Raw genomic sequence first — 288,358 nt, 5'->3', positions numbered from 1 at the left:
AGTGCATCGAAGCACACTTCCCAGAGATGCTGGACCCATTTCAATTGGCCAATAGCAGACACCATTCCACAATGCTACAGCCTTCTTCCTTCACTCCACCCTGGCCCACCTGGAGAATGATACCTCATATGCCAGACCGCTGTTTATTGACTTCAGCTCTGCGTTTAATACGTTCATTTCCCCAGAGGCTGGTGAAGAAGCTGTCCTCGCTGGGACTCAACACCCCTCTCTGTAATTGGATCCCGAACTTCCTAACGGAAAGGACACAGTCTGTCCGGGTTGATAGCAGAATTCCAAACCATATCACCCTGAGCACGGGCGCACCTCAGGGCTGTGCGCTCAGCCCACTCCTGTTCATGCTACTGACCCACGACTGCATCACCAGATCCAGATCCAACAGTGTCATTAAATTTGCAGATGGCGCAATGGTAGTTGGCCTCATCAGCCACGATTTTGAGCTGTATTACAGAAAAGAGGTGGAAATTCTAGAGATATGGTGCAAGAGTAACAACCTGAGTCTCGGCACGGACAAGAAGAAGGAGATGATCATGGACTTCAGAACGAGGAACAACCACCCTCCACTACACATCAACAACTCCGTAGTGGAGAGCAAAAGGTTTATTGGAGTTCACTTAACTAGTGACCTATTGTGGACACGCATCTTCTTACTTGACAGGAAGGCACAACAGTGACTGCACTTCCGAAGAAGACTGAAGCGGGCAAGGCTACTGACCACCATTATGCCAACCTTCTATAGGAGCTCTAGGGAGAGGATCCTGGCCAGCTGCATCACAGTGTGATACAGTTGCTGCAGAGAAATAGATAGAGGTCAATCCACAGGACCATAAGGGTGGCAGAGAAGATCACTAGAGCCTGCCTCCCCCCTCACCAATGTGATCTACTGGGATCATTGTCTGAAGAAGGCACGAAAAATCATTGAGGACCCCTTCCACCCTGCACACAGAATCTTTCAGCTGCTCCCATTGGGGAAGAGATACAGGAGGATCAGAGCCAGGCTGAGGAACAGCTTCTTCCCACGGGCAGTGAGAATGGCGAACGACCAAAGAAACTGCTCGCGCTGACCATCCGAGTCTCTTATATGTACAAAACAATGTTTGTTTATTTGTTATTTGTATATAAAATAACTGTCCTGCATATGTATTGTTTGTATCTGTACATTTACATCAAGGACCAGAAAACGCTGTTTCGTTGAGTTGTACTTGTACAATCTGATGACAACAGACTTTACTTGATATTTCTCTTTATTTTTAATATCCAAAAATGCATCAACCTCTTCCTTGAACAATAAAACTCTCCATTGCCCTCTTGAGAAGTCTATTACAAAGATATGCTTCCCTCTGGGTAAGCCCAGCATGTTATTGTGCCCAGAATTTATACAAGTTCAAGCTTGTTATCATCGGATTATAATATACAACCCAAGAAATAGCATTTCTCTGGACCATGGCACACACGTACACAGAAAACACTCAATATAATTATAACATATATACGTCAAGATACAATTTCAAATCAATAAATGTATATAAATATTTTGGAATAGTCTACTCTGTTACAAGAAAGTGTTCATCAATCTTGCAGCCTTTAGGAAGAAACTATTTCCCAGCCTTGCTCTCCTGATTCTGATGCTCCAGTACACTGCTTGATACATATTCTAATTAGCCTCGAAGCAAAGAGGCAAATTAAGCAGGAGTAGTGGAAAAAACTGAGCCTTCCCGGCATCAATTTAATATGAGTAGAGTTTGCAGTGGTGCAGCCGAGATAGGTAAACTGGTTGACCGTTTTGAGTTTTGTGTGCCCGATGGAGATGTGGGGGGGCTGGTAGTCATGGTGGGGAGCTGGCTGATGGAGGACCTCAGTTTTCTTCAGGCTGACTTCCAGGCCAAACATTTTGGCAGTTTCCGCAAAGCAGGACGTCAAGCGCTGAAGAGCTGGCTCTGAATGGGCAACTAAAGCGGCATCATCTGCAAAGAGTAGTTCACGGACAAGTTTCTCTTGGCGCCTCACAGTTTGGCGGGCAGCAGCCTCCTTTGAAGAAGACCGCAGAGCCCACCTCACTGACAAAAGGCAAAGGAGGAAAAACCCAACACCCAACCCCAACCAACCAATTTTCCCTTGCAACCGCTGCAATCGTGTCTGCCTGTCCCGCATCGGACTGGTCAGCCACAAACGAGCCTGCAGCTGACGTGGACTTTTTACCCCCTCCATAAATCTTCGTCCGCGAAGCCAAGCCAAAGAAGAAAGAAGAAGTTTGCAGTGACCCATACTGTTCTAGCATCATTGTCCATGGGAGGGCACTTGCCAGCATAACCATTGAGGCAGCTGACAGCAATGCCCAGAAGAATGGTCTCATCCCTGTTGAAGTGGTAATCACATGAGAATATACTTTGCATTGAAAATCAACATGGATTCCACTAAAATGTGATTAAAATATAGATTATTTATTTGACTGGCCTGGTTCACTCTTCAGCAAACAAATTCTCAACCAGGCCATTTGGCTCTCAGGTAAAACACAAAATCAGGTAAAACACTGTGATTGATGTGAAAACACAATGTTGGAGAAACTCAGCAGGTCAAACAGTGTGCAGTAAAATCCTAAAATCTTGACTTCTCGGCGACTGGGTTGTCTGGATTTTTAGATTTTCCAGATTCTTGGGCAGTACTTTTAAATTTCAAATTTAAGGAAAATAATCAGGTAAATTTTTATGGTTTATTAACAAAACATTTTGTCATATAAAATACAAAAAAAGAAAGTAAATATGTTTTTTTTAAATTTCTTCAACATCTGGGTGGTTGCTTGTTACCGCTGTGCATCTATGGTGTTTACACGGTGTCTTGGGTAAACTTGTACCTCTTACTTTGTTCGTTTTAGATTGGTCACAGTGTTTGAGCTACCGAAAGAAAATAGACACACACACCAAGAGCAGTTCAGATTATACAAATGTTTATTACAAATTCAAAAGCTGATTTCACACTACAATATGCAAGCCCTTCCCAACTATACTTATCAACGCTTGGACTGGTCCCAACTGCCGAAGCGAGGCAACGGCCGCACACTTGTAGTAGGTTGTCAGGGTGCCGGTAGCAGCTTTTCCACCTCTCCCGACCGGGACGTTGGCTGGACTCTAGAAGTTCTTCTTCTTGCTGAGAGATGTTGCCACCCCTCGGAGAGTCTCAAACTTCAGCAGCGGGATCATGGCTTATATTACCCAAAAACTGCTTACCCAAGCACCTATTCCCAGCACAACAAGAAAGATAAGCGAGCAAGCTAGCATGCTAGGCTTCTATCGAATAACATAATTTTCATCTTATCACTTTGAATACAATGGTTTATTTTGCATCAAGGCTAGGCCTCCGACAGTCTGTGACCAAAACAAGCAGGAAGATTAAATGTTCTTGGTACACAGATGTCCTTTCGTCAGATAACAGCATCTCTCGCCCCCTCGGTGGAATTTAGGTTATGTCAGCTGATTCTAAAAACAAGCAGGTTCTCAGCCTTGCAGAAGCAAAGGACACAAAAGCCAGGAGTTTTCCAGAAGTCCAGATTCTCAGGTGGTCTGGATTTTTAGCATCAGGCTATATGGAATTTTACGGTACTTTAAGTAGCCAACATTTTGGGCTTGAGCCTTACATCAAGGCTCTTTATTAGGTTTGCAGTCATCATAGTTCAAGAACTATCATTCTGTTTTCTGACATCGTTTAAATTCCTTTGTTAGTTACAAACTATTTATTTTGTTGATCACATTGATAATACAAGTGTTATCAAACAAAAGTAGCAATGGCATCATGAATTCTTAATTGCAATGTGTCTGCAGTTTTGAAAACAAAATTGGCAGAAGATTTCTGAGTAGATATGGAGGTGTAAATGTATCAAAATTCATGCGACTTGGTACACTCACCTCAAAGATAAACCAACATTTATACACTTCAACAATGAAGTCATTGCTGAGGTGTATTATGGGCCCAGAAGTCCCCAAAACCCAACAGTTTTAGAAATTCACCAAGACAAATGGTTACATAAACAAAAGTTACCTTTAATTTTCTTTAAACTTAAAAACAGGATCAAACTTTAACTTATTACTATTAACTTAACCCACTTCTAATTCTAAGCACACGTATGTTTAAGTGTGTGTAATGTGTGTGTAAGTTCAAAAAAGTACTTTGATTCACAGTCCAATCTCACTTCGCACTCCTCCAAGTTCACTGGTTGTAGCAATTCATATACTGGGCACAGAATTTAAACACTTATGAATCTTGACCAGATTTTGGTGCTTGAAAGGTAAATGGCTCAGGAAGGTTCAGAGAGATTTGATGCTCATTGGATACAAACTGATTCCTTCTGATCAGCCACTTCAGTGTCTTGCCAAAGAAACTTGCCCCATCAGGGTTTTCCAAATGATAACCTCTTTCTTTCAGGTCACCACAGAGTTCCTTTTCTGTTTCCCTCATCTCAGGCAAAACATTATATAGCCAGCCATCTCCTCTTGCATGGACCACAAGGGCTTTGAACAGGCTGAAATAAGAACTCACAACCCATCTGCAAAATGCTTTTTTTTTCCCACAAGCTTGCTGCTGAACTATAGAACTGAACTCTCTCTCTCACACACAGAGAAAACCACATGACCGTCTTAGAACAGCAAACTGCATTCAGACATATTTACGTGCTCTTCTGGGTCCATTACCTGTTGCTTTCCGAAACAATAATCCATTACTCCACAGCATGTCCAATTAACAGCTACTTGTGAAGTCCTTCGGCAAAGCAGTTTCCATTTTCTTTGCAAAAGCACTGGGAGTCTGGCCTGTCTGGCTTGATCAGAGGTCTGGTATTTTAAATGAGATCTGTGTTGTGAAGTGTTACTGTTTGTGATTCTTCTTTAAAACATATCTCTATAGAATACAAAATATAACATAACCTGCCACAGGTGTCTGTATTGGTGAATTTTACAATCTGAGTGTACCGTGTGGAATAAATTTTGATGCATTATCATAGCTGCTCTTGCTGTTTGATGACAGTTTACTAATTTCATAACAGAGCATTTCTCTGGTTAGTTCTCCCTCTATTTAGAAAGCAGCAACTACAAAATGCCTACAAACTCTGCATTGCTCCTGAAGGGAATTGTTTCCATTTAATATCCGAATGGTTAGGTTTATCTGGTTAGAAACTTTGGCAGCTCTGGGAAGTCATTATTGGACGAGCTCACAATGATGCAAATCGAAGGTTAATTTGAGTCATCCAAACTCAACTCCGAAAAATATATTCCTCCCATTTGTTAATTGTTTGCCAGTAATCATGTCAAATTCAATTTTGGTGAAAAATTAGCGCCAAGATTTGTTGGCGAATCCAAGGTTAAACGCTTTTGTGAAATAACAAATGAAAAGTTTAGAAACTTAACTTTACACAGGCAAAGTTTCCAGACATCATCTCATTCCACTGTGATCAGATGTTGGTAATACATTGATGCATCCTGCATCATGGCTCTACTAATGGAAATTAGAAACTATTTTCCAGAGGAAGTGGCTATACAGTATTTAAATGTAAAGTACATTAGAGTGGATGCACATCCAGAATCTCTGCCGTGAGGATAAATATTTCAGGGTAGCCAAATGATGAAGCAAATGCCAACAAGAATTCAAAAAACATTTGTTTTTACCTGAAATAGGTTGGATATTAAAGAAAAGTGAATGCATCACTTTTAGTAGGTAGATTTGTGCAGTTTTTGGCCAAACCATGATTCATGGTGGTTATGGATTAGAGATCTGAAGTATTAGAATGTAGCAGACTTAGTTAAGTCAATTGACTGCACCTTGAAATGAACGGGGCTTTTCATTAGGCATTAAAACATCGCGTCCACGCTGCTGAAGATCCAGCTGCGCTGGATGGGTCACGTCTCCAGAATGGAGGACCATCGCCTTCCCAAGATCGTGTTATATGGCGAGCTCTCCACTGGCCACCGTGACAGAGGTGCACCAAAGAGGTACAAGGACTGCCTAAAGAAATCTCTTGGTGCCTGCCACATTGACCACCGCCAGTGGGCTGATAATGCCTCAAACCGTGCATCTTGGCGCCTCACAGTTTGGCGGGCAGCAACCTCCTTTGAAGAAGACCGCAGAGCCCACCTCACTGACAAAAGACAAAGGAGGAAAAACCCAACACCCAACCCCAACCAACCAATTTTCCCTTGCAACCGCTGCAACCGTGTCTGCCTGTCCCGCATCGGACTTGTCAGCCACAAACGAGCCTGCAGCTGACGTGGACTTTTTACCCCCTCCATAAATCTTCGTCCGCGAAGCCAAGCCAAAGAAAGAAGAAAACATTTCCTGCAGTGATGAGAAAGCATGTGAATATGCAATCTCACTGCAACAAATGACAATTTGCATTCTGCCTGGAGTGCACAAATGTACACTAGGGATATATTCCCTTCAGCTAATTAATTTATAACAAGTTTAGACCCTTAATGAAAGCAAACAAATTGTAATAAATGTCACCTGTGAATTGTATTACAAAAATGAAAAGAGGTTAGTGTTTTATTTTTGGGATTACAATCAAACACAATAACTTTGAATAATTGTGGAGCAATCTCAATAGAAATACCATCTGTTGTATTCATGGAGAGACAGCCCTTTCAAGGTCATAACAGAATTTCACTAACACCATGAAATATCAAACAAGACCCCATTCCCCCCGATGTATTGCTTGAATTAATTGGCTCATTACAATTTTACATTGTTATATTTTGCCCTCTATGTTTTACAAATAATCAGAGCTGCAAATGAAATATAAAATCCTGCCTCTTTTTCCCCACTATTATCCAAAAACACAAACAGAATGGGTCTTAATGAAATGCTCATAAAATTATTCAAATAGAGAAAGTAAGAGAGGAATCATGGTCTCTGAAGGGCAGGAGGAAACATAATTCACAAATCTCAAGTTTATGTTTTGTTCATTCATAAACAAATCTAGTCAGTGATATGGGAAAGTGCAACAAGAGAAATGAACAGATCAGTTTCTTTTCATTTAGCAAACAGCAGTATAACTCAGTTCCTTCCCAAAATGGGCAGTGCTGTGCAATGCCAAGGGTGCTTTAATGATATTTCATAAAAAAAATCAGCTGGTGCTGAAGATTTGAACTAGACAGAAAAGGTTAGGCAGCTTTGTGCATGTTTTTGAGTTCATTTCATTGTTCACAGCAATAAAATGATAGTTGTTTAATTTTAGAGTTATCTCTTGTCTGATTTTGGACACTGTAAAAACCTGCCATTTAATTCAATACAAATTTATTCTCAAGCTGTTTGATAAATTTACAAGGGTAGATGTTTCTGTTTGCTGTGCAGAAGGAAAGAGCATTAAAATTTCTGGCTAATAATTTTTCATCAGTCTGGAAAGACAAGAAAATTAGGATATTTCGTTGCAGAGAGGGGTAAAAGATAAAGAGAGGCCTTAGCATTACAGGGAGGATGTGATTGCACTGGAAAGGGTGCCAAGGTTTACCAGGTGGTGGTCCAGGATGGACAGTTTTAGCTCTGAGGTGGCTGGATAGGTTAGGTTTGTTTTCTTTGAAATCAAGATGGTGAGTGGATCTAAAGTCAGGTACCTTCACAACATTAGCGCCACATTACTCCATGATGCTTTTTAAAAAAAAACAGAAATCCCGCAATATTACTAAAAAGAAGTCCTGGCATTAAACTGGATTCGGTCATTTACACTGAATGCTGGATCATCCCTTTAACACAGGCGATATTCTGGCACCGTGACGAGAAAGAATGTGTTTGTGTACAGTTTTTTTTAAAGTGTATTTACCAGTAAGCATTTAAAACTTGGACAAAACATGCAAGTACAACAACAGGAAAAATCTTTTTACTAATAATACCGCTGTCCCGTTCTCTCCCAGTGGTCCTCTGCCTGCTCTCTGTTGCTGTGGGTTGCTCATGGAGAGGGGTGAGGGTTAATCACAAAGTGTGCCTCTGTGCCAATAAAAAGCCAGGACTGGAATGAACCCCCCACCCTCCCCCAATTCCGTGTTTGTGCTTTTTACACAGCAGGTGTAGTGTGCAAAATCCCCAAATATCCCAGAACAAAGCGACTGTGTAAAAAGCTCTTATGACAAGGGAAATGTCTGCGGAACAAAGTTGTCATTCAGAGCCATCTGATAGAGGGAATTAAATGTTCTTCCATCAAAACTGATCCGTCTGGAGGAGTGAAAATAGAGGAAGATAAACGGGAGCATTCATTAAAGAAGCAAGGCACGCGAACTGTGAGAGATAGAATACAGCAGTTGCTGGAAATCTGAAACAAAGGAGAAAACTGGAAATATTCATCAGATTCTCACCATCTGTAAAGAGAGAAAAGTGGAGTTAATATTATGTGGATGACATTACATCACCACTGATCAGTTCAAACACAAGCAGGAAAAGGTGGTAATATGAACTTGCCAGCTTTGATGTAACATCTGTCAGTTTTTCTGTGTAATTACTATGCACAATATTTAGTTGATTGAAATATATTTACCCTAGAAGTTGGACAGGTTTTTCTGTTGGACTCTCTCTGCAAATTGTTGGCTCCAGTTCCAGATTCCATAATGCATACAATTTTTTTTCCTGGTAGCTTAATGAATCTTCAGCAGTTGCTTCTTTTACTTTATTTTGAACATTAATTTTATTTTATAGTTTTAAAATTCTGAGTGACCCACACTAACCTAAAAAACATCCGATCAGCAGAGCCTCATCTCAAGATGCGATCGTCCCCATTATGATGTGGTTTTTGTTGTGCAAAGCCTACCCCAAATGAAATGACACAGGCAACTTCCACTGCACTACAGTAAGTTCAGGACCTAGAACCTTAATGGCCAACCCCAGCAGCAACAGACATGAGCACAGATCTGGAAATCAGATTCCTTGAGACCGACAGTTCAGATACAAATGAGCAGTTTAAAGAATGAAGTTGGGGATATGTCTTCTGGAGGGGCAAACCAGAAGAAGAATACCATCTTCATGGAGTTAGTTTCGCCATCAAGGGTGTGCTAGTCAAGCTTCTTACGACTACTCCTGCAGTATTAGTAAACAATGTGCGAACCTGAGGCACCAATCTAACATGGAACCAACATGCTGTGGCCATCAGCACATTTACCTTAACAATAGAGGTTTAACCTATGGCCCATATCGACTGAAAGCAGAGGTTGGTTGTTTGAGAGGAACCTCGAGTTCATGCAGCAGTGGCTCACAAAGGAAGGAGTAAGCAGTGGAAGGAGTGCATCACTTCACAAGCTACCTGATTGCCCACCTGAATGAGAGCAAATCATCTTCAATCCAGAGAGATTGCCCAAGGAGAAAAATTACAGTGACATAGAAAAAAAAATTATAGAGAGAAACAGCACAGAAATAGACCTTTCACATCATGCACTGACTAACTACCCACCATTGTTACAGTCATCCCACAAATTAGTCGCGCTGTATGAAGCACACCAGCTTATTGCCCAACTATCAGCTCAATGCCAAATTATTCTCCAAGCAAGTTGTCATTAATAAAAAAAAGTCCAAGTTAAATATACTTTTTAATTCACCTGCTTTAGTTATTTTCTGGCATGTAGCCCAATCTGCAATAATACATTTTCATTTGCATTCTTACAATTAAAAGAAATGAAAATGTGAAATAACTGAGCAGAGCTCAACCTGCACACATTATCGGTTTCAGTTTTTTTCCCCCTCAGATTTGTTCCCACTTGTTCTGGCTTGCTTGCCTCCTAAATGACATTGATCTCCTGCTGATCGTTTCATGTTTCAGAGCCTTTTACTTCAGCTCATGTCCTCTCCTTTCTAAGCCCAGGAATTATACGAAGCGAATGGCTCCCAAAAGATTCTGGAATAGGCTTACTTCCACTGGACAACTGCGAACGATTCACCTTTAGATATTTTTTGGTCTCTGACTTTTTAACCTCCCCCTGTTCAATTTTTTGGAGAAGTTATTGTCCACATATCTGGCAGTATATTCAGGGTCAGCTATATTAGGGGCTTCCAGTCATACCATCATCAGCCAATTCAATGGGAATGTGTGATGATGTCTTGTCAAATTACTGAAAACACAGTGATGCTATAAATAACCTGTTTAAATCAGAGTGAATACAGAGGAATGGACAGTGTCATTTAACACTGATTATATTTGCTGCCTCATTTGATTTTCTCACAAATACTGACCCAGTTCACTTGCCCTAGGTTATTCCCCAGCTGATAGGCTTGTTTTGTGTTCTTATTCTCTTAATGGTCTTATTCATGTCTTTTGAGTTCAGATTTGTTATGTTCCCCAATACATTTAGCTCTGTTAAATCAGAACGAATTCCCACTTTCTTTTGAGATTATTAGTTTCAAAACCACAGATTCAGTGCCAAACTCCTGTTCAGGACAAATATACTCTCCTGGCTTCCCTCTTGACATCTCAAACCATTAGCCTCTTGTGAAACAAGATCTCTTCTCTTGCTCCTGTATTTCATCTTGTTTAATCCAAAGGCTTTTCTCAAGGACAAGCCAAGAACATAACTAGTAACCAGTAGAAAGGCAGTTTTGGATAAAAAACACGCCCAATGCTAGTTTTTTTCCAGTGGCTTTCTTGTGTTTTTAATATTTCAGTCTGCTTTGAGAAATGCTTTTAGTCTGTGGTTGGAGAAAGTTAATAAGATATCCAGGGACACATTCTATTTGCTTCAATTTCATTCTTGGATGACGGACTGTACTGCTGTCGGGTTCAGGATACAAGGACGATGGCCTGTACTGCTGTCGGGTTCAGGATACAAGGACGATGGCCTGTACTGCTGTCGGGTTCAGGATACAAGGACGATGGCCTGTACTGTTGTCGGGTTCAGGATACAAGGACGATGGCCTGTACTGCTGTTGGGTTCAGGATACAAGGACGATGGCCTGTACTGCTGTTGGGTTCAGGATACAAGGACGATGGCCTGTATTGCTGTTGGGTTCAGGATACAAGGACGATGACTTGTGCTGGTCTCGGGTTCAAGATACTGTACAAGGTTCCCATTCGTTTTTCAAACTGGACTTGAGAGATTTCCCCATCTTGCAGCTTAATTTAACTCGACAGCAGCCAACATACACGACTGTGCCCAACACTCTCTTTTATCCAAATAATTAATCGGGGACATTGCACATAGTTCTTTAATTAATCTCTTTTGTTAATAATTGATATCTCACCACCTAATGAAGGATCTCATGCTGTGACTGGAGAGACACCAGAAGATAATCATGATGTATTGTCATTGTGACCAAAGATGTAATTTCTGTGATTAATTTAACAGCTAGAACCATGGAACATTACAGAACAGAAAACAGGCCCTTCAGCCCTTCTGGTCTGTGCCAAACTATTATTCTGCCTGGTCCCACTGACCTGCACCCATTTCATACTTCTCCATACCCCTCCCATCCATGGATCTGCCCAATTTTTTCTTACATGTTATAATTCAGCCTGCCTTCACCACTTCAGCTCGCTCCACACTCCCACCACTTTCCATGTGAAGAAATTGCCCCTAATATTCCCCCTAAATTTCTCCTCTTGCACCCTTAACGATGTCCTCTGGTTTGTATCTCATCTAATCTCAGTGGAAAATGTCTGCTACATTTACTCTATATATGCTCGTCATAATTTTGTATGTCTCTATCAAATCTCTCCTCATTCTTCAGTGCTCCAGGGAATGAAGCCCTAAACTGTTAAACTTTTCCCTGCCTCTCAGCTCATCAAGTCCCAGCAACATCCTAGTAAATCTTCTCTGCACTCTTCTCTGTAAGTTTCTGTGAGGGCCTCTGGACAAAGTGATGACTCTCTGTCTGCCTTATAGCAGACTAAAGTTAAAGAACTTCATGTATGTTACATTTTTTTTAAAAAGTAGATCGTCTAACCTTTTTAATTTTATTGATATCTTTCATGTTGTTAAGTGACCAAACAACATTGTTTCAGTTCTTCTGGTGATAAGTGAAGTCAGGGTTGCATCCTGGAACATGAACAAACCATGAAACAAAAAGATCAATTGCATGTACCTGTAGTAAGGAACTCAGGGATGCCAATCGTTTCATATGAATACAAAATACATGAAACAAGCAATACCTCATCCTCCAACTGGATGAGCCTAGTTTGAAAATGAAGCATTTAATAGGATAAATAACTAAAAAAATGCAAACAGAAACAAGATGAACTGGATTAATTTTTAGAAGCATTTTAATCCATTTTTAATTGGTACCATGCTAAATTTATCAGTAATCAATCATAGTTTAAAATTAATCCAAAAGAATATCTGGGTAATGAGCTCCAAAGTGCAATGGAACCGCGACAGATCCAGTGCAGATTGGATACCAGATAACCTGAATCTTAAAAGACAGACTTCAATTTTTGGGAGCACAGGCATTTGAATGAATTATGAACAATAACGGTTGGCGAACAAAAATGCTTTCAAGTTATATGCATAGAATATTTAACGTGCTACTTGTTAAAAGAAACTTTTCTCACTATTTAATAAAAATATTAAACGTCCTACCTGGGCAGCTTTACAACCTACCAAAGACTTCTCAAACACTTCTCAAGATCTTCAGAGTGTGCTCTGAAGAACAGATGGAACTAATGATATTTTATGAATCAATTAATGATGGTTCCATGGTGAAGCACGAGAGCTATAAAGTTACAGTACATTTCTATAGTATAAAATATTTCTATTTTTCTGTGAGATATTATCCCTTTCTATCGACACATCATTAGGATGGACATGTGGATCCCAGACGCCCACAGCAAACTGGTTTGGCTGGCAGATATCCTCCACACCAACCCAAAGGAATAAATTTTGACTTGCATATGATTTCAAAACAGCAGGTCTCCCTTTAAGTGCTTTCAGAGGCCGGCCAAAGTAGTCTGGGTGCCTTATAATACCAGCCAATAAATTTAATCACTTACTATTTATCCAAAACCAGTGAATTTTTCAGCAGTCTTATGACATGGATAATGATCAAAAATCACATTTAAAACATATATCTTTCTGTTCAGTTGTTTGGGATAATTCCTGCAACATGCCTCAGGAGCTGAGTCCATTGTGTGTGCCTAGTGATGTCTTGCTCCAATTACATAGAATACAGGTGAGGGTGCATCTGAAATATTGTGCATATCTAATCTCCCTACCCAAGGAAGGATAGGCCTGCAACATAGGGAATATAGTGAGGGTTTACCATACAAAATCTTGAAATGGCACATTTGTTGCACAAGGAAAGATGTTGCACACCAGACTTGCAGTCTTGAGTTTAGAAGAATAAGGATTCAGAGTCTTGCAGCACAGAAACAAGGCCCACGTGTCCAAATTGTCCATGCCATTTTCCTTTAGTCCCATTTGCTCGCATTAGGCCCATACCACCACCAACCCCCACCCCCACACCCCCCATCTCCTCCCATCCTTGCAGTTATCCTTGTAAATAGGACGCTAACGTAGCTGCCTCCACACTTTCTCTGGTAGAGAAATCATCTGAGTGAAGAACTGTCTCCTCATGTCCTTTCCAAATCTCAACCCCTCACTTATGAGTTATGCCCTGTTATTTTAGATTTTCTCACTCGAGGAAACAAACTGTCACTATTTACCTTTTCTATGCCCCTCATTATTTTATACACCTCAGCAAGATCCCCTCTCAACCTCCTAAGCTCTAAGAAAACAGACCTAGTTTTTCCAGGCTATCGCAATAATTCAAATTCCCCAAATTTTGTAGTTTCATAAACCTCTTCTCTACACTTTCCAACTTTATAATATCCTTCCCATAGTCAGGCAGCCAAAATCGCGCTCAGCATTCCAAGTTTGGGTTGGTTGACCAATGCCTTGTAAAATTTCAATATGACATCCCAGGACTTGCACTCAATGCCCCAACTGATGAAGGCAAGTGCCCCAAATGCTCTCTTCACTACTCTACTTGTGCTGCCATCTTTAAGCAGGTATGGACCTACACCCTCGGGTGTCTCTGTTCCATGGGTACTGTTCAGGGTACTGCCAATAACACAGTAAACCTTGCCCAGTTCAATTTACCCAAATGCAGCACCTCGCACTTCTCAGAGTTGAACTGCATCTGCCATTTCATCATCCTTTTACCCATCTGATCGTGATCTTTAGTAAACTTTCTTCACTGTTCACGTTAAACCATATTTTCATCTGATTGGCACACTTACCCTCCTTGCCACATACCTTAGTCCAAATAATTTATGTCTATTACTAAAAAGCAAGAGTCCTAGTACTGAACCCTAATGCACTTCATTAATCACAATCCTCAAATGTGAAAAAGCTACCCTCTGCAACCACTCTCCAACCCCAATCTCTGAGCCATGAAGTCAGTGAAGCTCAACAGCATAGAAACAGGATGCTGGTTTCCATTAACCAGGACATAAAATATAAGGGGTGGAGGGGAAATCAGGAATTTCTTTTCACCCACAGAGTGGCTGCAACCTGGATTGTACTGCAGGAGAAGATGATCAGAGACATTTAAAACATATCAGGATGAGCACTTGAATTGTCAAGGCAGAGGAGGTTACAGACCAAATATGTAAACAGTAGAAGTACCGATGGGTACTTGCAGGTTTGCGTGGATTTAATGAGCTGAAAGGCCTGCTTCTTTGCTGTACACGGGCATTTTGGATCTGGAATTCACTGCCGACAAGAGTAATGGAAACAGTCTTGATATAGTTCACAAAAACACAAAATGCTGGAGGAGCTCAGCCAGCCCAGCAGTGTCCACTGGAGATAGATACATTACTGCCATTTCGGGCCTGAGCCCTGCTTCAGCATCTGAATGAAAGAAGTGGCAGGGACACAAGTACAGACCAACAGGTAAGAGGTGATAATTGGATATAGAGAAGAGACCAAGAGAAAGGAAAGGTGGGAATTAATAGGGGGAAGTTGAGGTAAAGAAGAGTGGGAAAAGTGAAAAGTGAGGGTCAGTTACAGGAAAGGAGACATGGAGGGGGGGTGTGTGGTGGGGAGATGTTGGAGGTGGCTAATGGAAACCAGAGAAGTCAATGTTAATGCAATCTGGTTGGAGGGTGTCCAGATGGATGATGAGGTGTTGTTCTTCCAATTTGCAGGTGGTTTCTGTCTGGCAGTGCACAAAACCATGGATAAGCATTTCAGCAAAAGAATGTGGTGGGGAATTGAAATGGGTGTCAACTTTATCCACTTAGCTGCCAATTTTCACCCTGACCTCAAATTCATTTGGTCCATCTCCAAAAATTCTCCCATTACTCAATATCTCATCTCCATCTTGTGAGACATCTTCTACAAACCCAGCAACTCCCACAGCTACGTCCACTACACCTCTTTACATCTTGTCCATTGTAAGGATTCCATTCTTTTCTCCTGATTGTTCCAGCTGTTCCATCTGCTCTCAGGACAAGGTCTTCTATGCCAGATGATCAGAGATGTCCTCCTTCTTCAAACAACATGACTTCCCCTTTATCACCATCACCCACATATCCTGCATTACCTACGCATCTGCCCTAGCCCCCTTTGCCCCAACAAGCAACAAGAACAGGATTCTCCTCGTCTTTACCTACCACCCCACCAGCCTTTGTATTCAACACATCATCCTCTGCCATTTCCGCCACCTACTACATGATCCTAACACCAGGCACATATTCCCTGCACCTCCCCTCTCTGCCTTCTGCAGGGACCTCTGGCACCGTGACTCTCTTGCCCACTCCTCCCTTCCCATCCACCTCCTCTTGGCACATATCCCTGCAATCGCAGGAGATGTTCTGCTTGCGCGCACCTCCTCCCTTTTCACCATTTGGGGCCCCAAACCGTGGGTCCAAGTAAAGAATCTGCAGGGGTCATCTACTGCATCCAGTGCTCCCATTGTGTTTTCCTCCATATCAGAGAGACCGGACACAGACTGGGAGATCGCTCATTCAGCACCTTCGCTGTCTGCTGCAATAGCAGGGATTTACCAGTGGGTACCCATTTCAATTCCCCGCCCCAAACCCTTGCTGACATGTCTGTCCATGGTCTCATGAACTGCTAGATTGAGACCACCCATAAATTGGAGGAACACCACCTCATCGGGGCACCCTCCAACTGGATGGCATTAACATTCACTTCTCTGGTTTCCATTTGCCACCACCACCACCCCCCACCCCCATGTAACTGTCCCCTTCTCTTCCCTTTTCCTTTGGTCTCCTTTCCCTCAGCACTGCATTCACAGAGTCAATGACCACCACCCCCCCCACCCTGAAATCAATTCTTACCTTTCCTTTTCTCATGGCCCCTTTTCTATATCCAACGATCACCTCTTGTCCCTTGGCAGGGGGAGGAGAACAGACCATTTTTCATTCAAATGCTGCCTGCTTTTTCCACATCTCATGAAAGGGCTCAGGACTGAAATTTCAGTAATATATCTTCATCTCCTATGGACGCTGTGAGTCCTGCCAAGTTCCTCCAGCATTTCTGTGTTTTTATTACATTCACAGTGTCTGCAGATGTTCATGTTTCACAGGGAAATGGCTCTTACAGAGTTGTTCTTGGGATGAATGCCTCTTCCTACACTGTGACTATGGTGAGCACACAGTTAATGCAAAGTTAGCTTCTATGGTCAATCAGAGAAACATCTGGCTCTGCTACAGAGTAAATATACGAGTTAATTTGTCAACGTTCCAGTGTTAAACTTTACATTTGATTCTTCCACAGCTTTTCCCCACCTGACAACACAACACATGGACTTAAACTGACTTTATTTTGATTTGTAACAGAGGGAGAAGTATGTACTGTATTTTCAGGTTTTCTTAATTTAAAATCCATTGTAATCATCTATTAGTCAATTTCATATTTTTGAAAAAAATGATGAAAATTATACAATGTTTACAGTTTCTGAATATAAATATAGAATTTTCAAGTTGTAAATATCCCTAAAATTAAATATTCACTTGGTGACGGATCTTTGGGGAATTTGTCATTTAATCCAAATTAGAGTAGTCCTGACAATTTGGAAATCCCAACATTTGGGCATCTGCTTTATCAGATGCTGATCCTTCTGGTCACCTCCCTTCACTGGGACCGTTCCTGTACTCCCTTCATTTCCTGGATCTTTGCTCCCATATTCCTTTTAAACTCAGCTGGCACGGTCTCCTATGGATCAGCTAAAAAGCAAACTAATAGTTGAAGTGCCAGTTGATGAAGTAGACAAAGATGATGTTGTCAAACAATAATCATGGCTTTTATTAGCAGAAACTCATAATGAAAGACAATAGATGCATATACAGTTATACCCAAGGGGAGTGTCCTTAACAGTAGAAATAATGCTCAACCAATGTTAGTACAGCAAGGTTCGCCAGAGGGGAGACAGGCAGCTTGGCAGACATTCACCACAGACTCCCCCTGGCAGAAGAAGGGTTAAAATCAAAAGGACAGCTGCTAGGAAAGACTGAAGCAAGCGATACATGGATACCTTGTTTGGCATTGAGAATACTCTAACAGCCAAAATACGCCAGTATCTAGCCAGCAATCGAAATATAATGAGATGCTTTATGAATATGTCAGCCTATCAGGTTGTTTACGAATTCTGGAGCTTCTTCTCAAAACAGGTGGCTCCTTTGCAACCTTGGGAACTGGTACATTTCCTGGATCTGTAGTGTGGGAAGGAGTGACTTCTGGACCTGCTCCAGAATCACCAGCGTGAGGCAGTGGAGCCTCAGCATGCCATCTGAAAGCTTACTAGGGATCACAGGCTGGGGGGGTGAGCCCAATCTCTCAGGCTCACTCTGAGTAGGGGTGTGAGGAAGGAGCAAACCAGGCGAGGCCAGATCTCTTAGGGGTACAGTGTCAGTACTCCCGTCTGGGAATTTAACATGAGCGTAGCTGGGGTTGGTATGCAGTAACTGAACTGGTTGGAGTAGGGGGTCTGTTTTACGTTCCCGAGCATGGCTCTTCAACAGCATGGTTCCAGGATTAGATAAACAGGCTGGCCAGTCCATCACAGTTCCTGATTTCCTAGGAAAGGCAAACAAACGTTCATGGGGTGTTTGATTTGTTGCAGTACACAATTATGACCGAATAGAATGTAGTGCCTCAAGCAGCACCTCCTGCCACCGAGTAACAGGGTAACCATGTGTTTTTAAAGCAAAATTACCAGTCTTCCAGACTGTAGCATTAGACCTTTCGACCTGCCCATTGCTCTGCAGGTTGTAGGTCGTGGTACAGCTGGTGGCAATCCCCTTCCGTAGCAGGGCTCACCGCAGTTCAGTGCTCATGAATGCTGAGCCCCTATCGGTATGAATGTAATTGGGAAAACCAAAAATGCTGAAAATTCTGTCAAGTGACTAAATGACAAATGCTGACGAGATGTCAGAGCAGGGTATCACAAAGGGAAACCTGGAATATTCGTCAATTACAATATACATTTTTTGTTGTTGGAAGGTAACAGTCCTTTAAAATCTAAGTGAATCCTCTCAAAAGGTTGGGTTGCCTTGATGAGAGTGGCCTCCGGAGCTTTGAAGTATTGTGGTTTGCATTCTGCGCAGACAGGACAGCCTTTAGTCAGTTTCCTGACTTCTTCCAGAGAGTAAGGAAGGTTGTTAGCCCTTATGTAGTGGAAGAACCTCATGCCTCCTGGGTGGCACAATCTGCTATGGATCTTTTTAGCCCCTCTGGCTGAGCACCATCGTGACAATGCATCAGAGGGATCATTTAACCTGTACTGGATCTCATAATTATAAGTTGAGAGTTCTATTCGCCAGTGTGCCATCTTATCGTTCTTGATTTTACTTTTGTGTTTAGTACTTAACATGTAGGCTAGAGATTTCTGAACAGTGGCAAGAGTAAATTTTCTGCTGGCTAGAAAGTGTCTCCAGTAGTGAACAGCTTCAATAATAGCTTGGGCTTCTTTTTCAATGGCAGGATGTTTAAGTTCAGGTCCGCGTATCGTGCGGGAGAAGAATACACAGGTCCGCCCTTTTGATTAAGGGTTTCCACTTGGAATGGGACATCCTCGTCAATGGACGAGAGTTCAGCTCTGGCAATATTAGCTTTAATTCTCTCGAAAGCCTTATTCCCCTTTTCACAGTTGTCTTCCATTTCTGCAGCTGCAGAATGCATTTTCTTGGTGCTTCTCTTCTTCTTCTCATCATTGGGAGTACTTTTCGCCTTACATGCTTTAGTGAAGTGGCCAAGTTTCAGCTGCAGGTAGCAAATCGAGCCGGGCACTTTTGTCTGAGGTGCCAGCTCTTATCACAGAGGAAAAGATTTAGTGTCAAACAGAGGGCGTGCCTTCGTGGCATAGTCCCGAATCCATTTGCAGTAGTAGGAAAAGAATCCCATACAGCTTTTAAGGGCTTTTGCTGAGTCTGGGGGTGGTAACTTCTTAAGGGGGGGCCATTCTTTCTGGGTCGGGGCAGATTTCGCTCTTGCAGACAATGTAGCCAAGAATGGGTAGCTCTGTCGCGTTGAACACACATTTGCCCTCATTAAATGTAAGGTTGAGTTCTTTAGCTGTTGCTAAAAATTTCTTTAAGTTGTTGTCGTGCTCAGCCTGTGTTTTCCCACAGATAGTGACATTATCCAGACAGGGAAACATACCCTGTAAGTCATACGTCCTAACAATCTTATCCATTTCCCTCTGAAACATCGACACACCATGAGTGACCCCAAAAGGTACCCTTTTAAACTGGTATAGCCCCCCCCCCCCATCAGCCTCAAAAGCCATATAGGGCCGTTCCCTTTTCTTAATGGGGATTTGATGAAAAGATACTTTGAGGTTGATAGTGGAGTACACTTTGTATTAGACTATCTGATTAATCATTTCATTGATGTGTGGCAGGGGGTAGGCATCCAGGTTAGTGTAATGGTTGATTGTCTGGCTGTAGTCAATAGCCAGTCGTCTCTTAGTGTGATTTTTCACGACTACCACTTGGGCCCGCCATGGACTCTTACTAGGTTCAATTACTCCCTCTTTAAGCAGTCTCTGGGTCTCTGCCTTGATAAACTCACGATCCTCTTTGCTGTAAGAACAGCTCTTAGTGGCAATTGGCTGACACTCGGGATAAATCACTGAAAAGGGAAAGAGCTTTGATCTTTAATGCGGACAGACCGCAGTAACTAGCGTGGGGGATGTTATGTGTGGGTAGTGGCCCACTGAAATTTAACACTGCACTGTTCATCTGAGATTGAATATCTAACCCCAGTAACACAGGGGTGCAGAGCTCTGGCATAATAAAGAGCCACACATCAACAAGGCAATGTCCCTGCAAATTTAAAGTAACTTTACACTTGCCCGTACAGTTTTTGTAAGTTCACTACAAGCCATCGATATCTTTCGGTTTGCTGGATATCTCCGCAAATTTAAGGCTCTGGCAACTTTCTCGTGGATGTAGCTGTCAGTACTCCCCAGTCTATTAGACAATCAAGAGTCTCACCATTCACCCTCCCCCTTCATAGTCGACCGTTCCAGTCCATAATATCCCCCAAGCTTTACAGTCAATTGAGCTATCACAGGGGATCTCACCTCGCCGTCATTTGAAGTCGATTCAGCCTGCTCGTCTGAATACTCCCCCTTTTCACAGTTGTCTTCCATTTCTGCAGCTGCAGGATGCATTTTCTTGGTGCTTCACTTCTTCTTCTCATCATTGGGAGTACTTTTCACCTTACATGCTTTAGTGAAGTGGCCAAGTTTCAGCTGCAGGTAGCAAATCAAGCCGGGCACTTTTGTCTGAGATGCCAGCTCTTATCACAGAAGTAGCTTTTTACAGGTGTTCACCCTTATCTTTCCTTCAGGGTTCCAGCACTCCTGGATGTTTCCTTTTTGGTTTCTAGCATTTCACTGGACCGCATGGCACTTCTCAGTGTTTTGGCTAGAGTGACTGCTTGGTCTTAGGTTAAGGGCTCCGTCTCCAGCAGCCCCTGTCGGATGTAACTGGAGTCAATCCCGTTGACAAAAGCATCGAGCTTCAAGGCATTGTGGTGTTGTTGCACATTGACTGCCTTGACATCATATTCATTTGCCAGTGAGTCAAGGGTCAGTGCGTAGGCAGCATCACTTTTCCCGGGTTTCTGGCGTCTAGTCAGCAACTGGTGTCGAACAAGCACCACATTCCGTGGCGCCGCATAGTAAGCAATCAGACATTCCCGGGCTATAGCCAGAGTGGTAGCTCCTTGTGTTACGGCGAAAGGGACCTCACCCAGCAGAGAGTTCAGGTGGCCCCACTCTATCGCCTCATCGACCACGTTGTTTCGAGCCATGTAGTAATCGAAACAAGCAATCCAGAGGTTGAAAATTTCTCTGGCCCTCGGGGCAGACTGGTCGATTATCAGCCGCTCTGGCTTGAGTGTTGCATCCATTTCTGCTAATAAAACCGAAGTGCCAGTTGATGAAGTAGACAAAGACGATGTGGTCAAACAATAATCATGGCTTTTATTAGCAGAAACTCATGGTACAATAATGAAAGAAAGTAGGTGCATACACTGTTATACCCAATGGGACTGTCCTTAACAGTAGAGATAATGCACAGCCAATATTAGTACAGCAAGGCTCACCAGAGGGGAGACGGGCATCATTGCAAGTAGTGAACTTACAATGTCTGCCAAGCAGCAGCCATTCACCACAATAGTATATCAGAATATTAATAGAATAACATTTTGGCCACAAAAAGACAAGTCTCTGGGTTTACATTTCTGGAGTTTAGACAGGGACCAGTCCAATAGTTACTCTGAATGGACCATCACACTTGTTTATCAATTAAACCAGTTGATAGCTTGTCAAATATCAACAGTGAATGGCAAAACTTGAAAAGAACAATAATTCTTCTGTTGCATGAAGTGTGCATTTGCGAATTGACTGAACAAACTTTGGAATTCCACCAATGAGTTTCAGAATACATCTACCACACAATAGCATTATCAGTTGTTTCTACCTCTGTCACACCATGTCATTTCTATTTTAGTTCAGACCATCAGATGAAGCCTATGTGTTTGCTGGTCTGGGCTTGACTAGTGAATATAAATATACTGTATAAGCAAAATGCCTTGGATGGTACTTTGAAGGCTTTCAATCATGCACTTTCCAGATGGTTGCCAACTTGGGAAGTTTGTGATGGAGTTCCCCCAATATGTTCCCCCAATCCTAATGACCACTGATGGCAACATCTGGGAGTAGAAGACCAGAAAGATGTACATTCAACTATTTGTGCAACCACTTGTGAAGGCTCCACGACCAAGCAGATTGTTAACTATAACATTAAGTTGGATCACTTACTTATTCAACTGGGAGAGATTCCATTTGAACTGAATGCATACAAATACTTTTAATTTAAAAGTGAAGCCAAACTGGACAATGAGGAATCATTCCAGGTATATTAGTTAGTGATTCAATTTCTTTCAGACACCATATCAATGGAGGGAGGTGGGTGGGGGAGGGGGGATTATGCAATAGATTTTTAGTTATTTAAATAGAAGCATCATTGAGAGAGCATACTTCACTTAATGGAGTCATTTAGTGAAAATGTGTTTAGCCATTTGCAGATTACCTAGTCAATATTTGGTTAACAAACACTGAAAATGGTTTCCATTCAGAAAGTTTGAGTGTACCAGAAGAGAAAAGCTTTTAAATTTTATTATTGCCATATGAACATAAAAGTACATCTGTAATAATGTTTTTCCATATCAAATAATCTTTTCCCTGCACAAAAAAATGTTAATTGAAAAGAACTGAGTGACTGCTGTTAAAATCTTTCAGAGCCTTGGCTCTTTTTAAATACACTTGTGGACATTTGTGTCAAGTAATAAACTCTTACTTTATTAAAATCCTTTGTAACATTTATGTTTTTGAAAGTTTCCATCTCTCTTTTACCACCATTTCAGAACATTTTTTTCCATACAGCTCAAAAATACACAAGTTTATTTTATGTGTACTCAAAACTGAGCACCAACTAAATTGTTAATGTATTTCTAAGCTTTTATTTGCTCCATATAAATTCACAAAATAGTTTCCAGTAGTTTTAAGGAGTCCAAGAATGATTGTGAAAGAATGCTTTTTATTCACAATGGCAAGAGCTCTCAACATAACTTAATGTGTTTAACGTGGCATCTCTGGCATGGTCAAAGTTTGCAGTCAACCTATCTTTGAGGTGGTTCTAGCAAGCTAATTCTTGAACTACAGCCATCCTTCAGGTGAACACATTCTGGCAGGACTAGACAGAATGGATGCAGATGGGATGTTTCCAATGATGGGAAAATCCAGAACCCGGGGCCATGGTTTGAGGATAATAGGCAAACCATTTAGGACCGAGATGAGGAGGAATTTCTTTACCCAGAGGGTGGTGAATCTGTGGAATTCATTGCCACAGAGGGCAGTAAAGGCAGGTTCATTAAATATATTTAAGAGGGAATTAGATCTATTTCTTCAGTATAAGGGTATTAAAGGTTACGGAGAGAAGGCGGGGACGGGGTACTGAACTTTAAGATCAGCCATGATCTCGTTGAATGGCAGAGCAGGCTCGAAGGGTCGAATGACCTACTTCTGCTCCTATCTTCTATGTTTTTTTGTTTACTAGCCCTGTGCGATCATTCCCAGCATTGGTGAAAAAACACTAATGCATTTACACATCATGGTGGTGTGTAACTTAAGGCGGGAGTGGGGCAAATAACTTGTATATGGTACCACTTCTACATGGTTTCCAGGCATTATGAGGTTTGAGTACATTTACAATAAAATTTTGGCTAATTCCTCCAATGCTTGTTGATTAGAAGGTACAGATTGCAGCCACAGGTCTGGATAAAAAAAAAAATTCCACAGGGATGTTTTGTCACAGGTGATCATTTGAGCATTGTTGTAACTGCACTCATGCTGTCAACCTTTCCATCACTCTCCTGCCATACATATTGGAAAGGTTTCAGATAATGAGGAAATGCATTGTATACTGCAGCATATTCACCTTCTGATCAACTCTAGTGGTTATAGAATTTATGGTCAGCTTAGTTAGCCGTGTAAAGGTAAAAGGTTCCATTACTGTCACGCAATACTACATTTAGAATGTAACAGATGAAATTCTTTGTCTACCATAAGGAAGGGAGAGAGTGTTGCCACTTCGTTAAGCACGCCTGGAAATGCCAGTGAAAAATTTGGGGCAAATGGATAGATTCTCACTTGTTTGAAATCATCAGTATTTGATAGTTCGTTTCATATTAATAGATTTTGGTCACATAGCCACAAAACCCTAAAAGCATTTTGAAGAGTTACAATGTATTATTTCACATATGTGAAATATGAATGAATGAATATGAATGAATGAATTCAACGTACTTGGAAAATATAAATGCAAACTTAGCACAAAGTTTAAAAAAAACAGGAACTTTAGAGTACAAAATTAATTTTACAGCCCTGACAAAATTCACAACCACCAGACAATAAGTTTTCATTAATTCATTTGAACTAATCAACTGACTGATTAGACCATTGAAATTATAAAAGTTAAAATAAAATTATGGATAACTTTAAACAGTACAATTGTGGATTATTTTTTAAAATGTAGGAATTCAAGTTAAATTAAACAGAAGAATGAAATGTCACACATCTAACCCTGCTCTGAAAAATTCTTGACATGATAGCCCAAGGCATAATTGATTGATCTCCACAGTTGTCCTTTCCACAACATACAAATCCAACCTGCTTTCTCCTTCATTTCCATGAAATTTAATTCTCGTTGGCAGCAGCTGCCATTTTTAGGTAGCTCTTGACTAAAGTAATTAAAACATCAAAATGTTGGAGAAACTCAGCTGGTCTATGTAATCCATTTACATCTCCTATACAGGATATCTTAAGGCATTGGAAAAAAAAATAATGCTGTCTGCGCAAAACACTCCAAAGGATAAATGAAGGAATGTCAGTGTCCTCTCACAGGACAAAACATCCCCTCCACCCCCCACCAATTTTTAAGGTCTAGTTAAAATTAGTTGACTAAATTGCATAGTGGCCATATCATTTGGATTCCAACATGTCTGAGCTTTGTCAGAGGAAGAGATCACCAGGTGGATAAACAAAAAGATTCAAGGGCGTGTTCAAATCATCCCCAAAGAAATACAACATGCTCGCAGAGTCCTCGGAATTTGTGGCCCATGTTCAAAGTGGAGAAAGAGCATTCGGATGTAACTGAATCAAGCGCACACTCGTGCCAAGGAGGGAGTCACCTCACAAACTAACCACACGATCCACCACACACACACACACACACACACACACACACACACACAGTCAGCCATCATCTGCGGCACAATCCTCTGCTCCCACACTGGCCCCATCAGCCACTTAAGAAGCTACAAAGTTAAAGTTTGTCATCTTCAATTTCAAAGGATCGCCCATCTCTGCAAGTTTTTCTCATGCCCTATGTTTGCACCTAGACTAAAATGAACCCAAGAGTTTGATGGCCCAATCAAAACACAAATTGAGCAAAAGTGTAAACATCATTGGTGTTTGGACATTATCAACAAGTTTCCATCATTTTAAGATTTATCAGAATAGAGACAATAATTTAGATTGGATTATTGTCCTAAAGCCATGGATTACTTTTATTTAAACTCCATTTAAATATCTGAAGCAATCCTCAGAACACAAAATAAAAGTTCAGATTTTCTTCAAGATTTTTGATAGGACAAGTAGGTCAACTGAAAGCTCAATGCAGAGAAAAAAATGAATAGTCACCATCACATACCTAAACCTTGCTCTAGCATCTTAAAAAGTATTCCTCAGACATATTTGGATCTTAAATATCATCAGACATTTCTCATGTTACCCCAAACCTTGACGGGCTCAGGCCCAAAACATTGGTGATATATCTTCACCTTTGCTACATAAAGGCCCTGTTTGACCTGTTGAGTTTCTCCAGCATTTGTGTGTTTTTTCACTTGGCCACCATGTCCACAGAATCCTGTGTTTTATCTCATTCATCATGTCAATTTCTCCAAGAAACATTCTTTCTCGGGCTGAAATAGGATGAAAAGTTATTTTTGCACTTGGATAAACACTTCTTTAATTTCTTCACTGATCCTACTCATTTTGCAATGGAATAGGAAGTTTATCCTCTAATTCCCACCTGGGATGGAGAAAATTAAAGGAATGGAGACAGTCGTCTCTCCTTGTCAATCATTGGTCTCAAGACCTGGAGATCAAACGGTGACAATGGGTCCACATCCTGGCTATCCAGAAGTATTAAGTGACTGATACCTGAACAAGCAGGTTCCAAAAAAAAAAGGACCAAAGATGAGGCTGTAAACAGAGATTGTGGAATAGAAATAGATCGACTTGTGCAAAGGGGAGGATACGATTCAATATTAGGCCAGAATTTGCTGATAATGTTGGGTGTTCGGCAAAATCATTCTCAGCATTCATCTTACATGGAAACACATTAAGAACTCCTGCACAAATGTGGAAGTCACAAATTTACTGGCTGTTGACTTTCAGCACAAATCTACCAGTGAATGCCCACTGAACAAGTTAGGTCAGACCCATTGTAAGATCTGGGAGCCCATTTGACTCAATAACAATTTTATGCCTCTGGGAAAAGTAATAGAAGGCAAAGAACTAGGTGAATTGCACAATTTTAAAATAACCTTTATATGAAAAAGATCAAACACACAAGGTAATATGCACATATATACACATACACTTACACATCTAAATAACCTTGGTCAGCAGGCACACCATCCACTTAATTGTAAAGTCAAGGCTTCAAGTCCGGTATACTGGAGGGCAGGGTTGTGGATGCAAAGAATGGAAAAGGCAAAGAAATTGCATTAGTAGTAATACTTGTTATTGGACATAGGAACTCCAGAAATGCTTTTTTTTCATGAATTCCAATTTACCCTGTTAATTATGATTTGTGAGTAAATTACGGTGATTAAAGAGAACCTCTTCAACTGAGTCTGCATTTCACTGACTCTACACAAAGCCCTGGAACATCTGGACAGCAAAGATGTAGATATCAGGATGCTCTCTATCAACTACAGTTCAGATTTTCCTCAAGATTTTTGATAGGATATCTCATGGAACAAGTAGGTCAACCGAAAGCTCATAATGCAGAGCCCCCTCAAAACTGATCAGCAAACTCCAAGACCTGGAACTCAACACCTCACTGTATAATTGGATCATAGATTTCCTCACCTCCAGACCACAATTAGTAAAGATTGGCATGAACTTCTCCACAATCTCCATCAGTACCACAGGGCTGTGTTCTTAGCCCCCTGCTCTACTCACTTTAAACCTATGACTGCGTAGCTCAGTATGACAATAACTTCAACGACAAACTTGCCGATGATACCACAGTAGAGGGTTGTATAAGGGAAGGGGATGAGTCAGCTTACAGGATGGAGATAGACAACGTGGCTGAATGGTGCACCAACAACAACCTTGCACTCAATGTCACCAAAACTAAGGAGCTGATTGTTGACTTAAGGAAAGTCAGAGGTACATAATCAAGTGATCATTGGTGGGGGATCAGAGGTGGAGAGGGTGAGCACATTAGGTTTTTGGGAGTCACTATCTTAGAGGATTTTTTCTGGACCCAACACACTAATGGCACAGTGAAGAAAGCAAGTCAGCACCTCTACTTCCTCAGGAGTTTGCTGAGGTTTGGTATGACATCAAAACTCTGGCAAATTTCTACAGATGTGTGTGGTCTGGTACAGGAACACCAATACCTCTGAGCTAAAGCCCTCCTAAGGTAGTGGACACAGCTCAGGACATTACAGGCCAAACCTTCCTCACTATTGAGTACATCTGCAGGGGACGCTGGCATCAGAGGGAAGCAGCAATCATTAAAAACCCAGCACGCTCTGTTCTCACTGCTCCCATCAGGTGCAATAAGACTTGTACCACCAGGTCCAGGAACAGCTACTACCCCTCTACCATCAGACTCCTCAACAACAAACTCAATCAGAGACTCTTTTACGGACTCTTGCTCATGCACTTTATTGATTTTCTTTGCTCTCCCTGTAATGCACAGTTTGCTTACATTCATTGTCTGTTTACTTTTCTTTTGATTGCTTACATGTTTACACTGTGTGCAGTTAATTTTTTTGCATTACCAATTAGTGATAATTCTGTTGCACCTGCAGGAAAAAGGAATCTCAGGGTTGTATGGGATGTCATTTTCTCCGACAATAAATCTGAAATCAAGTGTAATTGCCAAACGTGTTGGAGACACTCACACAGCATCCAAAGGAAGTTAGGGGGTAACCAACATTTCTGTACATTTTTATCTGAGTTTAGTTTTTCAGCTGTCGTCTCAAAAACAGAAAACAGATATCTTTACAAGAATTTCAATTTCCTTTACAATTGTGATCAATATAAAAGAGGCATTGGCAAAAGAATGTCCCTGTAATGCGATGGATTATATCTAAGGATTGTAATACAAGAATGAGAGATTGGGGATGGGTTGCTTTAATAAAACGACAAAATAAGCGTAGAAAAATATCTTTGGAGCCTTGTCATTTTGCTGCAAATGTTGGTTTTTCAAGAAGAAATAGAGCATTAATTTGTATTCAGAATGAAGCTGAATTCAAACATTAAAAATAAAAATAAGAGCAAAATAGAAATGGTACCAATGGGAGAAAGAGAAATTGCCTTTAATTTGTGGAAAACCACATCTGTGAATTCATAGTAAAGAACAATGGAAAAACAAGAAACAAACTTCAAAGTTTTAACCTTAACAGGTGTGTATTTCACATATGAATGAATTCAATTTACTTGGAGAATATAATGCTGACTTATAGTACCAAGAAAAAAAAAACCAAAGAAGAGCTTTATAGTAGAAATCCATTTCTCTAATCCTGACAAAATTTACAAGAGCCAGACAGTATAAACAGCAGTTCCACCATATTGCAATAATGTAGTCCTTCCATGTCAGTTCTTGAACAAATTTTGTATTGAATTTTTAGTTCATCTTTTGTTGCCCAGACAATCAAGACATTGAAATGATCTGAGACTGAAGAAATGTGTATTATTGTCCAAGGAAAGAGGCCATAGGATCTTCAGGTCTCTGGCGTTTCATTCGATATGCCTCCATTTCTTCTTCTGTGGGCTCTTTTGTTTCATACATACTGTTGTAACCTCGTTTGCGTTCGTCAATTTGCAAAATGTGTTCAACCTGCTTCAAACGAGCTTCCTCAGCAACCAAAGCCTAAGCCAAGGAAAATAAAAATTATTTTCATCTATATGCTTCACCTATAAACCTGAAAGTTGAACATTTAATTTCTAAAATATGCAATCAAGGATAAGTGTATAAATACAAATGTGAACATGAACTAGATGTGTATTTTGATTGAAAATTAATTATGTTTTTTAAAACTCTCACATATATTCAGCAATAAATATATTTACTGAGGTTAAAGCAAAGTTTCCCAGCCATTAAGCTCTGAGAAATTGAAAAAATATGGATTTAGTAATTTGGATTCTTGTTTTAGATGTGGGTTAAGTACTGGAATCTTTTTGCACGCAGTTTGGTCTTGTGATAAGGTAGAACCATTTTGGGAAAAGGTTAGATTGGTTTTGGATAAATTATTTAAAATTAAATTACCATTAGATCCAGTGAATTTTTTGTTGGGTTACACGGTTTCTTTGACTGGATTGGGGTTGTTAAGTTTCAAATTGCATTTCTTCATTTGGTGTTATCTGTGGCATGAAAATGTGTAGCAATTACTTGGAAAGACAATGTAGAGATTAATATAGTACGTTGGCATAATGAAGTGAGATCTTGTATTTATATGGAAAAAAAATAACAATTTACATGCTAATTATTTTTTGTTAAAATGTGGTCGCCTTACTTGGAATATATGGGTTTGGAAATATATTAAAATATTGTATATGTTTTATGATTTTTTTGGCTCCCCTTATGGGGGCTGGCTGAGGGGAAGGGGGGTTTATTGTATTATATAAATATCTTTTTTTTTTCTATTGTTGTTATTGATTTTACGTTGTTTTAAAAGTTTTTAAATAAAGTTTTTTAAAAAATTATCTGAAATTTTTATTCATTGGAATGAAAATTGCCCAGATATCTGCAGATTGATCAGAAAATAGGAATTACAAAAATCAAATCAAATTACAGACAAGTAAAACAAGGAATTCAAAATAAACTTTATTTAAATGTCATCTTTTATACACTGGAAAAGTTTCCTACGAAAAGCATCAGTTCTGAGTGGTACAGCAGGCATTTCCTCTGCAATTAGTCATAAACTTTAAATACCAAGGGGAAAAAAATGGAAATCCCTTCAAATGCACTCCAACATTAGACCACGGAGTCCTGTGTCAGAGTAAGACCTTCAAAGTTTCCCAGCCATTAAGCAGAAAAATCTGCACTCAGAATCAGTTCTGCATTGCCTTTCATTTAATTAAAAGTAATTAAGTTAGTTTCAGGGAGTTTACAAATTTTTAATTTATTGAGTTGACATGCATTTCTCAAGAGTTCTCTAGAGTGCTTAATTTGTTTTTGAAATATTTTACATATATAAAATTCAAGTGCTGGTAGTTTTGACAGCTGGTTCGCCTGAGGACAGGACATGCCAAAGTCAAAAGATTTTTGTGGCCATTTCTTGAAATTTCCAACCAGAAAGCAATGCAGTACATGGAACCTTACTGATCATGTTGGAGATGACTTTGTACAGTTTGCCAGTGTCGTCCTAGTGCTGCCAAGAAATTCCACGGTCATGGTTCATTAATGACAAAATTTATCACTGCTATCATATCCACCTTCAAAAAACAGGCCTTTTCGCCCAACTGATTAATACTGGACAAGTTGCCAAACTGAGCTAGTCCCATTTGCTTGCATCTTAAGCATTCATCTCCAATTGTTTCCAATCCATGTACCAGTCTACACATCTTTTCAACATTGAACTCGCTTCTACCACGTTTTCTGGTACCTGGTTCTGTACATCAACACCTGTGTGAAAAAGATGCCCCTCTTGTGTCCCATAAATATTTTCCCTGTCACCTTAAATCTAGGCCCTTTAGTTTTAGGCTCTCCTACTCTGGGAAAAGAGACTATGACTGTCACATTTGTGGCCCAAAATGTGAAGTTAATAAAACATTAAACACAAGTTTATCAGGTAAACTTCTCAGTGGCTTTTTATTCTCCGGTTTCCTTTGTTCTCTTGCTTGTGTTCTTATCTCTCCCTCATACCACGTGACTTCCGGTACATCTCATACATATTCATTATCATGACATCCCTCCTTTAATCAGAAATAAACTTTACCTTCACTTACCAATATCCCTCGGAAACATACAAACATCGTAACTAATCGTAATACTATAACTCAACTACATAAAATTTACTTCCTACAGCACTCATACATGCACTTTATGATATAAGATTAAATACTGTCCCAAAGTTCTTATTAAAACTATAGCACAAAGTCTTCGTATCGTTTGGGCGCTTTCCGGTTTCGTTTCGGCCTGCCTGCGATATTGTCGTCGCTTCTCGGTTGTTCACTATCGGCGTCGGAAACACTGCTCGCCACGGCTTCGGGTGTTTCTGGCGCTCTAGTCACTTCATCAGGAGTGCTGGTAACTGCCTCTGGAACATCATCAGCTCTCTCAGTTTCTGCATCTCGTATTGGCCTTTCAACCTCTTCGCTCGATGTATCTCTGGACTGGTACCTTTTTACACCTGAGACATTTCTCTTATACAGGACTCCAGTCGGAGACTTGACTGTCACCATACGGCCACTTCTGGATACGACAGTATAGGGTTGATGGTAATAAGGTGTATCTAGCTTACCACCAGTTTCATGCCTCACTAGAACATTATCTCCTGGCATGATGTCTGAGTACTTGGCTCCACGTTTCGAATCTGTGTACAGCTTTGCTGCACCTTTCTTTTCAGCATCGTGGTCCCTCATCTCCTGGTCGTCTCGGATTTCCTTAATTTCTGGCATTTTTGTGCGGATTTTTCTCCCAAAAAATGCTTCTGCAGGACTTTTTCCAGTAGTTGCATGAGGCGCTGCTCGATAGACAGCCACATAAGATAGCAATGCTTCTCGCCAATTTTGTCCTTCTGCGTGTGCAATTCTCAATCGTTTTTCAATGGACTGATTTTGTCTCTCTACTTCTCCATTGGCTTGCGGCCATTTCGGAGTTACTTTATGATGGTGGATACCTGTGGTCCTCATGTATTCCGCAAATGTCTCTGAAATGAATTGTGGACCATTGTCAGAGTATAATGTAACAGGTAATCCATATCTTGCGAATATCTCTGCTAACGCTTGAATTGTTTTTTCAGTGGCTGTGGACTTCAACACCACGTACTCATAGTATCTGCTGTAGTAATCTATCACTACCATAATTGATTCACCCGTCGGTAAAGGTCCAAGAAAATCAACAGCTACGTCGATCCATGGTCCTGTCGGAAGTTGCGTATTCCGGATCGGTTCTGACGGATTACTCCTACTTGTGATTTGACATCCGTGACAAGTTTTAACAAATTTCTCCGTCTTTATCACAACTTGGCCACCATACCTTGGTCCTGAGGTTTTGCTTGGTACCAACAATACCTTGGTGTCCTTCATGCGCTAAGGATACGATCTTCGGTCTCAATCTTTGCGGAATCACCAATCTGCAACCTCTCAATACACACTGTCCGATGCAACAAAGTTCGTCTCTAATGGGAATGTAAGCCTTGTGAGTACACTTGTCCCATTGTCCACTCTGTATGCATTCTCTTACTTCCTTGAGTTCTGGATCACGTTCGGATTCTCTCTCGACTTCCTTCGTAGTCACAGCTTTCGGTGTCGACTGAATAGCTACGAAGCGTACAAAGCTCTCTGTTTCTGTTCCCAATTCTGACTTGGATTGTGGACCACCAACCTTCACCAATCTGGACAGCGGATCAGCAATGTTTGTTTTCCCTGCATAATGGATTACTTTATATTTGTAGGGTTGTAGTCTGAGTACCCATCTCTCTATTCTGGCACATGCTTTGGATCTAGGTGCATAGATCACCTCTAATGGCTTATGATCTGTGATGAGTTCAAATTCAATGCTGTATAAATATGCATGGAACCTCTCACAGGCCTATACAAGTCCGAGTGCTTCTTTCTCTGTCTGAGAGTATCTTCTTTCCACATCTGATAACGATCTGCTGGCATAGGCAATGATTCTTGGTCCTCCATCATGCATCTGGACCAACACGGCTCCTAAACCAACCTGGCTGGCATCCGCTATGACTTTGGTTGATGCCGCTGGATCGTAATATCCAAGAGTTTTTGCATCTGTCAGGCTTTGCTTCAGCGCTGTGAACGCTTTCTTCTGCTCAGATCCAAAATGAAATGGTACACCTTTCCTGGTTAGTTTCCTTAGTGGTTCTGCCACTGTAGCGAAATTAGGAATGAACTTTGCACAAAAATTGACCAATCCCAGGAAACTCCTCACCTCTGTTGCGTTCTGAGGTGCACGTGCCTCTGCAATAGCTTTCACCTTGGCCTCTGCAGGGTTTAGTCCTTCCCGTGTAAGTCTGTGTCCCATGAAGTCCATTTCTGACACACCGAACTGGCACTTGTTTCCATTCACGGTAAGGCCTGCCTCCTGTAGTCTAGATAGTACACGCCTCAACCGTTTGTCATGCTCTTCCTTCGTTGGTGCATGGACTATGATGTCATCAGAAATGTTGGCAACTCCAGGAATGCCTTGAATCACTTGATGGATTTCATACTGGTAGATCTCCGAAGCTGCATTAATTCCAAATGATAGTCTCTTGTAACGATACAATCCACAGTGAGTCACAAATGTTGTCACATCTCGGGAACCTGGATCCAGCTCTAATTGATGATAGCCCCATTTCAGATCAATTTTTGAGAATACCTTGCTGGTAGTTAGTTCTTGAAGTATTTCCTCCACCGTTGGTATAGGGTGTCGTTCTCTAATTATAGCTTCATTGGCCATTCTCATGCCAACACATAGTCTTATGTCACCCTTTGGTTTGGGCACAATCACTACGGGACTGATCCATTGTGTCGAATGTTCCACCGGTTCAATAATGTCTTGTTCGATCAATTCTTTAATTTTGGCTTCGACTTTCCCACGAAGTCCAAACGGAGTTCTGCGCATTGGTTGTGCCTTGGATTTGACCGTTTCCTCTACCGCTAGCTTCAATTGTCGACCTTTCAGCTTCCCTCTCCTTGGAAGACTGCGGGGAATTCTTGCTTCATATCCTCGTATGACTGAATTGAATTGACACAAGCTCCAATATGAAGTATTGCCAGGTCTTGCGCTGTGCTTCTACTCAACAATGGTTCTCCCCTCTCTTCTATGACCATAAACTCTGCTTCGGTGTACTTATCTCCAGCTTCAACAGTTGCAGTAAAACATCCAATGGTCTGCAATGGCTTGGTTGCTGTGTATGGATACAGTTTCTTGGAACACTTCTTTGAGCTACAGATGATCTTTTTCCTTTTCAACTTCTCCCATAAATGTCGATCAATCACATTACTGTCACTGCCTGAGTACAATGACCTGCACTGTCACTCCACCAATGATCACTGGGACCTTCTCATGATGTACTTCATTCAACGTAAATTGGTAACAACTCTGTTCCTCCTGGGTATCATCATCGTCACCGTCTATCTGGCGAATGGTTTCTTTCTTTCCAGGATACTGCCTTTGGAGAGCTTTGCCTTTGGAAGTTGTACTCTTCCTCTTCTGGTCTGCATTGGACTTGCTTTTGCACTTCTTTGCAAAGTGGTCCTTACCTCCACACTTTCTGCAAACTTTGCCTTTGGCCGGGCAATATGGGTCTTTTCCAAAGTGACCTCGGTTTCCACATCGATAACACTCCACGTCCTGTGTCGACGTATATCTTGGCTGGTTATGGCGATGTGAGAGCCTCTTAATTTGCTGGCTTGAGTGTCTTTCAGGGTCATGGTATGAAATTGCCCTTCAACAGCCTCTAATGCAGCAGCAATGGTTAAAGCATCGGTGAGTTCCAACTCACTCCCTCTTTCCAGTAGACGTCTTCTGAGTTTATCTGATCTGCAGTGCTCTACGACTTGATCCAATAATTGGTTGTCCAAATCAGCTGGCATGTAATTGCATCCAACAGCTAGCTGGCGTAGTCTCATCACGTACTGAGCAATTGTCTGGCCATCTTCTTGTCTCGTTCTCCGAAACAAATGGCATTGAAATGTAGCATTCGGTGTCACTACATAGTGTGCATTTAATGCATCTACCGCTTTCTGGTACTCATCCTTTCTTCCAGTATTCAAAAGTGTCTTAAATGTTTCCCGAACTGAGGGTCCTGCAGTAAAAAGAAGTAACGCCCTCCTCTGCGCTTTTTGTTCAACTGTACCGGTATGTAGAAATAGGCCACGACTGTCGGCGTAGGATTCAAATTCTTCCAGCCATGCCTTCCACTTCACACTTACAGTGCTTGCATCACCCGTTGGGTCAAAATGAGCAATTCCACTATGTGTTAGAAAGTCACCGTCTGCACCAGCCATGAGGAAATATTCCAGCCCCAAAAGTAGAGTCACAGAGAAAATACTTATCACCTTGAAGTTGACTGTAATCCTCTGTAATCTTGTTAGTCTTTAATTTTCTTCAAGCTTCTTTCATCCTCGTCGCCAATGTCACATTTGTGGCCCGAAATGTGAAGTTAATAAAACATTAAACACAAGTTTATCAGGTAAACTTCTCAGTGGCTTTTTATTCTCCGGTTTTCTTTGTTCTCTTGCTTGTGTTATCTCTCCCTCATACCACGTGACTTCCGGTACATCTCATACATATTCATTATCATGACAATGACCATTCACCTTTTCTATGCCTCATGCTTTTATATACCTCTATAAAGTCACTCCACAGTTTCCTACACTCCGGGAAAAAAAGTCCCCGACTTTTCAGCCTCTGCTTATAATTTTAGTCATCGAGTCCCAGTAACATCCTTGTGAATCTTTTTTGCACCTTTGTATTGCTATGAAAAGAATTACACAGAATTCCCCAAGTGTGGTCTCACCAACATTATCACATGACATTTCAGCTCTTTTACTCAATGCCCTAATTGATGAAGGCATGCATATCAAACATTTTTCACCACTTTCAGTACCAAAGGTCTCTTTATTCTCCAACACCCTTCAAGGTTCTGGCATTTATGCAAGTCCTACCCTTGTTCAATTTCCCAAAATGCAACACCTTGCAGTTGTCCAAGTTGAATTTCAGCTGCTTTTGCTTGACTCACTTTCCCAGTTGATTTAGATCCTGTTGAATTCTTAGAAAATGTTCTTCACTGTCCACTGGACCACCAATTTTGGCATCGTGCATGAAATTACTAACTGTGATGCCAACTATATTCTCATTCAAGTAATTAATAGATATGATAACAGTGAACCCAGCACTAATTCCTGTGGCACACCAGCCGTCAGAGGCCTCTAATCTACTATTACCCTCTGAATTCTACTACCAAGCTAATTTTGTATCCGATTGGCTGGCTCACCATGGATAGCACATGATCCTTTCAGACCAGCTTACTACACAGGACATTCACATTGTCAATATCTACCAATCTTCTTACTCACCTCTTCAAAAAACTCAAATACATTTGTCGTTTCTGGATCCCCACATGCACAGCCATGCTGATTAATTTTGATAATTCCTTGCCTTTCCAACAGCAGGTAGAACCTGTCTCTTGGAATACCCTCAACATATCCTTGAAGCCCTTCTTAAATAAAGACATAACATTATGCACCCTACCATTTTCCAGTACCTTATCAGTGGCTAATGAAGATACAAATATCTCTGACAGAGCCCCAGGAACTCCCCACAATGTCCTTGGATACACTTGATCTGGACTCGGTTGTTTATCCAGCTTCAAGTGCCTGAAGACCACTTTTTTGTAACGTGGACATATTTGAAGACATTCGTCTTACCTTCCAAGTTCCCTAGCTTCTATCACCTCATGTGACTCCTCATATAGATCTTCAAGAATATCTATTCTCTCCCTAATTATGAGTTTGCTTTTGACCTTGTATTCTCTTTTTCTTTATCTGCCAAACCCACTCATCCTTTTTTAAGCCCTTCCGACTTCACTGTCAAATGTCCCTTAATATGAAAGGGATTCATTTAATCCCAATTTCCTGATATTTGCCTTCCCCTTTTTCCTGACACACAGGCACATACAAAAGGTTAGCCAGCCAACAGGGATTAGAGAGTGGACATAAAAGAGACATCTTCTGGTTGGATCAGTGCTGGGGTTTCAATGTTTTACAATTTATGTAAATAACTTGAATGAAGGAGTGGTTGCTGAATTAGATGATTGTACAAAGGTAGGTAGGAAAGCAAATTATGAAGAACACAAGGAGGCAACAAAATGGATATAGATAGAAGTGTTGGTAAATGCATGTGACATGGGAAAATGTGAAATTCTCCATTTTGGGAGAGAACATTTTTAAAAAAGCATTTTATCTAAAGGAGAAAAAATTGCTGCTGAGATGCAGGAGGATCTGGGATGTCTCGTCACATTAAAAATATGTAGCATTTTCAAGATACAGCAAATTTACTGTTTATTTTTGGGGAAATATAGAGAGATTATGTTTCAGTTACATAGGGCATTGGCAAGATCACACCTGAGCATTATGGATAGAATACTTAAAGAATGTCAATGCTTATAAAGCAGTTCCGAAAAGATTCACAGGTGGTCTTATGAGGAAAAGTTACATGAACCTGCCAGTGTTCCCAAGGGTTCTTAGCAGGATGAATGGGGAGAAGATATTTCCAGAGATCCAAAATAAGCGGACAATGGTTCAAAATAAGTTGTGACCCATTCCAGACAGCAATGAGGTGGCATTTTTCTCTCAAAATAAGTTGTGATCCATTCCAGACAGCAATGAGGTGGCATTTTTCGCTCAAAAGAATGAGGGTTTCTGGATTCTAAAAGGGGGACGGAAGCCATCTTCAAATATTTTTATGACTGAATATATAAATTTGTGAAAAGCCATGGGGAGAATGGTTACTGCAAATAGACAATGACCATCAGATCAGCCATGGTTGCCTTAAATGACACAATAGCCCTGCTTCTGATTTTAATTTGTGTTTGTTAGTACCGTATTTTACAAACGAGGCACCACCCCCGCCCGTTATATGTGGTCACTATATGACAATATTTTTTATTGGAAGAAAGCGCACAATAGCAAGCGTGGGAAAGTCGAACTGGCAATTTATAGTGGGCGTGGGAATGAAAGAATGTGCATAATTTATAGCAGCCATTTATTAATTTATGGTGGAAAAGGCACACTGGCAATTTATCGTGAGTGTGGGAATACAATAGTGGCAATGAATGTACGCACACAATTTATAGAGGCCATGGGAAAGACGCAATTTATAACGAGCATGGGAATATTACAGTGAGCATGAGAATATAATAGTAGGCACAATTTATAAAAGGGGTGGGAAATTTTGATCTTTGTACTGAATGCCATGGTGTTCCTATAAATGGGACATTCTGGCAAGGGCACAGCACCTTGTCAATGTTAATTGCCCAGACCCATCCCTGAGGGAGGAGCTTAACATGTCAAGTGTCTCTGATTTGAGACCACATTAGAATTAAAAACATGCTTAACTCTGAAGCCCGTCTTCGATCTATTGAATTGATTCCTCTCCAAAGCTTGTTAATGTGTTGCAGCAGGATATCAATTATATAATGGGCGATTGGCCCCTCTGGGTGAACGTTAACTGTGGCAGATACTGGTATGTGCTTTGTCTCATGTCCCATTTAAATACAAGTTGCTTTCATCAGTCAGAATTTAGAATACTACACCCCCGTGCGTGTGTGCATTATACAACAATATTTTTACACCATTTATGATTTTCAGCATGTTATATGTGTGTGCATGTTATAGGAACAAAAAATACACTAATAGATTACACACCTTATTTAATTTTTCTTTCTTTTTTGCATCTTCATCTTCACTGTCTGAGCCATGACTTTTCTTATGCTTTTTCTTTTTCTTCTTCATGTCTGCTTTAAGCTTTTCTTTATGTATCTATAAACAACAATTAAATCTGCTGTTACAATAGTTTCTATTTATTATCTGGATGTGGGAATTTCAGGGAAGACCTGTATTTATCATCTTTCCCTAAAGGATTCAAAGTATTTATTCTAATGTATTGATCATTAAATTATTTCAACACACAACTTCCAGATCTTGCACACCCAACTCTTCAGGTGGAAATAAAAGAATAAAGTTAAGTATCACTGAACATCATGTGATTATGGTTGAAGAGAACTGTCCTAATAATGTGATCCAATAATGCAATTGATTATTACAAACCAGTTTATTAAATTGTCACAAGGGAAAATACTCTGTCAACAATTTGGAATTGCAGATCTCTCTCACAAAACAATAACAAACCCTGTGCATGGGCCTTGTAATTGTCCATCAGAGAGCATTCTAAAAAGATGGACCAAAGCAAATGCTGCAATTCTGCAAGCTTTCCCTAGAATCATATTGATATTTTTGCTGATGTATGATTCTTAGTTCCAAATATTTCAATAATGAACTTGAAGATTTACTAGTTAGTAATGGTTTGTCTTTTTGCTCTCAATTCATACTTCACTGCAGCAGAACTTTACTAATGTGATCCATGTTGACATCTTTCTCCTCTTTCTGTCATATGGCAATCACTTTTGATCTTTAACCATCTGCTAGGGTTTAGGATAATATCAATTGCTAAACTAATGCCACAGGAATGGTTAAACAAGTCAGACAATTTCATTTGAATAATCAGAATCACAAATGGCATAGGGCAAAATGTGGCAATAGATGATTTTTATTCACACGTGAAGATGGCCATAATCTTGCTACCTTTTTGCAATAACAATATTGCAATAAGGCACAAAGATTTCTCAATCTATTCTTGTATGATGTGGTAGCCATATAACCGACACGATCAGACACCTTTTGCATTGGTCAAGATGCAACTTTCATCAGCTTAATGACTAGGAATGTATTTCTCAAAATTAACTTACCTTTAACCAGAAATTGATTCACAATGACTTGATTAACATAATTATTTTAATGTATAAGGAAGTCCATCTACAGAACAATTTCATTGGATCTAAATATACCTGCCAACCCATCTCAATATTCAAGATGACATCCTCATTAGAAGTGGCAATCAAGATTTTGCAGGCTTTAAAATCGGCAATTCATAAACTGATATTTTCATATCATTGCTTAATTTAAAAAAGTTTAATGTTCCATTAGCAGTCCATTATAATCGTAAACAATAAAATTAAAAAAGATACTTGCCTCAACTAATGTTTTTGGAATGGACTCATTTGCCTCCTGGGTAGATTCTGGAATTTCAGGGAGACCGCTGGAATTATCCTCCTGCTACAATAAAAATAAAGAACAGAACATTTCAGACAATACTTCAGTTGTTTATTGGTTTCAAAAGTTGTCTACAGTTAAAACTACTTGTGTAAAGTCGATCTTGTGTAAAAGTTGCCCCTCATTTATGGCCAAAAAAAATCTGTAATTTTCCATAATATCTCATCTGCCCGCGGGGTGGAGCTTCCAAAGCCTTGAACGTGGAATCTCACCTCGGCCCCAGCCACCTGCTAATCAGAATTCCTGATGCATCCAACAATGCAGTTCTTACTGTGGTCCTGGCCTCCCACATGGCAGAACGTGTGTTTTGATGCACAGTCGCTGTATTATTACTTTAATTCATTATGATTTTGCTCTTTATTCATTTAGAGATCATTTGAACTTACGCTATTGATATGGTATTTTGGATTCTAGTGTGAATTTCAGCCCCTCAAAAGAAGTATCCACGTATTATTTGACCCCATAAATTTAACATTAAGAAATGGTAACCAAAATTTGACTTTTACATGACTACATATAGTACAACACCTAAAAATTTCAAAAATAGATTGATACATTGAGATTTTTTGATATAAGCAGAAACAAAATTCAGCTTTAAGATACTCTAGTATTAAAAAATGCTATTTCAGTATGTATTTTTGGTTTCAGTCCTTCAGACCATTCTTTAACATGAAGGGCAACACAAAAGGCTCGAATTTATTTCATCTACTGGATTTATCACGTTAGAGAGAGAACACACCAGGAATGATGGGGGGATGGGCTAACAGCAACCAGAGGTCGAGGTTAATGCCATCAGTTGGAGGGTGGCCAAATAGAATACAAGGCATTGTTCCTCCAATTTGCAGGTGGTCTCAATCTGGCAGAGCACAAGACCATGGATGGATGTCAGCAAGGGAATGGAGTTTCCATTAGACCCACCACTCCACCCCCCCCCCCGCCATCTTTCCCTAAGTCTCCTTTCCTCTTAGGTGTCTCTCTCTCTCTCCCCTTTGCCCTATGTCTCCTTTACCCCAGCTTTGCTTCCAGAGTCCACCCTCCTCTCCCTCATTCCTCAACTTTTCTCTCTCCTGGCCTCCTCTCTATATCCAATTAACACTTTTTGCCTGTACTACTCTCCTTGCCCTTCTTTTAATTCAAGCACCTGCCAGCTTTTTAACTCATACCTTGAAGAAGGGCTCAGACCCAAAATGTCAGTTATATATCATGACCTATTGGGTTTGTCCAGTATTACTGTGTTTTAACTTCATTCCCAACTCCTTTTTAAAACAGAAGCAAGCACCCTCTACTGGTTGATCCAGGGCCTCAGGTCCAAGCTTAAAAGTTTTTATATCACTTACTGGATGAGAGTATCAATGGTGTGTCAATTATTTATTCTTTCTTAATTACTCAATAAACTAGTAATGAACTACAGTACCTTTGTGATCCATGCAGAGTGACTGGGTTAAGGAACTGCATCTTCAAACATCAGGATGACGCAACAACTTAAAAAGTGACAGGTTAAGGGGTTCTCCACACCAATTACCCTTTAGGAAGTAGAAGTCACTGGTCTTGGAAGCACCATCAAGAAAACGTCACCAGTTACTGGAATATGTTTTAGTAGATACAGCAAAAGTTTTAGTAGATACTAAATGTTTTAGTAGATACAGTGTGAAGTGGAGCAGAGGGCTCCAATAGAGCACATACTCAGATTTGGATGATTTTCGCCTACTTGCTGCACTCATCAAAGCACATGGAAAGTATTCCATCAAATTCCTAACCAGTAAATGTCAATTGGAAATAGCTTCCCTTACACATATGTTTTGGTCCTGTCCCTCTTTACAGAATTATTGGAAGGAAATTTTTTCCATTATATCTACTGTTTTGAATATTGATTTACAACCACATCCCATTACTGCAATTTTTGGATTACCTATGATAGATTTGACTTATTTATCTCTTCCTGCGGATCGTATGATTGCTTTTCTTACACTAATGGCTAGATCTATACTATTGAATTGGAAGGAGGTTAATCCTCCCACTGTTTTCCAATGGTTTACCCAATCTATACTATGTTTAAATTTAGAGAAAATTAGAAACTCTGTCTATGAATCCCCTTCTAAGTTTGAGTTAACCTGGCGACCATTTATTCAATATTTTCATTTGTGGTGAGTTGATCTGGCTCTGTTTTCTTTCTATGATTATGTATGATAATTGGGCTGTAAGATGAGATCGGAGTGATCGGCGTGGTTTAGCTATATCTGTAGGTTTTTTTTTTAAGTTTTTTTAATTCAGATTTGTTTTTTCTTCTTTTTTGGGGTTTTTTTTTCTCTTTTTTCATATATTGTTATTAATTATTTTTTTTTAGAGATAGTTCACACCCTAAACTGATCTAAAATTTTTTTTAATGATATATTTTTATTCTGTAATATTATTGTTTAATATCTCTGTATTAATTCATTACTTACTATGTATTTTTTATATCTCTTTGAACTGTATGTGTTTATAAATTATAATAATAATAAAAAGATTGAAAAAGAAAATAAATAAATAAATAAATAGATAGATAGAAAGTTTTCCTAACCAGTGCCTTGCTGATGGTAGACAAGTCTAGGAGGGTCAAGAGCTACTCCAAAAATCATATTAAGCACTGGGTTGGTCCAAGAAAACTCCAGTGATGCCAACAATTTCAACAGTAATGCTTTTGAAAATTAATAGGAGATTATTAAACACTCTGATCTGGAACTGGCCATTGACTGACTGGCCAATGTATGACAAATGCTGATTGATAACCTGACACTACTTTTCATCCATTGAACAACTTTTATTCTCCAAGGAATCACATGCAGCTGAGCACCAGTAAAAATTCCCAATTCTGTGATAATGTTGGCAGCTGAGAATGGGCAAAAGTCACAGCCGCAGGAATCTCCTTCCCTTGGTTTGAAATGAGTGGAATCCAAAAAACACTCATTTTTTTTGTGTCAGGTACAATTCCACATAACTATAGGTATGCTTTCCTAGATTCAGATTTTCCTAGTGATCCCCTATGCCATGTTAGGTCAGATGACAATTTCAAGAACAGATTATTGCCAAGGGCATTGCCCGTGGTAATTGACGTTTTCGGGATAAATAAAGGTAGGCCAATAGTGTGAAGACAAGTGCCAGATTGGATGTCCTGCATATTGGACAATTTTTCACTTCAGTGGGTAGATTCCAACATTGTAGTCAGTTTAATAAGAAACACTGGAAGTTATAAAACTTCAGGGCAAAAGGCACAATGTTGTTTACACTGAAACCAATGTGCTTAACTATTGCCTCAAGGCAAGTTTCTGCACTACTTGGGGTCATCAACAATGACCACCTCAAAGTGGTCAAGCCCAATGGTCCCCCTGCCTAATGGTACTATTAACATCAAAATAGCTAACCCACAAAATCTTAACTAGATCAATCACCTCAGCTACATAGTTGCAAGAGTAGTTCATGTGCCTTGGGATGAACAATCCTATTAATCTGTTTACAATCTACAAGAGCCAACTGAGGGCATTACAATATTATTTTCCAAATTTCCTTGATGTCTCTCTAAGTGTTGGATAATGTTTTCTACCATTATTCTCTTCCAATCTGTTGAATTTAGAAAGGTTTTGGTAAAGGCTAATATGAAAGATTAAAACTTGATTCCTTTTAGTCAGTGTCAGGAAGATGAAATAAATAACATGAATGAAAAATAAACAAGTACTTACAGTAATCTGCTTCCCTGCTTCACCAGTACAATAGGAGGTTTTGATAAATGAGTGGCAACATTTGTACCCCCATTTCCCATCATTCCAGTAGGACCCCCATACAGACTGCAAGCAAAATGAGAAAAAAGTTAAATGAAAATCCAACAAACAGATTCAGATTTATTGTCAGCATACATGCATTTAATCACATCAACTGTGAGATTCTTTTTCCTGCAGGCAAGGTAGAACTACAACTTATTGGTAATGCAAAAACAGTGCACAAAATATACGTGTAAACAAACAGAAATGTAAACAGATAAAGAAATGTACATAAACTGACTCTGCAATACAGAGAAAATTTAAAAAAAAACATCAATAAGGTGCAAATGAGTCCCTGATTGAGTTTGTTGTTGAGGAGTCCTGATGGTGGAGGGGAGAGCAATAGATTTTGAAATATGCATAGACTAAAGAACAGGACATTTGGCCTATGTGTCTGAGCAGAACACGGCACCAAAATTACACTGAAACTCTGCTCTTTGTAAATGACACATATCCCTCTATTCACTGTATATTCATTCATATATCTAGAAGCCTCGATTATTGTATCTGCTTCCACCAGTACCACTTGCAGCCAGTTCCATGCACGTACTGGGACGTGTAAAACAAAAACTTGCCCCGCACATCTCCTTTGATTTCTCCCTGCCCAACTTTAAATTCATTCTCTAGTATGTGACAATTTTACCTTGAGAATAATGTGAAGGAACTACATTGGTCTCGTATTAAATTACTTTTTTCAAAACAAAAAGCTGGCTTGTTTTCTAAGCAATAATTATGGCTGAGTCCAACATTAAAAACTCCCTTCTATTCCATGAAACAGAGAACAACACTTTCATGATATAATAGGAATATTTGTGAAAACTAGAGGATAATATCAACTGATGCAATTTCTGATCGCTTTGGAAAAAGATACAAAGAAAAGTAAGTCAACTAAGGAGGGTTGGTTGTCATTGCTTCAATTTCAGGATTTCTGCATTAATTTATGGGGAAACTCTAAGTTTGACTGAATAAGGTAGACTTGCCCGATTTACTACTCAAAACCACTGTCCACCTACTATAATTAAATAAATGGATCACATTTCTACGTAGGTTTTTCATACTCATTGATGTATTATTTGTATTTCACCCTCTCCTCACACCAAATAACTAATAACACTGTGTGGATTAACATTCAGCATGGTCTAAGTCTAGATATTAGTTGGTATTCATGTCAGTGCCTCAAAGCAGTATCCAAGGAAAATGCACACCCATGTACTGCACCAACCTGCCTCAATGGATAATAGGGTGGTGAGTATATGGAACATGCTGACAAAGGATGTGCTTGAGGAAGGTACGACTGCAACATTTAAGAAAAAAAATTGGATGGAAATATGGATAGGTTTAGATGGATATGAGCAAAACACAGGCAGGTGGGACTAATGTGGGGTGACACTTTGGCTAGCGAGGCAAGTTGAGGTGAAGGGCCTGTTTCCATGCTGTATATCCATAACTGTCTTGTCAGCCATGACTGATTTTACTTGTACTATCTTTGTCAATGAGTTCTAAATCACTTCCAAATTAAATTTTTAAATTTAAATTAAATTTTAAAACTTAAATTTAATTTTAAAAAATAATTTACACATACTGCACGATAACAGGCCATTTTGGCCCACAAATCCGTAAAGCCCAATTTACACCCAATTAACCTACAACCAAGGTACATTTCGAACAGTGGGAAGAAACAGGAGCCCCCGGAAAAACCCATGCAGACAGGGGAGAATGTACAAACTCCTTACAGACAGCATGGAATTCAAACCCCAGTCCTGATCCCTGGCACTGTAAAGGTGTTGCGCTGACCACTATGCCATCCTATGCCAAACATAGCATTTTAATTTTTTGTTCATTGTTTTATTACATGATCGAAAGGACTCAGCACCTAGTCAACACAAACAAATTTTCTGGATAATTATTGCATTGCTGTTCACTGAACCTTGCAGTTCATACAAATTTTCTATTAAACACAGATGCTGAAAGATTTTCATTCACTAAATGCTTTTGAGTACTTCAAGATCATAAAATGGTCCTACTTCTATATACATTTTCTTCATGTCTATTGCAAAGTGGTCTTAATTATTACATCATCTACAAAATGCAAAATCCATTGCAATAGTTTTCAGGTTAACAGGAGACAAAGTACTGGGCAAGAGTTTTTGTGAGGTGAATGATCCAACATTGAGTGGAGAAATCAAATGGTGGATAGGAGAGAAGCAGAGGGCTGCTTGATTCCCAGTGAAAAACAAATTCAATCAAAATAATTATGCAAATCTTTGAAAAATCAAAGATGAAATTTTAACCACAACAAATTATCGCATACTTCGAAAGATCCAGGACGGAGTAGTTCTAATATCAAGATTCAATTACTTACACTGTGGTTACCAATCAGGACATCCTCCTCATACTTGGACTTTACAACTGCTTTCTCTTGACCCTTTAAGACAGCACCATGCCTTGAATATTCTAAATAATCCTCCGTCTGAGCGAGCAGCAATTCCCTTGGTGGGACATTCAGGTGTTCCTGGCCTCCATACTACAATGATAGGATGACATGGGATTTCAATTTAAAAACAATTTCCAGAGTACCGCAGACAGATGATCACTGCACCATGTCGTTTATAAAAATGATCAGATCTTCATACAGCTATTCCCATGGCTTCACATAAAGAAAGATGACTTGTACACCAAATTCATTATTTTCAGTGTTTAAAAGTGCTCAATTTTGAAAGTACAACTTTGTGCAACGTTATAATTTAAGTCCCACTGTACCTTCTCCAAAATGCTTCCTTTTTGTTGTTTCTCAAACTCTTCTTTCTTAACTTTGAAGGACTGATGAAGGACTTCAAGCTTTGTAGGATCAGCTTGGAGGTGAACCTCTGAACCTTTTTCATAAGCCTCCCAAGCAAACACTATTTAAAAATAAAGCGGTGATAGCACAATTATATGAAGAAAGCAAAAGCCTTGAAATCTTTGAAATTCAAGTATTAGATGGCTTACACTGTGTCTGTGCCATTCTGACTGTGTCGCCTGTGTAACGCACAAAGTTATCTCCGGCATAGCCAACTCTAGAATAAATAGACAGAAGAGAATAAATATCTTTTCAATGTTGCATCATATATAATGAAGTATGTGACTCCCTGAACACCTTTCACAAAGCTAAGGGCATACCAAAACTTTCCCCAGTCAATGTATTATTTGGAAATACAATCTCAGCTGCATTGCTATAAACCCTATTAAAAAAAAATCATAAATGCTGCTTATTTTATATTGCAAGGTTTCCTCTCACTCAGTTGTGATGTGCGGTTTTATTATAAAAGCTCGAGTCAATATGGCAATAGTTATAACACTTTGATGACAATGCAGATTTTAATCACTGTACTCATGAATGATGACCAGCACTTACAATGTACCTCACTGATGACAAAAGAAACTTCAATGTTTGTACTCCATACCCGGAAGCCCCCTTAGTATCAACAGATCTCCACAGTGTCATCAGTTCCACATGCAATTATTTAATTAACCCTTTGGACTTTGGTAACGTCTTCACCAATCACAGATGCGTTTGATGCAATTTTTCTGCTGCCTTAATGCTGCGTTCAGGACAATTCACAATTCACTCTTAAAAAAAAAGGACCAGGAAGATGGAAGTGTTCGTTTTTGTCACACCACCACAAAATCTGTAGTCTCACCACCAATTCCAGACTGAATTTTAGCGACATCAAACTGTGCTTCCAAAATTACACCTTCTTGAACTAAACTTTTTTCTCTCATTGCAACATCATATTTGCTCCTGCTATTCCTGCCTAGATCTTCAACTATCTCATCATCTCCAGTATCAGCTATTCTAATTGATGGCCAACTTCTATCTTTCATAAGCATCTGCACATGCTGCTGGTACCCTATCCTGCATTCACTGAGCTCAATGAAATAGATCCATCTATTTAATTTCTTTCACAAGTTTCTAGGTTCTAACAGCCTGATTATTGTCCAAAAACCTAGAGTATGGCCTACTTCCAATCCACTCAGAACCATGCCTTCAGCAATCGTGGCTGCCATTTCCTTGCCATCTCTTTCAACTTTCTTATGACTAATTCTCCCTTTATTAACTAAGATCAAGCCATCCTAACAAATTCTTTGACTTGCTAACATTTTTGATTTTGTAGCCTCCTGGAATTTACATCCTGACTAGAATAACATTCAAACCAGGATTTACTTGATTTTAATGTACCAAGCATTATGATCAGAGCTATCTCAAAGTCCAAATACACCTCATCCATTGGCTCTCCCTCATAGATTACCCAAGTTACACCCTCAAAATGTTCCAGTTGAATTATAAAGCACTATTTGCCTTTGTGTACACTTTGATCTTATTGCTCCTCTTCAAGTGCTTGCTATATTTTATAATAAACCTTCTCATTCACACTCTTGTCTGCATTTGAAATAAGCTACCAAAGGAATCTATACAGCATACAATCATGAATGCTGAAGACATTGGGACAGATGTATGGATAAGGATTGAGAAGGATATTAACCAAATGCAGGCAAATCGGACTAGATCAGAATGCCAAATTGGTCAGCATGCACAAGTTGCTAAACGACTAGCATTTTCCTGCAAGTGACACAAGGCTAATCAGTCTGGAATCCTCTGTATGCTCTGTACCTTTTTAAAATAGTGGGTTACATTAGCTATTGGAACTGTATCAGTCTGAAGAATGTTTGAAAATTATCTGATTCTAGGGTACTCATTAAATATTCTGGGATGAAGATGATCAGGCCTTGGGGTTTTGTTTCTTGTATAACACGGTTAATACGTTCCAAAAAAATAATAATTCAGTGTTATGGAAAACTGCACTGTTCAAAGTATTATTATCTGCACTTTAATGTAATTCCAATCCTATAATTATTTATTCTTTTACCTAGAACTCTAATGAAAACATGCATAAAATATTTAAAAGGGATATATAAAATTGAAAAATGACAAAGATCTTTATTAGCAATAAGTGAACATTGTTATTTTAAGACAATATATGTCTAATGTAGTTTGCACTTTTTTAGTTCCAGGTCCCCCTGCTTGTCTCCGGCAAACTCAGCTTACAACACTCATCGTGTGCAATCTGTCAGATGAGGTGGGGGTGAAGGCAGTCTCAGACTGCAGAGATGCAGAGCCAGGTGATCGTTGGATGCCTGCTTTCTACTTTGTTTGAAACGACACGCCTGATATTTCAAGACAACTTCACAGTGACAGCTTGGGGCGGTGACAGTGACTGGTTGGGGATGGGACCAACCGCTTATATCAAAACCTCCGCTATTCAAAACAGTGTTATACAAGGTGTCCCTGTGTGTATCTCTCTCGCTCTCTCACACACACACACTAATTTTCTTTTCCAACAAATTCTTATTTTGTTCCTTTTCCTCAGTTGACCCAATGTTTCCCAGTATTTCTGGAAGGTCATTTGTTTTCCATGACAAGTTCCCCAGTTACTATCTACAAGGGACCTACATTTGACTCCATTTAATGTTTTTTTCTTCATGTATCTATGGAAGCTTTCACTTTCAGGTTTTATGTTCTTTGCAAGCTTACTCTTTCCCTTTGATGACCAATCCCTTTGTTGTCATTTGATGAATTCTAACCGGCTCCATCAGTTGTTATTCTGGCAGAATACATTGCACTTGATATGCCGAATAAAAACTGATACAAATATCTCCTGGTGCAGTTGTGGTAACCTTCTAAATAACTATTCATTTCCAATAACTTACTCATCTGGATTTCTGCCAGTGTTAGAGTAGGGATTCTCTCTCATAGCTCTCGTTTTCGGATCATAGTATGCTGAATTGGGATCCAAGTTTCTGAGGTACTAAGAAACAGAAAAAGAAGTCATAACAAATGCATAAGCACTAAATTTAATAAAGCATTCTTGTTTTGTAATTTGATGTAATGTTATGTATCTTTATCTTTGCTACATAGAGTACACTGTTTGACCTACTGAGTTACTCCAGCATTTTCTTTCTTATACTTCTTTTGTAAATTAAGTATTACCTGCACAATTGAAATATATAGTGTGCAAAAACACAATATTGAACTCATTTAGGACCTAATTTGTAAAGGCTTGTTATTTTCTGAAAATGCTCACTTTGACTGACATATTAAAAAAAAGAATGGAACATTGCACATCTTTTGTCTGAGTTTATCTGAAAATTCACAATAACATTTAAGCAACCAAGTATTAAATACATTTTTTTATTGAGCTGTCTGAATTCTTCACTCAATTATTATGGCTTTTACAAGGTGCAGATCAATCAAGGTCTCATATTCAACTGGTCTGGAAAGAATCGCAAAGAATTGTAAACTCCCGATTGGACAGTGTCTCTTCAGTTTAAAGAACAGATGCAAAGTGAAAAATGGAAGGAAAACCACAGCCTTCTGATTCCATGGTGAAATTATGGCATGCGAGACCAAACTCTACTTGCTTAGCCAGTTTGCTTCAGGATCACTCCCAAACAGTCCTTCTTAAGAGAATAACAACTTGAGCAGTAGTATCAGAAGACTGAGGTGTGGTTCTACAAATGGCGATAAAGTGTTATTATAGTCTAATATTTCTAGTGCTTAAAGAAGAAAAAGTGCTATTTAACATGAAGATATTTTGACAAATATTTTAAAAGTTAAAAAATGCAGTTTTGCTATAACTCAGTGAACTACCTACATTTAAAATTAACAATGGCTTTTGGAGCTTTGGATCAAATGATTTGGAGGAGTTTTACTTTAAAAATCACAAAATGCTTTGACATCTTCCTGGATTACACGTAAATCCATGCTATTTGTGAATATCCACTGAAGGAAAGCTGAAAGATATTCACTGCTTAAGCATGGAGGTACATTGTAAACCAAGTCTGTTTGCTATGACATGTGATCTAAAGTGAGCCCAAAATAAGGTGCATTATCATATTAAAAATGTGACACTTGAACAATCTCATGAAAGTGTTTCAGTCTGTATCCTGGAAGCATAAATGATTTGTAACCATTTTATCTGAGGCCCTGGTACCAGCAAATGGTACGGTCAGCAAAGAGGACTACATGAAGATTAGAAAAGATGCGTACTTTTGCAATGTCTTCACGAATACGGAGATTTCGAACCGTAATTCTTCTCTTGGAGTCGAAGTTCTGTCCAGGCATGTCAATATCATCAGCATATTTATCTTCATCCTCATCTTCACTGTTGTCTTTATCCTGAAATTACAAGAACGACCAAGTCCAATATGAAAGACCTCGACAAAATATAACTCATTTCATTAGGAGTTCTTTACAACATCCGAAAAGCAAGTCCGGCCTTTTTGCTCGACCATGGTGTATGATGGATCATATAAAGGTTTTTAAAAAAAAAAAAAATCAGACTTTGAATAAGTGTACTAAATAATTTAGGAATGAATAGAACATTGTTCACCTTTGCATTTATCTAATGGGCATTATCTGTATTTTACTATCTGATGGTTGCAAAGTTAAATGAAAAATACTGAAATGCAGAACACTTTTTCAAATCCAAATCAGCTGAAGTTGGGAATGCTTTATTTTGGTTGGTTGGAAGAAGGGCACAGCTTATCCTCCTGATCAGTATGCAGTGACTCAAGGTGAGGGCTGCTTTAGGTCATAACTGATCAATTTCATTGTTGAAAGAACAGCAAGGCCTCTTTACGAAAAATGAAGATGCATCTTTACCCCCGTCGAAAAAACATTAATAGCACGCCAGGAATTAAGTGTTAGAATGGAAATTTTATTTAACATTAATTTCAAAAGCACTTCAAACTTCCTCCAGATGGAACGTGAATGATTGATTAGAATCTTTTCAATTTAATTAAAACACTTACTCCAGAATTATGGTCCTCTTCTCCCCACTGAGATCTTGAAGAATTCTGCAGTAATAAAAATATAGATCAACTACACAGCACAATTACTTTGAAAAGCACAACTACAGATTTATATCCATTCTGCGGTAGACTTACACTAATAGCAATAAATTTCCTAAAGGAGCAATCACCAAAGTACACACATTTATTGTTGAAATGCTACTTCTATTACCTGAAATTTTTAAAAACTAAAACATGCTTTCGAGTTATCACACAGGCACTTTGTTATTAGTGACATTTCACATGTTGCGCATACACTAGGGAAACAATAGAAGCTTAGTTTTGAATGAAAAGTCATTGACCGGAGATATTTTTCACTTAATGCTGTGTGCCCTACTGAATAGTTCTATTGCAAAAGATTTATCTCAAAGGCTTTATATTTGAAATAAAAGCCTTATTGTAAAAGCTAAAAGTGCTAAGTATTTTCAGCATCTGCAGTTCTACCTCAGACTTCCTTTGGGATTACAGATTCCAAACAAAGAACACTTTAAAAACAGTTAAAAAGTATACAAGATCAAATATGAGCAATTAAAAAGCAATTGATGGACACCTTCAATTTACTATCCCAAGTTGAACTTTATTTGTCATCCAAATGTACCAGTGCAACCTGCTGAAACAGTGTTCTCCGGTCCACAGTGCAGCATATAGTGCAAAAGGTGCTTCCAGACATAACACACATTCAGACAAACTAGACACACACTGTACACATGGACATATATTAAAGTAAATGTCACTAATAAATAGTAGAGTCACAGGGAGTTCTTTTTGCAGTCATTCAGCCATTTGACATCTCACAGCCCATGGGAAGAAGCTGTTCCTCAGCCTGGTGGCTCGGGCTCCAATACTTCTGTGTTTTTTTTCCTAATTGGATTAACTGGAAGATGCTGTGTCTGGGGAGAAGGGACACCCCACTGATCATCTCTGCCACTTTTATGGTCCTGTGGATTGACCTCCTATCCGATGCTCTACACCAACTGTACTACACACTACACTATGACACTGTGATGCAACCAGCCAGGAAGCTCTTGATGGAGCTCTTGTAGAAGATTGACTGAATGGTGGCTGGAAGCCTTGCCTGCCTCAGCAGTGGCTGTTGTGTCTTCTCGACAAGTGAGGAAATATGTCAAGGAGAGGTTTAAAAAAGGCACAGTATAACTTGAAAACATATTTACACTTAGCTTTCTGAACAAGCATGTTTACATAGAACTGAAAACCCTATAACCCTCCAAATCCCAAGCAAAAACAAGGAAGGAGGTATACAAATGACTTATTTTCAAATAAAAAGTTAACTAAATGAAGCCAATAAGCTTCTTCACTTGTTATGACCCTGGAATATCACCTTGAAGAATTCTGGAAGCAGGTGAATGTTGTTCTCATGTTACAAAAGTTATGCTTTTAGTTGCTCGAAGTTTTACAACAAAGCTAGAGCCCAAGTATTTACAAAGGAATTATACATGCAGTTAAGCAATCTTTGAATAAAGCCAAGGTGTAGAAAGTCTTCACAAAGAACCGAGACATTAGTCATAGCTTAATTTTGCTTCTGAACCAATAATTCTTGTCCTTGCAGTGAATAGATGACCCCTGAGCAAGTTAGAAAGCTGGAACATTTTAATACCTTGAAAAATAAATTCAAAGTTGAAACCAAGTACAGCACAGACCTTACCAAATCAAGCACTAGTGCAGTGGAAGTTCTCTTATAAGTTAGCTATCAAGATATACATTCTGCCCTTCAGATACATGCATGTTATTATGATAGCAGCAAGGAAATCTCTTTTTACCAAAGTGGAGGACTCCAAAATTTTCCACATAATTTTCCATTCCTGTTTTGTCCCATACTTTTAATTTGACTATCATGATTGGACCACATTTCCTGTTTATTATCAATCTGTATTGTTGCAATCTATGTGCTAATCCTTTACATGTTGCCCATTGCTTATTTACTCTATCTCTTCAGATATTTTCTTGATCTCCAGTTGTCAACATGACAACTATTATTCTTGTCACATGCACCTTTAATTTCTGATTTGAATTACACCAGTCACTACCAATACTGTTTGCAGACCCATGTACCCAAGCTATTTCTTACTTCCACCCAAACTAATTTCACTTGATTTCTGAACTAAAGTTTTGCCTCTTCTTTAATACAAGAGCAAACCAAGTTAGTTTTTCATTTATGTTTCTGCTACAAGTTCAATTTGTGGGAAATTTTCATTCCAACCTTGGACCCTTTTCCCACCTACGTCTCTCTTCAATAGATTTTAGATTGGGCCTCTATGCTGCTTTTTATGCTACTAATTTATTTATCTTGTTACAAATGCTGCACACAGTCAGATTTTTAAAAATTTCAATTTAGTCTTTCAGCATTTTTTCCCCCCAACACTTATGTTAATATATATTGTCACCTCCAGTCAGTCTCTGGATACAATTTGCTGGGAAGTTGGCCAGAGCAGTGGCAGATGGAATTTAATCTGGACAAATGTGAGGTAATGCATTTTGGAAGGTCAAATTCTGCAAGGACATACAGAACACATGGCCAAGTTCCAAGGACGGACGATGATCAGAGATACCACGGAGTGCATAATTCTGAAAGTTGTAACATAGGTGGATAGGGTGGCGATGCAGGCATTTGCTATCCTTGCCTTTAATGGGACAAGGCACTGAGTACAAGCACTGGAACATCATTTTCAATCGTACAAAATATTGGTTAGATTGCACTTTTGAGTATTGTGTACAGATCTGGACACTACTACAGGAACAATGAAGTAGCAATAAAAAGAATGTAGCAGAGGTTCACCAGAATGTTGCATGGAATAAAGGTCTGTAGTCATAAAGAAAATACATAAGCTATGTGAAACATGGGAAATTTTCACTGCAAGGGGTGACCTGATGAAGGTTTATAAAATTATGAGGGCAGAGATGAGGATACACAGTAATTTTTCAGGGCAGGTGAAACTCTGAACGAGAAAGCTGAAAGTGAGAGTGGAAAAACTTAAAAAAAGATCTGGAGAGCAAGTTTTCCCACACAGAGGGCAAATACTAGATATGAGCTGCTAGAGGTGGTACAGGCAGCTATTACAATGTTCAAAAAGTGTTTTGACAGGCACTTGGATAGGAAAGGTGTAGAATGAAATGGGCCAAAAGTAGGCTAATGGGATTCGCATAGATGGGAATCACAGTTGGCCTGGAAAAGGTGAACCAAAAGGGCCCAATTCCGTGTGGCAAGTTTCTATGATTCTTTACTTACCATTTTGGTATCCTGAACAATTGTTTTACTCTATGTGACTTATATCCATCCGCACATATGACCAAAGTTTTTTTTAAAAATAAAGAAGATATAAAACTAGAGCGATTACAGTGGGGAAAAAAACCAGGCCTATCTATGGTAGCCGCCACGTTGGTTGGTGTCCAACCTCTCTTACGAGAGATGGCCTTGGTTGCTGCCACATTGAGATATTTCACCACATTTGAACTCCTTGTGTCCTAGCTTAAGATTCTGATGGTCAGACAGATTTTAGAGGCCAGTAGAGTCTGCAGGATGCTCAAGGTCCACAGAAACAGAGAATGGGAAGAAGTCAGAGATAGGGAACAGAAGGAAATCAATCGTTTTACTCCAGTATCACAGGTAGGGCAATTCCCCGACATAGGTCCATTCCAGATACCACTGGTCATCGACAGACATTATGTCAGGGAGTACCTGTATGTGACATTATCATTTAGATGCAGTGCTTCTGGGTCTTCATACTCACCGCATAGTCCACCAACTTCCCCGATGCTAGCTCTTCCTGAAGTTTCTGAGCTTTCAAAGTTCGTTTGGCCTATAAAGATAAAACATCATTTAAACCATAACTAGTGAGGACTCCATGTTCACTTTCCTTTGTTGACTTGTAGATATTTGTTTTCTTATACAATTGCAAAGGACAATGATGCTTCTTTTCATTTTAAAAGGCAGTATATAAATATGAATTGTTATTAGTAATCAAATCATGACTCTTTATTTTAATGCATATATAAAAAGTCCTAAGATCAAACTCTGGAGCTATTTGTACATGGTCAACTCTTTTTGCACTGCTTGTTAGCAATGTCCTCCATTAAAATTTATACAGTACAAATTGGCACCAAAATTGGCCTAAAAATAGGAAGCAGAATGTGATGGAGATTTGATCTGGGATTAGCAGCCTGTGATGTTGGGACCATGACTTTTTAAAATTAATGAACCGGTATTAATAATTTGGGTGTGAATGTAGAGGGACAATTCCTAAGTTTGCAGAATACATGAATTTCTATGGTGTAATTGAAGTGAAGAAGACAACCATAGAGCACAGGATGTCATTGATCAGTTGGTAAGGTGGGGTGATCCACTTCTAGGGAGTGAATTAGTTATTACAAGTTTATTCCTTTTTTTTAAAATTTAACCTCTGACAACCTAAATAACCAACTTTGGGACCCTTGGCGTAACCCTTTATACCTCAACTGAACAGTTATCTTTTCTGTAAGGCAGTCTCACCTATTTGACTACATGACCAGCGTGATATCTTGGTCCAAAAAAAAAAGACTCGTGTCAATTATTTATCAATAAATTCAAATAGTGTGCAAATACAAAGATGTTAAAGCAACATGAATATAACTACAATGCACCATGGAAGCTCAATTGAAAACATCAACTGTTGATGGGTACAAGTGATAGGACATGCATTTGGCTCCATCTATAGGACACACAACATAATATTTCCATTCTTTTTTTTTCCTTTCTCCCTTTTGCCTCCAGCACATTTAAGGTGAATAGTTTATTTTAGGTTAAGATTTATTGTCACAGATGCTGCAGTCAGTGGAGAATGAACCAGCCCAAGAACTCTTTTGCAGTTTTGCACCAAGTTTAGTAGTTGAAGCAGAACACCAGTACACTATCCTATTCACTTGAGAACACCATCAGAGTATCTCTCAGATAGAGTCCAAGTCAGAATACCCAGTACAGTGTTACATAGTTTTTCTCTATTACACCTAGAATATATGGACTTGGAGGTGACAGACTAAAAAAGTGAATTTATATAAACATTCTAGTTTGCATCTTTAAATTTCCAATAAAATCTGAAAGAATGCGACTCCATATTTGAAAATATCAATATTTAGTTCCAGTGTTTACTTGGTAGGAATAGTCCTTTTAAAAAGTCAGTTAAGTTTGAATGAACATCCCCAAATTCTTTTCTGTAGTCCGTAGTGCAGGGGTAGCCAACCTTTTTATTTTAAATTTAGACATACAGCACAGTAACAGGCCATTTCGGCCCATGAGCCTGTGCCACTCAATTAACCATCACCCCCCCGGTATGGACTCATGAGCAGAAATGACCTGTTACCGCGCTGTATGTCTAAATTAAAAATTGAAAATAAAAATGCAAAGGTTGGCCACCCCTGCCGAAGTGGGTAAGCTCTGAAACTTCAGTCTTCTCATATTTCAATACACTGACTCTCTGAGAGGAACTGCCACTGTGTGCTCAATGAAGTGTTGGGTAACTCCAACAACTTCCTGATTTTCATGTTTAACTGCAAGAGTAAATGCTGGAAAGTTGTCCACCAGTTTATTGTTAACAGCACTGAGCAGTGACAAACTTATTTCTACAGCAGATCTGAGCCAGTGATATTCTGGTGCAATAACTGCCACAATTAGCAAAATAGGAAAGTGGGTACAGCTAGAGCATGATGAAAACATCAAATGCAAGTTAACTAAAGCTTCTTTTACACGAAGATAGTTTTTTTTTAAAGTTGCTTTGCCATTTCTTTCCCCATTTTTCAGAACTTGCATCAACAAGCCCTGTGGGGGGCATGTCCATGGTCACTCTGAGACCATAGAGACCCAGGATTTCTCCCCAAAGGAGCTGACTCATAACACATCACTGTTACTTTTTTCATTCTAAAAACCAGATCTGTAGATTAAATCTACAAGACTTCCATAATTTCCTTAAAATTGAAATGAACTTCCCCAAATAATAAAGATATTAAAATAAATGAAGTATTTTCAGATTTCTTAATCACTTCTTTCTAAAGCACAGCCTTTAGTCACTCACACCCTCTAAAATGAGAGAACTGAAAAGGCACCCTTCAAATTAATGGCAGAGGATACTTTTGAAAATATCTTCCTAGAATTAAAAAAAAAATTCGCACTTAACACATTTTAAAAATTTGTAAGTGATCTGGATGGATTACAAAAATAAATGCATACATCCAGACACAATCTGAATATAAATGCTGTGACTAAATAATCGCTAGCTCGACACAAATACATATAAAAATACATTTAAGCTGCTACCATCTGTGTTTACGGTTATTCTTCAAGGCTGAACAGAAATTCACTGAAATATCCATACCAAGTCAACTTTTGCATATTCCTCCACAATCCTCATGTGTTCTTCTGAATCATAACCATTCCAACGATCACGTTTTCCATCGTAGTCAAAAGAAAGTGTTGGCTGCATATGCTCATCTGCAGCAATGTTGATACCAGTATATTTCGCTCCTACTTTTCTAGGCCTCTATTTCAAAAAAAACAAGAAACAACATTGTAGAGAATAGTACAACACAGAAGAGAATTTTGTTCTTTTTAAAAGAATCCTTCAGTTTCAATCTTCATACATAGAAATCTTTAATGCAGGGACCTTCAGAACATTCTGTAGTTGCCATCCAAAACACAGATACAGGGAACCAAGATCTTAAGATGACCTTAATCCTGGACCAGATTAAGATCTTGGCCCAATTCTGCATGTGGTTAAAGATTCAAATTGAAGGGGTAAGGAAAGGAGGTTAAAAACAAAACAGTGCTTTAAAAAAAATTCTGTAGCAACTCCATTTACTTTAATAAATATCGCAGTTAAAGTTTTGACTGACAGCTAATCTTAAATCATCTTTTTCTTCATTTTTAAAAATACAGATGTTACCTATTCTTAATTGCCCTTGAGAAGACAGCACTGAGCCACCTTCTTGAACTGTGGCCTCCTGGTGAACAAAGCCACCATGCCATTGCGTGAAGAAATCCAGCAACTGAGAAGTAACATTGACAATAAGGTGGCTTGCAGCCTGGAAGAGAAACTGCAGATGCTGATGCTCCCTCCCATTCATCTGTTTGAATTTGTCAATGGCAAAAGAATGAAAGTTTGGACTATGCAGCTGTCAGGACACAAGTATGTAATTACAGAACATTTTTTTGTAAGATGGTGTATTGGGAAGGGCTGTGCCTGTCACGTGAGCACTGCCCCCTGCCTAGTCGGAGGACATACCAGCTACCAATCAAGGTTTGGATCCACCCCATCCATTTGTGCACACCTTGCCAATTTACCCATGTAAATTACCTGGACTGGTTTCTCCAGCCTGCCTGTACTTGACCTTGGGCTATTGGCTGTTGTAATTGGATTAACCCTCCTGGCACCAAGCCATTTTTCCCTGCAAACGACTGGGCTGGACTCTCCAGCACTATAAAGGTGGCATGTGCTCTTTGTCAGCTTGTGACTACCCTGCACCACTCTCTCCAGGCCTAGAAACATGGAAGGGTGCTAGAGAAACTGTTGGTAAGATGTGCACTGTTAAAAGTGTTGGGAACATTTAATTAGTGTCCCTTGTAACATAGAGCTGTGCTGCATGGAGTCAAGGGGTGGTGGGGCATCATAGTGATTTTTCCTTGATCATTGTATGTGCCCGTTCACACAGAGAGAGAGAGAGAGAGAGAGAGAGAGAGAGTGTTTTGTTCTCATGCTATTTTCCATACGTTTGATATTAATTGTCCACTGCTGTAAATTGCATGCGTGTTTTGCCTCTGTTATCAATTCCCACACTTGACTTCTGTATATAAAATCCTTCCCTACCAAATTGTGTGTCCAAAATCCTTGCCTTTGAGACCTACAAAACCTGTTTCCTCACTCTCAACAAATGGCACTGCGAGCAGGGTCTCAGGGGTCTTGGCTGGAGACGGAGGCAAATGTTCTGGAAAACGAGCAACAAACCCAGTGCAGGCACCAAGAATAGGATTCCTGGGTGGATGGACGAGAAGGAGGGATTCGAACTCTTGGCTAGCATGCTGGCAGACCATGGTAAACCAGTGGACTGGTCTGAGCAGTTGGTCCCACATAGTGAGAAACTGGGGCACCATTTGGTCTCCCTTCTCAAGAGGACAGGGTTCCCCAAAGCCAAAAGCGATGCCTTTTGGCTGTTTGCGTCCCTCCTGAGTCACCAGGTCAGGATTACTAACCAGATCCAGCATTTATGCAGCAAGAAGGACAGGGAGTTAGAAGAGCTCCAGCAGCACTGCTGCGCACTGGAGGAGGCAGTCCAGGTTGCCCAGACTCGAGCCTGCGATCTTGTGGACAGGGGGACTGAAGTCACCTGCAGGCAAATACTGCTCTAGAAGGCACGGGGAGCTCGCAGCTCTGGCTGGAAACTAGACCTGCAAAAAATCTGAGCCCAGGTCCAGCAAGGTAACAAGTTGGACATGTGGTTAAACAGTGATGAGGAGGGGGTGACCAAGGAGTCAAGGTCCCACAACCACCCTTCCCACTATGCACCTGAACCCCTGTATGCTTGATCCATCACCAGGTCCACCAGAGAGAGGAGGATGCCAATGACCAAGCCCTGTGGGGGCATGCCCATGGTCGCTCTGAGACCATAGAGACCCAGGATTTCTCCCCAAAGGAGCTGACTCAGCTGGCAGATCATTACCGCCATCTGGCCATGTGGTTGCTCTGGCTGTGGGATGAGGGGACCCCCCCCCCAACTCGAGCCTCTCACATCATAAGGCAAGCCTCTCTGACCAACAAAGCATCAACAATGCCATTCAGGTACCACAGCCAGGAATCCAGGAAGGCACTACCCTGTGGGATCAGGTAGTGACCGCAGTAAGGGTCCGGTACCCCACCCTCCTGGAGTTGGATCTATACAGGCGCCCACATGGGGGTACAGACAGAAAGGGCACTCGGGTTATTAGAGATTGGGTGCTGGTCAACGGGATCCACCAGGAAGCCTGTGACCGTAATCTTTTTAGAAAACATCCAAGTGACCAGTCACCACCATGCACCTTGATTTAAAGTCAGTGGTCCTGCTCCTCATGGCGAGGAGACAAGACACATTCCACAGTCCCACTTTTTGCCAGTTTAATCTGCTGCAATGTCCAACCTATTCAACCTCTCCCAGAGGTATCAGTTGTTCATTATACCATTGTTTCAGAGGCCCTTCACATGTTAATCTCTTCCCTCAGGGAACAAGGCTGGACCATTAATATCTGCATACAATGGTGCTCAGGCCAGAGATATTTCTGAGACCGTCAAGAACAAAACTTTGAATTTGCCATCCCCTCAAATAAAACAGACAACCAGAGCTTTCTGGGCCTCCTAGGTTATTGGGGGCAGCATATACCCCACCTTACCATGCTCTTTAAACCACCCTATAGGGCCTCCAGTAAGAAACCCACATTCCTACGGAGACCAGAACAACAGGCTGCTTTTGACACAGCAAAGGAAGCTATTGAACAAGCACTGCCCCTTGCCCACCCCCGCCAGACAGGTGTTCCTTTTAAATTACAGATCTCGACCAGTGAGGTGGTTGCTGAATAGAATATCTGGCAGAAGATCCAACGGTGCAGAGTCCCGCTAGGCTTCTAGACAAAATCCCTGCCTGGAGCCGTTGCTCGCTACAACCCATTCGATACCAGGACATCGGCCAACGTTTTCCTCAGGGTCGGCTAGCACCATTACGGAGACACTGAACTAATACTAACTGACCAACAAGATAGTTTGACATGTATTATGCAAAAAAAGTCTCAACAAGAGAACAGCTGTTGCTATGGAAACTTTATCACTGAACATTCTATCTTATCAAACATTTGTAATGGATTTTTTGAATAAAAGATTGCACCCTGAGCTGTGGTATTTATTATGCATAATGTATCTAAGCACAGTCAGAGGTCCCTTTCACACTTGCATCCCACTAAATTGGCCATTCAGTGTCCTGGGATAGGAATGGGGGTTTGGCTTTTCACACTTGACCACTCCTTACTGGGACACTGAACACTTTCATATGTGCAAGGAGCCATCCCCGTGGTTAGGACCGTTCTACCTTCTACTGATGCAATTACCTGTTTCACACTTGCCTGATTACAACACCGCCATCTACAGAGGCCAGGGATTGTACCAGTCAATCCCCGGCGTGAGATGACGTCATCTGACGCAGGCATTGAGCTGATTTTGCTTTCACACTTGGCACTTTAAAGGCTGATGGGCATTTGATTCCTGGGATTCTCTTGCAAATGTGAAAGGAGCTGAGAAACTGAAAATTGTGCATGCAAAGTTACAGTTTGTAAGGTGACTGGCATTGATCAGACCATGGTAGGAAACATTATATAATTTTGTTTCACAATGACAGCACCATCCCAGAACTCCCAATAACAGAAAAAAAACACCTCATAGGATGGGGGCTGTGGGAGCCTTTATTTAAAAATACTAAATTGGCCAACTTTCTGTCCTCCTGGCTATTTGTACAGGGATCCAACACAAGCACTTGGGGCACCCGTTGAAAGAGAACACAAGCGGGAATGGCATCCTGGAGTCAAACGTCAGCCCCCTGGCTAATCACGGGATAGCACGGTGACAGGCATCTGGGGTCTATGCGTAGGAAGGGCGCAAGGGTAAGGCCAAAGCACGGGATGAGCAAGCCAAGAGAGGGCTCTGGCACCTGATGGATGACCTTGCAATGCCTGCTCGCAGACGTTGGTGGTAAGAATGCTCACATTTGTCAGCCAAGCCAAAGAAACAAGAAATTGGAGTCAGTGACCAAACAAATTCCTTTTTCTACCCTTCCCTCTTACATTGGGGAGCAGCTCCCACTGCACCCTGCCCCATTGGTAACACAATGACCCTGTTTGGTCAGGGGTGGGGAGCTGGTGAGGGAGCATTGAATTTGACTATGTGCCTTTTCCAGCATTTGGAAATTATATATTGACCCACTTGATTAGTACTGTTTTTTTAAAAAAACATTTACTTTTTACTTATAACCTATATAGAGAGTTATGGATTCTATTGGGAAGGGTTGTGGCAGTCATGTGACAGAACTTCCCCTTACCTAGTCAGAGGACACACCAACTGCCAATCAATTACCTGGACTGTACTGTCCAGAGTACAGATTAACCCTCCTGGCACCAAGTTATTGTCTCCTTGCTAACAACCTGAGCTGGACCCTCTAGCACTCTAAAGGTGCCATGTGTTCTTTGTTCTCTCTATTTGCCAGCTTGGGATCACCCTGCTTCACTCCAGGCCTAGAAACATGGAAGGGTGCTGGAGAAACTGTTGGTAAGGTGTGCACTGTTAAAAGGGATGGGAGCATTTAATTAGTGTCCCTTGTAGCATCGAGCCGTACCTGCACTGAGTCAAGGGGTGGGGGGGGGGGGGGGCATCGTAGTGATTTTTCCTTGATTATTGTATGTGCCAGTTCAGAGTGTGTGTTGTTCCCATGTTTTTTCCCCCACGTTCGTTATTAATTGTCTACTGTTACTTTCCCATGGCTGCTGTAAATTGCGTGCATGTGTTGCATCGGTTATGATTTCCCCCACTTGCCTTCAGTAAATAAAATCCTTCCCTACCAAAACTGTGTCTACAGTCCTTGCCTTTGATACCTACGAAACCTGTTTCCTCACTCACAATAGATAGGCACTGCAGCCATGCTATGAATGCAGCAGAGGTATAAATGTTTTGATTTCTGCCAATCCTTTGGGCTGTTTAACTTGAAGGCATTGAGTTTCTTGAGTACTTGAGCTTACACTCATCCAGACAGGTTGTAACATCACCATCCTAATTTACCCAAAGCCAATCACTCAACTGCAAAGCAAACCAGATGTCAAGTTACTCAATGCAGGGCACTGATCTAAGAAAACATTCACATCAGCAAAACCCAAGCTTGTAGACTTTTTTTATTGGGATGGATTAGCCACAGGTTGGCATCCAGGCAACGTAAAATTAAAACTCCATTAAAATGAATAGACTGTTTCGGGATATTGTTGAAAACTCAAAGTGCAAGCTGATCCAAGACAATCTGGCCAATTATTTCTGAGACAGTACATCTCAAAAGATATAGGCTTTTGTAAATCATTTCTCAATCTGTGTCTCTAACGTAAAGAACTGTCAGCAAAAAAGCCCCAAGTAATTTAGACCACACATGTCAAACTCTGGCCCTTTGGCCCACAATATAATTATATTTGGCCCGCAAGATCATATTAAATATATATTAGAGTTGGCCCGCTGGCCGCCGCGCCAGTATAGCGCATGCACACTGAAGGTGAAAATGAAGACGCCGGAGGTGTGGAGGGATCTCAGAGTCCAGAATCACAGAAATCGGAGCGCCGCACTCAGCCCGCCCGGCTCCCGGACACACAGACGCGGCTGGAGTTGGGGACCATCCTCGCTGGGTCTGCGCTTCAGCGGTGACGCCAGACCGAACGTCTCGTTGGCGATGCCTTCTCCCTCGCTCTGTGTGCGGCGGACCCTGCCTCCCGCTCCTTTTGTTGGAGACGAGCCCAGCGCCGTGAGATCGCAGTTTAATCCCTCTCCAACCATGGGAGGGGGGTGGGAGCAACGCGCTCTTCTCAGCCAATTCCTCCACCGCCCCGGACGCCAGCGTTTCAACGGGGGGGTTCGGGTGCCTTCGTCAGGCGACCGACCTGTTGGTCAAAGACAAGGGGAGAGCGTACAAACTCCACACAGACAGCACCTGAAATCGGGTGAACGTGGAGCTGCGACCCCACATTCCACATCAGGACTGTGTGCAAGATTGGGAGCAGTGAGACGGAAGCTTATTGGGGTTGGGGGGGGTCATTCTCTGACCACTTGCCTAACAATTAACCTAATCAGATGTGGAGTTACCACAATACAACAGTTCTCAACCTTTTTCTTTCCACTCGCGTCCCTGTGGCATTGGTGCTCTGTGATTAGTAAGGGATTGCTTAAGGTGGTCTGTGGGTGGGAAGAAAAAGTTTGAAGACCACTGCTTTAATCATCCCTCATTGACTCGTCATGTGCACGGTTTCAGAACGCTAAAGGAAATGGGCCAATGACAATTTTTCTCAAGCAAAATATTTCAGTAACAATTGGGTCTAGAGCAGTGATTCTCACCCTTTCCTTCCCACTCACATCCCACCTTAAGCAATCCCTTACTAATTATAGAGTTCCGATGGCATAGGGCACACATGTCAAACTCTGGCCCGCGGGCCAAATTTGGCCTGCGATATAATTATATTTGGCCCGCAAGATCATTTCAAAAATGTATTAGAGGTGGCCCGCTGGCCACCGCGCCAGTATAGCACATGCACAGTAATACAACAAATCCCAGAATGCATTGGCGTCAGCCTGCTAATCGCCCCCACCTCCTCTGTTTACGTTGTAGGGTCTCACCGTGGACTCTGGTTTTGGGGCCTGGCCGGTGTCAGGGGAAGCCAAGGCCGCTTCCCAGTGCCCGGAACCAGAGGCCTCGGGCCTGACCTCGCCAGGACCGTTGCCCACTCCCCCTCCCTGCCGCAGGCCGATCCGCGACTCACGGTGACGGGGCCGCTGATCCGCCGAGATGCCGCCCTGCAGCAAGAGCGGATGCCCCCGCACTGTCATTGTCCAACCCGATCGCCCGCAAACCCCGCCCTCCCGCACACAGGCCTGAGTAAGGATTATGAACTTTAATCTCAGAATAAAACGATTTTCCAATAGTTTCATGTCACAGTGATAAATATATTCCTGGTTAAAAATGGTCCTGCACCTGGATACAAGCTCATTAGGCATAAAACTTAAAAAATGTGTAAATCAAAGGATATCTATATCCAATGGAAAAAGGGCATGGCAAATAACCCTGCTAGAGTTCATGCCCACAATCAGTCACCCATTTGATTGTTTCAGGAATCATGTTATTCTCCCACATTCTCAATAGCCCTCAGATTTTACTATTCAACAGCACACTAGCAACATTTGACAAATCCTCTATAGAGAAATATTATTTATTGAATATTTTATTTCTTATTTGTTAATGCTTCTGGAAAGAGTTTATCCAAAACTATTATTAAACATTTATTTTAATAAGAAAAAGTTTAACATTACATATGTTGAAAGAAGAGAAAACATGCAGATGTTGTTGAAAATTTTCAATAAATATTTAGTTCGGCCCTCGACTTAGTCCAAGTTTTTAATTTTGGCCCTCCGTGAATTTGAGTTTGACACCCCTGATTTAGACCAAATGCAACAAAAAAAAACAATTGTGATAGTCACTTACTTCCATGCAATCTTTTTTCACATGTGTTAATGCTCCACAATTTTCACATGCACCTCTCCGGTATTTCGTAACCAAAGGACTCTAGTAAAAAAAACACACATCATGAACGCAGTGCCATGGCCTTACACATGCTAATAGTTAAGCACCATCATGACTGAATTTTGTATAATACAAGATAATCCAAGTAAAACATGATTCTCCACTGCTAATGTACAGTTATCCATATTTATATAGCACATTTACAACAACTCACATGAACCAAAATGCTGTACAGATCATAAATTACATCTTAACTTAAGCAGCTCTTTAAAGTGCAGTATAAAACAGGTACTCAAGGATGAAAATTGAGCAGATAATATGGTAGCAATCAACAATCACCTCAAAATGCTTGCAAGTAAAAATACAGCTTCAACCTGGATTTAAAAGAGTTAAAGTAAGGGGCTGATTTGATGGAGGGAGGAATGTTGTTCCACAGTTCAGGGGCTGCAATAGCGAAGATGCGATCTCCCGGAGTTTGGAATTTGAGCACGGAACAACCAAGCGCCTTAAATTGGCCGATCTGAGGGGTCTTGAAGTGGAGTAGGGCGTTAGAGGTGATCAGTGATATAGGAGGGGCCCTGTCCATTGATGGCTTTGTAAACAAACTGGAGAACTTTAAAACCTATTCTGGCAGCCAGTGAAGGGAGGCCAGAATAGGAGTGATATGGGCCCTCTTCTTGGCTCCTGTCAGGTTGGGTTTTTTCAGGAAGAGCTGGACCACAGCACGCTTGAAACACATTGGAATTGCCCCAGTGGCTAAGGAACTGTTGATAATAAAGAGGATGTTAGGACCAGCTGTATCGAAAACATTCTTCAGGAGGGAGTAGGAACAGTGTCGAGGGGGCAGGTTGTTGACTTCATGGCGAACAAAATCTTTCTAAGGGTGGGCAGTGTGATTGGACTGAAACAGTCCAGATTGGATGAACAGAGCTGTGGTACAGTTAGATTGCAGGTGAAGGGGGGAAAATGTTGTTCCTGATGTTCTCAACTTTGTTTATGAAGAATTTTAAAAATTCTTTGTGTTTGGTAAGGGATGCATCAGAGTTGCATTGGACCAATGATTGAGTTGATGGTATTGAACAAGACCGTGGGATTTTGGGAGATGTTGGAAATTAGGTTAGCCAAGTATTTTGTTCTTTTGGCCTTTACTGTTTCTTGGTATGTGTGCAGGTTGTTTTTCAGAATTTCGATGGAAATTTGTAATTTGTTTCACTTCCACTTATGTTCGGCTATCCTCTCTCCCTCCTCAGGGCTTTGGTGGTATTATTGAGGCAAGGTGCAGTCTTGAACTTGGGTTTTTTATCTCCTTGAGTGGGGCTACAGCGTTCAGGATAGAAGAACAGGTGATATTAAATAGGGATGAAAGTTCCTCCGTGTTGAGGTGGGGAGGGGGTGCCTCTAGGGTGATAGTACTTGGGCCTCTGAGAACCTATTTGCAGTCTGAGAGTTAATGTAGAGGAATAGCATATAGGAAGATTAGATTTGTTTGGGGAGCGAGGCAGGGCTAGGTCTAAAGTAACTGCTGCATGGTCCGTCACACAGGCATCAATTAATACTGGGTTATTAAATGATAAATTGGATGACAGGACTAGGTCGGCTTCATGGTGAACACAATCTTTCTTTTTATGTGTTCATCTTGTTGAAGCAGTTCTAAGTTATAAGACACAACTAGGTAAATGAATTCGCTTACAAGTTGGACAACACACGTGGATATTGAAATCACCAAGAATCAGAAGTCGATCTAAGATGGGCATGGTGCTTGAAAGGTAGTCTGCAAACTGAGTGATAAAATCCTGATGTATTTTTGGTGGGCGATATATCAGAACAATTAAAAAGGGGTTAACTGTGCTTATTTTAATTAGATGACTTCGAAGGAGAAGTGAAGGAGGAAATAGCAGAGGCTCTGGCGGTAATTTTCCAAATGTCATTAGATATGGGGATAGTGCCGGAGGATTGGCGCATTGCGCATGTGGTTCCGTTATTTAAAAAGGGTTCAAGGAGGAAGCCTGGCAACTATCGGCCTGTAAGTTTGACGTCTGTGGTAGGTAAATTAATGGAGAAAATTCTTAGAGATAGTACTTATAAACATCTGGATAGACAGGGTCTGATCAGGAGCACTCAACATGGATTTGTGGGAGGAAGGTCATGTTTGACCAATCTGAATGAATTTTTTGAAGAGGTGACTAGGAATGTGGATGAGGGTAGCGCAGTGGATGTTGTCTATATGGACTTCAGTAAGGCCTTCGATAAGGTACCACATGGAAGGTTAGTTAGGAAGGTGCAGTCTTTAGGTATAAATTTTAAGATAGTCAAATGGATTGAACATTGGCTGAAAGGGAGAGGCCAGAGAGTGGTAGTGGATAATTGTCTGTCAGGTTGGAGGCCGGTGACCAGTGGTGTGCCTCAAGGATCTGTATTGGGCCCATTGTTGTTTGTTATATACATTAATGATCTAGATGATGGGGTGGTGAATTGGATTAGTAAATATGCAGACGATACTAAGATAGGTGGAATAGTGGATAATGAAGAAGGTTTTCAAGGATTGCAGAGGGATTTGGGCTGCTTAGAAAAGTGGGCTGAAAAATGGCAGATGGAATTTAATGCTGATAAGTGTGAGGTGCTTCATTTTGGTAAGAAGAATCAGAATAGGACATACGTGGTAAATGGGAGAACATTGAGGAATCAGAATAGGACATACGTGGTAAATGGGAGAACATTGAGGAATACAGAAGAGCAGAAAGATTTAGGAGTGACGGTACATCGTTCCCTGAAGGTAGAAACTCACGTGAATAGGGTGGTGAAGAAGGCTTTTAGTATGCTGGCCTTTATCAATCATTGCATGGAATATAGGAGTTGGGAGGTGATGTTGAGATTGTATAAGACGTTGGTGCGGCCTAATTTGGAGTTCTGTGTGCAGTTCTGGTCGCCTAATTACAGGAAGGATATAAACAGAGTGGAGAGAGTGCAGAGAAGGTTTACCAGAATGTTACCTGGGTTTAAGCATCTAGAGTATAGGGAGAGATTGGACAGATTAGGTCTTTATTCTTTGGAGCGTAGAAGGTTGAGAGGGGATTTGATAGAAGTATTTAAGATTATGAAAGGGATAGACAGAGTGGATGTGGATAGACTATTTCCGTTAAGAGGAGGAAAGATTAAAACAAGAGGACATGAGTTAAGAATTAAGGGGCAGAGGTTTAGAGGTAACATGAGGGGGAACTTCTTAACTCAGAGAGTGGTAGCCGTGTGGAATGATCTTCCGGGAGAAATAGTGGCGGCAGAGTCAATTGTATTATTTAAGAAAAGGTTGGACAGGTATATGGATGAGAAGAAGATGGAGGGTTATGGGCATTGTGCAGGGAGGTGGGACTAGAAAGGGGTGTTTGGTTCGGTGCGGACTAGAAGGGCCTAATGGCCTGTTTCCATGCTGTAATTGTTATGTTATGTTTATGTAATTCAATAAACAGCATTTGTATTGCTTTTTGAACACAACAGCTAAATCCGCACCTCATCCAGAGGTCTGGGCATACTAAGAAAGTCAAAGTTTTGCAGGTAAAGCTTATGCAATGGAGCAATCTTGCCAATGTTTAACCAAGTTTCTGTCGAGAGTAGGAAGTCCAAATCTTGAGTGATTAAAGGAAACACAAAATTATTTACTCTTATCTCTGCAGGGTAAATCTACATTAATTTTTTAAAAATCCAAATTTTTATGGCTTCACAAGTTACTAATATCCAAACGGTAATAATGTTTTTTTGGTGTGAGATGTTAATTTCTTGGACCATTAATCCTGAATTAGTTGAAGCAATTTGCAGATATGAAACTTTAAATATATTGTACCGTCGCAATTTAATCACACTGACACAACGTGGAACAAAATTTAATCTACTTGAATCGATCTTGAATGGATTTTGGGTCATATTTAATTACCAGTACTTGTAGTAAGAGATCAATCTTCCCTAGGTTTTTAAAAAGTTGAAATATTTTAAATGGCGCTAAGCAAGCAATTTGTGCTTTCAAGATTCAATGACTTTATCTACTTTAGTAGCTGCCAGCCACTCAAAGTTCTTCTCTTTCATGACAAATGTGCCCCATTAAAAAGACTAAATTCTTATTTATTTTAAAAAGTCTCATTATGGAAACAAGTGTAGATACACCTCACATACCTCTTGTACACCTTTCTTGTACCACTCTCCAATCAAACTGTATTGCTTTTCTTTCTCATGCTGTGGTCTTTGGTGTTTGAGAGTAGGCCTTTTAGAAGGATCAATGTACCACGGAACTGATGATATGTACTGAGGAATGTGTGGATTGATATCTCTGTGGAGAACAATTGAAGACAAAAAAAGTTAGTTTAAAATTTGAATGGTCTATATTTTGTTTTAGATACACAGATAAAGACTTCTCTTTGCAAGTCATGTCCAAAATATCCCCAAAACTGAAAATCAAAATTATACTACAATGGAAACTTAGAGGAAGTCGGGTGATCTAACAAAGAAATGAATGATTACAAGTCATCCAAGAGCACTTACTGGACTATAATTAATAGATTAGCCAATGCAATGACATTGTGTGACAATTTCCATGTCTGGCACAGATTAGAGAGACAGTTGGTGAAACTTACAAATTGCTATTTATAATAAATAAACTTTTAAATCATTGAATAAATTGTTCAAAATTTATTGCTCAGCAATTTATAATTTTTTTCCTCACATTAATTGAAAATAGATATTTTAAAATTAAGGTAGCAAGAAGAAGATAATTTAAAGTTAGCTTTAGCTATCAGAGTTCCTTCAAAGCAACTGATTTTGCTTGCATTTTTAGCTCAAACTAATTAGCAGGCTCCTTCATGGAATTAACTGCATTCTCCAGAGTGCATAATTTTATTTTACTTAAAACAAATGGTGACTGCCATCATTCGATGTATCAGCTCTATTAAACTAGTCAGTGTGTTTTGATCAGGCTATAACATCATGGCTCAGGAATACTCACTGAGAAAATGCTCATTCTAACTAATAAGTGGACAAAACTAATGAGGTAAAAATGTGAACAATATCAGATGTTTTGAGGGATTTCCATTGATGCCTCTGGTTAACCTTTAATTATCTACTTTTGGTTCCATATGTTCAATTAAAAATCTCAAACTACTTTAAATTCATTTTTTTAAAATTGTACATTGATAAACTTTGAACAATTTATTCGATAGTTTTTCATTTTATTTAAAAAATATGTTGGCATTTTCACCAATTTTGTCTCCCTGACATATACAAGATCTGGACATTGTTCAAAGCTTTTAACCAATTAAATTATTAGAAAAATTACACACAAATCATTTCAGCAAGATGACAAAAATAGACACTGAAGACGTACATAACCATGGTAGCTGCTATGCTGGAAGATCTAGATGGCTTGACAAAGCTGTTAAACCTAAATACCTTAATATTACCAACAATCCCAATAAGATCCTGATAATTTCAATGCTCAGATATTCTCTTACAAATCCTCTATCAGATCAAAACCTCCCTCAATTCTCATGAAGGCATAGTATATATTACAGTACTAACCCAGGCAGTTTACAGTAATGTCAGACTTTGAGGAATGGCAGACAACAGGATTGTTCAACTCTCCCTAGATCCTTTAATCCTATGATCTCTCTCTAAACTTTTTGACTCTATCACTCCATATCTCAAGAACAACTCCCCAGATTTGACGAGACTCAAAATTATTTTTACAAATAGGTAAGTATGCAAGGAACACCACTGAAGACATCCTAGTGGCAATAAAGAAGCACAACAGATCCAAGTCCAGTTTTTTTTAAAATGAATGTGAAGAAACTTTAATAATTTGTTACTCAAGTACTCCAAGGCCCCAGATTATCCTAAATATTAACTTGCGTGTAGGCAACAATTGAAGTAATGAGAAAATTGAAAAATAAGAATGCAGAGAATGAATGTGTTCCCTGTTTCTAGTTAAACTCGGCAAACTACAAAAACATAGTTTTGTTCTTTCAGAGCAAAACAGTGAAGCACATATTGACCTTCATTTTCTGCCCTACTTTGCCACTCAGATCATTCAGTAGGATTCTCCCTCAAGCAGCAAATCTGCTGACTAAAAGTAAATGCTTTAGGTGAATGACTTACTTTCCTTCTTCATCAACTTCTGCTGGAGCATTACCAAGCTTTCTTTGCTCTTCTAATTCTTTCTTTTTTCTCCAGTCCTCTCGAGTCATCTTTTTTGGTTCATCTCGGCCCAACACACCAGCTGATTTCTCAGAAGCAGGTGGATTTGCTATTTGCACAGTTCCAGATTCCATAGTGACTTGATTTTGGGAGTTCCTTACCTTAATCAGTGAACTGAAAAGGAACATCATATTTGTCATTGGAATGGTAACTGATGAGGTTTCAAAATTCAACTTTCAGCAAAAATAATCACTGCAGCTTGTTGATTCTTCTTCTGTAGATCTCTTTAAAAAACCACCGAAAGTTTACTTGCACACTACACCAGTGTAAATGGAAAAAAAAGCACAATCTAGATCTAAATTTACAGATTCGTACAGTACAGAAAAATGCCCTTTGATCATACTGACCAAGATGTATATTGACATTTAAAGCAAAGATTTGCTGGAGGAACTCGGCAGGTCAGACTGTATCCATGCATAGAAATGGTCAGTCAATGCACTGGATCTACACTCTTTACCAAGGCTAACACTCCTTTTACACTGAAAAGCCGCATTATTGTCTCTGGAATGATCCACCTCTGGAAGCCAGCTTGCTTGTTCACAGAACTGAAAAAAAAAACAGGCTCCATGAGTCCAATATGCTCCACCGCTGAGACCACCTACCTTGGTGGATCAAAGCCAGGTAAGTCTAGAACCCCACCCCCCCCACCAATGCTTTCACACAGCGCTCGAAAGGCAGATAAAACCCAGCTTTCAAGAGCTGTGTAAAAGGGGCTCAAGATAAAAAGAGTGCCATATATAAAGGGGAAAAGAAAATAAAGGAGGGGCCCAGAGATGATAGGGTACAGGACAGAGGTGTGAGAATGGGAGAAACAAGTTGAGGGACAAACCACATGGGGGCGGGGAGAGGAGGAAGGTTAGAGAAGAAGAAAAAATAAGTACAGGAGCAGCTAAAGAGATGGAACAGTGGCACCAAATTGTATAAACTCACAAAGGTGCATCAGTGCTTGGCTAAGCAACCATTAATTCCAGACTATGAGACTACTCAAAATGAGCTACTCCGCTGCTCTTTGTCAAGAGCAGTAAAAATTATTACTGCATCATGAGCAATGAAAATATTAAAGAAATAAACTCTAAGATTAAGTACTTGTTAAAGCGTAGATATTGAACACATTTTTATAATCATCTCCTGACCTTGAGTGACAGCCAGAAATAAATACATTTTACTAGTGAAATATAGAAAATCTTAAAAATAGTCAAACAGGTTTTATTGATGAAAATATAAAAAACTTGCAAGATGTAATTTATAATAATGTTCAATCACTAAAATTCCCTTATTCTAGTGACTATTCAGAAATTGCAATGGTTTAGCATTTGGCTCACTCATTGGTATGGAATGTGAGCTAGGGTCTAGTTTGTCGGCTACAGGTCCAATGTGGATTATGTTACAGAGTGACAGTTTACCTTTAAGAGCCAAAGTGAAGGTGGACTTCTGAGAGAGGGGGAGACTGACTGAGGATGTGCAGAAAATAATCTAAAAATTTCTGGACTTGGATGATAAACCACCACTGGGTGGTGCTGTGGAGTGGAAGGAGGCCCAGAGCATGAGTCATGGTCTAGAGGACAGTTTAGAATGTTGGGATTTCAAAAAGGATGAACATTCTGAAGGCACCGGAAGGATCCGGACCAAGCCATTGTTCCTCTCTCTGCAAGCAACACAAGTCAACTTCTCTCTCTCTCTCTCTCTCTCTCTCTCTCTCTCTCGTGTGTTTGTGTCTTAAGTTTTTCTGTGGGCTGGTTGGAAGTGTAGCTTAGACTTTGATTACACATGTTATATTTAGGCTGGGTAATTTATTAGTTTTACACTGTTATAGAAATTTGCATAGTAACCAGTGGGCATTGTTATAAAAGGGGGGGGGGGGATTTTGAATTAAAGTTTGAAGGTGAATTTTTTGTTCATAAAGTAATTTTTCATCTTTACCTCTGTGTGATATGCCTTCTTTGTGGTTGCTGGTTTGATCTTGTAACAATTAGGTATAAATTGAGCCGGGGTTGGGCTTAGAAACACCAGCAACCAGGAACTTGGGTAGATTCACAGCAAAAGCTTGACTTCAGTGTGCTTATGTATTTAAGCTTGTTTTGAAACAAGCGGAAAATCAATAGGTTGTATTTGTTGATCCCTTTGCACTCAGTGGATTCAATTCAACTTTTGTTATACTTTACAATTTTTATACTGCATGTGTAAACTGCAAAAAAAGGTTTTAGGACAAAAACGAACATCCAAAAACCTACAAAATGTGCCAGTCTAGCATTAAAGTTCCAGGATGTTGGATTTAGAGTTTTACTCTACTTCACTAACCCGTTACTTTGATAAGAAGGGGGTTTCTCTATTCACAAATTAACTGCACCAGCAACTTTTGATCCCAGTATCAGATGCTCTCATCTGCTTTCCACAACCCAACAGAATAAATTCTGCACTATGTCTGAATAATATAGTTTTTCCACACTTTCCCTTGGATCTTTTGTCTATTGCCTTGTGTGTTCTCAGTCCTTGAACAATTACAAACAGGACCAGCTTCCTCTGCCGAGCCCATTCAAATCTCTCACAATCTTGTACATCTCTATCAAATCTTCTCACACACTGCTTGGTCCAAGGGGAACTACCTCTGACTGATCTTGCAGCTGAAATGCATCGTTCCAGAAACTATTATTCTAGTACATTCTAATCCCAATAATATCAGCAGTTTCCCATCAACATCCTAAACAGGGATAAAGATCACAAATTAGTCTTGGTTAACCTTGGAAAGATATTAATTAAAAGATAAAACATATTGACAAGAAAGTTCATTCAATTCTGGGAATTGCAACTAACCATGTAAACATTAATCTGACATATTGTTGGGGCATGAATTATTTTATTCACCTTGTAGCATGTAGTATTTTCACCAATATATCACAAGTGTATTTTTTGGTTCACTTTCACAAAGGAAACTTGACATGCATGAACCCCACTCACTTAGCTGATAATTAATATTAACCATCAGATGCCATTTGACCCTGAGCCTTTTATCCATTTAATATTGTGGCTGACCTGATCGCTACATTAATTCTGAATTCCACCTCCCCACAATAAATTTGCCATCTTCTTACTTATGAAGAATTTATCTACTTCTGCCCTAAAATTTAAGGATTTTACTTGCAACCCTCAAAAATAGTTACCTCAACTTAAGGTTAAATGGACAACTTGTTATTTTTAAACTAGTGACCCTCATTCTAGATTTGCACATCCATCTTGCCGAGCCAGTGCAGGATCTCATATTTGAATTGAGCTCCCCCTCACTCTTCAGAATTCCAATAACTAAAAATGAGACTAACCAACTTTTTCACATATTTTATTAAGTGGTTCTTTATCTGGACAATAAAGCATCTCCTAACTGCTTCTATTAAATGAATAGCTATCCTTAAATAAGTAGACTACTAGAAAATGGTACTCCAGATGTGGTCTCAATGAGCCCAATATCACTAGAGCACAATCCCCTCTTCAATTCCTCTATCAAAAGAGCACAATCTCCTCTCCAGTTCCTCTATCAAGAGAGCACAATCTCCTCTCTAGTTCCTCTATCACAAGAGCACAACCTCCTCCCTACATCTAGTTTGCATCTCCAAAATGACCTTTTGAGAGTCAAGTGATGGAACACACAGATCTTTCCTTGTCTCAGAACTATATAGTCTCTCAACTTCCAAGTACTGCAATATATTTTATTTCCAATGAGTTTCACACTTTTTCCAGAGTATATTCTACCAACCAGATCTTTGCTCATTCACTTAATTAGGCAATCTTTTTCTCTCTTATTTTCCAAACTTTCTTTTGTCAATTTTCAAAAATCTTCTTCCAAGTCATAAATAAAGTTATTTTTCAATATTTTAATTAACATTGAAATTTCATATCCAAAAATAGGTTAAAGGTCAAGAAGATACATTACACTTAAATCATATCATCCAAGGTACCCCACATTTTAACCAAACAGATATAATTGCATTGATATAAACCCATTACCAAGAAAGAAGCTGTTTGACCAAAAAAAAGACCCAAAATACCCCATTAGTCAATAGTTCTACCTTCACAACAAATCAAAGATTAAAAAGTTTTAGCATGGCAATTGAAGACAGAGCAAGTATCAAGAACAATATTAGCTATAAAAGAAGAATTGGGTCTTCTTATGCATAAAACACAGGAAATTAATGATGATTTTTAGGAACTTTTATAAGAAATTATATCAATCAGAATCTTTAAAAGATTAAAAGTTATTGATCCTCTTATTTATGATTGTTAGAAAGATTCCTGTGATTTATCGGAGTTATTTAAAACAGCATTAATAATGGTTATTCCCCCAAAAAAGGGAAGGATCCTTTGCTTCCATCTTCATATAGACCAATATCATTATTGAATACAGATTATAAAATTTTGTCTAAATTACTAGGTTAATTGAATGTTTACCTTAATTGATAAATTTGGACCAAACAGGTTTCATCAAGAATAGAAGATCAGCAGATAATATTGTCAAGTTTTTAAGCTTATTAAATGTAGCTCAAAAAAGAAAAATACTATCAGTAGCCTAGGCTTGAGATGCAGAAAAAGCATTTGATATATTAGAATGGGACTATTCATTTAAAGTTTTGAAGGTATTTGGAATAACTACAAATAGACAAATATCAAAACCTTTGTCATTAGAAAGATCATCTAGGCAAGGTTGTTCATTATTAACTTTTTTATTTGCATTGGCTATAGAACCTTTAGCAGAGGTGATAAGAAGAAATAATGAGATTAAGGGCTTCATGGTAAAAGACAATGTTATATTACATCTTACAAATCCCGAAATTTCATTAAAAAAATGTACAATTGGCGAGTATGGGTTAATATCAGGTTACAAAGTAAATATTGACAAAAGTGAAATGATGCCAGTGATTGAGAATGATTATACCCAAATTAAGTGACAAAATTAAGGCAGTTAGATATCTAGGAATTAATATTGATAAGAATTTGAATAATTTATTTAAATTGAATTGTACACCTTTATTGAAGAAAATGAAAGAAGATTTAATAAGATAGAAAGATTGACCAATTTATTTAATAGGGAGGATAAATTATGTGAAGATGATTATTTTTCCTAGACTGTAATACCTATTTCAATCATTACCAATTTCTGTACCAACAGCATTTTTTCAAGACCTTAATAAAAATGTAAGAAAATTTATTGGAAAAATTATCATGGAAATATTATCAGGGGATTACAGATGCCCAATTAAAAAAAATTATTACAAAGCAGCTCAACTTAGATTTTTGTCCTTCTGTTACCAGATTGGTGAAGACAGCATGGGTACAAATTGAAATGAGTAAAATAGGAGAAAATAATTCCCAACATATTTTATATAAATGACATTAACAACTGTTGAAAGGGAGATTAGATACACCAATTTTGAAACATAGTAAAAGTATGAAATGGAATCCATGTAAAAAGAGGAGGAAGAATGATCAAAAAAGATGTTACTAAACCAAAACCCTCATTCTTTTTACAGTTAATTCATTTTTTGACATTTGGTATAATTGTGGAATAAAAAGGGTAAAGGACTGTTTTTTGGGGTTCTGTTTTTTTTTTGTCTTTTAACCAATTGAAAGATAAGTAAAATATACCAAATAATATTAATATTTTTATTATCAACTTAAAGCATACTTCAAAAGAAAGTTAGGATTGAATTTTAGATTACCTGAACAAAGTCAATTTGAATATTTAATAAATGACTCATTTATTAAAAGATTTATTACTAATATGTATATAAAAATTTCAAGAGACTATACAAAACAAAGATTTATTTAAATTTAAATTAAGGTGGGAAAGGGATCTGAATATATAAATTCAAGAATTATGGTCAAAATTATGGATTGAGAGAGTTACTAATACAAATAATGTCAGATATCAAATGGTATCATTTTTTACATCAATTATATTATACTTCACATAAATTACATGGACTTAATTCCAATTCCTCTGATCAATGTTTTCGATGTAATAAAGAGGTAGGAATCTTTTTACATACAGAATGGAAATGTGAAAAAGTAGAAAAATTCTGGTATATGAGTACTTTATTTGGACAAATTATGAGGAAACAAGTTCTGAAATATCCGAGAATATTTTTGCTAGGCGATGTTCATAATAGGAAGTTAGATATTTGTCAGAAGTTTTTAAATGTAGCAATAGCAGTAGCGAATGGCTGTAATGTGGAAATTAGACAATGATGTGGAGTTGAATAATTGGAAAATGGAATTACAAAATTGTATACCGTTAGAGAAAATAATGTATAATTTAAGAATCAACCAGAATTTAAAAATTTTTTTTTTTTTTACAAGATCTGGAAACCATATATGGATTTCATTGGCAAAAGTTCATCTAGAGCATCCACCTCTCCTGCTCCAACTCGCCCTGGTTAACTTAAGGGGTTATGATTATATTTGTAAATTTGAAATTTAATTAATTATTGAATGAAGTATGACAAATTCAGGTAGCCTTTTTTTCCCCTACTTTTCTGGGTAGGGATCCTTTTTGCATCATTTATTATTGTGTATGATTATGGAGAAACATATTTTTTATGGATGCAAATGAAAAATAAATTAAAAAAAAATTATAAAAGTAATCCAAAAAGGGTCCCCACAGTGTTTGAAAATTTGAATTCAAATCGGCAATTGACTATCTAATCTCTAAATTTCAACATGACATGACATAGCCATTGATCATGATTAGGTGGGATAACATCCCTCCATCTGAGCAACACTGCCCACCTAGCTATAAGAGAAATAAAAGCTAATAGATGCAGCTCAGATGCTGTTAGTTATGTCACTCTCTCCAACAATGCCAAATAGAGCAGTTAAGGGATTAGGTTTAAAATTAACTTTAAAAAGTGCAAAGAAAGTTTGAAATACTTCATACCAATATTTCTTAAGACTCTGACATGTCCAGAGCATATGAATTAATGAAGCATCTCCATTGTTGCATTTATCACAATGAGGAGATGCATCCGCTTACAAACGAGGTAGTTTGATTTTGAACATGATCCCATGGACTACTTTAAATTGTAGGAAAGAGTGGCGCATAAAGAAGAGGTATTAATCAATTTGAAAATTATATTCCAAGTTTCTTCAGAAATGAAAAGCTGTAGGTCCTATTCCCAGGCTTTAATTTTATCCAAGGGAGCCTAACATATCATGTTAGATATCATGTTAGATATTGAGCCATTATAGAAGGATTTTAAATTAAAAGTTTTATCAATCAGTCCACTTAGGAAATGTATGTAATTGAGATGGTAAAAATTAATCAGTCCACTTAGGAAATGTATGTAATTGAGATGGTAAAAATTAATCTGCAGATAATGAAAAAAATGAGTATTTGGTAGACTGTATTTAACCAAAAGTTGTTCAAAGGAAGTGAGACTCCTCTCAAAAAATCTTTAAAATATTTAATGCTCAAGCTATACGATTCTTTAAAAGTTCATAATCAATCATAGGTTTAAAGGAATAATTAGAAAAAAATAGGAGAGAGAAAATCTCATTAAACCAAAATGTTTTCTAAATCATATCCATATCCTCAAAGTATGTTTAACCACTGGATTATTAGTTAATTTATTTAGGAAGTGAGGATCCAAGGTGAGAGAACTTTTTGTAACAAAATTAGCTTCCAAATTGGACCATCTTCACAGTTAATACAGTATAACCTCTACCACCATCAATTCGACACTCACCCGCATATCCTTCATTACCCTCACTGGACCCCACGCGCAACAAGGATAGGATTCCTTGTCCTCACCTATCACCCCACCAGCCTCTGCATGCAACATATCCTCCTCCGCCATTTCTGCATGCAACATATCCTCCTCCACCATTTCTGCTACCTACCACGTGATCCCACCACGAGACTCCGCTTTCTGTAGGGGCCGCTTCCTCTATGACTCCCTTGTCCACCGTTCCCACCCCACCAATCGTCCCATTGGGACCAACACTTGCACCCATACCCCCTCCCTCAGCCAGTGGGGCCCCGAACAGTCATTGCAAGTGAAGCAACATTTCACTTGTGAATCTGCAGGAGTCGACTACTGCATCCAGTGCTCCTGCTGTGGTCTCCACTACATCAGAGGGACTGGACGCAAACTGGGAGATTGCTTTGTTGAGCACCTCGGCTCTGTCCATCGCAATAGCGTGGATCTCTCAGTTGTCACCCATTTCAATTCTCCATCCCATTCCCTTGCCAGCAAGTCTATGGTCTCACGTACAGCCAGACTGAGACCACCCATAAATTGGGTGGCCCCCCTCCAACCAGATGGCATTAATATCAACTTCTCTGGCTTTTATTAAATCTCCCCCCCACCTCCCTGCTTCCTTGACTTCTGAGACTTTCTGAATCATCCTTCTCCTGCCTTTTCTGAATTTTCCTTGAAGAGCTCAGACTTGAAGCATCAGCAATACTCTATACCTTTGTCTCCTATAGATGCCAAAACTAGAAAAATGGCAGCGTTGCCGGAGCCAACCTGTGGGAAGCGAGCATTGGTGATGCAGCCCTCCTGCGGGGTCCAACCGCCCAATGAACTGCCGTCAGCTCCACACATTTGGACAGCCCGTTTAAGGAGCCAACGGTAGTTTTGTTTAAAATCCTGCGACAAATTGGCGGCACCTCTGATCAGCAATTGAGGGGTTGCAGATTCCAGGGGAGCGGAGCAGAGCACCAGAAAATGAGGAGGCCATTCCCCTTCTGGGAAGGAGAAGCAGAGAGATGACCCACAGGGACGGTGACCACGACAGCGGGCTCTGCAGCTGAAAGGCCAATGCCTGCAGCGGACAGCTCGAGGCGAGGACGCTGTGGACTGCTGGAGGCTGGCTCAACTCTGGCTGAAGGGGTACCAGGGATCTGAACCGAGGAGGTGCCAAAGGCACTGACCATGTCAGAGGTTCAGATCTAGAGCTCTTCTTGCCAAGGGGTTGGACTGGAGTCTATGTAGCTGCAGGAGTGCTGGAGGCGAATCCTAGACACTCATTGACTCGGAGGGGACTCTCTTTTGCTTTTCTTTCTCTGTAAGAGGAGCTTCAGGCAATTTCTACCAATGGCGAATCTCACAGCAAGTTCATGTCACAGGACACTGTTTTATTCCAATCCTGATCCTCCAGTGTCGGTGTTTTTAGTACAATCACAGCGTCTGCAGCCCCCGGCCCTTCCCTCCTCCTGGAGGTCGGCTCCAATACAACCTCAGCAGGGCCCCCAACGCCCCGTTGGGAGTGAAAGGCCGCCAACGTTTGGGGCCTGGGCCCTCGGTCGGGTCGCCGCCACCCAGCGTCCGCCCGCAACTCCCCGTTGATCTTTCGCGAACTGTACTCACATCTCCGCCTTTGCGCTCCCGGTGCCCGAAAAATCACCCGAGCCTCGGCGACCAGGCAGCCATCAACAAATCCCTCTTCCGTCGCTGGGATGGCGTCATCGCATCGCTAGACTGTGCCCACGCACGCCATCTTGCATTCACAACGAGGCTGCTGGGCAACCGCTTGGGAACGCTAGGCCCTATGATTGACGCATCCTTGGAGTTGAAAGCAGTCCCCTGCAATTTGTAAATTATTCATAGACGTGCGAGTTTTGTGCTGGTGATTATGCAACGACTCATCTTTGATGGTTGGGAATTTTCAAGGCACTCAATAGACTTAACCTTTCTGAATAGCCAGAGGCTTCCCCAGTTCCAACCCATCATCATCTCTCCCAACTACTTGGGCAATCCCCATACTTCTCCCTCATTATCTGCTCGATTTCTCATTCCCTCACTCCTCTGTATGCTCCTTTATGATTATTTTCTCCCTGTCTTTACCTTTTTTTCTTCTTCAGGGTTTACAGCTTCATGGATAGATAGACCACATTTCTTTATTTATATATCACCTCATTTAATTAAATCTCCACAAAGAAATCAAACTTGAAAACAGTCCTCATGGTGTCTGAATTCCCTCTACTTGCTGGACCTGGTTAAACAATAAAGTAGTCGATTACCAAACAGGAGACGCCAGATGCTGGGATCTGAAGCCAGAGATAATCTGGAGGAACAAAAGAATGTGATTGGATAGTACCAAACATAAATTGTTCTTGAATGCTGAACTCTAAGAGCTCAAATCTGATTTTTCAAACTTTTTTTTCTGTTTAGAAAGGCCCTCGAGAGGCTAATTTTAAAAATTTTTCAGAAAAAAATAACTATCAGTTTAGAAATGGCATATAAATAACCTGGGTTGGAAAGCAGTTGGATTATGAAAGTCAAAAGAAAGTAACAAGAAATCCTACTTTATTTCCCTTTCAAGATTTATTTTCCAAAAATATAATATCCATTTTATATTTCCTATCAATGTAAATCAACACTCAACATCCATTGGAGCGCTTTCATCCCTAGCGTCGAGGTGCTCGAGATGGCAGAGGTCGACAGCATCGCGTCCACGCTGCTGAAGATCCAGCTGCGCTGGATGGGTCACGTCTCCAGAATGGAGGACCATCGCCTTCCCAAGATCGTGTTATATGGCGAGCTCTCCACTGGCCACCGTGACAGAGGTGCACCAAAGAAAAGGTACAAGGACTGCCTAAAGAAATCTCTTGGTGCCTGCCACATTGACCACCGCCAGTGGGCTGATAACGCCTCAAACCGTGCATCTTGGCGCCTCCCAGTTTGGCGGGCAGCAACCTCCTTTGAAGAAGACCGCAGAGCCCACCTCACTGACAAAAGGCAAAGGAGGAAAAACCCAACACCCAACCCCAACCAACCAATTTTCTCCTGCAACCGCTGCAACCGTGTCTGCCTGTCCCGCATCGGACTTGTCAGCCACAAACGAGCCTGCAGCTGACGTGGAATTTTTACCCCCTCCATAAATCTTCGTCCGCGAAGCCAAGCCAAAGAAAGAAGAAATCAACACTCCTGGGTTTGTATAATGGATCCCTGCTCCAGGTAAACATTGCCAATAGAACCAGAGTTTCCTGGGGTTCAACTCAGCCAGAGTCCTCCTGCCAGTTATTGGACAAAGGTGCATCATATAATTTCATCAGCACTTGGATAACAGGTCACCATTTTACACACCAGTCAGGAAATTGCATCTCTGAGTGGCACAGAAAACTCTTGTTTTGGTGGAGATCTGACAATTCCAGAGATCAGACGGTGATTCCAACAGGAAAATGAAACAAAATCCCTGTAATTAGTGCAGGTGGTTGTAGACCAATAGCATCCATCTATTTTCAATGGCCTCACCGACCCTGTTGACTTTAAAGGTAAGTATTTATTTTTTTTAAAAATATTTGTTAATTATTACTTATGTTTCAATTCCTTGCTTTCGTCTGACATGCACTTAGAACAGTTAAAATATTTTCATTAGCTTTGAATGCCAGGTTCTATAAGAACCAGGTTACCATTTTAAGATGCTCTCACTGCAGATTTTCCTCTTGTTATTGAGGATTGGTCAGAGGCTGGCAAGTACTTCCCACTAATTGTCCCTTTGGCACCTTCCCCTGTGACTGCAGGAAGTGCCACACGTGCCCACACCTCCTCCCTCACCACCATTCAGGGTCCCAAACAGACCTTCCAGCAAAGCAACACTTCACTTGTGAATCTGTGGGAGTGATCTACTGCACTCAGTGCTCCTGTTGCAGCCTTCTCTGTATCAGAGAGACTGGATGCAGACTGGGTGATCACTTTGCTGAGCACCTTCACTCTATCCTCATCAATGATCTCCCAGTGGCCAACCATTTCAATTCCGCATTCCACACGTGCGCTGTCACAGCCACCCGTAGATTATAGGAGCAACACCTAATATTCCATCTGGGGACTTTTCAACTGGATGGCATTACCATTGACTTCTCCAATTTCTGCTAGACAACTCCCCATTTCCCCTCTCTTCCCTATTCCTTTGTCTCCTTTCCTCTAGCTCTCCACCCTTTTCCCTCTCCATTCACAGAGCCATCTTCCACCCCTTGTTTTCTCGTACTTCCCTCCCTTATTCATCTATTACCTCTTTCCATGTAGGCCTGTGCACCTACCCCTGCCTCCTCTCTTCACCACCCCCTGTCATGATAATGAATATGTATGAGATGTACCGGAAGTCACGTGGTAGGAGAGAGAGAGATAAGAACACAAGCAAGAGAACAAAGGAAACCGGAGAATAAAAAGACACTAAGAAGTTTACCTGATAAACTTGTGTTCAATGTTTTATTAACTTCACATTTCGGGCCACAAATGTGACATTGGCGACGAGGATGAAAGAAGCTTGAAGAAAATTAAAGACTAAACAAGATTACAGACGTTTGCAGACAACTTCAAGGTGATAAGAATTTTCTCTTTACTCAGTACTTTTGGGGCTGGAATATTTCCTCATGGCTGGTGCAGACAGTGACTTTCTAACACATAGTGGAATTGCTCATTTTGACCCAACGGGTGATGCAAGCATTGTAAGTGTGAAGTGGAAGGCATGGCTGGAAGAATTTGAATCCTACGCCGACAGTCGTGGCCTATTTCTAGATACTGGTACAGTTGAACAAAAAGCGCAGAGAAGGGCGTTACTTCTTTTCACTGCAGGACCTTCAGTTCGGGAAACATTTAAGACTCTTTTGAATACTGGAAGAAAAGATGAGTACTGGAAAGCGGTAGATGCATTAAATGCACACTATGTAGTGACACCGAATGCTACATTTCAATGCCATTTGTTTCGGAGAACGAGACAAGAAGATGGCCAGACAATTGCTCAGTACGTGATGAGACTACGCCAGCTAGCTGTTGGATGCAATTACATGCCAGCTGATTTGGACAACCAATTATTGGATCAAGTCGTACAGCACTGCAGATCAGATAAACTCAGAAGACATCTATTGGAAAGAGGGAGTGAGTTGGAACTCACCGATGCTTTAACCATTGCTGCTGCATTAGAGGCTGTTGAAGGGCAATTTCATACCATGACCCTGAAAGACACTCAAGCCAGCAAATTAAGAGGCTCTCACATCGCCATAACCAGCCAAGATATACGTCGACACAGGACGTGGAGTGTTATCGATGTGGAAACCGAGGTCACTTTGGAAAAGACCCATATTGCCCGGCCAAAGGCAAAGTTTGCAGAAAGTGTGGAGGTAAGAACCACTTTGCAAAGAAGTGCAAAAGCAAGTCCAATGCAGACCAGAAGAGGAAGAGTACAACTTCCAAGGGCAAAGTCTGGGGGAAAGGAAAGTATCCTGGAAAGAAAGATAACATTCGCCAGATAGACGGTGACGTTGATGATATCCAGGAGGAACAGAGTTGTTACCAATTTACGTTGAATGAAGTACGTCATGAGAAGCTCCCAGTGATCATTAGTGGAGTGACAGTTCAGGTCATTGTAGACTCAGGCAGTGACAGTAATGTGATTGATCGACATTTAAGGGAGAAGTTGAAAAGGAAAAAGATCATCTGTACCTCAAAGAAGTGTTCCAAGAAACTGTATCCATACACAGCAACCAAGCCATTGCAGACCATTGGATGTTTTACTGCAACTGTTGAAGCTGGAGATAAGTACACCGAAGCAGAGTTTATGGTCATAGAAGAGAGGGGAGAACCATTGCTGAGTAGAAGCACAGCGCAAGACCTGGCAATAATTCATATTGGAGCTTGTGTCAATTCAATTCAGTCATACGAGGATATGAAGCAAGAATTCCCCGCAGTCTTCCAAGGAGCAGGAAAGCTGAAAGGTCGACAATTGAAGCTAGCGGTAGATGAAACGGTCAAACCTAAGGCACAACCAATGCGCCGAACTCCGTTTGAACTTCGTGGGAAAGTCGAAGCCAAAATTAAAGAATTGATCGAACAAGACATTATTGAACCAGTGGAACATTCGACACAATGGGTCAGCCCAGTAGTAATTGTGCCCAAACCAAAGGGTGACATAAGACTATGTGTTGACATGAGAATGACACCCTATACCAACGGTGGAGGAAATACTTCAAGAACTAACTACCAGTAAGGTATTCTCAAAAATTGATCTGAAATGGGGCTATTATCAATTAGAGCTGGATCCAGGTTCCCGAGATGTAACTACATTTGTGACTCACTGTGGATTGTATCGTTACAAGAGACTATCATTTGGAATTAATGCAGCTTCGGAGATCTACCAGTATGAAATCCATCGAGTGATTCAAGGCATTCCTGGAGTTGCCAACATTTCTGACGACATCATAGTCCATGCACCAACGAAGGAAGAGCATGATAAACGGTTGAGGCGTGTACTATCTAGACTACAGGAAGCAGGCCTTACCGTGAATGGAAACAAGTGCCAGTTCGGTGTGTCAGAAATAGACTTCATGGGACACAGACTTACCCGGAAAGGACTAAACCCTGCAGAGGCCAAGGTGAAAGCTATTGCAGAGGCACGTGCACCTCAGAACACAACAGAGGTGAGGAGTTTCCTAGGATTGGTTAATTTTTGTGCAAAGTTCATTCCTAATTTCGCTACAGTGGCAGAACCACTAAGGAAACTAACCAGGAAAGGTGTACCATTTCATTTTGGATCTGAGCAGAAGAAAGCGTTCACAGCGCTGAAGCAAAGCCTGACAGATGCAAAAACTCTTGGATATTACGATCCGGCGGCATCAACCAAAGTCATAGCGGATGCCAGCCCGGTTGGTTTAGGAGCCGTGTTGGTCCAGATGCATGATGGAGGACCAAGAATCATTGCCTATGCCAGCAGATCGTTATCAGATGTGGAAAGAAGATACTCTCAGACAGAGAAAGAAGCACTCGGACTTGTATGGCCCTGTGAGAGGTTCCATGCATATTTATACAGCATTGAATTTGAACTCATCACAGATCATAAGCCATTAGAGGTGATCTATGCACCTAGATCCAAACCATGTGCCAGAATAGAAAGATGGGTACTCAGACTACAACCCTACAGATATAAAGTAATCCACATTGCAGGGAAAACAAACATTGCTGATCCGCTGTCCAGATTGGTGAAGGATGGAGGTCCACATTCCAAGTCAGAATTGGGAACAGAAACAGAGAGCTTTGTACGCTTCGTAGCTATTCAGGCGACACCGAAAGCTGTGACTACAAAGGAAGTCGAGAGAGAATCCGAACGTGATCCAGAACTCATGGAAGTAAGAGAATGCATACAGAGTGGACAATGGGACAAGTGTACTCACAAGGCTTACATTCCCATTAGAGACGAACTTTGTTGCATTGGACAGTGTATATTAAGAGGTTGCAGATTGGTGATACCGCAAAGATTGAGACCGAAGATCGTATCCTTAGCACATGAAGGACACCTAGGTATTGTTGGTACCAAGCAAAACCTCAGAACCAAGGTATGGTGGCCAAGTTGTGATAAAGACACAGAGAAATTTGTTAAAACTTGTCACGGATGTCAAATCACAAGTAGGAGTAATCCGCCAGAACCGATCCGGAGTACGCAACTTCCGACAGGACCATGGATCGACGTAGCTGTTGATTTTCTTGGACCTTTACCGACGGGTGAATCAATTATGGTAGTGATAGATTACTACAGCAGATACTATGAGTACGTGGTGTTGAAGTCCACAACCACTGAAAAAACAATACAAGCATTAGCAGAGATATTCGCAAGATATGGATTACCTGTTACATTATACTCTGACAAGGGTCCACAATTCATTTCAGAGACATTTACGGAATACATGAGGACCACAGGTATCCACCATCACAAAGTAACTCCGAAATGGCCGCAAGCCAATGGAGAAGTAGAGAGTAGAGAGACAAAATCAGTCCATTGAAAAACGATTGAGGATTGCACGCGCAGAAGGACAAAATTGGCGAGAAGCATTGCTATCTTATGTGGCTGTCTATCGAGCAACGCCTCATACAACCACTGGAAAAAGTCCTGCAGAAGCAGTTTTTGGGAGAAAAATCCGCACAAAAATGCCAGAAATAAAGGAAATCCGAGACGACCAGGAGATGAGGGACCACGATGCTGAAAAGAAAGGTGCAGCAAAGCTGTACACAGATTCGAAACGTGGAGCCAAGTACTCAGACATCATGCCAGGAGATAATGTTCTAGTGAGGCATGAAACTGGTGGTAAGCTAGACACACCTTATTACCATCAACCCTATACTGTCGTATCCAGAAGTGGCAGTATGGTGACAGTCAAGTCTCCGACTGGAGTCCTGTATAAGAGAAATGTCTCAGGTGTAAAAAGGTACCAGTCCAGAGATACATCGAGCGAAGAGTTTGAAAGGCCAATACGAGATGCTGAAACTGAGAGAGCTGATGATGTTCCAGAGGCAGTTACCAGCACTCCTGATGAAGTGACTAGAGCGCCAGAAACACCCGAAGCCGTGACGAACAGTATTTCCGACGCTGAGAGTGAACAACCGAGAAGCGACGACAATATCGCAGGCAGGCCGAAATGAAACCGGAAAGCGCCCAAACGATACGAAGACTTTGTGCCATAGTTTTAATAAGAACTTTGGGACAGTATTTAATCTTATATCATAAAATGCATGTATGAATGCTGTAGGAAGTAAATTTTATGTAGTTGAGTTATAGTATTACGATTAGTTACGATGTTTGTATGTTTCCGAGGGATATTGGTAAGTGAAGGTTAAGTTTATTTCTGATTAAAGGAGGGATGTCATGATAATGAATATCTATGAGATGTACCGGAAGTCACGTGGTAGGAGAGGGAGAGATAAGAACACAAGTAAGAGTACAAAGGAAACCGGAGAATAAAAATACACTAAGAAGTTTACCTGATAAACTTGTGTTTAATGTTTTATTAACTTCACATTTCGGGCCACAAATGTGACACCCCCCACCATTTTATTCAGGTGCCTACCTATATTTTGCTCATTCCTTGATGAAGGGCTCAAGCCCGAAACATTAAATATGCGTCTTTATCTTTGCTATCTGAAGTATGCTGTTTGACCTGCTGAGTTTCTGCAGCATTGTGTGTTTTTTTTTATTGTCAAGTAGTTGGCTGATTGATTCAGCCAATCTGGTTGAAGAATTCTCAGATATCTAGAAATAAGGCAAGTCTAATTGGAGGTCATTCAAAAACTCTCAGCAGGGAGAGGTGGTGGAGCCTACCTACTTACCGTGAACCTCAGCCGAGTGCCACTTTCACACTCCCCCTCCCACCCCCCCGATATAACAAACTTGCCGCTTATATTGCATGGAGACTAGTGCTGCAGGTGGGGGAGGGTCACAATACCTCATTTGGGGGGACAATGCCTGCAAAGGCCCCTCCTCGCCACTGGTCCTGGCCCCATCTTCCTTTTTCCTGTTGCTAATGCCAACCATTTCCTCAAGTAGGACATGTGTGCAGGAAAGTAGAAGTTACTAAATTGTGGGACCCTGCCCTTCCTAATTGGAGGCGTAAAATCTGGGAGGTTTGCTGAACTTTTATTGACCAATAGTTGGATAAACATGGGTTTGTGTCCAAATCTGATCCCTTTAGGAAGGGATACAACAGTCAGGATGTGGCTGCAGAAACAATATATTGCAATGTTCCAGGAACAAACCTAATATTCACTATGGGGGTTTAGAGGAGAGTTGATAAAAGTTTGTGAGATCTTAACTATAGATAGCATTTCCACCATTCTTACAACAATTGAGGTTTCCTAAAGGAAATTGGACAGGCATTTCAGCAAAAATAATTTTGCAGGATTGTGGGGAAAGAACATGAAAGAGGATCAAAAGGAGTGAGTGGCAGCCAATTTAGGGCTCAAAGTTCCAGAACCAGAGGTGTTTCATTTGCCTGAGTTAGCACCTTTATCAATTGTCCCCCTTAAAGGTAAAAATGTCAGCAAAATGAGAAAGCACTCATTTGGTTATCATGGCTATAATGGCACTAATGTTTGCCTATTTTGTGTAAATGTGCAGAATGCTTTAGCATCATAGGACTCTGAATAGAGATATTCAAAGGATAAAATTTATAACCAGTGAGAGGCAGAAAATGACATATCCTCGAATGGGAGTCAAACTTGACACATACCAAACAAAGAAAGATTTTTTGTATCATTGCTCATGTTATGGGGCTCGGCTTGTTGTGAGTGAAAATTAGAAAGCCATAGGGAGACCTCCCAATGATTTTTCATTCTTTGCTTGAGATGGTATTGTTATGTTGGCCAGGGGGCTTACTGTGGCCAAGAACTAAAATTTTGCACTTGAAGCCTCTCTCAACAGAAGCATGTGTGTGGTGATATGGCTGTATGTACTGGCTGGCCTGCCCTCTGGAGGTCTCCCTACCTTAGCTCCTCCCTTGATCCTTCCCATGTGACCCCTGGCCATAAAGGTCGAGTCCCCTCTCCTTCCTGCTCATTTCCCTAGCCTAGACCCGGGCCAGCAGTCTCTTGCTTAATAAAGCCTATTGTTCCCCTCAGTCTTCTGTCTGCATCATTATTGGGCTACCGATAGTGCCCAACAATGTGTAATGCACAACGACATTTGGTAATGAGCCATACAGGTAAAAGTTGTATTATATGTTATTTTTGGCCAGCAGTTAAGTATTGGCCAATCTTGGAGGAAGGTAGTAGCAATAGGGATGTTTTGCTGCACTTAACGATATTGAAATGTGGGGAACAAAAACTTCCGCTTTTCAGTGAATGTAGTAAAAACAATATGCATGGGAGCATTGAGTATGTGGCTCAGATGTGTGGCTTGCTATTGAATAGCCTACCCACATACACTATTGTGATTTTTCAGATGAAGAATGACTTATTGAACAAAGTACCAAAAGAGTTTCCAGTAGAACCCTGTCTCATTATGTACATACTTCTTGAGGACAGGTGATGGAAAAGGACTGAGCAACTGATGTGAACTTTTGCCTTACGCAATTGCCTTACATGTGGTAATCTGGAGTGATTTGAAAATAAAACACACTGGTCATCTTGGAGTCTGGAAAAAATAGTCACTGGATCGCACTGGATTTGTTCAGTGACAGATCTGGAACACATTTAGCATATTTGCATTCTGAAGAGACTATTGTACTTCAAGATTTTTTATGGAATTTCATTCCTTTAGAAATTTTAAAACTTCAGAAAACTAAAATAGACTTTGTTATTCATAATCACATTTCCACTATGACCTCAAACAAGACATTTATCTCAAGATTTTAAAAAAAAATTGTTTATATTGTATTGAAGTGAAATTGACTTCAATGGAACTGCGCAGCCAGCATTCCAGAGAATGTATTTTTAAAATTTCTAAATGACCAAGGAAGAAAATGATAGTACAGTGGAATTTAGAAATTATCTGTGTAGACAAGAAATGCAGAGGTCTATGCTCTGTTTCAAATTTGCTTCCCAATCATCAATAATGCAAAATGAGTTTCAGCGTCGAACCGTAAATACAAATTTCATTCTTTGTGTAATAAGTGAACTAGCTCTCATGTGCCTTTTACAGTGGGTTATAAAGATCATATTGAACTGGAAGAATGTTTTTTTTTCCCTCTGGCATCATTTGTCCCTCAAACAATGGCAATGACAAAAAAAAACCTATCCATTGCTTCTTTGGCTGGTTGTTGCTGTGTGTAATACAATTAGTTTGTTCCTGTTAGAACAATAATGCATTGTATCCAATTATTTTCTGGCAAGTAGGATGTGATGTTCTCAGACTGTCTTTTCACTGATGGTGATAGTTTTTTTTCCCCCCTAATTAACTTTATTTTGAAGTTTATTTGTAATTTTGGTGTAATCAGAAATGTTAAGATTTTAATCTGCATTTTTCTTTAAATGTAATTTAGATATTTTTGCACTCCTCTGCATAGTACAGTGGTAACTATTTTCCAGATATAGACCACAACTATTTTGCTCATGATACTGATACTGATACTTCAAAAAGGCCAGCTTCAGCTATCAGGCTTGGGTTGCTATGGTTGCAACTACCGCTCACAGCTTTTCAGAACAAGCCCACAGTTGTTTGATTATTTTAATCTTTCTAAAGCTAGTGACTCTCCTTGGATTCATTCTGGTCCAACAGTTAACTTTGCATACAAAACATAAATAATGTATGATAAGTACAGTGCAAGACATATGCAGTGCACCTTTGCCAAACTTGTTCCCTCAATTAACTATCATGAATCCATTCCTGTTCAATTATTTTTTTTCCCTCTGCAGGTTTCCATGATGCCTCATGCTGATCTTTGGTTTCAGTTTGATCATTCGTGTGTATGGGCAGTGAAATCCTGCTTGTTTTCAGATCTTGTTAGTTCTTTCTAACAGTTAGAAAAGATGAAATTCACAGTGTCCTTCTTTGAAGTGTAGGTCATGTTGGGATGGGGGGGGGGGGAGGGGGGCTTGGGAAGCCAGAGGCCATAGTCTGGCAGGGGTAGGGGACTGTGGAAACCAGAGTGGGGAGGGGAGGAGGGGATTGGGAAAACCAAAGCGGGAAGGAGGAGGGGGACAGCAGGTTGGGATTTGGGAAAGCCACGAGGGGATTGGGGGAGAAGCCAGAACGGGAGGTATGGGGGTTCGGAGTTGGCGAAGCCAGAGTAGGGGAGGGGGGTGTTGGGGGCTGACATAACCAGAGGGGGAGAGGATGCCTTAGCCAGAAGCAGGAAAGGGCTGGTGTTGCCAGAGTGGGGAGCAGTTGGTGTAGCTAATGCAGAGGGAGAGAGAGAGAGAGAGAGAGAGAGAGAGAGAGAGAGAGATGGGGGTGAGAACTGGCATAGCTAGAGGGGGATAGGGTGTTCTGGTAGCCAAAGAGGGAAGGGAAGAAGTTGGAGACTGGCAAAGCTGGGGGAGGGGTGGTTGAGGGGGAGTTGAGGGCTAGCAAAGCCAGAGGGGCGGGTGGTTGTTTGGAGGCTGACAAAGTCAGATGGAGAGGTTTGGGGGGTAGGTGGGCTGGGGAAGCCAGTGGGAGGAAGGATGGGGATGGTTGCTGGTGAAGCTGGGGGGGGGGGTGGTGGAGTGGGGGTTGGGGTCTGGGAAAGCCAGGGGGGAGGGTGGGGGCTGGGGAATCCACAGGGGGTATTGGGGTTGGGGGCTGGAATAGCCAGAAGGAGGAGGGATTTGGGAAGAGGGAGAAGGAGTTGGGGACTGGCTTTGCCAGAGGAGGGGAGGGGGTTGGTTTAAAGGTTGGCACATCCAGAGGGGTGGGGTGGTGGGGTTTTGGGGCTGGCAAAGCCAGAGAGGGAGGGAGGGAAGGGGAAGTTTGGGGCTGGGGAAGCTAAGAGGCTGGCATAACCAGCAGGGGGAGGAGAATTGGGGGCTGGCAAAGCTAGAGGGGAATGGGATGGGGGTTGCGGGCTAGCTAAAGCAGAGAGGAGAGGGTGGGGCTAGGGAAGCTAGAGGGGGAAGCAGTTATGGGGTTTGAGGAAGCCAGTGAGGCAGGGGTTTGTTGGGGAATGGCAAAGCCATATGGGATTGGGGGGCTTGCTTCACTAAAAGTGGGGGGGTGTTGGGGAAGGTGGAGGATGAAGCCAGAGTGAAGATGTTGGCATCTTCAGAGGGGGAAGGGGCTGTTGGGGGCTGGTGAAACTAGAGGGGGAAGGGGCTGGTGAAACTAGAGGGGGAAGGGGCTGTTAGGGGCTGGTGAAACTAGAGGGGAGAATGAGGGTGATGGCGTTGGCGGCTGGCAAAGCCAGAGGGTGGGTAGAAGGTGGGGGTGGGGGTTGAGAGGATGCTGGGGACTTGCAAAGACAGAGGGGAGAGGGTTGGGATCTGGCAGCCAGAGAAGAGAGGGTGGAGGGTGGTGGTGATGTGGGGGGGGGGGGGTGGTCTGGTGAAGGTGAATATGGGAGGGAGGGAAGGTGGGTGGGTGGGTGAGTGATGCTGGGAACTATGATGTGGGGGAAGGGTGTAGTGTGGGACTGGCATACCCAGAGGGGGTTGGGAACAGACAAATGCATTTCAGGCCTTAAAGAGGACTTTCTGATCAGGTGGTATACTGTCACTGCAAAAATAACTCTGGCAAGGTCTTTAAATTACTTCAGACGTGGGTTTCCAATAGCAATGATCCCCTATCCCAGGCAATCCACATCCTTCAATCTCTCAATCCAACAACCACCAATCTCCCTATCTGACCGGAGCCGTCAGCTACTAATCTCCCTATCTGACCTGAGCCAACAACTCTAGCAGCTGTTCAACAAGTAATTGAATCCCACCCCCATGTGATGACCAGTTCATCAACTGGTCTAATTAGATTTTAATCAATGCAGCACCTGATTTGAATCATTGTAGCATTTGCACACCTCCTGTCGAGTCAGTCATCACCTCTAATACCTCCCTTGCCAATCCTGGCCCTTTTAAACTTGTAGGAATTCAATACAGGTTTGGAAAGTTTGCAGAATCTGAGATTGTTCTTCTTGCTCCAGAGAACATTGAATAATTTATCTGAGATGCCAAAATGATGAAGGGTTCTGTTCAAATATTGCTTCTGTTTCACTCGTGCTGGGCCAATAAGCAAAAGGAACTGGTTGAAGGTAAGTGGCAATAGAACCAGGAATCATTGGTTTTCAACCTTTTTCTTTCCACTCACATACCACTTTAAGTATTCCCTATGCCATGGGTGCTCTGTGATTAATTAGTAAGGGATTCCTTAAGGTGGTTATGTGGGTGGGAAGAAAAAGTTTGACAACCACTGTTTTAATTGTACTTCATTGACTTGTTATGTGGATGATTTCAGAACTCCAAAGGAAATGGGCCAATGACAATTTTTCTGAAGCAAAATATTTCAGTCACAATTGGATCTAGTCCATTCACATACTACCTTAAGCAATCCCTTACTAATCACAGAGCACTGATGGCATAGGGATTATTTAAAGTGGTATGTGAGTGGAATGAAAAAGGTTGAGAACCCTGATTAGATTAAATGGAGCATTTTTTTTAAGGGACTGGAAACTTATTCAATAATACTGACTCCAGAAATCCTGACCAACCTGGTGAATGTGTTAAGAAAATCCCAGAAAAGACAACATTCTTTTCCAGTATTGCCACCATTGGAAAAAAATCCAGTCTTTTGTGAAAAGATCATCACTTGCATTGCTGTGCAATGAAATTTGTTTTCTTCAAGTAACAACATTGCTTTTGAAAGCTGCAGCCAGATGTAATGCCCACCACTGGTCTGTCACAAATTGACTTTACTGGGGAACAGGCCTGCTCTAAATACTTGCAAAAAAAATCTGACCTCTGCCTGTACCACAGAATCATGCAACACCTCAATATCTGGGGTCCTTGAACCCTAATTACTTCAACCACTCTCCAAATGGGTCACTAGGTCATAAAATAGCAGTTAGCTGCTTGCAAGTAGGTGTGTGATGATTGACACATAATTTATATAACTTGGAATGTGTCTTTGTAATGTGATCTTGTTAAATAGAGAAATATTTAACTCCTCTTTAATATCTATCTTTTGCAGTCATTTAATTAGACTTTTAATGTATTATATACATGCCTGTGTGACTGCAGCAAGTTAGATGTTCAGCACATCTGTAAATGAGAATAAATTCTAATAGGATACAAAATCTACAGAAGGATTTTATTTTGCTAAGATATGAATATACCAATGCAAATCTAGAAACTGATGCCAACGGTTTTCTAATCCCAGAGTAATTAGAGTATGCAAATAAGTAAACAATCCTAATCAGGATATTTAAATAGATATTCATGAACCAACATTAATCCTTGTGTTTTGGGGAAAAGGCTACTGTTGTACATAGCAAGATTGTGAACAGAAATCATTAATATAAGTTGGTGCAAATGACTGAAGATGGATCGTATGTCGTATCAGATGTTGGCATTGGCAGTCCCTGCACCAGATGTGATGTCAACGATTCAGATGTTCAAGGATCCTGTGCAGCCAACCTATGAGTTTTTAAATCCCAGCAGCATGTGGCGGAGCCTCATGCTCGCCTGCCATTCTGCTCTCTGCCTCACAGCACAAGCACTAATTCTTGATCCTTTAAAAGTGGAACACATGGCATCCAACCTAGTAAGAAGGGAGGATGAAGCTTTTTTTAATAAAAGTTGAAAATTTAAAAACAAAAAAGAATGACTTGCATTGGTACAATGGTATGAAGCCTCATTTGATTGAATATTTGACTTTGATTTACTATTAATAATTGGTTTATTTACAATTGCCCAGAAGTTCCACAAAAGATGAGCAATTTTGGCTATTGAGAAAACAATGAGAAGCTGGAGGGCAGCATCCAAGGGGAGAAATGGATAGTCAGCATTTTTGGTCATGAGCCTCTCAAAATAGGGTCCTGGCCTGAAATGCTGACTGTCTATCTCTCTCTCTCTGTGGATGCTGTCTGGTTCGTAGAGCCCCTCCAGATTCTCTTTGTTTGCTCAAGATTCCAGCAGCTACAGTTTGTCTAATGTTGACTATTTATTGTCATGTTCATTCAACATAGAAGTTGGCTCTTCTGACCATACTGATCATCAAGCACCTTTTATTTCTTTCCACCCCCACCCCCAATTCTCATTAATTCTCCCCAGATTCAACCTCTTACAAACAAACTAGGAACTATTTACAATGGCCAATCTATTCAATTAATATACTCGATATGTGGGAAGAAACCAGAGCACCCGAAGAAATGGGCACATTCAGCATTGAAGTTGGATTGCTGGAATCAAATTACTTATTGCCAGGTGTACGGAGATTCAGAAAAACAGGTAATTTTGTGTGCTGTCCATTGCAAGTCAACTTGTACAACAGATCGAAGATTTGCTCTGATTGGGCTTTGAAGTAATTGTTAAACTCTAATATTTTAATACATTCTTGATGAATGATCAAGAAATAGAATTTGAAAGACTGAGGAAATGAAAAAGCAATATTCATCTTTTACTGATGCAAGAAATCAAGCTGGTCTTTAAAAATAGTCACTTTCAACTTTCACTGTTTGAAACTTCCTTCACTTGGCAATTGATTAATAAAACATTCTTAGATTGAAACATGACAACATTGGAATAGCTGGACGAGAGATTCAGCAGGTATAGGACATGCCTTTGGGACAGAAGCTGCAAACTTATCATTATCTGTACCATCACCCAGTTCTTGATATCACATGGAGTTGTGGTGCGTAATTAAAATTCCTGTTCTTTGCGATGGAGCAGGCGACCAGATGAGTGCTGAAAATGGCCAACGTTTGGCCAAAATCTTGACACAGGTATACCAAGGGGATGATGCATCTCTCTCTTCCTGAGGTTCCCACCCTTAAAGAAGCCAGCCTGACAAATTCAGTTCTTTCCAATTTTGGTTCCACCAGGACCACTTGGCTTCTAAACTCTTCAGAGTTAAAAATCCAGCAAGGTCTAGAAAAGATTTGGGTTGATAAATGACCAAAAAAAAACTTACACCATGTACAGGCTAAGGTAAGACAACTTTCACAAGAGAGTTTATCCAAGTCCCACACTGTTCAACATGTAACTCTCAATGACCTGAATATCACCACTGAGCAGAAATTAGACCAGCTAATTAAATACTTTGTTTGGAAACACAAACTTGTTGGTGGGCATTCTATTACAATAATTTCCAGATACTTACCATCATCCGTAATGTATGAATTAGGAATGAAATGGAAAGTTTTCCACTTTGAGTGCAGCCTATATGCAATTCATGAAGTTTAATAGAAAACGTAGCCTGCTTAATTGCACCCCATTCATGACCAGAAATGATCACTCTCACCACAATACACTGTGGCAGTAGTGAAGCAAAATAAAATATATTGATACAGCCGGCAAGGGCCACTTTGACAAAATCTTGCAAATCCACAGACTTGGCCTTGCACAAGGGCACAGTGAGTGCGTGTCATTTATCATTTCAAAGTAGTCTTCCAAACTTTGCATTGAACATAAAGTACTTGCATTCCTTCATTATACTGGGTTAATTTTGCAAAACAACCCATCAAAGAGCTCTGTGGGAGTAGCCAAAGCCTAGACTGGGAGCCAAATCTGGGTAATTTTGGAATGACAATAGTGCAGACCTCGTCAGCTACATTCGCATTCCGGGGGGGGGGGGGGGGGGGGGTAAGCACTTCCTTTAAAAAGTCTATGTATTTTTAATTTTTTCTTTGACAAGTATGTATTTGCATTGAACTTTACAGTTTACTTCTCAGTATCACTGATCACACGATAGAGGCTTCAGTAATCACTATCTGCAATGTGACTTCTGATATTTGGACATAAAACTTTATCTTCCTTGCCCTGTCCTAGTCCCAGTCTGGCACATGGTCAGGCTGCAAGTGCCATAACACATTGCGATGTATAAATTGCAAGCCCAACCTCAGATGGTGTTACCAAAATTTCCTCCTCCTTGTCTTCCAGGCCTTGTTTCCTATCAATTGTTCATGACCCCATTTCTGCCTTGTGCATGCCCCTTGTCTCATTACTGTTAGTTTGATACCACATTCAGTCCAAAGCAGCACAAATTTTTTTGTGGATTCAAGGGACAGAAGATGAATCGGCTAAAGTAATCGTACTTCAGTGAGATATGAATTGTCCATTCAGCAGCTGGTGTCCAAAATAGCTGGACCCTTTATTGTAATACAATTGTATTAATCACTTTCTGCCTTTAAGTTCACTGGAAATGCCTCAATTCCAGAAAAAGGTGTCCCTGGCCTGGTCTGTAATGCTTTGCATCATAAAACTAAACTTTTAACTTTTCATTCAGTGTTGAGGAACACTTTTTCTTTAGTCATTCTACTTTGGCTGTTTCTAAATTGCATTTAATGTGGGGGGAAAAAATGGAGGATGATCAGCTGAGAGAAGAGATGTCTTTGTTTATACTTCACCTGATGCTACAAGATTTCCTAAGACAAGTCAATATATTGGCGACTTAGCCCTTGCCCAAATGCAGCTACTGCCAACTCTGGTGGGTCTGTTTTGTCAGTGGGGCAGGGTATGACCAGGGTTGGTCATGGTGGAATCTGGCATGTTGTGTGACAACGTCATGCTGTTATTTGGCTATTTTGAGGCAGTTCACAATATCACCACCATTTCCTGAATGTTCAAGGATGTGACAGCCGATGGGTCTGGAAACAACTTCACTACGGCTGAATTGGTTGCCTCGGTTGATGCTGGGTGGCCTGCCAATTTTATTTCTTTCAGTTTTACAAATGAACAATTTGTTAGACCAGTGATTCCCACAGTGGGCCCTGCTGCCCCCTGACCCCTGTGGACGATGGAAAGATCCAAGGGGGCGGTGAGGTAAAAGGTGTTCCGAACCTCCAGGCTTGTTTTTATTCAGTCTGCTGCAAAGTTTAATGAAGAAACCAATGCAGTAATTTTCTGGCCAGACTTAGGGTGGCAGTAGTGAGCAAAACAAACGGCGACAAGGTGTTCTTGCAAGAGCTGGTCTCGGTGGCCGCCATGTTGTCTTGATGTCACTGCCCCCACGCTTAGTGCCACAAGTAACGCCCCTCCCCCCCCAGTGCTGATGTATGGGGTGGCGCTCGGCATGTGGTCTGGAGGCCAAGGGGGTTGCAGCCTGAAAAAAATTTGAGAGCCATTGTGTTAGACTGTTTCAGAGGGCCTATTAAAAATGAACCAGTTCATTTTTAAGTTCAAAACCATAATCAAATAGATTTGCCCTTGTATATTTTTTGCACTGTTTCCACCTGTGATTTACAATGTCATCGGAATCAAACTTGCAACTCCTCCCATTGTCCAGTTTGCTTGACATCAGATCATCATCCACACAGAACTCATAGTAACAAGACTGTTTTGTGAGTTTGGTTCATTTGGCTCATGTTAACACCTGATGCAATCACATTTCAAAGAATTTTGAAAAATGATACACTTCGTATTGTTACATCAGGGGTTCTTTCCCAGCCACAAAATTTGGCAAAAACAGGCATCTACATTAGAGTATACTGAGAAATAATGCTGTCGAAGGAGGGAAGTGATGATTGCTGCAGTCTGACAGAGAGTTGTGACTTTGGTCAGGCTGTGAAAGGGTTTGTGTTAACTGTCTGCAATTACAGTAAAAGTCCAAAAATCCAAATGCCAGAAATCTGGACCAACCAAGAATCCGGATCTCAAACTTTTAAAATTTAGCAGGCTTTTGTACGCATATATGCGTAAGTGCCACAGATTATATGTGAAAAAATGTTTCATTGATAAACTATCCAAACTTACCTGTTCATCTCTTTATTCTCCTTAAATCTAAATATTAAAAGTACTCCGGACCGACCCCATCCCCGAGCAGACTGGATTTTATGACTTTTACTGAATACTTCTAAGACCTCTTTCTGTATCCCAACAGCAGGACAATGAATAAACATGCTTTATACTAAGTGGCCATCAGATCCACCCTTATTTAGGCGGGAAAATGTTAAGGTGTTTAAAGTGTGTACTGCAATGAAGTGTGATTAGTTTTGCAGATTTGTAAGAAACAATCAGAAAAATTAGTTATCAACTAATTGTGTGCCTTTTACTTCCCTGAATGGGTCTTCTTTTGCAGGTGATTTTTTTTTCCCCATCTTTCAGTGCCTTGCATCTGTAATCAACTTTTGGATGCAGCGAGAAGCATACATTTAATTGTGTGACATTCTTCTGCCTAGAAGCTCCCAGAGCAGCTGCTGCCAGAAGATCTTGCTGTGAGGAGAGGAGTGGGTTTGGCAGAACCTTTGGGTGCAGTGGCAGGGCGTGTGTGGGATAAGGCTACCAGCTTCTATGTAGCCCCATTGTACATTGTTACAGTGAAGATGGGCATCAGGAACAAGGATCAAAGTGGTCCAGCATTCTCTTCCAGTTGAAGAAGTTTTAAGCTTTTTGTTGAAAACTTCCAAAATGTCCATTAATGCACTGGATAAGAACCATCTTTAGTGCAAAGTAAGCACTGGCCCTTTTGAGTAGCTTTCAACCAGACTTTTGTTTGTGATCTGCTTTCCTTGTAGAGCATACACTGTTTCATTGTGCATGCAGCTTTCACTGTTGCAGCAGTGATGCTGAATACCTGTTGCATATTTGGCTTAATTTGTGTCATGGACGGATGCATCACCTGTCCAGAAGTAGGTCATTTGATTCTTCTCACAAAGTGCACTGTATCTTTAGAAATGATGGTTGGATTTAGTAATCAACTTTATTCTTTCAATTGTATATGGCACTGAACATAAACACATGTATATGCCATTGAATTTCTTGGGTAATTATCAGTTCAGCAGTGTTGATAATTGTGGTAGTGTACAATGTGCTGGTTAGCTATCATCTTTCATACATTAACAGTCAGTGGACTTCAAAAGTAATTCATTGGCTCTAAAACTCTGGAACATCCAAGAGTGTGAAAGGTGCGATGTAAATACAAGCTCTGTCATTAAGAGTGTAAGAAATGGGGCCCTCAAGTCACCACATTGTTCAACAAGGACATGGCCTGATCCTCTTCCTAAAACACAATTTTCCTTCATTATCACCTCAACTCTTGAATCTCTAAAATCTAGAAATCTATCAATCTCTGTTTTAAGGCCAATCAGTGACTGAGGGCACAACAGCAGTTGGTAGATAATTCAATAAATCACACCCCGCCCCCAGCCCCAGCTGAGTGAAAAAAAATTCTCATTTGAGCCCACCCTTGATTACTATTTAGCTACTACTTGAACAATGGAAATATTCTCCTGCTTTCCCATTGAGCACAAAGAATTCTGACCATGGCTAAGTGCTGTTTTTTCCCTTATTCTCTCTCTCACACACACACCCAACCTCACCCACCTACACTCCCACTCACACCCACTCCCACCCACACACACTCACTCTTACAGAGTCAGTCTCATCAACACTATTAAATAAATGTGATCATGCTGTTTAATATTGAGATAATTCTCCCACCTAAGTTTCTTTCTCAATATCTATTAAAGCAGAGCTGGTGAAAATTGATAGTTAAAAAGCTAAAATGTCACTTCAAGTTTGCATTACTTGAAAATTTTATTCAGTGAAGATGGAGTGAATATTTTTGAACAAAATTAGATTTTGCTGTGAAATTTTAAAGCAAAAATTCTATAAATGGCAAGCCTGCAAATCTCAAGTTAATTAAAGTAGTAATGTAACAAAATATTGCTAAAATAAATTGACCTCAAGCTGTGCTCTGAGTATGTCATTTGTAAATCAGCTAATTAAAACCTTTTGGGAATTACCAATATTAACATCATTTAGCTGATTATTCAATTTAAAATACACATTGAGTGCAGAAAGCCTGCAGGCTGTCTGAAACTATTAATCGCTGACTTTCAGATGCTCTTCTATAATTCTGCCAATTCCCTCACAGACATGTTATTTTGTCTTTTTTTACCATTAGACTGACTAAGAGGGATGGATTATATGTGACTCTCATGCTGGGAGCAGGAGGGTCTGGTATTACATGATGCTTATTAGGTTTTTAGAACAATGGCCAGGTGATTGTTGACAAGTTCCCTACAAAAGTGATAAGCTTGATGAAACAAGTGTAACAATTTCAGTTGCAGAATTCAAAGGGGGACTTCAAACAGCAGGAGGCTGGGGGTCACACTTACGGATTCAATAGATTACTGACCTAATCAGAAAGCTAAGTGACGCTTTTACATTACGAATGTAATGCAAACTTCTTATTCTGCCTATTCTAGAAAATCACTCTCTGTACCTGCAGATGCATCTGCCTCTCTGTCCACTTTCTCATATAATAATCGTCACTGATGTTCACTCTAGTTTTTAAGCAACGTGAAGCTTCTTTCACAAAGTAAACTACAACAAATGTTTCTTATCCATTTGTTCGATAATGGCATTACTCCTGCCCATTTATTCCCTCCTTTCAACACTGGAGAGGACAGAGAACAAGAGAGATAAAGACCATGATCTCTGACCAAAATAGAGGAAAATAAGCAGCAAACAGACATGTTCAGAAGCTCTCAGAGCTGGATACCAAATGGTACAATGGTATACAACGCTCATTTTTGTCTTGATGACAACTAGTGAAATATAGTGTGCAGCCATCATTTGAAGCTTTTTTGTCTTGTCAATTACAATTCCTGTCTACCATTTCATGCTGCCTTCTGTAGTAGTTCAGCAGGAAACAGATAACACCCCAGAGAGTGCTTTTCCCCAAGATTGTTACAGAGCAGGCACAAGCTCTGGTGGAGAAAGCAGATTTGTAAGTCACCTGCAAGAGCAATTCAAAAATCCATATTGGAGTTGGTCCATCCACAGCAAGGCAGTTTATTCAGAGCTCAACTGATAAATCGAGAACAACTCAGAATTATAATTCTTCTTCCCCTACTGCTGCTTGACATACCAAGTTCCTTGGCAGATTGTCTTTTTGCTCCAGCTTCCTGTATCTGCAATCATTTATGTATCGGGTTTGCTCTGCAGAGGTATAGAATTATATGACCTTTATACTGGTCAAAGAGTTGCCTAATGCAATCATATCATAATGTACTTCCTCAAATACCTTCCATCAGAATGATTATCACATCCATGTAATCTCACTGATATTTAGTTATTGGGTCAAAATAATAATTAGTGCAAATAGTCGCAAGAGTTCAGAATGCTGTGATCTACTTGCAAAACTAAATGTATCCCCTGTTTAGTTTGTGGCTTGCTGCTTAAGAGATCCAAACACAGAAGTAAAAAAAAAAAATCTTTTTTCTTTCTGATAAGCTATCCAAAAAGTAACTCAAGCAAGGAAAGGGAAAATATATGAATTATAGTGACCTTGCACATCAGTGATGGAGTGGAAGCCATGGAGTTAACTTGTTCACGGCACCTGCACATCTATAGTGCACCCATGACAAAAGCAAGGATGAGCCACTGACCCCACGCACGTTTTGACTTGGCAGTTTGTAGAAAGAGCAATTAGCCCCGACGGCTTGGGCAACCAGTCCGGGGTCACCTGCCCAATGCCCTGTGCACCCCTGTGCTTTGAGATGTTCCAAATGTTTCTGGTGTCTGGGGCAAGGATGTGACTTTGATTTCATATTTGAGGTTAAAAAGGTGCCTCCCCAAGTTCTCGTGGTGCAGATCCTGAGGTGAGCAGATTGCAGACCCAACCCCACATCACATGCACTCCTGAAAAATCCCCTCAGTAAACCTGAGCTGCATCTCTGTTTGATCCCCTTGGAATATTTTAGATTTCAATAAAATCACATCTATACTCCAATGAGTATAGGCTCACCCTCTCTTCATGTATCAACCCCTTCACCTCAGGACTCAATGTGGTGAACATTGCTTCTATTTCAGATACATCTTGCCTTAATATTGAGACCTGAACTGTACTCAGCACCTGGTGTAGTCTCATCAGCACCCTACAAAGTTGCATCAAAGCACCCTTCCTCAAGAACCACTGGCATGGACATAGCGGGCAAGCTCTTTTTCAGGCCACCAATGGGTTATTTGTTTTGGAGGGGAAAATATTTTGAGAATTTTCTGTTTTGTTAAATGTATAACATTTTATTTGCACATTGCTTGTTTGTGATATCAGTGGTATGTCATCACTGTGGACTGCCAGCAGTTTGCAAACCGCAGGTTGAGAAATTCTGCTGAATAATTGCCAACATTCCATTAGTAAGTTAAAATTTAAAAAAATTCTGCCGATGCTGGACATCTGAAATAAACCCTGTGGCTCTAGGTGCTTGCCCATCTTTGTACAGTTTGTTCTAGAAATCTAAAGAATTTTTTGTCGTGCCATATTTTTACAGTTTAAATAATAATTTGCTTTTCTTTGTTTTCAGTGTGGATAACCTCATAATTTCTCACATTTTCCTCCATCTGCCAACTTCTTTCCACCTCATCACACCTATCTTTGTGGGCTTTCGTGTTCCTCAGAACTTGTAAATCTTTATCTTATCCATCAGCAAGTTTGGCTAGAATATGTAAAATCCATTCATCCAAGTCATTGCTATAGATTCTAAATAGATCAATTCCAGCACTAGTGCCTGTGGCACTCCACTAAATAACAATTGTCAATGCAAATGTGACCAATGTACTTTGGCTCTGTTTTTCACCAATACCAACATAATCACTCTCCTATCTTGTGCAGTAACCTTTATGTATCACCTTAACATAAATCTGGAAACCTAAGTATGCAACAGCCATTGATTTCCCCTTTATCCCACCTATGATATACTCTGTACTGCTGGTGACGGTTCCAGGCCTTGTGCCCAGCGATAATTGAGTGAGTAGTATAAATTCTCCTGTTGTATTCTCCTCCAATGCTAGAGCAGATATCAGCTCTGGTGTCTACAGTTCTACTATTGTTGATACCTGATCAGCCTTTGTATTTGTCCTGGGCATTTTGAAAATGACAATGACTCTCCTTTGCCTTTTGTTAGGTCTGCTTTGTTCATGAATGAGTGAGTCAAACACCAGACTGAGTCGAAATTAAGGTTCTTTGTTCTTTATTGCCGGATTGTAACACTTGCAACTAACAGTGTTAGTTGGAGAAGGCGCATTCTGCCGTTATCAGCAAGTGGTGTTTTTTTTATACCTCAGGATACGTACTTAGTAAATTATCATACCATGACATTGTCCAATGAATAAACTGTTGCTATCCTTCTCTGTTCGTCTGCTGCACATCATTCTTGTTAGTGCCAAGCTTATCTTGAGTGGACAAGGTCACATCTGCATTCTGTTACTCCTTAGTACTGGGTGACTCCTTCTCCGGTCCCATCTCATGATGTTTTTACCTTACACTTTGGACGCCACTACTCCTATAGTTTCACTTTTTGGAAAGTACTGTCTATCCTTTTGAATACTAAGATTAGAGTTTGGTTACAAACTTGATGGAATCTTGCAGTGATGAGGGACATGATCACGTCGCAGTCTCCTGGCTACAAACGTCCGACTTTCAGACAACTCGTACTTATGAACGGGCTACGTGCAACTTTCAGTGCATCGGCTTGAATAAGGAGAATGTCATCCGTTATTTTGTTGTATCATGTTGTCATTAACACTGTGAAGGGTGTCCCGACTTCAAGAAATTGACTCCAGTATTATATGCATAGAAAGGCAAACATTTGACTAACTGATGCTAAATAAGAACCATAAGCACCTGTTCTGACTTATCTACAAATTCAACTTAAAGATGGATGTAGAAACCAATCTTGTTCATAACCCGGGAACTACCTGTATACCACCCTGTTGAATTGGCAACTTTATATTTTGCTACTTTCTCCTCCTCATTGGAAGAAGAAGCTGTTTCCTCTTGAAGTGTCCACATAAGGTGACATGTAGTACAACACTCGGTCACTAGGCGCTATATTGTAAAGGGGACCAATAGATGCATCATGGCACCTGGAAAATTTCTCCACCTTGGCATCCTCAGTGAGACATCTAGTTTTCTGATGGGCTTTGTACTAGTCCTTGGCTTCCTGGATTGGTATCCCTATACAAGTCACAAGACTCATTCTAGTGAGTGGCACTTGCTTCAAGCAGTCAGCCAGCATATCTGTCATGAAATGCATCAGAAGTTACGGAGGTGGGACTGATGTAGGATGATGGGATAACGATCAGTGTCTGTGAAACATGGGCCACTCACTTAAAGATCTCCCAGTCGTGCAGATCTGGGACGGTGTCTCGAATTCCCCAATGGACATGATCAATGACTTGTGTGTTGGGAATTTAGTTGAAGATTCAAGCCTGAGAATCTGTGTACTCCGACAAGCTTTGAGCAGTGAAACTTTTAAAGAAGAAGCCATTGGCCATCTGTGTTATGCAATGGTGGGCCACTAATTCTGTGACCTTGTCTTTGAGCGCTGTGAAGATCCCATTTGCAGGTAGCAGTGACACTAGAGCGACATTAGAGTTGGGCTAACTAATGACCAGACTAGTTCCAGCCAGTAGCATCATCTGATCTGAGTCATTGAGAGTGAAGAGGGAGCTGGTTCCCTTTCTCTGTTGGACACATGAAGCAGATATGGCCCACTGATGAAAAGTCATTAGCCTGAAACTTACCTTTCTTCCATAAATGTTGCCTGACCTGCCAATTTTCTCTTGCATTTTTTTGCTTTAACTTCATATTTTCTGCATTTAAAAAAAATGTTGAGCATTTAAACTTTCTGCTCTGATCCTTGCACTCCATCCCTGAACAGCTGCAGTCACTCCAGGGTTCCAAAATAAGGCAACCTAAATGGCATCCATATGGATGTGACCATTCAGAGCTACAAGATGCAGTTCATCCAGCATTACCATCAAAGTGTGGAGACTAAACTACAGTGATTACAAGCTCACCCACTTGACCTTTCTGGTTGAATGTAACCATGTTACTGCTTCTTTGTCTTTGGTACTTACCTGCATGCTGTGCTCCACCACTGTTAAGAATGGGCATATTCTTGGAGCTGCTGTCTCATTACAAAAACCATTGGGAGGTTGATGTGGTGGCATTTGATGTGGTTGAACTCATTCATTGGTTGTGTATACTGCTTTGACTTCTCTCTGTTGCAGTTGCTTTTGCTGGACAACCCATACAGTGCCCTCCATAATGTTTGGGACAAAGACACTTTTTTCCCCCCTTTATTTGCCCCTGTGCTCCACAGTTTTAAAATTGTAATCAAGCGATTCACATGTAATTAAAGTGCACATTCCAGATTTTATTCAAGGTTATCTGTATACATTTTGGTTTGACCATGTAGAAATTACAACACTTTTTAATGTTTGTGATTACTCAGGCGTGTTTAAGTGCTTCTGCAGACCGTAGTCATCGACACATCCACACCTGCCTCCTGAAGAGTGTTTCTGATCTGTTGGACATAACGTTTGGGGATTTTTCTTCATTATGATGAAAATTCTTGTCATCAGCAATGGAGGCCTTCCTTGGCCTACCAGCCCCTTTGCGATTACTGAGCTCACCAGTACGCTCTTCCTTCTTCACAATGTTCCAAACCGCTGATTTTGGTAACCCTAAGGTTCGGGGAATGTCTCTTCTTGTTTAAAATTTGTTTTGCAGCTTCATAATTCATTGGCACAACTCTGGTCCTCATGATGAAAAATGGCATCTACAGACCCAAAAGGTGATCAAAATCTTAGAAGGGAGCCTAAATCTCTTATACCTGTATCAACGAAGCACTTAAACACACCTGAGTACTCGCAGACACCTGTGAAGTCAAATGTCCCAAACATTATTGTGCCCCGAAATGAGGGGACTATGCGTATAAAGTGCTGTAATTTCTACATGGTCAAACCAAAATGTATGCAAATAACCTTGAATAAAATCTGGGATGTGCACTTCAATCACATATGAGTTGCTTGATTACAAATTTAAAACTGTGGAGGACAGGGGCAAATCAAGGAAAAAAAAATAATGTCTTTGTCCCAAACATGGAGGGCACTGAATATTGCAGCTTCACAAGGTTTGTGGGGAAGAATAAAAGCTACGTTAGTGTTGACCATAAAAACTGGAAAATTTTAGTGGAAGTAGAATTTTTATGCACAAAAATAACGAGGGTGAATGGGAATGATGATAACGATGAGATTTTAATCAGATATGTTTAACTGTTATGGATTTAACGTCAATGAAAGCAAAATAATATGACATTCTAATGTGTAAAAGTGAAAACCCAGTAGTTTGAGCTCTTTAATTGCCTGCAGGCTGTTGATGCTCTCAAACATCTGGTTTTTATATAATGTCCAGCTGTGGCACTGGAGAGAGCTCTTGCGCATAACTTTTTTTAGAGAGACACGTGTTTATTTAATACAGTCACGACTCTTAAGAACACACCATTCCTAAAAAGGCCTCTCGTACAGTGAAGAGCAGTAGTTATTGCTATGTTTGTAAATATGGCATACTTTCTTTGATTCTGGTATATTCTCACGAATCACAATGTGATAACCTAGTCGCCCTGTTGTTGGTGAGATCAGACAAGAATGTTTGTTGATCATGATTTGAGATGGTCTCTGTGCTTTGGAATAGTGCCAAGAAAACATTATTGTTCACCTGAATCATTAACTCCATATCTTTGGCTTGGCTTCGCGGACGAAGATTTATGGAGGGGGTAAAAAGTCCACGTCAGCTGCAGGCTCGTTTGTGGCTGACAAGTCCGATGCGGGACAGGCAGACACGATTGCAGCGGTTGCAAGGGAAAATTGGTGGGTTGGGGTTGGGTGTTGGGTTTTTCCTCCTTTGCCTTTTGTCAGTGAGGTGGGCTCATATAGAACCATGGTATAAAGTCCTCCAGGTGCTGCAAGGCTGTATTGACTACTTAGATTATGAACACAAAATTTTGTCATGGCTTCAAAGCCTAGTCTTTTGATTAGTTGTTAAATGAGCCTTTTCATTGGGGCTATGTTCAGAAAAATCACATAAATAAATGACAAAATAAAACAAATGAGACTCTATCACACCACAGATTTTTTTTACTATTAATCTTGATTTCCAAGCAGATTTTAAAGTGACTTAAAAGTTTATCTTTTGTATTTAACCCGGTGACTAATGAACATTTGCACTATGTTAAATTAGTTTACTAATGTTTTTTTTTTTTTGAAACTTTATTTATTAAGTTTAACATATGAAGAAAGTAAGTAATTCACGTACAGAAAAAATACAAAATAAAGTAATACAAGTACAAAGTAACATAGTTAATACAATACCAATCTCGGCATCTCCCCCTAACAACTAAAAACTAAGACTAAAAAAAACTATTTTAACCCCTAAACCCCCCCTCCCCACCCCCACGATAAAGAGTGAAGAATTAATACTATTAGTATAATAAAAATATATATATATATCTTAAAAAAAGATCAATATATATTAAAAAAAACAAAAAATATTAATTAAGTATTAATTATTAATCCAAAAATTTTTTATTATATAAGAATATATATGAAAAAACAAAAACAAAAAGAACTTAAACAAAAAAAACCAGCTAATAATAAAAAAACTAAAAAAAAGAAAAAAAGAAAAAAGAAAAAAAAGAAAGAAAAAAAAGAAAACATATATATATATATATAAAATTAAAAAAAAGTTTTTTTTAAAGAAAAAATAATAATTAATTCAAACTTATTTAAATTGTATCTAATCAATAAATGGGGTCGACTTTAACTCATAAAAAGACATCTTATCTTGTATAGAAAAAGATATTCTTTCCATAATCAAACAAAACTTCCTCTCTGAATACCACCTATCTAAAGACAATACTTCGTTTACTAATGTTAAACATTTCTAATACAGGCAGTCCCTTGATAATGAACAAGATTCGTTCTTATATCTATAAGTCAAATTTGTAGTTAAGTCGGAACAGGTACCGTACATAAGGTTCTTATTTAGCGTCAGTCGAATTTCTTGAAGTAGGCATCAAGGGAGGTTTCCACAGAGCTTTTCTTGCATCGGATTTACGCTTTGGCAGCAAGGTTACAATGGTAAATAACCATGATCCGATTTAGAATGGCGGACAGCATTCTCCTTTCTCGAGCCGATGAAGCTGTGCAAAGTTCATTCGTAAGTACAGGTTATCTGTAAGTCGGATGTGCATAACCTGGGGACTGCCTGTAATCAATGCAATTTGCAATTTATAACCTAGGTTAAAGGTCAGATATGTGTTCCTTTGCCATATTTGGCAGCATGGTTAGCGCAATGCTATTAAAGAGCCAGCAAATGGGACCCGGGTTCGAATCCTGCACTGTCTTTAATAAGTTTGTACATTCTCCCTGTATCTGCATGAGTTTGCCCTGGGGGCTCCAGTTTCCTCTCACCTTTCGAAACGTCCCCTGGGCTGTAGGTTAATTTGGTGTAATTGGGATGCATGGGCTCAAGGGCTGAATGGCCTGTTACTGTGCTGCATGTCTACATTTAATTTAAAAGATTTTAAATTTATCATAGAGTGTGGATCATGGCTTTGATTTCTTATTCCCAAACAGTCCAACCATCTATCCATCCATACTTCCAAATAGTTGCAATCACTTGATGGTTCTGCATGAACTGGAATAATAAAGTGCTGCATTTCAGCTGTAAAACTCCTCAGAACTAGAAGGATTGCGAGATGAGATGGATCAAAGTTAGTTTGGTTCAATTTCTACCATCTAATTTGTCAATATAATAATAAGGCCTTTGTTAATGTCAATCTTTATCCACTGGCCCCAGTGAATGGTTGAAGGGTCAACTCTGCCTTGGCTGCCTGGCCGACTGAATGTTTTCAGCATTTTCAACTTTTAGTTCAAACTACTGTTACCATTATGAATTTTAACTTCATGGGAAAGCACAGTTGGTGTAGCAGTTTGTGCGATGCTTTTACAGTGCCAGTTATCGGGATCTGGGTTCGAATCCTGCGCTATCAGTGAGGAGTTTGTACGTTCTTCCTGTTTCTCTGTGGGTTTTCCCCAGGGATTCTGGCCACTATTCAAAACGTACTGGGGTTGTAGATTAATTGGATCTAAATTGGGCAGCATGAATTTGTGGAGCGAAATGGTCTGTTACTATGGTGAATGTCAACATTTAAAATTTAACTTTAAAAATTTTAAATTTCAATTCTTAACCTAGTTTAATGTTATTCATAAAATAAAGCCTTGTGGTGAATTTTAGAATCTTAGTCCTCCATTTCCATCTCTTGCCAATAAATAAAGGTTTTGATTAGCAAAGGGCTTTTGTTCTGGTTAAGATTAAGCAATGCCACAGGCCTGGGTGATGTTTTGCTCCTGTGCTAACATATGGTACTATTAACCTAGGTGGCACTCTGGGGAGGAGTCGGGCCACTGGCAGACACTCCAGCTCTCACCTTGTGTCAAGAATAAGTGACAATTTTCTTTTTTTTTTGAAAACAAAGATGAGTTTATAACATGCATTAAAATGTATTCCAACCTTTGCAGCTATCATTCTGCAGCCTCATTGTAGAGAATCCACATCAGCTTGTGCATAGGCTTATGAAATTGAACATGTATAAAACGGACAAAATTTCTATTTATGAAAATAGATTGAAAATCTTTTCTGGATTTAGGTGTTAGGGAACAGTGCTGTGTTTTTCAGAGATTTCTTTTAAGAGTTTTTCTTCAACACTCTCACCTATGTGAACAGAATGTCCTACTTGACATACATTAAAGTGGGTGTTTAACATCATCCACTGTCTCCCTTCTTTTCAGTTGTTGCTGGATTACACAATATGGTGGAGGTAATTTTATCTTTTGATGGTGCTTTTGATTCAATCATACTATGCTTTTTGCCTTTCTTTCCAGCACTTTTAATACAATGGGTGTTACGCTTGTTCTTTCAAGAAGAATTACTACGCAGATTTAACACTTAACCAACTTTATTTTCCTTGAGCTGCTTCGACCGACTTCCAATGACCACCCTGTCACACGTCACTTGCGCAACTGCTCGGAAAGCATTCTGACAAATTTAGTTCTTATTTACATGCATATTAACACAATGGGTAGCTAAACTGTTACTCTCAATTGCCTGCATTGAATGGACAATAACAGACTTCAGCTGTATATCGGTAATCAAGTAGCAGGATGTGGTGATACACCACCTTACCAGTGTACCTGGAGGAAGATCACTGGAGGACAGACCACACCTGGCTGGCTGTCAATCAGCCGACCAGGATGGATCAAGCCCCACCTCTTGAAGGTTTCAAGAGGTGCCAATCATCCGCTGGGATATAAGCCACATCTGGTCAGTCATATGGAGTTGCAGCTAACTACATCAGAAGACTTGAAGTAGAATAAAGCCTGTTGTTCAGTCTTTAAAATCTTGTGTCTGCTTACTGTCACCACAGTGCATCACACAGGAAGTGCAAGATCCATGAATCTCCATGCTTCATAAACATGCCTGTAAAAGGCACCAAGGGATTAGCTGGACTGCAGAGCTTACTGATGAGGGGTTGACCTATCTGGGCCAGGCAGCAACCAGATCAATAGTACTGTGGTTGGCTCTGAGCATCAGAAGGGAAGGGTAGGTAGAGCGATAGTCCTAGAGGATTCGGGGAACAGATGAGAGATGGTGCAGCTGCAAAAGAGACTCCAGGATAGTGTGTTGCTCGGGTACAGGATATCTCTGAGCAGGTGGAGAATATTCTCAAGGGGGAGGGTGATCAGCCAGTGGTTGTGGTACATACAAATACCAATGGCAAAGGCAGGACTGGGTTAGAGGCCCTGCAAAGTAAGTTTAGGGAGTTAGGAAAGAGGCTGAAGAGCAGGATTTCTAAGGTTACTCTTGGTGCCATGAGCTATGGATGGTCAGAACAGGGGGGTAGGTTTCAAGTTCTTGGATCATTGGAAACTTTTCTGGGGAAAGGGTGGCCTATACAAGTGAAATGGGTTGCACCTGAAGTCAAGGGGAACCAATATCCTGGCAGGGAGGTTTACTAATGCTGTTGGAGAGGGGTGGGGGGGGGGGGGTGGTGGTGGGTATTGAACTTGATTCATAGGGAGGTGGGAAACAAAGTGAAGAGGAGGAAGTGGCAGTTGATTCACAAGTAGGGACAGCTGGTAGGGTGTTTGTGTGGCAGAACACGCAGATGGAGTAAAATTGCTGCCGTGGGGATAAGTTGCAATGCAACAGCGACACAGAGTATAAAGTAATAAATAAAGGGCTAAAGGTTTTGTATTTAAATGCAATGTAAGAAAATAGCAAGTGACGTCTGCCTTCGAACTCTCAGCTGCTTCATTTTTCCTATATTGATGTGTGGCTGCAAGTCCTGGACCATCACAAATACAATGGGGAAAATGAAAGAATCAATGCAGCAGAGATGTGGTTTCTTGGAAGAATTCCTATGCATATCCTATCTGAATAGGATAACAAATGAAAAAGTTTTACAATGAATGAAAACAAAATATTATATTGCTGTTTTCTGATTCTTTTAAGTAATCAACATTCTTTGGACACATCATGCAAAGAGATACTTTAGGTAATTTAGTTACAACTGGAAAGTTGGAAGGAAAGAGAAGTAGAGGCAGACAGAGAATGAAAATGATAGCTGAATTAACATCCTGGTTAGAAACAGGGGAGGCCATAACTACAATTCGGAGGGTCAGAGACCATGATGGTTGGAGAGACATGATTGCCCATGCTGAATGGCAAGGCACCTGAACAACGACGACAAGAACTAAAGTGTATGACCTTATAGTACAGCTACAGATTGTCAGCTATAATGTTGTGGACATCACAGAGTCGTAGCTAAAGGATGGATGCCAAAGGATACACAGTGTTGCAGAATGATAGGCAGGTAAGCAGAGAGGGTGGTGTGGCTCTTTTGGTAAGGAACAACATGAAATCTCTAGAAAGAGGTGACATAAGGTCAGAAGATATAGAATCATTGTGGGTTGAGTTAAGAAATGGCAAGGGTAAAAAAAAAATATTGGGAGTTGTATACAGACCTCCAAACAGCAGCTAGAATGTGGACAACAAATTACGTAAATAGAAAAGGCATTTTAGAAGGACAATGTTAAGTTAGTCATGTGACATTTTCAAATGAAAGTAGATTTGGAAAACCAGTTTGGGACTGGATCTCAAGAAAGTGAATTTGTAGAAAGCCTATAAGATGGGTTTTTAGAGCAGCTTGTTGATGAGCCCACAAGGGGATTGGGTGTGGTGATTAGAGAGCTTAGGGTAAAGGCACCTGTTACGGACTCCAGAGGACCCCAAAAACCAGCAGCATTAGATATGCACCACAACACAGGGTTACTTAAACCAAAGTAGTTTTTAATTACAATTGAACAAGAAAACAGAATTAAACTTTAACTTATTACTTAACCTACTTTACTTAACCTACCTAACCTACTTAATCTCCCCCCTCCTAATACTAAGTGCAGGTGTGTGTAATGTATATTTAAAATTAGAAAAGTTCTTTGGATCTCAGTCCAATCTCACTGGTTGCAGGCCACAACTACTGTGCACAGAAGTTAGCATTAACAAAGTTCACCAGACTTTGGTGTTTCACAGGCAAATGGCTACCACTCAGGAGGATTCTTGCTGGTTTTCAGAGAAAGAGAGATTCCTTTTCCAGGACATCTGCAACGGATTCCTTCTCAATCAGTCTTGCTGACGGAACGTGCCCCCTTCAGGGTTCTCCAGATGATCATCTTTTTTTCAGGTCACCTTTCACACTGCCAGTCTTCTCCTTTGACCAGGCAGCCTTCCAAAGTTTGCCAGCTTGTCCTTCTGGAACTGATTTCTGTCTCCTCTCTCTCTGTTTCACACCCTCCCTCTATGAGAGCAAAACAGTTCTCCTCTGCCTGCAAAGATCACACGCTCTCCCAGGCAAGTTGCTGAATGTGGCTCCTCTGCAAGAAGCATTCTGCAAAAGTCCTGCCAATATTCTGTGTTTTAAGATGTGTTTATGTGCAAGCTGCTCTAGCAATTCATCCCAAGCCACCTCTAAATATTCTGTCACAAACCCATTAGGGGGCAGTGATCACAACATGATTGAGTTCGGTTTGAGATTTAACAAGGAGAAACTAAAGTCAGATGTCTCGGTATTTCATTGGAATAAAGGGAATTACTCTGGCGCGAGCGATAAACTAGCAAAAGTAGATGGGAAGAAGGCGTTAGTAGGGAAGATGGCAGAGCAGCAATGGAAGGAGTTTCTGCAAGAAATGGGGAAGGTGCTAGATAATTACAGACTTAAAAAACAGGAAATGTTCAAATGGAAAAATGATACAACTGTGGCCGACAATAGAAGTCAAAGCCAATGTAAAAGTAAAAGAGGGTAGGGCATACAAGGAAACAAAAATTAGTGGAAAAATAGAGGATTGGGAAGTCTTCAAAAACGCAAAGTAACTTAATATTTTCTCTCCTTATAGTTTTTTTTTATCAAAGAGGATACAAAAAAGCTTCAAGTATAAGAGTAAAAGATCATATAACAATTACAGCAAAGGAACAGGTGATTTCAGTCCTTCTAGTCCATGCTGAACCCTCTCCCTCCTAGTCCCATTGACCTGCAACCAGCCCATAACCTTCCATACCTCTCTCTTCCATATACCTATCCAACTTTTCCTTAAATATTAAAATCAAGCCTGCATCTATTACTTTGGCCAGAAGCTCATTCCATACTCCCACCAGCCTCTGAGTGAAGAAATTCCCTTAAACTTTCTCCCTTCAATCTCAATCCATGTCCTCTTGTTTGAATCTCCCCCACTCTCAATGGAAAAAGCCTACCTACATTTATTCTCTGTCCCATTCATAATTTTAAATATTTCTATCAATCACCTCTCAATCTTTTACACTCCAGGGAATAAAGTCCCAGCCTGTTTAACCTTTTCCCTGTAACTCAAAATCTGAAACCCAGGCAACATTCTTGTAAAGCTTCTCTGCACTCTCACTATTTTGTTGTTATCCTTCCTGTAATTTAGTGATCAAAACTGCACACAATATTCCAAAATTGGCTTTACCAATACCTTATACAACTTCAGCATGACATCCTGTATTCAATACTCTGATTTATGAAGGTCCACATACCAAAAGGTTTCTTCACCTCCCTACCTACATGTGACTCCACTTTCAGGGAATTATGTACCAGAATTCCTAAATCCCTTTGTTCTCCTGCACTCCTCAATTATCTACCATTTAACATGTATGACCTTTGCTGATCAGTCCTACCAAAATGTAGCACCTCACACTCATCAGCATTAAACTCCATCTGCCATCTTTCAGCCCACTCTTCTAACTGGCTTATATCCCAATGCAAGCTTTGAAAACCTTCTTCACTGACCACAACACCACCAATCTTAGTATCATCTGCATACTTACTAATCCAATTTACCACCCTATCGTCCAGGTCATTAATATATATGACAGACAGCAATGGACCCAGTACCAATCCCAGAGGCACTCTACTAGTCATTGGCCTCTGGAGAATCTGGATAAATAATAATGGGAGACAATGAGATGGCAGAGGAACTAAATAAGTATTGTGCAACAGTCTTCACTGTAGAAGACATTAACGGTGTGCCAGATGCTGAAGGGTATCGGGGAAGGAATGTGAGGGTAGTAATTATTTCAAGGGAGAAGATGCTCAGAAAGCTGAATGGTCTTCAGGTGGATAGGTCTCCTAGACCAGATGGATTGCATCCTTGGGCTCTGAAAGAATTAGTGAGAGAGTTTGTGGAGGCACTGATAATGATCTTTCAGGAATCAATAAATTCTGGTATGGTCCTGGAGGACTTGAAAATCGCATATGTCAAGAAGGGAGGGAAACAGCAGAAAGGAAACTCTAGACCGGTTAGCCCGATGTTAGCCATTGGGAAGATGTTGGAGTTGATTGCCAAGGATGAGGTTACAGAGTACTTGGAGAAACATGACCAAGATAGGCCAAAGCCAGCATGGATTCTCTAAGTGATAACCTTGCTTGACAAATCTATTGGAATGCTTTGAAGAAGTGACAAGCAGGCTAGATAAAGGAGACACAGTAAGTGTTTTGTATTTGGATTTTCAGAAGGCCTTTAACAAGGTGCAGCCTGAGGCTAATTAACAAGATAAGAGCCCATGGTATAAAGGGAAACATACCAGCATGGGTAGAGCATTGGCTGATGGGCAGAAAACAGCAAGCCAGAATACAGGGATCATATTCTGGTGTTCCACCATGGTTGGCATTGGGGTCGCTTATTTTTAGGTTGTATATTAATGATTTGAATTATGCAATGAATGACTTTCTGGCTAATTTTGCTGATGATGCAAAGGTAGGTGGAGGAGCAGATAGAGCTGAAGAAACAAGAAGCTGCAGAAGGACTTCGATTTGGAGAATAGGCAGAAAAGTGACAAATAAAATCCAATGTTGAGAAGAGTATAGTCGTGCACTTTGGTAGAGAAAATAAACAGGCAGTCTATTTTTTCTTAAATGGGGAGAAAATTTAAAATACCCATATGCAAAGAGACCTGGGAGTTCTCGTGCAGGATAACCTGAAAGTAAACTTACGAGTTAAATTGGTGATGAAGAAGGCAAAATGCAATAGAGTCATAGAATATAAGAACAGGGATGTGATGTTGAGGCTTTACAAGGCACTGGTGAGCAGCTTTGGGCTCATCCTTTAAGAAAAGATGTGCTGCCATTGGAATGGGTTCAGAGGAGGTTCATTCCAGGATGATTCCTGGATTGAAAGGGTTATCATATGACAAGTGTTTACAGCTCTTAGTCTGTACTCGTTAGAAGCTGGGAGAATGAGGGGGATCACATTGAAACATGTCAAATGTTGAAAAGCATGGACAAAGTAGACATAGAAAGGTTACTTCCCTTGGGGGGAGAGTCTAGGACAAGAGGACATCCTTCAGCATTAAAGGGTGTCCATTTAAAACAGAGATGCCAAGGAACTTTTTCAGCAAGAGGGCAGTAAATCTGTGGAATTTGTTGCCACAGGCAGTTGTAGAGGCCAAGACATTGGGGGTATTTAAGATAGAGGTTGATAGTTTCTTGATTAGCTAGAGTATCAAAGGTTATGGGGAGAAGGCAGGGCAGTGGGGCAGAGTGGAAAAATGGATCAGCTCATGATTAAATGGCAGGGCAGATCTGATGGGCGGAATAGCCATTTTCTGTTCCTATGTCTTTTGGTCTTATGGAATTTAAACTTGAGGCTTTCATTTCTTGTTTCCATCTCAAAATCAAACTCCTGTACATAGAAGTTCAGTGGAATTCTGATGTTTGACATGTTGAAGCTGCGTATTTAGATACTTCTAAAGCAGAAAGAAAATGCACTGTTTCTGAAAATTGTTTCATAAAAGGTCAATATATTCCTTGACTTTTAGAATAAAGCACTATCCACCATCATGATAAACATGTTGTGAAATGAAGATTTTCTTTCAGACGTTCATAAATGGCAGCATAAACAGAAGGAAAAAAGATCATCTATCCATTTATGTAGCATGGTATAAAATCAATAAGATGGTTAATATTTGAAGTTATTTCCATTTCAGATTTCATGTCAGAGTACATATGTGACATCACATACAACCCTGGGATTCATTTATCCTGTGGGCGCGGCAGAATTTATGTGGTAGTGCAAAAGATAAACTGTACACAAAGTAAAACATGAAAACAAAGAACTGTAAACAGATACTGTATGTAAACGTGCAATACAGAGAGAACAAAAAGGAAAATCAATAATGTGCACAAGTAACAATCCTTAAATGAGTCTCTGATTGAGTTTGTTGCTGAGGAGTCTGATGGTGGAGGGGTAGCAGCTGTTCCTGAACCTCGGGGGTGGGGGGGGTGCAAGGCTTGTGGCACCTATACCTCTTTCCTGATGGCAGCAGTGAGAACAGAGTGTGTGCTGGGTGGTGTGGGTGTTTGATGATTGGCGCTGCTCTCTGATGGCAGCGTTCCCTGAAGATGTACTCCATAGCGGGGGGAATTTTGCCTGTGATGTCCTGGACTGTGTCCATTGCATTCCAGAGGGCTTTAGCTCAGGGGTATTAGTGTCCCCATACCAGACTGTGATGTAGCTGGTCAGCAAACTTTCCACCACACCTCTGTAGAAATTTGCCAGGGTTTCTGATGTCATACCAAACCTCTGCAAACTCCTGAGGAAGTAGAGGCGCTGACGTACTTTCTTCATGATGTCATTGGTGTGTTGGGTCCAAGAAAGATCCTCCAAGATAGCGTCTCCCAAGAACTTACCTTCATCCCTGTCTTTCCTTTCCTTAAGTCAACAATTAGTTCCTTGGTTTTGGTGACATTGAGTGCAAGGTTGTTGTTGGTGCACCATTCAGGCAAGTTTTCAATCTCCATTCTGTACACTGACTCATCCCCTTCCTTTACACAACTCACTACTGTGGTATTGACAAATTTGTAGATGGTGTTACTGTCGTACTGAGCTACACAGTCGTGGATGTAAAATTGAGTAGAGCAGGGAGATGAAAACACAGTCCTGTGGTGCTCTGGTATTGATGGAGATTATGGAGGAGAAGTTTTTACCAGTCCTCACTGATTGTGATCTGGAGGTGAGGAAATCCATGAGTGGAGTTTGGTGATCAGTTTTGAGGGAATGGTAAATGCTGAACTGTGGTAGATAAAGAGCAACCTGATGTAGGCATCTTTGCTGTCCAGGTGTTCGAGGGCTTTGTGTAGAGCCAATGCAATGGCATTCGCCATAGAATTGTTACTACGATAGGTGAACTGGAATGTATCCATGTCATCACTGAGACAGGAGCTGAACTGCTTCATTACCAGCTTTTCAAAACACCATCATTGTTGATGTGCTACTTATCAATAGTCATTAAGATGGGTTAGTACAATTGATGCCTGTTTGAAACAGGTGGGTACTGGAGTGAGATACTGATGATACCTTGGTAAGTTTTTGAAACTGGTTTACACGTGGGCTAATACTCTGTCTGCAATATATTTCAGCTTTGAATATGCAGTATGAGTTCTGCATTTTTTTTTCTGTACTAGCATTAGTTGTATTTTCATTCATCCCACTGAAGTGCCATTCCCCAGAACCAAGTGTTCTCACTCGGACTAGGTATTTTTCCCAGATTTGGGTGTCGTTAGTCTGTTAAAGCATGTAGGACATCGCAGCCAGACTTGACTATGTGTTCAAGAAAGAAATGGCAACTGCAAAACCTCTACTGATGACATAGAACTTAAGAAATAGGTGCAGGAGTAGGCCATCTGGCCCATCAAGCCTGCAAAAATCCAGGCACAATGTTAGACCCCAATGCCAATAGCAAAAAGCACCATTGGCAACTTTTAAACTGAGATTTTACTGTTAAAACTTCACAGTAGAAGAATTCATTCCACATCCTGTACAAAATAATCTCATGGTGTGATTTTATTGTTGACCTGTCACAGAGCAACAATTACAAACCGCTATGGAAGGCGTGCTGATGTAAGATGAGTAGTTAGCTAGGAAGTGAACTGTGCTGTAATCTGTAATCAGCTCTCATAAGGATGATTGGGCCCATGCTCACTCACAGTGCATGGTAATGGATCAGTGCAGGGGACATCATCTCCCTTACTCTGGCTCCTGCAGGGAAAATGACTATCCATGGCACATGCCATTTAGAAAAGATTCAACAGCCTGAGAGATGACATGTTTGTTTAAAGTCTCTTGGCAAAAAAATGAAGCCAACAAACATGAGTATAGAGTTGTTGTTATGCACAAACAACACCAAAGAGGATAGAGCTGATTAAAAAAAGATTATGTATACTTAAACATTAATAGATTTTAAAATGCGAAACAAATACTTGTACAAAAAAGATCAGAATCCGAATTTGTTATCATGAACATGTCACAAAATTCATTGTTTTTGCAGCAGCGTCGTAGATTGATCAAAAATAAATAAATTAGTGCAAAAAGAAGAGAAAGTGAGGTCTGGGGTTCAAAAACCTGATGGCAGAGGGGAAGAAGCTGTTTTTGTACCGTTGGCTCCTGCACCTCCATCCTGTTGATAACAGAGTGAAGAGGGCATGGGTGGTGAGGGTCCTTGAGGATGGAGACTGCTTTCATGAGACACCGCCTCTTGCAGATATCTTCAATGCAGTGAAGACTGATGCCCATGATGGTGCTGGCTGAGTTCAAAACTCTCCTCAGTCTTTTCCTGGTCTGTGCTTTGGCAGCTTCATTCCAGCCAGTGATGTAACCAGCCAAAGTGCTCTCCATGATACACCTGTAGAAATTTCCAGGAGTCTTTGGTGACCTACTAAATCTCCTCAAACCCCAAATGAAAAGTATAGCTGCTGGCCTTGGTGATTGCATTGATATAGAGACTCCAGGACAGATCTTCAGAGATGCTGGTACCCAGGAATTTGAAGTGCTTCACCCTTTCCCCTCAATGAGGATTGGTTTGTGTTATTATAGAGTAAACATTCATATTATCTTCGTCTTACAGAATTACTATTTAAAAATAAAGTTAAAATAATAGGGCACGAAAAGTAAGGCAGTGTCTTGGGTTCATTGATTATTCAGGAATCTGATGGCAGTGGGGAAGAAGCTGTCCTTGTGCACTTGAGTGCTTGTCTTTAGGCTCCTGTAACTTTTTCCCAATGGTACCAGAGTGAAGAGGACTTGGCCTGGGTGGTGGGGGTCTTTGAGGATAGAGGCTGCTTTTTTAAGACACTGCCTCATGTAGATGTCCTCGATGGAGTGAAGTCTGGTGCCTGTGATGTCGCAGATCGAATGAACAACCCTCTGGAGTTTATTCTTGTCCTGAGAGTTGGCGCCTCCATATCAGGCAGTGATGCAGCTAGCCAGAATGCTCACCTGAAGATGTTTATGAGAGTCTTTGGCAACATACCGAATCTCCTCAGACACCTCACAAAATATAGCCACTGGCGAGCCTTCTTTGTGATTGCATTAGCATGGAGAGTCCAGGACGGATCCTCAGAGATATTGACAGCCAGGAATTTGAAGATCTTGACCCTCTCCAATAATGGGCCCTCATTGAGGTCTGGGTCGTGTTCCCTGACTTCCTTCTGAAGTCCACAATCATCTCCTTGGTTTTGCTGACATTGAGCACAATGATGTTGTCATTACACCATTCAATGAGCTGATCTCTCTCCCTCCTGTATGTTTCCTCATTGCCATTTGTGATTTGCCACTGCCAATACATTAAAGATTTACAAAACCATCATTGGGATGGCCTGAATATCCTGCGACAATAAAATTACTTAAGGTATCTGAACCATATTTGAACTATGACACCAGTTTTATTCCTTGGTACCCCCTGATGCCTACTTGTGCTTATAATGTATCTGAAAAGCAAAGCTTATCCATCTTCATGAGGAGTGCTAAGTGATCTAAACTAGAAAAATCTGAATGTATGCAGAACTTGTACTGTTGCTGAAAGGGAAAGATAGGCTGATGGTTCTAGTTTACAGTGGAGACAGAAGCATGCCCCACATAAAATGTTAACTTGTATAGTCATTATTTTGTTCTGTAACAGTATTTCCTGCTGCCTTATGTTTCTTTTCCCTTTTTAACTACAGTACAGAATTTAACAATTTGCATTTAAGAACATTTTTTAACAAAAGAAAAAATAGTCAACAAATTGTATAATAATAGGAAGATTTCATATCAACAAACTTAACATTGGAGATACCTAAGGAGATATTTAAGCAGAAGACTGAAACCTTTTCTGAAGTATAGATTTAGAAGCAGCATAAAACAGGTAAATTCTAAAGGTTAAGATTTGGCATTTGAAGGTGCATCTTTTTATGCTGTGAGATTAAATTCAAGGGTGTACAAGAATCCAGAAATGGAAGAATATGGATACTTTGGAATATTACAGGGCAGAAGGAGATTAAAGAGGAAAAAGAAATTGGAATTCAAAAACAAGGATGAGATTTTTAAAATTAATTGGGAGTCAGTGTACATCATCAAGTACAGGAATGAAGGATGTGGTATGAACTATGATTTGGCCAAATTTTGATTGATGAAATGTAAACCACCATTAAAGTGGTACACCATGTATCCCTACAGCAAAGAAAAAGTGTGCATTTGTTGCAGGATCTACCTCTTCATGAATCTCAGCATAAATCACCACCTCACAAACTACTTGCTTCCTTCCCACCTGCTTCCAAGACTGGTTCCAATCTGATTTTGTTAGCTACTTTGGAACTCAAAGAATTCAATTGGAAGCAGATCATTCTCAACATTGAGGGATTGTTGAAGAAGACTGACTTATGGCCAAAACACAGTTAATCTCACAGAAGCAAGTCATTAATATTTATACAGCACTTAACATTCTCAAGATGTCTTAAGAATAGCTCAAGTGTATTCTTTCACACTGCTGATTACATGTGGGTTGAACCAGATAATTTACTGGGCCTGTACTTGGTAATCATGTGGTGTGAAATGTCCCAAGGGTGAGTTAAATTCAACCGGACTCTGACAAGTGTTAGAGCCCAGCTGAGTTAACTCCCTAATTGGTCTTCTGGCAGTGTGAAAGCACAACCTGCTCTCACATCGTCACTGCTGGAGGCAGGGACCCCCTCCCCCTTAAAATGCTGGGTTGTAGGTTAACCAGGTAAATCATAGTGTAGTAAGAAAGGCTCCTGAGTGCAGCATGCTCAGTAAATTTACTTGCTTCCTAGCAGGGTTGGCAGTGTGAAGAGTGGCAGCCATTTTGTTCCCAATTGAGCAATGGAACAAGCATAGGACAATTGTATCCTTGGCACTTGTGAGAACATCCTATTTGTCTTCAAAAACTGTTGTGGTGTCTTTTGTGTCAGTCCTTTTGACAAATAGAATATTGATTGGATATCTCATCTGAAACAAGCATGACCTGCGATGCAACTCTCTTTTAATCTGTCATCTGAATTGCTGGAATGCAGAGCATGGGTGAGGTAGGATTAGGGGTGGAAGAATTCACTAATTATGACACAGCTCCAGGAGTCAGTTCAATTCTAACTTTTTATGCACACTTTGCATGTTCTCTGGGTTTTCACTGGGTACTTTGGTTTTTTCCCACATCTTAAATATGTGTTGGTGGATTAAGTGGCTGCAGGTTATGGTGAAAAGAATGAAAAGGGAAGTTGATAGGAATGTGTGAGGGGGAATAAATTAGAGCATTAGAGGGAGATGAGGAGAAGGAAAGGGAGATGGGACTAATTACATTGCCCTGAGAACTAACATAGAAGCCCCGATGGGCTTCTCCTGTGTCATTATGGTACTGAACCAAGATTACACTTAATGTAAGTTTTTTTTTCCTGGATGGCAGAACTGTAGGAACATTACAACTAGAGCATGTTATATACTCTGATCATTCTTTAGATTTGAAACACACAACTTACATAAATTGAAGTGGTCCTTTTATCTCCATTTTATATATTCATTTTCTACTTAATTTTACACTCCTTGAGCTACTACCATTCTTTCTAATTTGGTGTCTTTCTATAGATTTTACATTACTCCCATAATTTCTAACACCATTTCCAGGCACCCTGCTTTGTCAGGCATATTGTTATTTTTTTTCATTTATAATTCATCTTTTAGTTCAAGTTACTATTTCTGTATCATCTTGGCTTTGTGAATGAGATGGTACATTGGCCATTCTCCAACTCTCCAGTATATCCTATATCCTCTCTAAATTATACTGAACTATAATATGCGGATCCTTAGCAGGTTTGGACATATTTTATCAGATCCAAGCCCTTGGTCAGAAACAATGTTTTATTTTTAAATGCTATACATTTAAAATATCTATTTCAGCCCTTTCCCTTTCTCTGATATTCCTTTGTGTAGATGTTAATTACAATTACCATAATTATCCTTCCTGGAGGTTTCACTTCATGCTTTTTTTTAATATATTTGTGAAATACTACTATGTAATAATATTCCATTTGCCAAAAGCACCACTTAATCTCTGTAATCAGAAATGCAGATGGCAAAGATATGACAAGTATGTTCCCATTTATTCTTCTAGAGTCTGTTATTTGATTTTAATTTCCTGTTTTGGAGTAGGAGGCCTCCAGTCTTTCATTATCCAAGAGATACATTATAGGAACTTTCTGTAGGAAAGTTTCCTGTAGGAAACTTTCAGGGGTATTAACTACCTGAAAAAAAAATTGGCAAAGCTTGTAATTTTTAATTTGGGTGTCAGAGAGTAAATGATTACTGCAGAGACATTCGCAAACGCTAAGTTTCAAAGACTCGTCACGTCATCAATATTCACAAGAAAAGTATTTTTCTGAAACCTTTTGAATTGTGTCTCTCTATAAACTCGAGCATATCATCTACTATGACATATTGGATGTATGAGGCGAATCCTGCATAATTAGAGATGCCATTTCCAAGACCATTAAAATTGAGCCCCTAATCCTTTCTTAACTTACATGAAGGCTCTAAGTCCCAGTTTAAAGAAAAGCACAATTCTTCAGGTGTCCTTTTAAATATTCATCCTCCTAAGCTACATTACTAAGCAAAAAATATCAGCACTTCAAAGACAGACTGTTGACATTTTACCTCAATGTGCATTAGGCAGTTCAGGACACCTGCATTAAGAGACATCCTGAACTTGTCTGCTCCTTGCTGGAATTTTCCTGATTGAACTCTGCTTTTAACTGCAGAATGCAATCTTACTACAATACCTCTGTAGTTAAAATCTTAGTAGGATAGACTGTTTCCAATAGCAATTCCATTCATTTCCACAGAAAGGAAGAACAGCAGAGATAAGTATAAGCAAGTCAACTTACAATGTTTTGAAAGTTTCTTTTGAGTGGCTAAATATTTTCTTTAAAATAAAGACAAATTTTAAATTGATTGATACAATTTGAGTATTTCTGGAAGCAATTTGAAGCCTATGGGAAGCTTGGCTGTTTTGAAAGTTCTGGACTGGCCAGAGTTTGATTTATCTTTTGGGGGTGGGATAATTAGTGTTACAAGCAAGCCCAGCATTTATTGCCCATCTTGACCTCACCTTGAGAAATTGTCTATCATCTACCTTCTGAAACTACTGCAGTGTTTTTGATGAAGATACTCCCAGTGCTGGGGAGGGAGCTCCAGGAATTCAAACGTAATGTTGAACAGGTATGTTTGTTAGTAATCTGTTACTCCTAATGTAGCAGGGGTTTTCCATGCACCAACAACTTGTGTCCTTTGAGTAGTGAGGTCACAAATGTGGGAAGTATTGTTGAAGTAACTTAAGTGAGTGCATCCAGAATATTTTGTGTTTATTGCACACAGCAGGCACTAATGGTAGGAGGAAGGAAAATTCAGCATGGTCATGGATTATTAAGAAAGAGTGAATTGGCCTGAAAGTTGTTGATTGTTGCAGCTACATTTTTCAGGCAATTATAATTCATTTCTTCACACTTTTGATCTGTACATTAGAGCTGGTAGAAGATCTTTGGGGTGTCAGGACAGTTGATCACCACAGGATACCTAACATTCTGACTCACTTTTGCAATCATGGTATTTAAGCTGAAATTCCAATTAAGTTTCAGGTTAATCGTGACCCTCCCAAGATGTATATAGCTGGAGACCAGTTGATCGTACACTGAAGGATGAAGTTGAGCTTTCGCTAGTTCAAGATGCACATTGTCTGGTTCTTTTATCACACAAGTATTACTTGCCACTTGTTCATGTCCCTTTGTTGCCTAGGTCTTGCCTCACGTAGGTATTATCTGCTTAATTTACTGATTTACAAATAGATTGAACATTTTGTAAGTAACTCCCCCCCCCCCCCCCCCAATTTTGGCCCTTATCTTAGGAAGGTTATTAAATGGGCTTATACCCCTGCCCTGGGGAATTTCTGGGGTTGGGATGGTTGACCACTAATAACCATAATCATCATTTGTGCAAGATACATAATCCCACCTTTGACATGTGATTGAAGGCTGTTGATTTGATTTCTCTGAACGGGACATTGCTAAGCAATTTTGGCAGATCGATATCAATGTGGTAATTATAAGTTTGACTTGAGGTACCACTGGGTTCATAAACTCTACTCAGCCATTTTTTTTTGTTTGGAGCTAGTAAATGGCTGAAGAATGGCTTCTGTAGTGATAGGGTTCTCAGAAGGAAGCAGAGATGGAACCATATTTTTACCTGAACACAATGAATGCTTCAGCATACTTCTATCATTCACAAGATAGCATCCTTATTCTCAGAGAGAGTGGAACCTGTTAGAGGCATTTCCTACCCCAATTAGACATTTTGTTGTCCACTACCATTCTATCATTCAGTCACTGTAGTGGGTCAGCAGACCTTTGAAATATTGGCTGTTCCGAAAATTTATAGTTGTCAGCATCCATAGCGGGGGGTGGGGTCTCCTCTCTGGCAGCAAGTTCTTGGACCATTGCTTTTTGTGAAAGTTTGTGTTTACATATACATAAATTTTCATATACAGTGATTGCTCTGCAGTCTCATTGTTTCTAACTTTTGAAAAAGGTAATGATATACTGTGATTTGTAAACAATGATCCACCTTCAGGTAGAACCACATGCTTAAAGTAACTGGGTCCAAAAATTTAAAAATATTTTGACAATTTACTCCATTGCTTTGAACTCTTCAATTAAATAATTGGTTCATTTCTTTGTACCAGTCCCCCAGGCAGTAGTGTTTTTTTTTTAAATTCTGAAGCAGGCTGTTATCTGCAGTGAAGTAGCAGTCTTGGAACAAAGCTAGCTTCGGAAAGAACAACTATCTGTATCGGTATCACATTCTCATTTCAATGTTATAGACAGGTAGATTGAAAATCTATGTCTTGGTCACAGATTTTCTTTTCCTAATGGTATAGAGGAGAGTTTATCATGGAAAGGATGCCAAAGAATATACATTATACCTCATCTCAGCTTAGAGCTCAGAAGCTTTCTATTCTAACAGTCACTTGTACTAATTTTACTCATGGTTTATGGCAATTTATGACATTAGCTACATAAATTGGTAAAGAATCATTGGGAATATGAATAGAGTTTCACATTTTATACTTTTGAGTGAACTGAGCAGAACATTAACCAGCCCACTAAACATAAAACATCCCCACCTCCATCTTGCTGGTCACTATTGGATAAAGTGGGATGGGAGACCAATCCTATAAAGAGGATAGTAAATACTGTAATTAAGAGGTTTCCTTCCTACTGTTCCATTATAACCCTTAACACAAAAGGACTTCATTTGGTCACTCACTATCTTTGTGTGCAAATACCTAGAATTCAGTTAGTATTCCTGAAAAAAAATTGCAGTTTAAATGTGAGAAATATTGTCCATGAACCAAGTCTATTGATAAAAAACAATTTAATGTTAATGTCCATCAATGTTGGACATCAATTTAATGGAGAATGTGGCATAGAAACTGCTTTAAATAAATGATTTAAGGAGAACCCAAATTTGAGAACAAACTTGTACAGTATATACGTTACGTAGAATGTTCCTGGTTAGATCGCTTTCCATATTCTGGCTTTTCTCTGACCTCAAAGAAATAAGAAGGTCCTCTTATTGGGCATGTTAATGAATCTATTCTGTATTTAGATAAACAAAAAAGTCTGACTTTCAGCCTGCAACTGAATTCCCAGTAAAAACTAAATCATCTAGAAGTGAATTAAATTATAAATTGCAAACACAGCAAGATGTGGAAAAGAAACCAATGAGACTCTTTTTAAGGTTTATACTATTGTGAGTTAGGGTGTGTGGGTGGCTGACATGCATCTTGGATTTCCATGTTTCCATTAAATTGGAAAAAATGTCAATCAAAGTAAATTTTCAGAAGATAAAGAAAAGCAGGTAAAAATCAATTTTGCATATTCCTGGGTACATCTGATTGTTTGCCAATATTTACAAGTATTCTAGCACTATTAAATATAAGAATGCTTCTCTCTCTCCCCCCCTCCCCCATTAAAAGTTACGATAGTCAATCAAGACCTTTTCAACTTGAAGCCTGTAATTGCAATATACTAGAGAAGACAATCTCTGGAGGAATATAAATCTATAATTGATTTGGTAATAAATCCCTACTTGAAAAATCAGCTGGAGCATTGTAGTATCACGTCAAAAGTCTAGTATTATTTTCAAGCAAATAGTTCTTGAAAGATGTTCTTTAATGCCACATGCTCATTGTTTCAAAAGTTAAAAAAAATTCTATAAATGACTTATTTGCACAGAATATTCAGTTACTTTTTTTCAGTATTTGAACTGACAATTTAATTAACCCTTGTCACTATGATGCCTGATGTTTGTATTGTCCAGAAATGGATACAATAACTGGTTATCGTAAATATGCAAGAAGTAGGTCACATATTTAAAAATCAACTGAGTAAATAGATTGATGCTTTAATATCCATGTATTTAAATTATTGGCTCATTGTGTTATCTTATGCTGGAAATTCAACAATTTAATGTTGACAAGAAATGGAGTAACAAGGTCTCTTGGCTTGCATGATTATCCACCATTCTTCAGAAGTGTTACATTAACGTTAAAATCATTTAGAACTCAAATTACAATCACGATGAACTTGAAATTTCAGATCCATGAACTGGGAGGGAAGGAGTTAAAATAAGTTTAGGAATTGTAAGTAGATCTTGTTTATATATATATAAAAAAATCAATGTACACGTCTGCATGTTTTGCACTGAGGACCAGAGAACAGTTTTGTCGGGTTGTACTTGTGCAATTAGATGATGAATAAACTTGACTTGAAAAATGACAATGATCTTGCAAGTAGACAATTAATGTCCTTCATACTCCTTAACTATAATTTAAATGCAGCAATTTGATTAGTATAACAATATGCCACTTTTAAGTCATTAATTTGATGTGGTTAAATAGCCTCCAAAATTAAAAGGTGCTTAGTTAAAATTATGAACTCCACCACAATGTTTTTGTGGGGACAAGCATGTCTAAAAGGGAGTTATTTGTTCAATCAATGTACTAGCAGCAACTATACTTGAGCTCACCCTCCCTAGATGAATTGGTCTTGTCTATGTGCAGAAGACTTAGTTTGTTGGACTAGTATCTAAGTCTCCAATGATGCAAGAGTAGTAGGCCTCAGGCAACATAATGGAATAACCAATTCCCCAGAATTTTGTCTGCTGGTAAAGCCTTACCTCCAACTTTACTGATTATCAATTTTAAAAAAATTGGAAATGTAACTATTTTTCCAAGATTAAAAAATAAGATCATTAACATATTAAAAAATAAACATCTTACCTTTCGTTCATAACTGTATAATCCAAGATACTGCTCCACAATTGAGAAATTCAATTGTGTAATGAACAGGAAGTTTGTCTTTCATGTTTGTCCATGCATATATGGAAAACTTGAATAGCCACAAATTGAACAGACAAATTCTGGGTTATAAATTTCTTGCAGCCTAGTTCTGTTTCATGCTTTGCATGTAGATTAAAAAACCCAATTTTAAATGTGGATTAAAATGTACTATTTATCTCAGTTTATCTTTAATTTTTCTAAAATCATCCTTTTGGCCAAAAGAGAGACAGGAACACTAAAACGACCTCCAAGAAAAACAATACTGTATTGGATACATTTGAAGATGCAATACATAGCAGTCTGAATAATGGTTAGGTGGTTAACCAAAGCAAATAAATTATTTAAAATAAATTGCAGACCAGTGTTAGTATAAAGCTCAGACATTTACAGTACATTGAAACACTTTAATCATTCAACATTTCACATTACAAATATTTAAAAATTACTGAGCGTTATAAATAGTTGGCATAAAACTTAACAATATGTTTTACTACCACTTCAACAAACAAGCTGTAAAAATGGACAATCTGTACCAAATTATTTCAGGGGTACTTAAAATTAACTCAAAGGTGAACCGATATTAATAAAAATGAGTTTCCTTTATTTAAAATTGTTAATCACTACAACCTCCCCAAACACAGTGAAAAGCACAAGGAATTCAGCCACAGAGACACCACTGATGGCCGACTTCCACAAATAACTATTCTTTTTTTATGAATATTCGCCATACAGTGTTGAATACATAAGCTTTTAATAAAAACTAGACACTTTAAAATATTAAAAAAGCTGCACATTCAAAAATATTACAACATAAAAAATCTGAATGGTCAAAATGATAAAAAACTAATTATACATTTCAATTTAAAATACCAAAAATAAAATGCTGGACAGGATATCGACCCAATTATTATAATGTTGCTGAGCAAAGTAGGTCTTTGCTACTTTTTAAAGTAAGGTAACAAAAATAAGCAAACAAGCACATTTTTCCTTTAGTCCATATCTAAAAATAACTTCAATTATTTATATTAGTACAAAGATCATTTTCTGAATTTACAAATATCAGTAAGATAAAAGGGAATATAATAACAGTAGAAAATGACATTGTGGACAACATATTAATCTGAATGTTTGCAATTAAAAAAAATCGCATTAAAGGTTTACACTGTAAAGTTTTTTCAGAAGTTAGAAAAAAAGTATTGCACATAACAATATGACATTAACTTTTCACAATTTACCACATTCAAGTCTTCTGTAACTTTGTAAGAAATTCTTAAAATCCAGACAAAGAATAAATTATTACATCCTTCCAATGGCATTCATAAACGCCTTTCCTTCTTGAACCACAAGATCAGATTTAAAATCATGCATTCTGCAGAGGTCTCTTTATATTTGCCATGCTATGGGCAAGTGAGAAATGAAATTTAACTTTTGTAAACAACTTTACAACACACAACAAGTAAGTTTTGAAGTTTACATACTTTGTTTTTTGTTCACATGCATGCTTTTAATTTTAATCATTTCAACCTTGCACCCTATTGAGAAATGAGGTAACTGGATGGCCTGTCAAACCAGTTTTTGCCCTTCAAAAACAGGAACATTTATTTTTTAAACCACCAAACACCTAAGAATCCATATGTCCCTGTTTGCTGCTAATTCTTCTGTGTGCATTTTTTATTAGGAATTGTGCCAGGTCAGCTACTACACCACAAATGCAGGAGCTGAAAGAAAATCTACATGAATATTTTTATTGAATTTTAGCTGAAAAATCTGGAATTCCCATTTAGACATTGGGGATGGGGCTGAGATTGTAGCTTGGCCTTAATATCTACTGTATCATTATTTTAGACATTAACAATATTTTCACTGGAGTTAGAAGGGTTACAAGTTCAACATTTTTTAAAATTTTGAATCCGCAGTTTATTAATAGCAATGCTGATCCATAACATTCATGATATTTAAATTTTATTTGCCTTTAAATGTTAAAGGAAAAAAGAAAAAAGTGAAAATAAACTGATTGCTTCAACTCATTTTTGTTGCACAAATAATTGTGCAAATTTTTGAATAAACATAGAAAAACTATTCATCTCTTTAGATTATGAAAAATCGACATATTGCAAAAAGAGATGTCAGTGAAAATGTGATCTTAAAAATATTAACTGTTGGGGAAAAAAAAATCAAGATATATAAAAGTAGTGCATAACAAATGTTGGTATGTGTATATAAAAGGAAAAGAATAAAGAAACAAAAAGCCAGTTAGAGAAATAACGTACCAAAAAGTTCAAAGGCAGATCATGTAAAAAAAGGGATTTTAACTACCAGTAAAAAAGTTATTTTTCAGTGTTCAAATTTCAAAAATGTTAATTCACTACATCTAAAAACATTAGAATTGGGTATGAATGGCACAAAAACACACTAGTTCACCAAGAAAGGATGATCACCAACATTTTCTATAGCTTAAAAATTGCCACCAAGAATTACATTTTTTTTACTTTAACAGTAAATCCCTGATGTGCTATGGTAAGCACCCTCGCAACTCTCTGCTGCTGTTAGTTTGTCACCGCTGTGACAGAATGTAGATCAAATTTAGACGATCATTTAACAGCAAATGTCTCCATTTTGACTAGGTTTAATTCTTTAAAGCACATAACTTCAAAGCAATAGTTACACTGTCATTATCAATGTGTTACTTGTGGGTCACAAGTTAGCAGTTAGTGAACAATCCAGTCTTTGGTTTGCAGGAGTTTGAAGATGCTATGAACTGTATCAGAAAAAAGCAAGAATAAGAAGCAATAACTTTTCACATATAATTTTTTTTAAAAATTACCCATGGAAGCATAACCACCTTTGGCTGAATCACACAATAATTCCTTCAATTCAGTCCAGCACCTACATTGCCACTGCAAGGCAGTACCACTTAAAGCCAACCTGCATAGTTTACACTTAGTGTTGTGACACCACATTCTAACCTATAGTAACACAGATACATGCACATTGGCACTCCAAAGGAATTTCAGTGTTTTGTTTTACTATGCCATTTATATTTTCAATATGCAACTTTTTTCTAATCAAAACTTGTAGGCAGAATATACAAGTACTGTGGAGAGTGGGAAAATGTATGAATATATAGTGCATGCAAAATCGGTGTACAAGTAAACATTCAATCATTCATACTATTCCACAAAAAAATTAAAACAATTTTTTTAGGCAGATGAAGCCATAGCCTGTGCTACATGTTGTTGTACTGTAATGTAGCCTTTTTGCTATTTTCCAATTCCCATTTTTACTGGAAATGATATTTTGTATTAAACAGCAGCAAGGCTCTTATTGTCCTCTTGCAATTAAATAGCATCACTAAAAATAAAAAAATATAAATCAAGGCTACATTTGAGGTATTACTTTTGTGTGTCAAAATGGAGAGCAAAAGCTGACACATGACAATATATTAGTAGATCAAGTGGACTTTGTAAATAGCAACATCAAAAAAATAAAGGTATAAAATCTCTTCCAGCAACGAAAATGCCTCTCTACAATTAAATTTGCGTCAATCTCAACAACTTTGGTAAACTTTTAGGGGCAGCAGATCTTCGAATTGTGGTTTTCCTTTTCTGAAATAAGTGCACACTTCAACCATAGCAGCAATCTAAACCCCCTTTTCGAAAATAATTTTGGGGAGGTGAAGGGATGGGAAAAGCACTAAAAGCATTTACCTTGCATACTGTTTAGAAAGTTTGTAGTGTGTCAGAAACAACTTTTTAAAAACCACACTGACAGGTTTTTGTTTTAGGGATCATTTTTCTTGTGCTCTTCTGCTACTTTAGATACAATTTAATTGAAAACAAAAACAGAAGGGGCTCCAGAACAACTTCACATTAATTTTGTCTATGCAACTATAAACGTAATTAAAACTGGTTCTTTGTTGTCAATTTCCTTAACATAACATTTTCCACAAGTACAGCAGCAAGCTGTGCAAGTGTTTTCCAGAAATCCCAATCATGCACTCAGACTGAATCAGTATTATTCCATTAAGATAAGGATCATATATCCAGTGTTATCACAAGTCAATATGCATATTGAAACATTGAAATTTGAGATTAATCAACAGCTTTAAGTGAATTTAGAGACTAAGTTTTGAAATGTGGGATGAGGCAGTAGAAGAATGCACTTATTTATTATTCCTAACTAATCTGGCATCTGCAGCCCAAGAACACACTCATCTTGCCACTAGAATCATATTTAAATATTTATTTTAGCTCCACCGGAACGGAACCTGGCGTGGACGGTCTCCTCCTTCTTTTACAAGTGGCTTGTGGAATTCTCTCCCAGCACGAGAATGTATGGCAGCCCAGCAGTATTCACAGTAATACTGTAGACATGTGACATTGGCACAGAAGAAGGGAGCAAATTTTCCACCACAGCGGGTACCCTGGCATTCATCACATAGTTGATCATCAAGGACATATGGCTTCACTTCCACCTAAAAGTTAATACAAGATTTCCATGAATAAAAGTAGAAATAAATATTTTTTTTAAAAAAGCACAATTCTGTTCAAGTATAACAAGAAAGAAACCCTTTTGCTTAAAACATTTAATCAATATTTGGCATAAAATAAATAGTGATATTTGAACAAGGGTGGCCTTATCTCCCAAAACCACGTTGACTCATAATAAACTTATATCATGTACAATGGGTAACCAAATTTTTGAAATTTGGTCTCGTAAAGGGATCAGATACATCAAACATTGCTTTGAGCAATTGTCATTTGAACAATTAAAAAGTATGGAATTCTTAATAATACAATCTTTTGCTATTTTCAAATAACACCATTTCCAAGGGACAAACTGGGCCCAACAATGTTTTAACCAAACTGTAGTGATGTGGAGACGCTGATTCAAAAGGGAAATACAAAGACATTTACTTCAGCAATGTATCTCTTTCTTCAAATGGGAATCCCCAACAGGGTTTCCTAAGTCTAGACAGATGGGAATCAGACTCAAATGATGTGAAAAACTAGTCTGAATTATGTTGGGATAATATGACAAATAGGATAAATGTAAGAAAGAGATTAGTCCAATCTAATTTTTTGCACCAATTATATCTCACACCACAGAAACCAAATAAATTAAAATCAGACCTATCAGACTGTTTTAGATGTGGTGATGAGGTAGGAACCTTCAATTTAGTCATGTTTTAAAGTGAGCCCTTTTTGGGTAGATTTAGGAAATTTCTTAAAGCAGGTTACAGGAATTCAATTTTCACAAAACATAGAATTATTTATATTGGGAAATATTATAGGGATAAGACCTAAACTGAACCTATACAAACATAAAATAGAATTTATTAAAATTGCGTTGACAGTGGCCAGAAAATGTATAGCAGCTACTTGGAAGTCTGATTCACATCTAGGTATGGCACGTGGGAATGCAAAGATGCATAGCTGTAGTCCCCTGGAGAAGATCATCTACAACTTAAGAAATAAGTACAACATATTTTTACAAGCCTGGGGTCCATATTTACAAATCTCAGATGGAAATCTTTAGTTGTACTTCTTCCTAACCCTCGAAACCTTTGTTGATCCCCTCCAATTTAAAATTAAATAGAATACTAACTTATGATCCATGAGGCCCTTTCAGCGATCCATTTTAATTTTCAATCTTTTCTATATCTTTTCTACATCTTTTTCTTTGGGGTTCTTCTTGGGTGGGTGGGTGGGGGGGGGTAATGAGCTATATAACAGGATGGAGGAATTGCTGAAATTATTTTTGTATCTGTACTCTTTCATTTTGTATTTGACTGCACGTATGATCAAAAATAAAAAAAATAAGACTGGCGGCGCAGCCCTGGGAAAATGGAGCCATCGGATGTTTCTTCCTCAGTCAAAACTCCCCATGGCATGTGCCCCCGGCAACGTAGTGACATCATCACCCACGTGGTAACCGAACCAATACTACCCTTAAAGGGACACGCGCCAGATTCAAATAAAACAGTCATTATCGACCCTCAACGTGGTGGCTGTGCTTCTTACACAGCTCACACCGCCACAGTGGTGACCCCAACAAGCCCACATGTATTTGGCAGAAGTTAATGTTGTCTCCATCAAGCTTCCCCCCTTTTGGACCCACCACCCGAGAACATGGTTCAGGCAAGCGGAAGCACAATTCCAGCTTCGCAACATCTCCACAGATGCCATAATGTTTTTCCATGTCGTGAGCACGCTGGACCAAGACACGGCAGCGAGGGTGGACGACTTCATCCACCACCCCCTGCTGTGGGCAAGTACACCGCCCTCAAGGATCTGCTGCTAGGAACTTTCGGGCTCACTTCCTAGCAATGGGCTTCCAGGCTGCTACACCTGGACAGGCTTGGGGACTGTAGTCCCTCGGCGCTGATGGACGAAATGCTGGTCCTGGCGGAAGACCACAAGCCATGTTTCCTTTTTCGCCAGATATTCCTGGAGCAGATGCTGGAGGACATCCGACTGCACTTTACGGATGAGGACTTCTCAGACTCGCGAAAAGCAGCGGCCTGTGCAGATGCCCTCTGGTGAATGAAGATGGAGAATGAGGCATCTCTCAACCAGGTAACATGACCGGGACCCAGCCGCCCGCAGACTGCCCCAAGACCAAGCCGGAGGAGAGACAGTCAGCCTGGTGTTTCTACCACCAGCGTTGGGGAGCGCAAGCCCGTAAGTGCCGGCAACCCTGCGAGTTTCAGGGAAATGACTAGGCCAGCCGCTGTTGATGGCTGTGACGGCTGGCCACGTGAACAGCCTCCTTCATGTCACGGACAGTTCCACCGGCCGCTACTTCCTGGTGGACATGGGCTGAGTTGAGCGTCCTCCTCCCCACAGCCTTAGAAACTTGCACCCGATCTCGCAGTCCAACCCTGCGGGCGGCCGACAGCTCCACCATCAGGACTTACATCACCCTCATGGCACATCCAGATCGGGAAGGAGAAATTCCACTGGTGGTTCGTCCTGGCCTCGGTGGGCACCGTGCTGTTGGGGACCGACTTCCTGAGGGCTCACGGTCTCCTGGTTGACATGAAGGGCAAGAGGCTGGTCAACACTCGCACGTTCCACTCCATACGGTTGGACACAGCAGACGCCTGCGGGCTCAAAATCACTGCTGTAGCCATCGCTAGGAATGAGTTCCCCACCATCTTGGAGCCGTGCTTCAACGCCACCCTGCCCCAGCATGGGGTCTTCCACCACATCGCCTCACAAGGCCCCCTGCTGCACACTAGGCCCAGATGGCTACCACCCGAAAAACTCCTGCAGGCAAAAGAGGAGTTCTCCAGGCTTCAGGAGCTGGGAATAGTCCAGCGCTCGGACAGCACCTTGGCATCACTGCTCCTCATGGTCCCGAAGTCGTCTTGGGGCTGGAGACCTTGGGACTACTGTCATTTGAACGATGCAACCACTCCTGACAGGTACCCGGTGCCCCACATACAGGACTTCTCTGCCAACCTGCACGGTGCACGGGTTTTCTCCAAAGTGGACCTCTTGCGAGGATACCATCAGATCCCGGTGCATCCAGACGACGTGGGCAAGACAGCCATCATCACCCCCTTCGGCCTCTTCGAGTTCCTCCGCATGCCCTTTGGTCTAAAGAACGTGGCCCAAACATTCCAGCACCTCATGGACGCAGTGGGAAAGGATTTGGACTTTGTGTTCATGTACTTGGTTGCCAGTCGCAACCGTGAAGAGCACAAAGCCCACCTCCGCACCCTCTTTGCCCGGCTGGCGGATTTCGGCCTCACAGTCAATGCGGCCAAATGCCAGTTTGGCAAAGAGTCCCTCCAGTACTTGGGGCACACCATTTCGGCAGCTTGGGCTGCCCTGACATCGGAGAAGGTGGCAGCTGTCCAACACTTCCCCAAACCCTCCACCCTGAAAGGCCTGCAGGAGTTCATGGGGATGGTGAACTTTTACCATTAGTTCATCCCCGGGGCCACTCACACCATGCGCCCATTGTCGCGCTCACAGCCTCCAAAGAGAAAACCCTGGCCTGGCTGGAAGAGGCAGACAAGGTGTTCATGACAACAAAGGAGGCTCTGGCCAGCGCAACGCTGCTGGTACATCCACGACCAGAGCCGCACATGGCACTCTCCGTGGACGCCTCAGCTACAGCAGTGGGGGGGGGGGGGGGTGGGTCCCCTTGGAACAGTGCCTTAACGGACAATGGCATCCACTGGCCTTTTTCAGCAAACAGCTGTACCCGCCAGAGCTCAAACACAGCGCCTTCAACTGGGAGCTCTTGGCGCTGTACCTGGCAATCTGCCACTTTCGCTACTTTCACAGTTTTCACGGATCACAAGCCCCTCACCCAGGCACTGGCGATGGCCAAGGACCTGTGGTCTGCCAGACAACAGCACCACCTCTCGTACGTGTCGGAATTCACTAGCGACATCTGGCACAGGGCTGGCAAGGACAATGTGGTAGCGGACGCACTCTCACGCCCAGCCATCAACACTCTCTTCTCCGGCCTGGACTACGCTTAACTGGCTCAGGCCCAGAGAAATGATGCGGAGACACAAGCCTTGCGCACTGCCATCACAGGCCTCAAACTCAAAGACGTCCAAGTGCCCAACAGCCCGGACATGCTGCTCTGTGACGTTTTGACAGATACGCAGTGTCTGGTAATCCCACCACACTGGAGAGCAAGAGTCTTCAGCATGATCCACGACAACGCTCTCCTTGTGGTGAAGATGACCGTGCGGATGGTCGTGGAGTGGTTCATTTGGCACGGGTTAAAAAAAGAGGTGGTGGAGCTGGCCAGGAACTGTACCAAGTGTCAGACCTCCAAAGTCCACTGACACATGCGGGCACCCATTCAACACTTTGACTCGGTGGCTCCAGCACATCCACGTTGATGTCGGTGGACCCTTGACAGTATCCAGGGAGGCGCGTTACCTTCTCACGGTAGTGGACCGCGCCACGAGATGGCCCGAGGCTATCCCGATCAAGGAGGCCTCTGCAGAGATGTGCGCCAGGGTTCTGGTCAGCCAGTGCATCACCCGATTCTGAGCCCCGGCACACATCACCAGCAACAGGAGCGCACAGTTCACGTCTGCTCTGTGGAAGCAGATGGCGAAACTCCTGGGGGGGTCAAGCTCCGGCATACCACCCGCAGACCAATGGGCTGGTGGAAAGGTTCCACAGGCACCTGAACGCATCGCTCATGGCCAGACTCACCAGCCCTGACTGGGTGAATGAACTACCCTGGGTCCTCCTCAGAATCAGGACAGCACCCAAGGAGGATCTGCAAGCCTCGTCGGTGGAGATGGTATATGGCGTACCGCTCTCCCTGCCTAGTGAGTTCTTTGGCCCTGAACCCACACACCACGACCACAGACACAAACTTGCTGGTGGACCTCCGCAGGAGACGAGCCTCCCTGGCTCCCCCACCTCCGCCCCACCATGGCACACGGCTAGTCCACCTCCCCATGGAGCTCGACTCTGCCCAATTCCTTTTCATGTGAAGGGGACTGTAGGGGGCACCGCTGCAGAGCCCGTACGAGGGGCCGTACAAGGTCTTGCACCAGTCCAGTGGAACCTTCACCCTGAAGGTTGGGGGTAGGGTGGAACTTTTTACGGTGGACCACCTGAAGGCGGCCCATCTGGACTTATCACAGCCGGTGCAGAGAGCCAGGCCCAAGTGAAGGGGCATGTAGCTGGTTTTGGAGGGAAGGGGGTTGTGTGGCAGTGCACTCGCTCAGGGCGAACCGGCCCCGCTTGTAACGCTACGTGGCGGGGCAGCCCTGGGAAGATGGCGCCATTGGGGGTTTCTTCCTCAGTCAAAACTCACGTGCGGCGCACGGCCCCGGCAACGTGGTGTCGTCATCACTCACGTGGTGACCGAACCAATGCTGCTCTTATAGGGGCACGGGCCAGATTCAAATAAAACAGTCGTTAACGACCCTCAATGTGGTGGCTGTGCTTCTTACACTGCTCACACCGCCACAAGACTATATTTTATTTAAAAGTTGAAAAATTAATTGGGTGAGCTTTGATGCATGGGTTCCCAACCTTTTTGTTCCTCTGTACCCCTTGGGCATATTTATAGGTTCCCGTGTACCCCTAAAAATTAAGGATAAAAAAACATGTGCAATCTGATTGCAGGTTACAATAGCATGTATTGTACAGTAGTGGTTATTCTCTCAGACCCAATGTACTCCCTGAAAATTGCAAATGTACCACTGGGGGTACATGTACCCCCAGTTGGGAACCCCTGCTTTGATGGATGGCTGAGTAGTAAAAGCATTGGATTTGAAATCTCATTGGCTTTAAAATAAGCTGTCAGGTTCTGAATCTATAAGTTGCTGAGCTGCACGACTAACCAGTCATTTTTACATCACCAGTGACCCAGGTTCATATCCGGCGCTGTAAGGAGTTTGTACATTCTCCGCATGTTTGCAAGGGTTTTCTCCCCAAGTACTCAGATTTCCTCCCACCCTCGTTTGTGGTTGTAGGGTCATTTGGATATAATTGGGCAGCATGAGTTTAAATGGCTGGAATTGGCTGCTACCGTGCTGTAAATAAAATTTTAATTTTAATAAAACAGATTTTAATCACATGGACAGATGGTAAAATAAAAATTAGTTTTGCAGTATAGACAACCAATATTCAAAATCCCAAAGCAACAAAAATAGTTGACTTGATAGTATTATTTGCCATAAACCCTGAATTTAATTAAGACAACAATAAGCCTAATTTCTCTTTTATCTACCTCAACAGGCAGAAAACAAAGGTTAATATTCAGTTCAAAAGATTGTAGTTTAGCTAACAATACTTAAATTTAATTACATTTAGTTAAATAGTCCTGTCCATCACTAAAATTGTTTTGATAAATAAAATAGTACTGGTCAGCATTTCAATTAAAAATTGGAAAAACTAGACCAAATTTTTCTTATAAAGGAAGAAAAACAGAAATAAAATTTATTGGGATACATCTCGACTTTGCAGGTAGACATTTGCTTATTTTTAAGTCCATTACATACAACATGGAATAGTATAACACAGGAACAGATCTTTTGGACCACCAAGTTTGCACCAATTACAATGCCAAATTAATCCCAGTACCCTCTGTCTTTAATGCAGAAGCCAATTTTGGATACAACTTACCTATTCAGTAAGGAACCTATGTGACTCGATCTTCTGTTCGAGTCTACCATGAGTAACCTTGTCAAATTCTTCACTAAAATCTATGTAGACTTTATCCACTGCCCTACTCTTATCAATCATCCTCTCTTGCACAAATTCTGTTCTAATATTTTTATAATGTACAGCAACTTTCACTTACCCGTTTATCAATGTCTCCATGCTGTAACTGGACAAATCGAGCACTGATCGCAGCAATATAGCTTTGTTGATTTGAGAAAGCCACACGTCCTGCACCTTTTGGATATTTTAACTCTGGGTCCGTGTCAATGCCAGCATAGCATACTCCACCATACAGCCTGTCCATGATCATCGCCAGCTCCACTGCAGTATAAGAATTATGCTGACAAGGTAAGCATGACAGCTACAAACAGTAGAGTGATAACTACATGAATTCTAAAGAACTTCAATTAAAAATGTTAATTATTATAGTTTTATTTTCCAGATTCATAAAATCTGCCACTTTTAAAATAGTCACCGTCTAACTCAAATCTGGTTGTCAAGACCTTGCTCTGGAAGAATGACATTCTTCATGTTGGATCCTGGATAACTATTTTCGGCTAGATTTCAAATGCTGTAAACTTAATGCTATTCAGGTTGAATATAAACAGAGGCATGATTTTGCATATAAATCTGATACCAGACCAGCATTAGAATTATGGCATGATAATTCCCTCTCCTCACTGTCACATATACTGATTCTAGCATCCCTTCTGCCATGCTAAATGGGAATGGAAACAGGCATCCTATTCAGTCACTACCTTCGTCAACTTCATCCACTTGCTGCCAACTTCCACCCCAACCTCAAGTTCACTTGGTCCATCTCAAGCAACATTCTCCCTTTCTTCAATCTGTCTCCATTTTGGAAGACAAACTCTCAAGACATCTTCTACAAACCCACTGGCTCGCATAGCTACCTTGACTATACTTCTTCATACCCTCTCCGCTACAAGGATTGCATTCTATTCTCTCAATTTCTCTGTCTTGTCTGCACCCAGAATGAAGACTTCCATGCCACATCATCAGAGATGTCCTCCTTCAAATAATATAGCTTTCCCCCTACCACCATCAACTTGGCCTTCACTCATATATCCTCACTTATATTATCCACATCTGCCCTGGCCCCCTCTGTCCCCATGCACAATAGGATGAGGATTCCTCATCCTCATCTACCATCCCACCAGCATTCGCATCCAACATCTCCTCTGCCATTTCTGCCGCCTACTACATGATCCCACTACTACACACATTTTCCCTCTCTGTCTTCCACAGGGAATGCTCCCTCTGTGACTGTTTTGTCTACTCCTTCCTCCCCACCAATTGTCCCCTTGATATCTACCTCTGTGACTGCAATAGATGCTCCACTTGTGCTCACACCTCCTCCCTCACCACCTTTTGGGGCCCCAATCAGTCCTTCCAAGTGAAGTAACATTTTACTTGTGCATCTGCAGGGGTCATCTACTGCATCCGGTGCTCCAGTTCTGGTCTCCTCTACACTGGAGAGACTAGGAGCAGACTGAGAGATTGCTGTGTTGAGCACCTCTTACCTCGGCTCTGTCCACCACAATCTAATGGATCTCCCAGTGACCACCCATTTCAATACCCCATTCCATTCCATTGCTGACATGCCTGTCCATAAGTATTATGCACTGCCATACTGAGACCACCTGCAATTTGGAGGAACAACACTTCATCTTCCATCTGGGAACCCTCCAACCAGATAGCATTAAATAGGCTTTTCTGGCTTTTGTTAAAACTCCCATCACTCCCTCTTCCCCTTCCCCAAGCTCTGTCTCTCTCCCTTTTCCCTCTGTCTCCCTTTGCACAGACAAAATCAATTCTCAACTCTTCCATTACCATAGCCAATTAATACCTTTTGTTGGTTTGGACTAATCTCCCAGCCAGCACCATCTCTTCTGAAATGTCCTGTTATTTGCTTATTCTTTGCCTATTCCTTGAAGGCTCAGCCTCAAAATGTCAACAATATATTTATCTTCTTTGAACTCTGCAAGATCTGCTGAGTTCCTCCAGCATTTTTGTGTGTTTTTACCCAATTCAGTCAGAACTACAATGATAATTTGTCAGTTCAATGTTTGTCAAATGTAGAAAAGGTTCAAATTTGTTGGCAAGTGAAGTGACCTATAATTAAAAGCAATATACAACTGATCATGATACATTTGATCAGACACCATGTCAACAGACAAAAGGTGATGAGGGCAAGAGAGACAGAACTAGAAGAAAGAAAAAATAGGGTTAGTGAAAAGGGACAGCTAACAGAAATCAGAGAAGTCTGTTTCCTTTAGCCACACCATTTCCTCTCCATTTCCTTAATCCCATTTCTCCTTTCCTTTAGTTCTCTTTCCCTCTGACTCCTTTCCTCCAGCTCGGCATTCACAAATCCACACCACCCCCCCCCCAATTAATTCTCACCTTTCCTCTCCATGTTTCATCATCACCTATCCGTTGACCTGTGCTTTCCCTATTCCCCAGCTTTTATATTCAGGCATTTGCCTGCTTTTTGCTCTTCCCTTGTAGAGGTATCTGCTATGAACACTGTGAGATGTATTGATTTCGTCCAGCATTTTTGTGTTTTTACTACATGATACATTTGGTTCATCTAATTGAATAGTTTTTCCTCCCCCCTCCCAAAACAAAACAAGACAGCCTTCTTCAAATAATTCTTAACATTGTCTTTTTCAAATGTTTATCCATTTCTCTTTCCCTCCATGTGGCAAGGGCTTCCTTGTCTCAATGGTTGTTTAAAGATATCTCAGACTCCCTTAACCAGTTATGAACATCAATAACTTGACCCCCTTAGCCGTAAATCCACATTCTTCACAAGAAAATACATTTGACACAACCAAAGCTTACAGCACTGTTGGTATAGTAGTTAGTCAAATGCTTTTACAGTGACAGCAATTGGGACCGGAGTTTGTTCATTCTCCCTGTGTCTGTGTGGGTTTTCCCCAGGGGCTGCAGTTTCCTCCCACTGTTTGAAATGAAGCGGTGGGGGGGGGGGGGGGGGGGGTGTAAATTAGGTGTCACTGGTTTGTGGGCCAAAATGGCCTGTAACCATCGTGTACGTCTAAATTAAAAAGCAGTAAATTTAAACCTTCATTTTTACTGTCTTTAGGCCAGTAGAAAAAAATACGACTACATCCATTATTTCTGATATCTTAGACCACAAGATAAAGGAGCAGCCCATCAAGTCTGCTCTGCCATTCCAAAATGAGCTGATCCATTCTCCTACTCAGCTCCACTCCCCTGCATTCTCCCCATAGCCCTTAATACCCTGACTATTCAGATACCCATCTCTGCCTTAAATACACCTTAATGACTTAGCCTTCACAGCCACCCGAGGTAACAAATTTCAGATGTTCACCACTCTCTGACTGAAACAAAATTCCTCCGCATCTCTCTTTTAAATGGGAGTCTTTCAATCCTGAAATTGTGCCTTTTTATCCTAACTCCTCCACCATGGGAAACATCTTTGCTACATCCACACTGTCCAGGCCTTTCAACATGTTTCTAAGAGGTCACCTGTCATTATTCTGACCTGCAAGGAGTACAGTCCAAGAACCATCAAATGCTCTTCGTATACTAATCCCTTCATTCCAGGAATAATTCTTGTGATTATTCTTGCTGAATATCCACTGAACATGTTCTATGGCCTTAACATTGTTCTTATAACACTGCATGCAACTTTACCATGCACTTGCCCAAATATAGCAGATTTTTTCTTTTACTTTATGCTCTGGAAAAAAATTGTATGCAATATTAAGCAAAGAAACAAACCACAAGTTCTGCATTGTTTATAATGCATTCCACATTTTCACATCTCACATTTTCAGTAGTTTTTAAATTTATATTTATCCCTTTCCTCTTGAAAGCATTTAACCAATGATTTAGCCATACCCTGATTAACCTACCAAGTAGGAAAATGACTCCTCATTTTCTCTATTGGAATTTATTAGCTAGCTCCTGGCTATGGAATCAGTCACAAATAGGAAGATTCTCTTTACTTTCACTCTATTTAAAAAAAAATCTCTGCTATCTCTTCTCAGATTTAAAAACAAACCTGTTGCATTAACTATTCTTTTAGTTTGACTGTCATCATTGTATACCTTTTTTTTGCAATTTTACCAATGCTTTTATATTCCCTTTAATGTACAGTGTTTACAATTATGCACAGTAAAATAATGTAGCCTGATTGACCCCACATAAATATAATACTTCATCCATTTGAAATCCATATTCCTGGAAGGTTTAGGGTGGATTTTGCATTATTAACTATTTACCTGACCCGCATTATTTCTATGATAGTCAACAGTGAGAAACTATTGCAGTCCAGATAGGCAAAATGCAGAATCAATTTTAATGGTGATAAGACATAGCAAAGAAAATAATTCACTGGTGGGAATCTGTAGTCCTTTTTAATAGCCATGCTGTAGGACAGGGTATATAAATCAAGCAATAATGGAAGCTTGTAAGACTGTACAATAATAATCATTAATGACTTTAATCTCAATATAAATTGGCCCAGTTGAAAGGATTAATCGTTTCATTGTAAAGAATCCTGAGGGGTAAAACAATCATAAAATAGTAAAGTTCAGCATCAAATTAAGAAAAAAAAGTTTAATGTTGTGAAGATTGGGGGAAAAAATGATGACCAAAAAATAAATAAAAATGAGTCTGTAAAAGCTTCTGCAAGTATATAGAAAGAATAACAAAAATTGGTCCCTTAGAGAACAACATTTAAGAAATAATGAGAAACTGATAGATGAAGACAAATATATTGCTTCTCTCCAAGTTAGAACACATTTGACACACCCCAGCAATAATAGAACATTGCGAAAACAGAGGAAGTAACAATTATCACTGGAGAAGACTGGCTGATAGGTCTTCTTGACAAATGGCCTGGCCTGCATTCTAGCATTTAAGTGGTTGTTGAAGGAGTGGAACATTGTTTCTGATCTTCCTAAATTCCCCCCAGGAAAAGTCTCAGTGGATTGGAAACTAATGTTCTTATTTTAAAAGGTTCATAAAGAGACTGCAAAAGGTACAAGTTTAATAAGTTGGCAGAGTCCAATATAGGGAAATTGGGGTCAACTGTAAAAGAAGAAATTAAATAATTTATTTAAATGAACAAGTCAATAGAATGCTGGTATGCACTGTATCTTGGTGTCCTTGTACAATAAATCTGCAGGTAGATACAACAAACACTTATGACCCAAATGGAAGGGCCTGGAATACAAATAATCCCAACAATTGGAGTACTACATAAAGAGTTATTTAAGGAGACATATACATTTGCATTGAAGGCTATTCAGAAGGAACATTAGTTTGATTTTAGGAAGAATAGACTATTAAGAAAAAATGTTGACTAAGCTTGTGGGCCTGTTACTATGCTGTATCCCAGAAAAAGTTAGGCCCATACATTGCAGTTTAGAAGAACAAACAGAATTCCAAAATAGTATGCGAGGGTAATTTGAGATAAATTGTTCAAGAGCAAGAAAGCTACTGGAGAGCGCTGTCCAAAAGGATTCTGACAGATGGAGGTGGGTAAAAGGACAATTTGTTTTTCTTTTGGCGGGTGGGGTGGGGTGAAGTCTTTTCCTATTATCAGTGCATCGAAAACTTGAGGGAATAGATGCAGAATAAGGAATCACTCATTTAAGATACAAGGAGGAATTTCATTGCACTGGGAGTTGAGAATTTTTGGGATTCTAAACCATCGTTATGTGGAAGCTGAGTCAAAATGAAGATATTCGAAATAAGAGTTTTTAAAGAAAATAGGACAAACAGAAGTCTATGATCTCTGTTTGTCTCAAGTGATTTATTAATCTGAAAATCTCAATCTTCCTGCTCTTCAACATTATGCAGTTTCTTACTTTGAGTATGAAGTGATAGTTTTTATCCCCCTAGAAAATGAATCTCCTCTTAGTTATTATTTATTGTCCCTTTGACTGCACCATCAGCAAGTTTTTGAACATGTTCACAATATTAACTTGCATTTTTCTAGAAATTATGTTCTTCAATTCATAGGCTTCCCTATTAATCATTAAGCACACCCACATTCTTCGTACCCATATTTAAAATACAAAAAGAGTCTGGACTCATACATCATAAAAAAGTCATCAATGGTGAAATTAGGTCTTTGGATATTTAAGAGCAAGGTACATAACCTGTTGTGAAATACAAAAGTCTGCAGATGCTGTGATTGTAGTAAAAACACACAAATGCTGGAGGAACTTGGCCAGTCTTGCCTTCTGTTATTTGTTTATTCCTTGAAGATCTCAGGCATGAAACATCAGTAATACATCTTTACCTCCTATGGACCATGTGAGATCAGCTGAGTTCCTCCACCAATTGTGTTTTTAAACACAACCAGTAGCAAAGAATAATATTGAAGATACATCCCTAATAAAGATTTTAATCACAATAATGAATAAAAGGCTCTTCTGCCACCAAGCAAGTACCTTATTATTTTCAAAAACAAAATCCGTAAGGAAGAGCTGCCAACAGATGGATTGTTTCCAATTCCTATATCTAAAAGTTAAAGTTTGCCTATTCCATGATTTTAGTACATGCTCAAACACTGCTTGGTTTACTAACTCCTGTTTCTTATGTTCTAAAGATGCCAATTTTCTTGTACAAGCTGGAGACACTGGGGAGCAGGGGTGGGGCCAGGAAACCTTAGGTACACAAAGATTCTGATGACGTAGCCCCAGAGTTTATGGTGAAATAAGATGACCAACAAGATTACTTTCAAGAGAAAAGCTGTGTTTGTACACAAGAGGTAGATTATATCCTGTTTATAATTATTATTTTATAACTATAGACTTATCAACCTGCTTCTTTGATTGCAGATTCGTGTGCTCATACTTTTATTGCCAACAGCTTGCATTACAATTGTCTGGAATTATGTGATGATGAGGCTCGGAAGACCCTGTATATAATTTTGTTGTCACATTTAGCATAAACAAATCTCGTGTTTTTTGCAAATGAGCTGCATAGTGAGAAAGGAAAAACTATTTTTTTTATGAGAGACCAAAGAAAGGTGACCTAATGTGTTTCTCTGCAACTTCAACTGACAAAATTAATGAGCAAAAAGAGATAATATAAACAATATATTAAAAGAATAACTTTTAAAAAGGTGCAGGAGAGAATTGCAGAATGCAAGGTCAACATTGCACAAAGCATGACGTTGATTGGTGGAATTGAGAAATTGCAGGATGCTCAGCTTCTGAAGCCATCTGTGCTGCAGATATCCTCATTTACATCCTTGTTACCTGCATGTTCACCTATTCAGATTAAAAACTGCAGATATTGTAAATCTGAAATCAAAATAGAATATGCTGGAAAATTTCAGCAGATTAAACAGCATCTGTGGGGAGAGAAACAGTTAATGTATCAGGGAAAAATTATTTAATCAGAACCAAGCCAAGAGAGAAAACAAGTTAATCTACGCAGCAAAGTGGCCGGACAGAATGTTAACTGCTTTTCTTGCTACCGAAACTGTCCGACTTGTGTTCTTTTTGAGTATTCCCATTTTATTTTCATCTTTTCCAACGATTTGGGTGACTTTTCAGCTTAGTTTATATATCCAAATTATATAGCCCTGCTTTCTCTATACCATCATATATCAAGCCCCATTTAGCACTCACATTCTTTCTGACTAATTTTGGGCCTAAATAGCTTCAAATCTTTCATTTCCAGGTTAATATCAAGTCAAGGCTTCAGCCTTAAATCTTTCCAGAATTATGACTTTCTAACCTGACCTCGCATTTTTCCATTCAGTCCTTAAGGCCAAAAACTTAAAATTTCTTCCCCAAACCACCAACTTTCTCCTCCAGATTCCTTTAAAGCTCACCTCTGACTGGGCTTTTAATTTTCTCAGTTACCCCTTTTAATTGCTTTGCTTTTATTTCTTTTATCTGATTATCACTTGGAACATGCATTGGTAGAGTTATTTTTTTATCTACCATACATTTCAGAGTACGTCGATCCTTGAAACCCTCAAAAGGCACTCAAAAATCAGGGGTCATCTTCTACTCCATATACAAAAATGAGACCTTAAATTCAACTAAAAAAAAATTCAGCTTGATGTAGATTTGGTGTATAAGACGAGCTGAAGCACCTCCCACTGCCTCCATAATCCACCCAGACATTTTACAATTGTACAGCCCGAGGTGCCTGTGCCTGCCCAAGAACCCAAGGTAGACATGTAACCATGGTTCATGCACCAAGCACACTGGGCAGTGAGGCAACTTCTTCAATATGGATGGCACTGCCGGTAATGACTCCAGCTGCAACCAATGCTGAAGACTTGGACTAGCACCATTTGGCATCTTCCTGGCCAGAACCAAGCTTTTTTTAAAAAAGCTTTTTTTTATAACTTGCTTGCTTAATTTATAGATTTAGTACTTGGTGATTGGGGTATTTCAACAAAGTCTGGGTTGATGCGGGAGGTCAGGACATCAGTCTCCAGCATGCTCCTTGCAGAAAATCGGGTGTTGTCTTATACGCCTAATATATAACGAATGAGGCTGAAACTGAGGACCCGTCTCATCTGAAGGTTGACTTATACACTGAAATTTATGGTATTTTGTACCTGTTGTATGAATACAGATGAGTAATCTGATTTGTTTTGAATTAAATTATAATCTTTTCATTTTCTGGTTCATGTAGTACATGCTACAAAGGTTATGCAGCCAAAAAAAATCTTTGGAGACCCACGAGACCTCATTGGACACACCTTCTTACCTGACTATTAATTACAACAAATTAGTATTAATTGTTACCATTACCAAAAGCTCTATAAAAGTTAACCTTTAACTATATTTTAATGTATTTAAATACATTATCAAAAAACACCAATATAAAGAATAATGTGGCATTTCATTGGTTCTATAATCAAATTATGAACAGACAACATTTTAGAAATTCAAGTAGCATTCTACAGCTGCAAAGTTTGACTAAGATGATTATTTTACTCTAGAATGTATGAGTCACAGTGAACAATGGACAGTGTTCTTTAAGATGGCATTTAATAGACACAAAACTCAAAACGGTCAACCAGTTTACCTATCTCGGCTGCACCATTTCATCAGATGCAAGGATCGACAACGAGATAGACAACAGACTCGCCAAGGCAAATAGCGCCTTTGGAAGACTACACAAAAGAGTCTGGTAAAACAACCAACTGAAAAACCTCACAAAGATAAGCATATACAGAGCCGTTGTCATACCCACACTGCTGTTTGGCTCCGAATCATGGGTCCTCTACCGGCATCACCTACGGCTCCTAGAACGCTTCCACCAGCGTTGTCTCCGCTCCATCCTCAACATTCATTGGAGCGACTTCATCCCTAACATCGAAGTACTCGAGATGGCAGAGGCCGACAGCATCGAATCCACGCTGCTGAAGATCCAACTGCGCTGAGTAGGTCACGTCTCCAGAATGGAGGACCATCGCCTTCCCAAGATCGTGTTATATGGCGAGCTCTCCACTGGCCACCGTGACAGAGGTGCACCAAAGAAGAGGTACAAGGACTGCCTAAAGAAATCTCTTGGTGCCTGCCACATTGACCACTGCCAGTGGGCTGATCTCGCCTCAAACCGTGCATCTTGGTGCCTCACAGTTCGGCGGGCAGCAACCTCCTTTGAAGAAGACCGCAGAGCCCACCTCACTGACGAAAGACAAAGGAGGAAAAACCTAACACCCAACCAACCAATTTTCCGCTGCAACCGTGTCTGCCTGTCCCGCATCGGACTTGTCAGCCACAAACGAGCCTGCAGCTGACGTGGACATTTACTCCCTCCATAAATCTTCGTCCGCGAAGCCAAGCCAAAAAAAGAAGAAAATGGGAATGATGATTTAATTATAACCATCTCTACTTAAATTCCACATAGTGATTTCTTAATGAGATCAAATAGTTCTAAATAATAATACTACAAACTTTATATAATTAGAGCACTGCATTGATATTTTAGCTTACCAGCTCTAAGAGGTCTGGGAACTCCACCTACAAATATAGTCTTCCGTGGATCAAGTGGCTGAGAACCATCCATTACAAAATCACTGTCATTGAGATTCCATGGGCGTATCTGAACCTGCATTTAATATTAAGTCTCTTAGAATTTCAAAAATGAGATAATATAATAAAAGATTCATTCACTACATCAAGGTCATACTTCAATATAGTAATTACTCATAGGATACCCAGCGTTGCCAGGGAAATGAAACACTCAGTTGCTGACTACATGGTTGAAACAAAATACCCAAAAAAATTCATGGTAATTCTGCATAAATATATTTTTTCTGTTTTCTGCTACCTGCCTCTTGCCTGTCTGGAGGCCTGAGCACTGAGATGGGCATATCGCTGCTGTTCTGTTTCCAGCTGCCTGGTCTTTGTATGTCTGGAAGCATCAATAGTGAAGCGAGACTGATGTTCCTCTGCATTCTCTTGCTTTATCTAAATTTTCGGGCTTGTGAAGAGCTTCTGACAATGTTTCTTCACTTTTTTGGGCTCATATTGAACTGGGTTTGGTTTCTGAATGTACATTGATGCACAGCACTGTAACTAATTGAGGTGCCCCGGTGCACATTCAAAATATTTGTTTTTAAACTTCTTATGACCTTAAAGGTTAAATTCAATGTGGTCATGACATTCAGCATCAAATGTGACCTCTACTAAACCTCAATGGACATTTCTAGAGTGATCCATATGAATTTGCATGGAGAACAGACAAACAAACAGACATACATGCACAAATATACATTAAATGGCTGCTGCTCACATGACAAACTCAAGTTGTGATTTTAGAAATTAAGCAGAGATCAGTTATGGTATTGGATTACATATTGTAATTAGCTTTTTATATACTTAATGAAGTGATTATTTTTATAAAACTTTCTCCTGAAAACTCTATTGGTACATTTAAAAGAAAAGATTATAACCTGTAGTTGTAGAGAAGAAAAGTCAGAGTTCCAAGCTAAGGATGCCCAAATAATTGAAGTTCTAAATGTTAACTATCACATTTTGATTATTTTTGCTATTAGATACGTATCTGCTTACTGGTTTATCCTTGATGGTTGGACTTGACACACAAAGATATAGCTTTCCTTCCTCTTCAATGCAAGCATCAATTAACGCTTGTACAGAACCTTCTTCCTGAAATAGCAGAAATGCATAACCTGCAAAATGAAACAGAGAATAAGTTGATTCAATTCAGCTAGTCTGGTGGCTTAATGCATCTAGTATTTTGCACATTATTGGTCTATAGATTTTAGGAACAGATTATGCAATGGTATGATTAGGATTTTGAGCAATTATCATTTAGCTTAATGAAAAGGCATATCATATATATCATACAAAATAAAATCCAACAAATAATTAAATGGTTTTTGTAGGAAACTATTTAAGCCCTAAAAAATTGAACTCTGATAGACATCATTAGTAGTTACTGTTTAGACTGTTGCTGCTAAAAAAAAAACCCTGCTACTCCCCATTCAAAATCATTAAGGGAGCAATACATGATAACAAATATCAATGGTGCAAACAATCCTCAAAAAAAAAGACAAAATAAAGCTTAAAACCCAAAATGTTAACCTTTTATTCTGTTCCTCTTTGGGATAACTTTATATTTGGAAAAATCCAAAGCATATGCCTCCGGGTTCCATGATTAATCAGGAAAAGGCCTTAGTGTTGGCAAGAAAGAAATGTAAAGAGGCTGACTATCTTCTTAAGACTTCCTTTTGGGTTTAGTTTTGATAGTTGATGTTGGCATAGAACAATTGGATCAATGGTCAAGTTCCAGTGATATGTGATTCTATAGTTTTTAAACTTTGGCACTATCCCCAACAAACATATAGTCTGATTCTTAATTGTGATAGCAGAATTTCAGAAATTTTTTTAATAAATTGTCACCATGGTAATAAGAGTTATTTTTAAACTACAGCCATACCTCGACTTACGCCCAATCAGGTAACATCCAATCGCAGATATGTCCAAAGTCACCATTAGGGCTTAATAAAAATTTATACCAGGACCGACATTGGCAGGCATTCTTGGGCATTAAGCCACACATCAAACACTTTACCAGGTTCAAAGCTAAAACAAAGCGATTGCACTGCCAGCTGTATAATGGTACACAGTATAACCTAACATATAGTCAAGTACATATATCATTGAAATCTATAATATATGTACTTTTTATTGTTATTGTGTTATTACGCTAATGTGTACCCTCTCTAAATATTTTTATAGGTACTGTAGAGTATTTACATTTTATTAACTATGATATTTAGACGTGTGTATGTACAATATAGAGGTTTAGGTAAATATGTGTGTCGTGTAATCATTTTTTACAGTATATTTTACTTATAATAATCTACATGCCCAAATCAATTTATGTACCCACTTCCAGAATGTAACCTGGACACAAGTTGATGCATGGCTGTATTTTAATTATGCAGTAGAAAACACTTCAGGTTCATAAAATCTGTGCCTTTGTGGCGGCTCACCACTAGGCAGGCAAACCGCCCCTGCTTGTAAGCCATGCAGCAAGGCAGCCGGCCAAAATGGCGCTATTGAGGGTTGTCCCTTCCTCCCAGCATGGGGCTCAGAAGCCCCGTGCTGGGGGACCACGTGACGCCCGGGTGACATCAGCGCCCACCAGCGCGGTTCTCAGCCAGGTCCGGGCTGGGAGTATGTGCAGCCCAGCAGCCTGCAATAAACCACTCTGCTCACTGAGCTCAACCCGTCTGGGTGTGTGTGTTCTTTTAGGAGCAGAGGAGCTATAACAGCTATAATTGGTGACCCCGACTGGTTCAAACATCTTTGAACCCATCACAATCGAGCCTGGGATTAGCCGCAAAACTGCCTGAATTCTGGGTTCAGGAGCCGGAGACCTGGTTCAGCCACACGGAGGCTCAGTTTCACCTCCACCAGATTTTATCCGACACGACCAAATTCTACCATGTGGTCACTGCCCTGGACCAGGGCACCGCCAGACGCGTGCTGCACCTCATTCAGCACCCACCCGCCGAAGACAAATACGAGATCATCAAGCGAGTGCTTACCGAATCACTTGGACTATCCAGACGCCAGCGTGCCGCTCGGATGCTACACCTCAACACCCTGGGGGATAGATACCTGATGGAGCTGATGGACGAGATGCTTGCGCTCATGGGTGAACACACCAACTGCCCAATTTTCGAGTGCATTTACGTCGACCGTATGCCCGGAGACATCCGGCCGCTGTTGGTTCAGGAGAGCTTCACTGACCCGAGGAAGATCACCCAAAAGCCCCAAGAGCTACGGATTGCACGATTTTCGGAAGGCTCAGTTGTCCAGCAGGTCACGAGGCACGGGTACGACCACACCAAACCCGTTCCTAGTGCTACGGTAGAGCACCTGGCCCCTGCAGGGGCCCTCAAGAACATAACCAAGGCCACAGCATCCGCTTCAGGCTTCTGCTTCTACCACCAGCGTTGGGGAGCCAAGGCTCGGAAGTGTCATCAGCCCTGCTCGTTCCAGGGAAACATCCAGGCTGGCCGCTGTTAATGGCTGTGGCGGCTGGCCAAGGACACAGCCTTCTTTACCTGGGACTCAGTCAGCAGCCGGCGGTTCCTCATTGACACTGGAGCCCAGATCAGCATCATACCGGCCATGACCATCAAATCCAGAAACCGACCTTGTGGACCTCACCTCCGTGCGGCCAATGCAACAGCAATCCGGATGTATGGAGACAAGACAGTTCACTTTCAGATCGGCCAACAGAATTTCGCGTGGAGGTTCACTGTCTCGTCCCTCCTGACTGCCATCCTGGGTGCAGACTTCCTCCTCGTACACGGGCTTCTGGTGGACATCCAAGGAGGCGCTTGGTGGACGCCCGTACCTTCCAGGGCATTCACCTCGATGCCTCCCGCTTGGAGCAACCGCAGATGGCCACGATCAGCACGCTCAGAGACGAGTTCCCGACACTCCTCAAGCCACAGTTCTCTGCTGCCTCGTCGCGCCATGGTGTGTTCCACCACATCCCCACCCAGGGTCCACCGGTTCACGCCAAGGCATGCCAGCTCCCACCTGACAATCTCCAGGTAGCGAAGGAGGAGTTTTCTCACCTCTTGGAACTGGGATTCATTTGGCAGTCCGACAGCCCGTGGACCTCGCTGCTCCACCTGGTACTGAAAGCCTCCGGTGACTGGCGTCCATGTGGAGACTATCGACGGCTCAACGAGGCAACAGTTCCTGACCGTTACTCCATCCCTCACATCCAGGACATTACAGCCAACCTGCATGGCACGAAGGTCTTCTCCAAGGTTGACCTGGTGCGTGGATATCACCAGATTCCAGTGCACCCTGAGGACATACCCAAGATGGCCATCATCACCCCTTAGGCCTGTTCGAATTGCTGTACATGCCTTTTGGCCTCAAGAACGCCGCTCAGACCTTCCAGTGCCTCATGGATTCGATGGACAGGGACTTGGATTTCGTCTTTATTTACTTGGACGACATCCTTGTCGCCAGCAAGGACCGGGCGCAACACAAGGCCCACCTACATGCCCTTTTCTCCAGGCTGGCCGACTTCGGCCTTACCATCAACCCAGCCAAGAGCCAGTTCGGGAAAGAGTCCATGCATTTCCTGGGCCATAATATCACGGCTGAAGGTGCCACACCCGCCGCTGCGAAGGTTGCCGCCATCAGGGAGTTCCCACACTAGAACAGCATCAAGAAGCTGCAGGAGTTCACGGCTATGGTCAACTTTTACAACCGCTTCATCCCGGGAGCTGCGCGCATCATGCAGCCGCTGTTCTCCTTCATTGCAGCCAAGCACAAGACGCTCGCTTGGAATCCAGAAGCCTGCACCGCATTCGAGGTCACCAAGGACGCCATCGCGAAGGCCACCATGCTCGCCCACCGACCTGCATATGGCACTCTCTGTCGATGCCTCTGCCACAGCTGTCAGTGCCATCCTGGAGCAGCAGTTGAATGGGCATTGAAAGCCGCTGGCATTCTTCAGCCGCCTGCTCCACCCGTCGGAATGCAAGTAGAGTGCCTTCGACCGCAAGTTACTGGGCATGTACCTGGCGGTGCGGCATTTCCGCTATTTTTTGGAGGGGAGTACTTTTATCATCTTCACCAACCACAAACCCCTCACCCAGGCACTCGCGATGGCAAAGGATCCCTCGTCGGCCCGCCAGCAGTGTCACCTTTCCTTCGTGTCGGAATTTACCACCGACATTCGGCACAAGGCAGGGAAGGACAATGTGGTTGCCGATGTACGCTCATGCCTGGCCATCTGCACGCTGACGCCTGGCCTAGACTTCGACCAGCTCGCCTAGGACCAGGAAGCTGATGAGGTGACGAGGGCCTTCAAGACTGCCATCACTGGCCTGCGGTTCCGAGACCTCCCGTCTCCGAACGGAGAAGGCAACATCCTGTGAGATATCTCCACGGGCACCCCGCGGCCAGTGGTTCTGCAGCAGTGGCACAGGCAGGTCTTCCATCACATCCACGACCTTTCACATCTGTCCATCAGGTCCACAGTCCGGATAGTGGCAGAACGGTTCGTATGGCATGGGCTGCGGAAGCAGATTGCGGGCTGGGCCAGAACATGCACCCATTGCTAGATGTCCAAGGTGCTCAGGCACATCAGGGTGCCCGTACAGGAGTTAGAGCACGTCCGGGAACGATTCAGCCACATTCACGTGGACATCATCGGGCCTTTACCAGTTTCTCAGGGCAACAATTACCTGTTTAGGGTGGTGGACCGCACCACTCGCTGGCCCGAGGTGATCCCAATGCCAACTCCCAATCCCAATCCCAATGCCAACTCCTGCTTCCGAGCACTGTTGCATGGTTGGGTTGCCTAGTTTGGCGTCCCGGCTCACCTCACCAGCGATCGGGGAGCCCAGTTCACATCTGCGCTCTGGCCACAGCTCGCCAACAGATTGGGGATCCAGCTACACTGCACCACGGCCTACCACCCGCAGGCCAATGGACTGGTCAAACGTCTGCACTACCACCTTAAGTTGGTGTTCATGGCCCACCTCACCGGTCCCGACTGGACGGCTGAACTGCCTTTGGTGCTCCTGGGCATCCGCTCCACTCCCAAGGAAGATCTGCAAGTATCATCAGCTGAGCTGGTCTACGGTGCGCCGCTGGCACTACCTGGTGAGTTCATCAACTCATCTCACAATCTCCAGCGGTCGCTGCATGAACTACCTCCTCACCTCGGCATGCTTGGACTCCTTCCAACCCCCACCGCCACCCAGGCATGTCACCTGTCTGACTCATGTTACTGGCGAGCTGCTTTCCGCGGAGTTCGTTTTAGTTCGGCGGGGCCCGACCGCAGCACCTCTGCAGCGACCGTACGAGGGGCCATACAGGGTTATAGAGCGTTCCGGCTCAACATTAACACTGGACTTGGGCGGCAGGCATGAGCTGTTTATCATGGACAGGCTGAAGCTAGCACACCTCGATCCCATCGAGCTGTGGTTGTTGCCCAGTCCAAGAAGCGAGCCCGGCCGGCAAAAAAGGACATTGGCGCTCATTCTGGGGTGGGGGTGGGGGGTGTGTGGCGGCTCACCACAAGGCAGGCGAACGAGCGCTTGTAAGCCATGCGGCGGGGCAGCCGGCCAAAATGGCACCCTCGGGGGTTTCCCTTCCTTCCAGCTCGGGGCTCAGAAACCCGTGCTTGGGGACCAATGACACCCGGATGACGTCAGCGCCCTCCAGCGCTGTTCTCAGTTAGGTCCAGGCTGGGAGTATAAGTGCAGCCCAGCAGCCTGCAATAAACTCGTCTGCTCACTGAGTTCAACCCGCCTGGTTGAGCGTGTTATTGCAGGAGCAGTGTAGCCGCCGTTACAAGCCCTTGTATTTTTGTTGGACAAAAACCTTATTTTGATATTCCTCAGCTTTTTTGTTCCTTTATCTCTGCTAAATGTTCAAACAAAATATACTGAACAGCTTTAAAGAAAAGAATGTTCATGGCAATTCTATATTCTACTCTATTTTAACATGAATTATATATAAAAAAATCAAATGTTAAATATAACTTGGCTTACCTTTGGGTGGAAAATAGGACTTGCTCTCTGCTTTGTGAGGCCAGTCAACAACCAGAGAACCAAATCGACGAAAACTAGCTGTGATTTCATCTGTTTGAATAAAATGTCTTACTGATGATAGATTTTCTAGATTCCAATCACATATGCTCTACATTTACACACAGTAGAAAACTTGTAATAAAATTAGAAGTTTTTGTCCAGAAATTGCTAAGATGACTAAACACATAGTTTAGGCAAATGTGTATTGTCCAATAGATCGCCACTTTCTGCACTTATTATTGGTTAAAAAAAAATTACCATTTAATTTTTTTTAAACCAGGGAGACTTATCATCTTAAGTTTATAACAAAGCAGGGGCCATTGAACCAGTCAGATCTTTTCAGTTTTCTTGTACATTTTAATAGTTCTTTTATATTTTGTACCAACAAACTAATTTTAAAACTACAATCCTACCTTCATCAATGTCAGGTGGCAGACCACCAACAAATACTTTGCGGGAATATCGTTCAACTCTTTCACCATTTTGGTGAGGAAAACAATGAGGCGAACTCAAGCCACTATGAAGAGTTTGATCTCCACGTCCATCATCAAGGAAACCATCTTCAACTGGAAAGAGGGATGAATGACCTTGATAAAACCAATATTAAAAGATTAAATAAAATACAACGGTCCTTTCAAGATTTCAAACATCCTTTAAAAAAAATCAATCCTTCAATGACTGTTTTCATAAAGAACCTTGGAATCTGTACTTTGGACGATGGGACAAGTTTGAAAATAGATGAAAGTTAAGCAGAGCCTTGCTATTAAAATAAATTGACTGCCATAAATGGCCATTTGTACCTAAATACAAGTTAATTCTTGAGGTGAAGATTTGAAAGACTCTTTTCCAAGTTGTATTGTGTGAAATCTGATAAAAGTAAAAAGGAAAAAAAAATACTGATTCTTTGCAATTTAGTCAATTGTTAAAGACAACCGAACACAAAATATTTTTTCTTCATTGTTCCTGATATTCAGAAGTATCAGTAAGCCTCATTAGATTTTAAGTTTTTAAATAAACAAATATTTATGAACATAAAATAAAGATACAAAAAGACCAAAACAATTTGGTAGATTAACTAAAATTTATCTTTGCTGTGGACGTTGTGGAAGAGGGACCTTCAAAGGCATATCGATGAGATAGGAAAAAACCCCCACAAATCAGAGTCCCCAGATAAAAATTTAAAATGAAACTGAACAAAGGAGTCCGATATTAGTTGTGGTATCCTTGCCGTAATGAAATGCAAGCATTAAAAAGTGTTTAAAATGTTAAAAAAAAGGCAAATGAATAAACCAAACAATTACAAGCCAGTCAACCCAATGCCAATTGTGGAGTAACTGGAAAACAACATTTATAAATTAAGCAAATGGAGTTGATCATGTAAAGTGATTACAAAGAGATGAGGTTTGACAAAGATACCACTTGGAGATTTGTTAGCAAATAAAGCCATGTGTTAAAGGGATAACGATAATCTGGATACAAAATTGCAAAATTACAGTAAACAGTAACCAGTAAAAAAAATAATAAAAGGCGATCCACAAATTAGGTGCTGATTTTAGAAGGTTTGTATTCAATATCTTCTTTGGCTTGGCTTCGCGGACGAAGATTTATGGAGGGGGTAAAAAGTCCACGTCAGCTGCAGGCTCGTTTGTGGCTGACAAGTCCGATGCGGGACAGGCAGACACGATTGCAGCGGTTGCAGGGGAAAATTGGTGGGTTGGGGTTGGGTGTTGGGTTTTTCCTCCTTTGCCTTTTGTCAGTGAGGTAGGCATTCAATATGCCATTTTACTAAACACTAAAAATATCAGATTCCCACTAAAATAAATTCAATCTATGACCTCACAACACCCTATACAACTGTAACAAAACCTCCCTAAAATTAAACTCTAGATCCTTTGCAATCAAGGTCAAGATGCTGTTTGTCTCTGTAATTACTTGTTGCATCTACCCATTAACTTTTTGAAATTCCTAAACTAGGATGCCTTGATCCCTTTGAACTTCACATATTTGGAGACTCTCTCACTCGTAAAATAATCCACCTGTTTCTTCTAATATTTCCATCCCACAATTTGAATCTTTCCAAGAATTCACCCTGCAAGCTTTCTAATTTTATCAGCTCTGGTCCAGCAAATACTTTACACCTTACTTTCATGTCCTATGCAGAGATCCATTGTGCCACTGCACTCTATTATAGTTATGTCTTCACTTGGTGCCATTCCCAAATTACATGTATATATTAACATATAAATAAAAAATGCTACCTAGAATTACTCAGTTTTATGAAATTAAGATATTTAATCCATATTTACTCAATAAAGACAGGAGCAACAAATCCAAACTGATTTGACTATCTTGCTCCCATATTTCTTTGCTTATCTGTTGGAAATATTGAAGCTCTGTTTCAATATCAACTCCAAAGTCCATTCCTGTCTCTAAAATTACACTGAAAAGATCAATCACCTATTTGTAACCTAAATCTTGCATTTCCCCTTTAAAATTTTTCTTATTTTAAAAACATTATCCACTGGATAAAGTCTGTTGGTTAAAAATATAGTACAATTCACAGGTGACATGCCAAAGAATATTTTGTTCAAAGGCTCATCACTGCTTAATGAGTGTTTGAGACCTACAGCACCTACAGTCCACAAGGCTACAAAATTGATCCTACACATTGTATGCTCAAAGGTCTCTTTATACTCTGTCATTGTTAAGCAAAAATGGATAAATTACATGAACATTTTTTTAAAAAACTGTCCTCAGCAGTTCAGATAGAATTGATTAAATTCTCCAATTTTCACCCCTTTCCTGTATCAGTATTGACATTCTTTGACTCAATTTTTCTTTCCCCCTCCCCTAACCCCCACCACCCCCCTCACCTTTCCCATTCATTTTACTCTGCCCTGTTGCCATGGCCCACAACCTTACAATTAGCAGCATATTCCATAAATAAACATGGGTGGACTTGACTGCTATTTTAGTGCCACATTGTCATTTGGTCTCATCCTGTCAGATATTCACTTTCTTCTACCCATTCCTCTCCCACTCCTTTCCCAGTAAAACATGAAAAGCTGAGGACACCCTGTTTGAAGTAAAAACAAGCTGGAGAAACTCAGCAGGTCAAGCAGTGCCCTTTATATAGCAACGGTAAAAATACATAATCAATATTTTGGGCTTGAGCCCTTTATCAAGGTATGGAAAAAATGTTGGTAGGAATCTGAACAAAAGAATGGGGGGGAGGGGTGTATGCAAAGGCAGGAGGTGATAGGTGAAGAAGGGAGGGAGGGGATAGCAGTGATCAAGGGGAGGAGGGATGGGTAGGTGAAGGGAGGAGGAAAGGAGGGGAAAAAACTGGAAAAGGGGAGAGGGAAGAGAACAGGTTAGCAGAATCTGGAAAAGATGTTTATGCTATCATAGTTGGTGTCAGTGCTGTGCAATTGCTCAACAAAACAAGATTTAAGGCACTCCTTCCATCTGATACCCTACAGGTCACCCTTGGGCAAGGTGTAGTACTTGTTTGGCCTCCCAATCAGGGTCACATGAATGAGGCAGCTCCAATGTGGTCATTGATATAGGTCTTGCTTGAGTAGGCTTGCAGCATGGATCTTTCCACAAAGCCCACAAACAGGCAGGCATAGCTGGGACCCATGCAGGTACCCTTTGATTTGGAGGAAGTGAGACGAGGTAAAGGAAAAGTACATTGGCTCTGCCTCATACACCCGTGATGAGCTTGTCAACTTCATCCACCTTGTGGCTAACTTTCACCCCAATCTCAAACTCACTTGATCCATCTCCAACAACACTCTTCCTGGATCTTTCTGTCTCCATCTCGGGTGATAAGCTTTCCACTGACATACATTACAAACCCACTAACTCCCACAACTACCTTGACTGCACTTCCTCACACCCTGACCCCTGCAAGAATTCTATCCCCTTCTTTCAATTTCTCTGTCTTCGCCGCATCTGTTCACAAGATGAGATCTTCCAGTCCAGATCTTCCAAAATGTCTGCTTTCTTCCAAATGTGGCTTCCCCTCCTCCACCATCAACTCAGGCCTCACCCATATCTCCAATTCCCGCTCATAGCGTTGGTTATGTATTTTTACCTTTGCTATATAAAGGACACAGAATCAAAATTTATTGTCATGAACAAGTCACGAAATTTGTTGTTTTCCATTAAATTTGCAGTGCAAATATTGCTATAAAATTACATTTGAAAATAAATAAATTAGTGCAAAACTAAGAGAAAGTGATGTAGTGTCTGTGGTTAATTTTTTCTTCAGAAATCTGATGGCAGAGGAAAAGAAGTTGTCCTTTGGGTTCTGTACCTCTTTCCTGATAATAGCAGTGTGAAGAGGGTGGCCTTGACCAAATATCTCAGAGATAATTACACAGGACCCCATTTATTCCGAGTTCTACAATTGAAACAGGTTCACTGGCCCAACTTGTTCAGGTCAACAATTTTCCCTGAATTCAACCCCTATTCTTCTTAATCTTTCCTATCACATACTTTTTGAAACATCATTTGAACATAACATTTGTTCCTGGTTCTACCACTTCCTCTGGCAGCTTATTTCAAACCCTCACCACCCTCTGTGTGAAGGTGCCCCACAGGTTCTTTTTAAACTTTCTCTTCTCTGTGCCCTTTCATTTTCAATTTCCATCCTGGAAAATGGCTATGATTATTTACCTTGTCTATATCCCTCATTTTACAAACCTCTATCAAGGTCCCCCTGAGCACCCCCCCCCCCCATGCCCCAGGGAGAAAAGTTCCAGCCTAGCCAGCCTCTATGAGTCAAGCTGACCAGATCCAGCAATACTCTCATGAATCTTTTTTGCAGACTTGCCAGCTTTGTTACCTTTCCTATCGATGGGTGATTAAAATTGCACACGATATTCCAAGTGTAGAATCACCAGTTACATGATGTCATTCAGAAAGCTATTCCTTCTCCATCACTTCCCAGGTTTTAAAAAAAATCTCTTCTGCCCTCCTACCCATATCCATTTATGATTTCTTGTCGATGGGCCTGTGCTCCTCCCAGTCTCTCACCCACTACTTTAGACAGGCTTTTGATCACACCTTGATAAAGGGCTCAGGTCCAAAACGTTGATTACATATCTTTGCTAAATAAAGAATCCTGTGCGACATGCTGAGTTTCTCCAGCACCTTTGTACTCAGTGTCCTGACCAATGAAGGCACGCATGACAATGCCGTGTTCATCTGTCCACTCATATCTCCACTTTCAGGAAACTATGTAATTGTACCCCCAAGTCTTGTGTGGTGGGGAGTGCAGAGACTTTGCTATTTAGGTTTGCATTTTATATTTGGCATGGGGGAGCACTGAAACTTCACTGTTAAAGTTGAACAAGATGACCCCTGGTTTTGGGGTGATATTTTTAATGTTCAATGTCAGTTTTTTATGCTGGCACATACAGTAACAATCCTCCATATTACCCTCTGTCTCCTGCCATCAAACCAATTCAGTTTCCAATTGGCCAGCTCATCCTGGATCCCATGCAATCAGTCCACTTTGCAGGAGCTTGTCAAAGGTCTTGCTAAAGTCCACTTAAATAATATTTAGCACCCTGCCATCAATATTCTTCGTCATCTCAAAAAACTATGCAACTTGCAGGACACTATTTCACACGATAAATCCATGCTGTTCATCCCTAATAATTTCTTGCTTTATTGAATATCAAGAAAGCATATCTTAGAATCCCTTCCTGTCACTTATTCATGACTGATGCTGAGCTCACCATCCTGTAGTTGCTTGGCTTATCGTAAAGATAAATTATAGAGGGTTTTGGCACATCACAGAAGCTTAACAATAATGCAAATCTCTCTTTTCAGTGTCCCTGCAATTACTTCCCTCCTTACCCTAATTTCAATTATTATTTTAATAATTATAATATGGTAGAAGCAGATTCCAGCTATTGAAACCTGTGCCACCCAATTACACCCAATAAACATGTTAATGTCTAGGATACTATTGATCAGGCCCCAAAGATTTTTCTACCATCATTTATTTTACAACAATCTATTCCCTGAATTCCTCTGTCTCTGTTGCATCTGCACCAGGATGAAGACTTCCATGCCAGATCAGAGATGTCCTCCTCCTTCAAACAACGTGGCTTTCCCTCTACCATCAACTCGGCACTCGCCATTACCCACACATCTGCCATGGCTCCCTCCTTCCCCTGCACAATAAGGACAGGATTCCTCTTGTCCTCACCAACCACTCCACCAGCCTCCACATCCATCACATCCTCCTCTGCCATTTCTGCCACCTACTACGTGATCCCACCACTAGACACATATTCCCCTCTCCACTTTCTGCAGGGACCACTCCCTCTGTGACTCCCTTGTCCATTCCTCCCTCCCCACCAATTGTCCCCTTAGGACCTACCCGTGACTGCAGGAGATGCTCCACTCGCGCCCACACCTCCTCCCTCAGCACCATTTAGGACTCCAAACAGTCCTTCCAAGTGAAGCAGCATTTCATTTATAAATCTGCAGGGATATTCTACTGGATCTGGTGCTCCCCTCTACATCAAAAAAGACTGGACGCAGATTGGGAGATCGCTTTGTTGAACACCTCAGCTCTATCCACCACAATAGCATGGATCTCCCAGTGGCCACCCATTTCAATTCTCTATCCCATTCCCTTGCTGACATGTCTGTCCATGGTCTATGTACTGCTAAACTGAAATCACCTGTGAATTGGAAGAACAATACCTCACCTTCTGACTGGGCATCATACAACTGAATGGTATTAATACTGACTTCTCTGGCTTTCGTTAACCCCCACCCCACTTCTCCAGTCCCTATCTCCTTTCGTAGACAGGATAAATTCCACCTACTCCCTTCCCATTTACAATTAACTCTTTTTGTTGGTCTGGATTCCTCCCCCATTGTTTTAAATTCTGAGATTGTCTGATATATCCTGCTTCTGCTTTTTCTAATTTTTCCTTGAAGAAGGACTCAGGCCTGAAACATTGGCTGTCTTTGTCTCCTATAGATGCTGAACAGACCAGATCAGTTCCTCCAGTATTTTGGTGTTTTTAATATATTTTAAAACCTTCAGCACCTCTTTTGTAAAGCACATATTTCTGACATCTTTGGGGAAATATGTATTTGATACCCTGACACTAAAGTAAGCCTGGAAAGCAAATTCCAGTTTTACCTTTGCATTTTTTTAAGAATGAAATTGCATTGTGCAATGTGCATATATATATATATAAAATCATAGAATTACTAAGATGAATTTTATGGCTTTTTTCTACTGCTCTATTGCCATTATATTGCATCAAACCATCCAATATTGTGCATTTTTCTAAAGAAACCCTTTGTAAATATTCCATTCTTCCTCTCTTCAAATGAAACAGTTTACTGTTGCTTTTTACAAGTCTATTTAAGTTACACTGTTTTAATGCACTGTGGGTAGTCACCCTACATTATTATTAGCTGCATAGACAAATTATTTTTATGCCATTTTCTGAAAAAAAAATTAAAAATCACAGTGTTAGGAAATAGGAAGGTTTTAAGAAATGCTCAAAGCTGTTGAACTGAATAGTGATGATTTTGACCAAGAAATAATTAACAACTTGGGGATTTAAATCTATGACCGGTCAATACAGTTTATAATCCCCTTGACAATTACAAAATATCTCCAGTTGTTAAAATAAATGCACTGATTGATACTCTTGATAAAATTCTTCCAAGAATAGTTTTGTCAATTAACGTACTTACTGGTTTTGTTAATCGATCCTTCACCATATTAAACATTTTGGTTTTAATGATAAGAATTTCCACAAAACAACAAGATGCAGTCACCAAGTAACAAATCTTTGCAAGATTTTTTTGTTTTGAAAACTGAAAGTAGCTTGAATAGATTTTAAAAAGTTCAGGATACAGCAAGTGAAATAAAAAGTTGTGTTGCTCTCAGGGAAAATTTTTGACTTTCAAATTTAAAGACAGTTACAAAATATTAATTTTCAAAATAATGTAAAATGGGCATTAGAGTTATTTTCATGATCATCAATAGATTTAATATTTAAAATATAATTTTTTTGCATATTATATTTTCATATTACACAATCTTGTAGTCCCTCTGCAAATTAAACAATTCTCTAATGTGTACAAAAATCATACGCATTATGAAAACAGCTGCAAGCATATTTGATATGGTAGTATTGCCATCAGTCATCACATTTGGCTGAAATACATCAGTTACCAATGGGCCTCACTCCCCCATGTACGAAAACTTGTATTTCACAATCACAATGGATAGATGAACCAGCAGTTCTTGTGTTTAATTGTCTCCTTAAGCCTTTCTTCTCTGGCTTCTCTCATTATCCCTCCAAGTGAAATAGTTCAATTTGTTCATCACTTTGATCAAGGTCATCCATTCAGTCATTTGTATGTCCACAAGTTGGGATTCATAACCTAGGGATAGTCCTTGTACTAGCTTTTGAACAATAGTGTTACTTTTATATTTTCCAGTGCACCACAATATGCTAGAATATATGGCAAGACCTTCTGCCATATTCCATTCTGAATTTTAATTATCATCTTAGCCAGCCTTTCTTGTACCACCTTAACCTTAATTTTCATCAACTGAATATCTCAGCATAGTCTTCACCATTTAAGACTGCTACAAAATGCTTCCAGCCCTCATCTTACTTGGTATTTTGATCCCCAAACATTTTGTATTTCCACTGATGTTAACAGTCACTTATTTTTTATCCTTGTGACTTCCGTGCATCTCTTTTAGCTTGTTATCGACAGCCCTGTTACCAATGGACTTGAACATTTAACATTTTTAATCCATACATCTTGTAGATCAGCCGGCGTCCACAAGTAAAGAAATAGATTGCAGTGTCTGCTTTGCAGTTAACTCTTCATGGTTCTTGGCCGTAGAGATTCAATTCCATGGGTGTTCCCTCATTTGGAGCATTTAATGCTAAAGTGCTGTTCCTTCTCCCTTCTGTTGTACAATCTACATCTCCACACAAGATGACATTAAGCTAGGACTAGAGAATCTACATTACATGATCAGCAAATATCATAGTGTGTCCAGATACACTGTATAATGTTTGTTGATGACAGCATATAGATCAGCCATTGGCAGAGATGTCAATCAGGCTAGCTAAAGAAGGTACTCCCAAACTACCACCAGCACACCTGCAACACCAGAGAACCAAATACTCTCAGCCACTGCTATCACCACTGCTATCACCAAGAATGCCCACCATTGTAGAAGGGGAGGGCAGGAAAAAGTAAGGGTGCTGGGGGGTTCTGTGGTAGAAAATAAACTGACATATGTTTGTTAGCATTAAGTCAAAGGAAGGTGGCCAGACATCATGTGATTGAAACTACAAGAAAATATTGATACTTATCAACAAATAATTGAAGAATGGTCGGAGCCGAGACCAGTTGCATGTAGAGTCCAGTGTCGACCTTGAAACGACTACAGACAGTCCCCAGGTTATGAATGAATTCCATTACTGGGTCTGTCCATAAGCCAGATTTGTATGCAAGGAAGAAAAGGTACTTACAGTACTTATTTGGCATTCGTGAGGTAACATTAAGCACATTATGCACATGTACAAATTGGGGAATAACGCACATGACCCAATTAGAGGCACAATGCACATTATGTGCACGCATAAATCGGGGCACAATTATGCTCATGCATGAATTGGGGAACACCCCATTAGTAAATATGAGTTGTTTGTAACTCAGTCGTTTGTAACCTGGGACTGTATTTAAAGTGAACAAAACTCTGTATTAATTGAGTGGGTATGCAGAAGGAAACAAGTAGCGACAGCTACTCCTCCTTTATGGTCCCCCCTTCCGCTAATGATATGCCATAAAGGTTGTTTGCGTTGTTCTGCTTTTTTAATCCAGCAGAGATACAGCATGGGCCACCTTTATCATTGGTGTAGTCAGTAGGATCTTGCTGGGATGCTTGGGTTGTATCGGACTGAGTAAGTGGCAGTCAGTGTTCGTGAAGCCAGTGAGAGAAATAAAGGAGTCTTCAGATCCTTTATATCTGACACTGACACCAGCCTCTGAGAGCACTGAGGTCCCTCGTCCAAGATGGACCCATTTTCCTGCCGAGATTCAAAAAACCAAGGAAGGAGAATATTTACAAGTTAGTGGTTGGTGTTGGGATAAATTGTAATTCAGACTGCATCTGTACTTGCCAGGATAAAGTAGGATTTGAAAAAAACAGCAAAATGGGCAGGCACTGAACAAAAGTACAAAAGTGAAGGGGGACACCAGTGCAGCAAATGTGTTATTTGTATTTTTAAAAAATCAAAGAAACCATCGACTGCGTTAACAAACAGATTAGATAATGAGGTATGGCCAGTCGGAGGTACTTGGTCTGTAAAGGAAATAGAAAAGGCAGAGCTATTGTTATAGGAAAAAGGTGTAGGAAAGAAATGGAAAAGAGGATAGGGAAATGGAAGGAACAGGGTTTAAAAATTTGGCAGAAGGCTAAGCAGGATAGTTGGAGGGATAATGCAAGTATGAAAGGGATTGGGATATGTACAAAAAGACAGAGGTGCTAAAGGTTGAGTGTGAAATGCATGATAATCTGAAGAATAAATGAAGAAAGTAAGGCACAGCACCAGATTATGACTAAGATGGCCAGTAAACAAGAAGACCCCAGGGATCCATTGTCTAGTATAGCAAACCTATTCCAGCATGAAATTAGGACATTTTGAGCCAGGTAAGACCCCCCACCTTATGAACCACCTCACCAAATGTCACTTGCCAGTAGTACCACCATTAGTGGATGTGATCCAGATATCATATGGCCCCTGGATGCCCCTTCCTATACGGTAGGTGGAAGAGTAAAGATGAACTCCAGGGGACAGTGGAACACAGAGACTGAACAAGTTTCAGTGTTTCTCCTTAAGATTGTTCCCAATCCTCAGGCAGAGAATCAAGGGCAGAATCAAACTATGCAAGTATACACACCTTGGAAGCTGCAGGAAATGTTGCTGATAGCCCATACTCCAGGTAGAAATAAGGACTCAATTGGGTTTGTAAGTTACCTCCATTCTACCCAAAGAATGTATGGGGCACAGCCCCAAGATTTATTCTCCCTCTGCCATGAAATCTTGATGCCAGAAGAAAATGATAAATGGAAACGGGCAATGCAGGGTGAGGGTGGCCAGCTGATTAACAACTATGCAGCATTTCAGGCACAGGTTAATACCATATTTATGACCCTGGCAGATAGTTTGAAAAACCCAATCGATATGGGAATGAAGACGCAGGTCTAAAGACAGGACAGGAATTTTGGGAAAGATTTACAACGGCCTATCAAACGTATGCAGGGTATGTAATCTTTAATGGGGCCAAACGTCTGCACAGTTTCATGCAATACTGATGCAGTGTCAGCCAGAGAAAACAGGAGTATTAGTAAAGAGATTAATGAGTCAGACAAGCAATTTTTGATGAATGCCCTTCATGCCTGGGGTTATGTTATACCACACCTTAAGGCCAGCCAGGGGAAGAAAGAAATAAAATTTCTACGCATTCTATTTAAGTGCAGAAAAACAGGTCTTGACACCGGCCTGCCTGACACCAATCATAAATTATCTGCCACCCACCACCCCAAAGTAAATGCGAACCTTTTTAGGACTAGTAAATTTCTGCTGCCAGTGGATCCTCAATGTTGTAATATTTATGCAAGAACTTTCATCCCTCTCTCTGGTAAATGTACCACAGCGATTTCAGCTGAGGTACAGACGGTAGCATTTAATGGTCTGAAGGAGGCCTTATGATTGGCCCTGACCATTGGAAGACCCCTGTATGATAGAGCATTCCAGCTCTATGTCACCATTCTACAAGGATGTTCCATGGCTGTCTTGACTCAGCATCAGTGGTGTACTTTTCCACCAAGCTAGATTCTGTGGCTAAAGGATTGCTGCCCTGTACTCAGATACTGCGCTCCTTACATGACATCATTTCTGCAGCAGACAGGTGTATTACTATCAACCCTGCAGCTTTTCTAACTCTTGAGCAGCCTGAACATGACTGTTTACAATGTAACCGACTGCTTACTTTGGCACAAAAAGATTTAAAGGACCAACTGCTGTCAGAGGTTCCTGCTTGTTTTGTGAACAGATCATATTTTATTGACAGCCACGGACACTGGTACTCAGGTTATGCCATCATCACTGATGCACAGATTTTAGAATGTGCAGCCTTTCAGAGTCCCTTTTCCATCCAGCAGGCAGAACTATCTGCATCTTGGCCACTGGCCTGTCCATCAACATTTAAACAATTCCCGTTATGTCTTCGGGGTGGCCCACGACTTTGGTGGATTATGGCAACACAGGTTCCTCAATTCTTCAGGGACCCCCATAAAAAAAAAGCACATTTTTTGTGACTAATTTATTGCAGGCACTCCTGTTGCCAAAGGATTTAACAATAATTATGTGTGAGCCCAAACGTCCCCATTTCCATATGGAAATGCAAAAGCAGATGAAGTTGCATAAAATGTGGTTTTTACCTAAGCAGTTACTGAATAGAATGACCTTACCAGAAATGGACTATGTGAAACAATTAGAGGGATGCCTCTGAAAGTCAAATGCATCCAACCATAGGTCTTTGGCTCATCCCTGCCAATTAAGTTTGTGTAGCTGACCTGTTTCTCCCAATCTTTTTGAATTACATCCATACCATGACTCACCTTGGAAAGGAGTTAATGGTGGGAGTGACATTACACATATGGTGGCATCCTAATCTAAGGAAGGAAGCATAGAGAAACATCCGGGGTGGTGTAATTTGCCAGAAAAACCCTGGAAAAGCAATAGTGTGTCCTCCCGGTGAGACATTGACCCTTTGAATATATACAAATAGATTTTCTAGTAGCCCAGAGCACACAGTTATAAATATGGTTTGGTTCTTATTAACCTTTTTAGCAGATGGATAGAAGCTATTCCTACAGTCAACACTTCAGCTGACAGCAGTGGGAGTTATACTGCAAGAAATAATACCACAATTTGAACTCCCAATTGTTATCAGCTCAGACAATGGATCACATTTTAATGCCAAAAGCCACTTTCAGGTGTTTGGACACAGATAACATGGCTGGGGAAGCACAGCTGGGACGTTCAGGTGGCCGCAGAGAAGACACCTTTCTATCACCTGAACATGCCAGCTGAAGGAGAGCCACGTTCGAGTGAAAGCCGGTTCCTATGGACTGTGGCCATAGTCCCACTGCTGCTTTCAGGTGCAATGGGGATTCTCCAAGCCAGAGAATATACCTACAGGAGGAGGGTTAGGTCAGTGCTCCTCCTGGCCGGGTTCTGCACTTTCAGGCAGCCACCCGACAGCCACATTGGGTAGAATAGGCAGGTATTCTGGCCACCTGAAAGCGGCAAAAGTGAATGAAAAACTTATCATCTCAAAATAAAACAACAATTCCACTGTGCCCATCATCCCCAGGGAGCTGGAGTAGTGGAGAAGGCTAATAGCACGTTGAAGGACAAACTGGTTAAATTAATGGAAGACACAGGTTTAACTTGGCTAAAGGTGCTACCTTTGGCTCTCTTTAAAATGAGGATAACAGCACAATCACCAGGCTAAGCAAAGCAGACATGATATTTGGGCAACCACTGTGCACGCCATGGGCGACAGACAAGAATACAGAAGTGTGCTTTGATATGGATTCCTTTAGTAATAAGATGATCATCTATGTACAATGTGATGTTCTTAAGACCTTACATTTACAGGTGTGCAACACTCAAAGAGAAAACAATAAGGAAGGGTTTGAGCTGAAAATTCAACCGAAGTTTACGCCAAGGTGGAAGTGTCCGTTTCAAGTATTGTTGACCACACCTATGGCTGTGAAGGTTGAAGGGCAGCCATGGTGGATACATCTTTCTGACTGTAAAGCTCTTGGAGAAAAATAAGGCAATGTGGTTATCACTCATACTATTATACACAAGGTATTGTTTAGGAGAGGCAAAATCTACACCAGGAAAGAATACCTTCCTGTCACTACATCACAATTATGCAGAGGTGTCACAAAAGGCACGTTAGGTTTGTGCGTCAATCCAGCAGTTGGAAGGCAGAGTCAATATGTATTCAGTTATCCCGTTAAAGAAAAGTGGGGTTCTTGTTGCATTCACTGCTTCACTACAACTGGGATTTAATGTTAGAATGAATCAATAAAAGGAGGGAATGTGGAGGGTGAGGACAAGAAAATGTAAGGGTTCTAGTGTAGAAGAGGAAATCTAAGGGTGCTTGGGGGCATTCTGTTCTAGAAAATAAACAGACACAAGTGGCCAGACATATGTGATCAAAACTTCAAGATATTATGAGAGGACTTATTAAGAAGTAATTGTGGAATGTTCTGAGCCAAGACCAGCTGCACGTAGAGTCTGATGTTAACCTTGAAAGACGAAAGTGAATGAAACTATCAATTGATTGAGTATAGCAGAAGGAAACAAGTTTCAACAGCTAATCCTCCTTTATGGTTCCCAATCCTCTGCTAGTGATATGCAATAAAGTTTGTGTTGCTCATTTATTCTGTTGTGTTATCCAGCAGAGATACAGCGTGGGTTGACTTTAACACCATTCAATTCTGTATTTGCACTTTGGAAGATTGAACTACCTAACTGTGCTTCCTTCTCCTTTCTGAATAAATGTAGGATTTGTAAAGCACTGCACTGGTAGTGAATAATGTACAGACAGGAGCTGCTTTGAGACTGCATGGATTCAATAGATGGGGCACACTGAAGGAATTAGCAGTGGACCTGAATGAATATACTGGAGCTATCACTGACTTCAATCAGAAAATAAATGGATGATTGTGTTCCTAATATGACTGACTGTATCCCAATAAGAAGCCATGGATAAATCAAAAAATTCAAACCTGTTGAAGACCAGATCTGTGGTGTAAAGATCAGAGACAAAGGAAATCCATGTACAACCTCCAGTTTATACCAATACAGAAACATTTCCAGACTAAGCTAGAGTCTGAATGGATGCTCAGCAGCTGTAGCAGGGCTTTGCATGCCATTACGTTGTGTCAGGTGAAACAAGGTAGTAGTGGTCCCCTCTTACCCGCAGTTCCACTTTTCATGGTTTCAGTTACTCGCAGTCCGAAACTGATCTGACTACCCTGGTCTCTCCCTACTGCCCCGTGTTGGTCCCCACACTAACCCCACTGCCCCGCACGGACCCGTGTCAGTCCCCACACTAACCCCACTGCCCCACACAACCCCGTGTCAGTCCCCACATTAACCCCACTGTCCTCCACAGCCCTGTGTCAATCTCCATTCTAATCCCACAGCCCCGAGTCGGTCCCCACACTAACCCCACAGTCCCACACAGTCCCCACTCTAATCCCACAGCCCCATGTCAGTCCCCACACTAATCCCACTGCCCTGCTCTCTCCCCATAGCCTCTTGTCAGTCCCCAACTGATCCCTACTTACAAATAAAAAGCTTCTAGGTACATTATAGTATTCCATATAGTTTTGCTAAGTATGTAATATGGCGTTCACACAATGTCCACATAACGCCTAATTTCAGGTAACATATCATGGATGTTAAAATCACACGCCCCATTTAGGATTTAGTACTATCTGCAGTTTCAGGCATCCGCTGGGGGGGATGTGGGGGGTCTTGGAACATGCCCCCCAACAGACAAGGGTGGACTACTGTATTGTTAACTGCAAAACGTCTCTTTTGGATGAGCTTCATGCCATTTATGCTCACTTTAAAAGCACCTTCACAAACCTGAAAACCCCTGGTGACTATGCTGCCAGTTTCAGAGCTTGATGTGAAGACCCTTCAGAAGAGGGAATCTTTGGAAAACATTCAACCTAGACCTGGCTTCATCCTTAAAGCTTGTGAGAACTGACTAGTTGAAGTTTTTGTAGACATTTTTCAACCTCTTGCTGCTATGGTCTGAAGTCCTGACCTGCCTCAAAATGGGCATCATTATGATGGATTTCAAGAAGATCTTTAAATCTATTGGCACTTTTATCTACTGTTTATGAAGTGTTTGAACAGGTTGATTATGGAACATAATCAAATTCCTGTCTCAGAAAGAACCTAGACCCACTTCAAATCTCCCATTGTCACAAAAAGTCAACAGCAAATTCATTCTTGTCAGTCCTCAACTCTGCTTTAGATAACATGGACCAAAAGAGGACCTACGTCAAGCTGTTGTTCGTTGACTACAGCCCAGTATTCATTACCATCAAACCAACAAAACTAAGAATCAAACTCTAGGATCTAGGACTTCTTTGTTCCTTGGCAACAGGATTCTAGATTTCTTTATTGAAGACACCAATCATTATGGATTCACAACATCACCTTCTCCTTGTTGATTATCAACAATATGTAATAAACTCCTTTCCAATACCTCTTGAAAGAATTCAATATCTTAAGTCAATATACTTGGGAAATAAAAATTGAAACCTGCTTTATGAACTTCAAACAAAATAGAAAGCTCAAGTCTACAATTAAATTGGAAAAATACTTCAAAAACATGGATTTGAATTCACTATGAAAATACATTTTGAGCAACACTGTTCTCAAATGAAATAAAAACTTATTTGAACTGCTTGGTTTAAAAAAAATCAAAATACTGGTTCACTGTTCTGAGATTCAATACGCTGAATATATTATACCAATTTTCATAGTTTTACCTCTCCTTCGGCCATATGTCCTCGCTGCATGTAAACAGAAAGAAAATACTTTTCAGTCATCAGAGAAAACTGAATGAAATCCATGGAAACATTTTAAATTTGTTGCATTTTGAAATGACAAAAGAGAGAAAACACTTCATACTGAAATCCCCCAAAAAGCCATCTACCATGCTTCTTATAAGGATGAAATGCCAAATTATTACTTCCAATGTGAAGAAGGGATCAAAAGCAGGATAAAAAAGTATGAATGATAAAATGAAAAATTACAAACAATTAAACAAATACTGCCTGGTGAGTTCTTGACTGGCTACAAAAACATTTTGTTTTAAAATGAGACCACTCATAAATCAACTAAATTGACCCAGTCATTCGGTTAAAAATTACAGTATTTTATTCAAAATTGTTTCCACCAAAAGACGTGCAGGACAATTTTTTTATGAAGTGGTAGGGTCCTAGAATGCGCAGAGGGGTGTGGCGGAAGTAGAATCAGCAGATGCATTGGACAGGCACAAGAACTTACAAGGAATGAAGGGTTAATAGATCACATGCAGATAGATGGAATTTATTTTGCCATATGAGATGAAAATATCGCAAACTGAAGGACCTGTTCCTGGAATGTACATTTTAAAGTACCAGATAGAAATCTTGAACTGCTGTGAGTGGATAGTCTGCACCAACTTTTCGATTAGCTGTAACTTGAATGATGGGATACTCCCACACTTACTAAATTGGACAACTGAATTTTTCACCACGAGATTAGAAAGTGATTAAAAAGTGCAACTTTGATGAATAAGTTTTTTTTTGCCTGAAGGTTGAGTTTGGGTCCATGGTAAATTGCTGAAATACATGATATAGTTTATATATGAAGCTGCAGTAATCTAGTCCAGGATAGACTAGATATTTAAGTCAATAGTTGGATCAAGCAGATTGGTTGGAATGTCTGAAATTGATTTTCATACAAATATCACTTTGGGCAAGTTTACAGTATTCCAACACATCAAATTGCAGCTTTGTTGGGGTGAAGAAATGGAGAATCAAAACTTGAGCCATTGACCATGGGGCTTGCTGGCTCTGATCTGCTTTGCTATGTGTGCACACCTGACCTCAAAACAGAACACAAGAATGTCCAATTCATGCTAGCATTATTGTGTTACTGATCTTTGCCACCCTGCATTTTTTTTCTGCCTTGCTTGCACTAAGTAAAGGATGTCTGATTGGCCTGTTTGGAAAACAATTTTGATCACTGAATCTATTTTAAACCAACTTGAAAAGCTCCAAAACTGCTCAGTCTCAAATAATCTTCTTGCCTTTAAGTGTACACACTGTTCTGTATGCAAAGTACTACATTTCATATTCCCATATCTCAATTATCCTCAACACAAAGGCAGTACAACGAAAGAGAACATTATGCAATTAACAACACAAGACCATGTTTTTTAATGGTACCTCGAGTAAAACTAAAACTTTAAAGAAACTTTCAGAAGAAAATTTTAAAAACAATTCCATAAGTATGCAGGTGCAAAGGGTTTAGGAAATTTATGACCCTAATTCTTTCTTTGATAAAGCTAATACCATCCTGTAATGGCAACAAATACTTAAATATACATTGTACCAAACAAAGTCCATCTTTGATTTCATCCTGTGAACTGTAAGGGAGAGTGAACAACTTAAAAGTTGCATAGTATCAGGGGTTGATGCACAGTCCAAATATGAATCGTTAAATTCATAATAAATTAGAATTAATTTCACAAAAAACATTGAAGTACAATATTGGTCTACTATATATGTAAATACAGAAATTTTGGGCATTAGTTTACAAGTCAAACTTATAAAAATCTTTTCAAAATGATTCACTATGCAAGCGAGATGTATTGAGCAGAAATGTTTCAGTACACAATCTTCATGGTGATCTTTGCTCCTGTGGTGTTCAATTTAATACACCCATAAAATAACACATTTTTCTAAAATGACTAATGCATGCAAATGTACATAAGCAGAGTAGATAGGCAAGCCTGGCCACAAAGCAATGAATATTGGCAAAGAGAACTGTCAAAGGGAAGTGTAAAAGATTGCAGAGGTCCATGATGCTGAGTGATCAGTACTCTAATTCACTGAAGGCCAACATGCATCTGCAGCAGGTAATGAGGAAAGTTAACAATGTTATAGTGTATTGCCCAGGGAACTTAATATGCAATTAGAAGTGAGACCATATCTGGAAGAATGTAAATGCTTTGTAGTCTAGACTTTTGTCTGGATTAAACTCCATATGGCAATGCAAATATGTTTTTTTTAGGAGAATTCATGAGGCTAGCACATACAAGATTAATGCTTATGTCTTGGAGAGTATTAAGGAGCAGAGGGACCTCCAAGTACAAGCACATAGATCACTGAAGGTGGCAAATCAGGTAGATTAGGAAGGTATATAGGATACTGGCCTCAGGCCCAAAAAGCCCTCCTTAATGTTTGGGACAAAGACTTTTTTCATTTATTTGCCCATGCTCCACAGTTTTAAATTTGTCATCAAACAATTCACATGTAATTAAAGTGCACATTCAAGATTTATTCAAGGTTATTTGTATACATTTTGGTTTGACCATGTCAAAATTACAGCACTTTTTAAATACATAGTCCTGTCATTTCAGGGAACCATAATGTTTGGATCATTTGGCATCCCAAGTGTTTGATTACACAGGTATATTTAATTGCTTTATGGGGCAGGTATAAAAGTTAGGCTTGCTTCTAAGCTTTTGATCACCTTTGGAGTCTATAGTTGCCATTTTTCAACTTGAGGACCAGAGTTGTGGCAATGAAAACCAAAGAAGCCATTTATGGGGCTGAAAAATATGAATGAAACAGTAAGAGACATCTCCCAAACCTTAGGATCACCAAAATCAACAGTTTGGAATATTATTAAGAATGTACTGGTGAGCTCAACCTTAGTCCAAGGAAAACTTCCACTACTCATGACAGAAGAATTCTCATAATAAGAAAATCCCCATAAGTAGGTCTGACAGATCAGAAACATTTCAATTGGCAGGTGTGGATATGTCAATGACTACTGTCCACAGAAGACTTAATGAACAGAAATACAGAGGCTACATTGCAAGGTGCAAACCATGGGAAAGGTGGTACCTTTTGGATCCTGAGCAGTTCCTTTACTCCTCCACACTTTGCTCTTGCCATCACTCTGATACAGGTAAATCTTGGTCTTGTCTATCCACAAGACTTTTTTTTAAGTGAACTTTGCAGGCTCTTTTAAACTAATCTGGCCATCCTGTTTCTGTTTGCATATGACAGCATAGCATCCATTTCTGTTCATGTTCTTTTGCAGACAGTAGTCATTGATAGATCTATACCTGCCTCCTGAAGAGTGCTTCTGATCTGTCAGACATACATTTGGAAATTTTTCTTCATTATGATGAAAATTCTTCTGTTATCAGCAGTGGAGGTCTTCCTTGGAATATCAGTCCCTTTGCAATTACTGAGCTTTTTTTCCAAAACTGCTGATTTTGGTAATCTTAAAATTTGGGTAATGTCTCATATTGTTTTATTCTTGTTTTCAGACTTATTGGCTTCTTTGACTTCTATTGGCACAGTTCCCCCTGAGTCTGCATGGGTTTTCTCCAGGGGTTCTGGTTTTCTCCCACTGTTCGGGTTAATGGGGTGTAAATTGGGTGGCATGGACTCATGGGATGAAATGGCCTTTTACTGTGCTGTATATCTCACTGACAAAAGGCAAAGGAGGAAAAACCCAACACCCAACCCCAACCAACCAATTTTCACCTGCAACCGCTGCAACCGTGTCTGCCTGTCCCGCATCGGACTTGTCAGCCACAAACGAGCCTGCAGCTGACGTGGACTTTTTACCCCCTCCATAAATCTTCGTCCGCGAAGCCAAGCCAAAGATATCTAAATTTTTTTAATAATCTGGTCCTCATGTTGAAATATTACAATGACAGACTCCAAAAGTGATCAATAGCTTAGAATAAAGCCTCACTCTCTTATACCTGCACCAATGAAGCAATTAAAGACACCAGAGTAATCGCAAAGACCTGCAAAGATAAATTATGGTAAAAAACATTATGGTGCCCTAAAATGAGGGGACTATGCATAAAAAAAGCTATAATTTTGACATGGTCAAACCAAAATGCATACAAATAACCTTGAATAAAATCTGGAATGTGCACTTTAATTACATGTGAATTGTTTGATTACAAATTTAAAAATGTGGAGGACAGGCAAATAAAGAAAAAAAGTGTCTTTGTCCAAACATTTTGGAGGGCACTGTACATCTTTACCATCTTTGGATGCTGCAAGAGCTGCCAAGTGTTTTTACTGGTCAGATAGAGAGACACTAGAGGGCTGATGCTGGAATCTGGAGCAAAATAAACCCCAGACTGCTTGGAGGAACTAAGGTTGAACAGATTTGGAGGTGGTAGTGGGAAGAGAGAAAGAGGAAGGAAAAGAATTGTTAATATTTCAGGTGGAAACTTTTCATCAAGGCTAATAGTGAAGAGAGGAAGTGGCAAGTATAAGAAGGGTTAGAGGAGCAAGACGGGCCAGTAGAGGATTAGTTAACCAGGATGTGGTGAAGGTTGATAGAAATGGATAGACAAGGATAAAGTTGGGAGATAAAGGCAGGTGGCTGATAGGAGCCAAAAAAAAGAAAAATGGGGCCAGATACAACAATATGGGCCAAGGAAGACTGATGACAGCATTTAGGTGTCTCTCTTTTTTTTAAATATTTTTTTATTTTTCACACAATAAACCATACTGACTAAAATACATACAGACATTTTTCTCTTGAATATATAGTGTCATTTTCTCCCCTTTTCCCCCCTCCCTTCCCTCTCTCCCTTCCTTCCCATTTATTCAAAGTTCAATCTATAAGATACATTAAGTCCGTTAAACAATGTCGTCACTTAATAAAATAAACAAGAAATTTTTGTTTTTTACTTTTATATACTGAGTCATTCATTTCGTTGTCTTCTCCTTCTGTCATTTTAGGTGGTGGAGGTTCATGGTAGGATTTCTCTATTGTATTTCATGTATGGTTCCCATATTTGTTCAAATATTGTGATGTTATTTCTTAAATTATATGTTATTTTTTCTAATGGAATACATTTATTTATTTCTATGTACCATTGTTGTATTCTCAAGTTATCTTCTAATTTCCAGGTTGACATAATACATTTTTTTGCTCCAGCTAGGGCTATCATAATAAATCTTTTTTGTGCTCCATCCAAATCGAGTCCAAATTTTTTATTTCTTATATTACTTAGAAGGAAGATCTCTGGGTTTTTTGGTATATTGCTTTTTGTGATTTTATTTAATCATCTCTTTGATTTTAGATCTTCCCAAAATTTTTCCACTTTCTCACATGTCCAAATTGCATGTATTGTTGTTCCCGTTTCCTTTTTACAGCGAAAACATCTGTCTGAAACTGTTGGGTCCCATTTATTTAACTTTTGGGGTGTGATGTATAGCCTGTGTAATCAATTATATTGTATCATGCGTAACCTCGTGTTTATTGTATTTCTCATAGTTCCGGAGCATAGCTTTTCCCATGTTTCATTCTTTATCTTTATGTTTAGATCTTGTTCCCATTTTTGTTTAGGTTTACAGTTTGTTTCCTCGTTCTCCTTTTCTTGAAGTTTGATGTACATGTTTGTTATAAATTTTTTTAATTATAATTGTGTCTGTAATCACATATTCAAAATTGCTTCCTTCTGTTAACCTCAGACTGTTTCCCAATTTGTCCTTCAAGTAGGTTTTCAGTTGGTGGTATGCAAACCTTGTATCGTGAGTTATATTATATTTGTTCTTCATTTGTTCAAAAGATAATAATTTATTTCCCGAAAAACAATTTTCTATTCTTTTGATCCCTTTTCTCTCCCATTCTCTGAAGGAAAGGTTATTTATTGTGAAAGGGATTAGTTGATTTTGTGTCAATATTAATTTTGGTAGTTGATAATTTATTTTATTCCTTTCTATGTGAATCTTCTTCCAAATGTTGAGTAGATGGTGCAATACTGGTGAATTCCTATGTTGCACCAATTTTTCATCCCACTTATAGAGTATATGCTCAGGTATGTTCTCCCCTATTTTATAGCTCTAATCTGGTCCAATCTGGTTTTTCCCTTGTTTGATAAAAATCTGATAGGTATCTTAATTGTGCTGCTCTATAATAATTCTTAAAGTTTGGTAGTTGTAATTTGTACCATTCTGTTAATTTATCTAGTGCTATCCCCAGTTCCCCCACTTTCCATAAGAATTTCCTTATTATTTTCTTTAGCTCCTTGAAGAATTTCTCTGTTAGGTGAATTGATAATGATTGAAATAGGTATTGCATCCTTGGGAAGGTGTTCATTTTAATATAGTTTATCCTTCCTATCAGTGTTAGTGGTAAGTCTTTCCAGTGCTCTAAGTCGTCTTGTAATTTTTTCATTAATGGCTGATAATTTAGTTTATAAAGATGGCCGAGATTATTATTTAGTTGTATACCTAGGTATTGAATTGCTTGTGTTTGCCATCTAAATGGTGATTCTTCCTTAAACAGCATTTAGGTGTCTCAATGAGTACTACAAATGCTATATAGCCTTTTATACCTAGACAAATGATGATATATGGAATTAATACAGAAACATGCTCACCAGTCAGCATGGAAGAGCAATACAAAATGGCCAGTTTCCCTGGCAACCAGAATTTAAAAGGGCAAGAGGGAACTTAACTAACAAAGTCTTGAAAAATCTTCACAGGATAGATCTGGTCAAGATGTTTCCTCTGAGGGAAAAAAAAATCACTGGTTCTAGATGAAGAATAAGAGGTCACCTAAGTCAGATGAGGCAAAATATTTTCCCCTTACAGTCTTGACCCTTTGGAACTCTCTTCCTCAAACAACAATGGAAGTAGAGTCTGAATGTTAAGGCAGATAAACACAAGTGGATAAAATGGCAGGAAAGTAGAATTGAGGATTAAAACAAATCAGATTTGCCAGGCACTTACTATATGCCAGTAAAGGCTCAGGGATGGGTGAGAGGTAATGGGCTGTCTTACATTTCCATTTCAAGCTTCACCACACACAACCCTTTTAATCTAATGTCTCTCACCCAAAGAGCACAAAACATGGCTATCAAAGTATACAGTGAAATATAGATCAGTTGCAGATATGGGCAGAGAAGAGACAAATAGTGTTTAATTTTGTAATCAAGATAGAGGTCAAATGCAAGGGGAAAGTATTCAGTTATAATGACAGGACTTAAAAAATATTGATATGCAGGTTAACATCTAGGGGTTGTGCTCCATAACCCCTTGAAAGTGGCCACAAAAGTAGATAAAGGCATGTAAAGGCAGCAGATAGCATGCTTGCCTTCATTAGTTGGGGCACTGAGGAGCATAGTAAAGAAATCATGTGCATGCATACAACTTGGTTAGGCTGCACTTGGAGGTATGTTCATTTCTGGTTGTCTCATTACAGGAAGGATGTGGAGACTTTGGAAAGGGTCCAGAATAGATTTATCAGGATACTACCTAGATTGAAAGGCATGAGCTGTGAAGAAAGGTGTGATAAATTATTTTCTGGAGCAGAGACTGAGGGGAGACCTGATGTTTAGAAAATTGCGGGGCATTGATTGAGTAGATATTAATAACTGCTTTTTTAGGGCAAAAATTTCACTGCTAGAAAACATTCAATTAATGTGGGGTGGGAATGAGGAATTTTAAAGGAGACGTGCAATGCATTTTCTTTCAATGGAGAGTGGAACGTCTATGGAATAGGCTGCCAGAGCTAGTGATGGAAACAGATACAATAATAGCTTCTAGCTAAACACGCAAATATATATGAAGTGGAGGATATGTATCATGTGCAAGCGACTTAGTTTAATTTGGGCACCATGTTGGCCACAGACAGAATCAGAATTTATTGTCATGAACAAGCCATGAAATTCGCTGATTTTGCAGCAGCGTCACAGTGTAAACATTCATATTATAACCATCTTGCAGCATTTCTATAAAAAAGTAAAAATGATAGTGCACGAAAAGTAAGGCAGTGTCGTTGGTTCAATGATTATTCAGGAATCTGATGGCAGCGGGGAAGAATCTGCTCTTGTGCCACTGAGTATTTGTCTTTAGGCTCCTGTACTTTTCCTCAGATAGTAGCAGAATGAAAAGGGCATGGCCTGGGTGGTGGGGGTCTTTGAAGATAGAGGCTGCTTTATTAAGACACCTCCTCTTGTAGATGTCCTCGATGGAGTGTTAACAACCTTTTGGAGTTTATTCTTGACCTGAGATTGGTGCTTCCATACCAGATAGTAATGCAACCAGTCAGAATGCTCTCCATGCTACATCTGTAGAAACAAGTCTTCAGTGACATACCAAATCTCCTCAGACATCTCACAATGTATAGCTGCCGGCAAGCCTTCTTTGTGATTGCATCGACATGGAGGCTCTAGGTCAGATCGTCAGAGATGTTGACACCTAGGAATTTGAAGTTCTTGACCCTCTCCACTACTGAGCCCTTAATAAGGACTAGATCGTGCTTCCCCTACCTCCTCCTAAAGTCCACAATCATCTCTTTGATTTTGCTAATATTGAGCGCAAGATTGTTGGCATGGCACCATTCAATGAGTTGATGGGCCACAGGGCCTGCACTTTCTATGAAAAAAAAATCAAATTTCGGGGAAAATTCTCTCATGAATTTAGTATTATTGTCAAATCTTCTGCTTTTATACAACTACCAAGCTACCAAGACGAGCAATTATCCATCAGATAAAGGTTCACTACTTAATTTAAACCTTGCAAGAATTTAGCAATATAGGAAGATTCATTATTAATGTAAATTGAGTAACATTTGTCACAATAATTACTGTTGAAACAATCTGAATACCATGCTTACTCTAGCGTTAGAACATTCACTGCAATCAAGTACCATTCAAAGAATTAACAGAACTTAATTTGGGTTCATTTTCCTTTTTTGTTTGCTTTGTTCATCATTAGGTTTCCATTTCTGGCTGATTTTATATTTCCATCACCTGTTTTTGTTTTAAGAGATAGGAACACAAGTTGCCAGCCCATTATCTTTCTGCTTAGGCTTTGAGCATAATATTTGGCTGATTATTTCTGGAAATTTTGTGAAGTGGTATGAATGATGCACAAATAATAATTATACATATAGAACATGGAAGTTATTCAGAGCTATATGGCAGTAACCATCAGCTGGCATGCACAAATAAGATCTTAACAAAAGTCAATCATATATGGCCAGAATTCCAGATGTTCAAAGATGACCAGTATAACAGAAGTTAAAACTCAACTGCATTCATTTACAAAGTGCTTTGTTAATCCCCTTAATTCATTTACTGCACAGCTTTTCAAAATACATGTCTGTTGTAGGTCAAGATGTCATTACACACCCTATAAGCAGGAAAAAGAGCTTTTAGTCAAATTCAAAAAGTTGTAATTCAGAAATACTGAGACTGCTACAAAAGATTTAAAATATGGATTATATTACCTGCAATGAATATTGTGGGCAAGTAATAGTTGGCAGTTAAAGTAGTAGAGCCTTATACAAAGACCACAAAAAAAGATCAAGTGCAATGTAATTTGATTTATAGCATCAAATCAAATAAGGAACTGATTTTTCTTGTTCATGATTGGGTGCCAGAAAATAAAATCCAGAATGAAGAAAGTTCTACAAATCACGGTTTATGGTATATTCAATTATCTTCTTTAGCTTGAATTATAGTACAACTCTAATTATCCAAAATCCTCATTTATCCAAAGATTTTTCAGAGCTGAACTGACTTCACAGGTTGGAAAAAAAATTACACGACATGAAATTAGAATGATGATTGTCTTCATTTCTCTTCTCTTTCCATTTCTTCTTTACCTTTCCATTTTGACTTTTCTCTCCAACTCTCCTTCTCAAACTGCGTACCACAGTCTCTCAGCCCTCTCAAACTGCGTGCCAGTCTCTCAGCCCTCTCAAACTGCATGCCACTGTCTCTCAGCCCTCTCAAACTGCGTGCCAGTCTCTCTGCCCTCTCAAACTGCGTGCCAGTCTCTCAGCCCTCTCAAACTGCGTGCCACTGTCTCTCAGCCACAAGCAGTCAGAGGAATCCCTTGTCCCAGCATCATCAAGAAGAGCAGCCTCCAGGTAGGAGTGGGGACTTCAGTGGGGAGGTGTCAGTGATCAGCAGCGGCCAGCATTTTTTTGTGAGAATTAAACATTATTTTAAGGCTTAAAAAGCCTTCCCTTGTTGTTTCTTGTTGTTTAAAAACTGTTAGAATTGATTTGCTGTTGCTACTGGCCTATTAAAAAAAAAAGACCAGTTATCTAAAAAAAATTATCCAACATAGGCACTGTCCTGACCATTTTGGATAATTGGAGTTGTACTGTATTATATGAACCTCCCCTCTGATCTGCTTGTGGATGAAAGCAATAAGGATGCAGATATTTTCCAGTTATAACTACATTGCTGACCCTCTTGATCCTAAATTAACACTTCCAGAAAAAGACTATTTGCAGTTTTCCTCAAAATATAATCTACTGGACTAAAGCATTTACTGCTGGGGGAAGAACATATTAAATGTTCAGTGTTATGCCCCACAGTAATTTTGTGCTGGTTGTGCTTGCCATTCTTTACAAAGTTAAAATCCTAATTGTTGTAAGACACTGTTATGCTATGATTGACTTCTGCCGGCTGGACACACCTCCCGAGACCAATCCTACCCATAACCTTTTGCATGCTCCCCATTTTACTTTGCCTTGATCAGTCAATGAGGTTGATGGCTGTTCCAGTCTATAGTTAATAAAAGCCTATCAGTTTCACTTCAGTCTTGTGATTATTGATGGCACATCAATTTTATTAACTATAAATTTTTAAAGAAAGATGGAGCAGTACCTGAAACGTGAGAAGCTCAACTTAGACCCTCGACCATCTGACACCCCAAACACGTGTGAACTCTGGCTATACTGTTTTGAAGACTTCCTGATGGTGGCCATGGACATTATCACCATGGATGAAAACCGACTGAGGCTCCTCTGCTTGTGAGGACCTCTGGTATTCCCGATGATCAACGACGTCAGCTCGTACATGGAGGCCATGGGTATACTGAAGGCCCAGTCTACGCCAGGCACCTCATGGCCCCCAGAAAGCAGTAACCCAGTGAGTCAAGTACCTTCGGGCCCTCCGGAACCTATGCAGAGCATGTGAATGCAAGGCCATGACAGCCGCCCAGAACGCTGAGGACCTCATTCGGGACACTATATGTGGCCAAAATCCACTCAGAGTACATAAGGCAGGAACTCCTGGAATAAAAGATATTTGATCTAGAGGGCAATTGAACTGAAAGATGCTGGAGGTTGCCCTCCGCTATCTTAGCTTGAGGGATTGTTCCGTGCCATGAGTGACTGGTCGCTGACACCATCCCACTCCTCTAGTGACCTAACTTCAGTCGCTACTGCAGATGATCACCCCAAATGCTATTTCCGTGGGCGGGGTAAACACTAGAGGAAAGTGCCCTGCCAAGGAAGCAGTATGCGCTAGGTGCAGAAAAGAAAGGACATTATGCCAAAGTCTGGCAGTCCAAACCATCCGTGAAATCTAGCAGTGGTGCATGCGCATTTGCCACTCTGGACAGCGTGATTGGCACCGTCTCCTCTGCGAACCAGCAAAGCCTTGTGCAAGTCAATGGGCATAATTTTCTCGGGCCTACAACACCACAGGGAACAGCGAGGGTGGCCATCTTGGGATCGTGAGCACCCATTAGACTCAGCGAGACTATACTGGCCTCCATCACCTCAAACCAAGAGGGACCATATGAATTTGCCAGGTCCATGATGGCGTCCAGGTAAACAGGTGCAATATGAACTGTTTATTTGATAGCGGGAGTACAGAAAGATTTAGGCTAAGCGCCTATCCTTCAAGGTACAGCCCACCAAACAAGATATCACTCGCATCCAAATCCCATATGGCAGCTATCCATGGGTCCTGTGTAGTGACCCTGACCATTGGAGACATAGCTTATAAACATTTAGGCTATTTGTCATGCCACAACTTTGTGCCCCCTTACTAATGGGGCTGAACTTCCAGTGCCAACTTCAGAAAGTTGCATTGAAATTTAATGGGCCCCATCCACCCCTCACCATTTGCAACAAACAGTTCACAGACGGCCCTCTACATGCAACCTGTGGCGTCTCCACTCTCAAGGTAGACACCCCCACTGTTTCCCAACCTCACCCTGACTAACTGGTGGCTACCAGGAGCAGACAAGGCATTCATTGCCGGAGGTTCAGTATTTGTTGGGCAAGAGTATCATCGAGGCCAGCCATAGCCCTTGGAAGGCCTAGGTGATTGTGGTAAAGAACAGGGAAAAGAATAGGATGGTCATAGATGACAGCCAAACTATCAACTGGAACACACAGCTTGATGCATACTCTCTTCCCCGCATAACCGAAATGGTGAACCAGATTACACAATATCAAGTATTCTCCACGATCAACCTGAAGTCAGCTCCCGATCTACCCAGAAGACCACCAGAATGCCGTATTTGAGACCGATGGCCGCCTCCATCAATTCTTCCAGGTCCATTTCATCACCAACTGGGTCTCAACTTTCCAGATGGTGGACTACTATAATCTGCAGGCCACTTTCCCATACCATGATAATGTGACCATCTGTGACCACGACCTGCAAGATCATAATGCAAATCTTCTTAAATTCCCCCAGGCAGCAAAACTCTTGAACCTTACTTAGAACAAGGATAAATGTGTGTTCCAAACATCCTCAGCTGTGTGGTTGAGAATGGCATCATTGGCCCAGACCCTGACTGCACATATCCATTGCTGGAGCCACTTGTCCCAAATATTCTCAAAGCATTGAAGAGATACCTAGGCTTTTTCTCATACTATGCTCAATGGATCCCCAACTATGCAGACAAGGTTCGCTCATTGGGCAAAACACGACGTTTCCCTTGCCAGCAGAGCCAAAGCTGCATTTGACCATATCAAGGAAGACATTGCCAAGGCAACCATGCATGCTATAGACGCGTCCACACCATTCCAAGCGGAGAGCAATGTGTCTGACTTTGCCCTGGCTGCCACACTCAACCAAGTGGGCAGACCTGTTGTCTTCTTCTCACACACCCTCCAAGGCCCTGTAATTTGCCACTCTTCAGTCAAAAAGGAGGCCAGGCCATTGTAGAGCAAATATGCCATTGGAGGCACTACCTAGCAGGAAAACAATTCATCTTCTTCACGGATGAGCGAGTGACAGCATTCATATTTAATATGTGACAGAGTATTTAGATGTGCTTTGGGAAGGATTATTAGAGCAGGTTGCACACAAAGATTTTAAAATACAGAATATTTGCAGGATTTTTGCAGAGTGCTTTTTGCAAAAAGAGCAACAAAGTTGCAGCATACAACTTGCCTGGGAGAGCATGTGATTTTTGCAGGCAGACAAAACAGTTTTGCTCTCAGAGAGGGAGGGTGTGAAACAGAGAGAAAGGAGACAGAAATCAGTTACAGAAGGACAAAGCTGGCAAACTTTTGGAAGACTGCCTGATCAAAGGAAAGACTGGCTATGTGAAAGATGACTTGAAAGAAGGATCATCTGGAGAACCCTGAAAGGGGCAAATTTCATCAGCAAGACTGATTAAACAGGAATCAGATGCGGATGTCCTGGAACAAAAAGGAATCTCTCTCTGAAGACCAACAAGAATCCTCCTGAGTAGTAAGCACCAAAGACTGGTGCTTACTACACTGCATGCCTGGCTTACCTCCCCAGGACCAATCCTGCTTCAAAAGCACACCAGGCAATTTAAGACTGATCCACTGGTCGAGAGGGTCCACCTTCTCCACATAAACCCTCAAATATGCTTACGTTCTCTTCCCTGACAGACACGAGGATTTAGTTTCAATCCAGGATCTGGCACCGTCATGTGCCCCTCTGACCACCACTGATCTCCAACAGACACCCTCTCTCTCTCTTTCTCCCCCACCCCTCTGCTACCTTAGGGGCCTCTGTAAGCCTGTTAAGCACCAAAGACTGGTGAACTGTTAATGCTAACTTCTGTGCACAATACAAGAATTGCCTGCAACCAGTGAGATTGGACTGAGATCCAAAGAACTTTTCTAATCTTAAATACACATTACAAACACCTGCGCTTAGAGGGGGGATTAAGTAGGTTAAGTAACAAGTTAAAGCTACAATTCTGTTTTCATGTTCAAATATAATTAAAAACTATTTTTGTTTAAGTAACCCTGTGTCATGGTGCATATCTAGTGCTGCTGGTTTTTGGGGTCCTCTGGACTCCGCAACAAATAATAAGCAGAGGAGGGAAAAAAAATCAAGAACGATTAGATCCTCAGCTGGAGAATTGAACCATTCAGTTACAACTATCATCAACTATCATCATTATCCTCTACTGGACCAGCAAACTTAATGAGCCACCGAACACTTAATTCCGTGGGACGTGCCAGTGTCCAAATGGACAGACTGCAGACCCTCTAAAGTAATCTTTCACCCCAGAGTGACTAGGTTTTTCCATTTTATTAAAGCTCGCAATTTATCATACTGCGTTGAAGTCCAGATAATGACTAAAAAACTGCAAGGTCTGCACCGAATGTAAAGCGTAATTCTACCAACCGGACAAGGCGCACCTGATCAAAGCTACCTGCTCCTTCAAGCACCTAAACATTGATTTCAAGGGGCCCCTCCCATCTTCTATTTCCTTACAATCATCAACGAATACTCACATTTCCCTTTTGCCATCCCCTGCCAGGTTATCAAGGCCTTCTGCACTGTCTTTATGAATTTGGGTAACCAGGCTTCATTCACAGCAACGAGGGGACCTCATTCATGAATGATGATCTGGGGCAGTAACTGCTGGCCAGGGGCATCGCCACAAACAGGACCACTAGCTACAATCCTAGAAGGAATGGGTGTGGCAAGGGAAAATACCACAGTCTGGAAAACCATTCTCCTGGCACTGAAGTCATGGGGCCTCCCCACCTTCCAATGACAAGAAGTCCTCCCAGATGTGCTCCATTCTGTTCGGTCACTTTTATGTACGGCCCACTAACAACATGCCTCATGAACGAATGTTTGTTTTCCCTAGGAAGTCTGTGTCAGGGACTACACTGCATGCCTGGCTTACCTCCCCAGGACCAATCCTGCTTCAAAAGCACACCAGGCAATTTAAGACTGATCCACTGGTCGAGAGGGTCCACCTTCTCCACATAAACCCTCAAATATGCTTACGTTCTCTTCCCTGACAGACACGAGGATTTAGTTTCAATCCAGGATCTGGCACCGTCATGTGCCCCTCTGACCACCACTGATCTCCAACAGACACCCTCTCTCTCTCTTTCTCCCCCACCCCTCTGCTACCTTAGGGGCCTCTGAGCCTGCAGACGACCATTCTCCACCCCTGGCTACTGTTGTCACGCATGATGCAGCAGCACCACATTTCTTTACCCCCTCACCCAACCTGGCAAACTAACTGGTGACGACAGGCCAACCCAACAAACTGCTCAGGGGCCACAGCAGCGCACCCCAACCATTACCATGTCATTCTTGGCAGCAAAGGAGACCCCCTTACAAACTTAATCTGTAAAATGCATATATATGTTTCATTTTCTTTTCACCCCACTGGTCTCTTCTTAAAAAGGAGGGGTGAATGTGGTAAACCACTGTTATGCTGGGTAGGCTGCTGGTGGCTGGACACACCTTCCGAGACCGATCCTACCCATATCCCTTTGCATGTTCCTTGTTTCACTCTACCTTGATCAGTCAATGAAATTGACAGCTGTTCCAATCTATAGTTAATAAAAGCCTATCAGTTTCATAACTTCAGTCTTTTGTGATTATTGATGGCGCATCACTAATGTTGGCATAATAAGTTTACATTTATAGCAAATACTCACCATTAATAGGAAGAGGACTGTCTGATCCAGGATGCACATAGTTTAAACGACCTAAAAAAGATGGAATAAAAAGTTATAAGCAGTTACAAACTGAAACTGTTCAAGTTACCATTTCAGGTAATAGCCATGTAATATCCATACAATGTTCATGGTCCAGAGTATTGTAATTTGTAGATTATAAATGTGTAGACTTGTGCAATTTATTAAATTCATTTATTTTTAAAATTTTCAGCATTTTTATGCATCTGTTATTACCATATATTCAACGTACAAGTCGATCCCCATTTTTCAGCTTCATTTTAATTGTTTTATGGTATATCCAGGGTAAAAGTCAACCCCAATTTTATGGATGCCTGAATTGGCCCATTAACTGGCGTACAAGTCTCAATGCTTGAGATGGGCCATTGAGTGGCATATACGTCGATTCCCAAGGATCACGCAATTGATCTGCTGGGCGTTGGCTGGAGGTGATTGCTATCCTGGAGGGCCCATTGACACAATTTGCAATGAAAGTATGAAGCGAGTTTTAACTTGAAAGTGATAGAAACGGGTAAGAAAACAAACAACTGAGCTGCTGGAAGAAAATTTGATATATATGAGGTTGATAAGAGATTGGAAGAAAGAAGAAACTTTAAGAAAAATACCACAAAGGCAATGTTCCCTGAGAAAAGGAAATACTCATTGACCAGAGTTGAAAAATCATATTGCAGAATGAGTACATGAACAGAGGCAAGATCTCTACATAGTCACCTGAAATAAAATAAGAACATTTGCACTGCAGTGGGCAAAGTCGCACCCAGACCTCAATAAAGATTTTGAGGCTACAGTAGACTGGTGCAAATGTTTCATGGAGGAAAAAATCTGGTATTATGACAAAAAACAAAAATTGCACAGAAACTATCAAAAGATCCTGATCACAAAGTTGTAAGTTTCTCCAGTTTAATATACAGAACTGACAGAAACACAAGTTTCCATTGGCAAATATCAAAAACCCCTATGAATTTCGACATGATAGGCAATAGAACAGTGGAATGGAAAAGTGTTAAAACTGTGCAAACCAGAAGTACAGGCCACGAAAGGACCAGGTTTACAGTGGTGTTCTCGTGCATGGCCGATGGGACAAAGTTAAGATTAAGACCCACAGTAATCTTCAAATGTAAAATTAAACCTAAACTAAAATTCCCTGCAGGTATTTTTGTACATTTTCATGAAAAAGGATGGATGAAAATGGTATAAAATTATTGTTAGACAATATGTGGAACAGCCAGTTTACGCAAAGAACGGCATTTACTAGTCTGGGATATGTTTAAAGCCACTTAACTGAGAAGACTAAAAGTAGATTAGCACTATATAATACTTACATGGCAGTTATCCTGGGTGGAGGTGACATCTATATTGCAACCTCTCGAATGACTGCTTGAACAAGCCATTAAAAGGCCATGTGAGTGAGGAAAGGAATATATGGATGTTGAGTGCAGAAAAGTCGCTTACTAAAGGCAGGGCAATGCATGTTGCATTGCTTGATGTGCTGTGTAACTTCATGCTCACAGCATGAGACAAAGTTAAAGTAGAGAGAGTAATAAAATAGTTCAAAAGATGCAGCATTTCTTGAGCTGAAACCACCTCATCAGATACAGACTGGGATCTATATGATGTCTGTTTAAACACAGAGTGTGGATGAGCTTGTAGCCATCTTTGCCTCAAATGATAGCAAGAGTGATTTAAGGGTTGTGTTGTTTTGAGACAATGATAGTGATTTTGAAGGGTTCTAATTGTGTTATTTTCAATAAAAATCTGTCGCAGTCTATTTTTGTTGTTGTTCTAAGGGTCAACTTGTACACAGAATCTGCTTTACATGTGTCGACTTTTATGCTGGATCAGCGTGGATTGGATTGAGATGAATTTAAGGTCTCAAAAGTATATCCAGCGTAAAAGTCGACCCCCATTTTTTGAGAGCTTTTTTAGGTTTCACGACTCAACTTATATATCCCAAAATATACAGTAGTTGTACAACACCAGGCCAAATTGAATACAATTGCAAAAGGAATCCATATTGGTAAAATAAAACATTGACCTAGTACTGTCCTCATTTTTTAGATAATTAACTGGCCTATATGTATAGGCTGGTTTCAATTTAAAATTGCTCAATTCAGACACAGTGGGTAAATAACTGCACAGCTAGTATTTTTATGAGTACATATTAAGAACACACTCAAAAATGCAACTTAAATATCTATTACATATGCATGTCATGCCTGTTAAAAAATAAGATGTGCAGCACAATAACAGGCCCTTCAGCCCACAAGCTCGTGAGGCCCGAGCCCATTCTGCTAATCGCGCAATCCATTTTTAGTCTACAATTTTTCTTTGAATTTGTTCACTAATGCAATTCACCAGTAAACTCTAACTCACTCAAGGGATTACACCCACATTGTTGAACAAGGTCAAAGTTTGCTTGGATAATATTACCCATTGGATTGCCACACTGGCCATACAAGTAGTCACAGGGTAACTTATCATGACCTATACTTTGCAGAGATGTACCTGGTTTTAAGAACAAATTGGGCAGAAGCTTTGGACTTGTGAAAAGAGTGGCTGGTCACTCGAGACAAGCTCTGACCAGAGTACACTGAAGACTTAAAGACAGGCTATATGTATAGTTGTAAATGATCATTTTGCATGTCTTCAAGAAAGAGAGGGAAGAGATACTGACATTAATAAAAATGTTAAATATTGGAAGTGATAAGCTAGAACATTTTAAGAGGTCTGGATGTACCATATAACCTTCTATACCTAGGTGATTTAAGTGCTCATCCCGTAATAGTTGACAGGAGTTGAAACAATCTGAATGATAAACAAGGCCATGAATAAACAATGTTTGGCCACACTAGAATGGCATGTACAAATTTAGTGATTCGATTACATAGAGTGTGCAGAGGTGATTTACAATAATGTTGCCAAGACTGGGAAATTATGAACAGAGGATGAAGAAAGGAGACAGAGGGGAAGATTTAATCCAGGCATTCAAAATGATAGGCAGTATCAAAGTGACCTATTTCACTTATTACAAAGGACAAACTCTTAGAAGTAGAGAAAATATTTTACATTCAGTCGAGAAAGAATGGAATTTATTGCCAGAAAGGCAAGCATATGGTTCAAGTTCTTTGGATAAATAGATCTATTACATAATCAAAGAGCTGTAAAATAGAGCAACTCATAACTTCCATTCTGGCCAGCAATGACATGGCTCAAGTGGCATGGCTCTCTTGCTATTGCTGGAACTTCCATCCACATCTTTGATACTTTAAAGTTTTTAATTATGCCCAAGTCCTATTGTTGTTGATAGATGAATGAATTGAAGTGAAGAAAAATGTCACGGAGTACTTGGATTCTGAACAGAAATCCACATGGTTTTAGAGCTGTACATACAAGGTCAAGAACATACAGTGAGCCAAGGGAAAATCCCCAAGTTGCTGTTACCAGCAAGCACAAACATTAAATAGAATCATTGCTTCCTCCAATTAGCTTCTGCTTTAGAATAAAATATCTACTTCAGATAGACCAAATGAAATGCCCTTGGAATATTTTTCACTGCCATGCCAAGCTTCTAATATAAAAAGCAACAATTCCAATGGTTCCTGTTTGTGTTTACTGAAATTCAAACCTCAACTTCAGTGTGATACTTTCATCCTTGTTATCCAATTTCTGTAACTTTCCTGAAAATAGTCTATAATATTAAATTCTCTTCACAGTCAGGTTAATTAGTTAATTAACTCAAGCTTGGCCTGCTATTCAACACGATCATGGTTGATATGCCTCATCTCTTCTGTGCTTGCTCCCATAGTACTCAAATTCTTTAACTTTCAAATTTTATTTTATTGGCACATGTAAAAAGTAGATACATAGCCAAATTACTATAGATCAAAAATCAATACATGCTGTTTTATCATTTTTTTCTCTCCCTCCACCCACTCCCTCATAGAAACACCCACAAGAAAAAAACAGAAGAAGAAAATAGATTAATTGCATTACAAAAATACTGGATATTACCTTATAACTAAATTATGACCTAATTATGCTAACCTCTTCAAATACAAATATAACTAATAAATATAAAATATATAATGAACTAAAACACTACCGTATAATATATAATACTTGGTCAAAATCTATCGATAAAAATACATACAAAACATCAAATAATAATAAAAGTAAAAAATTTAAATTATTAAGGTGAGGTAAGGCCGGGGATTGATAAAGCTCAAACCATAATCTACAAATTCACTTAATACAAGTATTTATAAAGTTATAACACCAATCTTTTGCATATATGGAAACCAAATTTTCAAAGTTTTTACATTTATTCTTTAAATTATATGAAATCTTTTCCAAAGGTATACAACTTTGCATTTCACCATGCCATCTATCTAATGCTAAATCCATGAAACAGCTACAATTTTTTGGCAAATGCTAGCGCAATCTTTAAAAATTCCTTTTGAAACCAATGCAACTTTAAATCTGGATTAATCCGTGAAATATTCCCCCAAAAGATTTCACGGGAGTCTAACATCCATTACCTGTTGAAGAAAGTCTATTAAATCAGTCCAAAAAGAGTTCAATTTGGGACGTCCATGCAGAATGTAAAAACAAGTACCAATATCCTGTTTACATCCAAAACTGAAATCTGAAATGTCTGAATTTAACCTATTAAGTTTTTGTGGTGTAAAATATAACTGGTGTATAAAATTATATTGTACCATTCTATGTCTGACATTTATTGTAATTTTCATACTATCATAACATATCTGTGTCCAATTTCTATCAGTTATATCCATACCCAAATCCTTTTCCCACCTTTGTTTCGATTTATACAAATTTGAATTGGGAGGTTTACAACTTCCAAATTTTGATTATTACAAATCAGCCCAGTTAAGATTTCTTTCTTCCTTTTTTTGAGGAAAAAGAAAAAGTGGTTTGGGTTACTATAGAAATGAATAAAATAGGTGAAAAAGAATCTGAGGAATTTTAATATAAATTGAACGAGACATTAATGAGAGAAGTTGGTACACCAATATTAAGACATTTGGATAGAGTGTGGCATAATGTACATATTGCTGATGGGTTTTAAAGGGTACGGATTAGGGAGGATGCCACTGGTGCAAAATAAATTGATTCCTATCATGTTGAATATAAATGTTGCTAATTGGTCACAAAAAGGAATAAAGTCTATGAAAAATTGCTATCAAGGTAGATATTTAATGACATTTGACCAATTGAAAAATAAATAGTGAATATAAAATTAAATAATATTTGGATATTATCAACTAAAAGCTTATTTATGAGAAAGATTAACCACCTCTTATTTATTGTTACAAGATGATGAAATAGAAACAATAATATCAAATCTAAATACAAAAAAGTTTATGTCTGATATATTTATTGCTTTTAAGGGGGTGGGGGAAAGAAGAAGAAAGATTTAGTGCTCAAATACTTAACTAAAAAAACTATTTAGTCCCTCTTGGGAGGTTTCACTTCACATCCTTCCACTAGACAGCACATCATATTTTCCTGAGAATTTGCAAGGGCCCTACCTTTTGTGTAGGACCCTTGTAAATTCTCAAGAAAATGCAATGTGCAGGAAATAGAAAGTACTAGAACATACTAATGGAGTTCTACAGAACAATCTCCTAACCTATTATTACTGGTAACCTATTATTACTGCATTACTATCTAGCATCTTTACTGGACCCCTATTTATCATAATCACAAACTTCAAATCACCAAAATTCTACAGGCATAATTTCTGGTTACAACTTTACTGTTGCGATTAAAACCAGAGCCTGTCAGGTACCCTCCATGGCCTCTTCTCACCACAAATGTACCAGTCTTATCCATCTTTGGGTTATTGGGTTCCAAGAATTCCTAAAGTTTCTGTAACCACAAGTCATCTCTGCTGATGACAAAGGGATGCAGCTATTCTTTTTCTGCTTACCTAATGTTCACATTTCAGAACTTTACACCATACAAGGACAGTAATTTACAAATTTTCATACCACTTCCTATTTTAAGTATCCCCTCTAATTATATTTTCCATATTAAATAGCATCTCAATTTTTATTGTTAGCTAATTCATACAATTCCCAATCTAAAGAGAGAATATTCAACAACCATTTCCTTTGCATTTTAGTTTCTAAAATTGCAGCTCCCAAAAACTCCAAAGGGGGAATTAAAACATTCCTTCAAGATTTACTGCACCTTCATGTAAACCTCTGTTTATGAAGCTAACAGACTTCTCAACATTTAGTCTCCAACAACCATATTGCTTTCCACATGTCACCATTTTTCCTCTCCCTTGCCATTATTCTTCAGAAAGATTTCCACTCAATGTTCTTAAAAATTCTTTTGACACTGAAAAAACATCTCTCAGCTGATCCATAGATTCAAATCACCAAAATCACAAAATCTACCTCAACTTTAAGCCAAATTTTAATTACATTGCATAATTATTTGTACTAACAAATCAAATTTTCAATAAAATTATATCATCTGGAAAAAAAGGGGCTAGGAATGGCAAAAGGGGAAAATTTTTTATTCCATTGTTATTGTCAATTTCACAGCAATAGATCCCATGCCACAAGTAACCTGGAATTTCAAGTTGGGAGTTATGAAAGAATTCATTTTAAAATGCAAATCTTTGCTCTCTTTGACATAATTCAAGTCCAGCATATTCTTGTTTCACTTAGCAATATTTAAAGTAAACTGTATTCTATAACCAAAAAGGGACTTGTAATGACCAAAACCTCATGTTAAAGCTGAATGTGATAGAGGATGGCATTTACCTTTCAGTGGGTCCTGTTCAGCTCTCATGATGTCAATCAGTGAACTTTCCAAAGAATGCATGTTTAAAGTGTCATATAATCTAGTTCGATCCTGGAAAAATAAACAGAAATTATTTTGATTTGCAATTTTGACAACAAATTATGGCAAAAAGAAATATTAGTTAACATTAATTATGTTCACACTAGTTTTCATTTTTTAAAAATGCGTTAAAAATGTACAATTATGAAATATTCGAACTTTATTTTTCACATTTTCAGAAACTGAAATTTTTAAGACAGATTTCCGATAAATGGCTGTAAAAATATGCAATTAAATTTTTCATCTAAAAATGCTGTAAAAATAATTCAGCTACAATTTTAAAAACGTACACACACTTTCCTTTAATGAAAAGGGCCTCCCAACAAATTACAGGGTTAAATATGGGTGAATATTTATCTACTAACATTCATGCTGTCTTCAGGAGAGAGAATCTGAGGAAAGCATCCAGCCCAGATTGAGTACTTAGCTGAGTATTTAAAATATGTGCTGACCAACCTCTCAAGGTATTCATGGGTATCTTCAATATCTCACTCCAGCAGGGCATGAAACCCACCTGTTTCAAACAGGTGTCAATCATACTGGTGTCTATTCAAATCTTTAATTTTATTAAGGTAAATTATTTGTTATTATCAACCTCAATCCCCAAATATTTAATTTCATCCTCTGACCACTTAAATTGAGCAAATTCTCTATATTGAGTAGAATCACCTTTAACCATGATCCCAATTAATCTTCTAACCTGATATTTCACCATATTCTTTCAGTCTTGTAAATAATTGATGCAGAGAGTTTTTGGGATCTGTCACATAAACCAAGATATCATCAGCAAATAAATTAATCTTGTGTTCCTCTTAACTAACTTTTATATGCTTAATCTTAGAACCTTGTCTTATTAACTCTGCTAAAGGTTCTATTGCTAAAACAAACAAAGCTGGAGATAAAGGACACACTTGTCTACTTGATCTAGTAAATGGAAATGCAGAAGAAATTTGTCCATTAGTTACAACTTTAGCAGAGGGATCTTTATATAAAATTTTAATCTAATTAATGTAGATCCAAAACCAAATTTTTCTAAAACCTTATATAAATAATTCCATTCCACACTATCAAAGGTCCTCATAGCATCTTAAGTTACTGCCATCAATAATTCACCCTTCTTTTGAGATGAATGTAATAAACTAATTAATCTAGCAACATCATCAGCAGATTGGCATTTTTTAAAAAAATCAGGCTGATCCATGTGCATTAAATTCAGTACATATCCAGCCACTATTGCCAAAATTTTAGCTGTAATTTTATAATCAGCATTTAATAAAGATATTGGCCTATAAGATTCAGTTTTTAAACAAATCTCTCTCTTTCTTAGGTATCACAGTTATAATTGCATTTTAAAAAGATTCCAGCAGAGATTGGGTTTCCACTGCTTGTTTCCACACCTCCATAAAAAAAGGTATTAATAAATCTTTCAATTTCTTATAAAATCCAGGCAGAAAACCATCCTCCCCTGGTGACTTAACACTTTGCAAAGAACTAAGAACCTCATTAATTTCACTTGCCATAAATGGAGCATCTAAGTCTTTTTGATTTTGACAATTCGAGGTAAACAAACTAATTTGATTCAAAAAAAAATTATCATTTTTAACCTCCACTATTAAACTGAGATCTATATAAATTAAAATAAAAATCCTTAAATTAATAATTTATTTCTTGAGGCTTATAAGTAATTTTCTTAGAATTCTTTTTAATAACATTAATTATTCTAGAGGTTTGTTTTGCTTTCAATTGCCAAGCTAAAACTTTGTGCTTTTTCTCCCAATTCATAATGCTTGGATACATTCCAGTCCGCCGAGCGTAGTAACAGGTCTATAGTTGATGCTCACTGGCTCTACACAAAGCCCTGGAACACCTGGACAGCAAAGATGCATATATCAGGATGCTCTTTATTGACTACAGTTCAGCATTTAATACCATCATCCCTTCAAAACCGATCAGCAAACTCCAAGACTTGGGAGTTAACACCCCACTTGTGTAATTGGATCATGGATTTTCTCACCTCAAGACCACAGTGAAAATTGGTAAGAACTTCTCTTCCACAATTCCCATCATTATTGGAGCACCACAGGACTGTGTTCTTAGCCCCCTGCTCTATTCACTTTGCACCTACGACTGTGTGGCTCAGTACGACAATAACATCATCTACAAATTTTCCAATGATACCATAGTAGGAGGGCGATGAGTCAGCATACAGGAAGAAGATTGAAAACTTGGCTGAATGGTGCACCAACAACCTTGCACTCAATATCACCAAAACTAAGGAGCTGATTATTGACTTCAGGAAGGGAAAGCCAGAGGTATACAATCCACAGTGATCATTGGGGAAATCAGAGGTGGAGAAGGTGAGCAAATTTCCGTCTTGGTAGTCATTATCTCGGAAGATGTTTCCTGGACCTAATACACCAATGGCATGGTGAAAAAAGCATGTCAGTGCCTTTATTTCCTCAGGAATTTGCAGAGGTTTGGTATGATACCAGAGACCCTGCCAAATTTCTAGAGTTGTGGTGAAAAGTGTGCTGACCAGCTACATTACAGTCTGGCATGGGAATACCAATACCCCTGAGCGTAAAGCCTCCAAAAGTAGTGGGCTTAGCCTGGAAAATCACAGGCAAAACCCTCCCCACTATTGAGTACATCTACAGGGAACACTGGTATCAGAGAGCAGATGCAATCATAAAATACCCACACCATCCAGCACACGCTCTGTTCTCACTGTTGCCATCAGGAAAGCAGCATGGGTGCCACAAGACTCGCACCACCAGGTTCAGGAACAGCTGCTACTCTCCACCTTCAGACTCCTCAATGACAAACTCTATCAGGGACTCTTTTAAGGACTCTTGTGCACTTTATTGGCTTTTTAGTATTGCACAGTTTGTTTACATTTGTTATCTGTTTCAGTTCTTAGTTTACACTATGTACAGTTTTTTTTTTGCACTACTAATTCTGCAGAAAAAAGGAATCTCAGGTTTGTATGTATATACTCTGACAATATTTGTGAATCTACAGATCAAAGTTCTGTTTGAAACATTATTCAATGTCGGTGTAGTACATTGTAAAATTATACAAAACAAACCATTCCTCATTCACTTGCATAATTCAGATGACTTCCAAGATGAAATGCAAAATATGTCAAATTAGAACTAAAGAATATCAATGCAGGTCACTGGTAAGAAAATGCCAATACATCCTGAGGGAATGAAAAATAAAGGAAAAAGTCACAGAGATTATAAATACCAGGTATATTTAACAAGTTTAAATAACAGCTGATTTAAATATACCATAGTTAAATGCCCAGTAGATTCAAAATAACACTTCAGGGGGAGAGGGAACAAAAGCTGAAAACTGCAAATCTCAGCAAAGAAACATTTGGACTTGGAAAAGCCTGGTAATGGAAAAGTGGAGGAAATAAGCATTAAGAAAAATATCAAGGTGAAGGAACCTGACAGACAAAACGGCATTGAAGATGGCCACAAAAAAAAATAAAGTCTGGTGATATTTAAGTTGTGAGGAAAGTGAAACATTTGCTTCTAAATAAATGAGACACAGATGCTATTTTCATTTGCTTCAGCTCAAAAATAGTTGATTGTGTTTATCACTTGGAAGGAACAGAACCATCACAGATAGTCAAGTTGGAATGATTAGTTGATCAAAAGGATAATGAATGGAAAAGCAAGGATAAATCCCTGAAGAATCCATGAGCCAAGGGAAATTTACTATGCAGCAGTAGTAGGGAACTGCCTGCATTCAGCTAATCCAAGCCCTTACTCATGCAGAATTATAGTATGTGAGAAAAAACCTGCAGGAGGAACTTGGGTCAGGTAGCATCTCTGGAAGAAGAGATGGTTGATTCAATTCAAGACTATTCAGGACTGGAGTTTAAAGGGAAGAGACTCTGTGTAAAGAGATGAGACAGGAGTTGGCAAGGAATAGATAGATTCCAGTTGATGGGCAGCTAGATCCAGCTGGAGGAGCAAAGATTAAGATAACAAAAGGCAGCAGGAGATAAGTAGAAATAAAGGACTGTACATTATGGAATCAAATGAGAAGATTAAGGTGATGAGTGGAACCAGATAAGGGAAGAATGGTGTAAGATAGAAAGAGAAGGAAAAGAAAGAACCAGTGAGAATATGGCAAGTGGAAGGGGAAAACTGGGTACGGGGGTAGGAACAGTGGCACTCTTGGGCTGCCACTGACATCAGCATCCTCCCTCTGTTTAAAAGAAAACTGCATAAAAATGCCACACACCAACCGTGCTGCTGCTGCCTGACAGTTTCCATTTTAAGCGGCCCTCACCTCTACAACACACAGGTTGTGAATAAAGGTTGTGAGATGCCAATCGGTCTTTACCCCTTAGTGATGGGAGTCTGTCAGATATTTGTTTAAGGATCAGGACATGGGGCAGGAGGCCAGCCTTCACAACAGTTCCCTTTGGTGGGCCCATTCACTCCCCCAAACAATCTGATCAACAACCTGCCACCTTTACCGGCACAGACAGCAGCCACCCTCATCACGCCCCCCCAAAAAATTTCCAAAGCCAGCCAGCTTCCATCTCTTGGCAGCTCCCTCCATGCAACAATCCTCAGAAGCCAGCTATGCAGAGGGGAAACCAAGCTGAATGGCAGGCTACAGGGAGATCAGCGAGGCTGTCAGCGTGTGGCTGGGGCAGGCTGTGACAGCTCCACCAGCTGTCTAGCTTCCGGCACCACACCATCTGGTGTGCTGCCGGCTCCTCTGGGCGGCTGCCGAGCCAGAGGCAAAGCAGCCAGCCATTTGTACCAGCAAGCCTCGGCTCACCAAGCTGCGTACAGCGCGGTTGACCTGTGAGTTTTGGAACTCCAGGTTGTAGCTGCAGGATGTGAGCATCTTCTTCATGGCAGCCATCAACTGTCTATACTGCTCCTTACCTTGGTCATGGCCACTGCCTTCATGATCTGCTCGGCCACTGTGCAACCGAACTTCTTGTGCCGCCTAACCTCCGCTTCTTCCTCTTCGTCACTTCCTCCTTCTTGTCCGCTGATGCCGCTGCCACAGAGCTCCATGCCCATCTTTGCCATTCGGTGCCCACATGCTGTCATTGCTACTGCTCACCGCAGCTCCGCTCAACACAGAAAGAATAGGTAAAATTGTCGTCTTCCTTAACCATAATCCCCCTCGTAGTCAGAACTGTTCAGCCAGCGTAATACAGCTGTGTGGGAGATTATGGATAAGGAAGATGAAGATGGATATTTTGCCCATTCATTCTGCATTGAGTGAGGTGCTAGAGTGGCCCAATGAGATGCTGGCCGAGAGTGGCACTCTAGGGCACTTGTGAGTCCTGGCAACACAGAACTGCACCCCTGGGATATTCTTTATTGGGCTAGGGAATAATAGGACAGTGGCACCCACCTACAAGTGGCACCTCAGTTCTGTGCCCCACCTGCCATATCCTAGATATGCCTATGGGTAGGAATGAAAGGGGTGGAAGTGTCAAAGAACCTGGACAGATCAGAAGGAGAGAAAATTCAATGCTCATGCCAGTGATTTGTAGACTACCCAGGCAGAATAAGAGGTACTGTTCCTTTAGTTTGCATTTGACCTCCTTCTGGAAGCAGAGGTCAACAACCAGATTGGTGTGGGAATTGGAAGGGAAGTTTAAATGGCTTGCAAACCCCTCCCATCAACTTGATCTATTGGGATCATTGTCTGAAGAGGGTGCACAAAATCATTAAGGACTTCTTCCACCCCCACACAGCATCTATCAGCTACTCCCATTGGAAAGAACATAGACCATTTACAGCACAGGCCCTTCAGCCTTCAATATTATTCCAACCCATATATTCCTTAAAAAGTACTAAACCCTCCCTATTTTTCTTTCATCCATATGTCTATTTAAGAGTCTCTTAAACGCTCTTTACTATCTTCTTCAGCATGATGCTGAAACAAGCCATGAAAGACCTCAACAATGAAGACGCTGTTTACATCCGGTACCGCACGGATGCCAGTCTCTTCAATCTGAGGCGCCTGCAAGCTAACACCAAGACACAAGAGTAACTTGTCCGTCAACTACTCTTTGCAGATGATGCTGCTTTAGTTGCCCATTCAGAGCCAGCTCTCCAGCGCATGATGTCCTGTTTTACGGAAACTGCCAAAATGTTTGGCCTGGAAGTCAGCCTGAAGAAAACTGAGGTACTCCATCAGCCAGCTCCCCACCATGACTACCAGCTCCCTCACATCTCCATTGGGCACACAGAACTCAAAATGGTCAACCAGTTTACCTACCTCAGCTGCACCATTTCATCTGATGCAAGGATCAACAAAGAGATAGACAACAGACTCACCAAGGTAAATAGCGCCTTTGGAAGACTACACAAAAGAGTCTGGAAAAACAATCACCTGAAGAAACACACAAAGATCAGCGTGTACAGAGCCGTTGTCATACCCTCGCTCCTGTTCGGCTCCGAATCACGGGTCCTCTACTGGCATCACCTACAGCTCCTAGAACGCTTCCATCAGCACTGTCTCCGCTCCATCCTCAACATTCATTGGAATGACTTCATCACCAACATCGAAGTACTCGAACTGGCAGAGTCTGCAAGCATCGAATCCACACTGCTGAAGACCCAACTGCGCTGGGTGGGTCACGTCTCCAGAATGGAGGACCATCGCCTTCCCAAGATCGTGTTCTATGGCGAGCTCTCCACTGGCCACCGAGACAGAGGTGCACCAAAGAAGAGGTACAAGGACTGCTTAAAGAAATCTCTTGGAGCCTGCCACATTAACCACCGCCAGTCGGCTGATATCGCCTCCAACCGTGCATCTTGGCACCTCACAGTTCGGCGGGCTGCAACCTCCTTTGAAGAAGACCGCAGAGCCCACCTCACTGACCAAAGACAAAGGAGGAAAATCCCAACACCCAACCAACCAATTTTCCCTTGCAACCACTGCAACCATGCCTGCCTGTCCCGCATCGGACTGGTCAGTCACCAACGAGCCTGCAGCAGACGTGGACATACCCCTCCATAAATCTTTGTCCGTGAACCCAAGCCAAAGAAAGAAAAAAGAAAGAAATGCCCCTAATGTTTCAGCCTCCACCATCCCTGGCAAGGCATTCCAAGCACTCACAAATCTCTGCGTAAAAAACTTACCTCTGATGTCTCCCCTAAACTTCCTCCCCCTTCACTTTGTAGTATTTGGTGGCTGTCCATCCTATGCCTCAAAATCTTGTAGACCTCTATCAAGTCTCCTCTCATCCTTCTACACTCTAAAGAGTCCTAGTTCTACTAACTCCCCCGACATGTAAACAAACTTATTTTCTAGTCCAGGCAACATCCTGGTAAATCTCCTCTGCTCCCTCTCCATAGTTTCCACATCCTTCCTATATTGAGGTGACCAGAACTGAACACAATGGCCGGATTATACTAGAGCAGGGCCTGTAGATTATAAAGGGGCCCTAAATTTAAAAACAAATGCCAATATTAAAACATCTAGTAGCTTAAAAGAGAACCAAAAGGGGTAAGTAGGACACCAAATGCCAGGGAAGCTAAATTCAGAGGAGAGAGATGAACAAAGTGATAAATTATTTATTGCAAACGCAGCCTCGCACATTTTATGAATGTAAACAAACTTATATAGGCGACTTGAGGACGTAAGTCCTCCTGTTTTCTGATGAAACTGAGAAAGTATGCGGTGGTCCATTCTAAACATGGCAATGTTACAAACCATGTGCTATTACTTCCCCCCCCCACCCCCACTCCCGGAATAGCGTAGAGGTGGGTGCCCGTGCACTTTAAGTTTTTCACGCAGCAAGCAGATAAATTGTTTTCTTTTAGGGGATTGCATAATTTTTTAACTGCTTCGAAACATGACTCATCCAATTAAATTTTTCATTTACTATACAGCCAGATAATATGGCAAATATGTCTGACATTTCAGTAATGGCATTACTGAAATGTAGGTATCAGAATAGGTTTCCTTTGCTTTCTGAATAGCATAACCAATTTCTTGCATGATGTTTGTTTATAGGTTTATGAATGTATGCGAAATAAAATTTCTGACAGTGCTGAGGTTTCTTTTCATTGTCATTCAATCGCATGGATGAAGGAGTCACTATTAGCATGTTGACATTTATCACTTGGCTATCCAATATTCACGATCACAATCATCTAGTTTGTTTGGCCATTCATCAATATCATTGGAGTACTTGTTCTTTTGCATTCAGTGGTTGCTGGCTGCTGCTGTATGCCTTCTGCCACATGAGTACTAGTTGTTCCTATATTTCCAGCTTCAGCCATTAAGGCACCATCACCATGAACATCAAAATATTCTGTCAACTTGCGTGTTTTTGATGTTTTTCTTTTTCTTCCTTCGCTTAACTGCTCATTGCTATCTGCAGCATGCAGCTCCCCCGACATGTAAACAAATCAGCCAGCTGACTGAGGGCCTGAGGCACGTTTTCACTGTTCAGCGAAGGTGAATCCCATTTTTATCTTTGTGCAGCAGCTAGGACTTGTAGTTTTAAATATCTTCGTATTTATGTGTCGTATATGTATCATTTAGACATGAATCTTTTTCTAGAATTGATTTTTTTTTAGTATCGGCACATTTACAGGGAAAATACTGCAAGCAGAATATAAAAGTAGGGTATTTCAGATTATTCTTTGTTGTATTTTACTTATGAGAACTGAAAAAGTTCGTGTAGCTTATCGTTGAAATTCAATACGATGTTGTTAAAAAAAGTGGAATTTCTTGAATTTTTTAAAAAACAAATTAATCTCTTTTTGGAAGAAAATGTTAACTCCATTCAGAGTAAATTTATATTGTGGGATGCTATGAAAGCTTACTTGAGAGGTCAAATAATTAGTTATACCTCTAAGGTTAAAAAGAATTATTTGACCGAGAGTCTTGAATTAGAGAAACGATTGATTAATTAGAAAAGGAATTTCAGAGAGATGTGACAGAAAATCAGAAGATAGAGTTGTCTAGATTGAAATTGAAATACAATACGTTGCAATCTTATCAATTTGAATGCTTGATTAATAGACAATGGTATTATGAATGGGGTGAGAAAGCACATAAGGTACTTGCATGGCAGTTAAAGAAAGAACAGGTATCAAGGGTTATTAATGCAGTCAGACGAAATTCGACTATTACTTACAAACCTCGTGAGATTAATGATGAGTTTTATTCATTTTATAAGAAATTATATACTTCTGAGGAAAAACAGGAGAGCGGATCGATTGACTCCTTTTTAATCGGTGTTGAAATTACCGGTACTAGGAGAAGAAGACATATTGGAGCTGGAGGCTCCTTTTACTGATTTAGAAATTAAATTGGCTATGTTGGAAATGCCGAATGGAAAAATCACCTGGTGATGATGAGTTTTCGGTTGAATTTTATAAGGTATTTTATGATGATTTATCTACAGTGTTTGGAGATGTGTTACGATAGATTAAGGAACATTATGATTTACCTGAATCATGCTCTAGTGCCTCAATTACTGTAATTCCTAAGAAGGATAGAGATCCGTTAAAGGTGTCTTCATATAGACCAATTTCTTTGTTGAATGTAGACTATAAAATAATAGCTAAAGTATTAGTGAATCGATTGGCTAAATTTTTACCTAAGTTGATACATGTTGATCAAACAGGTTTCATAAAGAATAGGTATGCTTCAGATAATAATCTTTGAGTGATTAGTTTAATTAATAAACATCAACAGTGCCCTGACCATCCGTTGGTGATATCTCTTGATGCAGAAAAGTCTTTTGAAAGAGTTGAGTGGAACTTTTTATTTAAAGTCTTAGAGAAATTTAAGTTTGGTCCTTCTTTTATTGGTTGGATTAAAACTTTATACAATAAACCAATAGCCAGGGTATTGACAAATGGTCAGATCTCGGAACCTTTTAAATTAACTCGTTCAACTCAACAAGGTTGTCCTTTGTCTCCAGCTTTGTTTGCGTTAGTAATTGAACCTTTAGCACAGTTGATACGACAAAATACACAGATACAAGGTATGAGAGTTTTAGATGAGGAGTATAAAATTAATTTATTTGCTGATGATATACTGGTGTATTTAACAAACCCAGTTCAGTCACTTTTACACTTGAAGGAATGTTTAATACAATATGGATCTTTGTCTGGATATAAAGTTAATTGGGAAAAAAGTGAAATTTTACTGATTGATGAAGGAGATTATTCAGTTTATAAGAATATTATTAATTTGAAGTGGACTGATCAAATTAAATATTTGGGTATAAATGTGGATGTTTATTATTATACAAATTAAATTATGTACCATTAATGAAAAAGATGAAAGCTGATTTAATTAAACGGAAGGATCTTCCTATAAATTTAATTGGAAGAATAAATACAATCAAAATGAATATTTTTCCACGTATACGATATTTGTTTCAGTCAATTCCATGTTTACTTAATAAGAATTTTTTTTCGAGGTTTAAATAAAATGGTTATGGAATTTTTATGAAAGGGTAAATTTCCAAGAGTAGTTTTGAATAAGCAAACCTGGAAATATGCATTAGGGGGATTACACTTACCACATTTTCAAAATTATTATGAGGTATCTCAATTTAAATTTATTAGTTCATTAATGGACTTGGAACGGCCCCCTAGTTGGGCTAAAATTGAGATGGCGAATATTTCTGAATTTGAAATACATCAATTTTTGTTTTGGTGGAAATTAAATTTATTACAACAATATAATGTGCCTGTATTAAAACATTTAATGAAGTTATGGATGAAGAAAAATAGAACGATAGGTTCTAAGGGTAAATTACTGACTTTAACACTGTTATATAATAACCAACTTATTTCTTTTTCAATGTATAATCAATATTTATTACATTGGAAATCTAAAGGTATAAAACACTTGTAGAATTGTTTTAAAGAAGGTCAATTTTTATCCTTTAATCAAATGAGGGAAGATTTTGGTATTAATGAGAATTCTTTATTCGTTTATTATCAACTTCGATCCCTAGTAAAACAAATATTTGGTAGAGATATGATTTTACCTGAATTGACTAAGTTTGAATCTTTTCTTGTGACTGCACCAAAACAGGGATATATTTCATTGATGTACCAAATATTACAGGAAAGTATGGAAAAAAAAGGATGGAATAGATCTAAGATTAAATGGGAAAAGGATATTAACTTTACTTTTTCTGAGGATGATTGGTTAAATATTTGTCATGATAGTGTTACTAGATTGATAAATGTTTGTTATGCAATTGTTAATTACAATTTTTTTACATTAATTGTATTTAACACCTGAAAAGTTAAAAAAAATATGGTTTTAGTGAATCAGATTCTTGTTTTAGATGTGGTAATTCGGTTGGAACTTTTTTTCATGCTGTTTGGTTACGTGTACATATACAATCTTTATGGAAAGCAATTCAATTGTTTTTGGAACATTTGTAGAAGATCAAAATACCTCTGGATCCGACAATATTTTTGTTGAGCGAGTTGAATCCTTTGAAAGATTTGGGATTAGACAAATTTCAGATTGCTTTTATGTATTTAGCTTTATCTGTTGCAAAAAAATGTATAGCAAGTACATGGAAAAATGCTAATGTGATTGATATTAATAGATGGCATAATGAGATGAAAACTGGTTTAGTAATGGAAAAAATTACATATGTTTTACATGATAATTATTCTTTTTTTAAGAAGTGGTCTTTATATTTAGAAGATTTACATTTAGATTTACCTTGATTAGATTTTAGTAAATATATTTCAGTTTTTTTTCTCTTTCTTTGGCTCTCCTAAAGAAAGTTGGCTGGGGGGGGGTTCTTTTTTCTTTTCTTTTTTTTATTAAATATAATTTTTTTAAATCGTTCATAATATGTATTTTTTATTGTATGTAATAACTTTGTTGAATGAATAAATAAAGTTATAAAAAGAAAAATCCAACACTTCATGTTCCTTAATCTCCACTGTCTCGCACACAGCCCTGTTCTACTCCAATCTCACCCTGATCAAGGATCTTTTCTTTTGTAAATACTGAAGCAAAGTATTCATTTAGGACCTCCCCAATCACCTCCAGGCACTTTGCTTCCTTTATTGGTCCCACCTTTATTCTCATCATCCTTCTGTTCCTCACAGGTACATAGATCATCTTGGGGTTCTTCTTAATCCTACATATTAAGACTTTTTTTTTAATGTCCCCTTCAAGCTCTCCCAAGACCTTTCTTAAGCTTCTTTCTGGCTACTATACATTTTCATGAGCCCTTCCTGCTTCCTATATCTAACATAAGCTTCCTTCCTCTTGACTAGCTTCCTTCCTCTTGACTAGTTACCTCACCTGTTTCATCAGCCACAGGTCCCTTTTCAGGCCATCTTTTCCTTGTCCCAGTAGGACAAACATATCCTGAACCTAGCACAAGTGGTCCCTAAACTTCCTCCAAATTACCTGTGCTTTCATCCTTGAACATCTGTTTCCAATTACCCACTAGTTTCTACCTCATCCCTTCATAATTAACCATTTTTCTGCTTGCTTACCTGTTCCTCGGTGTTCCGAAGGCTATTTGGAGGCCTATAGAATATTCCTAGCAGTAATAGCTCCCTCCCTATTTCTGATTTCCACCCACACCGACTCAGTGGACACCCCTTCTACAGCATCCTCCCTTTCTATAGCTGTGATACTATCCCTGACTAGTAATGCTCTTCTTCCCTCCCTTTTCTACCTCCCATCGTATTCCTTTTAAAACACCAGTACCTGCATCAACCAACCCTGCCCTTCCTCCAGCTAAGATTCAATAATGGCCATACCATCAAATTTCCACATACTCTTAAGTTCATCCCCTTTGTTCCTAATACTCCTAGTGTTGAAATACACATTTCAACCTCTCTAACTGGTTACATTTGTTTTGTCCTCTGTCTATCCTTCCACACCAACTGAGAACACAGCATCATGCTTTTGTCCTTCTACCTTAATCTCTGCATTCACATTCTGATTCCCAACCTCCTGCCAAACTAAAGAGATAAAGGAGTATCGTAGCCAGCAACACCAGGGTAAGAAACAGCTTCTTCCCATGGGCAGTGCGAATGCTGAACGATCAAAAGAACTGCCAACATCCAAAACTAAGATTAACAATATTTTTTTTTTAATACAGTGCCCTCCATAATGTTTGGAACAAAAACACTTTTTCCTTTATTTGCCCATGCTTCACAGCTTTACATTTGTAACCAATTATTTCACGTGATTAAAGTGCACATTCCAGATTATATTCAAGATTATTTGACTATATAGAAATTACAGCACTCTTTAATATAGTTTCCCTATTTCAGGGCACCATAATGTTTGGGATATTTGGCTTCACAGATGTTTGTGATTACTTGGGTATATTTCATTACATCATTGGTGCAGGTATAAGAGAGCTTGTTTCTAAGATTTTGATCACTTTGAAGACAGTACTTGCCATTTTTCAACAAGAGGATCAGAGCTGGCCAATGAAAGTAAAAAGAAGCCATTATGAGGCTGAAAAACAATAAAACAGTAAGAGACATCGCCCAAACCTTAGGACTATCAACATGTCACTTAAGGAAGTGCACCTAAATCAACTGTTTGGATCATTGTTATGAAGAAAGTGTACTGATGAGCTCAGTAATTGTAAAAGGAAAGCCTCCACTGCCAATGACAGAAGAATTCTCAACATAATGAAGAAAATTCTCCAAAAGCCTGTCCGACAGATCTTCATGAGGCAGCTGTTGACACGCCAATGACTACTGTCCTCAAGATTTCATAAGCAGAAATAGAGGCTACACTGCAAGATGCAAGCCACGAGTTAGCCACACACAGGCTTGACTGATTAGTTTGCCAAAAAGTATTTAAAAGAGTGATGGCAAGAGCAAAGTATGGAGGTTTAAAGCAACTGCCCAAAATCCAAGGGATACCACCTCATCTGTGAAACATGCTGGTGGGGGTCTAATGGCCTGGGTAAGTTTGGCTGCCATAGGTACTGGCATACTTATCCTCATTGATAATGTAACTGCTAATGGTAGTAGCAAAATGAATTCTGAGATGTATAGAAACATTTGCTTAAATTCAACCTAATGCCTCTAAATTCATTGGATGGCGTTCATCCCATAGCAAGACAATGATCTCAAACATACTGCTAAAGCAACAAAGGAGTGTTTCAAAGCTTAAAAACTGGAAAATTCTTGAATGGCCAAGTCAGTCATCCTATCAAAATCTAATTCAACATAACTTCCAAATGTTCAAGAGAAAACTTAAAGGGAAACAAGGAGGAGCTGAAAAGATGGCTGCAGTAGAGGCCTGGCAGAGAATGACCAAAGACACTCAGCACCTGGTGATATCTATGAATTACATACTTCAAGCAGTCATTGCATGCATGGGATATGCAACAAAATACTAAGCATGACTATTTTAATACACACACCATTGCTATATCCCAAGTATTATGGTGCTTTGAAATGAAGGGACCATGTATTTAAAAAGTACTGTAATTTCTACATGGTCAAACCAAAATGTATACAAATAACCTTGAGTATCTGGAAGGTGCACTTTAATCATATGTTAATAGTTTGATAATAAATTTACAACAGTGGGGCACAGGGGAAAAATAAAGGAACAAAATGTCTATCCCAAAACATTATGGATGGCACTTTATGTATATTCGTCCTGCATATGCATTGTTTCTCTGTATGCGCTCTGTATGGTTGTGTGACTGCATGTTTTGCACCAAGGATTGGAGAACAGTGGTACATTGGACAATCAGATGATAATAAAAAAACTTGAAACAGGAGCTTCAGATGGCCAATATAGCCAGATAATGGATGTTCAGCAAAGTAGTGGCCAGGTCTGCAATTGATCTTCACCGTGTAGAGGAGGCTATGCCTTGAGCACTCTATACAATGGACAAAGTTGGTGTATTTGAATCTTTGTCTTGTCTTCAAACTGCCTTTATAGATTTAGATTCGAGAAGAGATATAACCAGGGCGATGGTGGTGCTTTATGATGTTGGCTGCCTTCAAGATTATTTGACTATATAGAAATTACAGCACTCTTTAATATAGTTTCCCTATTTCAGGGCACCATAATGTTTGGGATATTTAGCTTCACAGAAAGTTGAGGTTAATTTTGCTGTCACGTAATAATACATTAAAATGTAATATGCATGATTACCTTCAACTTTTGTCTGCCACAAGGCAAACAAAGTCACCATGAGCATTGTCCGACACCACTAACAATGGGAAGGAGAGAAGCAAGAGTTCCTTCAGAGACACAGTGTCTGTGGATTTGCCTTCAATGCTCCTTCAGCCTCAAAAGTCACAAGTTTCAGCTCAAAATATTAGCAATCCAAGCTCTCATCCAAATTTCTGATTTGATCAGGAAGCCTTTAGCACCTCAGGCCCTTCATTCTATTAGCACCCTCTTGAATATTGGTTCTAATAACTGTTTTCCATAAGCCAGTTGCACAGCCTGGTGTTCTTTCACCACAATTTGTCAACAGCCTGCAGCTGGTGAGAGTCCTTCAGATGGTGAGGCCCTCACTGGTCCATTGCCACTGTCACTATCCTGTAGGGATGTTTCCTATGCTTCTCCTTCTCAACTTTACATAGGTACAACATAGGTAAAGTTTACATAGGTCTCAACTTTACATAGGTACAACTTTACATAGGTACATAGGTACCAACATCTTGAGCTCTGAGATGTTGGTTGCAGAATTTAAAAAAGCCAATTCCTTTAACAGGCTATTGAACGCCTGTATGAAGCTGTCAGCATTAGGAATTCTGAGGAGCATTATTGTCTTTGGAGCCCACTCTCCTGGGTTCGCACCAGCACTGCCATCACATCAGCTTCTGGAGCACCATTATTTTTCCCAGGTGACCGCATCCCTGATCACATTCTCCAGGCAAATGTTCAGCACCCTGCAGGTCTCTTCGCAGATCAGTCCCAGGATCCACTTGACCACACTAAGCAGAGCCAGGCAGCGGATGGCAAATTTGGTTCTGCCCTGGATGCCATCATGGACCATTTTATGGTGCTGCTTGGATCAGCATTTGTCCAGTACTTTGCCTTCTTTCCCTCTTCCAGACATACCACTTCACTCAAGTTGCTGCTAAGATTCTAACTTTTTTTTTAAGACATACATACAGCACGGTAACAGGCCCTTTTGGTCCACGAGCCTATGCCGTCCAATTACATCGAATTGAACAGTGGGAGAAAACCGGAGCACTTGGAGGAAAACCACAGACACAAGGAAAACACACAAACTCCTTGCAAACAGTGCCTGATTTGAACCCCACTCATGCTGTAACAGTGTTGTGCTAACCACAATACTGCCATATTTTAGTGCCCTATTATTTTTATAATATTGTAAGATGGTTATAATATGAATACTTGAACTATGCTGTTGCCACAAAAGACAAGATTTCATGACATGTTTTTTTTTATTTAATTTTTTATTTTTCACACCATAAATCACATTAGCCATGATATACACTTTTTCTTTTTCACACATATACAGTGACTTTTTCTCCCCCCCCTCCTCCCAAGCCACCCCCCCACCCCCCCCCCCCCTCTCATCCATTTTAGGTATACAATCTAGGTTGCATTAAACCAGTCAGACAATGTTGTCATTCAACAAAAATACACCAGAAATTCTACTGAGTCCATTCTTTTCTTTCCTTCTCCTTCCATCAACTTAGATAATGTTTGTCCCCGGTAGGTTTTCGCTATTGTATTTAATGTAAGGCTCCCATATTTGTTCGAATATTTCAATATTATTTCTTAAACTATATGTTATTTTTTCTAATGGAATACATTTATTCATTTCTATATACCATTGTTGTATTTTCAAATTATCTTCCAATTTCCAGGTTGACATAATACATTTTTTTGCTACGGCTAGGGCTATCTTAACAAATCTTTTTTTGTGCATCCTCCAAATCAATTCCAAATTCTTTGTATTTTATGTTACTTAGGAGAAAGATCTCTGGATTCTTTGGTATATTGTTTTCTGTTATTTTATTTAATATCTGATTGAGAACATCCCAAAATTTTTCTACTCTCTCACATGTCCAGATTGCATGAATTGTTGTTCCCATTTCTTTTTTACATCGAAAACATCTATCAGATACTGTTGGGTCCCATTTATTTAACTTTTGCGGTGTAATGTATAGTCTGTGTAACCAATTATATTGTATCATATGTAGCCTCGTATTTATTGTATTTCTCATCGTTCCAGAACATAATTTCTCCCATGTTTCCTTTTTTATCTTTATATTTAAATCTTGTTCCCATTTTTGTTTAGTTTTACCATTTGTTTCCTCATTCTCCTTTTCTTGCAGTTTAATATACATATTTGTTATAAATCTTTTGATTAACATTGTATCTGTAATCACATATTCAAGGTTACTTCCCTCTGGTAAACTCAAATTGCTTCCTAATTTATCCTTCAAGAAGGATCTCAGTTGGTAATATGCCAGCGCTGTATCTCCAGTTCTATTGTACTTATCTCTTATTTGTTCAAAGGATAAGAATCTACTTCCTGAAAAACAATTTTCTATTCTTTTAATCCCCTTTTTTTCCCCCATTCTCTAAAGGAAAGGTTATCTATTGTAAAAGGGAGTAGCTTATTTTGCGTCAATATTAGTTTTGGTAATTGATAATTTGTTTTATTTCTTTCTACATGAATCTTCTTCCAAATATTGAGGAGATGATGTAATACTGGAGAAGTTCTATGTTGTACCAATTTTTCATCCCATTTATATAATATGTGTTCCGGTATCTTTTCCCCTATTTTATCTAATTCTAATCTCGTCCAGTCTGGTTTTTCCCTTGTTTGATAAAAATCTGATAGGTATCTTAATTGTGCTACTCTATAATAATTTTTAAAGTTTGGCAATTGTAAGCCTCCTTGTTTATACCATTCTGTTAATTTATCTAGTGCTATCCTCGGTTTCCTCCCTCTCCATAAAAATTTCCTTATTATTTTCTTTAACTCTTTGAAGAATTTTTCTGTCAGTTGTATTGGCAATGCCTGAAATAAGTATAATATCCTTGGAAAAATGTTCATTTTAATACAGTTTATCCTTCCTATCAGTGTTAGTGGTAGATCTTTCCAATGCTCTAAATTGTCCTGTAATTTTTTCATTAGTGGATTATAATTGAGTTTATATAATTGGCCTAGATTTTTGTTTATTTGTAAACCTAGGTATCTTATTGCCTGCATTTGCCACCTGAATGGAGATTCCTTCTTAAATTTTGAGAAATCCGCATTATTCATAGGCATTGCTTCACTTTTATTTACGTTTATCTTGTAACCCGACACTTCTCCATATTCCTTCAATTTCTTATATAATTCTTTTATTGATAGTTCTGGTTCTGTTAAGTACACTATAACATCATCCGCAAATAGACTGATTTTATATTCCCTGTCTTTTATTTTTATTCCTTTTATATTATTATCTATTCTTATCAATTCTGCTAGTGGTTCTATAGCTAGCGCAAACAATAAAGGTGATAGTGGGCATCCCTGCCGCGTTAACCTGCTTAAGTTAAATTGCTTTGATACATGTCCATTTACTGTCACTTTCGCTAACGGTCCCTTATATAATGCTTTAATCCAATTAATATACTTCTCTGGTAAACTGAATTTTTGCAATACTTTGAACAAATAATTCCATTCTACTCTGTCGAAGGCCTTCTCTGCGTCTAAAGCAACTGCTACTGCAGGTGGTTTATTTCCTTCTACTGCATGAATTAAGTTAATAAATTTACAAATATTGTCTGTTGTGCGTCTTTTTTTGATAAATCCAGTTTGGTCTAAATTTACCATTTTCGGTACCTGTTCTGCTAATCTGTTTGCTAATAGTTTAGCTATTATCTTATAATCTGTGTTTAGCAAAGATATTGGTCTATATGACGCTGGTGAGAGTGGATCTTTCCCTTGTTTTAGTATTACTGTAATTATTGCTGTTTTACATGAATCTGGACCCTTCTCCATTAACAATGGCGTGAAGCAAGGCTGTGTTCTCGCACCAACCCTTTTTTCAATCTTCTTCAGCATGATGCTGAACCAAGCCATGAAAGACCCCAACAATGAAGACGCTGTTTACATCCGGTACCGCACGGATGGCAGTCTCTTCAATCTGAGGCGCCTGCAAGCTCACACCAAGACACAAGAGAAACTTGTCCATGAACTACTCTTTGCAGACGATGCCGCTTTAGTTGCCCATTCAGAGCCAGCTCTTCAGCGCTTGACGTCCTGCTTTGCGGAAACTGCCAAAATGTTTGGCCTGGAAGTCAGCCTGAAGAAAACTGAGGTCCTCCATCAGCCAGCTCCCCACCATGACTACCAGCCCCCCAACATCTCCATCGGGCACACAAAACTCAAAACGGTCAACCAGTTTACCTATCTCGGCTGCACCATTTCATCAGATGCAAGGATCGACAATGAGATAGACAACAGACTCGCCAAGGCAAATAGCACCTTTGCAAGACTACACAAAAGAGTCTTGAAAAACAACCAACTGAAAAACCTCACAAAGATAAGCGTATACAGAGCCGTTGTCATACCCACACTCCTGTTCGGCTCCGAATCATGGGTCCTCTACCGGCACCACCTACGGCTCCTAGAACACTTCCACCAGCGTTGTCTCCGCTCCATCCTCAACATCCATTGGAGCGCTTTCATCCCTAACGTCGAAGTACTCGAGATGGCAGAGGTCGACAGCATCGAGTCCACGCTGCTGAAGATCCAGCTGCGCTGGATGGGTCACGTCTCCAGAATGGAGGACCATCGCCTTCCCAAGATCGTGTTATATGGCGAGCTCTCCACTGGCCACCGAGACAGAGGTGCATCAAAGAAGAGGTATAAGGACTGCCTAAAGAAATCTCTTGGTGCCTGCCACATTGACCACCGCCAGTGGGCTGATAACGCCTCAAACCGTGCATCTTGGCACCTCACAGTTTGGCGGGCAGCAACCTCCTTTGAAGAAGACCGCAGAGCCCACCTCACTGACAAAAGGCAAAGGAGGAAAAACCCAACACCCAACCCCAACCAACCAATTTTCCCCTGCAACCGCTGCAACCGTGTCTGCCTGTCCCACATCGGACTTGTCAGCCACAAACGAGCCTGCAGCTGACGTGGACTTTTTACCCCCTCCATAAATCTTCGTCCGCGAAGCCAAGCCAAAGAAGAACATGAATCTGGTAAGCTTTGTGTTTCATCAATCTGGTTGAATACATCCAGGAGGGGCGGAATTAATAAGTCTTTAAATGTTTTGTAGAATTCTATTGGAAATCCATCCTCTCCTGGTGTCTTATTATTTGGTAATTTTTTATTATCTCTTGTATTTCTACTGTTCCAAATGGTTCTGTTAATTTATTTTGTTCCTCTATTTGTAGTTTTGGTAGTTCAATTTTAGTCAAAAATTCATCTATTTTCCCTTCTTTCCCTTCGTTTTCAGTTCGGTATAATTGTTCATAGAATTCTCTAAAGTTTTCCTTAATTTCTTTTGGATTATATGTAATTTGTTTGTCTTTTTTCCTTGATGCCAATACCATTTTCTTAGCTTGTTCTGTCTTAAGCTGCCATGCTAGGATTTTGTGCATTTTTTCACCTAGTTCATAATATTTCTGTTTTGTCTTCATTATATTCTTCTCTACCTTATGTTTGTAATGTTTCATATTTTATTTTTTTATCTGCCAATTCTCTTCTTTTAGTTGTATCTTCCTTCATTGCTAATTTTTTTTCTATGTTTACTATTTCCCTTTCCAACTGCTCTGTTTCCTGATTATAGTCCTTCTTCATCTTGGTTACATAACTTATTATTTGCCCTCTGTTGAATGCTTTCATTGCATCCCATAGTATAAACTTATCTTCCACTGATTCCGTATTTACTTCAAAATACATTTTTAATTGTTTTTCAATAAATTCTCTAAAATCCTGTCTTTTAAGTAGCATGGGGTTTAATCTCCATCTATACATTCTTGGAGGGATGTCCTCTAGCTTTACTGTCAATATTAAGGGTGAATGGTCCGATAGTATTCTCGCTTTATATTCTGTTTTTCTTACTCTATCCTGCATACTAGCTGATAACAAAAATAGGTCTATTCTTGAGTATGTTTTATGTCTAGCCGAGTAGTATGAGTATTCCTTTTCTTTTGGGTTTTGTTTCCTCCATATATCGAAAAGTTTCATTTCTTGCATTGATTTAATTATAAATTTGGTTACTTTGTTCTTTCTTTTTTTTCCCCCCGTTTTATCGATATTTGGATCCAAATTCAGGTTGAAATCCCCTCCTATTAGTATGTTCCCTTGCGTATTAGCTACCTTCAAAAAGATATCTTGCATAAACTTTTGATCTTCTTCGTTAGGTGAATATACATTAAGTAGATTCCAAAACTCCGAATATATCTGACATTTTATCATAACATATCTCCCTGCTGGATCTATTATTTCCTCTTCTATTTTAAATGGCACATTTTTACTAATTAATATAGCCACTCCTCTTGCTTTTGAATTATACGATGCTGCTGTTACATGTCCTACCCAATCTCTCTTTAATTTCTTGTGCTCCAATTCAGTTAAGTGTGTTTCTTGGACAAATGCTATATCAATTTTTTCCTTTTTCAGTAAATTTAGTAGTTTCTTCCTTTTAATTTGGTTATGTATTCCATTAATATTTAAAGTCATATAGTTCAGCGTAGCCATTTTATACTTTGTTTATCTTCTCTTTCCGTTTTTCCATCATTACCTTTCTTCCTTTTCCATTTCTGTTTTCTTATTTTCAACTCTTTATAAGACAACATTCCTACAACATCCAACATTTTCCTTATTCTCCTATTTATATCTTCTTTATCCCCAATCTCCCCTTCCCCTCCTGAGTTGTCCTTTATCCCTTGTCGGACAACCACATCTCCCCTCTCCATTTGGGTTTGCGAATCCACTCGCAAGCGTCAACTGATTTTGCAGTGACTGCTATTTCCCCCCACCCAGCCCCCCCCAGAAAAGATTTCACTTTTCATATGTAACAAAGGTCATTCTTTTAATTCCCTCCTTATTCTCTCTACTCCATTACCTTCCCTTATTAATTCTTGTCTATACTATCTATATTTTCCTCTAAGTACAGATACATTCACATATGCACATTGTATCTATTCACTCTTATACCTCTTTACCCACATACATATCAATCGTGATCATTTTTACTCTCATTACCCGTCTTCATCCCTCAGTCTATTTTGTAATTGTTCTGCAAATTTTCGTGCTTCTTCTGGGTCCGAGAATAGTCTGTTTTGTTGTCCTGGAATAAATATTTTCAATACCGCTGGATGCTTTAGTATAAATTTATACCCTTTCTTCCATAAAATCGCCTTTGCTGTATTGAACTCCTTTCTCTTCTTTAGGAGTTCAAAACTTATATCTGGATAAATGAAGATTTTTTGCCCTTTATACTCCAGTGGTTTGTTGCCCTCTCTTACTTTTTCCATTGTCTTCTCCAGTACCTTTTCTCTTGTAGTATATCTTAGGAATTTTACTACAATAGATCTTGGTTTTTGTTGCGGTTGTGGTTTAGAGGCCAATGCTCTATGTGCCCTTTCTATTTCCATTTCTTGCTGTAGTTCTGGACATCCTAGGGTCTTAGGGATCCAATCTTTTATAAACTCCCTCATATTCTTGCCTTCTTCATCTTCCTTAAGGCCCACTATCTTTATGTTATTTCTTCTGTTATAATTTTCCATTATATCTATTTTTTGAGCTAACAGTTCTTGTGTCTCTATCGCTTTTTTATTAGATTCCTCCAATTTCTTTTTTAAGTCTTCTATCCCCATTTCTGCTGCTACTGCCCGCTCTTCCATCTTGTCCATTTTCTTTCCCATTTCTGTTAAGGTCATATCTATTTTATTCATTTTCTCTTCTGTGTTGTTTATTCTTTTTCTTAAATCATTAAATTCCTGTGTTTGCCATTCTTTAAATGACTCCATGTATCCTTTAATAAGAGAAAGTACAACCTTTATCTTGCCTTTCTCTTCTTCTTCTATTTCACTGTACTCTTCCTCTTCCTCTTCTTCTTCCTCTGGGTTGGCCATCTGTTGTTTCTTTGTTGCCCTTTTCTTCTCTTCTTTCTTGTTTCCATTGTCTTCTGTGTTCTCTTCTTGCAGCAGGTGTTCTGCAGCTGTCGTTGCCGGCTGTGGAGATCGACTCCCCAGCTGGTCCCCCCTCCAGTCGGTGTGTTTTTTTCATGCGCATCGCGCACTCCTCGCGCATGCGCGGTTGCGCACTTTTACTCGGCTCAGCGAGCCATTTTTGTAGTCCACTATCTACCGACCTGAGGGAGCGGGTTTCTCTCTCCACCGTGGGCCTCTTCAAACAGGTAAGGCCTTCACCTTCTTCCTCCGTTGTCTTCTCTTCCTCTCTTCTTACCGTTGCTTTCGATTTTTCTTTTTTTAACATAACAATTACAGCACGGAAACAGGCCATTAGGCCCTTCTAGTCCGCACCGAACCAAACACCCCTTTCTAGTCCCACCTCCCTGCACAATGCCCATAACCCTCCATCTTCTTCTCATCCATATACCTGTCCAACCTTTTCTTAAATAATACAATTGACTCCGCCGCCACTATTTCTCCCGGAAGATCATTCCACACAGCTACCACTCTCTGAGTAAAGAAGTTCCCCCTCATGTTACCTCTAAACCTCTGCCCCTTAATTTTTAACTCATGTCCTCTTGTTTTAAACTTTCCTCCTCTTAACGGAAATAGTCTATCCACATCCATTCTGTCTATCCCTTTCATAATCTTAAATACTTCTATCAAATCCCCTCTCAACCTTCTACGCTCCAAAGAATAAAGACCCAATCTGTCCAATCTCTCCCCATACTCCAGATGCTTAAACCCAGGCAACATTCTGGTAAACCTTCTCTGCACTCTCTCCACTCTGTTTATATCCTTCCTATAATTAGGCGACCAGAACTGCACACAGAACTCCAAATTAGGCCGCACCAACGTCTTATACAATCTCAACATCACCTCCCAACTCCTATATTCCATGCAATGATTGATAAAGGCCAGCATACTAAAAGCCTTCTTCACCACCCTATTCACGTGAGTTTCTACCTTCAGGGAACGATGTACCGTTACTCCTAAATCTTTCTGCTCTTCTGTATTCCTCAATGCTCTCCCATTTACCACATATGTCCTATTCTGATTCTTCTTACCAAAATGAAGTACCTCACACTTATCAGCATTAAATTCCATCTGCCATTTTTCAGCCCACTTTTCTAAGCAGCCCAAATCCCTCTGCAATCCTTGAAAACCTTCTTCATTATCCACTATTCCACCTATCTTAGTATCGTCTGCATATTTACTAATCCAATTCACCACCCCATCATCTAGATCATTAATGTATATAACAAACAACAATGGGCCCAATACAGATCCTTGAGGCACACCACTGGTCACCGGCCTCCAACCTGACAGACAATTATCCACTACCACTCTCTGGCCTCTCCCTTTCAGCCAATGTTCAATCCATTTGACTATCTCAAAATTTATACCTAAAGACTGCACCTTCCTAACTAACCTTCCATGTGGTACCTTATCGAAGGCCTTACTGAAGTCCATATAGACAACATCCACTGCGCTACCCTCATCCACATTCCTAGTCGCCATCTTCTTTCCACCTTTATGCTCACTTTTCTTTAACTTTTATTTCTGTGCCTTTGTGTTTTCCTTTGTTTTTCCCGACTTTTCTGGAGAGGGCTGGAGTTCACCGTCCGGCCACTACTCCATCACGTGACTCCTCTCCAATTTCATGACATGTTCATGACAATAAATTCTGATTCTGAACTGTGCCACCATTTCTAACAATATCAATCAAGCTAACATTCTAGTTTCCCCAATTTCTTTTTTCCATATTGTAAATTCTGTATACAACAGTAGTACACAGAAATAAACAAGTGTATTCCATTCGAAAAATTTACACACAATCTGAAAGACAAGTGTACATTATTCGAACAAATTTGGGAACCGTACATAAAATGTCGGATAATGTCGACCACAAACCTCCATCTCTTAAAACAACATAATTAGGAGCACAATAAGATTTAAATATGTGAAAGTGGCCCGTATGACTTTGTTTTTTGTGTTTTATTATTTATTGGTTTTTGAAGGGGGTGGGGGTAAACGTCACAGTGCATATATTGATGATGATCATTTGTGGATGTTGTTATTGATATGACTCAGTGCAAGAAATAAATAAAATTTAAAAAGCACCTGTTTATATGCTTTCTAAGATACTGTAGAAACTTTACAATCCACTTTTGTCCCTTAAGAATTTACTCTCAAGACTTTTTTTTTAATCTCAAATTCAATCATTTTGCTAAATTCTAATTGGCTCCCATGTTCGCTATTTCTGCCATGCTGCGACCCCCCCCCCCCAATCCAATTATTTCTATAATTAGCTATGGTTGGGTTAATTTTCCTTCTTTGTTTTTGCTTAAGATTACACAAATATTGCAGTTCCTGCATTTGTTCCTCAGATGTTAACCATTGGAGAGCTATGTTTGATGAGCGATCAGACTTAACTCACTCATACCTTCATGTTTCCTTATTTTAATACCTTAGTTTCAAATCAACTTTCTATCTTACCGAAGAATTATTTCTTGTGGTCAATCTTCTACAAAGGACTCTGCATACAGAATTACTAACCAACACATTCACACTGTACAGTACTCAAGCAAGGATAGCCTACAAATTAAATAATCATGAATTTAATCTGGATCATTTGGATACAACAATAATTTTGGAATTTTCAACCGAATAAGATACCAAATTCTTGCAGGGATCTCCTGATCAATCTCCATCCATGAATTATGCATGGTACTGGTACAATTTAAACCATCCTATTGAAAATATTCGGGTCTTGATTGTGCTAATGACTCACGAGTAATCTGCAGTGCACACAATGACCTGTGCATTACATTGTGGAAGTGCATAGACCAGAGTTAACCCCTTAGCTTTATGCCAGTTAAGGCATCTAATGCAACTTATTTGACAGGATCAATGGACCTTACTCAAAAACATTTACTATGATTATATGTTGTTTTAAAATGTATATTTTGTGGGGTTTTTTAAACTCATTTACAAATGTCACTGATTAGAGGCATTTCAAAACAGTGGGGGTAAGGCGTTGGACAGAACATGTCAGAAGACTATTATATCAATCTGTGTACAGGTCCCTTCTGCCACCTGCACATTATTACATTTTATAAGCCATTGTTTTTTGAAAAAGTCACAATAGCCAGCATATCTGAGAGAAGGATGGGTTTAGAAAAAAGGGGTTACTGCGAGAACCAAAAGGCATCAGCAAGATCTATAGCAAAAAAAATTCTTCTTGTATTTCATAATAGAAAGAGTATCGGACTGATGTCATTCTTCATGATGTTAAAATAAAAGCATAATCAATGTTGGTAGAGGTCTAGTCAAAATTCCAAAACAATTCAGAAATGATGTCATGTTTTACTCCATTTAAAAAGGATTTCATTGTTCTAAAATGATTGTTGTCACATTTGTATTCCATTAGACAGTCAAGATTAAAAATAGTTGCTATTTTAGACTCTGTAAAAATACTGGTAATTTGTAAATATTAGGAAATTTAAAAATTTTGTTAGGAATAAAACAGAAATAGTATAGATCACCTCTCCATTCTTTGGAAGAATGGAAGGAGAATATGAAGTTTACTGGAATATTTGCTACAACACTTTAATTGACTTACACTTTTTACTTATTATCAAATAAGAGCTTAATTTAAAAAATTAGGCCATAATTTAATCTTGCCTAAACAGAATGAATTGTTTTTAATTTAAAAATTAGGTAATCATTTAACCTACCTAGATAGAATGAATTGGAATTATTAATAACTAATGGAGGTATCAATACATTTATTTCAGAAATGTATAGACTACTTCAGAAAAAGCTCCAAAACTGGGAATTTATAGATTAAAATGGGAATCTTATTTCTGAATGTTAAAATAGATGAAAATCATTGGAAAGAGATATGTAAACAAAGTATGACTAAAATTATTAATGTTAGGTATAGGCTAGTAAAATACATCTTTTACATCAATTATACTTAACATCTAAGAAGTTAAAATTCAATATTATCAGATTTATGCTTTAGATGTAGTAAAGAAGGCTCTTTTATTCATTCTACTTGGCTTTGTTAGGAGTTACATTCCCAATGGATCTTATGATATTTTTGCTACTAGGAGATATTAAAAATATTTGTATTAAATTAGGAGTAACTTTGTACCAAATAGAATTTTTATGAATTTTAGTTGTTTCAAAGAAATGCATTGCTACTACATGAAAGTCTAATATAGATTTAAGGTTAGAGAGATGGCACACAGAATTGTGTTCACGTATTTCACTTGAAAAAATTACTTACAATTTACGTAATAAACATCATTTCTTTTTCAAAACATGGAGCCCATATATAAAAAGTATTGGTTTAAAAATTTAAATATCTCTCAATATCTGGTCTGAGTGGTGAACCTGTACTCCAAAATTAAATCAATTTATATATAAAAGTTCTTTATCTTTTTATAAGCATTAGATTAGGAAAAGGGGGAGGGATGGAAATATTCATGTGTCATTTGATATCAATACATACATATATTATATATATATTTCTATGTGATTTAACATTTTAAATAAAATATTTAAAAAATATACTAATGGGATAACAAACATATTTGGGAAATAATCAAATCCTATATATATTTAGGATGCAGTTCTCATACAAAACTGTTCACTTCAAGTCATGGTCTTGTCTAAATACAATTCAGCAGCATGCTTGTAATTTAGATTGTTTTCACAATTAACCTGAGAGTCAATGGAGTACAAATTTAATGACATCTCACCTCGATTCTTAAAACCAATTCAATGTCCCAATCTTGTAAAATGTAACACTAAATCACTAAGATGTCGCTTCAATATTTCACTGCTACAATTAAATACTTGATCATTAAAATATGCAAAGATTGATCTTAAATTTTGGGTAAACTGTCAACTGTAGTTCAGATCAAAACACAAAAAACACAAAGCAGTTCAGCCCAGCACCTTGATGCAGCTCATAGGATTAAAGCCATCAAATAGTGACATCAGCACACTTACAACCAAATGCAGTCCTTGTAGTGCTATCGATCAACCACTTTAGACTGATAGTTGTGATTAATAGGCTTTAATCACCTTAAAACATCATCACATCTCACATGTTGCTGGTCCAGTTCCAAGGAAGAATTTGGGCTAACAGCCTTTATGGGGATTCTGAGGAGAAGTCACAGGTGCAGAGGGAGGCAAGCCCATACAGTACCCTCATACAGATAGTGCTAATAGCTATACAGTGGTTCCACCACATTCTGCCCTTCTTTTAAAACAGTCTAGCAGGGTGAAGCGAATCAATATCCATTACAGGTTCAGCCTGTCCGGTGGTCTCATCTGTCGTTGTAACCATCACAGGGCCTGCTGTGGCTTAGATGCTGGCTCTTGGGTGGTTCTTTGCGCGACAGGCCACGTCTCTGGAGGCTGGGGGTGTTAATAGGACTGAGGTTGCTCAGTCTGGGGTTGAGGCAGAGCGCCAGGTGAGATTAGTGGGGGTCAGCTGGTCTGTTACACTACTGGCGGTCATAAAGGGAGGGGATGCTGATTGGTTGGTCCGGGGAGGGGGGTGTGGGTCACCTGCAGGTGCCATGTCACAGATGGAAACCATGTCCTGCCACCCTTCTTGATACTGTACCCAAGTGTTTTGGAGGTTTGTGTGCAGGAGGTGGACCTTCTCGACCAGAGGGTCAGCTTTGTTGCTCCTGATATGCCTCCAGAGCAGGACATGCCCAGGGATCACCACCCAGGATGGAGGTGTAGTTCCAGACACTCACTTCCTAGGGAAGGAAAAGAGCCTTTCATGCGGTGTCGCATTAGTAGCAGTACAGAGGAGGGAACTGATAGCGTGGAGGATCTCTTACCACTGGGAGATGGGCAGGCCTTTCGACTCAAGGGCTAAGAGAATTGCCTTCCAAACAGTGGCATTCTCTCTTTCTATCTGGCTGCTCCCTCAGGGGTTATAGTTTGAGGTCCTGATCATTGCTATGCCCTTGGCCAGCAGGTACTGGAGCAGTTCCTCATTTAAATGAGGATCCCCAGTCACTATGGATATAACAGGAGTATCTGAGCAGAGTGAATATGCTGCATAGTGATTTTATGACTGTGGCCGTGGTCATGTCTGGGAAGGATGACGAAAGGGAAAAGTGAGTATTCATTGATAATGTTGAGGAAGTATATGTTCCTGTTGGTGGAGGGGAGGGGACCCTTGAAGTCCATACTCAGGCATTAGGAAGGGCAGGTGGCTTTAATCAGGTGAGTTTCGTCTGGCTGGTAGAATTGGAGTTTGCATTCAGTGCAGACCTGGCAGGTCCAGATCAGTTCCCCGATATCCTCAACTAAGCAAGGGAGGTTGCGAGCTCTAATGAATGGTAGAGCCTGGTGACCCTGGTGTGGTAGAGGCTGTTGTTGAGGGTTTGGAGGCAGTCCAACTGCACGTTGGCACATGTCCCTTGGGACAGGGCATCGTTGAGCTTCCTGGGCTGGTGCAAGATCTTGTAGTTATAGGTGGACAGTTCAATTCTCCACCTTAGGATCTTGTCGTTCTTAATTTTTCCCTGCTTTTTGTTATTGAACACAAAGGTGACTGCATGTTGGTCAGTCAGCAGGGTGAACAGTTTGCCAGCCAGGTAGTGCCTCGAGTGGCCCACAGCTTCCACTGTGGCCTGGGCCTCCTCCTCAATTGCTGAGTGCCAGAGTTTGGGGCCCTGGATGGTCCAGGGAAATAAATGCCATGGAAGGGCCTGCCTGCCTGGTTGAGTGTGGCAGCCAAGGCAAAGCTAGATCCATCTGGAAAGGGATGGATTCATTCTCAGTGTGCATTGCCACCTTGGCGACATCACCCTTGATGCGTTTGAACACCGCTTGGGCTTCTGCTGACGGGGGAAAAATGGGTGTTTTCACCAGGGGCCAGGCTTTGTCTGCATAATTAGTGATCCTCTGGGCATAGTAGGAAAAGACCCCAAGCATCTTTTGAGGTTGTGGGGCATACAGTCAGGGTCAGGCCCAATGACGCCATTCTCCACCACACACCGGAGGATGGCCAGGTGTGAAGTGCTGATCACACACTTTTGGTTGTACAGGAGATTGAGACTTTTGGCCATCGGGAGACATTTCTGTAGATTAGTCATAATCCTGTTAGTCATGGCCTCAGATGGTCTTGTCCAGATAGGGAAACATGGCCTTTAGCCTGTATTCATCCACTGGTACATTATCCCTCTGGAAGATGGAGACCCCATTGGTGAACCCAAAGGGGACTCAGAAGAAGTGGTAAAGGCAGTCGGCTGACTTGAAGGGAGTGCACAAGCTGTCCTCTGTGTGGATTGGGAGTTGGTGGCAAGCCTACTTTAGATCAAAGGTTGAGAAGACCCAGTGCAGGGCGATCTCGTTCACCATGTCAGTGATTTGGGGGAGGGAACAGGCATCCAGCTGGGTAAATAGATTTATGGTCTATTGTCAGTGACCCTACAGTGTTTCTCTCTGCCCTTAACTACTACAACCTGTGGCCTCCAGGGGTTGGTGCTGGGTTCTATGATCCCTTCAGCCAGAAGTAGTTTAATTTCAGCTTTGATGAAGGGTCTGTCCCCAGGGCTGTATCGCCGGCTCTTGGTAGTGACAGGCCTGCAATCAGGGGTGAGGTACTTGAACAGGGGCAGCGGTGGGACCTAGAGGATGGACAGGTCACAGGTCATGTTCAGAGGGGAGGGTGGGTGGCTTAAAAATTGGTAGTTGCTCTCTGTGGGTGGGGGGGGGGCAGTGTGTGGCCCATCAAACTGCATTTGCACACTCTCAAGCTGGCAATGGAAGTCCAATCCCAGTATGACTGCCATACAGAGCTGAGGCATAAGAAGCTTAAAGTTCTTGTACTCAGTGCCACGTGCAGCCAATGTCACAGTGCAGCTGCTGTGGAAATTGGTAGCGTGGGATTTGGAGGCCAGGGCAATTTTATACTTCACTGGCTTTACAGTGATGGAGTAATGCTGTACTGTGCCAGGGAGAATGAAGCTCTCTGCTCCCAGTATCAAACAGACAGTTTGTGATGCAACAGTTTATCTTGATGTCCAACATGGTCCTGGCTAGTTGATGTGGGCTGTCCTAGTCCAGGGTAATCAAGGCCAACATCTGGTTGCTGTCCAAATCATTTGTAGTACTTGTTCGGGGGACACCCACCAAGATGGCTTCCCCCATGCTGTGCAAACAGTGCTGCTTCTCGCTGCCAGAAGTGATGCCACCATGGTCCCACTGAGCCATTCCCTGCAACCAGAAGTCGAGCTGCTGGAGGAAGGTTGGGACCTACATTCTTTCCTGTAGGGTTCCTTCTTCCCACAGGCAAAACATGTGACATTTCAGCCCAGGCAGCTCTTGCGGGGATGTTTAGTATGGCCGCAGAAGTAGCACTTAGGATGCTCAATGATGGCAGCAGTTCCAGAGAAGACCTCCGCATTCAGCTGCGCTGTCTTGATTGCTTTTGCCAGGTCAACAACTTTCTGTAGGTTTTGATCACCCTTTTCTAGGAGTCTCTGTCTGATGTGATCAGATTTCAATCCAGCCACACATGCATCACGTATCAGTTCCTCTAAGTGGACAGCACCAGAGACCTCTCTATAGCCACAGGCTTGCCCCAGCTCCCACAGTGCCCGCATGTATTCATCCATCGACTCACCAGGCACTTGGTTACAATTGCCACAAGGTACCTGGCATAGATTCGCCAGGGTCCGATACTATCTCTGTAGGAGCTCCATTGCAGCCATGTATTGCAGTCCCTTATCATCTGAAGAATGTGGTGGCCAACCTGAGTGAAAAGTTGGTCTCATTAATCTTCCCACTCTGCACATTGCTGCATCTCATGAAGGTGTTGAGGCAGTGCACCCATTGATCAAATTTGATGGAGGCCTCCAGATCTTTAGGGTCAGTGTTCAGTTTACCTGCTTGCATTGCCTTGTCCATGGCACAAAATTTATGGTGATTAAACCGTAATGCTATTGATCAACCACATTAGACTGAGAGTTGTGATTAATAGGTTTAAAATCACCATAAGACATCGCATCTCACATGTTGCTGGTCCAGTTCAAAGGACAGTACTGAAGGAGGAGTTTGGGCATAACAGCCTTTGTGGGGATTCTTGGGGGGGGGGGGGGGGTCACATGTGCAGGGGGTGGGCCAGCCCATACAGTACATTGATACATACAGTGCTAATAACTATACAGTAGTTCCACCACAGCCCTAAAGCTACAGTTCTTTTCAGTTAGCAGAATCATACATGACTGATTAAACTGGAGTCCATTCTGATCTTCAACCACTCATTTCCTTTAATTCCATTTAAACCTCCACACATTCCCATCATCCCACTCTCCCTTCTCTTCTCCACCCCCTCTCACCCCCCACCCTCGGATTTTACTATTCACCCTGGGGAATTTACACCAATCACTTATTTTGAATGAGTGGCAGGTTAGTGTTGCGGTTAGCGAATGCTATTACAGCATCAGTGACCTAGGTTTGAATCCAATGCCATCTGTAAGGAGTTTGGACACAAGGAATTTCCATGTATGCCTGGGTTTCCTCCAGGCATTTTGGTTTCCCCCCCACCTTTCAAAATGTACTGTTGGTTAACTAGGGCACTTGGACAGCACCGGCTCATGGGCTGGAAGGGCCTGTTACCATGCTGCATGTCCAAATTTATCAAACAACACATGTGATTGGGGAAAAAAACTAGAGTAATGAGAAAAATATTTAAATTTTACAGAAACCAAAGATCATGATCAAACTTGGGCTGCTGGAATTGTAAGGCACAGCTCTAACATTCGCATCAGTGCCACTCAGTCAAGTTGAGTTTTAGGATATTAATGTGTTCAAATGTGCATTCAGTCCAAAACAACCCAAATTTATAGAACCAAGTTCCAGCCATCTTAAAAACAAAAGTTTTACACATAGAAACTGCCATCTAAGAGTGTGCAATTTCTGCTGATTGCATTACTGGTAGTCAGCCAAATTAGTGGAGGAATTTATTTTAATGTGTTGTAATAGATAACATTCTAAATGCTTTTTATTTAGATATATATTCATGTGGTATCATAAACAAGAATGTTAAAGCCATCAGATATTTTCATCTTCAGATTTGATGTGAAAAGTCAGTATCTAACAATAATACAAGAAATGGGAGCAGAAGTAGGTTCTCTGGCCTGTCAAGCCTGCTTTATTTATTCCAATCATGGCTGATGTGGCTGGAGACTTGGCTCTATTTACCTGCCTGTTCCCCATATCATTTAATTCCCCTGCAAAATCTGTCTCAAATTAATATAACAAGGAAGCCTCTACTGCTTCCTTAGGCAAAGAATTCAAGATTCACTACTCTCTGGGCCAAATAGTTCCTCCTTAACTGCCTTAAATCTATACCCCTGAACCCAGTCCTACCCTCACCTGCCAGTGGAAACAGCGCCACTGGTTCAGTCTTGTACAGCTATTCAAGATTTCCCCAGCCCCCACGAATAGGTAGCAGTGATTAGTAAGGGATTACTTAAGATGGCATGTGAATGGAAAGAACAAGTTTGAAATCCACTTTTGATCACGCTTCTTGATTACATACAACTTTAAATTTATATGGTTGTGTACATTCTAAACATTTCAATCTAACACTGCTATTCTACATGATCTACAGCTGCTCATAGTCAGAGTTACTCCTGAAAATGCACAGAAATAAAAAACAATGCACAGGTCACCTCAAGTAGATCAATGCTTAGCCATGGTTGATAAACATCTATTGAAGGTAAGTGGACAGAAGGCAAAAATATTCACGATAGCAAAGGGAAACATTCCCAGAATAAAGGAGACATGCTAAAACTAATAGCCACAGGTGGACAGTGTGCACAGTTCAACTTGCCACACTGTAGAAATAATGTCAACTTTATCATTCATACCATAACCACTAATAACATAGTAAAGATGAGAGTGTTTCTCCAGGACCATGAAACAGATTTACACAAATAGGAATTAACTAATAAATCATAATGCATTTTAAAAAACCATGAGGAAAATCATAATATACTAATACACATAAGGATTAAGGAACCTGATGGCTTGGAGATTTAAAAAAACTGTTGCACAATCTGGACATGTGGGCCCAAGTACCTCCTTCCAAATGGCAAAAGGGAGAAAAGTTTACAAGAGTGGTGTGTAAATGCTTCATAATGTTATTTGACTTCCGCATGTGTTGTGTCTTGTTGATGTCCATCATGATAGGAAGAGAGACCCCAGTGATCTTCTCCACTGACCCCATTATCCTCTGCAGGATCTTACAGGTGGTACAGTTTCCAAACCAGATGGTGATGCAATTGCTCAGAATGCTCTCAATATATCCTCTGTAGAATGTAGTGAGGATGGAGGGTGGGAGATGACTTTCCTCAGCCTTTGCAGAAGTAGAGACCCTGCTGGCTTTTCTTGGCCATGGAGCTAGTGTGAAGGACCAAGTGATATTCTCCACCAACTACACACCAAGAAACTTGGTACTTTTGACGACCTCAACAGTAGAGCCGTCAAAGGTCAGTTGAGAGTGATCCCCTCGGGCCCTCCTGAAGTCGACAAATATATATTTTTTTATTAATATTCAGATGCAAGTTGTTGGCTCTATGCCAGTCACTGACTGCACCTCATCTCAGCATGTTGTCTCATCATTCTTGCTGATAAGGCCCACCACGATCGTATCTTCAGTGAACTTGGTGATGTTTGAGCTGTGTTTTGCTGCAGTCATCAGTTAGTAGAGTGAACAGCAATGGACTAAGCACACAGCCCTGAGGGCACCCCCTGTGCTCAGTGTAATGGTCTTAGAAATGCTGTTTTTGATCTGGACTGCCCCGAGGTTTCCCTGTCAAGAAGCCAAGAATCCAATTGCAGAGGGAGGTGTTTAGGCCCAACAGGCTCAACTTCTCTACCAGGGACTGAGGTTTGATTGTGTTGAATGCTGAACTGCAGTCAATAAACAGCATTCAAACATGCGTGTCCTTATTTTCAAGATGAATGAGGGCTAAGATGGAGGGTGGTGGCAACTTCATTTTCTATAGAGCAGTTGGATCTCTATAGGGTCCAGTGAGGGGGTGGCAGGAGCTTGATGAGACCATGACTAGACTGTCAAAGCACTTCATGACAGTAGATGTGAGTGCGACAAGACAGTAGTCATTTAGGCAGGACACCGACGACTTCTTCGTCAAGCACATTGAAACCATGGCGCTGCTCAGGGAGATGCAAAATATGTCGGTGAGAACATCTGCCAACTGAGCTGCACATTCCGAGCACTCTGCTGGAAATGTTATATGGGCCATCAGCTTTCCATGGGTCGACCTTGCCTAATACTCTCCTCACATCAGCCACTAAAAGACACAGCACCTAATCATTTGGAGAAGAGGTGGTCTTCTTCACCGCCACATCATTTTTCACCTCAAAATGTGCCAGAAGAGTATGCTAAAAGGATGTTGCCAGATTAGGGCTATTATTATGAGGAAAATAATAGGGTATGATTGTGTTCTGTAGAACAATGAAGAGAAAAGGGAAATTTAATTGACACACAAAGCTATGAGATTTCAAAACAACTTGAAAAAGGGAGAAAGCAAAATGTTAATCAGATTTTGAATGTACATGAGTAAGCAATCCAAGCAGAGAAGTGGAAGTAACCTAAATAATTTAGTTTTCAGCTACAATAGACGTAATTCACCAAAATGCCAGTTTAGCCCCTTTTACATTAGTGCTTGAAAACATGAATTAAATGGCAATTTAGCAGTTCACCTACCAGTGCGAACTCTCCCCAACTGGTATGAGGGCCCATTTCGACCTGGGACTCAACCGCCTAGGGAGGTAGTATCAGAGCTGATCAATTTCAAATTTTATCTCCAGTGTGAATGAGTGACCTGGTTTGCTGGGTCCCGTTAGTAACACATTGATGATGTTCACTGCATGCATGCGACCTCCTGGCATGACAGTTAGTCAGTTTGAAGAGGTGGTGAAGGCAGGTACAGTGGTTCAAGCATGGCAGGAGTGTGAATTAATAGTGATCAAAAGATAATAGTGGCAAATGGGAGGGATGGGGGGAAAAACAAAAATCAGGAGATGCAGGAGCTCCTCTCGATCAGGGCCAACAAGGAAAATGTAAAACAACGGGTATCATGAAGGACGGCCTGTTATATAGGCTCAGGGACGTAGGTTTGACACTAGGTCTGCCAGATTGTGACCAAGCTGGTCTGTGAATTTGTCCTCAGTTTGAAAAGTCTAAAGCCCTGCTCCCTCACTGACAGCCCACCACCAGCCCTCAATGATAGGTAATAGATAAGGGATTACTTAAGGTGGTGAGTGGAAAGAAAAAGTTTGAAATCCACTTCTTTCAATCAACACTTACAGATTTTCCCACACTCTCTTATAAACTGAGTGCATGTTTTATTATATTGTGCATTTATTTTCCTATGCTCTTTTATACATTGTGCATGTTTTTCCCCCACTCTCTTTCATAAATTGTGCACGTATATGCTTTATTCCCACTAGGATTTTACTGCCCTGCACGCAAGTAATACGTAATTCAGGATGTCACTGCTGGAGGTTGGGCCCCTCTTTGCTCCACTGTAATGGGGAAGCAATGTGAAAGGGCACATTAAACAAGTTTTTCTTGGTTCAGTGTGAATGACCCTTCTGGGATTTTAAAATGGGTTGTTCACACACCAATTTAAACGGGTTTCCAATGTGAAAAGGCCTTTGTAACATATTTCTACATACATTCATGATTAAAGATAAAAGTGGTCTACAATATTAAAATTACAACACATATAGACTGATTCATTTTAGGCCTATCCAATCATTTCATCCTGTCTTTTCTTCTTTCATTCTCCCCTGCAACTGCTTCCCTCACATAGCATAGCCTTACAAATTAATTTTAAATTACTTATTCTTGCTTATTACTACTGAAAAAGTTTCCACAATTTTAGATGGTAATTCCAGATCATAATAAACCACTTAGATGGATCTATCACCTCCAATTCTTTTGTCAGTTATCTCAAATCTGCTTCTTCTGGTTACCAATACATCTGGTACAAAAACAGTATTTTATTAAAATCTTATGATTTAGAGCATCTCTATTAAAATTCCAATAATGTTGATACATTTAGCTTATTTAATCTCTCCAAGTCCCTCATCCTTGGTACCATTCTATCAAGTCTTTGCACTCTCTATAGTCCTAAATTCCTTAAAAACCCTCTTAAATTACTTTATTCCTTTCTTCCCCCCCCCCCCCCCACATTAAAAACCTTGAAGCCAGCATTAATTTTATAACTCTGCATTACAGCCCAGATAGCTACCATTGAGGTCCTAGTTATTGCTCGGTTGAGCAGACCATATTGGCTGCATGCACAAAACCAGAATGCTGAGAACATACCAATCTAAACACCTTAATTATTTGACTGACAGAGGAAAAGGCTCAAGGATACACTCAAAGCATACTCTATTCCTGAGATGAAGAAAGATTGAATTGAATAGGTCTGTATTCATTATAATTTTGAAGAATGAGACCATAACAGCTATATGTAGGGAGGGTGCTTCCACTGGATTAGAAATCCAGGACCAAGCATTACAATCTATTGAAATGGGCAAAGTACTTTCAAGGACTGAGAAGATATTACATTTCTTTACTTCGAGGATGCTGACCAATGTATTCCCTACCACTGAAGGCCAATTTATTGATTATAAATATTTATAAGATTGGCAATTTCTTAAAGCATCACAGGAGATGAAAATCAAACAGGTAAGGGAAACTTACATTAGCCAATTTGCCTGCCATCCTGCACAGCTTCAGAATGAGTGAGGAAAAGCAGTCAGAGAGAACCAGCAAATTCCACACAGAAAACACAAAGTCAGAAATGAATCCTGATCTTTGAAACTGGTTAAAACCTCTAGGTTTATAGCTAAGACAAGTTCAATGCAATACTGATCCATTTATCCCTAGTTAAATTCTTGTTTTAACCATTCTCAATACATTTAGAAATATTTATATTTCCTTCTTTGAATATTTTGTAATGCTTTTACTTTATACTATTTACACTTTACATTGGTGCAGATCCTCTGTTTGATACTGTTCCTCTTCCCTCATGTTGGCCATCTTTCTTGACCAAGAAAGATGTTTAAATTAAAATTTAAAATTTTTTAATTTTTAAAAAAGATTGAGACAAACAGCATGGTGACAAACCCTTTCGGTCCTCAAGCCCAGGCCGCTCATTACACCCAAATAGCCTAGTGAATAGTGAGAAGAAACCAGCTCTGGGGAAAACCCATGCAGACATAGGGAGAACTTACAAAATGCTTACAGACAGTGCAGGATTCAAACCCCAGTCCCAATCGCTGGCACTGTAACAGCGTTGCACTACCCGATATGCTAATTGTGTCGCCATAGCTTATAGATTTGTACATGAACAGTTTAAGTTTTTATTCAAATACAATCACTTTTTTAATTCCTTTAAACTTACATTTTTAAAAACACTGGTTTACAACTTCTCTTGAAACCAAATATCAGAATCAATTATTCATCTTTATTTGCATTGTGATTTGCTGAGATATTCCAAATCTGTTTTTAAAATATGAAATGGAATGATTTCTGATCATTTAGTTACAGAACATTTGAGTAGAACTATTTTGAATACATAATAGAAACTTTCCATCTTTTTACAATTTCCATTGTTACGTTTATTAGTCTCCCACAATAATCATTTTTTTTCCATCATCCAATTCCTTGATTTCTGGAATGATCCCCATTATATGACTACCATCAACTCAAGGTGCAAATATTTTTGCGTTCTTTGCTTTTTGTCAATACTTAAGACATTGCTTCCATTCTTTATTCTCCTAGTTTATATTTTAAATTAGAAGTACAGCATTCTTACTTTCTTAATTTTTCCATCCTTTATGATTATCCTACAGCCATGAATATGATTTACAAAAATGCCCTGGTAATAGCCAAACCTCTAAAGGAATACTTTGTTGTTTTCCTTTTTTTTCAAATAACTATATGCTTGTGTTTTATTTCTCTCCTAATGTATTTGTATATATCTGTCAACACCTATCCACTTATCTCATTTATCTTTTCCTAATCTTCCCAAGTGGCCTAAAATTACTTTATTGGTGCACTGCAGGTTGCTAGAAGCCAAAAGCAAGTCCAATCTGAACAAAGCACAGAATTTTTAGAATATTAATGTGTATTTTATGAATGGCAAGATTATAATTTAATTTCTTTCAGCAAGACCACTTTCATACAACAAACTACTTTTGCTTGGCCTCTCCAAAATTCATTGAGTTTAATCAAAATATATGCATACCAAAATCCAAATAACAGTAGAATCATATTTCGTGTTATTGCCCTCACCCATTTTCATCCACATTTCTTTGGCTTGGCTTCGCGGACGAAGATTTATTGAGGGGTAATCTCCACGTCAGCTGCAGGCTCGTTGGTGACTGACAAGTCCGATGCGGGACAGGCAGACACGGTTGCAGTGGGTGCAAGGGAAAATTGGTTGGTTGGGGTTGGGTGTTTCCTCCTTTGTTTTTTTATCAGTGAGCTGGGCTCTGCGGTCTTCTTTAAAGGAGGTTGCTGCCCGCCGAACTGTGAGGTGCCAAGATGCACGTTTTGAGGCGATATCAGCCCACTGGCAGTGGTCAATGTGGCAGGAGATTTCTTTAGGCAGTCCTTGTACCTCTTCTTTGGTGCACCTCTGTCTTGGTGGCCAGTGGAGAGCTCGTCATATAACACGATCTTGAGAAGGTGATGGTCCTCCATTCTGGAGACGTGACCCACCCAGCGCAGCTGGATCTTCAGCAGCGTGGACTCGATGCTGTCGACCTCTGCCATCTCGAGTACCTCGACGTTAGGGGTGTGAGCGCTCCAATGGATGTTGAGGATGGAGCGGAGACAACGCTGGTGGAAGCGTTCTAGGAGCCGTAGGTGGTGCCGGTAGAGGACCCATGATTCGGAGCCGAACAGGAGTGTGGGTATGACAACGGCTCTGTATACGCTAATCTTTGTGAGGTTTTTCAGTTGGTTGTTTTTCCAGACTCTTTTGTGTAGTCTTCCAAAGGCGCTATTTGCCTTGGTGAGTCTGTTGTCTATCTCATTGTCGATCCATGATTTGATGAAATGGTGCAGCCGAGATAGGTAAACTGGTTGACCGTTTTGAGTTTTGTGTGCCCGATGGAGATGTTGGGGGGCTGGTAGTCATGGTGGGGAGCTGGTTGATGGAGTACCTCAGTTTTCTTCAGGCTGACTTCCAGGCCAAATATTTTGGCAGTTTCCACAAAACAGGACATCAAGCGCTGAAGAGCTGGCTCTGAATGGGCAACTAAAGCGGCATTGTCTGCAAAGAGTAGTTCACGGACAAGTTGCTCTTGTGTCTTGGTGTGAGCTTGCAGGCGCCTCAGATTGAAGAGATTGGCATCCGTGCCAGTCTCTTCATTGTTGAGGTCTTTCATGGCTTGTTTCAGCATCATGCTGAAGAAGATTGAAAAGAGGGTTGGTGCGAGAACGCAGCCTTGCTTCACGCCATTGTTAATGGAGAAGGCTTCAGAGAGCTCATTGCTGCATCTGACCCGACCTTGTTGGTTTTCGTGCAGTTGGATAACCATGTTGAGGAAGTTTGGAGGGCATCCAAGGCGCTCTAGTATTTGCCAAAGCCCTTTCCTACTCACGGTGTCGAAGGCTTTGATGAGGTCAACAAAGGTGATGTAGAGTCCTTTGTTTTGTTCTCTGCACTTTTCTTGGAGCTGTCTGAGGGCAAAGACCATGTCAGTAGTTCCTCTGTTTGTGCAAAAGCCGCACTGTGATTCTGGGAGAACATTTTCGGCGACACTAGGTATTATTCTATTTAGGAGAATCCTAGCGAAGATTTTGCCTGCAATGGAGAGCAGCACAATTCCTCTGTAGTTGGAGCAGTCTGATTTCTCGCCTTTGTTTTCGTACAGGGTGATGATGATGGTATCAAGAAAGTCCTGAGGCAGCTTTCCTTGGTCTCAGCAGAGCTTAAAAAACTCATGCAGTTCGGCATGCAGAGTTTTGCTGCCAGCCTTCCAGACCTCTGGGGGGGGTGGGGGGGGGGATTCCATCCATACCTGCTGCTTTGCCACTTTTCAGTTGTTCAATTGCCTTGTATGTCTCTTCCCGGGTGAGGACCTTATCCAGCTCTAGCCTTAAGGGCTGTTGAGGGAGCTGGAGCAGGGCGGATTCTTGGACTGAAAAGAGATTGGAAGTGTTCTGACCATCGGTTGAGGATGGAGATCTTGTCGCTGAGGAGGACTTTGCCATCTGAGCTACGCAGCGGGCTTTGGACTTGGGTTGAGCGGCCGTACACAGCCTTTAGAGCCTCGTAAAAACCCCTGAAGTCGCCAATGTCCGCGCTGAGCTGGGTTCGTTTGGCGAGGCTAGTCCACCACTCATTTTGGGTCTCCCAGAGTTTGCGCTGAAGATGGCTGCATGCGCGACGGAAGGCTCGTTTCTTCTCTGGCCAGGACGGCTTTGCAAGGTGAGCTTGGTGGGCAGCTCGCTTCTTTGCCAGCAGCTCCTGGATTTCCTGGTTGTTTTCGTCGAACCAGACCTTGTTTTTCCTGGAGGAGAAGCCCAGTACCTCTTCAGTGGATTGCAGTATGGCAGTCTTCAGCTGATCCCAGAGGGTTTCAGGGGATGAGTCCGTGAGGCGGATTGCATCCTCGAGCTTTTCTTTGAGGTTTGCCTGGAAGTTTCCTCTCATTTCGTCTGACTGCAAGTTTCCAACATTGAACCTCTTTCTGGGGGCTTTACTGTTCCTGGACTTTGGCTTGAAGTGAAGGTTGAGCTTGCAGCGAACAAGCTGGTGGTCAGTGTGGCATTCCGCGCTGGGCATGAGCCTGGTGTGGAGCACATCTCGTTTGTCTCTTTCTCGCACCAGAATGTAGTCCAGGAGGTGCCAGTGTTTGGATTGGGGATGCATCCAGGTAGTCTTCAGGCTGTCCCTCTGCTGAAAAAGGGTGTTTGTAATGACAAGCCGCTGTTCTGCGCAGAGCTCCAACAGGAGGCGCCCGTTGTCGCTGCACTTGCTGACACCATGCTTGCCCAGGATTCCTGGCCAGGTTTCTGAGTCTTTGCCGAGGCGAGCGTTGAAGTCGCCAAGGATGACAACCTTGTCGGCTGTAGGGATGCGTGGAATGAGGTTGCACAGATCAGTGTAGAACTTGTCCTTTTCTGCTGGTTCTGCCTGGAGGGTTGGAGCATAGACACTGATGAGGGTGATGCGATGCTTGTTTTGAAGGGGGAGTTGCATGGACATGATCCAGTCCAAGTGGCCTGTCGGGAGGTTTTCGAGTTTGGAGGCAATGGAGTTCTTGACCATGAAGCCTACACCAGATAGCCGTTGTTCACCCATAGGCTTGCCAGACCAGTAGAGTGTGTAGTCCGCGCCGCTTTTTTGGAGGCTTCCTACATCTGCAAGGCGGACTTCACTGAGAGCGGCTATGTCGATGTCAAGTCTGAGGAGTTCATATGCGATGAGGGCAGACCGACATTCAGGTCGGTGGCTGTCAGCCTTGTCTAGCATGGTTCTGATGTTCCAGCATGCTAGCTTGAGTTTGTGAGCATCTTTTGAGGGGGAGGACGTGGAGGGGAAGGACGTGGACATGTCCTCGGGCCTGCGCAAAGGAGCTTTTAGGTGGAGTGCGTGTGCGCAGTACTGGCCCCACCCTTTACACCCATGGTTCGTGTGCCGTGGCCAAGCAAGCTGGGACGAGGCAGCGAAGTCCTTGGGTCATAGGTTTTATATCGGAGTGGCCTTCTCCTATGCAGGTTTCTTACCCGGGCTGGAGGGGCCTGCCTCCCCTCCTAGGTCGGACCATACCTGGTCGTAATCCAACCTGTTGGCCTCCGTCTGCTTCCACATTTAACAGAATTAGAAAATACATTGCACAATACAATTTGCTTCCAATTAGCCTTTTCTCATACATATTGAAACAAATTCAAAAGCATTTATTCCCACTCCATTCAAGTAGTTAATATTTCTGAAAATTTAAAATCTTTCATTTTTGTCACTGGTTCAGAGTCGTCAGCAATTACTCACAGCAGCTTGGGCAGTTAAAAGTTCCTAATGCATGATATGGGAAATCTGGGAGAGCACAATCATCCCTGATGTCTACACCTGCAAGAGGTACATCCATCTGCAGCTCCTTACAGATCGACTTAGGGAAATGGAGCTGGATGAATGGATAATTTGGGAGGCAGAGGGGGTGATGAACATGAACTACAAGGAGACAGTCATGTCCAAAAGGCAGGAGACAGATAGCTAGGTGACTTGAAGAGGAACAGGCATTCAGAGCAAAGCACCTTGTGGCCATTCCAGTACATAAATGTACTGTCTTGGATACTGTTGGTGTGGGGGAAAGAGATCTACCAGGTACAAGTCATAGTGGTCAGGTCTCTGGCACAGAGTCTGGTCCTTCAGCTCAGAAAGAGGTTGGGGGGGGGGGGGGGGGATAAAAAAGAAAAGCAGTAATGATTGGGGATTCGATCGGCAAACGGATAGGAGGTTCCGTAAATGAGATAGAGACTCCCAGATGGTATGTTGCCACCCAAGTGCCAGGGTCAGGGGCATCTCTGATTGAGTCCACAGTAAACTGAAGTGGGAGGATGAGCAGCTGGATGTCATGGTCCACAAAGTACCAATGACAGATGCGAGGTCCTGAAGAGGGAACATGGAGTTAGGAAGGAAGCTCAGGGGTCAAAAACTCACGATTGCTACCTGTGCCACACACTAATGAGGGTAGAAATATGAAATTGTGGCAGATAAATGTGTCTGAAGAGTTGGTGCAGGGGTTCAGATTTATGGATCATTAGGATCTCTTCTGGGGAAGGTCTGACCTGTACAAAAACAACAGACTGCACTCAAACTGGAGAGGGAGCAACATCTTAGTGGGCTGATTTGCTAGAGGTGTTGGAGAGGGTTTAAACTAGTTTGGCAGGGGATAGGAACCAGAATGAGAGTGAAGAAAATGGGGCAGAAGATGGAAAGGATGATGCAACGTATTGTGGGTTAGTGAGGAAAGATAGGCAGGGGAGGAAGCATAAATGTAGTCCATTGGAGGTTTTGAAATGTGTCTATTAAATGCGAATATTAGGAATAAAGATGAACTTAAGAGCATGAATCAGTACATGGAATTACAATGTTGTGGCCCTTACAGAGACTTGGCTGGTAGAAGGACAGGACTGGCTCATGCAGATACCAGGCTTTAGGCATTTTCAAAGAAATAGGATGGGAGGTAAGAGAGAGGGTGTGGACATTACTGGTCAGGGACATTATCATGGCTGTAGAAAAGGGAGGATGCTGTAGAGGGAGCATCTACTGAGTCAGTGTGGGTGGAAAACTGAAATAGGAAGGGAGCGATCACTATACTTAGAGTAGTCTATTGCACTCAATCAGCCCCCAGGAAACAGAGGAATAATAAGTAGGCAGATTTTTGAATGGTGCAGAAATTACAGGGTTGTTGTTATTGCAGACTTCAACATCCCTAATACTGGCTGTTACCTCCTTATTGCAGAAGGATAGATGGGCCAGAATTTGTCGGGTGCATCTAAGGATTACTGACAGTATTTAGACTGGCTAACTAGAGAGCCCATACTGGATCCAGTACTGGGTAATGAACATGGTCAGGTGACAGACTTCTTGGTGGAGGAGAATTTCAGTGATAATAACCCCCAACTCCTTGAGCTTTGGGATAGTTATGGACATTGATAAAAAGGAAAGTGTTTAATTGGGGTGGAAGGGAGAATTATAATAGGATGAGATAGGAACTAGGGAACAGCTGTTCACAGGAGAAAGTGCAGAAGTAATGTGGAGGATATTTAGAAGCAACCTACGCAAGGTTCTGGATAGGTTTGTCCCACTGAGTCAGGGAAGAGATGGTAGGAAAGGGAACTGTGGTTGACAAAACAGTTGAGGCAGCTAGTTAAGAGCATATATTAGATTTAAGAAACAAAATACAGGAAAGGTTCATGAGAATTATATGGGAGCCAGAAAGGAACAAGGAGGGCATGAGAAGGCCTTGGCAAATAGGATTAAGGAGAACCCCAAAGCATTCTATGCATAAGTGAATAACAGAAGGATGACAAGAGTGAAGGTAGGGATGCTTAAGGATAAGAAAGCAATGTGTGCTTGGAGGTTGAGGAGGTTGGGGAGGTCCTAAATGAATACTTTCCTTCAGTATTCACCAGAGAAACCACCTGGTTCAAGGAGACACAAATTTACGTGCTGGACCATGATGAAATTAGGAAAGTAGTACTGGAGCTTCAGAAAAACCACAAGATTAACAAGTCCCTGGGGCCAGATGAGATGCACCCCAGGTTGCTGTGGGAAGGGAGTGAAGTGATAGCTAGGGTGTTGGCTATGACCTTTGCATCCTCCTTGGCTACAGGGGAGGTGCTGGATGATTGGAGAATGGCAAATCTGGTCGCCTTGTTTAAAAAAAGATTATTATTAAAAGAAATTGATGAAGGTAGGACAGTCATTGTGGTGTACATGGATTTTAGTATGGCATTTGACAAGATCCCTCATGAGAGGTTCATTCAGAAAGTCATAAGGTATGGGATCTGTACGGAATGGAATTGGTTTGCCTGTGAAAAGCAGATAGCAGTGGAAGGCAAGTATTCTGCCTGGAGGACAGTGACTAGTGGAGTTCTGCAGGGATCGGTTCGAGGACCACTGCTCTTTGTGATCTTTATAAATGACCCAGATGAAGAAGCAGATGGATCAGGAAGTTTGCAGATGATACAAAAGTTGGAGTTGTGGATAGTATTTAAAGTTGTTGTAATTACAAAAGGACAGACAGGTACAGAGTTGGAGGAAAAGTGGCAGATGGAGTGCAATTGGACTAGTGTGAGATGATGCATTTTGTGAGGTCAAACCTGAAGGCTGAGTACAGGGTTAATGGTCAGATACTTAACAGTGACAAAAAACAGAAGGACCTTGGGACCCAAATCCACACATGTCTCATGTTGATAAGATAGTTAAGGCCTATGGGAAACTGAGCTTCATTAATCAGGGAATTGAGTTCAAGAGTCAAGAGGTTATGTTGCAATTCTACAAATCTTTCATGACCCCACACAGAGGAAGGATGTAGAAGCTTATAGAGTGCAGAGGAGATTTACCAGGATGTTGCCTGGATTGGAAAACAAGTCTTATGAGGCAAGATTACCAGAACTAGGGCTTTCTTCTTTGGAGTGAAGAAGGATGAGCGACAACTTGGAGGTCCATAAGATTCTGAGAGGCATAGATAAGGTAAACAAGTCAGTACCTTTTTCCCAGGGCGGGAGTAGTAAACACCAAAGAACATCTGAACAAAGTGGAGAGGAAAATTTAGTGGAATCATCAGGGGTGAGGTTTATTTAAAAATATAAACACAGAGTTTAGGCGCCTTCAATGCCTTGCCAGGAGTGCTAGTGGAGGCTGAAATATTAAGGGCATTTAAGAGACAATGGTCAGCACAACATTGAGGGCTGAAGGGCCTGTACTGTGCTATAATATTCTATGTACTATGTTCTAAGATAAAGTTCTTATCAATTGAAACTTCAGTTTTCATGAAAAAAAAAGTTTTATAAAAGGAAAGCAGAGGAAAAAGTCTAGTTTGGATCCTGAAAAAAAAAACACTATCAAGTTCCAATAAAACTAAATTTAACATAGACTCTGAAGCTACACTGCATCATTAGCCCACCCCTTTTACACAGCCACTTCAAGTCTGGAATATTGCACCTTGATTGTGCAACACCTTCTGTGTAAAGGTACAAACATGGAATTTGGGGGAAGTGGTCACTGTAGTCCTGCTTTTAAGCCAATATCAGAGGTCGTCACAGCACCAAATTGACGTCTGTGTAAAAAGAGAAAGCCAGGACCAGAAAGGATATGTATGTGTATGTTATATGTCATACTAGTCACGCCTTTTACTTCTGGAATGCTGGTGTGCTTCGTAAAATGACACACTGGGGCAGCATTATGTCGGCGTTATTTGGTTCAGTGTTAATAAGCAAAGTCGGCTTAATGATGGGTCTTCTTTACGGAAGTATTGCAGGATCTCTGTATAAAAATTGGTTTTTAAAAAACATCCATAAGCCATACTATGAAAAATAAATTGCACCCACAATCTGTTGCATCCAGAAAGTCATTTCATGGTCATTGAACAAAAAATGCTATAAAGGGATGGTCTATTTCACCCTCTACAATCCATGCTATGTTCTCTGCTCTCTTTGATCACCTGCAAAATATTTCTACTCCTTGTATTCAACTTCAGATCCCAACAACCATTTTCCCCACTTTCCCGGTACCTCAATATACTCCAAAAAGTACTTGATTTAAATCTCGTTTCCATCCAGACATATTTTATCTTCTCTTTGCTGCAGCTCCATTATGCAATAAGCTCATGTACACATGCATGCATTGTAATTAGGCAACAGCTCTTTTCTGGTCTATTGCTAATTTTTCAAACTGGAGTGGTTGATGCAAGTCAAAACTAATATTGTACATGGTACCTTCCACCAACATGTTGCATTTAAATTTAATTTTTTTTAAATAATTTCTTTAAAAATCAATGTGAAAGCCTCCTACAGCTCTAACGAGATACCGATTGAATTTAAGGCAGCAATCAATACATCTTAATCACAAGAGATTTTCTGACTGAGGGGCACAAAACAAATTCTCTAAAGCTATTTTTCTTTCCTGCAAATAAAGTGGAATACAGCCCCTTAACCCAAAATTTGCAACTGAAAAGTTTTTGTTCTAAAATACTTGCTATACTACTTTTAAATACTTCTCGCTCCCTTCATATGATTATGCTTTCTAGCACTGATTGTTTGACACAAGAGGAAAAAAAAGACAATACATTTGTTAACCAAACCAAAGCCAGGAAAGAGATCCAAGGACCTAATTTTTTTTAAAAAAATCCTCCATCTGCAATAAGTTGCATAACTACATAACTCATTGCTTTTTGACAAAATACTGCGCATGGAAATGTCTTCTGAAGCCATCAGTCTTTCTGAGAAATATTAACTGCTTTTTTCCTGGAAAAGTCCAATTTATAGCAAATATTTATTTTTTTATCTTCTACATTTTTGGATCCAAAGAATCGAGCCTCAGCCCATAAAAAGATGCTTCTATCTGTAGAAATACAAATCATAAGACTATTCCTTTGTGGATGCCAGGGGAAAAAAATCAGGAAATTTGAATATTTGCTTCATATACATGGCTAATATTGAACATTTTTCCATTCAGAGAAAATATTGTTATTCAAAATGCAAAAACAAATGTATTGTTGTTCATGGAAAATGCTCATTGTTGGTTCCCATCATAGCAAAATTCTGAAATGGAGGTCAAATCCTTGAAGAGATGAGCAGTTTAAGATAACAGAAAAATATTTTATCACTCTCAGGAAATTAAAAATGCAACATACCTACACAATGTTAAATAAACGATCCAAAATAAGTCTTGCCTTTATTCAGAAAAAAATTAAAAATGAAAGAACTTATGCTCTCCCCAAAAATTCTGTCAACAGAAACACAATGCGAACAGTAGGCAATTCAGTTTTTTAAAAATAATGAATTAAGGAATTGGCTAATGGTCAATATTCAGTCACTGTTCTGATATTATCACTAATTACAAGAACATTATCCTGTAATAGTATGCCATAAACAGACTATTTTACCATTTGTTCTGACCAATGAAGTACAGAGAACAATGCTACCATGTAATCAAGATCACAATTATGCTAGCTCACAACTTCTGGGAAGTTTAAAACTCTCTTTAGTTGTGCTATATGTGCTATTAAAAGCATATTTTGCTCATTGCTTTGCAAAGCATTTTTTAAAAAAAGATTAAAAATAACAGATGCATCAGGAAGGCATTTTTCATTGTTACATATTTTCCCAAAGGTGAAAAAATGTTTTCCAATTTAATATACTGAGAAAGATGTACAGTTTAAATGGCAAAAAATGCTACGCGTTGTAGGTTGCTGAACTTATTAACCTCAGGTGGACTAAAACTTGAGGAGCATTTACACAAATATCAAAAGTATCTAAAAATATTAGAAGCACATTTTGCTCAGTGTATTAAAGAGCAAACATTTTTTTGTCCATCTTGAAATCTTGTAAAGAATTTCTGCAAATTAGTTTCCTGCAAGTTGATGCAAGGATTTTTCTGAATGTCCAAAGGAATCAATAATTCTATGATTTAGTGTCCCCACTTTGTCCAAAAATATGATTTTCTGTTGACAAATATTAGAACTGCAATACAACTAGCATAATATTTTGATTTCAAGAAACTAGCTGGAATTGGTTTTCATTTTAAATTTAAAGAAATAGTATTTAAAAGAAATGCAGTGTCCAAAGTCGTGAACAAAATTTGTGCTTTATCCTCTCTCAAACAATTCAAGTCGTCAGAGATCATATTTTAAAGTGGAGAAAGAATACAAACTTAATTCATGATCACTGCTTGGGCTAAAACATTACTTTCCACAGCTCAAAACTCATCCGTTAAAAACGCCAACCCTTCTGGCATACAAGGCAGCATTTTACATTGACATGTCTTGGTCATTTACTGAGGTCAAACGAGACAAATTCACAAGATCATCGCAACGTCATTTGAAAACAAACTGCAGAAGGACTCAAGTCAACCTTGGGGTCCAAGGCTTCTCACCTGAAATGGTAAAATGTCATTTCTCAGCATGCTGTCTTCCATCCAAGACTTGGGGGGGAACGCCGAGCTGGACCTCGAGTATTTGTGCGCAGGGAGGGGGTTGCCGGGGAAAGGCTTCTTCATTGGAGAGATCGAGTTGAGGGCTGCCATTCCGCCAGGCATCCCTCGGCGGTGATCCCTTCCTTGGGAGCCCCCCCAAACACCGCCACCGGAGCTCCAAGACGACGAGGACGAGGACGAAGGTGACGGACTTGGGTAGCTGTTCCAAGGGGAAGGAGGTTTACTGATGCTATTGGCCAGATGAGGCAGCTGGTTGAAAGCATTTCTGTGCGGAAACGGGACGGCTGGATGCGGGCTGGCAGGAGATCTCCTCTGCTGCTGCTGCTGGTGGTGGTGGTGGTGGTGGGGAGGAGGCGGCGGCGGCGGATGGTGGTGGTGGTGAGAAAGAGCCAGCTGAGGCGAGAAACTGCCCCCAAATCCGGGGCTGACATGGTGGGGGAAATTTTGGAAGAGCATAGCCCCGTTGGCGGAGGGTGCGGGGACGCCCTGGTGAAAGAAATTATCCTCGCTCATGGTAGGAGGAGTCATCGCTGCTGACCAGTTGCTGAAACCGGTCAAGGAGGAGGTTGACGAAGTGAGCGACGGCGTCCCGGTGGTGCCCGCACCTCCCAGCCCCGAAGGAGGCGGCTCGTGGTAGTCGAAGCCCGGCAGGATCGGCGACTCCATCCTCAGCTTCTCCTTGCCGGCGTGGCCGCCCGGGCTCGCCTCCTCCTCGGGCTTGGGAGACTCGGAGAGGAGGACGACTTCGGGGGCAGCAGCAGCCTGGTCCAGCCTGGGGGAGAGGGGCTGGGGCTTGCTCTTTTCTGACAGCAGCAGCTCATCTTGCATGGTCTGGGTGGCCGAGGCGGGGAAGAGCCAAGCCGAAGCGGAGGTGGCGGCGCTCTGCTGTTGGTGGGGAGCCTGGTGATATCTGACGGGAAAGGCGACCTTACTGCTGTTATTATGGGTCTGAACTAGTAAACCGAACCCGTAATCCCCCATCGAGCGTGACGGCCGCACGATTCCCCTCTCTCCCTTTCCCTTTTGGCTTCCTTAAACATAGAAAAATCATAAAAAAAATGTCGCGTCACCGCCCTTTCGGCACCAATTTTTGCCTCAGAAAATCCAATTAACTCTTTCCAAACCAGCCGTCCTTTTTTTTTAATCCTCCCTCGACCGGCTTCTCTCACATACCGAGCCCTGTCCTTACAGTCCACGCACATATATATGTTCATAGAAGAGAGCTCGCTCTGGTTTTAATCTTTAAAACAAACATTGCCCTCTTCCCCCACCTCACCCCACCCCGAATAGGAACTTCTCTTTCCCCCACCCCACCCCCCTCCCCCCCGCCTCACACGCTCCTTCCTCTCCCCCTCGCCCGGGCCGACAGACTGAGCGCAAATGACAAGAGTCGCGAGCTTCTTCCTGTTCGGCGGTTTTCAGGCTCCTCCCCTCCCGGCGCCCCATTCGCCCTTCGCGTGACGCCGACGAGGACGGGGAGCTCCAGAGAGAGAGAAAAAAACTCCACGCCGGTTCTTTCTCTTCCGGTTCGGCAGTTTCAAGGTGCCCTCGGGTCGCTTCGTTCGCCTGTGCCGTGCGCGTCACAAACGGGAAACCCGCACGTGGAGACACGCGCGGGATTTGAACGAGCGTTCCAACCGACCGGTTGGGCGTCGATTCGCCCTTGGATGAACACTTCGGTGGGAAGGGTCCACCCACCCACACGTGTGTGGGGGAGTCGTGTTGAATTTTGTGGGAGTTCAGTGTCATTTTTATTTAATTGCATGTAGTTCAGAAAATTGGAGCATCACGAGATGGTTCAGGGTGACAGGTTTCCCCGAGGAGTCCATGGAAACAAACAAACATCCAGCTCCAACCCTTCTCCTCGCAACCTTATGCTCTTCCTTTGATGCTTGTAATAGTGGTGGTGGAGATACCTGCACCACGTTGAAATATCCTTGTATGTGGGCTTGAAATACTAGTCAGGACTCTTTTTTATTTCAACCAACACATGCAAGAAGTTCTGGTAAATGGTTTCCCTATCGTCAGATGGTCTTTAATAATTCTGTTAACTTGTCTGTTGTGGATTGATTTAGAATGCAAGTTAGGATTGAATACAACTCCACCTGATCCTGTAAATATAGTGATTCCAGTCTGTAAATAGTATAAATTCATTTGTCGTTGTTCGTCCTTCGTAGTCGAAGATGACCGCGGCTTCGAAGTCAAATGGGAGATTGGTGGCCGTGGGTCCGGACGTGACCGGTGAGGTCAATCCAGGCCCTGAAGGCTCGCCCACGTGGGGGACACAAGTGGGTGGGTGCTGCCATGGCAGTGGATGTTGCTCGGGCCTTGCGCGCAGCACGCCTTCGTTGCGCCTCGGCGATGCGCCTGACTTCAGTTGCGTGGGCTCCTGTGGTGATCCCGCTGCGCCAAGCTGAGCGGTCGAGGGCAAGGGTCTCCCGCGCGCTGATGTCGACGCCCAGGGCTTTGAAGACTGCTTTGAGGCAGTCTTTGTAAGGTTTCTTCTCCCCCTCCCCTGACTGAACGCTTGCCAATAAATTCATTTATCGTTTCAGCAAATTTTTTTTGCAGATGTGACAGTCTCCATATTTTTATATGTTGAAACCCAACACTTCTTCCTCAAACTCCTCAAAAAATGGATGTAGATTCAAAGATAACTCGACAAGGAATGACCCAGGCAAACTAACATGGAATCAAACAAGCAAGAGTTACTCAAATAGCATACATCAAGATCATCTACGAAAAACAAAAGAATCTTTAGACCAATGATCAGCCACACAGTTAACAAGTAAACATTGCACGTTGATGTTTGAGATCAAGATTCAGCAAGATATTACATAAAGTTTGCATACAACTGAAGCAATTCAGTGCAATCATTCTATGCACAAGATCTAGCGATTAAAATGTGACATTGGAGACTGATATTTTGTTTTGTACGCAAAATCAGTGTGCATGCTGCTTCTCTTTATACTAAATTCATTTTTTAAAATCTGATATTATTACAGCAGTCATGGAGAAATAAATAGCATATTGCAAAGAGAGTGGATTCCAAGGCATTTCCACAAAGGAGGGCATTCATGTTTAACTTGGTGTTCAGGCCAACATTATCCCTCAGCCAATTCATAAAACAGACCATTCATGTTTTATTGGATCACATGTCAAATTCACTGCCACTTTTCCTGTGCTAAAAGAGTCATTTTTTAAAGTCACTTGTTTCTATCAGTGCAGCACTGACAACTTCAAGAAAATTTACTTCTAGCAGGAGAAAGCCTGTCCAACATTCCAAACTCCATTCAAGCACATTGACTGCAAATGTGTGTGGGAGACACATCATCTCCGGGACTGCAGAGGTTCAAGAATGCTACTCATCTCATTCTTCTGAAAGTTTAGAAAAATGAGGATGACCTTATTCAAACATATAATTTTAAGGTGATTCAGCAGGGTAGATATTGAGAGCAAAATAAGGGGACAGCCATTTAAAAGATCATTAAACTTTGGAATTCTGTGCCCAAGGGTGATAGACACTTGATAGACCAAAGGTAGAAAGAGAGAAAAAAAAATTGAAACTGCAAGGGGTTGAGGGTAATGGGGATCTGGCATAGAAGAGGAGTTGGGACAACATTGATCACCCTTGAAATGACAAAAGTCTGAAGACGCTGAGATGGTAGTAAACACACACAGAATTTGGAGGAACTCAACCGGTGTCGCAGCATCCATAAAAGGTAAAGATATTGATATTTTGGGCCTGAGCACTTTTTCAAGGTATGAGCAAAAATCAGGCAAGCATCTTAATTAAAGAGAGATCAAGGGGGAAGAACGGAAAGGAGAGGTGTCCGGACCTAACAGCCAAAAAGTGTTAATTGGATACGATAGAAAAGGTGAGAATTGATTTTGGCTCTGTGAAAGGAAACAGAAAAGGGAAGAGAGGCTGAGCTAGAGGAAAGGAGACAGGGACAAAAATGGGGAGCAGCAAGGGTTTTAATGGAAACCGGAGAAGTCGAGGTTAATTCCATCTGGTTGGAAGTTGCCCAGATGGAAGATGAAGTAATTTTCCTCCAGTTTGTTGGTGGTCTCAGTCTAGCAGTTCATGAGACCATGAACAGACATGTCCACAAGGGAATGGGATGAGGAATTGAAATGGGTGGCGACTGGATGATTCACGCTGTTGCAGTGAACAGAGTCGAGGTGCTCAACAAAGCGATCTCCCAGTCTGCAATGTAGAAGATACCACAACGGGAGCACCAGATGTAGGATTCACAATGAAATGTTGCTTCATTTGGAAGGACTGTTTGAGGCCACAAATGGTGATGAGGGAGGAGGTGCAGGTAGAAGTGAAGCATCTCTTGCAGTCACGGGCAGGTGCCAAGGGGATGATTAGTGGGGAGGGAGGAGTTGGCAATGGAATTACAGACAGAGCAGTTTCTGTGGAAGGCAGAGAGGGGCTATGTGTTTGCTGGTGGGATCATGCAGTAGGTGGCAGAAATGGCAGTGGAGGATATATTGGACGCAGGCTGGTGGAATGCATGGTGAGCCTTGAACAGCTTTGTCCATATTGAATGATGGGCAGTCATGAGGGGGCCTGGTAGCCTACTCTTGTCCTTAATTTCTTATGTTCTTTTAGGCAATTAGGGCCAGACAATAAATCCTGGCCTTTGCAGCAAAGTCCACAATCCAAAAATGAAGTTTTTAAAAGTACAGGTATTTCATTAAATTTGAAGTACTCTGGGACTTCCAGGAATAGAAATAGTGCTTTTCTTTCTTGATGTGAAAAAAAAGAAAGGTTTTTAATTAACTAACAACTAATGTTAATGATTTGTAGATCTTATTTGCAAAAATGAAAACTAAATCAGTATACATGTCATTCACAAGGATGCTGGGTGAAAATGTTCTTTGGGGAAGGAAGGAAAGATGCTAAAACTATATTTATTTTTATATCTGATTAAATTTCCATGAATTCTATGTAATGCAAATATAATTTGATTTATTTATTGATTTTAAACCAAAGACCTGAATTGTAAATGGATACCATGAAAAAGATACATAAAACCAAATTAACAAAAAAAAGTCAAGGAACTCAGTGCAATAAGCCATGAGTTCCACTTAATCTAGAAGCAAAACAATGGGAGAATGATATAAATTTTAATTTTAAACTTTAAATCCAGACTTTAAATCTAGACAATAGGCCCTTCTGCCCCACAAGCCTGTGGTGTCCAAATACCTCAATTAACCTCCAACCCCCATATGTTTTGAAGAGTGGGAGAAAAACGGGAAATCCACGCGATGTGGAGAATGTACTACTTGCAGACAGTGCCTTTCACACTAAAATAAACATTTCTTTTTTTTCAATTTCACCATTATCTAACCAAGGCAATTGATTGAAGTGATATCCTGTACCTAACATACAGAAGGTACCCAAGATACAGGATGTAAATGCATTTGAAATATTTTGGTCTTTATTTTTAAATCAAATTTGCTGACCCAAATTTGAGTTGGTATTTAACTAAATAGCTGATGGCAATATTAGAACTTTGGAAGCATTAGCACTTGTTTGTTATACCCTGAGTAGTAACCTTGATCTTGCTATGCATTTTTGCTGCCCTTCAGTTTTGTGTTTATAAACATGTGAGCTTCTAACTGGAAATGACCTGTTGTCATTTAATTGAGCCAATCTTAGTGTTATATGTATGAATACCTGAAATAGCATTTATCTAATATTTTAATTTAGTAGGTAGATATTTTCACTATGAAATCTCTGGAATATATAAGTAGTTACAAAACACAAGATGTTAAATAGAAGCACAAATAGACCTCGTGCATTCTGAGCATTCAAGAAGATGACAAAACTGGAAAATAATCACAAATTTACATCATTCAGCAAGATGTACTGCTGTTTAAAGTGTTGAATAAGGCAGAACGGTGAATTGTTTAGTAGCTCATGAGAATGTATTGAGCACACTGCAGGTACTTTAGGGCTTCATTCTGTGTGAATAATGATAAACAAATTAAGGGCATATTGCTATTTCAGTAAGTTTGCTGCCCAGAATGAAGAAATGAAAGTATTAAGAAAAACTTAGAAAATGTGACTTTTTTGTTCTTGCCAAATGGATGCCCACTGCTATACTCACTCTACACCCATGACTGTGTGGCTAGGCCCAATTCAAATGCGATCTACAAATTTGCCGATGACACCACAGTTGGCAGCAGAATCACAGACACCAATGAGGAAGCGTTCAGGAGGGAGATAGATCAACTAGTTGAGTAATATTACCACAACAACCTTGCACAATGTTAGAAAAATCAAGGAGATAATTGTGGACTTCTATATGTTGATGCAAGAAGGCTCGCCAGTGGCTATACTTTGTGAGGTGTTTGAGAAGATTCGGTAGAGACTCAAAAGCTTCCACAAGTGTACTGTGGAGAGCATTCTGGCTGGTTGCATCACTGCACAGGATAATAAAAAACTCCACAGGGTTGTTAACTCGGCCTGCACATTATAAGCATCAGTCTTCTCTCCATCGAGAAGATCTACAAGAGACAGTGTCTTAAGAAAGCAGCCTCTTGCCTCAAGGACCCCCACCACCCTGGCCATTCCCTCTTCATTCTGCTACAATCAGAAAAAGGTATAGGAGCCTGAAGACAAACACTCAGCAGCACAAGGACAACTTCTTCCCCTCTGCCATCAAATTCCTGAATGAATAATGAACCACAGGCATTGCCTTTGACTCTTTTTCTTGCACTATTTTTATTTATTTTAAAAGGTGGTTTATATAAAAGTTTGCACTATGATGTTGTTATAAAACAACAAATTTCATGACATGTTCATGATAATAAATTCTGATTCTTTTTGCAGTGCTTGAGTTGGAAAACGCTAGGATTGACCTTGTATTTCAAACCCCATTCACTCCTTAGGTTTACTTTTTTTAAAATCCCCAAAATCATTTCAGTAAATCTCTTCTGAACCTTCTCATAATCTTTTACTCTTTATAATGATGATGCCCATATATGTCTACTGAACAGTATCTCTGGCCAAACCAGTATAAATAAAGGGTCATTATGAAGTCCCTTTCCTGGTGCTCTGTGCCTTTAACTTATAATGCCCAGGATCCCATTTGTATTTTTGAAAGCCACTTTTAATGACCATATAATATCCACAATATATCTTCCAATCCTTCTGTAATGAGACGTAAAGGCTGTACAGGCTCAATGGGCCATGTTGCCTTCCATTCTGTATTTTATAATTGTGCCCATTGATTTACATTGCTTCATTCTTCTTATCAAAATATTTCTCAGTATTATATTTCATTTGCTATTTATCCAGCTAATTTGTCAGCCTCTCTTTACCTCTGGGGAGTCTTATTATCATTTTCACAGTATCCTTTGCCTCCATGTGCTATTTAATCAATATATTTGCAAATTTTGCCCCATACATTCAAGTCCAAATATTGTTAATGGACTGAGATTAGTTAGACTGAACAAATGGTTTTCATGTTGGCAGCCCTAAAACCAAGGCCAAACTAAATTTAAAGGTAAATTACACAAATGCCAAGGTCATTACAAATTAATTTGAGATTAGTTTTATGACTTCGTTAAATGTAGTGTGTAAGAGAACCTTGTAACCTTTGTTTAGTAATGAAGGAAATGACATTGTTTTGCATTTCATCCATCCCACTGAAGTTCACTAAACATTAAATCCTTTTGTTATCAGAAGCATTTAGAGGTATTTCCACATTGTTGGACAATGCTATTCTGTTTCAGGATATAAAGTGGAAACATCAAAATAATCTTGCAACAATCTGAGCCCATAGATTTTAAATCAAACAGTACTTCTTAGCCAAAACTACTCTTGGATCAATAGCAAAACTCAACCATATTTTTTCAAAATAGAGCATAGCAAACTGCAGGGGAAAAAAATGATTTTCTGTTTAAAGACAAATAGTTTCTCTAAAAAGTACAACAAATGAAAGATGTTCACATAATTGTGTGTACAAATCTTGAAACACGTTTAATCACAAATTTGAGTTTAAATATTAAATATAATATCTGATTGCCTCCAAGATGATTGGGCATTGTGCAAAAGTTATAAATCAATTGGTTCATCTGCTGGCTCATTTCAAAAGTGAATACTCAAGTCATGTAACTGATTTACAGCAGGAACATTACAACTACCTAGAAAGTTAGACAACAGTTCAGTCAGTATCTGGTGAAAATCTAAGTACACTGTTATACCAGATTTTGCTTCATTCTAATGTCCTCAATGAATAGACCACTTGCACAGTTAGAATGTCATATAAATAATTAGCACACAGATGCAATACTAAGGCATGTCTGGACATTGCAGGAACAAACTAAAACAAAAGAGGTAAGAGAAAGAGAACATGTGATTAAAGGAAAAAATATATAATTTTATTCCCCAATTAAATTCAATGAAAAGATGAATCTTACCATTAAGGTTTATAATCTGAAGAACTGAGACTTGGAACAACTTGCATGTTATTGCAGCTATTTTAATTTCATGTCTCTCAATGGCAGGCTCCACCTCCTCATATTTAATAATATAAAGCCCACCCTAGAAAATTTATTGCTTGCATGTGGATGATGCACCGCTGTTAAATGAATATTGATGAAGATTCCAGAATTTTTATATTGCTGATTTTGATTATGGTGAAAGCAGTACATCATTTAGAGATGTGTGCACATATAGTCTGATGACAGGAAGTAACACAATTTTCTTTAAAAATGAAATTCAGGTGCAAAACTCCAATATAGGTTTCAGTATTTAATGATTTGTTGTTTTATATCTGCATTGTTATCTGTGGAAACAATTTTTTTTAACATTTCCACAGTTAGTTTATTATTATAATATCATCCAATAATTTGTTGCTTTACCAATTTTTAAATAGTCTCCAATTAAAACTTCTTCAATTTTTACAAAGATAGCAAGTTTAAGTTGATCAAAGTAAATATTGAACCATTTTTCAATTAAATAGGGCTGCTCACTTTATTTTAATAAAATCAACTCTGCAACTGGCTGTTTACTTTAGCTGGTTGTAATTCTCTTGTTGTTCATGAGGTAACCCATGTATTCTTTTAATGGTAAAAAGTTATTTCACAAGAATAATTCTCAGTTTGCTCTGCACGTTTTCCTGTGAATTATGTAACAATTTCTCATTATGGAAGACATATTACTCCATAAAGAAATGTATGGCCTCTCACAATATTGATCTATGGCATTCTTGACATGTTTATGATACTGTATTAACATAAAGTCCTGTGAAATGATCCCAAAATATTTTATTTTGAGACATATTGGTCAAGTGCTATTTTTGGCTTCTCTGAATAATCACTAATTATCTTCCACATTCTGTCTTATTTTTTTAAATACAGCTATTTCAGCTAACAGAAACTCTGAGGAAGATAAATAACAATTATTTGTATGCATTTGCTGTCATTTTCAATGAATAACCAGTTTCCTGGAATTTCGTTCGGATCTCAATAAAGCTGATATTTTTTGAGCTTGGGAAAAGGTACCAGATTCATTGGAAAGATCTCAATTGGAATTAATTACTGACATTCATCATCATGAAGTGCTTCGAGAGGTCTGTTATGGGTCACATTTGGAACATCAGGACAAGAAGGACACCTTCATCAGACTACTTACAATTCATCAACTATAGCTCCATCTCCATTTTCCCCCAAACTCTGTGAACTTGCACCTACCCACCATCCTCCCAACCCCACCCACCACTGAATTCATTTCTTAATCAATGAGAATTGGTGACAGCACCTCCTCCATAATCATCTCAGCACAAGGGCCTCATAAGACTTGTGCAGTCATCTCCCTACTATATTCTCTGTACACCCATGACTGTGTGGCAAAACACTGTTCCAACTCCAGCTATATATTTGTGGATGACACCACCATTGTGGGCAGGATCACTCTCAACAATGAGATGGCGTATAGAAGGAAAAGACTAGTGGCTTGGTGACAGATCAACAACCTCTCCCTCAATATCACCAAGACTGAGAAGTTGGTTATAGTCTTCCAGAAGAGGGCCAGTGCTCACTCCTCAGTGATGACGCAGCTTTGTCCCTCGGAGTAATTATATCCTGTGACGTGTCTTGGGCCTCCCATGTCAATGCATAGGAGCTCACCAGTCTCTAGTTCCCTCGAAGCCTGAGGAAATTTGCCTCCCAAAAGAACTCCTGCAGAAAGCATCCTGTCAGGGTGCTTTACTGCATGATAGAGATCTGCCCAAGACTGCAGAAAACTGCAGAAACAGCCCCTCCCCTCCATTGATTCCATCTATACCTCCAGCCACCTTGGAAAAGTAGTAAAAACACATAAAAATGCTGGAAGAACTCAGCCACGCTTGTAGCGTCCATAGGAGGTACAGATATATTACCAATGTTTCAAGCCTGAGCCCTTCTTCAGGGAATAAGCAAAGAACAGGAAGGCATCAAATTAAAGACTGAAGACTGGCAGGGGGAGGAGTCCAGTCCAACAAAATGTGTTAATTGGATATGGCTGGGAAGAGGGTTCACAGGTGTGAGATCAAATATCCCCAAATTCAAAGACAGTCTCTTTCCTCACATTAATACTCATGAATGAACCTCAAAACTGGTAAAAATTACGTTGCCTTTGCACTGTACTATCTGATTTCTCCCTGTAACTAATCTTTCATACTGTGTCTTTCTTGTCATAACATACATGAGATGTCTAGCTGGACTGCTCACAAGACAAACTTTGCCTCACAAGACAAACTTTGCATCTGGGTTCTAGTGACAATTAAACACAAACTTGCTAATTTAATGTAAAATACGAAAGTCTTCAGATACCGTGATTGAACTAAAAATAAAATGCTGGAGAAACTCATCAGGTCAAACAGTGTACTTTACATAACAAAGATAAAGATACATAACCAACAGTTCAGCCTAAGCCCTTCATTAAGGTATGAGTAAAACGTTGACAGGCATCTAATAAAGTGGTGGGGAATGAGCAGGAGGAGGGGCGCAGTCCCACAGCCTGCAGGTAATAGGTGGATAGGAAGGGAGGGCACACCAGAAAACAGGGGGGGGGGGGGATGGTTCTATGAATGGAGAAATAAGGGGGTAGAGAGCTGGAGGAAAGACAGAGAGATGAAGAAGAGAGGGAGTAGATGAGGATAAACCAGAGAAGTTGATGTTAATGCCATCTGGATGGAGAGTACCCAGACAGAGTCATTGGTGTTGCTTCTCCAATTTATGGGTGGCCTTGATTTGACTTTACATGAGGCCATGGACAGACATGTAAGCATGGAAGTTGGGTGCAGAAATTGAAACCATTTCTGGAAAGCAAAATTATATGTTAATCCAAATTATGATGTTCCACATTCCTTTTGAATTACAATGTTTTCTGTGTGAACAAGCCAGTGATTCACTACAGGAATTCAACTCTATTAGCTGGTTTACAGGTTTAACCACACAAAGAAGGAGGAAAAAATGTTCGAGTTTCCAGGTCTAATCTTGCCAAGTTCAGCAGGATTTAAAGTTAGCAGAAGCAGCTGCAGTTTGTTAATGACCTCTTCTCATTCTTCTTTGGCTTGGCTTCGCGGACGAAGATTTATGGAGGGGGTAAAAAGTCCACGTCAGCTGCAGGCTCGTTTGTGGCTGACAAGTCCGATGCGGGACAAGCAGACACGATTGCAGCGGTTGCAAGGGAAAATTGGTTGGTTGGGGTTGGGTGTTGGGTTTTTCCTCCTTTGCCTTTTGTCAGTGAGGTGGGCTCTGCGGTCTTCTTCAAAGGAGGTTGCTGCCTGCCAAACTGTGAGGCACCAAGATGCACGGTTTGAGGCGTTATCAGCCCACTGGCGGTGGTCAATGTGGCAGGCACCAAGAGATTTCTTTAGGCAGTCCTTGTACCTTTTCTTTGGTGCACCTCTGTCACGGTGGCCAGTGGAGAGCTCGCCATATAACACGATCTTGGGAAGGCGATGGTCCTCCATTCTGGAGACGTGACCCATCCAGCGCAGCTGGATCTTCAGCAGCGTGGACTCGATGCTGTCGACCTCTGCCATCTCGAGTACTTCGACGTTAGGGGTGTAAGCGCTCCAATGGATGTTGAGGATGGAGCGGAGACAACGCTGGTGGAAGCGTTCTAGGAGCCGTAGGTGGTGCCGGTAGAGGACCCATGATTCGGAGCCGAACAGGAGTGTGGGTATGACAACGGCTCTGTATACGCTTATCTTTGTGAGGTTTTCCAGTTGGTTGTTTTTCCAGACTCTTTTGTGTAGTCTTCCAAAGGCGCTATTTGCCTTGGCGAGTCTGTTGTCTATCTCATTGTCGATCCTTGCATCTGATGAAATGGTGCAGCCGAGATAGGTAAACTGGTTGACCGTTTTGAGTTTTGTGTGCCCGATGGAGATGTGGGGGGGCTGGTAGTCATGGTGGGGAGCTGGCTGATGGAGGACCTCAGTTTTCTTCAGGCTGACTTCCAAGCCAAACATTTTGGCAGTTTCCGCAAAGCAGGACGTCAAGCGCTGAAGAGCTGGCTCTGAATGGGCAACTAAAACCAACAAGGTCGGGTCAGATACAGAAACGAGCTCTCTGAACCCTTCTCCATTAACAATGGCGTGAAGCAAGGCTGTTCGGCTCCGAATCATGGGTCCTCTACCGGCACCACCTACGGCTCCTAGAACGCTTCCACCAGCGTTGTCTCCGCTCCATCCTCAACATCCATTGGAGCGCTCACACCCCTAACGTCGAGGTACTCGAGATGGCAGAGGTCGACAGCATCGAGTCCACGCTGCTGAAGATCCAGCTGCGCTGGATGGGTCACGTCTCCAGAATGGAGGACCATCGCCTTCCCAAGATCGTATTATATGGCGAGCTCTCCACTGGCCACCGTGACAGAGGTGCACCAAAGAAAAGGTACAAGGACTGCCTAAAGAAATCTCTTGGTGCCTGCCACATTGACCACCGCCAGTGGGCTGATAACGCCTCAAACCGTGCATCTTGGCGCCTCACAGTTTGGCGGGCAGCAGCCTCCTTTGAAGAAGACCGCAGAGCCCACCTCACTGACAAAAGGCAAAGGAGGAAAAACCCAACACCCAACCCCAACCAACCAATTTTCCCTTGCAACCGCTGCAATCGTGTCTGCCTGTCCCGCATCGGACTGGTCAGCCACAAACGAGCCTGCAGCTGACGTGGACTTTTTACCCCCTCCATAAATCTTCGTCCGCGAAGCCAAGCCAAAGAAGAAGCAAGGCTGTGTTCTCGCACCAACCCTCTTTTCAATCTTCTTCAGCATGATGCTGAACCAAGCCATGAAAGACCCCAACAATGAAGACGCTGTTTACATCCGGTACCGCACGGATGGCAGTCTCTTCAATCTGAGGCGCCTGCAAGCTCACACCAAGACACAAGAGAAACTTGTCCGTGAACTACTCTTTGCAGATAATGCCGCTCTTCTCATTACACCAGGCATAATTGGGCCCATTGGCAACACTGGAAAGTTTTCGGGTGGTTGGTGTTGGAGGACACATTGATGTACTGTCTGCATAAGGCTCCACATTATGCTCTTGCTCTCAAACTTCTGGTGGGAATAGGTTTCTTTATCATATGAGGGAGATGTAATCTTCTTCAGAACACCCATTAGTTAGTGTAACAAAAGATGGCATGATTTTTGTTGTTGGCATTTCCCAACACCATATCCCTTCTTCCCCAAGGTGGTGGAAGCATCTGATATGCTACTGAAAACCAAGATGTTGAAGCAGAAGTTACACTAGTAAAGTACAGCCAAGTGGTCAGTACCCACCCATGGACCTGATGACAGATGTTTATTGAACATCTGGAGGGATGAGGGCAGGGCCACTTGGCAGAGTTGGCAGGTACACTTGCCCAAGCCTCTTTACATGTATGTGTCTGTTTATCAGCATCTGCAAAACATCAAGTCAAACAGAAAAATCAGAGCAGAGGCCCATGAGATTTCTTGATGCAGCACCAACATTGGTCTGACTGTGATTGCTACTGTTAATGAAACTGTTGGAGAATTTTAAACATTTAAATTGGTCACAATAGTCAGAATCTGGTCTAGAAAGGGTTAATTAATCACAGTGTGCATGAGAAATCAATCTGTATGTTAGAATAGTTTATAAATTAAATGGTCAAAATATATTGTCACCAAATATGAACAATAAACAATTTGGAAACTGAAAAGCTGTAAAGTAAACTCATACCCTGTTGTGAAATTAGTTCCCAATACACCATGTACCAAAGATAAAGAGCTCCTTGTACATATACAGTTTAATAAACAAAGCAATTAGAACAGCCATGATCATAGTATTAGAAAGAGGGGAGAAAAATGTCTTCAGCAAGGATGTGATGCCACATTGTGTACATAGGCACACATCAAGACTCCATTATACTTTCAAGGTTGCACCTCTTTTACCACAACTCCCAAAGGATGGAGCATTTTTCGGGTGATGAAAAGCCCACACATCTTGGAAAGCTATCGGGGATACGCAAGAGATTCTAGATGCTGGAACCTGGAGCAACAAACAATCTGCTGGAGGAGAGCAGGTCAACAGCATCGGTGGGAGAAAAGGAAATGTCGATTTTTCACACTAGAACCTTTTATAAGGATCCAATGAAGGCATTCGGCCTGAAATGTCAACAATGATGCTGTTCAACACTATGAGAGACAGATGGATTGTTGGCAGATCAGACAACTACATTAAAGACTAATACTTGATTCACATCATATTGAAGGCACAAAATACAACAGGAAACACAGACGAGTTATGTCCGGCATATTTAATTTGATATAGTAAACTTACAGAAAAGATTAAATGTTGGCAGAAAAAGCACAAAATCTGAGGATTGGGAACATACTGGATTTCTGCAAATGATGTTTAAAAATTGATAAAGTAGAAAAAAATAGAACATCAGATTAAACTAGTGAGAAACTAGGAAATTTGAGCAGTATGTACAAAAAAAAGACTTGTTCCCTCTAAGCTGGTCATGTGTGCGCACCCAGACACGTTTTGCAAGCAGCGCACAAATGAAATTAACGTGCGCACAAAGAGCAAAGCGGTTCAAAGTATAGAATAAAATCTTAACTAAATACATTACTTCATTGAATACAATCATACTTCTATTAAAAATGCCAATTCTGTTTCATGAGCCATGAAAGATAGGCTGTGCCAAAATTATCTTCCATCTTTATGGAAGAAGACACAGAAAAAAAACCTTCTGGGAATAATAGAGAAATAGAATGAAGTGGAAGTGAGAAATATATAATTAAATAATGCCACCAGAGAAGTGAAAGATCTGAATAATAACAATTAAATTCAAAATACCTGATAATCTACAATCTTGTCTCAGAAGAATTGGCTATAGAGGTGGTGGATGTTCAGGTCAAAAGCTTCCAAAATTCTGTAGACTTTGAAATAGTTCATGCAAATTGAGAACTTAAATGTGCTCCTCTGATTTTAAACAAAGGGAGATAAAATGGGAAATTACCAACCTCTGCCTGATATCGGCTGAAGAAAAAAAATTCTTGTTTCAATACACCTGGAAAATAACAAGATTTTGCAGAGCCAACATGCATTTAGGAGCAGAAAATCATGTTTGACTCTTTTGATTCTTCTTTGAAGATGTATTTTGTAATCTAGACATGGAAAACCAGTAGATGTGATGTATTTAGATTTTCAGAAGGCTCTTGATAAGGTTCCACGCAAGAGGTGTGTGAAGAAAGATCAGGGTTGGTTGACACATGGAAAACAAAGATCATGAATAAGCAGGTCCTCAGCCAGCAGAGGTACTGTAATGGTCTTGTGCTTGACCTCAGACATTTACAATCCATGGAAACAATTTGAGTGAGGTTCATGTTTGCTGGTGACATAAAAGTAAATTGAGTAGTAGCAAGGATAAAGAAATTTCAGGAAAGTAATAAATGCCTAGTTTTTAAACATGGTGAAAGATTAGGAAATGTTGAAATTCAAAGTGGATTTAGAGTACTTTTACAGCAATTGCTGAAAGCTCATGCAGATGCAGCTTGCAGATAGGAAGACATTAGTTTATTTTCATTTATTACAAGATAATTTGAGTACCAGATTTGTGAAATCTCACAACAATTAAATTGTACCTTTGTGAGAACTCACATACATTATAACGTACACTATGCTTGTTGGAGGAAGTGCATGAAAGATTCATCAAATTGTTTCCTGGGAAGGCAGCTCTGTCATTTGAGAGAGGATTGTATAGGCCGAGCTCTTATTCTTCAGTGTTTACAAAATCAAGTGTGACTTCAATGAAGTAGACAATTCTCAGAGGGTATGACATGGTAAATGCAATGAGAATGTTCTTCTGATTAATGAGTCTAAATTCTAGTCTCTAGAACCTCTCTCTACAAGCTGATGACCCTGTGATATCTGTATCTGAGGCCAACATCAGAACATCCATCAAGAGGGTGAACCATTACTCCATCAAGGTGTCACATTCTGATGGCGTACCTGGCAGGGGATTGAAAATCTGTGCCAACCAACGAGCTGGAGCATTCACGGACATTTGTCAATCTTTCATTGCTGCAATCAAAGGTTCCCACCTGTTTCAAAATGGCATAAACCATGAAGAGCAGAGTGAGGAAGTTCAATGTACTCACATCGACTGTGATGAAATACTTTAAGAGGTTGGTCATGGCCAGAATCAACTCATACCTTAAGTAAAGACCTGGACCCTCTGTAATACACCTACTGCCACAATTGCTTCACAGCAGATGCAATCTCACTGGCTCTCCAGTATCCAGTCAGCCCTGGATCACCTAGACAACAGCAACACATACATCAGGCTACTTTTCATTGATTACAGCTCAGATTTCAACACTATCATCCCCTCAGTACTGGACAGCAAACTTCAAAACCTGGGCTTCTGCACTCTCTCTGCAACTGGATTCTTGACTTCCTCATTGGAAAAGCACAGTCAATCAACACAGGTGCACCTCATGGGTGCATGCTTAGCTCACTACTCTACTCTCTCTACACCCACAAATGTGTAGCTAGCCCTAATTCAAATGCCATCTACATATTTTCCAATGACACCATGGTTGTTGCCAGAATCACAGATGATCATGAAGAAGTGAACATGAGGGAGATAGATCAAATACCTTGTACTCAATGTTAGCAAAACAAGGAACTGATTGTGGACTTCAGGAAAGAGAAACCAGGAGAACACAAGCCAGTCCTCCTCGAGGGGTCACCATTAGAAAGGTTAAAGAACTTAAAATCCCTGGATGTCAATAACTGAAGATATCTCGTAGGGCCTTCACATCAATACAATCATGAAGAAGGCTTGCCAGTGACTGTACTTTGTGAGGAGTTTGAGGAGATTTGGTAGGTCACCAAAGACTCTTGCAAATTTCTACAAGTGTACCACTGAGAGCATTCTATCTGGTTGCATCACTGTTAAGTATGGAGGTCCCAATGCACAGGACAGGAAAAGGCTACAGGGAGTTGAATTCAGTCAGCACCATCGGCATTAGTCTTTACTCCATTAAGGACATTTACAAGAGGTGGTGCCTCAAGGAAGCAGCCTCTATCCTCAAAGACCCTCAGCACCTAGGCCATGCCCTCTTCAGGAGTCTGAAGACAAACACCCAATGGTACTGATATGCCATCAATAAGAGTTCAGACAAATGAATGGAATAATACTTGGCTTTTATTTACAGACTCAATTCGACCTTAGTATGGCCAGTGGGACAATGAACACCATCTGTTATACCAGCTAGGGAGACACTCCTACACCAGTAACCAATACACAAGTACAATGTGAGTGACAGTCAGTAATAGTACATTCAACCCCCCCCCCCCCAAGAAATTAGCTAAATTCAAAAAATACTGACTGCAACATAAAACATTGTCATGGTCACTATCAGATTATGAAAATGTTCTGGAGTTATGTGTGTTGTAATTTCTGTGGGGCGCCTTGGAAATGCGGGTTGAATGTCGGAGTGGAACCGGTGAAGGGTGTGGGGGTGGAATTGAGACTTTGGAAGAGACAGGGCATTAATTTCCAGCTGTGACTAGAGGTTGAGGTTCAGGGGTAGGTAGGGCATGTTCATGCTGCGGTGATATTTCCTGGGCTGACACAGAATCTTGCAACAGATTGTTAGATCGATCGATACATTGAGAAAAGGGTGGAATGTGACTAGCAGACGGTTGGGATGCGTTAGTGGTTTGAGGAAAGGAGTTAGTTAACTGCACACTGGGTGAGGCAAGATCACAAAGGGAGACAAGGTCTCCTCTTCCATCTAGACACAAAATATAAGCATAGCTTGGATTTGCGTAGAGTAGCTGCACTCTTTCCACAAGTGCATCAGATTTGCTGTGTCTAACATGTTTTCTCAGCAAAACCTGTCCTGGTTTAGATAGCCAGGCTGGCAAAGTCATCCCAGTTTTTGATTTTCTAGGAAAAGCAAAAATATGTTGGCGAGGGCTTTCATTAGTCGCTGTGCATAATGAAGAATAAATTGAGTGTAGCGCTTCCGACAATACGTGTTGCCAGCGGTTGGTGGGGTAACCTTTAGATTTCCATGAAAGGATGATAGTTTTACAAATAGTGGCATTACGCTGCTCTATTTGCCTGTTATCAAGTGGATTATAACTAGTGTATTGCTAATAGTAATACCTTTTGCCAGGAAGGCTTGATCTTAGTTCAGTGATCTTTTCTTCTGGCAATTGGTTGAATTTGTTCTTAATAAATTCTCTATCCCCTTTATTAAAGCATCTACTTTTCATAGTTATAGGTTTACAGTCTGGATTTAACTTGGCAAAAAGGTGTGGTGGCTTAATTTTAAGAGTCAATAGCCCACAGATTGTCTCCTGGGGTACCGTGATTGAAGGTAATGGCCCATTAAATGCCAGAACTATACTCTTCATTTGGCACTGGAAATCTAACCCCAACAAAATCTAGAGCGCATACATTGGGCAGTACATGCAATTTAAAATCTTTGTACTCGGTTCCTTGCACATTTAACGTTGCTCTACTGCGTTTGCAATTTCTTTCTTGAGCCAAAACATGCCATAGAAATTCTGCCCCTTAAAGGGTACAGTTTAAGCCCCAAAAAATTTACGGTCACAGGGTGGATATACCTGTCAGTACTCCCAGTGAACAGGTTTCCCATTTACCTTCACCTTCATCATGGAATGTTTCAACCTGAAGGGTTTGTCCTGATCGAGGCTATGACATCCTGCAGCTCGCCCGCTCATTCCGCTTGTGGTCTTTGAGAAAGAAGAAGTGTCAAACAAGTCGTCGGTTCTCCAGGTAGTCATCTCTGCTGTCTTACCGCGGTGTCTCATCTTGTCCGTGGTGCCTGTCTTCTTCGCTTTTCCTTTTTCTAGTCTCTTGGCACAGGCTGGGTAATAATTTCCGAGCTCGGCAGGCTCTCACAAAATGCCCCCCTTTTCCACATCTGTCACAGTCAGCTCATCAGGCAGGGCACAGTGTGTGCGACACAGAAGTAGCACTTCCTGAAGTGGTTTCTTCGCGGCTGCTTGGTTACGCTCAGCATGGGGTCATCATCGTGGAAAGCAGACTTTGAGGGGTCAGGGGTCTCCAGTGGGCATTGTCCAATGTACCTTGAGTCCAGTCCACTTATGAAGTCGTCCAACATTAGAGCGTCTCGCTGAGCTTCAGCTGTAACAGCGGTGAAGGTACGGGCTCTTGACAGCCCTTTCAGCATGAGAGCAAAAACATCGTTGTTGTTTTTGGGTGTGAAGTTGGTGCCTCGCAAACAATGTGCTCTGTATTCCCTGTACTGATATGTTAGCTTCAACTGTCAGGTACAAAAACAGCTTCTTCCCCTCTGATATCAGATTTCTGAATGAAAAATGAATCACAAACACTAACCTGCTTTTTCTTCTTCTTTTTGAACTAATTTATTTTATTTATAAAGCAATTCATAGCAATTTTTATGCCAGTGATCCTGCCACAAAACAATAAATTTTGTGACACATTCATGAAAATAAATTCTAATTCTGGAGCTCAAAATGAGCAATTGACCATTTCAGAATGAGATGAGAAGTAACACCGAGATTTCGAAGATTCGTCAGCTGCTATCTTGAAGGGCTGAGAAAACTCAATCGAGACAGAGGTACACCAAAGAAGAGGTACAAGGACTGCTTAAAGAAATCTCTTGGTGATTGCCACATTGACCACCGCCAGTGGGCTGATATCGCCTCCAACCGTGCATCTTGGCGCCTCACAGTTCGGCGGGCTGCAACCTCCTTTGAAGAAGATCGCAGAACCCACCTCACTGACAAAAGACAAAGGAGGAAAAACCCAACACCCAATCCCAACCAACCAATTTTCCCTTGCAACCGCTGCAACCGTGCCTGCCTGTCCCACATTGGACTTGTCAGTCACCAACGAGCCTGCAGCAGACATGGACGTACCCCTCCATAAATCTTCGTCTGTGTAGCCAAGCCAAAGAAAATGACTGAGCAATGCTTTAAAATCCAAAACATTAATCAATAAAAATAAAGCTTATTATATATATTTTTTTAAATCACTTGGGGACAAGAATCCCGGTGCATGTTAATCCTTTTTGCAGTAGGAAACCAGAATAAATCTGTTAACACTATTTGTGATGATCCTTGATGAGTTTTGAATTCTAGACATTGCTAGGTGTTCCATTGGGCAAAATGATTTTTTTGTTGTATCATTTAAGAAAAGGTAAAGATAATACATTATTCATTACAGTGAAAGGAGGGACCATTCCAAGCCAATGTTTAAAACTGAAACCATCCTAAGAAAACCAAGGAAAATGATGATTCCCTCTCTAATGAGGAATGGAAAGGAATCAGATTAGCATGAGAGAAAAAAACAATACCTGACAGGGGTTATGTTGTTCCAGAAGAGCAGAGAGGCTTCTACTCTGAAATATGTCGATATTGTAGATCTATTTTCCATTCCCGATATTACCTCTTTGAAAAGGCATCGTTGGTGTTTTAAAATTTAAGAAAGGCCCAGAGATGTATGAAAAGTTCAATGAAAAATGAAAACTCATCAGAGGAACTTGAAGTTTTTCTGTTTTGTCTGAATATGAGTGTTAAACTAATAATATCTGTATAATACAGTTTGTATTTTTGCATTGTTAAGCCAGCAATTTCAACCATACTGTTTTCCTTTGTGATATGCACTGTTCTTAATTCAACCCCAAACAAATCAAAACTCACAAATTGTGGGTAGAACTTATTGAGCCAAGTGTCAGAAAGAAGCAATCTGGAAGCTTCGTCACTGTTTTGGAAGTCCATTTAGATTTTATAACCCTTTCAATAAAGTGTTTATGTGGTCAGTTTTGACTGCAATTATTAGCAGATTCTGCACAAGGCAGACTTCTGTCATTTCACATGAAAGTTGAGTCAAAACCCTAATGTCTCGAAAGGATACTGTGTTCACAAGATTCAGACATCTTCTCTGTACTTCGTTAATTTGCAGAACTACCCAAATTAAGAGGCTGGGAATACCCAACAAATCAGGTCGTATCTGCAGAATGAGAAACAGCATCACCTTTTCAGGATAAGGCCATCAAGTGGAGAACCAAAAACCTTAATTGAAAATCAAATAATTGCAGGTGCTGGGAAACACCCATAAAAATAAGTGCTGGAAATACCCAGGAGGCCTGATGGCATTGGTAGAAAGAGAAACGGAATTAACATTTCAGATCACATTCTTTGTCAGAACTGGAAAAATATTTGACCTGAAACAATGATCTTTGACTTGAAAGGTAACTTTGTTTTCCTTTCCACAGACGCTGCTTGACCTGTTGGGTATTTCCTGTGTTTTTCGTTTTTATACCTCATCATTAACTTTGATTTGATCTCCATAAATGCTGTCTATCCTGTTCACCATTTATTATTTTTATGTATTTTGAGAATCTCTAGCTTTTTGTTTCTCAGAAAAAAAAAGTTCAGCGAGAAAACTTTAATATGTAGGCTGAAAATATTTCACTGGATGCACCTCTCAATCTCACCAGACTGTATGTGTTAAAATCACTTTCACTTCCAATAGTGATAACTGAGTAACATGGTTAAAATCAGTATCAAGACAGTTATACATCTTGGGTCCATATGTCAACAACTTACCTTTTGTGCTTTACAATATAAAATATTTAAATTTTTTAAAGTTTAGCCAGTGAATCCTAAAATGATCTCTTTATGAATCTCAATATAACTTATACAGACTAAGTTTAAGTTTATTTGTTACGTTATAACCCCAAGAATGATAAGGGTTCTTTTGTGAACAGCCTAACAGGTCAACTCTAACATTCATGCAGCTGTATAAAGGAGAAGAACAAGAACACAATTGCAAATTATAGTGTTACAATGAAAAAAAAATCAATTAGTTCAAAGCAAGGGCTTCATGAAAGCTCTGGAGTTCATTCAGGAGTCTGATAGTTGCAGGGAAGAAACTGTGCTTAAGATTGTTGGTATATGATTTCACTCTCTTGAGCAAGTTTTAAGATAATTCCAGGAATTGGTAAACCAAATTTGGGGAAACAGTCATTATTCCATATGGATTACCAATGAAGGAAGTAACAGCCAGATCACTTCTTTCTGACACTGGGGTTGATTTGTGTGGAATTGGCTGAGAACAGACAACAACATCAATCTGCACTAAAAACGTAAGCAGTAAGTGATCTCAATGAGGAACTGCTTGTGGGCGGCCAAGCACAGGATAGATATGGACTCTGTAATATTAAGAGACATACAGCACAAAACAGACCTTTCTGCCCATCATGTCTAAACTGACCTGTCTATATTAATCTTCTTTACCAATATTTTGCCCATAGCCTATTCAGTTCCCTCCATAATGTTTGGGACAAAGACACTCTGTACCTGTCAGACAGATCAGAAACACTCTTCAGGAGGCAAGTGTGGATGTGTCGATGGCTACTGTCCACAGAAGATTTCATGAACAGAAATACAGAGGCAAGATGCAAACCACTTGTGAGCCATCGAAACAGAATAGCTGGATTACAGTTAGCCAAGGAGCATTTAAAAGAGCCTGCAGAATTCTGGAAAAAGTTTTATGGACAGAGGAGACCAAGATTAACCTGTATCAGAGTGATGACAGGAGGCATACAGGAATTGCCTGAGATCCAAAGCCTACCACCTCATCTATGAAACGTGCTGTGCACGTTATGGCCTTGGGCATGTATGGCTGCCACAGGTACTGGCGCACATATCTTCATTGATGTAACAGCTGATGGCAGTAGCAAAATGAATTCTGACATGTTTAGAAACATCTTATCTGCTCAAGTTTAAGTAAATGCCTCCAAACTCATCAGACAGCAATGCCTTACAACCTGCCCAGTTTTGCGTGGGAGCCTCCGGGAGAGTATCAAAAAATCCTGGTGATTCTGAGGTTTATTCTCCTGCTCAACCCTCTGAGCAAAAATAAAGCTGGATACAAGGACATAGAGCTTCCATAAAGTGGTAATTTTTTAACTTTAAATAGGCCTTGGAGCAGTCACCCAAAATTACATTCCATAAATAGACAAAATACCTCTTTCTTGATGCAATTAAAATGCAATTTGGGTAGATGAACGCACACATGCACACAAACAGTAGCACAAGAGCACAAGCCTGGTTCTGGAAGTAACTTGGAGGCTTGCTACCTGCCTAGCTCTGAACCAGTCCAGTTCCCATTCCAGTTTAAAAACAGGTTTATAACCTGTATGTAAAAAAAAAATATCTGCAGTGGAGATTCAAAGTACTGATGGATTTCTGGAACTGCAGCACATGAATCATACTGCAGGGATTTTACTGTGTGACTCATACTGCAGTTATGTGTAATAATTGTTATTTCACCAAGAATGGCAGGGTAAAAGTTTATCCACATTGTACGATTTATTCTATTTCTTACAGCAGAAAGAGACATTCTGATTTTTCCAGAATGCTGTGAACAGAGATGACAATGTTTAGTTATTCCAGGTACAGTTCTAATGTACTGTATATATTTGGAATGGGGAAATACAGAGGAGTTCTGAATGGGCAACATTTTTCACATGCTATGTGAGAGTAAAGGTGGAAGATGACATGTTGTCTATGAGAATGCAACTTCAGGCTAGACAACTTTCCATTTAGCACTCTATGAATGGAAAACAAAACATTCATCAGGTCAAGTTCAGAAAATCAGCTGAATGGCTTATACTCAAATAATAAGCTCTAGATCAGCAAGACAAAGCCTTGTGGATTTCACGGTTGGGAGAACAACCTCATTTTGCAGACCTAGCAATAACAACCAGGGATACAGTGATATGTTTTGGATATTGTGACATAAAGCTTGCACAATATTCTGCTTATATCCACTAACCTACATCACTAAAAGAATTATGCAATCAAACCAATCATTACCTTATCAACAATAAACATAAATTCCATTACATAATGTTAACAGGAGGAAAATGGGCAATGCACCATAGACCAGATTTGGTGGAAAAGGGAGCTTTTATGGTTAAAGAAGTTTTTTCGAGATAAACCTGACTGCCATGATTTAAAATTGAAGAAGGGATGTTTCAAATTTGTTTGAAGAGGGGGCTTGGAACAGTCTTTAGCCCCTTTCACGCTTGCAAGTAATCCCAGGAATCAAACGCCAATCGGCCTTTAAAGTGGCAAGTGTAAAAGCAAAATCAGCTTAACGTGTCAAATGATGTAATCTTACACCAGGGATTGACGGCCTCGACCCCTAGAACAATCTCCGGCGTTTGCAGATGCTGGTGTTGCAATCAGGCAAGTGTGAAAGGGGTAATTGCATTGTGGGGTTGAAATGACCCAAAATTTTGCGAAGAAAAGATAAAATGAAAGTCTAAACTTTGCCATGGGAAAGTTGCAGTGGGGCGGGGGGGGGGGTGGTGGAGAGAGAGAGAGAGAGAGAGAGCGAGGAAATAAATCCAACACTATATAAATTCTGCACTATAGCACTATAAACTTTCACATGCTGTATAAATTCAGTGCTATAGCGCTACCAACTTTCCCACCCTGTTTAAAAATTGTCCACTATGGCAATTTATTGCTTGCACTTTCCTATGGTCCCTTATAAAGGTTTATATAGGTCAGCAATCAACAACAGGAGCTGAAGGGCTCATACTGTGATGTACATAAAGTTTAATTATGTAATAATTATGCATGATTAATTTTGTTCAAATATAAGATAATAATACATTGATCAGGATTTAGGGCAGGTCCACCATCACTTGATGCGTCATGACATCACCAGGGATGGCTCCTTGCAAGTGTGAATGCGTTCACTGTCCCAGTTAACAGTGATCAAGTGTGAAAAGCCAATTTAACTGAACTGGTTTATAGATAGTGGAAAAGGAAAATTCAGTCAGAAGACCTTTGGAGCACCCTGCCAAGTGGTGACAAAAGCTTTGAAGGTTTTAACAATTGTTGGGTTGAAAATAAACAATGTTATGGTAGTGTCATGACAATATAATTACAACACTTTGTTTCAGACAAGTCCATTAGGGATTGAAGTGGAAATAGAGGTGAAAGAATGAAGTGTATGACTGAAATACAAGGCAATGGTTTTGGATTTTCTTTTGTGTCTTCAACAAGTTTGTCAATATACCTTTGGTGCCTTCAAAGTAGGAATTTATAAAAATTCTAAATGTTGAGGTTCCATCACTGATCCCTGCAGTGCAGATCTTACCCAACAGAAAAAAAAAACCCATTCATTCCCACTGGGTTAAACAGCCAATCTTTTATCCACACACCCTTGAGATTTCATTTTCTGCAATAACATTTGATATATTCCTTATGGAAGTGTAATCAATTTACCAATTCCCATTTATCCATAGCACACATCTTTTCTTCGGAAAGCTCATGATAAATTGTTAAAACATGATTCCATTTTTACAAAACCATGTTAATATTGTCTAATTACCATGAATACTTTATACCTGCTGAAATATTTTAGTTAATAATTAATATTTTCCATTTGCTAAATATTAGGCCAACTGGCCTGTCGATTCTTGCATGCTATCTCTCTCTCTCACTGTTTGAATAAAGGAGATACATTTGCTATTTTGCAATGTAAATGATCTTTCACAGAATTTTGGAAAATACATCACCATTACAATGGCCACTTCTTTCAAGACTCCAAGTGGAACTTGTACATAAAAATATGAATGGAACATTTCAACGAGTAGGTGCAGAAATTGAAGAAGTGAATATTGGAAGGTCACAGCAGGAACAGGAGAGAATGAAGAACAAACTCAACTCTGCATCAAGCAAGACATAGTTCAAAGAACAGGCTGCTTAACACCTAAGGACTTGTCATCTTGCAGCTCCAACAATTTGCTCACTTCCCTGGTGATCTTAATCTTTCTTATATTCCCTCTAAGGCAAATATATCTTAGGAAAAGAGACCAGTTCTACATTCTTTTAATAAGAAGTCCTAGCTCCAACACAGGAGCACAACAGAGAGTGCCCTTTGCTGACTGCATCATAGTGTGGTATGGTCGCTGCAAAACATCAGATCGGAGGTCAGTACGGAGGGTGATTAAAACTGTTGAGAAGATCACTGGGGTCTCCATTCCCTCTATCACCAATATCTAGAGTGAACAGTACTTAAAGAGGGCTCAGAGAATCTTTGAGGATATTCACCTCCAGCTTGCAGTATTTTTGAGACATTGCCTTCAAGGAAGTGATACAGGAGCATAAAAACCAGGTCTGCCATGCTGGGAAACAGCTTCTTCCTGCAGGTGGTGAGACTGTTGAACAACCTTAGAAACGCGTAAATTATTTTAATAAATATTTATTTTAGATCACTACATATGCATGAGTTTGGGCGCACTATGGTCTGGAGAGAAGCTGTTTTGTTGGGTTGTATATATACATGAACATTCAGATGACAATACACTTGAACTTGAATTACTCAAGATCTCTTGCACGGAGAAGGCCAACATATAATTTCTTAATTACCTGTACTGAACTTGCTACACCTACATATTTCAATGATCTGAATGACTCCCAGATCCCTTTGTACATTAATGTTTCCTCATCTATCACTATTGAAATAATCCATCAGCTTTCTGTTTTTCCTTCCAAAGTGAATAACTTCACATTTATCTATGTTACACAACATTTGTCTTGTATTTGCCCACTCACACAATTTGTCTAAATCTTTCAATGCAGTCTTTGCTTCGCCCTCACAACCCCACTCAGTTTCATGTTGTTAACAAACTTAGAAATATTGATTTAGATTTCTGTTGCTGTGATATTTAAAAATAAATCTCATTTAGAAGTATTAAATCTGAATTCCATCATCTGAATTGTTGATTTACTGAATGTTACGAGTTGCTGGGGCTCAAGCTCTGATTCTTGTGCTATCCCTCCAATCAGCACCTGCCACCCCAAAAAAGACCCATTTATTCAAACTCTCTTTTTTTTCAATTTATGGCAGTATATTACCGTGTGGCTTAATTTTGCAAGTGACCCACTTAAGTGGGACTTTATTGAACACCCTCTGAAAATCTATACAGCCCACATCCACTGGTTCTCCCTCATTCTACAAGATAGATTCTCAAAAAGCTCCTGTGGGTCTGTCAAAGTGACTTCCCATTCATATGAGAGGTGGTGACAAGTGGTGACTGTCCGTGTGGTGGCGACTGTCCGTGTGCCTTATGGTAGACAAAAATTAAAGAATTACATTCTAAATGTAGTATTTTGTGATATTAATGGAAACTTTACCTTTACCTTTAGATTTAGATTGACTTTCTATACTACTGTTATTTTCCATGTGGTTTGTTATATACAGTGTACTCCAGCAGTTCTCAACCTTTTTCTTTCCACTCACATTCCCTATGCCATCGGTGCTCTGTGATTAGGAAGGGATTGCTTAAGGTGGTAGGTGGGTGGAAAAAAAAGGTTTAAAAACCACTGTTTTAATCGTACCTAATCGACTCGTTATGTGCTCCGTTTCATAACTCCAAGGGAAATGGGCCAATGACAATTTTTCTCAAGCAAAATATTTCAGTAACAATTGGGTCTAGAGCAGTGATTCTCAACCTTCCTTTCCCACTCACATCCCACCTTACGCAATCCCTTACCAATCACAGAGCACCTATGATATAGGGAATACTTAAAGTGGGATGTGAGTGGAAAGAAAAAAGTTGAGAGCCACTGGTGTAGGCCAAAATGTTTGGGACAAAGACACTTTTTTACCTTTATTTGTTCCTATACCCCACAGTTTTAAATTTGTAATCAAACAATCCACATGTAATTAAAGTTCACATTCCAGATTTGTATATATTTTGGTTTGACTATGTAGAAATTACAACACTTTTTATGTATGGTTCACTCAATTTAGGGTACCATAATGTTTGGAACATTTGTCTTCACAGGTATTTGTGAGTACATGAAATAAAGATACTATTTATAAAAAGTGCTGTAATTTCTACATGGTCAAACCAAAATGCATACAAATAACCTTGAATAAAATCTGGAATGTGCACTTGTATTACATGTGAATTGTTTGATTATAAATGTAAAACTGTGGACCACAGGTGCAAATAAAAGAAAAAAGTGTCTTTGTCCCAAATGTTATGGAGGGCACGGTATCTTTTCCAGCATTTTGCTTATTACCAATCTGCAGTTCCATGTTTTCTCTCTCCCTCCTCTTTTAAATGGTGTGTTGCATTTAGAATCCTCTGATCTTCAGGGACCATTACATAATCTATAGATTTTTTGGAAATAGTCAATGAATGCACTATTTTCACAGTCTCTTCTTTTATTATTCTGGAATGCAGATTATCAGACGCAAGGGATTTACAAGCTTCCATGCACAGGAGTATGGATGCAACTGGAAGCTACGCTGCTGGTCTTGGGATACTAATTTAAACTGTTGTGCCAACAGAAAGTAATAAACAGGAATCCATCTTGCATATTTTCTCATTAATGTCATGGTTTGTTTTGAATTGTGGGAGGATAGCCTTATGTAAAAGGTTCCATCAAAAATATTATAAATATAATAAATGTATTTCTACATAGAGCACTGGTGCTTTCCCTTACATGACTTGCAAAGATTATTTAGTAGCTAATTGCCACTGCAAGATTCCAGGACTGATGCTTGGTCTATTTTGAGGTTATTGTCTGAGTTGGGCTGACAGCAGAGTATTACAATTGATTTTCCTCGGTGTTCCTAGATTGGATGTGCGAGAAATAGGAGCAGTAAACCATTCTTCATTGCTACCCAGCAGACTTCATTGAAAGTGTTTAGGGTCAAACATTGTTTGCGGCATATTTGTGCTCAGCTATGGTGCCCTAGTGGTCAAATACTGAGCTAATTTCATTATCAAGACTTGCATATGACTAATGGATACTGGGATAAGAGGGTGGTGCATATCACATGCTTGCAGAGCACCATGTCTAAGATCCAACAATTCAAAGAATGCAATAGTGTAATATAACTGCAGGGCTATGCCAGGAAAATATTACAGATTTTGTAAAGACTTCTACATAAGCATAGAACAGAGGACATAACAGCACAGTACAGGCCCTTCAGTGCACAATATTGTGTCAACCAATGGAAACCTACTCTACAAATGAAACCTTCCCTATCTTACACCCATTACTCTATATTTTTCTTGTATCCATGTGCCTGTCTAAGAGTATTGAACTATATTTACACAGCTTTGATTAAAAAGATACGAATAATGGGGTTCTGGATATTATTGTGAGCTCTCTTATAGGTAATAATGTTAATATGAGATATAAATTCTTGCTGTTGATCTCTGTCCTATCTTATTTAAATGTACATATTCCTAGTTGCCTGGGATTAAATTCTAATTTTTCCTCGCTGCTGCATTTACTTTAGTGGATAAATGGCAGTTATGACATTCAACAGCACCAAATATGGAGAAGAAATACTATTCACATAATGTTTGTGGTCAAAACATAGCAGTTTGTGATTTAAAATGACTAAAAGTGGTTCTATTGAAGAAAAACTCAAAAATGTTGGAGGAACTCAGCAGGTTCATGAAGTGATAGAGTTCTAATGATACTCCTGACCACTAGAGGGAGTCAGAGACTAGTTTTTTTGCAGCTTGGGGATTCAAGATGGATGCCTCCACATGGTGAGGATTTCTGTAGGTAATAAAGTATAGTTGTTTTAAAAGAACCCGAATGTCTTTTTTACAATAAAAGAAACATCACATGGTACCAAGAGTGGAAGAAAGACCAGGAGTGTGCAGAATGCGTATCAGTCATTATCAGCAGATATATGGAGAGTTTAAAGATTCCTGACACTGTAAATTGGACTGGAAATGTTGACCATGAATGGAGGCTTTTGAAGCCAAGATTCATGCTGTACCTGCAAGCCATTGGACTTGATAGCAAACTTGATGCATGGAAGATTGAACTGCTACTTACCATGCTAGGACCTCAAGCAATAGAGATTTTCAATACATTTATTTTTGCCAAGGCAGAAGACCAGGGCAAGTTCGACAAGATAATCGAGATGTTTGATGAACACTGTTCACCAAAGAAAAATGAAACGTTCAAGAGATATGTGCTTCACTCACATGCAGTTGCAGGGAGAGAGCTTTGATACTTTTTAACTGACTTGAAATTGAAATCATGAACATGCAATTTTGGATTGCTGGAAGATTTAATGATCCATTAAATTGTGCTTGGGATTATTAATAAGAAAGTGAGAGAGAAGTTGCTGCAAGAGACAGAGTTTACCTTAAGCTGGAGCTGTGAAGGTATGCCACACCAATGAATTAGCTCTGCAGCACGTGAAAAAGTTTGGTGAGTGTGCAAAAGTCAGTGGAACAGCCATAGCCACAGGGTGTGTCTGCACACAAACAAAAAATGTGATGTAGGAAACAACAAAATGATGGAGAGACATTTAATTGTAAATGATGTGGCACTAAACATTCACCAAAATAATGCCCCACCTGTGGAAAAGTCTGTAATAAATGCAAAGGGCTGAATCTCTGTGCAAAACAATGTTTTACCAAAGGGGACAACAGAAGTGAAAGCGTACACACTGTACACACTACAGAAGGAACTGCATTCAGGGATATACTTTTCATTGGCATGGTAGTGCAGAAAGACTATAAACCAACAGCCACTGAACAGCCAAGCATGAACAGAGTCAAGCAGGATAAGTGGACTGTGTCATTACACACTAATGGAACAATTATTCCTTTCAAGCTGGACACAGGGGCAAAGGTCAATTTGATCTGTGAGCATGACATCAGGGCGAAGAAGATAAACTCATACATCCATGTAAATCCTGTTCAGATCAAAGCCTACCATGGACAGAGCATTGACACAAAAGGTACATGTAAATTCAAGGTGAAAGTTAAAGATAAAGAGCACGAACTCAGGGTCGCAATAGTCCCAGATAGACATGAGTCACTACTTGGTGACAAAGCATGCAAAAACTTAAGCCTAGTCAAGAGGGTGTACACACCAGGGAAACCTATTATGTTAGTTGATACATTATGCAGGGCAAAGATGCAAAGCACAGAATGAGAGTTCCAGAGAGACAGATGTTATCAACACATGAACCTGATCACTGAATCCTTTCCCCTTTATGACATGAAATCGAAGTAGATCGCAACTGAAATAGAAAAGGACAGATTTCTACAGAATGTTAGCCATACGACAACATCACAGCTGAGCTGAATGTTGTCAATGGGCTTCTACTCAGACAGAGTAGAATTCATTCCTCAATCACTGTGACAAGATGCTAAAAAGGGGACATGAGGGGCACCTTGGAATGGAATTTCAAATACATTATACTTGTATCATTGATTTGATGTGATAAAAGTAAGATACCTAGAAGCATCTGAATGGTTTTGTGAATAAAAAAGAGTTTGACACTAGTGTTTGGAGAATAGTCATTTTGTTATGTCGGGCTGTATCTTTGGAGTAACAAAGGAAGCAGGAAACAAATGTGAATCATCAAATTGATTGATGGGGACCTAGAAGCAAATTAAAGTTTAAGGATGGATTGGATTAACCAGATCTTTTTTTCTTAATCTTATTTTGTAAAATTAGCCAAATGTGAACACATTTCTCCATTGTCGTAGTGGAATTTTAAAATTCAAAGGAAGTTAATGACCATCTTTACATTATAATTTCTCATTCTTTTTAGTAACTACATTTTTGTTTGTTCATATGGTGTCACTCAGATAAATGTAAATTGGTTTTCTTAATTTAAGGACACTAATTTATTTTCGTTCACATGCAATTTAAATCTGTAACTATCTACTGCAGTCTTAAGCCCCTTTTCCACTGGCACCTTGTCCCAAGAATTAACTGGGCCAGGGACCAGTGGAAAAAGAAAAACGTTAGCACGCCGGCATCAAATGACGCCATTTCACGCTGGGGATTAACCACCTTGAACATTACTCATATCCCTGACGTGATGCCAACGTGCCGATAAAACCATGGGAATTCACCCATTTCCAGTTGAAGGTAGAACATTCCAATCCCGCGGATGAGTTGTGTCCCAGTGAAAGGTGGCCCAGTGGAAATGGCACAAAGGGCTTCCTATGCCAGGATAACAGCCAAGTAACAGGGATGCCAGTGTAAAAGGGGCTTTTATGTTTGTTGAGCATTTTCTGTTTCTTTTAAATTCACTTCAATTATGTTTGTGTTTTGGTGTAGATTTCTATTGTGTTCTACTGCAGAGAGGGATGGAGGTGCAATTACAGAATGAACACCTTGTTTGTCTTCCTTTGCATTTAAGGAAATGGTAGCAATTTCATTACCAGCGAGGCCACAAATTGGTGGGTCACAGAGCAAAGAGAGCAGCTTGTGCTGAACAGCTGGGGCATGAGCTAGAAATCTCATTAAAGTAAGCTGATTCTATTTTTGTTTGGTAATTGAGCTGAAGAGCTGATCATTTTCACTATGTCTACAAATGCAGCACTTTCTAACTCATGTACCTAATGAATTATTGTTTAGAAATAACAAAAATTTAAAAATTATAGTGGAACTCATATTTATATCTATATTTATACCTGCATTTATGTGTATGTATTTATATTTATGTATGTGTATTTAACTCTAACTCAAGTTTCCATTCAAGCTGTTCTAATATAGACTAGCAATGTTACAGTGAAGACTCCGTTATTTATACGATCAAGTGGTTCTAAATAGGCTATGTTCATCTGTTGAATTACTGAAGTTTAAGTGAGAATAGAGAGTATTTGGTAAAGATGTTGACTTTTTCTTGTGAGAATAACTGTTTTTAGCTCTATCCTGGAAATATTTTTGTAAGTTATCTTTGGGAGTAGATGATGCAGCATTTACAGGATTACTGACTTCGAGAATTTAATACCAAGTCTTGGCTATTGAACAAACATGGAAAAGTGGTGATATTAGGCAAGTTCTTTGGTATTTCTTGTTCCCTGGATAGGAGTGATAAATTTCAAATGGACAGTTTGGTGAATTTGGATATAGGTCTCAATGGGAAAAGCAAAGGAGAATGAATAACACTGAACAAGATGTGGGGAGAAGGTGGCAGGGAATTCAAAGTAGAAGACAGCTAACAGAAGAGTAAATAGTGACCTTTTTAATATTGTGAGAGCTTGCTCCAGGATATCAGTATCATATACCGTGCACTTAAAAGAAAATATTATATTTGCATATTGTCTTATTCTCATTAATATACCCTTGAGCTTCACACATATTGGTTTGTTCTGAAGTGAATAGTCTGTTGTTACTTGGGCAAATACAGCTACCAATATACAAAGTGCAGATTGGTTGAACCTCAAATAATCTGAATATATAGTACTGGCTGAGGAAGGAATGTTGAACAGAAGAATCTCTTCCTCCTTGACTAGGAGGAAGCACATCATTTTATCTGTACAGATAAATTCAAAATTTGTAAGAAGGAGCATTTGTGGTTACCAATCAGAAATAAATGTTGAGGTAAAAATGATTTGGCAAAGATCACAACTAATAATCTGAAAATGTAATATAGCCAGCATTGAACTATTTCATGCACTGTCAATTCAAAGGAGATTGGAAAAAGGTCATCAAAATTGTATTTTTGCTAACATAATGATTACTTTAGCCATCTCAGATAGATGCATTTAAGAAGAAACTGGGTCAAAATAGGGAGAGGAATAAATTAATCAGTATGTTATTGGGATTTGATGAAGGAAAGCAAAAAACATTTATTTGAAATGTAAATGAAAGTAGATTTGTAAAGTACCTGTTCTGGTACTTTACTATAGGAATGTGCATGAAAGTAACAAAATGGTGTTGAAATAATGAAGAGTCATGGTATAATTTGAGTGAAGGAGCAAAACTTGGGGACTGAATGGTTGCTGCTTTTTTTTACCATGTTCCCACATGAACCATAGAAATAAATAGAGACCATTTTGATCTCATGTTGGATCAGAAGGATGTTGTCTTTGGCAACATTATAATCCCTCAGCAATCCAGTATTTTGCTAAAGCCCCAACTCTTCTGACATAAACATTTTGACTTAGAAAGAAAAGGAATAGCAGGAGAACTAAGTTGACATTATGTCCTGGAGTACCCATGATTATTTTGATTTTGCAATTTGTTCCAAATCAGTTCAATCAATGCAAAAAGTTGAGTAATTGCTGGTGTAAATTACATCCACCATAAATTGAATCCCTGCATCCCTTTGCATTAATTTAAAGAGCATAGTGGGGAGGTAAATCCTGTCAACAAAATTGCCCATGGCCTCAGATCAAACTAATCACCATTCTAAACTTTTACAAATGGCATATTTCTGGTCCTTCATGGATATCCTTAAAATTCCACTATCTATTTTTCCAAGCAAGGACACTATTAAACTCTCAATTAAAATAATTAAATACTTAAAAACAAAGAGTTTACAAGGAAATGGACTGAAGGTATTCAATTTGACAATGTTTAATTTGTGAATTTTTGCACTAACCCTTTTGTAAATCATGGAAAACCTATATTGTTTTCAAACCAAACTCATGCATGGTTCTGAATGGTAATTTTTAAAAAAATTTCAATTTTCCAAAATCCAATTACTCATAGTTGTCAAACTAGAGAATTTGTTGACAAAATAAGCTATTTTTTTTTGATGACTATTGCATCGTACCTCTCGAAAATGGAAGAGGTTGTTCAGTGATATTTAAATAAGTTTGTAGAATCCTATGCAAATTTCATTTTGATGAATTGCATCATTTTAATTGCTGATTATGCCCAATGTAGAAACTCTATCCCATGGGATGTGAATTCATGGGTAATAGTGGCTTTATACACTCTGCCACTGGTATATAATATCACACACTCCATTAACAACAGTGAGTACAAAAATAGAAAAGATTTTTTTATCCCCACACTAGCATCAGAAAAACATAAAATCTGAGGATTACCTTCAGTCTGCTTTTGAAGATAACATAATGGCCACTGCCTGCCAGCTATAATTTTGAGGATTTAATGCCTGGCCCTTTTCATTGTATTCCAAGGAGATTGTGCTGGTTAATTAAAACATTGGAGTAATAAAGCATTTGATGTATAGAGAACTGTATTGTATCTTCAAATATTTCATGTAACCTTAAATATATTTAAATTTATGAAACATTGGAAGCAACAATAGAGTGACAGGAAACCAATATATGGCTTCAGATGTTCAGATTCATTCTCTACAATGTTAAAGATGAGACACAATTTAGAAAGTTTTTTTGGATTTCAGAGTTTTTCTCTTGCCAGTTCTATTACATCAAACCATCTTTTTCAACCTTCTTTACTAGATACTGTTTTTAAGGACTGGCATAGATAAGGTACATGTTTTAAAGACCTTTTTATTTGAAACAATTTTGCTTCCTTTGAACAACTGATGGTAAATTTTAACTTACCACTTTTTTAGATATTTACAAGTTAGACATTTTGTTCAATCTCAGATCCCTGACTGCAAATTTCTGAGGCAAATATTCTTGATTTACAACTTTCTCATAAAGATTCAATATCAATTATTTGTAACAGTTTGCTGGACTTAAGAATAGCCTCACTATTTAAGATCAAGAATGATTTAATTTGATCAGATGAGGTTTGGGATTCTTTGTAATCTGATTAATACTACCTTCTTTTGTGCATGACATTGTTTGCTGCAATTTAAAGTAGTCCATGGAGTACATATGTCTAAAGTTAAATTATCTCATTTATATGCAGATATATATCCTTAATGTGACAAATGGAAAATTTAGTTGCTTCATTCATTCACATGTTCTAGACTTGCCCTTGTCTAGAAACATTTTGGAAATACATCTTTCAAACTTTATCAGTGATTCTCAAGGTCAAATTAGAACCTTGCCCTTCAATTGCTTTTTTCAGATCATTTCAAAAAGATGATGTTTTACTGATTCCAACTCAAAATCGAATTTTATCTTTTACTACCTTGATAGCCAGACGTGCAATTTTGATTAAATGGAAAGACAATACTCCACCTACACATACACAATGGTTAAGTGATATCACGTCTTATCAATCTAGAAAAAAATTAGATATGCAATTAAAGATTCAAATATTTACTCACAAAAGTTGTGAGGCCTATTTATGGAATATTATCATAACCTAAAGAATTAGGGTGTTTAGATGCTCTGGTGTTATGCTGTCTGGTTGATGTCACCTGATTCCCATGCATTTTTATGTAACCTTGCTTAGTGGTTGGAGTTTTGATTTACAAGGTATTCTTTTTCCTTTTTTTGTTTGGGATTTTCTTTTTTTTTATTTTGATAGTATAATAGATAACTGTTTTGTTCAATTGCAAATAATGTAAACACTGATAAAATTATTATAGAAGGAGAAGATAAGGAAAGAGAAATGTACACCCTTTTTTGTTAAATCCTATTTTACTTGTTATGATTGTCCTGTATGCTCTGGATTTCCTTATTATGATCATATTGTTTAATGTTTTAATTCTCTTTCCTTCTTGAATCTTGTAGCGCATTGTATAATTGCACTGTACAATTATTTATATTATAAAACATCAATAAAATAGTTTAAAAAGAAAGACAGTAGATACACCATTTGTATTTGTAATTAGGGACCAAACACTTCAAGTCTGATTCCTCCTTCTAAATAATCTGGATGTTGCACCCCTGAATTAAACTGCCACAACCAGGTAAAATATCAAGCTCTTCTAAATACTCTTGGTGGGCTGCCAATATCTGTCACATTTCCACATGCAGCTTGTCCCTCAGAAGGATTGAATTTGGTGTTGCATACCACACTGATGGTATCTTAAACCTGAGAGTGAGGTTAAGATTTTTCTAGGAAGAGCACATATCCTCCTCCTTTTTCTGCATTAACATTTTTAAAATAAAATTTCTTCCCTTTTTGGTGATGGCTACATCTACAGCAAAGAGTGAAAGTTGATTTTTGATGACTATTTATCTGATTTGGACTGAAGCCATTTTTATTAATTTGTCGACAATAATGACTGATTTCTACCATATGTTTGCCTTAAAAAATGTATGCTTTGGATGCACCATACTGACATTTGAGGCTGAAATGGAATCCTTGGAGACCACTGTCTGTTTGACTATATTTAATGCAAATTTAATATTCCCAGAAATTAATACTGTGTAAACCAAATTGTCACATTGATAAATATTGAGATATGATACTAGTTACCTTCTGCCATGTTGTTAAGACAACAGACATTTGTTTACAGTACTGATAAGGATGACAAATAGAGTCAATTAATTTTTTAAAAAATCAATTTTTAAAATTTACTGTTTGAGCTCAGAAATAAGAAAATACATATTTCATATTATATGTCACATTTATTTAGAACATAGATCATTACAGCACAGTGCAAGCCATTTAGCCCATGATGTTGTGTCAACCAATGTAAACTTACTCAATAATCTAAACCCTCTACCTCACCCATAACCCTCTATTTTTCTTGGATCCATATGCCTGTTGAAGAGTCTTTTAAATGCCCCTATTGTACCAGCCTGCACCACCACCCCTGACTATGCATTCCAGGCATTCACTCTGTGTAAAAACTGTACCCCTGACGTCTCCCCTAAACTTTTCTCCCCTCACATTATACAGATGTCCTCTGATATTTGCTACTCTTGCCCTGGGGGAAGGTGCTGGCTATCCACCCTATCTATGCCTTTTATAATCTTGAGACCTCTATTAAGTCACCTCTCATCCTTCTTTTGTCTAGAGAAAAGCACCAACACCATTAATCTTTCCTCATAAGATAATATTTTCCAATCCAGACAATGACCTGGTAAATCTCCTCTGCACCCTCTCCATAGCTTGCACATCCTTCCTGTAATGAGGCAACCAGTTAGCAAACTTATACAGTTGGCTGACTCCAATACCTCTTCGACTCATCTTTAGACTCATCTCAATGGCAGCAGGTCCACCCAAAGATATTGGGAAAAGAAAGAGGGTGGGGGTTGGTGCAGATTCTTGAGGTCAGCAGTGACCTTGAATTTGTCCTAAAGTATCAATAATTTTCATAGAGACATGAGAACAGAAACAACACCTTCATCCTGACTTGTCCATGTTGAATATTCAAGCAAGTCCATTTGCTTGCATTTGTTTGCAGAGATATTATACATTTCCTATCCATAATTTTTAGAAATTACTATTAACTTTGGGTCAAATCCAATGAGTTCTCAGATGTGTTCTTTCTTTGAACTATTGGTACAATGCATCATTATTGACTATATTTTATTAAATAGGTGGCAATGCAGAGATTCAAAGTTGTATTCCTTTGGAAAAAGTTACGTATACTTTGAGAAATATGTTTATACAAATTTAGTACCCATATGCCCAAATAATGGGATTAAATTTGTAATGCTATCCTTCCTATGCACCTAGACCTGCATGATTCTCCTCTGAGTAGTCATGAAAAATGTAGAGATTTGTGCCACGCAACACCTCTCTAAGCAACCCAAAAACTCTTTCTATTTCTTTCTTCTCTTTTCCTTTTATACTTATTGTTTTGTATTATCTATATTATTATATTTTTGAGGGAGAAGGTTGGGTGGGGTGGGATTTATGGGATAGGGTGAAAAGCATCATGGCATGTAACTTTATTTTAGTTCTTTGAAATCTATTGTATTATATAAATGTTATTACTATGAAAAAATTTTAAGTAAAATATTCCAGCACTCACTGGAAGACATTTCAACTACCATAAGGAGTAAAGATATAATGAAGTATATGAATACAAATAAAATTAATATTGTGCTGGTAAACGAGGAGTCTGTAGAAGCAGAAGAACTAGAGCAATTCACAAAAGTGCTGTAGGAACTCAGATGGTCATGCAGAATCTATGAAAAGCAATTGGCAGTTGACATTGTAGTCCTGAGCTCTGCTTCAGAAATGAAGGTACATGTTTGAAGAAGGGCTCAGGCTCGAAATATCAACTGCCTTTTGCTTTCCATGGATGCTGTGTGACCTGCTGAATTCTTCTAACAATTTTATGTATTGTTCCGGATCATGTATTCATTAAATCTTTCAATTAACCTTTTTGTCTGGAGAACAAAAAATGTATTAACTATGTCAGGCTAGGGCAGATGGATTTCTATATTTAATTTGTTACATTTTAAAAAATTTATTGGCAATGCAAC

At 40.1% G+C, this 288,358-nt stretch overlaps 2 protein-coding genes and 1 long non-coding RNA gene across 9 annotated transcripts; 1 reads left to right on the top strand and 2 right to left on the bottom strand.

The window, feature by feature from the left end:
* Nucleotides 1–28,609: 28,609 nt before the first annotated feature.
* slu7 (SLU7 homolog, splicing factor) lies at nucleotides 28,610–82,101 on the bottom strand. Of its 3 annotated transcripts, none has more exons than XM_069898865.1 (16): nucleotides 81,956–82,101; nucleotides 72,501–72,713; nucleotides 70,527–70,680; nucleotides 66,327–66,407; nucleotides 58,412–58,576; nucleotides 55,799–55,867; nucleotides 52,014–52,058; nucleotides 51,250–51,378; nucleotides 49,911–50,008; nucleotides 47,151–47,218; nucleotides 46,923–47,062; nucleotides 46,525–46,686; nucleotides 44,085–44,189; nucleotides 40,288–40,371; nucleotides 38,905–39,018; nucleotides 28,610–29,179 (listed from the first exon to the last, which is right to left on the bottom strand). In XM_069898865.1, the coding sequence occupies exons 2-16, from the start codon at nucleotides 72,671–72,673 to the stop codon at nucleotides 29,000–29,002; spliced, it is 1,767 nt and encodes a 588-aa protein (XP_069754966.1). In that variant the 5' UTR covers nucleotides 72,674–72,713; nucleotides 81,956–82,101; the 3' UTR covers nucleotides 28,610–28,999. The 3 variants fall into 3 exon arrangements, with proteins under 3 accessions (XP_069754966.1, XP_069754965.1, XP_069754967.1); XM_069898864.1 differs by lacking the exon at nucleotides 81,956–82,101 and adding an exon at nucleotides 81,113–81,885; XM_069898866.1 differs by lacking the exon at nucleotides 81,956–82,101 and adding an exon at nucleotides 74,003–74,095.
* Nucleotides 82,102–131,625: 49,524 nt separating this feature from the next.
* On the bottom strand, nucleotides 131,626–250,043 carry cpeb4b (cytoplasmic polyadenylation element binding protein 4b). Of its 4 annotated transcripts, none has more exons than XM_069898860.1 (10): nucleotides 248,689–250,043; nucleotides 198,769–198,859; nucleotides 191,930–191,980; nucleotides 176,002–176,025; nucleotides 159,734–159,907; nucleotides 159,282–159,371; nucleotides 153,286–153,404; nucleotides 152,206–152,320; nucleotides 142,347–142,528; nucleotides 131,626–135,519 (listed from the first exon to the last, which is right to left on the bottom strand). In XM_069898860.1, exons 1-10 carry the CDS (start codon nucleotides 249,727–249,729, stop codon nucleotides 135,292–135,294), a joined length of 2,115 nt encoding a protein of 704 aa, XP_069754961.1. In that variant the 5' UTR covers nucleotides 249,730–250,043; the 3' UTR covers nucleotides 131,626–135,291. The 4 variants fall into 4 exon arrangements, with proteins under 4 accessions (XP_069754961.1, XP_069754964.1, XP_069754963.1 ...); XM_069898863.1 differs by lacking the exon at nucleotides 248,689–250,043 and adding an exon at nucleotides 227,078–227,482; XM_069898862.1 differs by lacking the exon at nucleotides 248,689–250,043 and adding an exon at nucleotides 199,548–199,607.
* LOC138743454 (uncharacterized) lies at nucleotides 249,099–251,670 on the top strand. Of its 2 annotated transcripts, none has more exons than XR_011344907.1 (2): nucleotides 249,099–250,753; nucleotides 251,320–251,670. It is a non-coding gene; the product is annotated as an uncharacterized lncRNA (long non-coding RNA). The 2 variants fall into 2 exon arrangements; XR_011344906.1 differs by having other exon boundaries at nucleotides 251,304–251,670.
* Nucleotides 251,671–288,358: the final 36,688 nt, after the last annotated feature.

The sequence above is a fragment of the Narcine bancroftii genome, chromosome 9 (genome assembly GCF_036971445.1).
Source record: "Narcine bancroftii isolate sNarBan1 chromosome 9, sNarBan1.hap1, whole genome shotgun sequence".
NCBI classification, from domain to species: domain Eukaryota; kingdom Metazoa; phylum Chordata; class Chondrichthyes; order Torpediniformes; family Narcinidae; genus Narcine; species Narcine bancroftii.
Note: the sequence above shows the minus strand (reverse complement) of the source record. Positions and strands in the feature narration are given on the sequence as shown.

Excerpts from the sequence above, each read along its gene's own strand:
- slu7 (XM_069898864.1), bottom strand. Across the intron at positions 70,681-72,500 it reads GAAGTTGATGAAGAAGGAAA|AGATATCAATCCACACATTC; the intron begins GTAAGTCATTCA and ends TGTTCTCCACAG. Across the intron at positions 50,009-51,249 it reads TTCGTGAAGACATTGCAAAA|TACCTCAGAAACTTGGATCC; the intron begins GTACGCATCTTT and ends TCTGTTTCTTAG.
- cpeb4b (XM_069898860.1), bottom strand. The coding sequence starts at position 249,729 with ATGGGGGATTACGGGTTCGGTTTACTAGTTCAGACCCATAATAACAGC. Across the intron at positions 191,981-198,768 it reads TGAACAGGACCCACTGAAAG|GTCGTTTAAACTATGTGCAT; the intron begins GTAAATGCCATC and ends CATCTTTTTTAG. Across the intron at positions 153,405-159,281 it reads GTCCTATTTTCCACCCAAAG|GTTATGCATTTCTGCTATTT; the intron begins GTAAGCCAAGTT and ends TTCATTTTGCAG.